At 39.9% G+C, this 286,465-nt stretch overlaps 3 protein-coding genes and 1 non-coding gene across 6 annotated transcripts; 2 read left to right on the top strand and 2 right to left on the bottom strand.

Annotated features, from left to right (window-relative positions):
• Positions 1–215: 215 nt before the first annotated feature.
• On the top strand, positions 216–151,269 carry WNT5B (Wnt family member 5B). Its single transcript, XM_043967889.1, has 7 exons — positions 216–261; positions 51,496–51,595; positions 68,509–68,628; positions 138,559–138,707; positions 140,411–140,658; positions 144,552–144,844; positions 149,571–151,269. The coding sequence occupies exons 2-7, from the start codon at positions 51,509–51,511 to the stop codon at positions 150,027–150,029; spliced, it is 1,356 nt and encodes a 451-aa protein (XP_043823824.1). The 5' UTR covers positions 216–261; positions 51,496–51,508; the 3' UTR covers positions 150,030–151,269.
• Positions 80,044–83,598, bottom strand: FBXL14 (F-box and leucine rich repeat protein 14). The gene has a single exon (XM_043967888.1). It carries the CDS (start codon positions 82,862–82,864, stop codon positions 81,662–81,664), a length of 1,203 nt encoding a protein of 400 aa, XP_043823823.1. The 5' UTR covers positions 82,865–83,598; the 3' UTR covers positions 80,044–81,661.
• A 73,443-nt stretch (positions 151,270–224,712) lies between the features above and the next one.
• ADIPOR2 (adiponectin receptor 2) lies at positions 224,713–285,874 on the top strand. 3 transcript variants are annotated; one of them, XM_043967522.1, is made up of 8 exons: positions 224,713–224,885; positions 251,389–251,650; positions 267,195–267,314; positions 273,408–273,579; positions 278,741–278,927; positions 279,299–279,486; positions 284,091–284,284; positions 285,554–285,874. In XM_043967522.1, exons 2-8 carry the CDS (start codon positions 251,477–251,479, stop codon positions 285,680–285,682), a joined length of 1,164 nt encoding a protein of 387 aa, XP_043823457.1. In that variant the 5' UTR covers positions 224,713–224,885; positions 251,389–251,476; the 3' UTR covers positions 285,683–285,874. The 3 variants fall into 3 exon arrangements, with proteins under 3 accessions (XP_043823457.1, XP_043823456.1, XP_043823458.1); XM_043967521.1 differs by lacking the exon at positions 224,713–224,885 and adding an exon at positions 225,870–226,055; XM_043967523.1 differs by lacking the exon at positions 224,713–224,885 and having other exon boundaries at positions 251,517–251,654.
• LOC122730227 lies at positions 231,338–231,441 on the bottom strand. The gene has a single exon (XR_006353427.1). It is a non-coding gene; the product is annotated as a U6 spliceosomal RNA (small nuclear RNA).
• Positions 285,875–286,465: the final 591 nt, after the last annotated feature.

The following is a 286,465-nucleotide window of genomic DNA, read 5'->3' on the forward strand; positions in this document are numbered from 1 at the left end:
ACCGGGCGGAGCAGTGAGCCGAGAGAATTAGGGGGTGGGGGGTACTGTGCTTCAACTCAGTGTCCCCCTTCCTGGCCTATTTGGGGCTGTGAGTGGGGTATCTCCTGCGGTCTCTGCCGCCTGCTTCAGATTCAGAGGGGGTGGGGACAGAGATCCCCCACCCCCTTCACCCCCTACTGCCACCCGGGCTGGAGGAAGGAGTCTTTCCGAAGGGGGGAGGGGAACCTTGCGAGCCTCGAGAGGACTGAGCAGGACATGCAGGTAAGAGAGCTCGGCTGGGCTTCCAGCTTTGGGAAAGAGAGGGTGGGGGTGGCTTCAAAAGCACCCTCCCTCATGCTCTGGAGAGGACACGAAGGAAAAGCAACAGGCTTCCTCCCTTTGCTAAACTTACCCAAACTGCTGCTTCCTAAAAGGTTCCTGCTCTCTCTCTGCGCCGCCGCCTCCCACCCCCACTCAGTTTGGGGTGGGTTGGCCGGGGAGGGGGGTGGTTCCTTCTAACTTAAGTCCAGATGATTTTTGCTCACTTTGTAGCGTTAGAATACAGGGCTGTCTTTCTCTAAGGACGTGGTAATGGGAAAGGGGGAAAGTGAGCAGAACTCTAGCGGCTGGGAGCTCGGCAGTTCTTTATGAGGGAGACTTTGGCATATGGATCAGTGAGCCCTGGCCAGCAGGCCAGTTAAACCCCACACTCCATAGTGGGGGGGGGGGGGAGGAGGATGGATTTGGGGTGGGGGTGGCAAAGAGGGCGCGGAAGTCTATCAAGTCTATCTTAGACCCATTTAAGAAACAAAGCTGGACGGAGCTCCCTGTGTGGGAGAGAAAAGCTCCCTCCCTCTCTCTCTCTGGCCCTGCCTGCTGGCTTTATTTAGCTTTGTTGTAATACTGGTGTTCAAGAGCATACTAACTCGTGGAACAGTCAGGTAGGGGATAAGGTTTCCCAGCCAGCCACTAGCCTACCGAGGACTCCCTCCCACTTGTGTTGCTTTGGAGTTTCACTTGGGGCTCTGTTATGTCTTAATGCTGACCTGGCCCCCTTGGAGATTCTTCCTGGGTAATAACGGAGTTGCTTGGAATGGGTCTGGCACCTGGGTGTGTAACTAATTGAAGGAATTGGCTTCACCCTCACCATCACTTCCAAACTGACTGGAGAAAACGTGAGCCTTAAAGCCTTCCAATCCATCCATCCATCCATCCATCAATCTACAAAGTTAGGCACCTATTATATATGTATGTGTGTGTGTATATATGTGTGTGTGTGTGTGTGTGTGTGTGTGTGTGTGTGTGTGTGTATAAAAAGAGAGAGAGAGAGATTGAGATTCCAGGCATTGTGTTTATTATTGGGGGTAAAGATAACAAGACAGGGTGGAGGAGGAGGGAGAAAGACTATATAAGTATGTACAAGCGACATACATACAGAGTAGATACCAGGTATCCTTAGAGGGAAGGCATTAGCAAGAACCAGAAAAGGCATACTGCCCAAGGTAGCACTTGAGGAATTCTAAGAGTCAGAATTCCAAGAGGGGAGAGAGCATTTCAGGCCTGGAAGACAGACAGATAGACAATGTAGAGGCGCATTGAACCCTGCACAGATTTTTTCAACAGTTTCTTCAGACAGGGGTTGCCCTTCTCTGCTTGGTTATAGCATCAGCAAGATAAGGAAGAAGAATATATGTGGGGGTTTTCTAGTTCCACTAGTTTGAAGATTGAATTCCTACCCAAACCCAAGGAACCTTGAATGTGAGATTCAAGTTTTCTCTATTTGTTTCTCACTTCCCAACTCCTTTACAAAATATGCAGCATCCATATAGAAGAGGAGTGGGAATTGGCCTGTGTTGCTAATCCATTCACTCTGTGGCACCTCAAGGGAAATATGCCAAGAACCCTGTAGTTAACTAATGCCAAGCTTCTTATGTATTCTCATTCTTCCTACCATCCTGATAAATAACTCCCAGGTAATTATGAATTCCATTTTACCAAGAGGTAAACAGGCACCTGGGAGAGAAATGATTTGCCCAAGGTCATCCAGTGAATCCTAGACCACATTTACAAGTACTTTCAGTTGCTTACCAATCTGGGCAGAATTTCAACCTGATACATAGAAGAGAAAGGCTCAGGATCATGTTACCAATCCCCAGAACTGCTCCATCCCCGGAGGAATGTGCCTGTTTGACAGAGTTGTGGAGAGAGATGATCTGTCCCTCCATGCCATGGATGCAGGTGCAGAAAAGACTGGGGACAGCTGTGAACTTTCACGTTCCTGGCTAAACATTCTCACATGCATGGGCAAAACCACAATGTGTCCTACTGTACTACCTTCTTTGGTTAACACTAAAAATGTGCATGCCCACCTTTGCCTACATGTTTCCCAGCAGTTTGAGTGCCCTTTCCTACATTGGCACAGACCGTACAGACACATTTGTCACAGGCATATACATACTCATGAGCATAGGGTTGACATGCCCATGGAGATTGAATTTAAGAAGGCTTAACTGTCAGACATACAACACTTACTCTTCCCTATGTACACATGCTTTCATATACATAGGTTTCCTAGCAAACACACACCACTGGAGACAGAAAGATGATATTCCTCGATTTGAAAATTCCACCTATTCTCCTTTCCATCTATGGGCAGCTTTTGTGGTCTTTACTAGCAAGAAGGAAAGGGAGGTTCTTCCTCTTCTCAAGAAAAGACAACTCTGAGAGAGGCTGTGTATGCACAATTATTGGGGGCTTGTGATAAAACTGAGAGAGGAGCTCTTAATTGGGGTGTCAAGTCCATAAACCCAGAAGAGGGACCGGTATAAGACCAAGGTTGGACACTAAAAGTAGGAAGGTGAAATTTATGCCAGGCAGGGGTTGTAGGTGATAAGGAAATAAATTACTGAGGAGCACAATCAAAGGGTTTTTTTTTCTTTATTTTTTGCTTCCTAAAAGAAATTAGGTGTTTGTAGGGGGAAACACTGTGGGGGTCTGCCTGCTAATTGAGAGCAAGAGCCAGACTTGGATGAGCTACCTGGCCCCTTTCCATCTATGGATTTCCTGTATTCCCAGGCTATCATTTCTCGTGTGTGTGTGTGTGTGTGTGTGTGTGTGTGTGTGTGTGTGTGTCCATGTATGTTTTTGCACAGGAATTTGAAACTAGTTTCCGAGTTCATTTGGTGGTTGTAATATTATCTCAAAGTATCTCTTATTGACTTATTGAACAGCCCTTTTAGGGAACTTTTTCCCCTACTATTTCCAAAATGCAAAAGTTAAAGAGACACTGCCAAATTATTGCAAGCCATATGTTACAAAAGGAAATAGGAATGTCCTTTACCTGTGGAATTCATACTCTTTCTCATAATAATCGTAGGATTCTACCATCACCACCAACAGCTCTGCCCCTTCTTCCTGTGAGGGCAGGAGCACTAATCTAATCTGTTTCTTTTCTCCTCCTCCTTCTCCTTCTCCTTCTCCTTCTCCTTCTCCTTCTCCTTCTCCTTCTCCTTCTCCTTCTCCTTCTCCTTCTCCTTCTCCTTCTCCTTCTCCTTCTCCTTCTCCTTCTCCTTCTCCTTCTCCTTCTCCTTCTCCTTCTCCTCCTCCTCCTCTTCCTCCTCCTCTTTCTCCTCCTCCTTCTTCTTTTCTCTCTCTCTCATTAATTCAGTCCTTCATTTATGATTACAGTGATTTCTGATGCTTTTTAGATTCCCTAGTAGCTAGTACCTCTAAATATTGGGTCTACAAGGTTAGTAGACATTTATATGGAATTATAATTTTTTTAAAAATCACCAAAATGAAAGCCAATAGAGTGAATCAGAGCTTTCCCAAGCCCATTTAAGAATCGGTTTTTGGTTTTTGCTTTTAAAAAGGGCTTAACTATTCACTGGACTTGGAGTGGAAAACCTGGGCTCCAGGTCTGTAGGCTAGTAGAAAGAGCTCTGAAAGGGAGTATGGGGTCCTGGCTCCTCCAGTTTCTAGCTATGTCCCCTTGACAAGTCATTTCACTTTTCTGAGTTTCAACTTAGACAAAAAAGAAAAAAGTACCTATTCCACTCTCCTTCCAGGGCTGTTGGGAGAATCAAATGAGATAATATATGTAAAGTGCTTTGTGAGATAGTTTACAGAGTCCCAGATACGTGCCAACTATTTTTCTTCTTTACCATTCATTGTATCACTCCTGGAATTGAATCCAGGAATCCAGTGTTCAGAGTTCTGGAGCTAGAATATCTTCCTGGTGTCTAGGTGTAAACATTAGGTCCTCACAGGACCTCAAGAGTTGAAAAGGGACCCTCCCCCAAAAAACCCAGATCTAGATATATAACATTTCATCTGTGGGGAGAGGTTGTAGTGATGGTGGAATATAGATAGAATTGCCATTTTGTGTAGCATCTCTATATGGTGTTTGTTCTTTTTCCTTAAGGAAATTCTTTAGTTTGTATTGATTTCTGCAAACTGAATTTTGCCTTCTGGACAGGAAACCCACAGAACTATTGAGGATAGGCACAATGATGAAACTGAGAAGATGGTGTGGGATCATAGAATCCCCAAACTGGAAGGAACCTCATGGCTTACCTAGTCCGACCTGTTAACTAGGATCTCTTCTATAGTCATCTTGACAAATGACTATCTAATTTCCCCTTGAAGACCTCTAGAAATGAGGAGCCCACTATCCGTTGAGACAGCTTTTGGTCTTTGGGAGTAGTTTTAATTGTTGGTTTTTTTTTTCTTTATGGGATTATAGATTTAGAGATAGAAAAGGATCTTTAAGGTCACCTAGTTCAACCCCTTCATTTTGTAGATGAGGAAACTGAGGCCTGAGAAGTGACCTCCTTAATATCACATAGGCTGTAAGTAGGAGACAGATCCCCCTATTTTAAAATCTAGTGTTTTCTTCCTGTCACAATACCTTGTCTCTCTATTGAGACAGTCTACCTTCCTGTGACTTCCACTTCTTGCTCCTGCTTCTGCCTTCTGTGGCCAAATAAAGTGAGTCCATTTCCTCTTCTACCTGGCAGCCCCAGACACTTCACATGATCTTAAAATTGGAATGGACCTCAAAGATCATTGGGTACAACCTCTATCTGCCAAGAATCTCCTTTATTATACCTAACAAGTGGTCAGTCAGCTTTTGTGTGAAGACCTTCAATGAAAGAGATTCATTACCTCCCAAGATACCCTGTTTTATTTTTGGATAGCTACAATTCAAAAGTTTTTCTTTACATCAAACTCAGTTTTTTTATTTTTGACCCTTGTTCCTACTTACTTCCTTTCCCTGGGGAAAATCAGCACACATACACCCATGTACACATACACATATACATATACATACATACACACACATATATATCTATATCTAGCTAGCTAGCTATATTCCTTCATTAAGATATTCCCCTTGTCCCATCTTCCCTTCTCCAAGCAAAATATCTGTGGTTCCTTTAACTGATTGTCATTTGTCCTTCAACCCCCTGCTTGTCCTCCTCTAAAAACTCTCCAGCTCATCAGTGTCATTCCTAAAATGTGTGACGATTACCTCTCTGATTTTGTACTTCTCTTAATGAGACCCAAAATTGAGTTTAGCTGCCATATATATATCGTGGTATGTCACAGTTTTGACTTGTCTGAGCATGCAGTCCACTAATGTAGATCACCTTGCCCACTGTAGAAAGCAACGTATTGGCAGGGTCTCTTAAAACTGACATAATTTGGTACAAATCCAAACATTTCTCTTCACAGTGGAGCTCTATTGGAACTGCTTTTGAAATCCCAGGCACCAAATCAAGTTGGTAATTCCTCTTCTCTGAACCAAGCCTTTTCAGCTCTGAGCCCGCCTATGTTGACCTGACTAAATTTAAACCTTCTACACCCACCTCCTCCATCCCCATTTGACCCACTCACTCATGGCTTAACCACTAGGCTAGCTGCTTCTGCATCACTTCCTGATTTCATGGCCACTGTGGTTTGCAATTTGGTTTCACTGTGATGCCTGAGTCTTCTCCTAAACATTCTAAAGATGATATTTTTCCTCCTTAATCTTCTTCTCCCCAGTGACTCCCTTCTTAACTCCTCTTCTCCTGAGTGATTTGCAAACAGATGTGTTATAGAGAAGCCTAGAAATTTGGGGTTCTGCAGGGTCAGGTTTCCCTGGCCTTTTTCTCTGATAATGCCAAATGTAATGAAGTAAGAATTGAAAGACCTTCACAGCAGCTCAGCCTGCCAATTAGAATGGAAGTTATTGGTGCTTCAGTTACCTTTACCAAATAGAGCTATGTGGGCAGAACCAGATAGGAAGGCTACCTCTTCTGGGAAAGAACACATACAATCCTTAAAGGGACAGTGGTGTTTTCCTTATCTTTCTTTCTTTCTTTTTTTTTTTTTTTAGTGAGGCTATTGGGGTTAAGTGACTTGCCCAGGGTCACACAGCTAGTTAAGTGTTAAGTGTCTGAGGCTGGATTTGAACTCAGGTACTCCTGAATCCAAGGCCGGTGCTCTATCTACTACACCACCTACCTGCCCCCTTATCTTCTATTCTCAAGGTTTTAATACTTGAGGAGACATTTAACCTACTGGTTTGGTGCATTCCACTAAATCTTTCTCTAGTAGTTTCTCTTTTGGGGGACATTGTTTTGCAAAAGTCTTGGATGGGGAGTCAGTAGACCTGAGTGAGAGGTCTTGCTTCTCCTATCACTAGAGATAATATCATACATTTATACAGTTATTCCTTAGAAAGCATACTGTGAGACCACTAGTGAGAACAGTATTATCCCCAGTTTTACAGAAGAAAAAGGCTCAGAGAAAATGAGTGACTTGCCTGCGGCAACATAGCATTTCCTACTATACCACACTCTATTCTCACTAGTTATGTGACCTTAAGCAAGTCACTCCCCGTCTCTTGGCCTCATGTACAAAAATGACAGGCTTTTACTAGATTATCTCTAATGTGGCTTCCACCTAAAATTTTTGGGTATTCTAAACACACACACACACACACATACACACACACACACACACACACACACACACACACACTCTCACACACACCCTTTCTGATTTTGAAAACCCTCAGCTGTTTAACGGAGATGGGAGATAGGGAACCAAGTAAATAAGAGGGCAAGAAGGAGGACCCCCCCCCATCCCATACACACACCACCACCACCACCCTCCTCAGGGCTAGAGAAGGCTCTCTCCTCTGTCATGCTTTCACAGAGTTACTGTTTCTCAAATCTGCTTCTTCCAGGCCGTGGTCTGTGGTTGAACTCCAGAGGCTCAGCTCTGACTCTCTGGTCTGGCCTGGGGGCCCCTGTGGTTAGTTAGCATCCTGAGGTTTGTGATGAAGCTCTGTCTATAGCTGTGGGTGACCTCCTGCTTGGTGCCTGCCTTCTTTCCCCTCTGTGAGGGACCCAGTTTTGGTTCCCAGTCTGGTTTATAACCCTCACTCTGCTGCAGCTTCAGAGAGATGGAGTGGCCGGTTCTTCCTGCCTAACTTTAAAAGGGTAAGAGTTGATTTACTGAATTCTCTTGAAGGGACAGCAGGACTTGATGGTAGCTAAAGGGAATTGTTTTTGTTTGTTTGTTTTTTTAATTAACAAATTCACTCCTGCCAACCATCTCTCTCCCTGCCACCAAGTAATTTTCTGTTATTAGATCTGATCAGAGTCATCCTGAGGGGAGAGTGGAATATGATAGTACAGCTTCTCAGATAAGAGTCTGGCAATTCTGCTCACTCCTGATTCTTGCCCTCTTTGTTTGGGGATCTGCTGGATGATAAGAGAGTCAAGACCTAAAGTTTAAACCAGTGCACCTGAGCAGCCTTATTTATATCCCAAGGAACAATCCAAGGATCTGAATCTCAACGTTGTCGGTACTATATTACCACTGGGGGTGGAACATCTTATGCCTTGAGCCTTCTTTTGCCTTTCAAGCTAGGCTGGATTTAGTAAAAAGAAAGGCAAAAGTATGAATGAAGTCAGTGCACTCATATCTCTTTTCCTGTTTAAAAATTCTGACTTTCTGCCTCTCTGTTCTTGAAAAGACTTAACGGTGTTCTCTAGGAGAATGGAATAAGATAGTCTCTCCCTTAGGTGATCTTTTCAGGTAAGAAATTCACACATTGATTGAGAAGGTTCTTTTGGGGAGATATTTGGGTAATGAGTATCAAGGGCTCTAGAGACTATATTGATTTCAGAACTATGGACTTAAATCAACTGATTCAGAGTTCAAAGGCAATGTGTACAAAGAAGGCAGTATGGTATAGAGCACCTGCACTGGAGTCAGAGAACTGGGGTTCAGATCTTACCACTGACACTAATTCTATGACCTTGATTGAGCAAGTCACTTAACCTTCAGTGTTCTATCTGTAAAATGAGGGGATTGGGCTAGTTGGTTTCTAAGCTCCCTTCCAGTACTAGATCTGTAGATCTATGTTTTTTATGCTTCTAAAAGTTATGTAAATGAAAAGCTAACTGAAAAGTAGGAGCCTGGAACTCTTCTATGGCAGTAATCAATGGTTCAGAAATCACTCTGGACTCATCTGGGACAGATTCAATCTTTGAGGCTTCCAAACAAATCACTATGACTCATGTCTAACCTAGGATTTCTCCTGGGAACATCAGAGGCTACCTCTTGTCTCAGTTTGCACCAAAATAGAAATAGCCCCCATGCAAACACAAGGCAACATATGCAGGACATGTTTTATTCAACCTAATAACAACATCTACAAAAATACAAGCGGTGTTACCAAGAAGAGGTCAAGAAACTTTTGCGCTGTAATGGGCTGATTTTTCAAAAGGACCATATGATTCATTGTATCGGCAAAAAGATAAGTCCATGTGGCTTTATTCCAGATCTTAGCTCCTTCTTTCCTCGTGCACTCTTGTGTATGCACAGACCTTCTTCATGGGATCCAGTCTATCCCAATGCTGTACCTTCCTTCTTGTTGGGTGGTTCTCTGTTACCTTTCTATTGGTGAGTCTGTCTGCTGCTGTGCTATCTCTGATATTTTCTTTGTGGGTGTGGGTGGGAATATCTTCTTCCTACTGGTCTCTATCTCCTTTTAAAGGCTAAATCACATTATAAGAAATGATAAGCAGGATAATTTCTCAAAAACCTGGAAAGACTTACATGAACTGATGCAAAGTGAAGTGAGCAGAACCAGGAGAACATAGTACACAGTAACAGCAATATTGTATGATGGAGAATTGTAAATGATTTAGCTGTTCTCAACAATATGATGGTCCAAGACAATCCCAAAGGACTCATGATGAAACATGCTATCCACCTCCAGAGAAAGAACTGATATTGTCTGAATATACACCAAATCACATACTATTTTCTTTCTTCCTTCCTCCCTCCCCCTCTCTCTTTTTCTTCCTTTATTTTTGTTCAAGCCTTTTTGTACCAAATAACTAATATGGAACTGTTTTACATGAATGCACATGTATAACCTATATTGAATTGCTTACCATCTCAGGAAGGGGAGGAAAGGAGAGAGGGATAGAATTTGGAACTCAAACTTTTTTTTAATGTTAAAAATTGTCTTAACACGTAATTGTGGAAAAAATAAAATAGTATTAAAAAATAAAAGCTAGGGGCAGCTAGGTGGCGCAGTGGATAGAGCACCAGCCCTGGAGTCAGGAGTACCTGAGTTCAAATCCAGCCTCAGACACTTGACATGTACTAGCTGTGTGACCCTGGGCAAGTCACTTAACCCCAATTGCCTCTCTCACACACACACACACACACACACAAAAGCTAGGGGCAGCTGGTGGCACAGTGGATAAAGCATCAGCCCTGGATTCAGGAGGACCTGAGTTCAAATCCGGCCTTAGACACTTACTAGCTGTGTGACCGTGGGCAAGTCACTTAACCCCCATTGCCCTGCCAAAAAAAAAAAGCTAAGCCCCAGGATCAGCTCAGGTATGGAAACTACATCTTAATGATGTTTACAAGCATTTAGAACAAGACAGCCTTATACTTTGTCCAGGGACTTTCACTCCTGGAGTTTAGGAGACTCCTCTGGAGCATGTTTAGGCTTGTCTACTATATATGTCCAGAAAAATATGGCCCTTATGTGTTTTATTCAGCTTGGTGGTATGGAGAACAGAGTGTTGGATTGGAATTCAGGAAGATCTGACTTTAAATCTTATCTCAGATACTTACTAGCTGTGTGTCCCTCAGCCTCAGTTTTCTCATCTGCAAAATGGGGATAATAATACCTACTTCACAGGCTTGTTGTAAGGATCAAATGAAATAACATATCTAAAGTATTTTACAAATTTTAAAGTGCTACATAATTGGTAGCTATTATTATTATATAACAGACTATGGCCACAAAATGCTCTTAGCTTCTTGAAGGAAAAATGTTATGTAAAAGTGAAGGTTTGTTCGATGAAGCATATGGTTTTTTTTGACCATGAAGTGAACCAGTGCTATTCTCCATTGCATCCCCAAGCCCTTCAGTCAGAAATCCTGTGCTGTGCTCCCTGAGTGAAGTAGAAATGCTAAGAGCAGCTCCTTCTCACAAAGAGATTAGAGACCCCCTTGCCTTGGCCCACTAAAGCTGCCAAACAGTGAGCAAGTTGGGATTTTAGCTATTTCTTGGGATTTATCACTCTTATGGAATTTGGCTTTCTTCCCTAGTAAGAATAGCTCACTTTACCATATGTGTGTGTTTATATACATATACTTATAAATGAACGAACACATATACATGCATATACATGTATGTGAATATATATATATATATGAATGTACACACAGAGACATATATATCATATTTGTCTCTAAAGAGCACACCATTCACCTCTTCCTGGTGGCTGTGTTTCTCTCTCCAGCTCCTTTTCTCCTTCCCTCTTTCCCTCCCCATATGTGTATCTATGAACTCATATCATACACGAAGTCTGTCCTCTGATTGGTTAAGATAGACTAACTAGGCAAAAAAAGTTGCTGTGATGGTTCTTACTTCTTGCCTCATGAGAGGCCTCTAGCTCTGTTAGCTTGTTGCTTTATTTTGTTTGTTTGTTTGTTTTTTTAGTGAGGCAATTGGGGTTAAGTGACTTGCCCAGGGTCACACAGCTAGTAAGTGTTAAGTGTCTGAGGCCGGATTTGAACTCAGGTCCTCCTGACTCCAGGGCTGGTGCTCTATCCACTGCGCCACCTAGCTGCCCCAGCTTGTTGCTTTAAACCATGCCTAGAGAAGTGTATCTTAGGAGTGTTTCTTCCACTGGTCTTGCTTGTAGTTACCTTATTCTAGTTCACCCTAATAATAGTGCCTTTAGTCTCATATAGCTTTCTCTTCCTTTTCTTTCCCATTGCCACCACCCTAGTGGATGCTTTATTATATTATACCCAGTATCTTGGGATTTATAAATTTATAGCTGGAATAGACCTGAGAGATCAGAGGGTCATAGGCTTTAGAGATTTTAGAGGTTATCAGTGGTTCCTCATTTTACAGATGAGGAAATAGATTTAGAGAAATTAAGTGACTTGTGTAAAGTTACATATCTAGAAAGTGGATTCAAACCCAGCTCTTATTTTGTTGTTCAGTCATTTCAGATGTGTCCAGCTCTTTGTGATCCCATCTGGGGTTTTCTTGGCAAAGATACTGAAGAGATTTGCCATTTCCTTCTCCAGCTCATTTTACAGATGAGGAAACTGAGGCAAACAGGGTTAAAGTGACTAGCCCAGGGTCACACAGCTATTAAGTGTCTGAGGCAAGATTTGAATTCTGGAAGGTAGGTCTTCTTGACTCCAGGCCTGGCACTCTAACCACTGTGTCACCTAGCGCCCCCCCCCCCCCCCCCGCCCCCACCCCCAGCTCTTACACTAATTTTAAATTGATTACTAGCTGTGTGACCCCAGGCAAGTCACTTAACCCTCATTGCCCGGCAAAAAAAAATTAAATTGAAAGTATCTTACCTTCCTCCCAAAATCTCTACCTTTGCAATAGCCTTCACTTTCTATCTCTATTTGGTCTTGCCTTCAAATCCATTCTGTAAATCTATCTCCCTAAAGTCACATTTTGATTGTGAATTAAAACCTTTAGTGGCAAATACAGTAAAGTACTGTAGAAATTCCTCAGTTTGGCATTTGCAGCCTTCCACAATTCCAACTGCCTTTCTGGCCTCATTTCCTATTACATACATACTATTTATTATATATATACTATTACATAGGCATATCCTACTATCCAGCCATGCTGTTCTTCCCTGAATATATCTCAATTTTTACCACTTCTCTGCCTCTGATTAATTTCTTCCCTTGGCCTATAATGCTGCTTCTTCCCTTTTTCAAACCCTTTTGATATCCTACCCATCTTTCAAGAACCAGTTTAAGTGCCACCTTTCCATGAAGTCTTCCCTGATTAAACCTTTATTGCCTTTCTTTTCCCCTCCATGAAACATGACCCTGTTTATTTTTATCTCAATAGAAAGAAAAGGCTACTGGTATAGGCATTGGAATAAAAAATTTCCATATCCTCATAAACCTTGGAAACAAACAAAAACCAAACTGCAATGATTAGGAAGGAACTCTTTTCATGAAAATGCGATGAGGAAAATCCCACTACTGCCAGCACACTTTCCAAAGAAAGCATTTTCCACTTTCAAAAAAAGAGAACATTTTTTTCTTTTCATTTTCTACAGATAGTTTATGGAGGACTTTATTATTATTTATAAATGCTTGCATTAAAAGAAAGCAACATAGTTCTCATAGAGTAGGAAAGCTAATTACCTCCAAATTGCTGCAAATGTTCATGAATATGGAAACAGGATAAATAAAGAATGCTATCCAAGTGAATCACAGCAATATGAGATGTAAGAACTCTGGGAACCCTCTTAATAACAAGTGTTCCTATGAATGACTTGACTATTCTCAACAATACAATGATCCAAGACAATCCCAAAGTACTATTGATGAAACATACTATCCACCTCCAAAGAAAGACCTGCTATTTATGGAACACAGACTGATGCATGCTATTTTCACTCTTTCATTTTTTTTCTTTTAATCTAGTTTTCTTGTCCAAAATGACAAATATGGTCATGTTTTACATAATCATACATGTATAATCTATATCTGATTGCTTGCGCCTCAGGGAGGAGGGAGGGGAGGGAGGGAAGAAGGGATAAAAATTGGAACCCAGGGGCAGCTAGGTGGCACAGTGGATAGAGCACTGGCCCTAGAGTCAGGAGTACCTGAGTTCAAATCTGGCCTCAGACACTTAACACTTACTAGCTGTGTGACCCTGGGCAAGTCACTTAACCCCAATTGCCTCACTTAAAAAAATGGAACACAAAACTATAAAAATGTTTATTAGATTAAAAAAAATAACAAGTAAAGAAAAAAAGAAAGGGGGCAGCTAGATGGCACAGTGGATAGAGCACTGGCCCTGGAGTCAGGAGGACCTGAGTTCAAATCCGGCCTCAGACACTTAACACTTACTAGCTGTGTGACTCTGGGCAAGTCACTTAACGCCAATTGCCTCACTAAAAAAAAAAAGAAAGAAAGAAAAAAGAAAAAAAATAACAAGTGTTCCATCATAACTTAAAAAGGCAATGAACCATGGTTCCATTGAGGACCATTTCACTGCATACACACTATCTCTATCTCTGTGCTCTCCATAGGTGGAAATGATACTCTCTTACAGCGGTCTATTTTTATATTTCTTTTTATTCTTGTGTTTGAACATCAAAGTTACTTGTAGATTCTATCTATTTCTAAGGTTCTAAGATATCTCAACAATTTGGGGATTTCCTGAAATTTTGGTCAGGACATTCAGAGAGTCCAGTGATTTCTTCCTTGGTCTCTTTTTCTACATCAGTTGTTTTTGATATTAGAAACCTTACATCTTCTATTTTTCAAGTCTTTTATCTTTGTTGCAACATTTCTTTGGCTTATGGAACCATTGGCTCCTATTTGTTCTATTCTAATTTTCAGATAGTGTGTTGCTTGGGTAAGGTTTTGTATATCTTTTTTTTTTTTTTTTTTTTTTTTTTTTTTTTTTTAGTGAGGCAATTGGGGTTAAGTGACTTGCCCAGGGTCACACAGCTAGTGTTAAGTGTCTGAGGCCGGATTTGAACCCAGGTACTCCTGACTCCAGGGCCGGTGCTTTATCCACTGCGCCACCTAGCTGCCCCCTGTTTTGTATATCTTTTGCCAAGCTGTTAATTCCCTTTCCAATTCTTTTTTCCATAACTTTCATTTTTTTCTTTCTTTTTTGGGGGGGGGTGGGGTGGGGCAATGAGGGTTAAGTGACTTGCCCAGGGTCACACAGCTAGTAAGTGTCAAGTGTCTGAGGCCGGATTTGAACTCCAGGTACTCCTGAATCCAGGGCTGGTGCTTTATCCACTGTGCCACCTACCTGCCCCCAACTTTCATTTCTTTTCCAGTTTTTTTCCTCAAAGACTCTCATTCATAAAAAAAAAAAAGTTTGAACTCTTAAAAAAACTTTTGTTTTATCTCCTCTAGGCATTCTAGTTGAATTTGTGTCCTTTTCTTACTCCTCTCTGGATCTGTGGCCCTGGATTTAGTAGTGGGCAAAAAAGCTGCCATTTTGGCACCTCTGTCCATTGCATTGCTTCTTTATGGGCCTGGGAGTGCTCTAGAATGAGTCTGGGACCTATTTTCATGCTGGTGTGCTCATGCTAGGGTGCTTTACACAATGTGTTCCTGCTTTAATCCTACCCCCGGTGTTTGCAGACCCTTCTGTCTTCCTGTTGCCGGATTCAATGTTGTGCATTTTATAAAAGTTTGGAGGAGTTGTGCATGGCTTCCACTCTTCCAGCCATCTTGATTCTGCCTCTGCAGTACCTTCCTAACGGTACTTATCAAATATTATCTTATATTACATTTCAATTTAATTGTCAACCAGTATGTATAAAATGGGTTTAGGAACACATGCACACACACACACACATATGTACACATATTTGTTTCTAATGGTAGCCATCCCTAGGACAGGGCCAGGGGGAGGAGGGAAAAATTATATAGTAGCCTTATTATATATTTAAAAGGAATAGTAAGTTGTGTATACTAGATTTGCACTTTCATGTGCAATCGCCCCCCCCATTCTGCTATGTTATGGAAATGCTTGTTTTATTTTTTAATTTCAGAATTTAAAAAAACCTAAAAGTTTGGAAAAAAATTGTCAACCAGGACTTATTAAGCTCACGTTATACTACGAATTGGTGGGAGAGAGCAAGTTTAGATAAAATGGTCTCTGCCCTTAGGAATCTTACAGTCTAGCACTGGGATATGATACAGATAACTGTAATAAAAAGTAATACTTTATAAGGGCATTGGAGAGATGAAAAATAAATTTTTATGTGGAGTTTAGCTGGGGAAGTCAGGGAAGGTTTCCTGGAAAAGATGACGTTGGAACTAGGCTCTAAAGAATAGGATAGAATTCAACAAGAAGAAGAAGGAAGGAGAAGGTTATTATAAATGTAGAAAATAGCATGAGCAAGGGGAGAGATACAGTAAAGCAGAGGAAGGGAAACTTGGGCTAGAACTTGTAGAAGGGAGGTGCATGAAAAAAGGTAGGAAAGGTAAGGTGACACTAGATAATAGAGGATCTCAAATGCCAAATGAGGGAGTATACACTTAACTTGATGGTCAGTAGGTAGTCATGGAAGATTTTTGAGCAGAGGAGTGACATGACAGGTTCTCTACATAATGAAGACTTGTCTAGCATGTAGCATGGATTTAAAGGAGAAGAAAGTGATGGTCAGGAGATGATAGATCTAGAATTGGAAGGAATCTCAGTAACCATTTAGTCAAATCTCCCCATTTAACTGATGAGGAAACTAAAATGGAAAGATCTGCTAGGTAGCCAGTGATGGATTTATTTTGGCACAAGCTAAATAAACTGCATTTAAATCATGGCATAACTTAGGGTCTCAACAGATGTTAAGTCTTTCCTCTAAAAGGTATTATAATAGTCCAGGTAGACTGTATTGAGGGCCAGTGTTTCGCTCCCCTTGGGTATTCCCCAGAGATTGGCTACTAACTTGAGGTTCAAAAGGTACCTCAAGTTCATCTCTGGTTTTCGGTGACTGCCTCTCTGTGTCCAAATTGATTTGAAGAGTGTGTATTTCTGCTTCCTTAATTGTGCTTCAAACTGACAAAACTCGTGAACTGCTAAATGTGGTGTCTCTTACTGGGTACATAGCTTTGTTGCTAAACGATGTGACCAATGTGGGAGAAGAGAAAAAATATCATTCCCTTCTTTCTCCCCATCTTCCACCCCAGTATAGGTATACACAGATGTCCCCTTTCTCATTGTTCCTGATTTGTATTATCTAGAAATTACTTATGTGATAGATTTATCTTTTAGACCCAACCAAATGGTTAGACTCCCTTTCTGATTCAAACAACTCATCTCCACAAAGGGGTCCTGGGCATGGCTACATTTGTAGTTTATTACTGGTATTTGCCCCTTGACTTTCTATGATTAGACCTGGTCTTGGGGATCTAATCTGACCAATTGGTCAGAAACCAACTCCCCTATACCTATATTAGGGAAATAACAATGTCAGCAGAAATGAGAGGACAGATGTGAGACCTATTACAGAAGTATTATTGGCAAAATTAGGAAATGATGGTATATGAGAGGTGAAGGAGAAGAAAGAGTTAAAAACACCACCAGGGTTTCATATAGAAAAGGCTGCGAGTTAATGTGGTACAGAAAGAATAACATTAGCTTAAATGAGAAGCTTTAATCACTTAATGTGACTTATCCAACTTCACTCAGCCAGTAAGTAACAGAGTACGTCTTCATACCACCAGACCATTTCTCTCCACCAATCTATCCTTCATACAACTGCCATACTAATTAACTGTCCATATGCACAAATCTGGTCATGTCTTCTGACTCTAATTATAGAGTTTTTCCTTCTGCACCATGCTGCCTTTCCAAGAAACAACTCTGTGTCCAAAACTAAACTTAGTATCTTTCCCTGTAAGCCTGTTCTTCTTCCTGATGTCACTATTTCTTATATCCCCTACTTGACCACAAGCTCCTGGAGGACAGGGACCATGTGGCATGCATCTTTGTATCCCTTGGAAGAGCCATCACTGTGAATTATGGCCAAAAAAAAAAAAAAAAAGAAGACATTCAACAACATTTGTAACTGAATGAATTCAAGACACATTATGGAAAACTGCCCCAGGACTCTCTAGTTTACTTCTCTCTATGGTACCTTCTCTGAAGGAATTCTCTCAGCTTTAACTTGGCTATATCTGCGGCTGTGCTCCACTGGAGGTATGTCACCTTTATTCCCTTCTCTAGGAGTCACCTAGATTCTGACTCTAGGTCTAGTTGCTGGTACCTGAGATCAGAAATACCATCTGCAGTCGCATTCTTTCTTCCTGGCCTTTAGCATGAAGGCCACTACAAACCTCTGGGTGGTATCAGCATCCAACTTGGCATTTGTCAGAGCATGGGCTTGCCTATACCTGAAACCTAGCATATAGAGTCTTAAAATGTTTCAGGAAGAGCCCATTCCAGGACCAAGAATTCTAACTTGTGTATGAGATAATGAGTCTCACATAATTATTATCCTGGTCCAAGACCATGGAGCTGACATCAGCTTTTAAAATAATAGACTTCTTTGGATGAGGTTTTGTTATTGTTTGTCCTTTATTTTCTTTTTTTTCAGGGCAATGAGGGTTGAGTGACTTGCCCAGGGTCACACAGCTAGTAAGTGTCAAGTGTCTGAGGCTGGATTTGAACTCAGGTCCTCCTGAATCCAGGGCTGGTGCGCTATCCACTGCACCACCTAGCTGCCCCCTTGTCCTTTATTTTCAAAGAGGACCAATAACATCACAAGTGATAACTTCACTTGCTCATGAATTGGATTTAGGTGAGACAAAATTGCCCAAAGTTGTGAGCCTTACTCTCTCTTCCTGAGTCATCAAAGTCCAGTGACAGGACAAAAGTCAAGACAATTGGCAATGGGCAATGGTTAAAAATTAAAAAAAAAAAATTTTTTTGGTGAGGCAATTGGGGTTAAGTGACTTGCCCAGGGTCACACAGCTAGTAAGTGTTAAGTGTCTGAGGCCGGATTTGAACTCAGGTACTCCTGACTCCAGGGCCAGTGCTCTATCCACTGCGCCACCTAGCTGCCCCAATACTGTGCATTTCTAATACAGAGGATTACTGATTCACAGTTTGGGCATCTTGAACTCATGGCATGTAATACTTTAGTTGTTTTTATTCAGGATTCAGTAGAGAACCCATAGTGAATCTTTTTAAAAAACATTTTTATTTAAAGTTTTGAATTCCAAATTCTATCCCTCTCTTCCCTCCTCCCTCCCTGACATTGCACACAGGCAATCAGATATAGTTTATACATGTGCAATTATGTAAAACATTGCCATATTAGTCATTTTGTATAAGAAGACTCCAATAAAAGGAAAAAGTGAAAAATAGTATGCTTCAGTCTGTATTCAATTAGTATCAGGTTTTTTTTGGGGGGGGGGGAGCAATGAGGGTTAAGTGATTTGCCCAGGGTCACTTAGCTAGTAAGTGACAAGTGTTTGAGGCCAGATTTGAACTCAGGTCCTCCTGAATCTAGGCCCAGTGCTTTATCCACTGTACCACTGTTAAGGGCTAAAACTCCAGCTAAACTGTCTAAAATATCTAAGGAGTGGTCGCCAATAAATTATAAGCTTTCGCAAGAGTTAGACTTTTAAGCATTTATTAAGGAGAATAAGAATTTGGTAAAGAGAGAGAGAAAAGCCTAGATTCCTTGGTCTTGCCCTCAAAGACCTTCGCTTCATGGGCGGAACTCTTCTCCAGTAAGTCTCCAGCAGGTGGCGTCATTCCAATCGTTACACCACCTAGCTGCCCCTATCAGCATCAATTTTCTCTGGAAGCAGGTAATATGCTTCATCATTAGTCCTTTAGGACTATCTTAGATTATTGTATTGCTGAGAATAGTTAAGTCATTCATAGTTCTTCATGGAACAATATTGCTGTCACTGTGCACAATATTCTCCTGGTTCTGCTCACTTCACTATACATCAGTTCATGTTAAGTCTTTCCAGGCCTTTCTGAAATCATCCTGCTTGTCATTTATAATATCACAATAATACTACATCACAACCATATGCCGTACCTTATTTAGTCATCATAGTGAATCTTTCCAGTCTTCTTTAGTAGTACTGCTAAAGGTGAGGCACAAGGACCAGTAGAACTCAATAACAATGCCTAGCAGCTCTTTCAAAGACTTCCATAACCCTCCATCTCTGAGACAATGATTTTGGGAAATAGAACAGTAGGGAATCTTGAAGGTTAATTATCTGTGGCCTCCTTAGTACACTCCTGTTTTATAACTAATCTTGAATTTCTTCCTCAAATGTTCTTTCCATCCTAAACTGTTGTTGTTTGTTGTTGTTCATCCTTTGTTCTCAAAGAGGTCCAATGACATCAAGGAGGGTGATGTCTTGACTTACAAGTGACTTGGATTTAAGTGAGGCAGAGTTATGCAAAGTCGCCAGCTTCGCTCTCTCTTCCAGCATCATCTGGGTCCAGTGGCAAGACATAGATCAGGACAACTGGTGATGGCCCCAGATGCAGTAGGAGACCTTGGCCTTTTTAAACTAAGGTCTTTCGCAGGTCTCAGTTTGACTGAGGCAAAGCCTGTTCAGTAATTAAAACTCACCCTAAGCAGATAGGTAGTGTACGGACTAGAGCATTGTACCTGAAATCAGGAAGACTTCACTGACAAGTATGACCTCAGATACTTACTAGCTGTGTAACCCTGGGGAAGTCACTTTAATCTGTCTCATTTTTTCATCTGTAAAATGGAAATAGTAACACTTACTTGTTGTTATGAGAATAAGATAATATTTATAAAGCACTTTTCAAACCTTAAAATGCTATTTAAATACTGGCTATCATTATTATTCCTTGGATACCAGGGAGTCTCTGAAACCTTTCACCATACTCCTCCCTTCCCTTCCCTCCCAATGTTTAGGGAATAGGGAGCCATATGGGATCCATAGAGTGTTTATACCTCCTGATAGCATTGTTCTCTATTCTCCCATGAGTCTCTGTGCATGGATAGCCAGGTGTTCAAGTACTGAGTCTTCAATTGCTGCCTCTGGGAAACACTTTGAAGTGGTTGGAGTTTGTTCCAATCAAAGCAGAAACTCCAGAAATATTGTTTGAATCTGACTACACCAGAGCCATTATACAGTACTTGGAGGGTAGCATTGCTGATATTTGTTTCCTCCCTTGAGACATTCAGGGCCATGATATACTAAACCTACAGAGGCCCAGTCTTCTCAGACTTTTTCAGAAGTTCATACCTCTTTTTATTTCTCTCCTAAAAAGAGCTGAATACCATTACTAACTGGAATCCACTGGTCACTGTCATTGTTGCACGTGACTCTGTGTATACTGGTAGAATGGAACCAGAACAGAAGTTAATTTGGGGGAGCCTCTGTTGCCAGCCTTGTTGTGTTTTTCTGCCCTTGGTACTCTAGAATTCAGCTCCTGAAGTACCATTGTTGAGTTCTCCCCTTGGTATATGTGGCAGTCTTGTACTAAAATGAGAAAAGGTAACTCAGTTGGTCAATATATGCTTTTTTGTGTACTGTTTCCAGAGTTGACTTCCTTGACCCAGAATTGAGCTTCCTTAGTCCTAAGGAAGAACTGTACCCAATAGCAGTCCTAAAGGAAGTTTCTGTGGCTCAAAATCTACCCACTGAAGTCTGTCCCACCATGCCTTCCTTGGCGTTGTTCTGCCAACATTTGAATATCCTGATCACTCAGTCCCATTTGGATACCTCATGTAGCCTCTGACTACTCTTTTTATTTCATTTATTGGCCTCTTCTTCTCCGGTCATCACGGTCAGTTGTGAGTAGTTGGGGGTGGCATTCCTCTGCCACAGCTGCAGTTCATCAGACCAAGTCTTTTTAATCCTTTGGTGGCAGTCTAGCTTGGCTAAGGAACTCTGGTCACAACACCTTTACCTCTGCTCTCTGAGGTATTCTCATTGCAGAGTGGGAAGCCTCCTTATACTCTCTGGGATGTGATTAGGAACTTGAAGCGAATCTCCTGTGTTCCCAGGTTGGTATCTGATGGCCTTAGACATTGAGAGAGAGTTGTTCCATCTTTAAGATGTTCAGAACATCCAAAGCAGGTACCCTGGAGTTCTCCAGTGGGTGCCTTTGTTTTTCTGTGTTAGATACTTGCCACTCTTGCAACATTTTTGTCGTATGCCCCAAACAAGTTTCAAATGTTTCTTCTGCAGGTAGAGGCACAGTGCTTCCTGGAAATAGCCACAATGTATATAAAACATTATGCTTCCCTACTTTGTCTTGGAGCCTTTACGACTGCTTCAGCTCATCTTTCTTGTGACTTTGGGTTGCTGGTAGAAGGGGAGAATGTCTTAAGCCCAAAAAGTCCATCACATTAGTAACCCATCAATGGGTTTCTAATAACTTTCCTCCCACCAACATCTCCCTGGAGGGATATTAAAAGCCACAAGGAGTTTATAGAAGGCACCGATGATATTGGCCTCCCTCTGCTTGACTTTATTTTTGATGAAGCCTTCCTTGATCTCTCACCCTAACTTGTTAGTTCTCTTTCCCTTCTCAAATGACTTTTTATTTACGTATCTGCCGGCATGTTGTATGTTCGTGCCCCCCAGTAGAATTTAAGCTGTCTGGGGTCAGTGATTGTTTTGGCCTTTATCTCTGTATCTTTTTGTTGATGAACGTATAGTAAATAGAGAAAGCCTATTGAACTTGGAGCAGAATTCAAATTCCAGCTCTGTTACTTCTTGGGTCTTCTCTTTGGGTATTATTTCATCATTTGTAAAACAAAGTGAATGAACTGGATAGCCTTTCATACCCCTCTAGCAGGTTCAAACAAAACAAAGCTATTACTTAAATATTTGTGTTTGCCCTCATATAAATATTATTTCATTTTATCTTCACTACAACCCTGAGAGATAAGTACTATTATCAACCTCATTTTACAAATGACAAAACAGAGGCAGGCAGAGGTTAAATGACTTGCCCAGATAGCTAGGTTACTGTGGATAGAGTACTGGCGCTGAAGTTAGGAAAATTCAAATCTAGCCTCAGACACTTACTAACTGTGACCCTGGGCAAATCACAACCTCTGTTTTGTCTTAATCTGCTAGAGAAGGAAATGGCAAACCACTCCAGTATCTTTGCCAAGAAAACCCTATGGACAAAATGTCCATGGAATCACAAAGAGTCAGACACAACTGAATGACTAAACAACCACAACAGCAACAACAAATATTTGTTGAATTGACTAATTTGGAAGCAATTAGGTGGCTCAGGAGATAGATACAAGTATTAGAATGAGAAACACCTAATACTTGCTGTGTCACCTCAGGCAAGTAAGTCACTTAACCTTTTTGCCTCAGTTTCCTTAACTGTAAAATAGGGATTATGATAGCACCTACCCGGCTGGATTGCTGGGAAGATGAAATGATATAACATGTGTAGCACAAACAGTAACAGAATTGAATCATCAGTGTTTTATGAGGGGCTCTTCCTGTGCTCTAAACCAATCATTTGTTTTGCAGGAGTAACCCCTAAGATGTGAACTAAACTAAAAGCTGCCCTAGTGCTCTATTTTTTCAATTAAATTTTAGGTTTTTTTTTTTAGCAGAAATCTGTTTTCTCCCCTTTTCACCTTTACTCCATCAAAAAAAAAAGACAGAAAGAAAGAAAGAAAGAAAAGAAGGAAGGAAGAAATAGAAAAAAGAGAACCCTTCTAACAAATATATATTTTCAAGCAAAATGAATTGCCTCATTGGCTGCATCCCCCCAAATCTGTCTCATTCTGTACCCGGAGTACATCACTTTTCTGTCAGGAGGTCCCCAAGGGCACTGACCAGACTGCCCTGCAGAGTACAGAAGCCCTGTGTAGGGTTTTCATTGACTGGGTTGGAGGACTCAGGAACTACTTAACTCTGGGCTTCTTTCTACCCTAGACTTTTCAGGCCACTTTGCCTTGTAATAGGAAGGATGATTTAGCCTTCAGAACTTTGCTTCTCCAGGATGTTCTTGGGGCCACCTAAATGTTTCTATTTCCTGCTAACTTTCTGTTCTCCCTCTGTGGAATCCTAAAGACCCTCTGTGATCTCTCCTTTGTAGTAATAATAGTAATAATAGCTAGTGTTTTAAGTTTTGCAAAGCACTTTACCCATGTTACCTCATTTGATCCCCACAACTCTGTAAGGTAGGTGCTCTTATTATTATTATTCCCATTTTAAGGAAACTGAGCCTGGAAGAGATTAAATGACATACAGCTTCCTAGCTGTAGTGAATGAGTGTCTGAGGTAGAACTCAAACTCAGCTCTTCCTGACTCCTAAGTCCAGTACTCTGTCCACTGTACCACCTAGGTGCCTCTGTATTCCCCAGGCTAAGTCCATGAAGCTTCTCATGGTCTCATTAATCTAGAGTTGGAAAAAGGGCAAGATCAAACTGTGGCATGAAAGTGTTAAGAATGGGGATATCCTTTTTAACTGATTTAAACATGAATACCTTATGTTTTATGTAATCAGCCCAGAAAGACCTAGGTTAAAATTCTGTCTCTTACAGTAGCCTCTGGGCCTCAGTTTTCTCAACTGCAAAATGGGGATAATATCCATAATGCCTATTTCATTGAATTATGAGGCTAGAATAAAATCCTCTAAACTTTAAAGTGTATCCTGTGTGTTTTCCCCGCAGAGAGAAGTTGTTAAACACTTACCAGCACATCAGTCTATATGTTCCTCTTCAGATTGAAGTGAATTAAGATTAATTTAATTCTGATGGCCCCATGATAGCCCCTAAAATAATTGGAGAAGCTTCTCCCTGCCCCCAGGATATTAGACAACTTTGCTTTTCAAGTGCTGCCTTAATATTCAGAAGAGAAGCCTTTGTGATGGATGCAGTTACTTTTTATCTCTGAGCCTTGTCTTTTGATGGTGAGCGGTTTTTGTGCAGCATAATAATGTCCAGTGATGCTTGTCTGGTCTTTCTTTACTCTGAGACTCTGACAAAGGGGATGTGACACATGATGTGTGCTTATGAAGATTTCTGTACCTGAGCTGGTTTGAATGCATGCCTCTTAGAGTGCTTCCTTACTCTGCTTATGTTTTCTGAGCTATCTCCTGTCCATGTGTAGCTTCCACCAGATAGTTTTTTTGGTCCATGAATCCTATGTATTCCTATGATTCTACTATCATTTCAAAACTGCGGTGACTTTTAGTCTTGGCACATGTTAATACCATAGTGCCCTGGCAAAATTCCTCCCCAAATGCTTTGCTGGAGTGAATTTTCTATCAGCCACCCCACACCATACATGCATGATTCAGGAATGGGATCTAGCAGGTTGTATTGTTATTTCATTTTACAGATAAAAACCAGATTCAGTAGGTGAAGTAAATTCCTCAGGGCTGTTGGCAGATCTGATTCATTCCTCTGCTTGTGTGCTCTCTTTTGGGCCAGGCTGCCTCAGTTCAATCTGACACACATTTATTAAGCACTGATTATGTGTGGGGCAGTGGGCCAGGTGCTGGGAATGCAATGATGAAACATGATTCAACAAAAATGTATTCAATGCCTACAGCTGGCAATCCACTGTGCTAGGTGCTGCGCATACAAAGAGGCAAAGCAGTGTTAAAAATCTTACATGCTTCTGGGGGCAGGCAGGCAGGTAGGAGACAGTACAATTATAAGACATTTTGAAGTGGGAGAAAGAATAGCAACTGGGAGGATTAGGGAAGGTGGCACCTGACCTAATCCTTGAAACAAGGTGATGATTCTGAGAAGGAAAAATAAGGAGGGAGTCCATCTGGGGCATGAAGCGTAATATGTACAAATGCATAGAGGTGGAGGGATGGAATGTTGAATTCAGTGGACTGCTAATAATCCAATTTGGATGGAACACAAATTACATGAAAGGTAGTAACGTAAAACAAGGTTGGAAAGGTGATTTGGAGCCAGATTTTGCAGGACCTTAAACACCAGTCTAAGGAGTTTGAAATTTATCCTAGAAGCAATAAAAAAAATCCAGAAGATTTTTGAGTGGGAGAGTAGCAATGAGACCTGTGCCTTATTCAACGAGAGTTATTTTGGCTTTAGGGTAGAGGATGGGTTGAGAAAGAAATAAGATGGAATTAGAGAGAACAATTGGATTCCCTTTATAATTTTGTAGATGAGAGGGAATAAGGCCCTGGACAAAGGTGGTAGCCATGTGAGTAGAAAGCAGGAGATGGGTACAAGAGATATTGTGGATGTAGATTTGGAAACACTTGGCAACTGATAGAATATGAGACAGAAAAGAGAAAGGAGAAGGAAGAGTAAAAGCTAACTCTGAAATTATGAACATTAGTGGCTGGAAGATGATAGTAACTTCCTAGGGATTAGAAAATAGGACCATTTAGAAGACTGGATATGTTGAGTTTGAGACAACTATGGGCCGACCATTGGAGGTGTGCACCTGGTACTTGTTGATATGGAACTGAGTGCGGGAGGAAAATTGGAGTTGGATATATTTAGAGTTGGGAACAATTTGTGTGGCGATAAGAATGGAATCCAGGGGGAATTGATAAGTCACCAAGGAAGAAATTGTAGAGAAATAAGGAAAGAGCAGTTCAGGGCAAAACCTTGAAAGTAGGTGGAGTGGTGAACGGCAAAGGGAATTTGAAAATAATGGTTAGATAAGTAAGAGTAATACCAAAAGAGGGGCAGTATCTTGGAAGCCAAGGAAAAAGAGGCCTTAGGGTATTTGTATTTAGGAAGAGGGGAGTAGACAGTAGTTAAAATTGAAGACATGTCTAGAAAGTTAAGGATGTTTTGTTTGTTTTTAAGGGCCATCGATTTAGCAGTTAGCTTATTCAAGAGCTAAAATTTATATAGCACTTTAAAGGTTTGTAAAGTGCTTTACAAATATCTTAATTTATCGTCACAATTTAACCCTGGGAGGGTGGGTGCTATTATAATTCCCATTTTACAGATGAGGAAACTGAGTCCAAGAAAAGTCTAATACTTGTCCAGGTCAGATAGCTAGTTGGTATCTGAGGGTAGATTTGAATTCACATCTCCTGACTCCAAGTTCAGCACTCTGACACCATTGTTCTATCTCTTACTTAAAAACATACTTTCTTAACAAAAGGCCTACAGGTAAGCAATGGAAGTGGTAGTGTCCCCTTAGACTTAGAAGTAAAGTGAGTTGCTCAATCACACACCTAAAAAGCATCAGGGGCAGGAGATTTCAATACTTTTTTTCTATTATACAGTGCTACCCTGGGTATGTTTAACAGCTAGCTTCTCCCTCTGCCTCAAATAGTATACAGTCCACATTTATACATTTAATTTGCAACATTTCCTCCATCACTTTCTTAAGTCTAGTCAATCAACAAAACAATACAGCAAGCCATATTTTGTAGTTTGCCAGTTTCCGGGGTGTAAATGCTCACAACTGAAATTTAACAATCAGCTCTCCAGCCAGTTCAAGGTGGTTTTACCACTTTCACAAATAGTACCTGCCCTTGAGTAGTCTGTATTTTTGGGGGGTGGGGTTGAGGCAATTGGGGGTTAAGTGACTTGCCCAGGGTCACACAGCTAGTGTCAAGTGTCTGAGGCTAGATTTGAACTCAGGTCCTCCTGAATTTGGGGCCGGTGGTTCTATCTACTGCACCACCTAGCTGCCTCCAGTAAGTACTTCTTAAGAGGTGAAGCAAAAACCCTTCATAAAATTGAATGAGAATGAGGGAGGTCTAATGCCTATTCTTTTGACTGAGTTAGATTAGATTTTTATTGCATTTAGTTGTATCTTATCCAAAGTCAAACCAGGTACTTCAGATCTACTTAATAATGAGCTGTTTTGTAAGGAATTTTGACTCTATAGGCATATTGAGCTGCAGTAATACGGTATTGATTTTTATTTGGAAGGACCGAACTGAGTTTACCAACCTCATTTCACATGGACCTCTGCATTGCATCAGTGAGAATCAAGTTTCATACATCACCCAACCAAGATTGGCCCTGAGCCAGGTGACATTGAGAAGACCTAGATCACATCAGTCCCCAGAGCAGTACAACTACCTCTGGCATTTTGCCTTTTAGTGCGGTTGGTTTTAGCATACATATGATTAAACCTTGGCATTCAAACATGCTGAGTTTCACAATGAAGGTGTTCATGCTGGGTTGATTAAGGACTCTTGTCCTTTCGACAGAGTTCACATTGGTTCTCCATAGCTCACCGTGCCATGTGTGTGAATCAGAATCTGAGAATGCTAAATAGCCCCAGTAGTGATTTATAAACTCAAGAATTCCCTAGGCATATACATGTGATGAAAAGCCACCACTTGGGTAACTTTCTGTTGCCAGGATGCAGTGGATTAGGGGTTTCTGCTTGAAAGACTTTGCTGGTCCTGGGACTTTAACCTTTCTCTTTTGTTTCTCTGACTGAGAGGTACCCCCTCCCCATCCCCCACCTAGTCTTCAGTGCACTGTGGGCACAAGGCAGGCAGGGACCTTAGAAGTCATCTAACCAAATCCCTTTGTATACAGATGAGGCGACCAGGGCCGAAAAAAGGTTAAAATTGGCCGGACGATACACAACAAGCCCAGATTTAAAGCAAGATTTAAATTTTAAAAAGATTTTACTTGACTCTAAGTCCTGTGCTCTTTCTCCAAACTACAGAAATTATTATAATGTGAGGGAGCCCTGGGGTATGAAGTATGTATAGTCATAGTCACAGTCACATAATCTCAAGTTGGAAAAGACCTCAGAGGCTTTTTTATTAAGAATCACTTCATCTGATTTTACCCAACAAGGGGCTACTCCAGCCCTCGAACATATATCTTGTCAGGAAGAATTCACTATCGACTCAGGAAAACCCATTCCACTTTCAGAAAATTCTAATTTTTAGGAACTTTTTTCTTACTTCAAACCTAAATGTATTTTTTTGTGCAAAATCTACCCACTTTTCTTGTTCTACCTACCTTCTAGAACCAAGGAGAACAAATCTAATACTAACTTCTACATTTGAGTCCCCCCTAAGTCCACACATACCCCCTTAAAGTCTTCTCTTCTTCAAAGTAAAATATCTCTGATTCTTTCACCTTATCTTCATATGCATGAATCTCTGCCCTTTTCTTCAGGTCTGTCTTTGGAACAAATAGAATGAGTCTAATTTCTCTTACATGTGACAGTCTTTCAGGTAATTGCCCTAAATCTTTCTCTGACTGCATTAAAACACCTTGAGTTCCTTCTACCAGTCTGCAGTTTTCATGAACTCAAAGCCCTTTTCCATACAGGCTTCCCTCCTCTGGACACTTTCCGCTTACCAACATCCCTCCTTAAATGAGATATTCAGAACTAAATATGATACTCCAGATGTCATCTGACCAGGGCACAATACAGTTCTGGATATTACGCCCCTCAATGGTAGGTCTAAAATTACTGAGCTATTAGTTTTCTTGGGCTGCCAGATCTCACTGTTAAGTCATATCAAGACTGCCACCCCTAAAACCCTAGATCATTCTCAAATGAGCCATGTCTAACCACACCTCCCCCATCTTGGACTTATTTAGGTGATTTTCTAAACCCAAGTATAAGACTGACTCTACATTTATGCGTATCAAATTTCATCTTATTCTATTCATCCCAGTGTTCCCGTGTATACAGAAATATTTATAGTGTCATTTTTTGCAGTTAAAAAAAAGAACTGGGAGGAAAAATGAGTACCCATTGATTGGAGAATGGCTGAGCGAATTGTGATATATGAATGTAGTGAAATATTGTGTCCTAGGGCAGCTGGGTAGTGCAGTGGATAAAGCACCAGCCCTGGATTCAGAAGGACCTGAGTTCAAATTTGACCTCAGACACTCGACACTTACTGGCTTCATGACCCTGGGCAAGTCACTTAACCCTCATTGCCTCACAAAAAAAATAAAAAAATATATTGTATCCTAAGAAATGAAAAACATGAAGAATTTAGAGAAAATTGGAAAAAACTTGCAAGAAATGTTGTAGAACAAAGTCAGCAGAGACAGGAGAATAATAATACACAATGACCATAGTAAGGTAAAGGAAAACAACACAGAAAAACATCAGAACTCTGATCAATGTAGTGATACAACATGACTACAGAGGACTGATGGAAAAGCATGCCTGCTTGCCCTTTGCAAAGAGGTGGTAGACCTTAGGTGCAAAATGAGGCAAGTATTTTTAGAACATGGCCAATATATATTTATTTTCTTTTATTGTACTTATTTGTTATGATTCTGTTTGGAGCCAGAGGAAGCATTGAGATGTGACAATGATTTTTAAAAGACAAAAGAGCATCACAAAACATTTTAAAAGTAAAAAAAAATATCATGAGGAACTTTATCAGATGTTTGCTAGGATCTTGAAAACTCAATCCACACCATTTCCCTGATCTAACAGACTACTAACCCTGTGAAAAAAGGAAAATACGGTTGGTCATGTATGACCTGTTCCTGATGAAGCCATGCTGACACTTTATGATCACCACTTCCTTTTTCTAGGTGTTCACAAATTTCCTTCTAATAACACCTTTGAGATTGAATTTTACCAGGAATCAAGGTCACATTTACTAATCAAGAGTTAGTGTTCTGGGGCAACTAGGTGGCACAGTGGATAGAGCACCGGCCCTGGATTAAGGAGGACCTGAGTTCAAATGCAGTCTCAGACACTAACACTTATTAGCTGTGTGACCCTGGGCAAGTCACTTAACCCCCATTGCCTCACCCAAAAAAACCCAAAAACAAAAAGAGTTAGTGTTTTTGTATTATTTTCTTTTCTCTTTCTCTTTGTGTGTGTGAGAAAATCAGGACACCATTTCCCTTTCTCCAGTATTTTGGCACCTCTTCTAATTCTTTCATATGACTAGTAATGACTCAACAGTCATATCCTCCTGTTCCTTCTGTGCCTGGCCATGTAGTTCATCTGGGCCATGTGAAAAATTAAAGATGAGTATCACAGAGAAGACAGTGGAGAGTTGCATGCATTGTGGATAGGAAGAGAAAAAAAATGGGCTGGTCATGGGACAAGAGTGAGGGATTACATGTAGAAATCCAGAGTGCTTCATGGTATCCTTGTGATATTGAGACAATATTAGGTGGACTCTTTATTTGTGGAAAATGTTCGGGAGCACGTGCATGAGTCACAAAGGACGGGTAGGCATGGATAAATTGCAACATGCATTGTTGGAGGCAATTGCCAGATCAGTAAGATCATAGATCCAAATTCAGTATTAGAGGTACCCTTCCAGAACCCATAGTCAGATCTTTGATAGATAGATGTCCTTTAGGTATCTTAAAATCAGCATGTCCAAAATGGAATTCATTATCTTTGGTCCTAAACCCTATCATTCCCCTCACAGAAGTTTGATATTTCTATTTTCCTTCACTTCTCTAGCCTTCCAGTCTTTATAATTTCAGTGTCACCTTGACATTTCACTTGTTCCTGCCTATAGCTGATCACATCTTGTTAATTCTAACCCTACATCATATCTATCCATTAAATAGCCACATAACTTGTATAAGGTCTCAGCATCTCATGATGGTTTCCTAATTACAAACTAGCTTCTAGTCTCTCTCCTCACCAATCCACTTGTTAAATTAATATTTTCCAAAGCACATATCTTGGCCATGTCACTCTCCTGTTCAAGAATCATCAGTGGCTCCCTATTGCCTTTAGGATAAAATACAGATGGGGCAGCTAGGTGGTGCAGTTGAATAGAGCACCGACCCTGGTTCAGAGGACCTGAGTTTCAAATCCGGCTCAGACACGTGACAGTTACTAGCTGTGTGACCCTGGACAAGTCACTTAACCCCAATTGCCTCACCAAAAAAAAAAAAAAGGATAAAATACAGACTCATCTTGGAATTTAAAGCCCTTCATAAGTTCCAACCTACCTTTCCAGACTTATTACTTGTTAGTCCCCTGGGGGGGGTTACCCCTAGATAAAACTGGCCTACTTGTGATCCCTTAAATTAATATTCCTGGATGGGTATTAGCATATGCTGTCTCATATGCCTGAGGATACATGCATTGCCTCCTCAACTTCACTTTTTAGCTTCCTTCAAGGCTCATTTAAGGTGCCACAAGCTATGGAAAGCCTTTCTTGAATGCCCTAGCTGTTTGTGTTCTATCCCTTCTCAGATCATAAGATTTTTGTTTTTATGTTTAAATTTTATATCCCCTTGGGCAGCTAGGTGGCGCAGTAGATAAAGCACCAGCCCTGGATTCAAGAGTACCTGAGTTCAAATGTGACCTCAGACACTTGATACTTAGTAGCTGTGTGACCCTGGGCAAGTCATTTAACCCTCATTGCCCTGCCCCCCCCCAAGAAAAAATTATATCCCCCCAGTTGAACATAAGCTCTTTCAGGCAGGGACCAGTTTTCATTCTGCCTTTGTGTAGCACAGACTCTTAAGCACAGTCTCCCTACCTCCCCTGCCCCCAACACTGATGAATCAGCTTGCTAGAACTTGGATCCTTCTCTCAGGGTTTAGGGGCAAATCTGAGGTATTAGGGGTGATTATCTAGTATTATCACTCATAAGCCCTTCCTCCCCCACATGTCTTCCCCATTATCAGTTATCAATTAGCCAGCCAGATGTCATTGGTGTTTAGAAATGGGTCTTTACTAAGGTGGTTTAGTAAGAGAAGTTGGTACAAATATCCCCCCAAACCAGGGGCACACTTTCCCACAAGCGGGAACAGAGCCCTGGGAAAAGTGGGCTAGAGTGTAAGGAGCTCATGTTAACAAAGGGGTAACTACAGCTCCTGATTGCTGGGAGGCCTTTTCTCCCCTTTGTGGGGCCCTAATCAACTTCCCCATGGCTTCCCAATCCAGTCCTGAAGCTAGCTTTCTTCCCAGTACCCAGTTTGTTTACAGCTCTCAATGTAGACACTGCTGCCAGCCGCTGCTATTCTAGGACCACTGCTAGGATGCCAATGACAAGTCCAAAAACCTTCCAGCCTTGCAAAATTCACAAGGTCATCCCCTGGTCAAGGTGGAGAGAGGAAACAAAATCTCCTTCTCCCCTCCCACCTCTCAGGGGCTTGACCAGACTCTTCTCTCCTCTAGGATGGTTCACCACTGAAATGTTGGACTCAGATCTGGTTTGCTATTTTATACAAGCCAAGATGATGTGACCGAGTCTCCCAACACAGTTCCTTTGTAGCATCGTTCTTTTCATCCCGTTCTTTTCATCCTGTGGCTGAAGACACTCTATTCCTTCCCAATTTGATTAACAAGGTTGCTTACTCTTAGTTTAATGCTTTTGATTAATTGATTGACTCAATAAAGCTGTTCTTACCTCATTAAGGTAGTTACTTTAAGTGGGATGGGATATTTGACCTATTCATCTGATTAATTTGGTTTGGTAGAGTACTCTTACTCACTAGTCAGTTACTTTCAAGTGAGGTGAGATGATTGATTTATTCTTTCTACCTCCACTGTTATATCTGTATCCCCACATTTAATAGGTGCTTAATAATGGTTGTTGGATAAATGGATAAGGCTTTTTTTTCACTAAGACTCAGTTTTACTTAAGAGCAAATTTGAGGGGCAACTAGGTGGCGCAGTGTATAGAGCACCGGCCCTGGAGTCAGGAGTACCTGAGTTCAAATCCAGCCTCGGACACTTAACACTTACTAGCTGTGTGACTCTGGGCAAGTCACTTAACCCAATTGCCTCACTTAAAACAAAAACAAAACAAAATAAAAAGATCAAATTTGCCTTCTTGTTTTAGGACTTTCCCCCAAGGTCCACATTATTTTTAACCCATTAACCAGTTCCTTTTTGGTGGGTAAGTCAGTTCCATAATTTCCTTTTGTTGGTTTTTCTACCTTTGAAGAATGAAATGACCATTAAAGCAAATAAGAATTATTAGCTGCTCTGCCTTTGGCAAGGAGCACCTCTGGGAATATCCAGATGTTGAAACTCCTATTCCTGCCCTTGTCACTACATATCATCCCTCTGTGCCATGACTGTGATCTGTTTCCCAAACACCTCAATCCATTCCTTCATTTTGTACAAGTAGTCTATAGTACATTCTAATGAAAAATATGTTTCTGTTTCTGACTTGATTGTTTTTTGCCCTCCATGTTTTTTTTTTTCTGGTTCCTGGATTTTTTCATATGAGTATGATTTAAGTGTTACTTTGCATCTAACCCCTTAACCTGCCCCTATTTCTTTGAGTAAGAAGCCATATTCTAGTCATTGGTTTCATCCTACCAATCTTCCCACTGATACCTTTGAAATCCAACCTTGCCTCTTTGTGCAAAGATCTCTATTTACCTCTTTATTACCCAACAGGAATGTAAAAGATAAAATGACAAATCTCACGCAATTGTGTATAAGAAGTTGCAGGTAAACAGCCTTTCCATATTTAGATAGCTGTCTCAATTTAAGGCAATTATTAACCTTTACCATGTCTTTCTCTCTCTTTTTTCCTTCACATTTAGTTGGCTGGTTTTTCCTTGAGTATCTCTGTCTTTCTTTGTTAATCTCTGCTTTCCCTATTCTGATTCCAATACCAAATTGCATTTCCCATAGCCACCAAAGAAGCAAGATTCTTTTTATCTGAGACCTAGTCCACCCTTTGGTTCCAGATAGAAACTATTTTCCTTGATCCTTGATTCAAGAGTTATCCTGGTTTCTGACCACAAAGTTTGTTTTTTCAAACCACTTAATCATCAGCAAACACTGTGTTAAATGCTAGGAAACAATAGAAAAATGAAACTGTCCTTAACTTGGGAGATTGTGTGTGCATGCATTCAGTATGTAATGTATGTTTCCAGCATATGTATATATATATATGTGTTGTATACAATATACATATAGATACACATTTGTGTGCATATTTATCCACATACATATGTTATTTTTATGCAATTATATACTTATCATGTGTACATAAATGCAAGCAGATATGTATGCAGATAATATATGCAAAACAAATACAAGGTATTCAAGATTGTACAAGGGCAAAAGATGGTACTAGTAGTTGGGGGGGAAAGATGGAACAGGATCAGGAAAGACTTCATGAAATAGGTGGCACTTGAAGGAAACCTGGAATTCCAAAAGGTAGAAGTGAGATAGAAATGCTTTCCAGGTTAGAGTAAAGCCAAAAACAAAAATAAAGAGATGAAAAAATGGAACGGTGTGTGTGGAGCGTAGAGGAGGCCAGTATGGCTGGATCAGAGAGTATGTAGAGGGGGAATAATGTTGACGAAGACTAGAGAGGTAGGAGGGGAAAGGCAATGAAGATATTTGCATACCTAAGAGGATTTTATACTTGATCTTAGGGGATAATAGGAGAAAGCAGAGTTGATTGAGTAAGGGGAAACTGGGTCATAACTGTGTCTTAGGGAAAATCACTTTGGTGTCTGTTTGGAAGATGATTTGATTAGAGAGAGACTTGAGGTAGGGGAGGACTAAAAAATGAATATGATTGCAGTAGTTCAGGTAAGATGTGAAGAGAGAGCCTGGCTATTTGGAGGCTGAGTTAGTGGAGAAGCGGGACACGTATGAGAGATGGAATGGAGATGGAAGTGACAAGATTAGTCAACTGATGGGGAGGGAGGTTGAGTAAGAGTGAAGAGCTGAAGATGACTCCATATTGTGACCCTGTGTGTCTGGAAGGATGGTGGCTCTCTCAAGCTGGTTGGAGCTAGCTCTAGCAGACATCTGCCTGCTACAGCAGTTAGAAGCAGTCAACTGATAGAAGGCTTCAGTTGAATGAGTCAAAAAGAGACAACTTCATTTGCCAAGAGCCCCAACGGAGAACTATTGCCCTTTAGCACCACCCATTATGAAAGGCAATGCTTTCTATAAGGGTTTGTTGCTCTCTGCTGCCACTTCTGGCTTGAGAAGGAAAAGCAGAAGGGGTAGTTGCACCTGCTTTTGTATCCTGGTGAGCTGACTTTTTGAACAGAACAACATTCGGGTCTGTGACTGAACAGGCTGACCTGGGCTGCATAGTCCAGAGAGAGTCATAGCTTTTTCAGCTCTGTGGCTTAAAGAGAAAGAAACAGCTTCTAAACACCCTTTAAGGGCGATGGTTAACTGAAAGACCTTTAAAAGGCTGTGTCTGAGGAAAGAGAAGAAAAGAGTTTCCCCAGCTGAAGAGGTAAAGGTCAATCAATGGTCAAGCAAGCAAAGCAGTAGTTTCATATGGTGAAACTGAATGGTTCCTGAATGGACCAATAACATTGAGGCCAGCAGCTCAGCAATGTGAGTTATCCTAAGCATATGAGTTTTCCTTCCTTGTGTGCTTCTGGGCACTCTTCATCGTAGTGTTTGAATATATTGGTGGAAGAGTATGATCTGACTTTATGTGTGCTATTACGATGTATTTTATTATTTGTATATGATATCTGTAATGTTTCTTTTGCTTTATCAAGTAAATGGTTATGTTTAAAATCTAGAAGTATCAATATTTGGGAGTGCCTGGTTGTTCAAATATCACGTTGTGTAGTTGTGTTTCCTTGTAAGTGTATGGCTGTAGAGAACGAAAGCACATTATGTGGGGCTGAAGAGCTAGAGTAGCAAGTAGGAGAAGCATATTTTCCCTCAATAGGATCAGATCCTGAGAGAATGTGGACGTACCCATGTTGTAGTGAGCTACCTCTGGGAACTTAGACCTCTCAGGGTGAGAGCAAGTTGGAATGAATAAGCCAAACTCCAAAACAAGTAAAAAGGGTTTGACCTGCCCCTGAGAGGTGGAATCTCACACACACACACACACACACACACACACACACACACACACACACACACACACAGCTATATCTTGCGTGATATTTGGAGGCATCAGTACCTCATTTTGTCTCTGATAACCCACTGGCAGGGACAATGCTCAACTCTTTCCATCTTACAAAAGAAAAAAAATTAAGCAAAAGCGATCAACCCAGGACCATATCTGACAGTACATACAAATTCTGCAGCCATATTCCCCTCTCCAACTCTCTTCAGAAGGAAGGAGAATGAGTTTCATCATTTGTTTTCCAGGACCAAGACTGGCCATTATAATTACTATATAATTACTCAGAGTTTGGCTTCCTTTTAGTGTTCTTTTCATTTACATTATTGTAGTCATTGTGTGTATCTTTCCCCTGGATCTGCTTACTTCACTCTGTGTCAGTTCATACAAGTCTTCCCACCACATGTTATTTTGAGGAAGGACTTTTTTAGGTTATTTATTTGCTTGGGTTTTTTTCTCCCCACACTACCTTAGTCATAGAAACCAGGATCAAAGGGTAGAACTTATAGGATGCAGGTTTTAACTCCGTATGAAAATGAATTTCTTAATAATTGGAGCTGTCTAAAAATGGAATGAACTGCTTGATGAGGTAGTGAGTTCTCCTGCCACTGGAAGCATTCAAACAGAGGGTGGAAACCACTTATTGGGATGTTTTTCAAGGTAATTCACCACTGGGTAGAGGAGTTAGACTAAATGACCATCAAAGTCCCTTCTATTCTAAGATCCTACTTCCCCATAATCCCTATAATCATAGAACCATAGATTCTGGACAGAGACTTTAGAGATCTCATTTGATGGATGAAGAAGATGAGAGAAAACTCATAACTATTGGAAACCTCACAATCACTGTGAAAAAGACCTTAGTTCACTCTAACTTTAATTGGAGCTACTTTCAAATATCTTGTATGATATTATGGAGCTTTAGCAATGCATTCAGTAGCCTTGTTGAAAAAATATTTAAAGAGATTGAAATCTTGCCAGCAAAAGAGTTTTCAGAAGGGCTTTAATTATAAATAACAGGTTCCACATCACACCCCCCCATGTTAGCCAAGGTTACATTCTGAACTTCAACCAAAAGCAGGAACTGACTATAAAATTCAGTGAGATCATAACCAATTAAGCCATACTTATAAATGAAATTTGATCATCAAGCTGTGACCTAGGATTAAGTGGAAACCCTTCCTTGGTGAGAAGAAAATTTTGGGGAAAACTTAGGGAAAAGCTCCAGTTATAGGACGTCCACTAGAAGCCTTTACGGTTTAAATGAATTCTGCAGAGAATCTTAGGGGAAGCAATCGGAAAAGCAGGAAAAGGAAAAATGCTTCCAGGTGCAGGCTGAAATGGAGAAAGGAAGATAAGAGAGATGTAGATGAGAGAAGGGAACAGAGAAGGCAGATGGGATTATTATCTTAGGCAGAATAGGAAAGTGAGATAGGGGAAAGGAGTAAATGAGTAAAGTGGTCTTGGCAGAAGAAGAGGGCTGGAAGCCTTTGAAGGTGTGGAAGGGTCCAAAAATAGAGGAATGGGAATTGCTGGCTATGGAGGTTTTAGGTTCACATATGGTATCCAGCTGTTCTGTTGATATCTGGCTGCCCAGTACAATACCCAGATGTTCTCTTAGTGCCCAATGCAGTGTCTCACTGACTCAGACTATTGGAGACCATCTCCTATTAGTTTGTTAGGTATGAATCTGCTAATGAATAAATGATGACTTTAATCTTTCAAATAGTTCTAAGAAAGGCACATGACTGACTATATAGAACTGAATTATAATTCTCACTTTGCCACATGACCTGTGGCTCTCTTTGACAGTTCTTTTTTTTTTTTTTAAAGTGAGGCAATTGGGGTTAAGTGACTTGCCCAGGGTCACACAGCTAGTAAGTGTTAAGTGTCTGAGGCCGGATTTGAACCCAGGTACTCCTGACTCCAGGGCCAGTGCTCTATCCACAGCGCCACCTAGCTGCCCCTCTCTTTGACAGTTCTAAGCCATGGGGATGCAGGAAAAGTCCCTTAATGATCTTATTGAGTTTTTAAAATGTTGTGCTGTTATTTAAAAATATGCAAAATGCTACCATAATTACAACGGAAAGTCTCTTCAACACTATAGTGTGGAGATTGGCAGACAGATTGGACTATTGGTTTCTTTCCTTGAATCTTATTTCTTTCAGTTCAGTTGACAAACATTAATTCTTTGACAGGTCAGTCATTTAGCTTCTCATACCTCTATTTCTCCAATTATTAAAAGATATTTAAAAATGTCAAATACATTAATCTTGCTCTGAGATATTATGATTAATGGCTAATGCGTTATTGGAAGCCTTAAACTCCTGGGATAAAGAGATCCTAGAAGAAATACAAAGGTTTGCAATATTTTAAATCAAAATTTAGGGTTCTTGGTCATATCAATATGTTTATCCCTTTCCTTTGACTGCAGGTCTGAGTTTGGTTTTATCCAGAAACTGTTATGTAAGTCTCAGACCTCAGGTCATGGGAAAAAATGAAGTAGCAGCAAACATGATCACTCTCCACAAGGGCTGTCTCCTGGATTATACATGAAAGTGACAAAGAGGCAAATTTTGGCTTAATGTAAGGTAAAACCTTCTTAAAATTAGAGATATACAGAGGTAAAACAGGCTACCTACCTCAGGAACAATCTTCTTATCCTTTGTATGTGGGAAAATGCTGATATTTTATTTAGTGTTGAGTTCAGAATAAAAATTTAAAACAAATATATTGTATCAGTATTATTGTATTAATATAGTAATATTGTATTAGTATTAAGGATTTTTTCAGAACCTTTTCTGAACATAAAAAATATAAAGGTAAGACTTTTTAAGAATATTGAAGACTTGTTCTTTACTTAGCCCTAAGTAAAGGAACCATTCTCATCAGTAGTGAAAAGGAATTAAAAGAAGTAAAGACTCCAGACATGAACATTAGAATTTTTATGTAAGGAGCAGCCTAGAGCACTCCAAGAACATGAGCTGCCTTGAGAAATCTTGCTGTCTAGGAAGAGAATGCTTATGGAAATGCACTCTGTTTGTATAAGATTTATTACCTGGGTTTTCATGAAATGGAAATTTATTGTTTTGTATTAAATCCTCTCATGTTCTGCTGTGTACATGGAAATGTTCTTTTTTGTTTTGTATTTAAGTTTAAATGAATAAAAACTGAAAATAAATTCATCAATAAAAAGAAATGTACTGTGTGGTTGTTCAGGTAAATCAGAGAATCATAGATTTAGATCAGAAAAGGTCCTTAGAAACCATTTACTCCAACCTCCTCATTTTAGAGATGAGTCAACTGAGGCTTAGAAAGATTTGCTTCTGGACACACAGCTAATAAATGTCAGAGGTAGGATTTAAATCTGGTCTTCCTGATTACAAGCCCAGCACTCTGGCCACTGTGCCCTTTAGCTTTTTATCAGATACAAGTATTTTGTTATAATCTCAATAGAATGTGAGTCTCTTGATGACTTTCTATCTTCGTATTCCCGTGCCTAGCACAGTGCATGGTACATAGTGATTTTTTTAATAATGTATCTTTGAGTTTCATGCTTGATATCATTTACATTTCCTCTTCCACTTTTCTTGCATTTCCTTTCAAAAAACAGAAAAAAAAAAAACAAAAATGTAAACTCATGTAGCTTTTTTTTCCCCTGAACCACCGTTGCCATGCCTCCCCAGTCCGAAGGAAGGGAAGAGAATTCAAACCCCTTTATAAGATCTGTGCGTTCATCTTGCAACACCCTTTATGAGGAATATAAATGGCATAGGTCATCCACCTCCTGCTATTTGAACCCAGGTTCTTGACTTTGTGGTAGCACTGCAGCATTGCTGCTTCAGAAAACTATAGGCCATATCACAATAGCAATGTAAACCGAAATGCAAGGACATGTTGCTTAGCTCTCTACTACTATTCAGCCTTACTGTTTTTCTTTTTTGGGGGTGCTGGATCTGTCCTTAGCATAGTGTCTTTCATATAACTATAAAGTTGTTACTTTTGAAAACTTTTCATTTATTATAGAAAACATTCTATACTAACACTTAACATGCATGACCCAAGTATTGATGCTTTGTTGTCCTTGTTCAGTCATTTTTCAGTCATGTTGGACTCTTTGGTGATCTCTATTTGGGGTTATCTTGGCAGAGATAATGGAATGGTTGCCATTTCCTTTTCCAGCTCATTTTACAGATGAGGAAACTGAGGCAAAAGGGTTGTGACTTGCTCAGGGTCACACAGTTATTAAATATCTGAGGTCAGATTTGAACTCAGGAAGGTAAGTCTTCCTGACTCCAGCCCCAGCACTCTATCCACTGTACCACCCAGCTGCTTTACAAGTGTTTAATTTCTCATCCCCCTTGTCTTTTTATATGCCTCAAAATTCTCCCAATTTTGGGTTCCATAAGCCCTGTACCCAGGACAAATAGAGTTTGGGGTGGCCCAGCATGAACTATGCTGATATCTGTTTCCAAGTAAGAGCTCATAGCTAACAAGCCAAACAGGAGCTTTAAATTGGTCTTATTTACTAGTACCCTTGCCAAAATCACTTTGGTAAGTGAAAAATATGAGTGGCCTAACTCTTATAGCCAAGCACTCTTGTCCTTCGGAGTGATCAGGCTGATTCTAAGCTGTCAAGCAAAAAAGCACAGCCTTTGGGATGGAGTTTCAGCCTCTTTAATAAATAAATAAATAACAGTTTTCTTCTCTTTTCCAATTCACTGTTTTAGTTAGATAATAAATATAGCTAGCATTTATGCAGTGCTTTAAGGTTTGCCAAGTGCTTTACAAATATTGTCATTTGATCCTCACAACAACCCTGGCAGGGGGTGCTGGGATCACCCACCCCCATTTTACTAATTAAGAAACTGAGCCCGAGAGAGGTGAAGTGATTTATTTGCCCAGGGTCACACAGACTCTGTGAATGTTTGAGGGAGAATTTTGTCTTTGCAGGGCAATGAGGGTTAAGTGACTTGCCCAGGGTCACACAGCTAGTAAGTGCCTGAGGCTGGATTTGAACTCAGGTCCTCCTGAATCCAGGGCCGGTACTCCATCCACTGCGCCACCTAGCTGCCCCTTAAGGGAGAATTTTAATTCAGGTCTTCAGTGTTCTCTCCATTGTACCAGTAGCTACTCCCTTGTCCTAAATTCATACTCTTGGTAAACTTTTTTTCTCCTCCCTTACTTCCTCCCATTTATTTTCCCTATTCCCCTCTCACCGGTAAGAACAGGCATAATACGTAGAAGGATGTATCTTTTAGAGACTAGCTCTGCAATGGCTGGCACTATTTAAAGGATGATGGTGGTTGCCAAACAATCTCTTCGTGCCTTTCAGACAGCTGACCTCCCAGTCTCTCATCTAGACCTATTTCCATATTTTCAGAAAGGTTACTCCATAATTTCTTGCCTTGACTCACCTCACCTCACCCCATCATCATGGAGGAGAATCGACATAGAATAATAAAAGAACATTATTATCTTGTATGCAAGTCGGTTTTTTTTTTTAGATAGGCATGATTTCTTTAATGAGAAAGAACTCAGACTTTAAGTCAAGAAAACAAGCATTTGTTAAACACCTACTATGTGCCAGGCCACTGTGCTTAGTGTGGGGGAATACACAGAAAGATAATAAAACAGTCCTTGACCTCAAGGAGCTCACAGTCTAATGGGGGGAGACAACATGTAAACAATTAGGAACAAACAAGATAATATAGCTAGATAGAAATATATATAATCTCTATATATAGTCTCTATATAGATGGTGTGTGTGGGGGGGGTATGTGGATACATATATATAATAAATTAGAGAGAATCAGTATGGGAAAGGCATTAGCATTCATAGAGATAAAGAAAGGCTTGTAGAAGGTGAGATTTTAGTTGGGACTTGAAGGAAGCCAGGAGATGGAGATGAATAAGGAGAAAATTCCAGGCATGGGGAACAGCCATTGGAAAAAAAAAAAAAAAGCATGAAGTCAGGAGGAGTGTCTCATGGGAGGAACAGCGAGAAGGCTGGTATCTATGGGTCATAGAAGGAAGTAACAAAACTGGAAAGCTAGGAAGGGTCTAGGTCTTTTAAAGCCAGAAGATTTTATATTTTATCTTGGAGATAATAGAGAGCCACTGAAGTTTATTGAATGAAGGGATCAACTTTGCTTTTTAGGAAGATTTTTTTTTTTTGGCGGGGCAATTAGGGTTAGTTAAGTGACTTGCCCAAGGTCACACAGCTAATAAGTGTCAAGTGTATGAGGCCAGATTTGAACTCAGGTCCTCCTGAATCCAGGGCCGGTACTTTATCCACTGTGCCAACTAGCTGCCTCCTAGGAAGATAATTTTGATAGCTGTATGGAAGAGGAACTGATATGGGAGAGATGAGGCAGGGAAACCAATTAGAAGGCTATTACAGTATGGGCATGAGGCTATGAGGACCTGTGTATACCAGGGTGATGGCAGCGACAGAGGAGAGAAGAATTTTATATATATATATATATATATATATATATATTTGGTGAGGCAATTGGGGTTAAGTGACTTGCCCAGGGTCACACAGCTAGTAAGTGTCAAGTGTCTGAGGCCGGATTTGAACTCGGGTACTCCTGAATTCAGGGCTGGTGCTTTAACCACTGCGCCACCTAGCTGCCCCCGAGAAGAATGCTATTTTGAAGCTAGAATCACCATGACTTGACAATAGATTGGATTTGAGGGGGGTGAGGAGATGAGGAGGATATGAAGTTGTGAGCCTGGGTGACTGGGAGGATAGTGGTATCCTTTGACACCTAGGTAGTGGAAGGCTTGGGGAGAAAGATAAGGAGTTCTATTTTAAACATATTGAGATGTAGATGCCTACAGGACATCAGTAGTTGGTCCAGTCTGATATGTTCAATGGAGATGAGAGACTGGAGGTTAGGAAAAATATTGTTAGGGCTGGATAAGTTGATCTGGGAATAATCAGCATAGAAATGATAATCGAATCTGTGGGAGATGATGATGATAATGACAACTACCATTTATATAAAATAAGACCAGTGGTTTCTAAGGTCCTTTCCATCTCTAAATCCTGTGATCCTATAAAAGCAAATTTTGCAGCTAATATTCCCTTTACTATGTTCAGGGCAGAGAGGTAGAGTGGATAGAGAGTTGGTCTCAAGCGTTGCCTTGGACACATATTGACTGTGTGATCTTAGACAAGTCCCTTGACCTCCCAGTTTTTTTCAGCAGCTTTCTCAGTTTATAAATTGCAGAGAAAGTGCTGATCTATATTGGTAGAAGGAGTGTCCTTATTCAGGCATTCCCTATACCAATAAAATCACAGACCTAGTCCTTTTTTGTGTAGGACAATAAAAGGGCCACTCACTGGGCTTCCTATGGGTAATGTCCACCCTAAACCTAGTCAGTTATTGGGACTTTATGAGCCCAATCCTTGAGGTTGTTTCTATGCTTATTTCTTTCAAAATGATAACTCCCTCCCCCCCAAAAAAAGCCTGAAGTTCATTTTAGGGTATCAGGATTTCTATAAATAGTCCCTAACAATGGGAAAGAAAGCTAGTTTTCATGGAAAGTCAGAAGAAAATTATGTTCTCAGTTATCTTAACCATTCTAGCAGAATCACAGCTGGTCTTGGCAAAAATACTGAGTAAGGAAGATTGCACCACTTGGGCTTTCTATATGCTTCATTAGTGATACTTCAATGTCTCCATTTGCGAAATGGAGACCAAAAAAAAATCTATCCAATGAAATTGGCTGAGTGTTGTGAGGTGATGGGATGAAAGCTACAAACACAAGTACAGAGTTTGTAATGAGTCTGACAAAGCTACACTCAACATGGACTCTCTTCTGTTCTCAACAATCCCTTTCTTGATTCCTGTGTAAGATGCAGTTAAGAGACTGCTGGATTGGCAGTCAAAAGACTGGCTTCAAATCCTGTTTAACTTTGAGCAAATCACTTAACCTTTCTGGTCATTAGTTGCCTTTTCTATAAAACTGGATGGTTGGACTACATTAAGTCCAATGTCTTATCCAGTTCTAAATCTATTATCCTATATTATACCACCTAAATCAAACTGGCCATTGGCCCCAAGAGTTCTCAACTATTACTACTGGGTTCCTGAATTATGTGCCACTAACTAGGTTGATCTATACCCACTCCCTTCATTCCCCTAATCAGGATCCTCCTTAAATTTCACTGACTTCATCACAATTAATCTGACCTCAGAAATTTACTTGGCTTATGTGACCTCTATCTACCTCAGTTTCCTCAATCATAAAATTGGGGTCATAATAAATACCTACCTTACAGGGTTATTATGAGACTCAAAAGAAACAATATTTGTGAAGAGCTTAGCACAGTGCCTGGGACACACACAGACACACACATGCTTATGTATATGTATGTGTATGTGTGTGTATATATATATATCCTGTATATATTTATGTATGTGTACACACCTACATATACAAATACATAACTATACACACCACACATATATATAGTAGATTCTTAAAAAATACTTATTTGCTCTTCCTCCCTCCTCATTTCCTTCCTGCTCTTATTCAGGATTCTTCTTAAATTTCATCACTCTCACAAAGTCTTCCCTGATAAAATGTAAGTGAAATATTCCAGCTTATGTACAAACCTACTACCCATTCTTCTTGCACCACAAAGATAGATAAGAAACCAGAATGGAAAACTTTACCCCAAAAAGAAGATAGTACCATGCTGTTAGTACATTAAAAAACAAGTTAGACGATAAAAAGACAAGCTAGGACTATGCTGATAGTCTGTTAACATGGCAACTTCCTGAGGCCAAGAATTGTATTGTCTGTGGTTAGTACATAGTACAATTTTCCTTGTAGGTATTCAGACTCAGCAAATATTGTTAGTGAATAAGATTAGTCAAATGATAGAAAATGATTACACAGAAAGGCTTAGGTTATTAAATTCATATTTAATCTTCCCCTACTCAATTGTAAGGGATTCAAGGGGAGAGTGACTGGACATATTATGATTTGTTTCTTATGTAACCAAATTTCATTGTGTGTTTGTGCCCGGTTTTCCCAATAATTTATGTAATTTAATTCAATTCAGCAAGTATTTATTAAACTTGTACTTTTGTTATTCTAATGTGACTATTTTATATGTATATATATATATGTGCACATAATGTCACACAAGCACATATCAATCAGTAAGTATTTATTAGTGCTTGCATGTAACAGGCTGCTGCCTAAGGTGCTAAGAATACAGTTAAAAAGAAAAACAATCCCTATATTCAAGGAGTTATTTCATTACAATAAGTGATGAGGGGAGACCAAATGGTAGGCTTCTTTCAGAGAGTTTTTGATGGACTTGACAACAGAGGAACATGTTCTTAGGGAAATCAAACAGCCCAGAATAATTTTTAAATTTGCTTTCCATGTATTCATCAAGGACATAATAGGGCTTGAGAAGAAGAGATTGCAAACGGTGTCTAACTTGGGGGCTTTGTGTTTGTCCCTACTCTAAAACCTTGTGTTCTAGAGGTCAGTGAGTTGAGGGTAGAGGAGGGAAAGGAATGACGTGGTAGATCTATTGTTGTTCACTAGTTTGTAGTACCTTGGATAGCACTGTTATTGACCGGCTAAATCTCTCTTGGCACATGACCTCACTTTCTAATTTTTTGAAAAGTTTGAAGCCATTGCTCTGGAGAGCCCACATTTCCTATCCTCCATACCTCAGAATCTCTATGTTCTATCTAACCGTGACTCCTTATCTCCATTTTCAGAGTATGGGACGACCCACCTCCTTGCTCAGGCTAATTCCCTCTGTTCATTGTATCCAACTCTTTGTGACCCCGTGGACCATAGCATGCCAATATTGTCCAAGGGACTTTCTTGGCAAAGATCCTAGAGTGGTCTGCCTTTTCCTTCTCCAGAGGCAAACAAAGGTTAAATGACTTGCCCAGGATCACACAGCTTGTAAGTGTCAAGTGTTTGAGGAGGGATTTGAACTCAGGTCCTTCTGAATCCAGGGCCAGTGCTTTATCCACTGCACCATCTAGCTGCCCCCCTGTGCTAAATTTCTAAAAAAAAAAGAATAATCTATACTATTCTACTCTACTTCCTTACTCTTTCCTCAACCAACTATGGTCTGACTCCTGTCCTACTACTCTGTTGAAATTCTCTCTCCTCACTTATTTCTCTGTTGTGCTAATAGTTATACCATTGGAGATGGGGGAGGGAAGAACTAGAACCCAGACACTTCTTGTACTCCCATGTTATGACTTCCAGCCGTGCCCTGGCCTTAACACTCACTCTCTGTCCTTTCTCTTTCCCATACACACTATCTGTTCTCCTTATTCACTCATACTTATCTGCATTTCCAAGTTCCTGTTGTATTCCCAATGCACTGAATTCCTCTCATGCTGATTAATCCTTACTCACTTTAAATCCCTTCTCTTTCTCTTAATGCACCAGCTCCGTTGTGACCACAAGATTAGTTCTTGGTCTATCTTTTTTCTTCCACCATACCAAGTTGGGTGTCTAACCACTCATCATTAATCAATCAATCAACTAATCAACAATCATTTGTTAAATCCTTACTAGGTGGTAGGCACTGGCCTAAACTCTGGGGATATAAAGAAAGACAAAAACACTATTCCTACCCTCAAGGAGCACTTGTTCCAATGGGTGAGGCACGGGTAAAGAACTGGGTAAATACAAGATTTATGCAGAGTAGATGGAAGGTAATCACAGTTGTAAATCACTAGCAACAGTGGGGATCTGGAAATGCCTCCTGCAGAAAGTGAGATCTGGACTGAGTTTTGTTTTTGTTTTTGTTTTTTTTTTGGTGAGGCAATTGGGGTTAAGTGACTTGCCCAAGGTCACACAGCTAGTAAGTGTTAAGTGTCTGGTCAAATTTGAACTCAGGTCCTCCTGACTCCAGGGCTGGTGTTTTATCCACTGCGCCACCTAGCTGCCCCTTGTTTTATGGTTTTGTTTTTGGTTTTTTTGGACTGAGTTTTAAAGGAAGCTAAGAAGGAAAGAGAACGTTCCAGGCATGGGGACAAGGTGTAGAGTACAAAGAAATGGAATTGGGAAATCTAGTGCATTTGTGTAAGGAGCAGCAAAAAGGTCTATGTGACTGGATTATAGAGTGTGTGGAGGGAAGGAGACAGATTAAGAAAGGCTTTAAATGCATTATATTGGATCCTGGAAGTAACTGGTAACCACTGGAGCTTACTGACTAGAATGATGACTTGGTAAAAATTGCGCTTTAGGAAACTCACTTATGGTTGAGTGTGGGATGAATTAGAGTGGGAAATGTGAAGCAGGGATATGTGAGGGGAGAGATGGAGGCATATATGAGAGATATTGTAAGGTTGAAATAAGATTCAAAAACAGATTCTACACGTGAGTTGGGTGAGAGATAACTGACAAAGAGGATGGGGTGCCCTAAGAAGGGAAGAAAGATGGGAAGGTTTTGGGGGGAAACAGGAATATAATGAGTTACATTTTGTACTTGTTGAGTTTCAGATCCAGTTTCAGATGTCTAAAGAGCAGCTGGTGATTTAGGACTAGAACCCAGGAGATAGGTAAGATTAGGGACTAGGTATATCACTTTGGAGTAATTTCCATGGATATTATCTTTAAATCCATGGGAGCTAATGAGATCACCAATAGATAATATAGAGGGAGATGCGAAGAGGGCTCTGGACAGAGTTTTGAGGAATACCCATAGTTAGATATGGATAAAGGTCCAGCAAACAAGAATGAGAAGGAATGAGGAGAACCGGGAGAAGATAGTGTCATGAAAACCTGGAGAGTATGCACGAGGAAATGGTGACCCATGATGTCAAAAACTACAGAGAGGTCAAGGATGAGGACTGAGAAATGCCATTAGATATAGCAATGAAGATTTCATTGGTAACTTGGGAGAGGGCAATGACAGCTGAATGATGACATCAGAAGACAGACGCATTGCAGAGGGTTTAGAAGCAGATTAGAGGAGAAGAAGTAACCTAGTTTGCATGGCTTTCCCAAGTAGTTGAGCAGAGAAAGGAAGGAGAGCCCAGGCAAGGATACTTCCTGTTGTTCTTAGTCATAGGGCATCATGGGCAGCCAAATACCCTCATCACCTCCGACACACAGCTGTTTGTTCTTCCTTTGTTGAATGATCTTGTGATATCTTTAACCTCTGACACATAACTTTCCAACCTTACTTCATACTACTTTTCTTATATTAGATATTCAAGTCATATTAGGCAGGTAGGTAACTCAGTGGATAGAGCAATTGACCAGCAGTCAGGAAGAGCTGTGTTCAAATCTAGCCTCAGACACTTACTAGATGTGTGACCCTGGGAAAGTCTTTCAACTTTTATTTATCTCATTTTCCTCATCTGTAAAATAGAAATAATACAGCAATTATCTCCCAGGGGTGTTGTAAGTGTAGTAAGTGATATGTAAATGTTAGCTATTGTCATCATCATCATCACCACCACCACCATCATCACCATAACCAATAGCAGCAGCAACGACAGTGGTAGCAGTAGCAACATCAATAGTAGTAGTGGTGATGGTAGTATTGTAGTAGTAGGAGGAGGAGGAGGAGAAGAAGAAGAAGAAGAAATAGTAGTAGAAGTAGTAGTAGGAGGAGGAGAAGAAGAAGAAGAAGAAATAGTAGTAGAAGTAGTAGGAGGAGGAGGAGAAGGAGGAGGAGGAGAAGAAGAAGAAGAAATAGTAGTAGAAGTAGTAGGAGGAGGAGGAGAAGAAGAAGAAGAAGAAATAGTAGTAGAAGTAGGAGGAGGAGGAGAAGGAGGAAGAGGAGAAGAAGAAGAAGAAGAAGAAGTAGTAGTAGTAGTAGTAGTAGTAGTAGTAGTAGTAGTTGTTGTTGTAGTAGTAGTAGTAGTAGTAGTAGTTGTTGTAGTAGTAGTAGTAGTAGTAGTAGTAGTAGTAGTAGTAGTAGTAGTAGTATTCAGGCTGTTCCCAGCAGGCTTTCCAAATTTCCTGGAACACATTGCTTCCTTATCTTTACCTGTTGAGCTCATTCTCCAGTACTTTCTTTTCCATGAAGCCTTCCCTGATGGTAGCGGATGAAAATGACCTCTCCCTCCTAAATTTTGCCTTGATCTCTCCTTTGCCTCTCTCTCAGTTCTCCTTGGATTATCCTTCTTTATGCACTTACCTAATTACCCTTATTAGATTGTAAGCTCCTTGAGGACAAAGACTATGCCATTTCTCATCTTTATATTTCCAGCATTCTTGAACATGGCAGGTGCTGAACAAATGTTTATACTAAATGAATTAAATTGTGTATGCCACACAATGCACCTTGGGAAAATCACTGGACTCGTTATAGCCATTAGCATGTATTAAACGTGACTTGTTTTAGGAACTCTGAATACTTTATCTTTATTTAGTCCTATGATATAATTCCTTGCCAAGGAGGGGAAAAGCCACTTTTGATCAAAGTTGATATCTTATGTGTACTTCAACATATGTTTCATCATATAGAGAGAGGAGTGTGTAAAAGAAGGGTTGTTTAATGGTGCCTCTGTGCTTTCCCTTGTGGTAGCAGCACTTAGTTTCCTAATTTTTAAAAGGAGAAAGTTAGACTGGATAGCTTCTGTTTGAGGCAAACCTAATACTAGCACTTTCCTAGTTAAGGTTTAACATCAGGATGAAATGAGGACCTCACTAGTCATTGAACAGTTAAGAGGAGGTTTCTCCTTTTCCCACCACAGGAAGGATATCCAATAAGGCTATAGTCACATTTAGCTGTAGACCAATGGCCTCTCTCCTTTCCACCTGGAAATGATTCTGGACAACAGGGCTCTTGTAGTCTTCAGAAATCCACCAAGTCTGTGGGGCTCCAATCCTGCTTTTTTATGCCATTAGGTGGCCATGAAGCTGCTTCAGGGAAACAGGGACCACTTGGGTCCTACAGGCTACTTTTCTCCTTTTAGGGAAAACTAATTCTTGTCATAGGAAGCATGGGTCTAACCCATGTTGTTGAGAAGAGTATTGAAGCATGGGCCTGACCCCTTTTATAAGAAAATGCTGGTAGATATGAGTCCTGTTACAGCCTCTGAAGTCCTCTGATTGTTTTCCTTTTCAAAGCTGCTGTAGTTTTTCCTTCCATACTAAGATTTGACTGGGCTATTAAGCAAGTAGAAGATAAGGACTCTGGAGAATCTTTATCTTTATTCCCATTCATGCTGGCAACTCAGATCCCCAGGTCATGGTTAGCTACATCATCTCTTCCTCAGGCTTCTGGTCTAATTAAAGGGATTATGGGATATTATGTAAGGCTCAGGCCTTCATTCTGACTTGTTTTCCCCAGTATCAATATCACCAGTGATGATTGCCCCTATGTCATTTGCCAATTAATAATCAATTATAGCAGATAGAATATCAGAGTGGAGGTCATCCTCCATTTTTGCACCTATACCGGCAGTGTAAAAGCTTTGCCACTTTCTACCTGGAAAGGTTTTGATTACTTCCCCAGTGACAGAGTTCAAGGACCAATCTTGAGAGACTACTGAGAGACCAACCTATGGAGAGACTCAGAATTAGTAAACTGGTGGTGATTTTTTGGCCATGGCAACACATGAAACAAAGAAAAAAATATTACTCCCAGTTCTTATGGTAGTGGAAAAAGAAGAACCCATAGATTTTTTAGATAGTCTATAAACATTAACTTATCTCTAAGTTCTCTGAGATAAGTCCACTGGCTAATGAACTGCAAAAGTGAGCACAGGGAAAGATGGTGAAATGGTAATGTGTCTCAAGTTTAAGAAGTATGTCAAATATTTTCTTCTGGAAGAGAGTCAGAAAGCACTGAATATGTCAAGCACCAAACAAGATCACAATGAAATTAATTTTATCTTTCCAGGAAATGGATACCAATATACTAGTTATATGAGAATGCTGTCAGTGCGGTCAAACCATTGACTCAGTGGTTAGAGCAAAAGTCAAAATCAGCAATAAATTAGAGGAAAGGATAATAAATTTAAGAAGATATTGAGAACAATTGTAATAGCTTCAACTTTATCTGTTCAAAACTGCTGTCTGTGCCCCAAAAGAAAAAAAGAAAAAACACAAAGATACCGACTTTTGTTATCTCCAGTTCCAGCAAAAGTTTAACTGATGCAAAGCAATCATTACAATGAGGAGGCCAAAAGAGCCTAGATCCAGTCTCAACCAGCAAACGTTTGATATCTTTGCCAAGTAGAAAGACGTGGAAGCCAAGGGAAACACTTGTTTTAGAATACAAACTCATGTGTTAAACAGTAAGAGGAAGATGGTGAAAGATTCTAAGTACCAGGAAAAAGCAGTGAAGCTGAAAGCCATCAGAAAGTTTGGCATAAGGTTTTCACCACTGTCATGGACTTATGAAAGTTCTAAATAGAAGAGGGATTCCCTAGGGATGGTGAGGTTCTCCAGATGGGCTGTGCTTGTTTGCAGGTGACATTGTACTATTTGCATCAAGTTCCAGAACATTACAAGACTTCCTCAGTGATGTCCATGATTTTTTCAGTAGAGATGGTAGAGAACAGTCTATTCAGGGAAAAGTAAATGGATGAAAGTTGAACATTGCTGATACTTGCTGTTGGATTAGTTTAAAGTAGTGCTTCAGTACATTATCCTCAAATGGCAGTGAATTGGGTTCAGGATAAATAGGAGTAGTCTAGATTGTACTGTTCTTTCAATGGTCCCAAACTGCTCATTGACATAAAACACTATCTTTTTAACAGAAATGTTTTCCTGATGATGTATGGTTGTGTGTATTCGAACACCACAATCATCAAAGAAGTAAACCTGCAGATGACCCAGAGGGCAATGGAAAGATGCATGGTAGGTGCAAGTAGACTTTAGCATAAACAACAATGCTATCATAAAGGAAATGTATTATTGGAAAAAGAGGTGGGTTAGTCATATAGCAAGAGTGATGGCTAGCATATAGGAATCATGAGGATTAAACTGCTTAAACCCATGAAGCACCTAGATGAAGACCTCTGTGAAGGATCATAGATGAGAATTAAATAGGAGCAGAAGGTGTGGATGGGTTGCAATTTCCACCAATGGAGGGAATACTCACATCAATGAGCCCACAAATCGATTGAATTATGGCAGTATTTATTATTAGTACTAAATAAACTAGTTATTAAATACTTCAATAGCAGCATGATATCCATATAGGTGCTATCTCTTCAACAGTGTTGATTGAAACTTATCCATACTTTCTTATCCTGTATGGTTCTTGTTCATGTTTTTCTATAAGTCCTCCACAGAGAAGACACCCAATACAATCAAGGCCTTCCACTGGTTCTTTTAACATCTTGTAGATAACACTGCATATTTAGGTAATCTATCAGTTATCCTTCATTCTTTTTGGGGGGGGCGGGGCAATGGGGGTTAAGTGACTTGCCCAGGGTCACACAGCTAGTGTCAAGTGTCTGAGGCCAGATTTGAGCTCAGATCCTCCTGAATCCAGGATTGGTGCTTTATCTACTGTGCCACCTAGCTGCCCCTATCCTTCATTCTTGATACATGACTGGTTCACCTTATTTTCATACCTAGAATTTTAGGAATATAGATTTAGAGCTTGAAGGGACCTTAGAGGACATTGAGTCCAACCCCCTCCTTTTACAGATGAGGAAATTGAAGCTGAGAGAGGTTTTGCCCAGGATTACACAGATTGTCTCTGAAGTAGGATTTGAACTCAGGTCTTCCTGACTTTAAGCCCAGAACTGTTTCCACTGTCCTATTTATGTCCTACCACATGTAAAATTCATCACTGGAAATATGCTGCATCTGACTTTCTCCCAACATGCTTTTGTATTACTTGGAATTGTGATTCTTTGGCAGTTGTGGTGTCCCATTTTTCAAAACTATATAGTATTGTTAGGAGAATATTGGTATTAAAACAATGGGCTTTTGCAATGGATAATAGATTGAGATAATTTAAACTGCTATGCAATTTCTTAAATGAAATTTGGTTTACTTTCTTCCTTTTATTTCATTCTGGGGCCTTTCCAAGATCTATGTACTTAATCAATGGATTACCCGTTCAACTATTTGTGATAATTGGGGCAGTACATGTTTGTGATCCACTTTATTTTTCCTATTTAGATAGCTAGGCTGATCTCTTTTGAATCTCCATGGATTTCACTGAGCACAATATCACCACAAATAAGAGCGTCTGTAGAACCTATTCATTAATAGGGAAAGCCTCTCCTTTTTTGGACCTGACAAATGAGATCTATGATAGTCACAAGCACCTTTCTCCAGCATATGTCCCTCTAATGCTGATACTCAGGCTTATGATGCTCATATCCATTATAGAAGAAACTTGTATGATTTTGAGACACTTTGAGCTGCATTTTGCTCCACAGAGTCACATTCCTTTTTAAAAAATAGCAAATAATAAATAATTGTTTGCTTTTTATTCTTTTTATTTCCATTTCATGTATGATTGTCAAAACATGGTCTGTAGACAATTAATTGGAAAATTTCCTCATATTACATATGAAGAGAACAGGTTGCATGCACATATGCAAATATATCTATCAAGGATACTTTTGATTTATCCAGAGACATTTTCATAAAGATCTTATAGAAATGAAAAGGTAGGCTCATGAATTGGTAGTTGTGGAGGTTTTCATTGTTGCCTTTTATTCTGGTAATATTACTGTGATTTTTTTCCATTCTTTTACAAACTTCACCTTTGACTCATCTTGAAAATTGGTCTCTGTGTGACTTTAAAATTTTGTCACCTCCAGAGCTTGATAATGCTTGGAAGGTGTTCTGTGACCTGAAATAAAAGAGCAGACTGAGTTCAAGGAGCAAGAATAGGAGGCAAAAATGAAGCGGTTCAAATGCACACTGAAATCTAAGACTGAAGCTTTTTTCTGTCTTTTGTGGGTGGTTGGGGGTGACTGTGGAGTCTAACTCACTGAAAGAGGTCCAAGAATGTTTGATGCTGTATCTAAAAGAGCCTTCCTTTCAGGAAGAGGCCTCATAACAGCTACAATTGATAGAAAACCAGCAGATGTTAGCAGAGTGCAGAAGAGGATCAGCAGTTCAGAGACAACAATAGATGACAGGCCAGAAGGTGGCAGCAGAACAGAGAGAAGACACAGTCATTTTACAACACAATAGCCTGCAGTTGGATGATATCCCAAGATGAGCAACCCTAAGAGAGGAACAGCAAGCAGCAGTGTTTGATATAGAGATGAGTTCCAGCTGGGACTAGGAACTTAAGTTGATTTGTGTCTTAGTTGTGTGCCCTCTCATATGTGTTCTCTGATCATATGTGGCATTCTCCTTCGTCCGTCATTGGTGGAATGACCTGTGAAATTGTGGAAGAGTATACCATCATAAGTAAGGGGGAAGGGGAGCTGGATCTTTCTTTTCATTGTTATGTTATTTAAATTAAATTATTTGTTTTGAATGAAAAAAAATATGTCACCTCCAGCATAGATTTCTTGAATGAATGAAACACTTATTTGTACACAACTAAGTACAAAGTACTATTCTAAGTGCTGGGATATGATTAGAAAAGTAAGACGGTCCCTTTTCTCAATGAGTTCACTTCTTCTTTTTTTTTTTTTTTTTTTGTGAGGCAATTGGGGTTAAGTGACTTGCCCAGGGTCACACAGCTAGTAAGTGTGTAAAGTGTCTGAGGCCGGATTTGAACTCAGGTCCTCCTGAATCCAGGGCCAGTGCTCCATCCACTGCACCACCTAGCTGCCCCGAGTTCACTTCTTAATGAGGGAGATGACACATACAGAAGGTTTTGCAAGTCTTATGGTTGTTGAGATACAGTAGCAAAGTGGATGGTAATGCTTCTTCTTTAATGTCATTTCCATAGATAAAATCAAATGTTTCTGATGTTGACAGTGCCAAGGACTTTGGTGGCAAGAACTTTCTTTTCTGTGTCTTTAACAGATGTTCCTGTAGCACCTGCAAGGACAGATGGAAGCACCCGCATAGGGTGATCTTCCCAGGGTGATGGCTGAGAGCCATTCCCAAGGTTCTTGGGTTCAGGGTAGGGTCTAAGGGGAGATGTTGGTAAAAAGTGGTAGTGGTGGTTTGACCCACCTGGCACATGCCACTTTCTGTCCTTGCCTTTTTCAGCTAGACTGGCTTGCCTTCTTTGTGGGTAGCAGTTAGTGAGGATGGCCGGGTCCTTCTCCACAGGCACTGTCACCTCAGATGATGACAATGAGGCCTGGAAGCTGCTCAGGACTTTTGTGCCTATCTACCTGTTGTTGGCATTTGGTCAGCATTTTTTGCATATTGATAAGATGGGCCCCTTCTCCAGGATGATTGTCCCCTTCGGGGATGGCTATGGTGACTGTGCCAGAAGTAGATCTGGTAATTTGGGGAACAGACTATCTCCATAAGGGTCTAAGGGAAGAAGGTGGTCAAGGTGGTTGTGGGGTGCTAAGCTGGCTTGCCTTCCTTGTGTTTCTTCTGTGTTTCATCAGGTACAGTCTTTTAGCAAAGAAAAAATTCTTTTTGATTATGAACTTAGCAGCCACCAACTAACACAAACATTCTAATTAAAAAACAAAAAACAAAAAGGCTCACATATGAAACTGGCTAATATATGAAATTCTAACAATTGTCCTATTTGTAGCCCCTTCTGAATTTATTTTTTTCTTGTGTTTTTTACATGTTTTACCCTCTTCTTTCTTTTTCTGCATCTCTATCACTTCCCACTAACTCACCCCCCATAGAAGTCCCCTCTTATAAAAAAAAGCATAGTTTTTTAACATGTAAGTATTGTAGGCATTGCTATTCTTCCTAACTTCGTGTTTTTAATTATTTTCACTTCCCCTTCCTCATACAATATGTTGGATATTGGAGTTGGTAAATCTTAAATGAGGTATTTCACTATCTTTTCTGATGAGAACAGATCACCACAGAAATGTCAGCAGATCTGCTCCATTTCACATCTATTTGTTTTTCTCCTTCCAGTTTCATCTACAAATGATGTCCTTGAGTTATGATCTGACTCAATCTTCATACTATGTTCTCTGCCTTCTTTTATGGGAAGAGAAGATTTTCTTTTCCCATAAATAACTTTTTTTTGGTAAGGAGACTACAACCTGATGATGGACAGCATGGCAATGATGATAGATATTTCTGACCACAGCAACACTTGAAGATCATATACTTAAGTCACTAAAACAATTTTCATTAGTTACGTGATTCATTAAAGATAAAGAAATTACAAAGGAAACCATTGAAGGGTTGTATTCTGACTTGTTCAACAAATAGATTCTCAAAATATGAGAAGTAAGGTGACAGTCTTCTCACATCTTCTTCCATATGTGACTAAATAAAGGATTTGTGATTTCATCAGTGCAGGAACTATATTTCATCAGTGTAGAAACTTCTTTTCACCAACCACATACCCATCTATGACTTAGTGGATGAGTCTTAAGGAGTTGCCTGAAACCATAGAGGTTAATAGACTTTCCCAGTGTCATATACTCACAAATATTAGAGGAGGGAAGTTGAACCCAGCACTCTATTCACTAGAACATTTTCTAAATTAAATATAACATATATTAAATAGATTAGATAACAATACTTTCTATGATTTTACATGATACAGCCTGTGTTTTCAGGCTGGGTATCCAAGATGCCACTTGAGATGCTGCAGCAGGAGTAGCATACCACACTGGCTTGTGTACTGCCTTAGGAAGACAGTGTGTCACTTTACCATTAACCACCAAGGCAATACAGTTTCAAAGTTTGCCCACCAGGTGGTACCATACTTGAGCCATCAGCCTAGTGTTGTCATCAAGGTCTCACTGACACATGTGCAGATTCACTAGCTATTTACCTGACAAGTGAATTGCTCCAAGAGGCTGTACAGGAAACAAAGCCTCCCTGGCCTTGGTTCTCAACCTAGAATGAGAGATGTTGACATATGTACTTGGATTATTTGAAAAATTACAGGAAAATCTACTCACCTTATATCTAGGAAATTTTCTAGATCAGTCTTGAACCTGTATATTTATGTTATACAGGCATGCAGTTTTCATTGGCTACATGATTTATTAAACATAAAAAAGTTCCAAAGAAACCATTTGTACTCTCCTCCCCACGTGCTTTTTCCAGGCCCTTGCTGTACCTGTAAGTTGTGAAAAGGGGATGGTGGGTAGAGCGATTGTTTCTGTCCAGGGTCCAGCTCCAGGTCTTAAATTGGAATAGGGGAAGCAATGAAATAAAGGGGAATGACAGGGATCAGATTGGTTTACTCACCTTCTGACTACCAAAGAGGTTTCATGGCAACTACCAAACCAGTCCTAATCTATAATCCCCTCCACAAATCTTTGTCTCTATTTTTTGCCCAAAGATCTCAGCTTCTATAGTATTGCACTCCTGGGTAGTCTATCCCAGCTTCTCCAAACTTATGTCGTAGCAGCAATTAGCAGAAGAGTGGCCTCATGGCTTCCAATAGTCTCAGTCACTTCCTCTCTGTCTTCCTCAAGGGTCAGAGGCAAAGAGGAATAGCCAATCTACATGACTGCACAGAATCTCATCTGTTTTCCCACCTGTTGCATAGGCAGCACCATCTTCTTTGCTGTGATTAAGGTAGTCCAGCCTCTGATTTAGTTCCCTGTGGGAACCCTCAGGACCCCTCTAACCCTTACAGAGATGAAATGCATTATAGATCCCTGCTATGTGACTACATATTAAACATGCAAACTTAGGGGCGGCTAGGTGGCGCAGTGGATAGAGCACCGGCCCTGGAGTCAGGAGTACCTGAGTTCAAATCTGGCCTCAGACACTTAACCCTTACTAGCTGTGTGACCCTGGGCAAGCTACTTAACCCCCATTGCCCCACAAAAAAAAAAAGAAAAAAGAAAAAAAAAAGCATTTTATTAAGTGTTTTCTATGTACCAAATGTGCTAAGGACTGGGATACAAAGAAAGGCCAAAGATAGTCTTTACTCTCAAGGAACTCAGTCTAATGGAGGAAAGAACATGAAAACAACTATGTACAAACAAGGATAAATTGGAGGTAACCAATAAAGGGAGGGTGTTAACGTTAAATGGGGATAAGGAAAGGCAATGGGGTTGTAGCTGGGACTTGAAGAATGCCAGGGAAGTCAGGAGATGGAGAGGAAGAAGGGAATAGCTAGTGAAAATGCCTGGAGTCAAAAGAGGAAGTGTTTGATTTCAGGAACAGCAAGGAACTCAGTGTCACTGAATCTTAGCATACATGGTCGGAGATCGTGGCACTGGTAGAAAAGAGGCAGAATGTTGAGAATAAGACAATTCTTAGACCATCTGCTAACATTAATTTTACTGTTAGTGCTTTTTACGCATAGTGTTTATCCAAGACCAAGTAGCTGATATGCCTCTGGAGGAACTGAAGCACGTGCATGCTGACATTTTTGCAATAAATCGAATGAGAAATAATCAGTGGCAACTTTTGAAGGGGTTTTGAATGAGTCTATATATTTGCACCTTCTGAATCCTGGCATTAAATTCATCCATCTTTTAAATGCATCACAGTTTTCCCACTTGTACTGAAAAGTCCATCTATCTGCTTTTCACCACAGGACTAGCTGGTAATTCACTCCACCCCCAGCACCATGTCTGTGCTTTCCCCTGGGAAGAAAATGTTGGCATTTGTCCATACTCCTTGTCAGATTATCTATACCTGACAGTTGTGTGAAACATTCTTCTTGGTTGTTTTTCTTTATAGGAAAATAGAGTTTGCATTCATTATGATTAGGTACAATTTTCTTTGGTTGGCAGAGTGATAAGTGAACCACTACTTTTGTCTTTGCTTCTGTGCTTGGAACCTAAGGAAATAATGAAGGTAATATGCAGGTGTCACATGATCTCTACTCTCCCTTTTGGAAGTTCATTAGTATAATAAAGATACAGTAAGAAGCAAGCAGCCCAGAGCACTTTGCCTTGCTTATAAAACCTACCCATATGTTTTTTGTTTTTTTTTCAAAATGGAGACATGACAAATCATATACACACCAGAACAAGCTTTTTTTGTTTGCTTATAACTTTCCTTGAATTGCAAGGAGGAAACTCTCAATATTTGATCTTCTTCCCACAAAGCTTATTCTTTAACAAAAACAAAATTACTGGAGATTATAAAGTGGAGAACTTTTCAAACAAAAGCACAAATGAGGAACTTGTTGTAAGTTGCCTCGAAGGGACTTTTCACCTTCTGCTTGGGGGAAGGGTGGGCACTCTGACTTCACTTGGTACTTATGGCAATCTCTAGGTGACATTTTGATCTCAGCCATCCCTAAGAACTTTGGGCCTGGCTAGATCACACTGTCACATTGGATAGTCACTCCTAACCTTCTCCCCGCCTAACATCAGAATAAATCAGGTTTAAATAAACATCAAGAACAGACAAAAGGACATTATGAAGGAGTGAAGTGGAAGGAAGAGAGAAGTATCCTACATCTTTGCCTTTGTGATTTGTGGGGAGGGGAAAGACTTTTGCATAATATGAACTTCAAGGTTGTTTTTTTGAACACCAGTTGATGAGCCTGGTTCTTAACTATCCTTCCTTCCTGTCTATCCTAACTTCCTTAACTATCTCAGTTGCCTATAAGTTTGGAAGGATCTGTTGATAGGTATCTACTCTTGTGATGGCTTAGAGAGAAACGATATTTACAATGTTATTTTTTAAAAGATGCTCAGAATCACAGGGACCTCAGAGAACTTCTCTAGTCCAACCCTTAATACCTGAGCAATTATATTCTCTACAATAAAACTTCTGACTGAAGACCTCATGAAGGTATACCATTCATACCTCAGAAGAAGAGCAGGCTGTTTGTTGTTAATTGGGAAAAAAATTTCCAGGGATATTGACCACAAATGACAAAGAATTAGGGGCAGCTAGGTGGTGCAGTAGATAGAGTACTGGCCCTGGATTCAGGAGGACCTGAGTTCAAATTCAGTCTCAGACACATGACACTTACTAGCTGTGTGACCCTGGGTAAGTCACTTAACCCCCATTGCTCAGCCCCCCCCCCAAAAAAAAGAATGACAAAGAACTGAAGACTGCCTCTGGAATTACTGAGGAGCAGGGATAAATTTTTAGTGATCTTCAGAGTATATGCTATTTGTCTTTCTTCCATGATCAAGTAATTGTTGTTTATTCTCAAGATACAGGCTAATTTTCTTGAGGAAAAGGTAGGGGAGTTTGAAAAATACCTTTTTTAATCTCTTCAGGGTATCAGAAAGAATAGTGTTCCTTATGAAAAATGGAAGAAGAATTTCCATATTAAAACAAAAAAGAATAAGAATCTCAAGAGGTGGAATACAGACCCAAGGAGGAGCAATCAGCTGCTTTTTTTTCAAGGAATGATGGTGTTTATTCATATTTACCCTTGAATGAGAGATTCTCTAGTAAGGATCAAAAAAAGAAAAAAATGAGTAGCAGTGGTTGGTGACTTCCTCCTGTGGAGAACTAATAATATTAGAGAGATCTACTGACTTCCTGTGACATATATCCAATGAAGTGACAGAAAACTACCCTATAATTATCAAACTATATGACTTCTACTTATGTCGTCCAGGACATGAGAGAAAACCTCTGAAGAATTATCAAAGCAAATGACTGCTATACATTTCGCATAAAAGCAAATGAGATTTGTAAGCAAAATCTAGAATGTTGCTAAAGAGTATGGTTTTGGGCAAGAAATTGAAGACCATAGGAGCACATATGGTTTTTTCTTCACTGCTGCTGATTAAAGGCAGGGTCTTTAGAAGAAACAGGGAAATTTGGGAAGTGAATAGCTGCTTAAGAAAATGGTATTTAGGGGACAGCTAGGTGGTACAGTGGATAAAACACCAGCCCTGGATTCAGGAGGACCTGAGTTCAAATCTGGCCTCAGGCACTTGACACTTACTAGCTGTGTGACCCTGGGCAATTCACTTAACCCTCATTGCCCTGAAAAAAAAAAGTATATAATTATGTGAAGAAGTCCAGGAGCATGGAAACAAAGTGAAGAGGATTTAGTGGGAAAATCAAAAGAGGCAGAAACAGAAGTGATGTTATTAGAGTATATAACAGATTATCTACACAGAAAGAGTAAATAGATGATGAGTTTGCAAAATAGCTCACAAGCCTACATGGTGGTATGATATAGTAATGAAGGAGGGGATTCCAGTTCTCTTGAAATTAACTGAAGCTTCTTCTCCATGTAAAGCAGGGAAAATAATTTCCCTACATGCTTTTAATGATCATTTCATCTTTCAAAAGGTATAGGAAATGGGGACAGCTAGGTGGCACGGTGGATAAAGCACCAGCCCTGGATTCAGGAAGACCTGAGTTCAAATCCGACCTCAGACACTTGACACTTACTAGCTGTGTGACCCTGGGCAAGTCACTTAACCCTCATTGCCCCATCAAAAAAAACCCAAAAACAAAACCAAAAGGGATAGGAAATAATGAAGGGGAAATTCTACTATTAAAGAGGAAGATCAAAGAAGGGATGACATAGGGAAGGCAACTTTTATGTTTCTTCTCTTTTCTTTGCCTAAAAGAATAATGTCTGCACTAGAAAGGACAGAACAAAAAATTGATTAATAAGGAGATAATACTCAAGATAAGAAGGGAAATAGTACATGGCTCCACTTCATGCATTCAGATCACCAGGTACTAAAAGAAGTAGAAAATACGATCTTTGAAGGATTGTGAAGGAACAGGATAAATACTGCAGGATTGCAGAAAAACAGATATTGTCCTAATTTAAAAAAATAAAAACAAACAGAAAATTGCAAGGTCTATAAACAATAGATTAGTGATCTTTGCTTCCTAGGGGAACATTTTTTGAAGTATTATTAAAGGAATGGGTAATGAACATCTAGAAAAGAAAGCAACAATCACAAAGAACTGCCATCAAGAACAGGTTCATGCTGAACTAACCATTTTTGCTAGAATGGTAGATATAGGAGATTATAAATAGTTATTGTTTACCTAAATTTCAGGAAGCATGTAACTGTTTTCCCCTGATATTCTTGTGAATAAATTGGAAAGATTTGGGCTAGAGCTAGACAATGGTACAATTAGGTGACATAACTAGTTGAATGGTTGGACTCAGAGAGTAGTCATTAATGATTTGATGTTAACTTGGAAGGAGATCTTTGCCCTAGGGGTCTTGACTGTTTAACATTTTTGTCCGTGCCTTGGGTAAAGGCAAAGATAGCATACTTATCAAGTCTGTAGGTAATGGAAAACTAGGGGAGATAACACATTGTAGTAGAGAAACAGAATATAAGAAATCAAGTAATATGAAACAAAGGGATACTTTTTTCTTTTGAAATAGTATTTTATTTTTTCCAATCACATATAAAGATAATTTTTAACATTCATTTTTTAAAAATATTGAGTTCTAAGTTTTCTTTCTCACTTCCTCCTCTTCTGGTTCCCTAAGACAATAAGCAAATTTGATATAGGTCATATATGTGCAATCATGTAAAATATATTTCCATATTAGTCATGTTGTGAAAAAAGAAACAGAATAAAAGGGACACATGAAAAAATAAAGTGAAAATAGTATGCTTTGATTTGCATTCAGACTCCTGTTCTTTTTCTAGATGCGGAAAGCATTTTCCATCATGAGTACTTTAGAATTGTCTTGCATCGTTGTATTGCTGAAAAGAGCTAAGTCATTCATGGTTGATTATGATTTTTGTTTATTTTTTTATTCATGGTTGATTATTGCACAATGTTGCTAATACTGTGTACAATGTTCTCCTGGTTCTACTCATTTTACTCTGCATCAAGCTCATGTAAATCTTTCCACATTTTTCTGAAATTTGCCCGCTCATCATTTCTTATAGTACAATTAGTATTATTACATTCATAATATCACAAATTATCCAGCCCTTTCCCAATTGATGGATATTCCCTCAATTTCTAATTCTTTGCCACCACAGAATGAGTAGCTATAAATATTTTTGTACCTGTAGGTCCTTTGCCCTTTTTAAGTGATCTCTGGGATACAGACCTAGTTGAGGTACTGCTGGATCAAAAGACATGCACAGTTTGATTGTCCTTTGAGTGTAGTTCCAAATGGCTCTCCAGAATAGTTGGATCAGTTCACAACTCCACCAGCAGTGCATTAGTGTCCTAATTTTCCCATTTCCTCTCCAATATTTATCATTTTCCTTTTCTCTCTGCCAATCTGATAGGTATGAGGTGGTAATGCAGAGGTTTTTAAATTTGCATTTCTCTAATCAATAGTGATTTAGAGCATTTTATCATATGACTAAGATAGCTTTGATTTCTTTATCTGAAAAATTCCTATTCGTATCGCCCCCTAGGAGCCATACATTTTAATTTACTCTCTGGATGGCTAGTAAAAGTAAATAAGCTGGGGCAGCTAGGTGGCGCAGTGGATAGAGCACTGGCCCTGGAGTCAGGAGTACCTGAGTTCAAATCCGGCCTCAGACACTTAACACTTACTAGCTGTGTGACTCTGGGCAAGTCACTTAACCCCAGTTGCCTCACACACACACACAAAAAAGTAAATAAGCTGGTATGGAGTTCCTGAGATATAGCTTGGCACAGTGAGAACTGGCCTCAGAGCCAGGAAGACCTGGGTTCAAGCCCCGCCTTTGATACATACTGGCTGTATGGTTCTCAACATATCATCTAACTTCATTAACTGAAGTTAAATGAACACATTCAAATGCTTTAGAGAACTCTTTAAATGAAATTTTATGATTGAAAGAAGGCACCAACCTGCATTGGTGAAAGGATTTTCCTCATTCAGAAATTCCCTACCAAAAAAGCCATGGGTCTAGTTCCAGTGGACTCCTGAGCTATGACTTTTGAGTGAGTGAAGCCTCATACCTTGAACCAAGGGCAAATTCCTCCTGTTTTTCTAGGGTAAGAGTGGTAGCCTTAAGTTGTCTTAACAAGAAGTAAAATAGCATAGTGTAGTACAGGGCTTCTTAAACTTTTTCCACTCACAACCCTTTTTTGCCCCAGAAATTTTTACATGACTACGTATAGGTTTATAAAGTAGTTATATATATAAAGTATATAACCTTTTACAGTTGCCAGGTTTTTGCAACCCCCACATTCAGTCATGTGACCCTCAGTTTAAACCCTAAGTTTAGGGTGTAGTAGATAAGGCACTAGTCAGAAAGACCTGAGTTCAGGGGCAGCTAGGTGGCACAGTGGATAAAGCACCAGCCCTGGATTCAGGAGGACCTGAGTTCAAATCCGGCCTCAGACACTTGACACTTATTAACTCTGTGACCCTGGGCAAGTCACTTAACCTTCATTGCCCTGCAAAAAATAAGTAAATAAAAGGCTCTGTAGTATTTGGACAATATATGAAATATGTAAATTTTTCATCAAGTAGATTAAAAAAATACCTTAAAATATCTATTATTCAGACTGGGCAGCTAGGTGGCACAAAGTGGCAGACTTGGAATCAGGAAGACTTGGGTCACTTAACCCTATTTGCCTTGGTATCCTCATCTGTAGAATGAGCTAGAGAAGGAAATGGCAAACAACTCCAGTATTTTTGCCAAGAAACCGTCAAATAGGGTCATAAAGAGTTAGACACCACTGAACAACAACATTTTCAGACGATCATATGTAGTTGGATGGACAACCCCTATATAGAGATGGTCTATTAGTATATCTTTGACAGGTACTGTAGATGGACAACAAACTAGAATCAGAATTAGATAAAAGAGGAAGAAAAAGCTAGATTGCCTTTAGAAAAGGCAGCTTTTTTCCCAGTGATTCCGAGCTTTTCCCTGAAACAAAGCTTTCCCCTCTTTTTAAAAATATCAGTATTTTTAGTAATGCTCTAAAGCTGCAAATAATAGAATACTACAGTCTGAAGAATTATTGTTGAGGTATCCTGAAGTATCAATAGATAGATTGATGTGAGTTGTTGTTCAGTTGTTTTTCAGTCATGTCTGACTTTTGTGACCCCATTTGGGGTTTTCTTGGCAAAGATACTGGAGGAGTTTACCATTACCTTCTCCAGCTCATTTTATGGATGACAAAACTGAGGCAAACAGCGTTCAGTGACTGATGTGCCCAGGGTCACATAGCTAGTATGTGTCTTAGACCAGATTTGAACTCATCCTGACTCTAAAACCAGCACTTTATTGCCCCACCTAGTGGCCAGGAAAAAAAAAAGGTAGAGCCTGGATGTGAAGCTAGGCACTCTGACTCCAAGCCCAGCACCCTTTCCACTACACTAAACCACCTACAGGGGGGATATGAGTAGGCATCAATATATTACCTATGAAGAATTACTTTTTCTTTTCTTTTTTTTTTTTAGTGAGGCAATCAGGGTTAAGTGACTTGCCCAGGGTCACACAGCTAGTAAGTGTTAAGTGTCTGAGGCCAGATTTGAACTCAGGTACTCCTGACTCCAGGGCCAGTACTCTATCCACTGCACCATCTAGCTGCCCCCCCCTTTTTTTAGTGAGGCAATTGGGGTTAAGTGACTTGCCCAAGGTCACACAGCTAGTAAGTGTTAAGTGTCTGAGGCCAGATTTGAACTCAGGTACTCCTGACTCCAGGGCCAGTACTCTATCCACTGTGCCACCTAGCTGCCCCTACCTATGAAGAATTACATTGAAACGCATAAGTATGTCAGAAAGATGAATAACTTGGAAAGGACAAAGGCCACATGAGCAGAAGGAAGAGGGAATAATCAGACATACTCCATTAGTATATAATATTCAGAGCCATTCTTAACCCTTTTTGTGTCTTGGGAATCCTATGGTTCCCTTCTCAGAATAGTGTGAGTTAAAAAAAAAATCATAATTGAAGGAAATGCCAAATTTTAGTTTAGAGGTTAATAAAAATAAAGGTGTAATATTTTCCTATCTATCTAAAAACTATTGATGGGGTCCATGGACCCCAGGTTAATAATAACCACTAATCTAGAGGAACACCTTCAGCAGGAAGAGAATTTACAAGAGGACATAGACAGAAGTAAAAGATGTAAAGGCATGAATAGATTGCAATATACACCCTTGTGTGTATTGTGTAAATTGATGAGATCACAAATCCATTAAAACTCTTCATGACCAAATAACTTTGATTAGAAGGATGAGATATCTTTTCTAGAGAATCCAAACTGTGAATATAAAACAAGATGATTTTTCAGCAGTAAAAGGTATATCATCAGTTATTAATGAATACCCCATTGTGAAACACATAGAAGAAATTTTACAAAATACAGAGATCTCTTCCTAGAAAAAACTCACATAAAAAGGACCGATATGTTAAATTTTAATAGTGTAATTCTCTCTATATATGTTTTTTTATGTTCTTGGAAAAGAAGAAAGTCTGATAGATATATGCTCAGTATATTGAGGGAGGAAAGGCTCTATATTTAGGAGGAAGTATATCTGGGAACATGACCTTTTACCCTAGAAAGCTTGTGAATATTAAGTTAAATCTTATCAGATATCCTCTTTCTCTTTTCACCCAATAGGAATCTTTCCTTCAGGTGAACCATAAAGGTTAATGAAAAAATGCTTTCTCCACACATATGATTCTTTTGGGGGAGAATAGTTTTTTTATAATTTAGGGCTTACATGGGGTCGGCACATATACAGGCCCAAATCTCTAAATATTTTTGGAATTCTTCCTCTATTCCATTCTTTCCTCTCATGACAATATGCAGCATAAAAGATGCACGAGGCTTGAGTAGAGGCTTTCTGAGGTGAAGGAAAACGTTGTGTTCAGGCCTAAAACATCCAGCTGAGATTTTTTTCCCACAAAAAGAGGATTTTTATTGAAACCATTATTAAGGATTTGAAAGCAGAAAAGCAATTGGGCTGCATATGAAGGACAGATTGGCATCAACAGGCTTGGTTTGGTCCCCATGGCAGGGTGGGAAGACATTCTCAACTTGGTCTCTCTGGAAGTGTCTGGCAGATTATTAGATATGTCAAGAGTAGAAATGTATCAAGGAATGGCAAATAATTGGCTCTGGGGCTTGGTAATGACATCTGGAGACTTCACCTCTAGGGTGCCAACTGAAATGGAGTCATGTTCTCAAGGTGTTGTCTAATTTCGGGGCAAATAATGCATAACTCACTTGAAATCTAGCCTAGTGGTCTCATCAGAGGTCAAAGGAAAACCAATAAAAAAACAGGAAGCAGATTGGGTCAGATTACCTAATCTGGGTGGTTGGAGTTTCTTTGTTGGTCTACAAAAGTCAAATTATACCTTGATATCAGGTAAAATTTCTTTATGATAAGAACTATCCAAAAATGTAACAGACTGCCTGAACAAGTAGTGTTCAGAATCCCCTTTCACTGGAAGTATTCATACAAAGGCTAGAGAACTCCTCAGCAGGCATGTTGCAGGGAAAAGTCTGTTTTAGCTGGTACAACTTGGACTAAATGACCCCTGAGGTCCCTTCTGACTGAAATTCTCTGATGTGCTGATTCTGCTCTGAGGTTGATTTTCTCTTTGCCTATAACGGACGGCATGTAGTAGAACTTCCTTTCATCTGTCTGAAAGTAAAATGATTAGGCACTCTTTATAGAAATTGTTCTTCAGGGGCAGCTAGGTGGCGCAGTGGATAGAGCACCAGCCCTGGAGTCAGGAGTACCTGAGTTCAAATCTGGCCTCAGACACTTAACACTTACTAGCTGTGTGACCCTGGGCAAGTCACTTAACCCCAATTGCCTCACTAAAAAAAAAAAAAGGGGCAGCTAGATGGTGCAGTGGATAGAGCACCAGCCCTGGAGTCAGGAGTACCTGAGTTCAAATCCGGCCTCAGACACTTAACACTTACTAGCTGTGTGACCCTGGGCAAGTCACTTAACCCCAATTGCCTCACAAAAAAAAAAAAAGAAAGAAAAAGAAATTGTTCTTCAGGTTCTGCTTACCTTACTTTCCATCAGTTCATATAAGCCTTTCCAGGTTTCTTTGAAATTGTCCCTTCCATCATTCCTTAGGGAGCAATAAATTCTACTATATTGAAATATCATTCTATTACATTAAAAATATATGAGTTATGAATACATTTACTGACAAGTTCCACCTAAATCCTATTTGCCACTGGATTTTTCAGCTGCCAGATATATATAGAAAGTTGGCTTTATTTCTTGTACCTATGTTTTTATGTTTATAGAAAACACAAGACCCCATGCTGCAGACTCTTCATAGGACACTGCTTTGCTGAAAGGGAATAATTGTCTGTTAATGATAGAAGAATTATTTTTAATTTTTGCTATTTAAGGCAGAGTGGAATTCTGATCATACATATCAGTCTACTCCCTTCCCCATTTCTATTGATCTCTGCATGATACGTTTATTTTATATAATAGACTAGCTAGTTTTGTGACTCTGGACAAGTCTTAGTTTCCTTATCTATAAAATGGAGGTGAAAGTAGCAATTACCTCACAAGGTTGTCGTGAGTAGCAAATGAGACTTTGCCAACTTTAAAGTACAATGAACTAGGGGGCAGCTAGGTGGCACGGTGGATAAAGCACTGGCCTTGGATTCAGGAGGACCTGAGTTCAAATCCAGCCTCAGACACTTGACACTTAACTAGCTGTGTGACCCTGGGCAAGTCACTTAACCCTCATTGCCCTGCAAAAAGACAAAAAAACAAAACAAAAAAAGTACAATGAGTCAAGAACTCAATATTTGTAGAGCTTGCATGGTTTCCTTTGATCCTCACAACAATCTTGTCTGTGTCTCAATATCTTCACATGTATAAAAGGAAAACAGCTATTTATTTATTTATTACTAGGTCATCAAGGATACCTCTGAAATTATGAACCTGGATGACTGGGAGGATGGTAGTACCCTCAACAGAAATAGAGAAGATTGGAAGAAGGACCAGTTTAAAAAAAGAGATGATGACCTATTAGTAAGTGTATCTTTTGCTTCATTTAATCTTTCCATACTGATCCTTATTCTATCTCACTGCCATTATATTATATTATATTATATTATTTGTGACCTCAAGCTTCTCATGGTAGAAAAGACCAATCTTTTAAAATAATAACATTTTATCAATGAGGCTGAAAGGCAGCAAGGCATAGAATAATACTGTGCAATGAATTAAAAATTATTATCATGCAGAGAACAATGGAGAGATGGGGAGGTGATTAGACCACAAGGTATGAGCAATGAAGAACTTCAGATATGAACAGAAATAAAAGGTGTCATGAAGCAAATGCATGAGAGGGAGAGGTGGGCTGGTCACATGATGAGGGAAAGGGATGTCAGACAAGTGGACAGCCAGTGTGCTCCATTGACACCTTGAAAAATCAGGAGAAAGCAAAAAAAGCCTCCAGTGTGTTGAATAGGCCCTGTGGAAAATTTTTGGGAAGACATAAACAAAAGACACACAGGATAAACAGGCATGAGGAATAGGGATGAGTTACAGTAAGAACTGTTTGAGGGAACTCCTAAATCAATGAGTCCCAGACCCATTTGGGTATTTCTAATCACCCCAACTAAATGATGTTCTAATGGGTAGGGACCACATCTTCTCCCCCAACTTCTCTCCCTCTAACACTTAACACAATGCACATAATAGGTTTTTAATAAATGTTTGTGTGAATAAATTAATTTTTATTGGGTTCCTTCAGTCAACTTTAAGTAGGGTAATACGTACTTGTTCTCTTTCCATTATCCAACCTTCTTTCTCCATTTTAGATTGCCTTTCCTAAATCTGTATCCATTTAGTATGGACACAGAAAATGCAATATTCAGGTAAGATCCTGTAAAGTTTCCCAGGGAAACGTCAGTTCTCAGTTTCAGAAGGCCTTTATGGAATATTGTCAAGAACAATTGCCTTTATACCTAAATAATCAAGTAGCAAAAGGCATTTACTTTCTTGTCCCACCAAAAAGTCTTCATCTATGTTATTACACTCCCAAGTAATCAAATCTAATAAACCATAACTCAACAAATTAACATGTTTTGATGAAAATATCCCCTAAGGCTGAAGTTTTTAACCTGGGGTCTGTAAACTTTTTTTTTTTTTGTAATTGTTAAGGATGAACAGCAGCGGCCGCAAAAACAACATTGGAATTGTTTTCCTTTGCAATCTGTTTTGTTTTATTTTATGCAATTAATAATAGTTAGCAGTTATAAAGCAAATTAAGCTTTGTAAAATGAGTTACATTTGATCCTCACTGCCCTGAGTAATAGGAGCACTTATTCCCATTTTACAGATAGGGAAACTGGGCCATGGAGCATTTCAGTGACTTAGTCCAGCACTCTGTGATGCATAAAAAGTTTGAGAGACTTAGTTTCTAGCTAATCAATCATTTTATTAATTATGCTAGTGGATAATTAATAAAAGGGGTCAGTGGCACTCTTGAATGCCAAAGACCTTAATGAAACCCACTCAAAAGCATGTGGGGAAATTATTTTCCCTGCTTTGCATAGAGAAGAAGCTTCAGTGGATTTCAAGAGAACTGGAGGGGGCAGCTAGGTGGTGCAGTGGATAAAGCACAGGTCGTGGATTCAGGAGGATCTGAGTTCAAATCCGGCCTCAGACACTTGACACTAGCTAGCTTTGTGACCCTGGGCAAGTCACTTAACCCTCATTGCCCCACAAAAAAAAAATAATAATGATCAAGAGAACTGGAATCCCCACCTTCATTACTGTATCATACCACCATCTAGGCTTCTGAGTTATTTTGCAAACCTATCATCTATTTACTCTTACTGTGCAGATGGTCCGCTACATACTCCAATAACATCACTTCTGTTTTGCCCTTGGAAGAGTTCCTGAAAGTGACAATCAACTCTGATTGGTTAACATTGGTTAAGAATGAATATTATAGGGGGGCAGCTAGGTGGCGCAGTGGATAAAGCACCGGCTCTGGAGTCATGAGTACCTGAGTTTAAATCTGGCCTCAGACACTTGACACTTACTAGCTGTGTGACCCTGGGCAAGTCACTTAACCCCCATTGCCTCACTAAAAAAAAAAGAGAAAAAAAAGAATGAATGAATATTATAATAAGAGGAGGACATATTTTAATGAGGGGCTGGGAGAGTTAACTTTGATTGTGTTACTTTCGGATAAAGAGAGACTATCTCAAAATCAGATCACCCACAGCCTCTGGCAATCTGGAACAAAATGGCTGGAATTTACCTTAGATTAAATTCTTTGTAAGGTTCTCTAGTTGGGTGAGGTCTCCCACCCAGGATCGAAAAGCACGAACCCCATGGGCATTTGGGCAATTTGATCCAACAACAATGTCCTTCAGAGACTAGCTTGACCTAGTAGAGAATAAGGATACAGGAAAGGAAAAAAACCTGGATCTCCCCAATAGGTTTTTTTTTGGGGGGGGGAGGGTCGCGGGGCAATGAGGGTTAAATGATTTGCCCAGGGTCACACAGCTAGTAAGTGTCAAGTGTGTGAGGGCGGATTTGAAATCAGGTCCTCCTGAATCCAGGGCCGGTGTTTTTATCCACTGCGCCACCTAGCTGCCCCCCAATAATTCAATAATTTGTTTTTAATAATCATTTCTCTCACCTCTATTCATTTCACCACCTAGCTGCCTTACCATTATTCGAGGAAAGGTCCAAGTATCACCTACTTAAAAGAGTACATGACACCAAAAAAAGGTTAAGAATCTCATATAGTCGGGGGCAGCTAGGTGGTGCAGTGGATAAAGCACCAGCCCTGGATTCATGAGGACCTGAGTTCAAATTCGACCTCAGACACGTGACACTTACTAGCTGTGTGACCCTGGACAAGTCACTTAACCCTCATTGCCCCCCGAGGGGGGGCGGGGGATGGTTTCAGGAGGAGGAAGAGGAAGGCAGGAGGAAATTGTTAGAAAAGAGATTTAAGATTTTGAATAGCAAATAGCCTCCAACTCATAGGCAATGTTGCCACCTGCTGACAGTTAGCAGAACCTGCAGCCTTAAGTGATTAAAAAAAAAAAACTATTTAAATTTTATCTTTTTCTTTTCCACATTCCTCCATTTATATCAAGCCTTTGAAACTTCAGAAAAACCAGATCTGAAACTTTCCTTTCTTTAGGAATATCCCCTTCATTTTCAGAATCTGGAAGAAAAGAAACATGACAGGGCTTCTGGTTAACTCTCTTTTTTTTTCTTTCTTTTTTTTTTTAGTGAGGCAATTGGGGTTAAGTGACTTGCCCAAGGTCACACAGCTAGTAAGTGTTAAGAGTCTGAGGCCGGATTTGAACTCAGGTACTCCTGACTCCAGGGCTGGTGCCCTATCCACTGTGCCACCTAGCTGCCCCTTAACTCTCTTTCACAAGGAGTGAAGCTGGTTTTCTCAGTGGAAGAAGGAAGCTGTTTAGGAAAAGGAAAAGGAAAACAAATTCATTTTTTCCTCTAGATAATCTGTGCTAAGGAACCAGTTCTTTTAATAACCTCTGTTTCTAAATTTCGAAGACTTCACTAATGTTGAGGCCGGGTTCTCCAAACTTAGGCTGGTTTTTGGATAACATACATCCAGGCTGTCACCCTGTCCTTGAAGCCTTTCCACCTTGATAACATAGGAGGGTCCAGAGCTTGGGCTTCACTAGCATGGCCTTTGAAAACCCAATACCAATAAAGCACCAGCCCTGGATTCAGGAAGACCTGAGTTCAAATGCGGCCTCAGACACTTGACACTTACTAGTTGTGTGACCCTGGGCAAGTCACTTAACCTCTGTTGCCCCACCAAAAAAACAAAGCAAAACAAAACAAAAAAACCCAATACCAGTCCCCTATCACACTTAGACCAAGATTTGAGTTTCTAAGGCAAACAGCAATAAAGTAAGGCTTTCCTTCAATAAGAGGCCTGGTTCTAAAAAGACAATGGCATTACTGCATGAGGGAAAAGGATAGGGCAAACCACTCTCTTCAGGCAAAGTAAATGGTCCAGCTATTGACATTTGACTCTAAGGGCAATAGCCCACATCTGTCTCAAGATCACTTACTTCTACCAGAACTAAAATATTTTATCCACTCTGTGATCTAAAAACTTGGGAATATATGTCTGTCCTAGATAAGAGGGATTTTTCATCAGCGTTCTATGACAAAAAATCAATATGATTGGTTTGTATTTTTTTAAAAAAACACTATTCTGTGAAGGGATTCATAAGCTTCACCAGACTGCCAAAAGGGTCTATGACACAAACTGTTAAAGAACTCCTGCTCTAAATGTAACAGTAAAGAGAGTCTGATAAATTCACATGAAATGACTACTCTTCCGTTTTATTATGACATGAGGCTTAGGATAAATTGGAAGAAATTTCTACTGTGAGAAGCAAAACCAAAGATGACCAGATAACAGGACTGACATATCCAGGAATCAAGGGACTATTAAAGTTTAGATTGACCAACTAGATATCAGGACAGACACACCTAAGTAATAAAGGGAGATAAAATTCTATAGCAGTAAAGTCAATTAGATCTGGCTGAAGACAGATAACCCTAAAGGTCAGGATCATTATTTCCAAAAAAATTTTCCTCAACTCTCAGGAATATAACAAGCATCCAGGCTTTCCCCACCCCACTCCAAAAAGGAACTTTCCATTTTCATGTGGACACCCCATCTATCCTTTATAAAAGCTTTTACCTTCCTTCTGTTTGGGGAAGTCTTTTACTTCCCACTCAGTTACTTTCCCTACCACCAAATAAAAGACCACTTTAATTCTAATTGGAATGTGTACAAGAGTGTAATTCTTTATTGAGGAATTCCCAAGGACTGCCACAAATCCCCAGTGACATTTTATACATTATCTAAAGCAAGGAGTGCTTTCTTTACTAAGATGATCATAATGGTAGTCATAGTAATAAATGTGTTCCTAAAAGTTTTTGTGTATACCATCACAGTTCAGACTTTCTAGAGAAACCTAGCTTTTTAAGACAAAGAATAACGATTCCTTTTAAAGCAAGTAATGGTCCCCTAATTTATCTGTGTACCTCTAGATTTTCATACTAGGTTTGCTGGACTGTCTATGCTATAAATAAACAATTTTCAGCCTTTGGAAGATTAATGTTTGAAACCCTGGTAACGGAATTGGAAAGGCACTTTTTATCTAAGATTCTTGAAAGTTTTTTTGAAAGAGTTTATACAAATAAAATCAGATTTAAATAATTGGAGAAATATTAATTGTTCATGGGGAGTCAGGGTCAATATGATAAAAATAAGTTTTACCCAAACTTATTTAAATGTTCAACACCATTCCAATTAAATTACCAGTTTTTTTTTTACAGAATTAGAACAAATAATAAAACACATTTGGAAAAACAAAAAGTCAAGATTATCAAAGGAAATAATGTGAATTTAGCATTATTGTAGGTTCTCTTTTCTCACTCATTGGTACATTTCTTGGTTTAGTAATTTTTTTTAATATGAGAGCTAATTTTTTTTCTTTCACTCAGCCAAAAAAAAAAATCTTGCCCTGATACTCTAAAGTTAGGCCTGAGAGAGATAGGGAGTTACCTGCAGCAATATTTCCCAGAGAGGAGAGTGTGGTGGGAAATTAGAGATATTGTTGTAGGATTTTATTTCCTAAGGAAGGAGAGATACCATTATGGAATTTCATCTTAATTACTTCTTCTTGCATCTCTTGTACATAGGAAAAAACTACTTTCCATGCTTTTAGGTAATTTAGGAAGCTATCCTGGGGAAGGATTACTTTACTGAAAATCATGGGGGGGGCGGGGCGGGAATCCTTCCAAGCACTACCAACAAATCTAGCATCATGTCTTCATCATCTTATTTGTGCTAGACCCTGAGCTTCTGTGGGAGCATGAAAACTGAAGGCTGGTATGCAGAAGGTGCTATGCAATTACCATTAAATCCTTACAAATTTTAGTTTAAAAAAAAACAAAAAGAGGGGTTAGCTACAGGAAAGTGTCTTTTAAAAGTCCAACTTTCTTACACATTTGTTGGAAGAGACAACATAGCTGGTACTCCTAACGTTTCTGAATCTGTTTCATGGAAAGATCCCAAATATTCTGGTATGCTTCCTGGTCTTTCAGAGGAAATTAAGCATGCGCAGGATGCTAGTTTTGTGGTTATCCTAAGTACAGACTTCCAGGAGAAGAATCCTTTTCCAAATGGAGATGGGGGTGGAGAGGGCAAGGGAGGGGAGGAAGGAGTTAGTATGGACTTAAGTTCTCTGAAGACAGTGACAGATTTGACACTAGAGGGTACCAACAGTCCCATCTTCCATTTGCCCACTTTCTCTGGGTTCTTGGAACCTCCTGTAGCTGTCCGTATGCAACGGTTGGGGACCACGCATATCTAAGACAGTCTGCTGCTTGAAGAATACTAAATAATACTAATAAAATTTTCAGCAACGCCTCTTTCTGTGGCAAAGAAAAGGCAATATGGTGTAGTTGTTCTCTCATCTGTAAAATGGGACTGATACCTGAAGCAGCTACTTCCCAGGGTTTCGGAAAGGATCAAATGAATGCGAAGTCGGCTTTAGAGCACTATGTAAATGTCAGCGATTAGTAAGTACCATTCGGCGGGGATGGGTGAAAGGTGGCAGCTGAGCAGTAAAGGAGGGCAGGATCAAAGACGTGCCTGCACGTCGGATGCTATCCCTCTGATGTGGTTATTAGAGCAAGGTCTGGAACAGAAGTTCTGATAGAGCTAATCAGCCCAGTCAAAATTCCTTAACCCTTTCATGCATCACTTGTCCCTCCTATAAAACTGCCAAAAATATTTGCTACCACATCCTATCTGTGAAACAAAACCAAAAGAAAAAACCAACCAAACAAACAACTCCTTTAGAAGCTTAGAGGAATCCTATAATCCTAAGGACATGCAGGTAAATCATGTTCAGGGATACTTGTTCATTCCACTTGGTCTTGTTATTCCAATTTCTTGTTATTGTAGCTGAAACGATTTTCTTCTGCCCTTTGTGATTTAGATCCACTGCTTTCCTCCACAAACAAAAAATGTATTTGCAACATTTGTCTTTTAAGCCAAATTCTAGAAAGAAAAAGACTTTTCAGCTTGCCTTTTTTTTTTTAAAGTATGTATGATTTCTGTTGGAAGAAGCATCTGGAAAAAGTTTGGGATAGGAACTGGATCTGTGATCATTGGTCCAGATAACTCTTAGTTGAGGAGACTTCCTTTATCAGTGCAATTCAGCACCTTCTCTGAAACTAACAGAGTTGGAGAATTGCCTCGAACACTCAAAGACTAAGTCACTTTCATACAATCAGAATATGTGTCAAAAGCAAGACCTGAACTCAGGACTTCCTTTCTCTAAGGCTAGGGTATCCATTTTGCCATGCTGCATCTTCTAGCTGAAAGAATCCATCTGAAATAATTGATGTGAAAATGCTTTAAGGAACACCATGTAATTTGCCAGTGATGAAAAGAGGGCTGAATCTGGAGTCATCGGTGTCATTTCACTCTGCTAGCTTACTCCTTGTATCTTCATTTCTCTGGGCCTGTTTCTGTAAAATGAAGGGTTTGGATTAAATAGTTCCCGAGGACTCTTTCTATGCTAAATGTGATATTATGAACTCTTTTAGTGTGGCTCAAAACTACATAGTAACGCCATATAAATGAGATCTTTAATTATACTTTCTTTGTCCATTAGCCAGGAGTTAGCTTATCAGAACCAAATTAGTAAAATCAATATTCACAAGAGGCAGTACTTGAAGGAAATGTGATTTCATCAGTTATGGGTCCTTCCACTAACATAGATTAATCTTCAAAAGTTGTCGAAGCCAACTATGAAATGAACTTCTCTAAATTTAGTTACTTGGACAGTGGTAGGCACAGACTTTGAGAATACTGGGTCACATCCACACCCTAGTAAGGCATGGGAGTAGGTTTCTCTAAAGGGGGAAAAAATGCTGATTTAACCGCAGTATTTTGGAGTCATTTACATTTTATTATTTTTTTTTGCAGGGCAGTGGGGATTAAGTGACTTGCCCAGGGTCACATAGCTAGTGTCAAGTGTCTGAGGCTGGATTTGAACTCAGGTCCTCCTGAATCCAGGGCCAGTACTCTTATCCACTGCACCACCTAGCTGCCCCTATGGGCCATTTACATTTACTAATTTTCCAGAAAATTTAAGAGTTGAAAATGCATATCCTTGCTTCAACTGTGCACTTCATTTTGGTTAATTTACAAATATTTGGCATTGAATCAAATGCCTTTCCACTAACACTGTTAAAGTACTTTAGTTTTGCTTACCTTTATTGACACAGATAGAGGTAAATGTGTTGCCTGAGGCATTTTGGTAGTCCCAAATTTAAATATTTGGAATTGGATCCAGTGTTCCAACTCCTAATCCTAGTTTTTATCCATAATCCCTAAAATTTTGTCAAAAAGCCTCACCTTCTAACTCCCTAGTGGTTCATGGTGGCACAAAATTTAGGTCTTGCCTAAAAGGGCAAAGGGATAAGAATTCACTGATGGAAGGAAAAGAGAATGAGAACAGAGAAGACAGACTACTGTAGATTTGCCATAGGTCCCTCCACTTCTACATCAGAAGAGTGCTTAAAAAAAATAAAAGCCAAGGATTTTCTTTTTTCATTAGATTGAAAAGCAAGACTGATTTGAAGCTACATAAGATCTTGGTTTTGTTTTACAACTTTTAATCAAGGGATCCTTTTCGTTGGGTCTCCTGCTGCCAGTGCCCCATGACCTTTGAAAACTTGAGTTCACATCCTCAAAGTCAAAAGTGAAAGCATTTATTTCTCTTCCAAAGCCAGTCTATTATTGGTGGTTTTGTTGAAAAGCAAAAAATCGTCATCTTAAAAAAAGATTTCAAATGTTTCAACTATGGAAGGAAAATGCCTTTTCTCCCTCCCCTCCCCCCCGAATTATCCCCCCCCCCTTAAAGAGATCACTTTTGTTTTTGTTTTGTTTTTGGTAAAGCAATTGGGGTTAAGTGACTTGCCCAGGGTCACATAGCTAGTAAGTGTTAAGTGTCTGAGGCTGGATCTGAACTCAGGTACTCCTGAATCCAGGGCCAGTGCTCTATCCACTGTGCCACCTAGCTTCCCCAAGATCACTTTTGAAAAGTGATTTTTAACAATGCTTTTTGACATGGACTTTAGTTTCATTTATTAATAACTGACAAATACAGATGATTTTTTTTTTCTTTTTACAAAAGCCCAATAAAATACTTCTAGGTATATATGAAGCTTCCTCCATAAGGCTAAGGAATTCAGTACAGAGGAAGGGCTCTATGGCTGGGAACATTATGCAACGGTGCCAACAACCTTGGCCTAGTGCCCACTTGGTGTCCTTGGGGGGGTTGCAGAAACCATCTCAGCCATGCAGTTGAGTTTATTGATTATCTTTTTAGCACAGACTGCAATATTAAAAGGGCTTTTGCCTTAAGAAGTGAGATCTGTTGAAATTGTGATATTTCCATCAAGACCATGAAATTTATAAAACTAGGTACTACACTTTGATTTTCAATCAATTTGATTCGTTAGTACTTACTTTCCAGCTTTGAGTTTTGGGGGATACCTTATTTATTTATATCATTTTCCTCTTTGCTCTTGATTTTGAAAGACAGACTTTGGCCTCATACCTTTTAACCTATCATAAAATTACTATCAACTGTTATTTCTGTTTAGAGTACCCAATAGGGGCATTTCTTTGCCCTATCAGAGCCACTGTGTAGCTAAACCCAACCCAGACCTAATCCCCAAAACCTTACCCATTGACCAACTTTCATTTTTTTTTCTTCTAAAGATTAAGGAGATGGGGCTAAGAGAATACAGACCATTCAACTTTATCAAGTTCAAGTTATTAGACAAATGTAATGGACTCTTCAAAGTATGCTAATGAGACTTTTAAAAATCTGGCTGAATCCCTCGACTTTTTCAGAAAAGAATGGTTTTTAGAACCGAATTATATATTTTAGCATGAGGACATCTGATCTCTTATTTCAAATCTTAGCAATACCTTAGCCTAGATAAAACAAGTTTATTTCTTGCCATAAAATTATTTTTAAAAAATAGATGCATGTTTAGGGGTTCTTACTGGTTGTACCCAAAAGGAAAAATGTTTCTATAGTTTATTTCTTTACATATGGAACAACTTCTAAGAATCAAAATGGGCTAAAACTCTCATGAATTGTAGCATGGTGTTAAATTAGAATTCTGACCCTAATATTAAGTTTCTAGTTTTTATTTGGGGTTCACACATCATCCTTTTTTTTTTTTTTTCGGTAAGTATTGTAAACTTCTAGCTGGGAAGAGATCCACACCTCCTTCAAAGCAAAGGAAGATGGATATAGTGTCAGGCTCAATTAGACCCAATTGTGCTGGCTTACCTAAAGGGAACAATGCAGCTTTTGTGATATACTCAAGCAGAAAGCCTGGAAATTTTACAGAACAATCTCACCCTAGCAGAAGCCTAGATGCTGGCCTCTCCCTGGGAAGGGAGTTGATCCAGAGAAGTTTTGTACTCCCATTTTACACAGATTTTGTAAATGTCAGTTCCTTTATCAGTAGGACTTAAGGAAGAAAAAAAAGAGAGAGCGTAAAACTCTGAATAAGAACAAGATGAATGTTAGCCAGAAACTTCATATCCATATTCTCAAAGCAACTAGGTGTCAGATTCGGAGGTAACTAACTCTTCATTAAAGGGGTAGCAGAGCTGTAAAGAGCCCTCAAGCACTGTAAAAACACTCACCAGGGTTGAATCAGGGGCCTGCTTCAACAGTGGAAGTGGTTAAAATGCAAATGGACAAGAACTTCTGGTCTCCCCTCCCCCAGGAAAGGGCTTAAATACAGCCAGGCCTGGAGAGGAATGTTAAAAAGAGGGGATGAACTACCCTACTCTTTTCCATGGGGACCTTCACACTGGGAGAGATTCCGTATGCATGACTGAACAAGCAAGCAAGGACAGCTCTCTGAACTTTCCTGAACAATGGCTTCAGCTCCCTCCACCATTTCACATCCTCCCCACACCCAATATGAGAACAGTAAGGGAGCCCATTACTCCTTCCCCTCCTTTTTTCAAGGGTTTTTTTGCCTCATAGTTAGCAACTTATTTTTATACCCCACTCCCCCTGAAAGAAAAGTTGACCATTCTGTTAGGGTTTGTTTCATTTCTTGAAATTCCCATGTGGATAATGTATTTTTTAAAACAAACAGAAAAACTGGATTCAAACTAAAGTTTGATATATAATCTAATTTCTAGGACATTTCAATGACAACATTGGTCCTTCTAAAAGTCAACTTATAACCATGTTATTAGACATCCACACAGAATGCATTCTTTCCTTTTACTCCCTTTTAGAGTATACAAAAATAAACACACAGTACCTTAAAAATAATTCACAGATAGACTGATTTTTTTCAAAAACATATTTCATATTTCCTCTTTTATTATATAAATATCAGTTTTACCTTTTACTGTAAGAATATAAAATGTTTTTAAGAGGATCTTTGTTATTATTTATACAAATTCACAAACAGTACAATTAATTCATAGGTCTCTGGGTTTAACTCTGTGATCTGGCCTATTACTGTGGAGGATTCTTTAAAAAAAAAAAAAGCCCTCCCTACTCAAAAAGTAAACATTTTTTAAAGCCACAGTGCCCACCCACCACCAAAAAACAAAAATAAAAATAAAGAAAACAAAAAACAAAAAACCCACCCCTAAACCAAAAGTCATCTATTCCTCCATTTAGAAACAGAATTAAAAAAAAAACCCCAAGAGCTCCATTTTATTGACTGAACTGAGATAAGACATGAATTTCAGTCTCCTCCCCCTTCACATTACAGCCCCTGGGTTCTACAGGCCAGCTCTGCACCTTTCTCCACTCCCAACAGGAAGCCCCTGTGACCTTTTTTTTCTATTTTCTTGGTAGGGAAATTTGGAAGAAGGGTTAGGGGGAAGGTAGAGTTTGCATATATAATAATCATTTTCAAGACACAATCTGCATCTCACTTTAAACAAAATAAAAACAAATAAAAAACAACAAAAAAACAACAACAGTCCAGTCCTCATTTTCCTTATCATTTGTGCTATAAATTAAGTCAAGGTTCAGAGATACAGTTGGGTCCCCCAATCCCTGTGGAGGAAAGAGAAAATTATAGCCAGAATATGGAAGTGAGATACACTGGATGGGGGATTTAGGAGAATCAAAACAAAAAGATTTACAAACCCAAAGGGGTCTCTTTCCAGTCTAGGCACAAAAATGTTTCAGTCTCAAAATAGCTTTCTTGTAAGAATTCCAGGGCTTCAGAAAAAAGTAAACTAAAACGAGGTAGCCAGACATATATAAATGTATATATTATATATATTTCATACACATATATATAATATATAGGATATATTCAGCAGAAAAGAATGGTACTTAAAAATCCACAAGGATTTTAAATTTCTTCCAAAATAAGAAAAAAAAAAGGAAAAATAGCATGAATACCAGATTTGATATAAAAGAAGAAATAATGAGAAGAGACCGGGATTAGTTACACAAGTAGAGGAGGATGTAGTAGCTGGGTTTGCTTTTTTTTTTTTTATACACTTCAAAATAAAAACCAGATCACAGTATTCAAATAAATGCATAAGTGAAGGCAGAGATTCTTCAGCAACTCCTCTGGTTTAAAGAGACTAGTCACTTTACCCTCCACCCTCCACTCCCAAATGCAAGGTGGTAGGGACACAGGCAGCTGAATCAGTCTTCAATTCCTATGCAAAAAGGGGTGGCTCTATGTGACTAGGTCTGTCCCCATCCTCAGTGTAAAGGAAATGTTAGGGCAGGTGTAGCAGACGAATGACAATGCTGGATCTATTTCCAACCCCAAAGGCCCAAAAGACAAAATGGGCCTGATGGGGCACAAGGAAGGGAAGAGAAAATGAACGTGTTGGCTAGACGTCATTGCCCCCCTCTCATCCATCGTGACAATCTGCGGCCAGTCCACAAGGGTGGAGGGAGAAGGGAGGGGAGGGAGCCTAGCACTGTTGCCCTCACCTGACCTTTTCACTCTCAGTCATCTGCCAGAGTCCCAGGTTGAGCACCTTGAGGCAGGGCAGCTGAGTAATTCGTTCTAGTCCCCGTTTGGTAATTCGAGTGCAGCCATAGAGGTCAATGCCGGTGAGCTGGCTGAGGTGTTCAGCGATCAGCTCTAGGCCCTTGTCAGTGATTCGAACACACTGCCCGATGTTGAGGGTGCGGAGCCCATGCATCTGCCGGACCATCCGATTGATGCCATCGTCACTGATGTGGCAGGAGCACAGGGATAGGGACTTGAGGCCGTCCAGTCCCTGGGCAATGTAGGCTAGGCTCTGGTCGCCCACTTTGTCACAGAAAGACACGTCCAGGCCGGAGAGGCGCAGGCTGCCCATGGCCAGGTGCATGATGCCCGTGTCGCTGATGTTATCACAGGAACGCAGGTTGAGGCTCCGCAGGCTGCCCATGTGGGACAGGTGCAGGAGGCCGGCGTCGGAGATGCCCCCGCAGAAGCTGAGGTTCAGCAGCCTCAGCCCGGCCAGGCCTCTGGAGATGTGCTTGAGGGACAGGTCGGTGAGCTTCTGGCAGTCCTGCAGCGTGAGCTGCTCCAAGCCCAAGCAGCCCTCGGCCGCGCTGCGGGTCATGCCGGCCAGGTGGCCGATGCCCACGTCCGAGAGGTGCCGGCAGCTGCGCAGGTTGAGGCTCTTGAGGCGCTGCAGCCCCCAGGCGATGAGCAGCAGGCCCGTGTTGGTGATGTTGCTGCAGCCGCCCAGCTCCAGCACCTCGAGGCCCTTGAGGTACTGGGCGATGCGGCCCAGGCTGCTGTCGGTGATCTGCTTGCAGAGGCTGAGGTTGAGGGCCCGCAGGGAGCCGATCTCCTGCACGAACGCGTGACCCAGCCCGTTGTCCGTGAGGTTGTAGCAGCCGCTCAGGTTCAGGCTCTCGATGTTGGCCATGCCCTGGATCACGTAGCTGAGGCTGCGGCGCAAGCTGAGGATCTGCACCCGCCGGATGCCGCGGGCCTGCAGGCTGGGGAACAGGGACGGGTTGGCGCGGCGCAGGTGCAGCTTGGCCTCCACCCCCCGCCACACCGACTTGTGGTAGGCGGCGTCCCGCCAGGCCGTGCACACCTGCGCCGCGCGCCCCTTGTCCCGGACGTCCAGGTAGCCGAATATCATGGCCAGCAGCTCCGGGAAGAGGCACGAAATGTGGGTCTCCATCTTCCTCCTCCCCCCTCCACGGGCGCCGGGGGGGAGGAGGCGCGGGCCCGGGCCCCAGCCGCCCCCGGCCCGAGGAGGGGCCGAGCCCCGCTCACCGCCGCCGCCGCCGCCGCCGCCGCCGCCGCGGGCCCGAGATCCCCCCCAGCTCTCCCGGCCTTCCGGCTCCGCGCCGCCGCCGCCGCCAAAGCCGCCAAAGCCGCTCCTCCTCCGGGTCCGTCCTTCCTGCCTCGCCGGCCCTACCCTGCCCTGCCCTGCCCGCCTGCCTGCCCCGGTCCTCCCGCGGCTTCGCGCTCACATGCCGGGCTGCGGGCGGGCTGGCTGGCTGGCTCGCCCTCACGCGGCCCCGCCCGGCTCCGCAGGGCCCCGCCGCTCTAGCCCCGCTGGGCTCGAGGAGCCAGGCTGCCGCCGCTCCGCCGCCGCCGCTCCCACGCCCCCTGCTGCATCCTCCTCTTCCTCCTACTCCTGCCGCGGCCGCCTCTGCCTCCGGCGGCCACCGCCGCCGCCTGGCCGGGAAGAGCTCGGGTGGGGGCGGGCGGGCTGGCAGGGAGGCCGGGCGCCCTGGGCTCCGGGCCGCCGGAGAGGCTTCCTGCTGCCTTTGTCTCTCGCCCGCTTTTCAAACCTAGCAGCCCCGGGCCGCCCGCACTCCACCGCCCAGGCGGGGGGACAAGGCGGCTGATCGGGACCAGGAGGGCCGATCTTTCTCTCCCCCCTCCGCCCTCCGGCAGTTGGGCGCTCCCGGCTCGCGCAAGGAGACCGCCGCCGCCGCCGCCGCCACCGCCGCTTCCTCCTCCTCCTCCTCCTCCTCCTTTCGCCGTCTCGGCCGCCGTCGCGAGGCTCCCCTCAGGCTTCAGGGCTAGCGGGCGGGCTGCGCACTTGGTAGAGTCCGGGACGTCCCCCGCCACTCAGCAGTTCCTTCTCCCTTCCTTTCTGGCTACCCCCGCGCCTGCTGGGACAGTGGTACGAGCCAGTGCTGCCGGAACAGTCGGAGCCGTTACCCTGGAAACCGAGTTCTTCCCTTTCTCCTCAGCCCAGATTGTTAACCCCGTAGGTGCCGGATGAGAGCCTACGCCAGCCCACTCTCCCGGCTCCGCCCCTCAGCGAGGCGTTCGCTCACTCTCTTCCCCGGGTCCAGATTCCTCCCTGTCTGCCCTGCCCATCCACACCACTTCCTCCCTCCCTGCCTCCCAGACCTTTCTTTGCCAGGGCCTCCTCCCGGTATACATCCAAGTATGGAAATCTCCCGCCACTTGTATGTGCCAGGGCGGCTGTCACACCTCCTCTCTGTCCCCTCAGCCCAGGGTCATCGCTGGTGAATCTCCGCACCATCCTTCCAGTCCCGACACCTTCAGGACTCTTCCAGCAGGACCTGCCTGGCTGCTCTACCTTCCTGACCTTCTCCAGCCTCTTACCTGCCCCATCATCAGTCAGTCAGTAAACCACCCAACAGTTATTGAGCGCCAGTTTTATGCTAAACGCCACGAACCCAATGGAGTGTTCTTGTTTTTGAAAAAGTCACCTACCTTCCGTAGAAGCAGTGCTTTCCCATCTTCCATTTCTTTATCATCAACCATGTCTGTCACGAAGAAGCATCATATGATATAGCATACATACTTTAAGACACACTATCCTAATTTCATAGGGAGACTAATATACCTTAAGAATTCCTGCTGGGAGGGGCGGCTAGGTGGCGCAGTGGATAAAGCACCGGCCCTGGATTCAGGAGTACCTGGATTCAGGAGTACCTGAGTTCAAATCTGGCCTCAGACACTTGACACTTACTAGCTGTGTGACCCTGGGCAAGTCACTTAACCCCCATTGCCCCGCCAAAAAAAAGAATTCCTGCGGGAGGGGCAGCTAGGTGGCGCAACGGCGCAATGGATAAAGCACCAGCCCTGGATTCAGGAGGACCTGAGTTCAAATCTGACCTCAGATACTTGACACTGGCTGTGTGACCCTGCAAGTCACTTGCCTCCCCCCCAATTTTTTTCTGCTGGAAAACCTCAACCATTGGTTGCCCCCAAAATGTGCCATTTCCAAGAAATTTGGGCAGTGCTATCAGGACAGTATCCTATAGTGGGATGCACGGCATCTTATGTATGGGATCTTTCCTGCACATACAGAGTAGGCAGGGTCTCAAAATTTCAATTCCTTCTTGACCTCTCTTCTGCATTTGACCCTATTCAGCATCCTCTCATATTCTCTCTTTTCTGCATTTTAGTGACACAAGTCTCCTAGTTCTCTTACTTGTATTACTACTCTTTCAATCTCCTTTTCAGGATCAATATCACACCCATGGGCTCTATCGTAGCCACCTTTTCTCCCAATGCTCTCTCTTTTGATGACCTCATCAGCTCCTGTGGCTTTGATTATCATTAATTCATTCATTTCAATGAACAAAAATTCACCTTTCCCAACTATCACCACAACCACCATTTAAAAAGAAAAAAAAAAACTGAAACCCTTGTGACAAAATGCAGTCAAGGAAAAAAAATTTCCCACTTGTCATGTCCAAAAAAAGTCTTAATTTTCACTTCCCAAGGCTTTAATTCTTACCTTTGGCAGATGACTCCCAAAACTATATATCCAACACCAGTCTCTCCCCTAAGTTTCAGTCCCACCAATTGCCTATTGGGCATTTCAGAATGGATGTTTGAACTCACACTCAACAATTCATTATCTTTCCCCAAAAATCTGTCTTTCAAACTTCCCTATTTTTATCAAAGGCACCACCATTCTTCTAATTTTCAAGGCTTCAACATTTTCCTCAAATAGTCTCCCTCATTCTATATATCCAGTCATTTGCTAAATCTTGCTGTTTCTATTTCCACATCTCTCACATCTAAACCCTTCTCTCTGTCCAGCCACCATTGTGCTTCAGGTCCTTTTCCGATCATTGCCTAGGCTATTGAAATTCTCATCTTCATACAGCTACTACATTGATTCTACTCCCTTACTCAATAAACTCTATTGCCTCTACAATAAAATATAAATTCCATTTAGGTTTTAAATCCTTCACAGCTTGGCTCCATTCTTTCTTTCCAGCCTCATTATACATTACTCTCCTTCCAGTACTCTAAGATCCAGTTCACATGGCCTTTTCTTTGTTCCTCACACATGGTATTCCATCTCCCATTTCCATGACTCTGTACTCCATGTCTCCCATGCCTGAAATATACTCTTTCCTCACCTTTGATCACAGAATCACCTTTTTAAAAATTACTATAAGCTTTTCTGGTACCCTAGGTTCTTGTTTTCTTTAGATTCCATGATAGTTAATCAACATTAATTAACAAACATTAATTAAGCACCTACCTACTCTATGCAAGGCATTGTGTTAGCCACTGAGACTTTTTTTCTTTTGCATAGCCCCCAATACGATTCCAGGTGTAAATGGACGATTAAACAATATTTTTTGAGATTAAAGGAAACTATTAAGAAATTTCTACATCTCTTGCCGTTTTCCACATGTAGGAGCTTTTTTGGTTTGTTAGCCCAAACTGGTATATTTTAGTTGTATTTTGCATATGAGTATATAAAATAAAAATGCATAGCCACTGAGCCCATATATCCACTCTCCTCAGCTGGATAGAATATTAGCTTTGTCATTGTATTGTATTTATGTACACTGGGATATATCTCTGTGTAATTATGTTGCCTTCTATTTGGTTACTTCTCAGTCAAGTCTTTAACACCATCTTTCATTAGGTTTCAGTAAGCTCATTTAAATAAATTCAGGATGTAAATTTCTGATTTGGGGACCATCACAGCCTTGATGAAAGGGAAAAGGTGACAAGTGCTACATAAATAAATGAAGGAGGGGGTTGATCAGAAGAGAGAGAGAGCACTACTTCAATGGACCTACTATTCATAGAGCAAAGGAGATGAGTGAGGGTTGGGAAGAATGAGTGTTTAATGAGGAAGTGGATAATAGAATTTAGAACTGGAAGGTAAATTAGGGATCATCTGGCCCAAACCTCTCATTTTACAGATTTGGAAACCGAGTTCTTAGAGAAGCCAAGTGACTTGCCTTCAACTGTAACAACTTTCAGCTGAGTTAGGATTAGAATCTAGGTCCTTTTGGGGGGGGGCAAACGCTATACTATAGAAATTAAAGCAAAAAGAATCACAAGACTGCAGAGTGTTCTAATTGGAAGGGAACACAGAGACTGTCTAGAGCCTAGCTTCTTAAACTGTGGGTCACAACCCCATATGGGGTCACGTAAGTGTGGGGGTTTCGAAAAATTTGGCAACAGTAAAAGATTCCGTAGATCTATTTTATATACCTATATAGCCAGGGTCATATAAAAGTTTCTCAGGCAAAAAGGGGTTGGAAGTGGAATTCAAGTTTAAGAAGCCCTGACGTAGAGCTATAATCAGCAATTTTTAGCACAAGGAACAAACTTCAGAAAGTGTGCTTGGGTCAAGCAGCATGAAACATAAGAGACATTAGGGTGAAAGGCCTCATGGAGGGGAAGAGACCCTGGGACAGTATTCCGTGATAGGGACTGCTTTCGAGAAGGGACCAGCTTACCTGGGGTGTGGCCATAGGAACTAGAAAAGGGAGGAAGCCATCTGTAACTTTTTATTTTCAGTTATTTTCCTTGTTAATTAGGTTCTAAGCTCAGTAGTTTCTATGGTGATGAAGGAATAGAAATGCTGTCAGGGCCCTCCATTTTTGTACCCTGAGGCAAAGCCGCCTTGTCCTTTCCTAGTTAAATTTCAGGTCTTTACCTAGTCCAACCTCTTATTTTGTAAACATTTACTGTATTAGTTTCATCAATTGGCACATTTTAAAATTTGGGTCCAATATATAGAGAGGTTTTTCAGGCTCTGCTAGAGTGGGTAAGGTACTTGAAAAATGATATTGTAGGAAGGTTGGGCTTTGTACTATGTGGGAGGAAGTCCTGGGCTGAAAACTACCTGTGTCCAACTCCCACATTTTGCTCCCTCAAGCTAGAATTTACAAGAAGCTGCTATTTTTATTTTTAAAATTATGTTTAGATGATTCTTTTTTACCTTATTTGGGCAGTTCTGGGGGAAAGCTCTCCCTCCCAAGACTGAATTTTCCCTTATATAATAGAGGTTTAGGGTCAACTATCCTCACTTGTAGCCTCTCTGGTCACTTTTTTCCCTTAGGCAAATGTTTATATCTCTATCAAAAGCTCTAATCTCTTTGGCTTTAATGAATCTTAAAGTTTCCAGTTATACAAGTTATTAGTAAGGTAACCAAGTTAACACAAATGCCATAAATTATTTGCAAAGTTTAAGCTATGAGAAAGATGACAGCCAAAATCTACAACTGTTGGGCTAAGAGTTGGGTTTCCTTTTCTTTCTTTCTTTTTTTTTTGGTGGGGCAATAAGTGACTTGTCCAGGGTCACACAGTCAGAACGTGCAAAGTGTCTGAGGTCAGATTTGAACTCAGGTCCTCCTGAATCTAGGGCCAGTGCTTTATCCACTGCACCACCCAGCTGCCCCCAAGAATTGGATTTCTTGACTTGTTCCTTATGTAACAGTTCCACCATTCTGTTAACTCTAGATAAAATTTAAAAATTTGATTTGTCCTTTTTGCAAGATAAAGGTTTGTTCTCTAGAGCAGGGCTTCTTAAACTTTTTACACTCCCAACCCCTTTTTGCCTGGGAAATTTTTACACAGCCCTGGGTATATAGGTATATAAAATAGATATACATAACCTTTTATTGCTGCCAAATTTTTAGGTAGATGGGACATAACATTCAGTTACGTGACCCCATAGGGGGTTGCAACTCATGGCTTAAGAAGCTTTCTTCTAGAGAAAGATATTCTCTGGGGGCAGCTAGGTGGTACAGTGGATAAAACACCAGCCCTGGATTCAGGAGGACCTGAGTTCAAATCCAGCCTTGAGACTTAAAAGCTGTGTAACTCTGGGCAAGTCATTCAACCCTCATTGCCCCACCTAAAAAAAAATAGAGAAAGATATTCTCTTCATCCTCTTTTCTTCTGCCTCAGTCAGTCTCCTTCCAACAAAACCAGGAAAACAATCTTTTCACAGATTACTTTTCATAGAATAGTATTAAACTGTCAATCCAAGATTCTGTAGCTTTCCTAAAAGATATAGGAACAATACCTATAATCTCAATGGGAAAAACTTTTGATGCTGGTATTTCTCTCGCATAGACAAAAAATTTCAGTCCCCTAAATATCTTTTGGACATATATTGAATCCATATTAATATTATATAAATTATACATATTATAATGTATGATACCACTTGACAATCTCCTTTAGATAAGGAGAAATATATATACTATCAATAGTAATACAATTAAATATAATAACACTATTATATATTATAATTATAATTAAATATAATATAAATATTTAATCATGTAATGCTCAACAGCAACAATATTCAACAATATAATAACAGTATTCAAGCATAACTGCATATTTTCATTAAAAAGTACAAAGCAACACTGGATATAATCCATCAACAGGAATTAACATACAGCTGCATGAGTAACCTCTTCTTCACTTTCAGAGATTTGAATGGTTCTGTTTTGTGACCTTTTGTGACTTCTGTATGTATACAGAACTTGTTAAGGTGGACTGAGTGCTTTATACAATGTCTTTTTTCCCCTAGAAGTTTCTACAGATGAAGTTTTAAGCAGGAAAAGCACTATCTGTGAGTTTAGCCCTTCCTGCTTGCCTGAAATAGGGAACTCCTTAGACCTTAACCCTCACTGCCCCACCAAAAAAAACAAAAAAAGAAAAGAAAAAAGAAATATGACTTTTTTGAGCTATTGTCTAACTGGCATTCTAGTTACAATTGATAGATAGTCTTTTCTCCTTAAAGGCCTCTTAATGACTGGCTCCTCATTACTTTCTTCTTCATCACGTAGTCTCACCAACTCTCCTGTAAACAATAAATGGTTTCTCTGGATTGTTTTTATTTATTTATTTGTTTTGTTTTGGTGAGGCAATTGGGGTTAAGTGACTTGCCTAGGGTCACACAGCTAGTAAGTGTTAAGTGTCTGAAGTTAGATTTGAACTCAGGTCTTCCTGATTCCAGGGCTGATGCTCTATCCACTGCGCCACCTAAGCTGCCCCTCTGAATTGTTTTTATAGAATTCCCACCACTTCCTGGTGATACTCCATGGCATATTGTTCAACAATCCGGAAAAAAAAATCTCCCATCTACCTCCTAATTTGTGGATTCCTTGAACCCCAAGGTTCATCATCAAAACCCTGTCAGCTGATAGGAGTTATTGGACATCATGCTTTTATTTCCTATCAGAATTTTTCTGGGGGGCAGCTAGGTGGGGCAGTGGATAGAGCACTGGCCCTGGATTCAGGAATACCTGAGTTCAAATCCAGCCTCAGACACTTGGTACTTACTAGCTGTGTGACCCTAGGCAAGTCACTCAACCCCCATTGCCCTGGAAAAAAAAAAAAGAATTTTTCTGAGCTAAGATCAAAGCTAATAGATAGCTTTTTAAAAAAATAGATCGCTTTTTGAAACTTTTCTCTCAACCATGAAATGTAGAAATTGTGAGTAACTATCATTTTTATCCTCTGCATCTCAAGAGCATCAGACTATAACTTTGGGTGGTTTACACCCAGACATTAGTAAATACAGTATAAATCCTATAGCACTTTGTCTGGTGAACTAAAAATGCCACTTTGCTCCAACTGAGCTTTTCCTTCAGGCTTCAGAGTTGCCGACATGATCATCAGTGTTTTATTGAAACACTGAAATTGTTCCTTAGGATGGTAAAATATATTTCATGGGTTTCTTAGTACCTACTAAAAGTTCTTATTTTTTTGGGGGGGGGGGCAATGAAGGTTAAGTGACTTGCCTAGGGTCACACAGCTAGTAAATGTCAAATGTCTGAGGCTGAACTTGAACTCAGGTCCTTCTGAATCCAGGCCTGGTTCTTTATCCTGTTAAGGGTTAAAATTCTAGCTAAACTGTCTAAAATATCTAATGAGTGGTCGCCAATAAATTATAAACTTTAGCAAGAGTTAGACTTTTAAGCATTTATTAAGGAGAATAAGAATTTGGTAAAGAGAGAGAAAGGCCTAGATTCCTATCTATTAAAGGGAGAGCACATTTCTAGCTCCGCTCTCCACCAGAGTCCAGAGGAAAGAGCGCGAGAGCGAGCGCCAGTCTCTTCCTTCCTCCTCCCACTAGCCCGCGTCACTTCCTGATGCCAAAGAAGAGACTCCTGGTCTTGCCCTCAAAGACCTTCGCTTCATGGGCAGAACTCTTCTACAGTAAGTCTCCAGCAGGTGGCGTCATTCCATTCGTTACAATCCACTGTGCCACCTAGCTGCCCTCGAAGCTCTCATTTTTTTAAGACGTAATTTGTTTTCAGTGTCTCTACCTTAAATTAATCTTAACAGAGAATCCATACACCGAAAAATACTTCTGTAATACTTTAGTAATGGTAGAATCTTCCTACTTTCTCATTGGATATACCTGTGCATATCTGGTGGAAATAAGCAATTACTAGTAAAATATGGAGCAGTTAAGTAGTACAGTGGATAGAATACCGGGCCTGGAGTCAGAAAGACTGATCTTTCTGGGTTCAAATCGAGCCTCAGATACTTACCAGCTGTGTGACCCTGAGCAAGTCACTTAACCCTGTTTGCTTCAGTTTCCTCATCTGTAAAATGAGCTGGAGAAGGAAATGGCAAATGATTCCAGTATCTTTGCCAAGAAAAGCCCAAATGGGGGTCACAAAGAATCAGACATGACTAAAAACAACTGAACAACAACTAAAACATAACTTATGTTTCCACTCTTTCCTTCCAGTGATAAAAAGTCAGTGCAGATGAGTTCCAAATGCTAGGACTAATATTCTCTAAATATCCTGAGTGAGTCTAGTGTTTTCTTTGCTAACTTCTTAGTGAAATCTGGAGCCATCATGATCCAGTAAAATCTGTTCCTGACTAGCTCCAGGATCCTCTCTTGACTTTTATGTCCCAAATTATCGTGTAGACTAGATTTCATGGCCTCATCATTTCATGGCCAGCACAGTATGCTTCGGGTAGTGCCAACTACTTTCTGGTACAACATTTTGCCTTTGTAGTCCCCTGTCTCTCTGCTAGGAGGGACAAGGAACGTTTCATTATCAGTTCCCCTTGAACTCCATTGGTGTTTCAGTTGCTTACAATTCAACTTCTTTTTAGTGATCTTTTTTGTTTACAATAGTAGTTATTGTGTATATTTCTAATATTATTCTGCTAATTTCACATTGCATTGTTTATACAAATCTTTCCATTTTTCTCTGAATTTCTACTAATATATCATAGGTTTGGGGGTTTTTTGGTGTGGAGTTGTTGGGTTTTTTTAGCAATTCCTTAATGATTCCAATTCTTTTCTACTAAAAAGATCACCTGCTGTAAATGTTCTGTAATATGTTGGACTTTTTATTTTCTATCTTTGACTTCCTTGAAGTTTGTGCTCAATTGTAGAGTCATTGAGTCAAAGGGTATAGACAGTTTAGTTATTTTTCTTGCATAATTCCAAATTGGCATCTAGAATTTGGGGACCCCCATCAATTAGGGAATGGCTAAATAAGTTGTGGTATATGATGATGATGACAGAATATTATTGTGCTATAAGAAATGACAAACAGTATGATTTCAGAAAGGCCTGGAAAGACTTGTACAAACTGATGTATAGTGAAGAGAGCAGAACCAAGAGAATGTTGTGCACAGAGACAGCAATATTGTTTAATGAAGAACTGTGAATGACAACTGTTCTCAACAATGCAATGATCTAAGACAATCCCAAAGGACTATTGATGAACCATACTCTCCACCTCCAAAGAAAGAACTGATATTAATGGAACACAGACTGAAGCATGGTATTTCTCACTTTCTTTAATTTTTAAATTTTATTCAAGTTTTCTTGTACAAAATGACTAATATGGTAATGTTTTACATAATTGTAAAAAAAAAAAGAATTTTGGGACCCATTCACAGTTCTATGTATATATGTATGTGCTTGACTCCCCGACAGTCTGTGCAACTATTCCATTTTTTATCATCCTTGCCATTTTGTAAGGTGGGAGTTGAAATCTGGGAGTACATTTATTATGTACATTTAGAGCATTTCTTTCACTATTAGGGATTGGAGTATATTTTCATGTTATAATCTATAGTTTACAATTCTTCTGAAAACTTTGTTCATATCCTATAATTGTCTTTTGGGGAATGGCTCTATACATACATATGCATACACATATACTCATATACACAGTATAAATTGCTGGGAGTTCATGCAAAAGCAGCAACTCAACACAGATAAAGCTTCCCAGCTGGGTGATGGATACCCTGTGGCTCAGCTTTGATGATAGAGGTTTTTTTTGTTTTGTTTTGTTTTTTTGTGGGGCAATGGGGGTTAAGTGACTTGCCCAGGGTCACACAGCTAGTAGGTGTCAAGGGTCTGAGCCCGGATTTGAACTCAGGTTCTCCTGAATCCAGGGCTGGTGCTTTATCCACTGTGCCACCTAGCTGCCCCCCAGATGATAGAGTTTTTATAATAGAAGGCAACAGTCCTGATAATTTAGCAAGATACTTATTGTCAGAGATGCTTTAATGCGATTGAAAGACTGGAGAAATTTGTGTATCTGGAGGATTAGAACTTTGGTGGACCTTGATGTACAAACACTTCATCTGGGCAGCTATAGTTGGGTTTAGGGATCTTATTAGAATATAGCAACAATTGTTCTCACCCAGAAACTTTTGAGGACAAAGGAATAACAACATTGGTGGGTCCAACTAGGCCCTACTATATAACCTTTTCCTGATTTTTATTAACACTATATAGAAGTGTTGGTGGTTCAAAGGTGTTTATTTTGGGGCAGCTAGGTGGCCCAGTGGATAAAGCACCGGCCTTGGATTCAGGAGAACCTGAGTTCAAATCTGGCCTCACACCCTTGACACCTACTAGCTGTGTGACCCTGGGCAAGTCACTTAACCCCCATTGCCCTACCAAAACAAACAAACAAACAAACAAAAACCCCAAAGGTGTTTATTTTGTATACCACTCCTTTTTTGAATCTATTTACACCCCTATTTTGCATCTTCTTACCTTATTGAATCTATTATTCATTTCAGTTCACTGATTCTCTGGAGTTTTCTAAGTATGCCATCATCTCATTGCAAACAGGGGTAATTTTGTCTCTTTGCTGATGTTTATGCTTTTAATTTTGTTCTCTTAACTTAATGCTATAAGTAGCATTTCTAGAATTAAGTCAAATGATAGCATGAAAGAAGTGTTCTTACTTAACCACTGTTTGTACTAGGAAAGTGTCCCTCCTTTGATAATAAGGGGGCCCTGGGTTTTTACAATAAGTTTTTAAATTATCCAAAGCCCTATTCCCTTCAGCCATTAAAATAGTAGAGACTATCTCTTCAATTTGTATTTGCAGGGTGGGTCCCTTGTGAAATTTCTACTCTAAAGTAGTTCTACTTTCCTAAAACTATATTAGCTAATAAAATTCTACACTCGGGGTGTTTTTTTCTCAATAGTCATTTGACACAGTTATCTAAAGGTGAAGGCATTTACTGAAATTGCATAGCATGAAAAATAGGAACAAAACATTTCCCTAGGACACACTCTTCCATAGATATATATATATATACACAGTATCAAAAAGAAGACCGGGCACACACATAAAACATACCACTAGAGAGCCATACACGTAAGAAACACATGTGACCTGGGTATCTCATACCTCTAGCACTAGCTGGCCCTTCTCATAGAATCTTAGTACTACCATCCCCCCCTCCCCACCTCTTTCTCCTGGGCTCCAGAGAAATGCAAGAAAGAGATGGAGAACAATTTCCTCTCAAGAACTGGGTTCTTTTTGTAGGCTAGTCATGACTTAGGCTCATCTGATGGGTCAATCTATGTATCAGAATGAAATTAAATGAAACACTTATTCACTTTGCAACAAGTCCTTAGGAAATAACTCCCTTACCACACCCCAACACTTGGTGGCAAGGACTTTAAAGGTCTTCTGGAACAGGAGTTGTCAAACTATAGCATGTGGGTCAAATTTAGCCTGTGGAGGGACAGAAAGGGAATAAACATGTATATAGCACTAAGTGCCACACAGTGTGCTAAGTACTTTTAGCAAGTATTATCTCATTTGATCTTCACAACAACCCTGGGAGGCAGGTGCTATTATTATCCCCATTTTACAGATGAGGAAACTGGGGCAAAGAACAGTTAAATGACTTGCCCAGGTCTCACAACTAGCATTTGAGGCCAGATTTAAATTTCAGTCTTCCTTACTCCTGGGGCAGCTAGATGGTGCAGTGAATAGAATGTCAGCCTTTGAGTCAGGAGAATTTGAGTTCAAATTTAGCCTCAGATACTTACTAGCTTTATGAACCTAGGCAAGTCACTTAACCCTGTTTGCCTCAGTTTCTTCATCTGTAAAATGAGCCGGAGAAGGAAATGGCAAACCACTCCAGTATCTTTGCCAAGAAAACTCCAAATGGGGTCACAGAGAATAAGACATGACTGGAATGACTAAACAACAACACTTCCTTAGTCCAGGGTCAGTACTTTACCAGCCTACCACCTGTTTTGGTAACATCTTGAGCTTTTCTTAAATAAAGCTGCTTTGACTTTGGTCCCAAGTCCTTTTCCCTTTCTAGTAGAAGTAGCTCTACTCACTAAGCCATTTCCCAGCAATTGTTGTTCAATCATTTTCATTCATATCTGACTCCCTGTGACCCCATTTGCAGTTTCCTTGGCAAAGACATTGGAGTGGTTTGCCATTTCCTTCTCCAGCTCATTTTACAGATGAGGAACTGAGACAAACGGGATTAAGTGACTTGCCCAGGATCACACAGCTACTAAGTGCCTGAGGTCAGATTCGAACTCTGAAAGATGAATCTTCCTGACCACAGGCCAGGAGCTCTATCCACTGTGCCATTTAGTTGTCCCATTTCCTAGTATACCTGCTATGGAGTTTGGGGAATATAGGGCAGTGGTATCAAATTCAAATAGAAATGGATCCCTACCATAAACTTTGAAAACACAAATTACCATTGTTAATAAATAAATTAAGGGTATTGTTTCAAGTACATAAGAACAAGAGTCATTTCTTTTTTTGTTGCTTTTTGTTTATTTTTTTGCAGGGCAATGGGGGTTAAGTGACTTGCCCAGGGTCACACAGCTAGTAAGTGTAAAGTGTCTGAGGCCAGATTTGAATTCAGGTACTCCTGAATCCAGGGCCAGTGCTTTATCCAGTGCGCCACCTAGCTACCCCCAAGAGCCATTGCTTAATAATTCTCAAAGGAAGAAATTCAAGCTATCCGCAACTACATAAAAGAATGCTACTAATCACCGATAAGGGACATGCAAATTAAAACATCTCTGAAGTTTTACTTTACACTCAGCAGATTGATAGACATGATAAATGGTAAATGGTGGGATCACAGGAGGACAGGCACAGTTGTACACTCTGGGTGGAATTGCAAATAGGACCAGTCATTCTGAAAAACAATTTTGAACTTTAGCCCTAAAGTTGCTAAACAGCACATAAACTTTGACCTAGTGATAATGCTGTTAAGCATACTCAGACATATACTGGAGCTGGCCTTTGGATTCAAGCATTTACACCTTTGGAAACTGGCAAATGCTATTAATCAAGGTTCAAGTTATTGTTTTGTTGATTGTCTAGACTCAAGAAAATGATGGAAAAAATTTCAGTAATGTGGATTATACTTTAAAAAGTACCATATACTTTTTTTTGGGGGGGGAGCTGCTTATTAAAATTTACCAGAAAACTGTATATACTTCAATCCTTGTGATGTGATTTTACAAACATTTGTTCTCTTAAGGGTCAGAAACAAGCTTCACCTTACATCTTTAAAAAGGGTATCCTCTCATAATTAGGTTGATTCTAAGAAGAGGTAAAAGCGTCATATACATAAAAAATTTATATAATAGCATTTCTTTGGTGGCAAAGAAGTAGAAACAAAGTGATGATGATACATTGGGGAATGACTGAGCAAACTGCACCATGTGAATGTAATGGAATATTATTGTACCATAAGGAATGAAAATATTTTAGAATCCAGAGGAATTTAGGAAGACATTAACTGATGTGAAATTAGCAAAACCAGGAGAATAACTTATGCCATGACCACAGTAATGTAAAGAAAAACAACATTGAAAGTCTGATCAATGTAATGACCATTTGACTTCACTGGTGATGAAGCATTCAGAAAGGTGATGGATCAGAGGTGCAGAATGAGAGATTTTCAGTAATAGTCAATGTGTTGATTTGTTTTGTGTAACTATATTTGTTGCAAGGGAAAAATAGGGGGTGGTGGTGAATGAGTTAGTATGAAGTGACAGATTTTTTAAAAGAAAGAAAAGAACATCTTTTGAAAATAAGGAGATGAAAACGGTGATTTTGTTTCTACCTCAGTAGATACACTTAACAGACAACACATGGTCATGGTTTCATGCACTTTTGTTCTCTTTTTTATATTTGAATGTTTGTTGATGATTATTAAATTGATAATGAAAACATTTTCAAAAGAATATCAATTTGGCAGCTGTGTATAGAATGGCTGAGAGAGGAGAGAAATTGGAAGTAGGGAGACCCATTAGGAGGACATTGCAGTAGTCTAGGTGAGACTTTGTGATTGGAGAGATGGGGAAACGTGAGAGAGTTATCGTGAGGATAGGATGAACAAAATTTGGCAATTTATAGGATATGAAGAATGAGGGCAGGGGCAGCTAGGTGGCTCAGTGGATAGAGCACCGGCCCTGGATTCAGGAGGACCTGAGTTCAAATCCGGCCTCAGACACTTAACACTTACTTGCTGTGTGACCCTAGGCAAGTCACTTAACCCCAATTGCCTCACCAAAAAAAGAAAAGAAAAGAAAGAAAGAATGAGGGCATGGATGTCTGAGCTTACAGACCCAGAGGATTGGGAGCCTGAGACTAGGAAAGGGAGCAATCCATTCTCCACCAAAGAGTGTAATCCATGTTGGGGGAGGAAAGATAAGCTCCCAAAGAAGGAGACTATGAGATGAAACCCTTGAGACCCCTGTAGAGTGTCAAGTAAAGTAACAAGGTCATACTGTGCCAGGCCCCTGGAAGATTGAGAGACAAAGGGATGGTGGTCTTTGGACAGCTACTGGGAGAAATCCACTTCCCCTCCTTCAACATTCCTTCCCATGAAAGTACATTACCCTAGGACAAAAATCTGGTTGTCCTGCCCTGGTTAAGGCTCTGCTGACACCTGATTTAGGTTATTCTCCCCCAGCCGCCTATAAAGCTTCAGTCCCTGGCATTTATTACCCTGGATAAAGCTCTTCATTATGAAGTCCCTTATCAAGGCACTTGGGCCACAACTCATCAGTTCCACTAAATAATACTTCCTCTTATTGTTCAGTATCACGCATTGATCTGTTTGCAGTTTTACTCACATCCCAGCAGATGGTGCCAACTATTCACTTTTCTCAGCTAATAGGCCCCAGAAAGGAAGAGGCCTTCAAAGTAACCATGGCTGTATTAAGCTCCAAGTGCGGCATTATATGTGTCTCCCTTTAAAACCTTCTTTTGTAATGTACAACCTCTGACCACTCTTAGTGGTAAGAAGCATGCTTAATTTTTCATCTTCCAAGGGGTCTTCCTAATATCAGGTAGGTTCAAAGTAGATTCCATATTCATTCAATAATTCATTTTAAAAATTCAATTTTATTTTTATTTTCAGTTCCTTTGAGTTCAGTTTATTTTATTTTTAGTTCAAATTCTCATACTCCTCCTTCCCCTCCTCCACCTATTGAGACAGCTAGAAAAAAATAATCCATAACATAGGCATAATCATGCAAACCAAATCCCTCATTAATCATGTCTAAAAGGAAGAAAGGAGAGAGAGAAAGAGAGAAAACGTCCTTCATTTAGCACTCTGAATCCATCACTTCTCTAACTGCAAGTGGCTAGCATGTTTCAACATGAGTCCTTTGGAATTGTGGTTGGTCATTGTAGTGATCAGAGTTCCTAAATCTTTCAAAGTTGGTTTCCTTCCTCATTTCTTACAGCACAATAATATTCCATCATATACCATAATCTGTTCAGCTAATCCCCAGTTGATTGGCAGTCCCTCAGTTTCTAATTCTTTGCTACCACAAAAAGAGCAGCTCTAAATTTTTTGTACATATGGGTCTTTTTCCTTTTTATCTTTCATCACTTTGAGGTATAGATATGCTAGCAGTATCTCTGAGTCAAAGGGTATTCACAGTTTAATAGTTTTTTGAGTACAGTTACGTATTGCTTTCTAGAATTGTTGGACAAGTTCATAGCTCCACCAACAGAACATTAAAATATCAGTTTCCCACAGTGCCTACAGCTTTTGTAGTGAGTTTTTACCCCAGTAGCTGGTATTTGAATAGTTGTCAAATAATGGGTGCTTATAGTATGTACCTAATCTATTCTGTGGATCAACTCTTGTATTTCTTACCCAGTACCAAATTGTTTTGACAATTACAGCTTTGTACTATGGTTTGAGGTTAAGGACTGCTAGATCCCCTTTCTTTCCATTTTTAAAATTGAATTCCCTCATATGATTTATTTTTTCACCTATCCATTCTTTAGGAATTCCTAAACTTTAGCTTCCAATTAATTTTTTTTTGGTGGGGTAATGGGAGTTAAGTGACTTGCCCAGGGTCACACAGCTAGTAAGTGTCAAGCGTCTGAGGCTGGATTTGAACTCAGGTCCTCCTGAATCCAGGTCTGGTGCTTTATCCACTGTGCCACCTAGCTGCCCTACTTCTAATTAATTTTTAATCTTTGCTTTAAAAGCTCTTTATTTAATGCAATTTTATTGCATTGTGGTTAGAAAAAAAGATGCATTTGATATTTCTGCTTTTCTTCATTTGTTTGTGAGGTTTTTATGCCTTAATACAAGGTCAATTTTTGTAAGCGTTCCATGCCAGCTGAAGAATAGGTTTATTAATTTCTATTTCAATTCAGTATTTTTGAGAGGCCTATTATATTTAATTTTGCCAAAATTCTATTTATATCCTTAACTTGTCTATAATACCTTTTAGCAAAATGTAGTTTTCCTGTTTATCTCTTTTTATTTTTGCTTTTGCTTTGTCTGAGATCATGATTGCAACCATGCCTTTTTTATTTTCTCTACAGCAAAATAGATTCTCCTCTAGTCTCTTATTTTAACTCTGTGTGTATCTTGCTGCTTCAAGTGTGTTTCTTGTAAAGAACTTATTCTTGGATTTTGGTTTCTAATCCATTCTGCTATCCTCTTCCATTTTATGAATACTTCATCCTATTCACATTCACAGTTATGATTGTTGTTGCTGTTTTGAGTCGTGTCCAACTCTTTGTGGACTCCTTGTGGACTCTTTCATGGACCTTAGCAAAACAGACCCTTCAATCCTTCACTATTTCTCAAAGTCTAAGTTTATGTTCATTGTTTCCATGATACTGTTTCTCATCTTCTGCTGCCCCCTTTTCCTTTTGCCTTCAATCTTTCCCAACATCAGGGTCTTTTACAGTGAGTCCTGTCTTTTGATTTTGTGGCCAAAGTAAGTTTCAGCTTCAGTATCTGGCCTTCCATTGAATAGCCTGCATTAATTTAAGTATTGACCAATTTGGCATATCTTTGCTGTCCAAGGGACTCTCAAAAGTTTTCTCTGGCACCTCAAATCAAAAGCATTGATTCTGTGGCATTCCCTTTTCCTTATAGTCCAACTCTGTCCAACAGCTGTACTTGGCTACTAAAAAAACCCAAACCCCATAATTTTGACTATATTTCTCTCCATCCTATTCTCTTATACTTTCCCCTCTGTCCCCTCTTTAAAAGTCTGTTTTGCTTCTAACTACTTCCTCTCTTAATTTGCCCTCCCTCTTATTCCCTCCCCTAACCTTTCCATTCTATTTCCTTGTTGGGTAAGATGTATTTCTATACCTATGTGTATGTATATACTTCCTACCTTTAACCAGGTCAGATGAACATAAGGTTCAAGTGCTAAATGTTGTTCATTCCTTATCCATGGCCTCCTTCATTGTATAAACTCCTTGCATTCCCCATTTCAGTGAGATAGTTTTCCACATTCTTCTCTCTTCCTCCCTTTCCCAGTACACTCCCCTTCCATTCTTCTTTCGAGACCCTTAAAACATAACAAAATCACATCTGGACCTTCTATCTAATTATTCTTCTAAGATGCCTGGTGATAACATAATGAGTGTTGCTCTTTAGTACTTGAATTCTTTCTTCTGGACACTTGCAGTATTTTTTCCTTGACCTGAGAGGTTGGGGCTATAATATTCCTGGGAGTTTTTGTTTTGGTATTTCTTTCAGGAGGTAACCAGTAGGTTCTTTCAGATTCTCCTTTGTCCTCTGGTTTGAAGCTAACTGGGCAGTGTTCTTTTATGTGTGTGTGTGGGGGTGCGGTTTAAATATTTCTTGGCTTTTAAAAAAATTCATGTCTCCCTCATCTATTTTCCAGGTCAATTGTTTTTCCTATGAGATAGTCTACATTTCCTCCTATTTTTTGGACTTTTTACTTTGTTTTATTATTTCTTTTTGTCTTCTGGAGTCCTTGGCTTCCATTTGGCCTTTTCTAATTTTCAAGGTGTTGTTTCCTTTAATAATGTTTTGTTGTTTCTCTTTTTCCAAGCTGCTAATTCTGTTTTCATATATTTCTTCAATAGCTCTTATTTGGTTTTTTTGTGTGTTTTGTTTTGTTTTGTTTGTTTGTTTTGCAGGGCAATGAGGGTTAAGTGACTTTCCCAGGGTCACACAGCTAGTAAGTATCAAGTGTCTGAGGCTGGATTTGAACTCAGGTCCTCCTGAATCCAGGGCTGGTGTTTTTATCTACTGTGCCACCTAGCTGCCCCCTCTTATTTGGTTTTTAAAATATTTACCCCTCTGCCCATCAATTGGGGAATGGCTGGACAAGTTGTGGTATATGAATACAATGGAATACTGTTGTGTTGTAAGAAATGATGAGCAGGAGGAGTTCAGAGAAACCTGGAGGGTCTTGTGTGAGCTGATGATGAGTGAGATGAGCAGAATCAGAAGAACATTGTACACAGTATCATCAACATTGAGTGTTGATCTACTGTGATTGACTATATTCTTCTCACCAATGTAATGGTATAGAAGAGTTCCAGGGAACTCATGATAGAAGAGGATCTCCAAATCCAAGAAAAAAAAAAAAGAACTGCAGAGTATAGATGCTGAATGAACCATACTATTTCTTTTGTTTTTGGTGCTGTTGTTTTTTTCTATTTTGAGGTTTTTCATCATTGCTCTGATTTTTTCTTGTATAACATGACTAATGCAGAAATAGGATTAATGTTATTATGTGTGTGTGTGTGTGTGTATGTGTATATATATATATATATATATATAAACCTATATCAGATTGATTACCTGCTGTCTAGGGGAGGGGGAAGGGAGGGGAAGAAGGGAGAAAAATCTGAAATTGTAAAGCTTGTATAAACAAAAGTTGAGAACTATCTTTACGTGTAATGGAAAAATAAAATACTTTATTAATTAAAAATATATATATATTTACCCCTCTTTTTTAATCTCTTATTTTAACTCTTCAAGGAATTTTTATTGAACTTGTATCCAAGTTGCATTTTTCTTTGGGGCTTTGTTTGTATGTTTGTAGGTGCCTTCTAGTAATTTCCTTCCTCCATGTTTGTGTCTTAGCTTCCCTCTCACTATAGTAGCTCTTTTTTTTTGGTGGGGGGGGGCAGGGCAATGAGGGTTAAGTGACTTGCCTAGGGTCACACAACTTGCGTCAAGTGTCTGAGGTCACATTTGAACTCAGGTCCTCCTGAATCCAGTGTCAGTGCTTTATCTACTGCGCCACCTAGTTGCCTCCTATAGTAGCTCTTTATGAAGGGGTCCTTTCTTTGTTCATTCTTCCAGCCTACCTCTTGATTTTGGACTTTATTTTAGTGCTGGCTCTGCATATTTCGGGGGGGGGGATATCTTTTTGTTGAGTTGGATTCTCAGGGTCCATTCTCCCAATTTGGCTCCCTATTTTTACCAGGGCTATCTCTGTCATGAGAGCCAGCTCTCTTCTTTGATTACAGGGGTCCCATTCCTCAAAGCTACTTTCTCACTTGAATGACTCTGTATATGTCCAGAGTGTGTCCCTGCTCCCTCAATTAGGTCTCAAATTCTCATGAACCACAAAATTCTTAATAATAACTCGCAGGGTTGTTGTAAGAATCAAATGAGATAATATGTGTAAGGCACTTAGCACAGTGCCTAGCCCATAGTGCGTGCTTTGTAAATGTTAGTTGTTGATCTTATTGTTGTTATTATTATTATTACTGAATGGAATGTGTCTTAAGAGACAGTTTGATATAAGACTTAGAATCCAGATGACCCTAGGAAAGTCACTTAACTTGTTTTGGACCCAATTTCTTCATCTATAAAATGAGGAAACTCATAACAGCTACTTCAGAAGGATGTTGGTAGGGTTCAATAGAGATAATGAATATAAAGCACCTTTCCATACCCGAAAGCCCTATATAAATGTTGGCTATTAGACACCATGGCTGGTGGGAAGATGAGACAGAAATCCCTTTTTCTCTCTCCCCAGCCAGGTCTCTTCCAGAAGCATTTCCGAGCTTGTACTCTTTAGAATTCCCCAGGGCTTAGCTATTTAAAACCCCTCTGGATCATGGCTAATTTGTTTGCTCAGACAATTACATTGTTTCCTTATGACTCAGAGAGGGTCATACTTTGTAAAGGGATCTCAAGGTGATCACAAGGTGACCACAGTTAGTTTAGCATCTTACTGTATTAAAACCTCATCATCTTTTACTAGATCATGTGACTTTATCCACTGACTTAGGAGGAAGGGTATATTCACATTCCCCTCCCTCTATACTTCCCAACCCAGTTAAACATTTGCTCTTCTGGGTGCTTTTCAAGGAAGTCCATGTGGCACAGTTCACAAACAATCCATAAATTCTTTCACAGAGATAGAGGTCTACCATAGTTGGTGAGCCTTGGCATTATACTCACTCTCAAAATCATGATTATACTATTTTTAATAATCCTATATCTTTGTATAAAATTCTTATAGGTTTTATTTGCCTGCAAAGGCCTTCCCCAAAGACCATTTAAAAACAAAGAAAGAAAATCAAACCAACCTCCTCAGAGAGAAAAGTTAGCCCCTCCAGAGTTCCCCAAACATGTGAGGCTGTCTTTCACTGTGGGATTTAGAGATCTGGTATCACCTTTTCACAGTTCAGGTAAGAAACCAAAGCACTTTGGATGCTTTGTAACAACACAGACCAGCCCTTTTATTGGGCCCAGGGATAGCTGGGATGTTCCCTCTCCCTCTCCTACTAAGGGACTTCTCTGTTCTGAGCTCATTCAAGTGCAAAGTACTACAACAGGGGGAAGCTAGGTGGCGCAGTGGATAAAGCACAGGCCCTGTATTCAAGAGGACCTGAGTTCAAATTCGACTTCAGACACTTGGACACTTACTAGCTGTGTGACCCTGGGCAAGTCACTTAACCCTCAGTACCCCACAAAGAGACAGAGACAGAAAGAGAGAGACAAAGTATTACAACAAATGTGTTGGGCCCAAGGCAGAGGCTGAGAGAAGAGCTTGTCCTCTTACTTTCCCAGACATCCAAACTAGGTTTAATTGTGGGGAGAGAAGAGAATGAAATTTCTCCAGAGGTCACTAAAATACATAGGGAATCCAACTGGAGTTTCAAACCCAGCCTTCACTAGGATAAGCAAGCTACGTCAGAAAAAAACCCAAACCTATAACATCTTCCAAAGAGGTGGGGGCTCTCAAAAAGGGTTTATGCTTGGGGCTGATTATTCAGTTTCTCAACCATCAGCCGAATTTTTTCCTATGTGTCTTCGGTCCTTAAGGATCACAAGTTTTCTGGACTCATATCACAAGGCAAACAGATCTGCTTAAAAAGAGAGGGAAAAAAACCCCATTAACAAGTTGCCAAATTATCTCTTGCTGCACTCAGTGTTAGGGCATAGTGTTAAACAGTCAAAAAGAAAAAGTCCCTCAGGATAAATAGCACTCCCAGCAGTTGGCTTCATATAGACCACAGGGGAGAGGTGGTTCTTCCAAATATATAATCTATCCCCCTGACTGTAAGTTGCCAGTCATCTGGGGGGTAACCGCTGCTACTGAGAACCAGTCAGAAAAGTCTCTTGTGTCCACTCAGCAAAGCATCTTTGTGCTGGCCTATATCTCTATAAAAGATGATGAGGAACTCAACATGATCCTGATCAATCCCCCAAATATTAATTACTAATGTCTTTATATATTCTATTAAGATACCCTATAGTATGCATTACACACACTTATGTATTAGAAACTCGATTTTTATTGAAATGTTGTAACTGGAATATAATAAGCACCTTGATTTTTTCACTACCCCCATTCACTGGACCTTTTGTGGCTCTGCTGTTGCCCTGTACCCACAGAGGGGACTTCTGGCAGGGAACTAGGGAGAAGCTGCCTGGCCTGCAACTACAACCCTCCCAAGAGCCTGAGGAAGGAAAGTTCACAACTCTAATATGACAGTGGTGGCAGCAACCAGACTCACTCTGGACTCCTCAGCTTCTTGGAGAAAGAGCCTTTTTCTTTATTAAAAAAAAGATACGGGGGCAGCTGGGTGGCGCAGTGCATAGAGCACCAGCCCTGGAGTCAGGAGTACCTGAGTTCAAATCCGGCCTCAAACACTTAACACTTACTAGCTGTGTGACCCTGGGCAAGTCACTTAACCCCAATTGCCTCACTTAAAAAAAAAAAAAAGATACTACTACCATCATCTCTGTTCCCTGGAAGCTCACACTTGGTAGTTAAAGCCCATTTAGTTCCCATTTCCCCTGCTCCCCCCTCGAACCCTGTTCCCCAGATGCCAGGATGGCAAGCTTCAGTGGCTCTGAGACCATATTCAAACTGGTATGGAAAATCAGTTCTGGCTGCTTTGGAGACATCTGCTTGGCGATCAACATTACCAATGACAGTAAAGGCCAAGCATCCTCAGAACAAGAACAAACTTTATATGATTTTTCAAGATGGGGAAGGCATTCCCCACATACACTAGAGATTGGACTTCCATCTCCTGCTGTGCCACCTCCTGCCTAATTTCCTAGTTTTGGAGAAAAGAGAAGTGAAAGGGGGCCTCCTATCTATCTAACCTCCTTAGTCTCATGTTGCATATAACTTCTGCCTGATCGTCAGTTTCCTCTGGGAAAAGGAGTGGCACCTTCCACTCAATGATTATTAATATACTCGTACCTGGTTAGATCCTATGTATCCCAGGGACCCTTGGAGGTCATCATCCAAACCTCATTCCCCACCCCACCTTCACATGATTCCTTATTCCCATTCTCCTCAATCCTCCTACCCAAATCCTTATCCATTCCTTCCATTTTGCTATCTGGAATGTCTTCCATAGTCAACCAAATTGCTTTTATTTTTAATTTCTTCCTCTCCCACTCCTTTCTTCATCTAACAATCACCAAGACCTTGCTTCCCCCATACACACATAACCACCCACCATGACAAAGCCTCCCTGGCCATCTTTTCCAGTACTGGCTGAACCTTCACCCATTCTCCTCACCTCACTGGTCAGGGTGGGCAGGGGTAGTGGGCTGGTGATGGAATATGCTGTACTCCCCAATTGCTACTTCTAAATTTTCCCCTTACCTCTCTCACTCTGTAATCTATCACCCTTTTTGGTTCATACAATCTATATCTTCTACCCAATCAAAATCCTAGTAACTAGGTCTTTCTCCTTCCTTCCTCAATGAGTTCAGCACTTGGCTCATAGTTTTTCTCTCCTCCCCAATTCCTGAGTACTAAGGGACTTCAACATACATATTGATTCTCCCTCAATCATTCTAATCACTCAATTCCTTAACCCATTCACTTCCAATGACCTACTCCTCCACCCTACCTCAGCTGCACACAGTTGACCATAATCTTAATCTTGTCATCACTCACAAATGCACCACCTCCATGTTCAAGAATTCTGAAATCCCTTTGTCTGAACATAATTCATTGTCTTTCTGCCTCTTCCTCTGCCTTCCCTTACCAAACCCTAATCTTTGTTTGTACTGGGACTTACAGTCTTTTGACTCTTCAGTTCTCTCCTAGGCTATCACCCTTGTACTAGCCACGCTTTCCTCTTTTCCTCACCTTGACCCCTTGGTGAAGCAATTGAATTCTATATTGTCTTCTCTTGAGTCCCTGGCCCCTATCATATTGTTAGTTGTACTCTTCCAAGCCTCAGACTTGAATGACTCCCTTCATGAACAAAGGTGGGGAAAATCATGTAACCATTCTGACATAGTTTACATAACCTCGACTGGTTCCTCACAGCTGCTAGGCAATCCCAATATACCTCCCTCAAAAACTTACTATTCCACAGAAAAAGATTTATATATTTCACAGGAAATCTTCCAAACCCTCTCTCCTCAAACCTCCCATGCTTCTCCCTCTGCACTCCAACTGAGAACTTTGCCTCATTTTATAGGAAAAAAAATTGACACCATTTACCATAAACTCCTCCATTTTTTGCATCTCATATCATTCATATGCCTTCGGTCACTATCTTTTCTTTCACCCCTATGGCACAAGAAGAGGTCACCTACTTCTTACCAACGTACATTGAGTTCACTTGTACAAATGATCTCATTCTATCCCATCTCCTCCAACATATTTCCCCCTCCGTCATCCCTATTGTCATCCCCATTTTCTTCAATCTTTCTTTGTCAGCAGAGTCCTTCCTCATTGACTACAAACATGCCCATGTCTTCCCCATCCTTAAAAAAACCCTTACTTGATCTTTCCTTGCTGTATCTCTTCTCTTCGTTGTGGCTTAAGGCTTTGATGGCCTTAAGAAGGCCATCTACAACAGGTATCTCCATTTTCTTTCCTTGGATTCTCATCTTAAATCCCCCACTATCCAGCTTCTAATCTAATTGCCAGGTTCGATGGTTGTTTCTCAATTTTCATTCTTCTTGATCTCTCTGCATCCTTTGACACTGTTAATCACTCTCTTCTCCTCGATACTCTCTTCTCTCTAGTGTCTCTTGGTTCTCTCTCTCTCTCTCTCTCTCTCTCTCTCTCTCTCTCTTTTGCAGGGCAATGAGGGTTAAGTGACTTTCCCAGGGTCACACAGCTAGTAAGTGTCATGTGTCTGAGGCCGGATTTGAACTCAGGTCCTACTGAATCCAGGGCCAGTGTTTTATCCACTGTGCCACATAGCTGCCCCTGGTTCTCTTTTTCTCTATCAAACCACTCCTTAGTCTCCTTTCCTGTATCTTCATCCAGGTCATACCTTCATACTATTGGTATCCCACAGGGGTCTCTCCTGGGATTTCCACTCTTCTTTCTTTATGAAACCACCTGGTGGTTTCATCAGTTCCCATATACTTCATTATCACCTCTATGCTGATGATTCTCAAATCTACCTTTTCTTCCCCATCCTATTTGCTGACTTCCAGGCTTACATCTCCAAATGCCTTTCAGACATCTCAGACTACTCTGTAGCCATCTTAATCTCAACATATCCAAAACTGAACTCATTTTTCTTTATCCTTAAGCTTTCTTACCTTCTAAGCTTCCCTTTTATTGTTGAGGGCACCACCATCCCTCCCAGTCTCCCAGGTTGGCAACCTAGGAGTTATCCTTGACTTCTCACTATCTTTCACCCTCCATATCTTATCTGTTGCTAAGGCCTGTCAACTTCACACCTGCAACATCTTCTTGAATATGTCCCCTTCTCTCCTCTGACAGTGCCACCACTCTAGTACAGGTCCTCATCACTTCATGCTTGGACTATTACAGTAGCCTGTTGGTAGGTCAGACTGCCACAAGTCTCTCCCTACTTCAATCAATCCTTCTTTCAGCTGCTAAAGTCCTAAAGCAGAGGTCCAATCATGTCACCCTCCTACTCAGTAGATTCCAGTGGTGCTTATCCTCTCCAGAATCAAATACAGAATCCTTTGTTTGACATTCAAAGTCCTTCATGCCCCTCTGCCCCCACTTCCCGATTTATTACACCTTACCTTATTTATTACCTCCTCTTCAGTGCCATGACACTGGTCTTCTTGATGTTCCATGAACAAGACACTCCATCTCTTGGTCCTGGGCACTTTCTCTAACTTTTCCCCATGCCTGGAATGCTGTCCCTCCTAATCTCTGCCCCCTGGTTTTCCCAGCTTCTTTCTAGTGTCACCTAAAATCCCATCTTCTGTAGGAAACTTTTCCCAATACCTCTTAATTCTAGTGCTTTCTCAATGTTATTTATTTCCCATTTATCCAGTATATAGCTTGTTTATCATATATTTGTTTGCTTGTTGACTCCCTCATTAGATTGTGAGCTTCTTGAGGGCAAGGATGTCTCTTTTACCTTTTTTTTTTTTTTTTTGTATTCCTAGTGCTTAGCACAGTTCTTAGAATATAGTCGGTGCTTAATAAATGCTTATTGTCTGACTGACTGGCTTTTCCCCTGTTTTCAGACATGAGAGTTAATGCCGAACCTGAAGCATCATATGAATTAATATAGTAACTTTAAGACTGAACTATTTTCACTGTTTTTTTTTTTTTTTTTTTGGTGAGGCAATTGGGGTTAAGTGACTTGCCCAGGGTCACACAGCTAATAAGTGTTAAGTGTCTGAGGCCGGATTTGAACTCGGGTCCTCCTGACTCCAGGGCTGGTGCTCTATCCACTGCACCACCTAGCTGCCCCAATTTTCACTGTTAAATAGAATAAAATATTAGCAGCTTAGAATTGAGACCTTTCAAACACCTTGACCCACATATTGTTATAACTTAGGGCATCTTCAGTGTTAACTGTGGATTCATAAATTCAATTCCAACTCAGGAATCATATGTTCAAATTTGGACCAAGTTTAATGTCCTACCCTGTTCCCTGAATTTCAAAAATAGATATTATTTAGCCTACCTCACTCATTTTTTAAGGTAAAGAGAAACTACCTGAGGTCCAGAAAAGGTTAAATGTCTTGCCCAACATCACCTGTATAACAAGTGGCTCAACCAAATGAATGGTAACTTGGATTCTCTGGCTCTGATTCTAGTTCTCTTTGCATTTCATCACAGTCATACTCAAGGTTGAGCAATCAGTAAGAAGTCCTTTCATACCCTTTTCCTGATCATAACATCCTCTGGAATAAAATGTGTGGTATATCTATGACTACATTGTTTTATAAGCTTCTGTGGAATCTTTAGAATTTCCCAAGGAATAATGGTTTTCCATTTTTCCATAATTATTTTCCATTAGCAGTGTTCTCAAGATCTTTTTAGAAAGGAAGAGATGAAAGGGGGGGTATTCAGGTGGCAGAAGGGAGAAGAAAAATATCAGTTTCTACATGTCACCAGCTAGAGCCATGTTTTCCAGATATAAAGGTAGGGTTGGTTGATTGATTCAGCTAAGTCAGTCATACCCCACTTAAAATAAGTAATAAGATGCCCAATCAATTTTAGTCCTAGGCTTTAGACTAAGTGTGAAAAGAACTTAGAACTGGAATGCTGATGCATAAGAAGAGTTTTGATAAACTGGAGGAAAGAGACATCTCAATCATCTATAAATCATCAAGCAAGTTTAGAACCAGAGTCATAAGAGATGTTGAAGCAACTTCCAGTAAAATATCTGAAGAGGAATTGCTAGGATAGGCATAAGGAGGAGGAGGAAGAGAGGGCCTCAATTTCAGCCTTGGAATAGGTCTCCTTTCACACTCCACCTTTGGCAAGAGCTTGTAAGCTTCAAAGGGTTGAACTTTCCATCTTCTCATTGGTGTCCTAACAGTATGACCAAATCAATTGACCAAAATACCAGTATTAAGAGTCAAGAACAGATTCATAATCATGAATCCACAAGGAACCCAGCCTCAAAACTATGTCATGACTAAGGGCATCTTCTTAGGCACCCACAAATGGGATGAAAAGACTTCAAACAACTAGGAGTTGTGAGTTACCCCTTTACGACATGAGCTTTCTAAATTTGAGTCTATTTTCCCCTAAACTGTGTTTGTATTTGTGGGAAGGTGTGTCACAGATGTTTGGAGGGATATTTTTTAGACTAATTATTCTTACCATTCTTACCTTAACAAGTGCCCCTTTCTAAAAACTAATTAAGGCTGGTTGGCTAAAATGATTCTCAACTGATAATCTTAGGAGGAAGCACACCAATGGGGCCTTGAACCAATGGCATTAGAAAGCCAACCCATAGAAAACCACCTACTAGCCTTGACTAGTTCTAGAGTACTCTTAGAACCCTGCATATAGATGTATATCTGGAAATAGCCTCTCCTATACACACACATACACATATACATATACACACATATATGTCTATGTCTATATTATACACATATAAACATATATGTGTTTGTATACACAACTACAACTATGCAAATTGAAATAGCAACAAAACAATCAAAACTGAATGCTATGACATTATAATGACTAACTTTGCCCCCATGGAAGAAATATGAGAATGCTCCTTCTTTCCTTCTTTTCAAAGGTAAGGAGTTATAAGAATACAGCACTGCACAATAATCAGATTTTAAGGTTGTTGCTTAGTTTTGCTTAACTTTTCCCCCCTTAGTTTTTATAACTCTAGAAGAAAAGGGTGATATTGGGAAAAGTAGATGATATATGAGAGAGAGAATTGCTCCCTGTCCAACCAATTCTCCCTGCCCCCCCCACCCCGAATGAAATCACAGATGATGAAGTGTTAATAGGTTAACAAATTGTTAAAACCCTGTTCTTCCACTCCCTGTCTCCTTTCTGCCAGAGGTCTTGTCTGAACGCTGATTTTCTGTTCCCATTCTGCCTGAAGAATGTGTCTATGTGCCTTGTGGGATTCAATGTCTACCTTGGTTGAGTAGCTCTACATCAAACTGTCATGATTGACAAGGGATGGGTGGGTAGAGTGTGGAGAGGAGAAAATCCCTTCCTTCTCTCCTCTGGTATATGTTCAAAGTTTAACTCCATCTACAAGACCAATCTGGAACCATGCCAAAAAAGCTATAAAACTGTGCATACCCTTTGACCCACCAATACCACTACTAGGTCTATATTACAAAGAGATCAAAAACATTTCTAGCTGTTCTTTTTGTGGTGGCAAAGAATGGAAATTATGGGGATGCCCATCAATTGGGGAATGGTTAAACAAGTCGTGGTATGTGAATGTAATGGAATACTATTGTGCTGTAAGAAATGATAAGCAGATGGGTCTCAGAAAAACCTGGAAAGACTTACATGAATTGATGCTGAGTGAAATGAGCAGAACCAAGAGAACATTATACATAGTATCAACAACATTGTATGATGATCAACTGTGGTAGACTTAATTTTTCTCAGCAATATGGTGATCCAAGACAATGCCAAAAGACTTATGGTGGAAAATGCTCTCCACATTCCGAAAAAAGAACTATGGAGTCTTAATGCATATTGAAGCATACTATTTCAACTTTTGTTGTTGCTTTTTGTTGTTGTTGTTGTTTATTCTTTCTTGCATTTTTCCTATTGTTTTGATTCTTCTCTTACAACATGACTAATGTGGAAATATGTTTAAAATGATTGTAATGTATAACCTATATGAGATTGCTTGCTGGCTTCGGGAGGGGGAAGGGAAGGGAAGGTGGGAGAAAAATTTGGAACTTAAAAAATATCTTTACATGTAATTGGAAAACAAATTTAAAAAATAAAATAAACCAAATCTCCATCCACAAGGTTGCTCTCACTGTGGGCTGTCTCTAAATTTTTCAACTGTGCCAAATGACTCCAGAACTGGTAGGATTAAGTATTTAAAGACTTTCAGGGGCTTGGCCAATTTTCCCTTACCAATATCACTATTATTTTGATTGAATCAGAGAAATGTATTCATAATTTATAAAGGGATAAAAGAGTGTTAATATATTAATACCTCTTAATCTGTGATTATATCCAGGAGGGAGAAGTCAGTTGGTCAGGGACTACTAATTCCTCCTCCAAGAAATGTAGAAACCAAAGATATCAACAACAATAACAAAAAAAAGGCAAAGAAAAATGTAGGTCACCTCCAGACTTCTCATTACCATAGAATTTTTTTTGGGGGGTGAGGCAATTGGGGTTAAGTGACTTGCCCAGGGTCACACAGCTAGTAAGTGTCAAGTGTCTGAGGCCGGATTTGAACTCATGTCCTCCTGACTCCAGGGCCGGTGCTCTATCCACTGCGCCACCTAGCTGCCCCTACCATAGAATTTAAAGTACAAAATTAGTTATTCCCAAATATATAATTATCTTTAATTTTTTAAAAATTCATTTAGAAATTTTCCTGAATTTAGCCCCCGTGTTTTCCTGTGCCATATCAATTGTGATGCCCTCTTCAATATCTTCTAAGACTGAGTGTTGAATTTGTTAGGAAAGGTTTGGTTTCATGAAGCAAATTCTCTCAAATCCTGTTTGAGAAAAGAAGAAACTGGACTCTTATCAGAGGTGTGGCCCTGCCAGACATAACCCTGAAAGGGGCTCATCCCTCCCTCCCTAGGTTTTGCTGTTGTTCTACTCCTCACCGTCTGTTGATTCTTATGTCAATACAAATCAAGCTAGGATGCTTCTCTGCACATAGGAAGCAGCTGGGTCATTTTTCTTTAGTTTGGGGGTGAAAGCAGGAAGAAAGAGCAATTTTCTCATTATTTGGTACTTCAAACTATGCCAGATATGGGAAGCCAAAAGCAGTTTAAAAAAGAAAAAAATCTAACAAAAAACCCCTAGCATAAGGTACCAACATTCTTAGTTCTACCTCTGTGTTTAAGGATGTTTTGATGAAGGAGGAAAAATAGGGTCATTTCATAATTCCCTATACAATAACGAACCAGGTCACCTTATTCTTCACTGTGTCATACCACATTATGCCGTGCTGTTTGCCAAGGATTTTTTCCCCTGGCTATTGATGTTGGCTGTACAGTGCTGATTGTATGGTTTCTTCCAACACAAAATGAATACCTTTTAAAACTAAAATTTTCCTAGGCCTTGAGCCGCAGTTTTGTGTTTATGATTATTTTTTATATCTTATTCTTGTCTTGTATGGGTTTCAAGTTGTAGTTTAACCTGATTATGAAGGTAGTGTTGAGCAATAAACATATTTATAGACTTTCTGTGATAGATGAACAATATTTTAGGTATAAGAAAAGAGATCCTTTTCTGTCCCACTGACAGGTGACCCCTGTTAAGACTGTGGCTGAGTAACATAGAATGGTTTGCAGTAGATCTAGGTCTCAGGTCATTACTTAAGATTTTACACATAGGACTACAGAGTTCAGGCCATTACCCTGGAGATGCAGAGCTCTCTTTCCTCATTCGTTTTCATTGGTTGGGCTCTGTCACAACATTTCTATTAATATTTCCCAGATTTGAACTCTGTAGGAAAAACCTTTTCCCCAAAGATGCAAACAAGTAAACAAATCTTTTCTCTTGATTTTTAACCCACTGGTTCTTAAACTAGATATACCTTCCAGGACTCTGCCCCTATGTATGTGCTAGTGAGGGAAATGATTTTCTTTGTCATTTGAATCAATGCACATGTAGTATATTACCTAGGCAGAAAAGGGTGATTTCAGGACAGGGCTGTGGCCACAAAGCTGCTTGGGTTTGGAAAAGCAAGAGGACAAAAATGCCTTCTGATTCATTCCCTGTATGACTTAAGCCCTTCTCTAGTTACATTTTTGACAAAAGCCAGATTTTTAAAAAAGTATTCTAAGTCAACCCCAAGGTAGTATTGGCCATTTAAGTTTGAGGGCTCCTTAGCCTTACATATCATTGTTTGTTTAGGGCTCATGTTAGAATCTTTATTCATGGAGAAATAGGAAAAAGCTGAAAGGACCCAGCTGGATTTTCAGGTCCTGGGTGGAATCTATAAACCCTTTGAATTCTCAACTGAGAAAATTTGATGCGGTTGTCACAAAGAGAGAATAAATATGGAACCCCACAATGCTGGGCTTGCAATCACTTTTATTCTATTGAATTTAACACATAATGAAAGGCAAGCATACTCTAGTGGATAAAGAGCTGAAACAGTAGTTTCTAACCCTTGGGGTCCCGAGCCAGTTGAGCTGGTAACAACCCCGGAGAATACTTCTTAAGCTCCCTTCACCTCAGTTTTTTTTGTTTTTTGTTTTTTGTTTTTGTTTTGTTTTTTGTGGGGCAGTGGGGGTTAAGTGACTTGCCCAAGGTCACACAGCTAGTAAGTGTCAAGTGTCCAAGGCCAGATTTGAACTCAGGAACTCCTGAATCCAGGGCCAGTGCTTTATCCACTGCGCCACCTAGCCGCCCCCACACCTCAGTTTTTTCACCTACAAAATGGGTATTAATAAAAGCATTTTCTCATTCTAGAGGTGGGGAAATTGCCATGTTAAAATAACTATGGAAATGAATGAAAGTAGATGCTTTAAGTATTTTGATCTCAAAAACAAGGTTGTGTATATTCAGTCCTCTGTCTTAAACTCCTTTTTCCAACATCCCAGGCCCAGTCCCTTACAGGTTCCTGGTTACCAGATGAACATGGCCTCCTATACTTCTTTAATGAGCAGGGGGTCACCAGCCCAACTACAGTCCTTCCAATAAGATGGGGACCAACAGATCCTAATTTACTTGCCCTCACACCACCATCTCCTCTGCCGCTGTACCCTAAGGTCTGTTCTGTCTTTCCATTCACACTGCAGCCAAACTCTCCTACTATAATGTGTGAAATCCCCTTTCGGGAGCTCTTTGAGAGAAAGGACTATGTTACTCTCTTCCATCTGAATTCTCAAAGCTCAGCACTTAATAAATGCTTTCCTATTCCCTTCCAAGGATGATATTTTGTTCCATGGTTAAATGTCAGCAGGAACTGGACTCTTCTCACCCCTGATTGATAAATTACAATCAAACACAAAATACTTTTGGCAATAACTGCTCTGGACTCAGTAATAAAGGTGAAAAGCTGCTCTAGCTTCCTTTAGTCCCACAGCCATACAGGCCTTCTTCAGGTTAGAGAGACATAAATTGACACATAAACTCAGGATCCCCTGGTTACTTAGCTCAAAAATTTTTTGCATTTGTTTTTATTTCTTCATCCCAGGCTAAATGCTATATAAAGCTGTTCTGCTTGATAGCCTTAATGACTCAATGTAAAGAGTCTGTTTGGCTGACCAGGAGACTACAGTTTAAAATAAACTCAGATAAAAGCATGTTCTAGTTAGAAGGAATTTTAGAGATAACCTAGTCCAGTCCCCTCATTTTACCGATAAGGAAATAGAGGACCAAAATATTGATCACAGATCTAGATAGAAGCAGCAATGTAACCACTTGCTCTGATTTGGTATGCTGTGACATCTATCTACTCATTTGGTGGGATGTTGTTTCTATATGCCAGCCTTCTTCTCAAGCTCTCTGATGTTTTCCTATCTCCCTGGAAATACTAAATGTCATAGAATACTGGGAATCACCAGTTATAAGTTCTGACTTTTTTCCTCCATCACTTTTTTTAAACTAACCACAGATGAGTAGTCTCCCCACTGCACATACCTGTTTTATTCAGACAACAATCTTTTCCACAACTGAAAAGTTCTCTGAGACATTACAGATACTAAGTAAATCCAGGACACAGTAGGTTTTGTTTTGAGAAGACATGAGTTGGAATCAGGCAAGGCTTTCACAAACTCTGTCCTATAGCAGATCACATCTTTCCAGTCACACAACTCACTGAGAGTGGCAGAGAATACAACAGATGTATGTGCCCAAAAAGAGGGTGATTGGAAATTGAAGTCCTTTTGTCTGAATATTGTTAGTAATGAAGAGAAGGGAAGACAGGGAGGAAATGATGGTCTCATTTTTTGGAATGCCCTTATTTGTTTAGAAAGCAAAGGGAGCTGTGTGACCCTGGGCAAGTCACTGAACCCCAATTGCCTCACTAAAAAACAAAACAAAACAAAACAAAAAAGAAAGCAAAGGGTGTTGTGGCTGATCTGAACAGCATCCCTTCCCACTTCTTTCAACAGTCTTATTGTTGCCATCCATAACCACTTCCCCAAACATAGCTGATTAGTTAGAACTGTGTTATCCATTTTTTTTTTTATCACACAGCCGGTCCATCAGTAAAAATATTTTGTAGTATGGGAGGGCCCAAGTATAATTATTTATAAATTACATACATGGATAACTGTACTAGTACTTTTTTTAAACTTTTGCGTGTGTGTGTGTGTGGGGGGGTCAATGAGGGTTAAGTGACTTGCCTGGGGTCACATAGCTAGTAAGTGTCAAATGTTTGAGGCAGGATGTGAACTCAGGTGCTCCTGAATCCGGGACAGGTGCTTTATCCACTGCGCCACCTAGTTGCCCCCTGTACTAATACTTATACATTTATTATATAGCTTATACAAAAATAGAAATTTAGGAAAGGACAGGATAAAAGTTAAATAATGCTTGATCCTAGAGACAGTTGAACTTTTTTAAAGTAGGAAGTGTTATGGTTAGATTGTGTACATTAGGAAATTCTCTTTGGCACTTGGGTGGAGGATGGATTGTAGATTGAGAGACTTGAATGGGAGGGACAATAATAAGGCAATTTCAATAGTCTGAGAGGTGATAAAAGCCTGAAATTCGGAGGTAAGTCCCTGAGTAGAGATAAAGGGATAGGTGGGGAGATGTTGTGGAAGTATAAATGACAAGATTTAACAATAGATAGGGTTTGGGGGGATGGATGAGGGACAGTGAACAGTCAAGGATAAAAAAAAGATTTGTCTTTGCTTTGCTTTAGCCAAGGTAAACCTGGGTCAATAGGGAGCCATTGGAGTTTATTGAGTAGGGAAGTAACATGGCCAGACATGAGCTTTAGGAATGATGGTGGTACCTTTAACATCAGTAGCAACATTCACTAGAGGGGTAGGTTTTGGAGGAGAGGTAATTAGTTCTGTCTGGGTTTTCAATGTCCATGAAACATGAAGTTTGAAACCTTCAATAGGGAGTTAGTGGTGTAGGATTGGAGATCAGGGAGGAGATTAGGAATGGACATATAGATCTGGGGATCATCTGCATACAGATGATAAATAAACCCATGGGAGCTAATAAAGTCTCTACATGAAAAACTATACAGAGAAAGGAGAGCCAAGGACAAAGCTGTGAGGCATACCCACACTTAGGGTCATGATAAGGATGATAATATAGCAAAGGAGACTGAGGAGCAGCCAAATAGATAGGAAGAGAAACAAAAGAGAGCAGTGTCATCAGAAACCAGAAAGGAAAAAGTAAGTGTTGAGAATGGGGAAGGGGGTGATCAACAATGTCAAGTGCTTTGGAGAGTTCAAGGATAGGGATTGAGGAAAAGCATTCTCTCCATTTTTGTTTTTGTTGGTGGGGCAATGAAGGTTAAGTGACTTGCCCAAGGTCACACAGCTAGTAAGTGTCAAGTATCTGAGGTCACATTTGAACTCAGGTCCTCCTGAATTCAGGGCTGGTGCTTTATCCACTGCGCCACCTAGCTGTGCCAAAAGCATTCTCTCCTGACCCCCACCTCATAGAGTCTCTCTCTTCCTTTAAGATGCAGCTCAGACACCATCTTCTGCAGGAAACCTTTCCTGATCCCCCAGATACTAATGCATTTCCTCCTTGTATGCAACCCCTTTGTATCTGTGTGTGTGTGCCATACATATTTTTATATGTCTTTATTGGCTTCCCCATTAGAATGTAAGCTTGAGGGGGCAGCTAGGTGGCACAGTGGATAAAGCACTGGCCTTGGATTCAGGAGGACCTGAGTTCAAACCCAGCTTCAGACACTTAACTAGCTGTGTGACCCTGGGCAAGTCACTTAACCCTCATTGCCCTGCAAAAACAAAAACAAAACAAAACAAAAAGAATGTAAGCTCAGGGTAGCTAGGTGGTGCAGTGGATAAAGCACCAGCCCTGGATTCAGGAAGACCTGAGTTCATATCCAGCCTCAGACACTTGACACTTACTAGCTGTGTGACCCTGCGCAAGTCACTTAACCCCAACTGCCTCACCCCCCCCCCAAAAAGAATGTAAGGTCACTGCAAGCAGGTGTATTTTAATTCTTTTGTATGTGTGCTAGCACACACTAAAAACTTAATGAATGTTTGATGATTGATTGCTTGATTGTGTGAGAAGTCAGAGATAACAAAGAGATTGAGAACCTAGGAGACTGGAAGAATGGTGGTATCTTGAAAGAATGGTGAGTTTAAGGTGAATGAAAATGTAATCACAACCCAACTGTCCTTGCTCATCTGTGTTGCTGTTTACTCTTTCCTGCTGAAAAATGAAAAGGAGAGATTGGCTTCTCATTGAGCTCAGAGACACTGCTTAGCAATACCTTAGGAGGTAATGGATGTGGAGGCTATAGGGATGGGGGGATTTTGGCCTGCATAGCTATTATTGTAGGTGACTGGATTGGGTTAGGTTATGCTTGGTGTGACTCAGGAAGGCTGGCAGTGGGAGACTCAGATTGAAGGAGTATTGAAAAAGAGAGTGTAGTTGTATTGGAAATAGGTCCAAGCTTGAAAGGTGGGGCGTGACTCCTCCTTGTTGCCTTCTAATCAGTTAATCACACACCCTTTGGAGTCAAACCATAGTTCCTTTGGGGTCATTTTACAGCCCCTCAGAGTGTCCCTGACCCCACTTTGGAGATCACTAGGTTAGACATGGAGATACAGGATTTCTATCCTCTGCCACCTAGCTTTCAGCTTAAACTGACCCTGACCTGATAACTCTACTTACTGTCCATAACACTGCATTGTCCACACCTTTTCACCCTCCTTTTGTTGCCTCACATGCTTTGTAAAGGAAAGAGAAATAAACCAAAAGTTGCTGGATTTTGAAGCAGAAAGTTAGTCATTTCACCCATAGGTTCAGGAGAGCAAAGAGATTAGAAAAAGCATAGGAAATATCTTGACATTTGGATTCGGTATCTGAGGTTTGCATTAGGAAGCTAGGAGAAAAGTGGAAGAAGTTTAAAAAGCATAAAACTGTATTAGAACAAGTATATGGATGGGTTCTGTTTTAAGTAAAACTATCATGAACATTTGAGTTTACAAAACAAACAAATGAAAGGATAATTATTCATGTGTAAAAGGATTCACTTTGAGGATCCCTTTTTTTTTTTTAATTTTTTTTTAAAGTGAGGCAATTGGGGTTAAGTGACTTGCCCAGGGTCACACAGCTAATAAGTGTTAAGTGTCTGAGGCCAGATTTGAACTCAAGTACTCCTGACTCCAGGGCCAGTGCTCTATCCACTGCGCCATCTACCTGCCCCCGAGGATCCTTTTTTAAACAATCAAACTCAGGGGGCAGCTAGGTGGCACAGTAGATAAAGCACTGGCCCTGGATTCAGGAGGACCTGAGTTCAAGTGCAGCCTCAGACATTTGATACTTACTACCTGTGTGACCCTGGGTAAGTCACATAACCCTCATTGCCCTATAACCCCCCCCCAAAAAATAATCAAACTCCTCTATATTTAAAATATGACATTATTTATAAAAATTCAATTTGCTAACAACCTTTTTGGAGCAGATCTACTTTGTAAAGCAAAGATGTGACATCTTTATTAATTAAGAGTCTACTTAGCCAACTCTGGTATAGCATAAAGCAGGGATCAACCCCGAATCTTCAGTGGCATGCTGAGTCTTCATTCATTTTATTCTTTGTGATTGGGGAAGAAAAGGGGAGATATGTTATAGTAGCTCAGGGAAATAGAGCCCCAAGTCTCTTGGTTACCAAAGTTCTCATAATAATCAGTTCTCCCAAGCTCACAAGCCCATCTTTTCCAGACCCTCCCTGCCATACATTAAAAATCATATTATGTACCAGATTTAACATTAAGGGATAGGACTTTCCTTAGCTGAATTTCCAGTCCTCTTTCCCTTGGATGTGGGAGTCTTCCCTCCTTCGGAAACTTTGACCTTCCACATCTTTGTCGTTCAGTTGTTTTAGTTGTATCTACTCTTCATGACTCCATTTGGGATTTTCTGGGCAAAGATACTGGAGTGGTTTGCCATTTCCTTCTCCAGTTTATTTTACAGATGACGAAATTGAGGCAAACAGGGTGAAGTGACTTGTCCAGGATCATACAGCTGGCCAGATTTGAATTCAGGTCTTCCTGACTCTATCCACCATAACATCATAGTGACAGTTTTAACACTAAAGGGAAACTGTTGTAGAAACTGAGGTCCTGCGACTTCTTCAAAGTTACATTGGTACTAAACAGCAGAGCCGGGATCAAAACTCAAACTGTCAAGATTTCAAATCTAACTTTTCCCATTGCCCTATGTCCTTTCTCCTCACAACTGGACAGAATCAATATCTGCCACCTCTTTTTTTGGGGGGGGGTGGGTTTAAAATTAGTTACTGCCATGGCGGGGATCAGGCAGGGACCCTCACAGACATATGCACAAGTCTGTCAGGCTGTTTGCATTGGTTGTACCAGTGGGTGGTTTACCGGGTTATGGATGGAATGCTAAGTGGGAGCTGTAACTTTTTAATCCTTGGATATTATTTCGTGAGGCTTTTATTTTTATTTTTATTTTTTTTTTTGGTTTTTTGCAGGCAATGGGGGTTAAGTGACTTGCCCAGGGTCACACAGCTAGTAAGTGTCAAGTGTCTGAGGCCGGATTTGAACTCAGGTACTCCTGAATTCAGGGCCGGTGCTTTAACCACTGCGCCATCTAGCTGCCCCCTTTGTGAGGCTTTTATTTTGTCTAGTGTTTCTCTCTTCTTAGCTTGTGAATTCATCTTTTAGTTCATCTATACCTGGTATATGATTCCTTCTTTTTTTTTCAAGGTTTTTAGGTAGGTGCAGTGTTTCATCTTGCTGATTGTTGATACACATGTCTTTTTAGATAATTATCCTTTTTCATCCTCACCAGAATTAATTATGTTTGTACTATCGGGATTCTAACTCCCAAGAGCTTCTCATCTCCCTTGGGTCCATCCCCTACAAGTCAAGGAAACCTATCTGTCCCTTTTCTGAACATCTTACAATCCCTCAAAGTACCTTTCGATGTCATAGGTAAATAATATGGTGAAATAATAATGCTAATTAGAATTGGTCCTTATTCTTCATGTTCCTCTTATTCTCATTACTAAATGAGGCTGGAAAATCTGAATTAATTGAACTGTCTGAATTATAGGATACTTTAAAAATAAATATTTTATTACTCAAATATACACACAATAAACTAAAATAAAATGTTTTATAATGGGGTAAATATGTATATATTTTTAAATTCTCCAGTACTTCAGTGGATATGTTATTGGATACAGAGATAAAGGATCAGGATTTAAATCCTTAGTACTTGTGCGTCTCGGACAAATTTCATAACTTCTCTGAGCCTCAATTTCCTTGAATGTAAAATTATGGGTTTAGAATATACTTTTTTTTTTTGGTGGGGTATTGGGGGTTAAGTGACTTGCGCAGGGTCACACAGCTAGTAAGTGTCAAGTGTCTGAGGCTGGATTTGAACTCAGAAACTCCTGAATCCAGGGCCGGTGCTTTATCCACTGCGTCACCTAGCTGCCCCTAGAATATACTTTGAGGTTCCTTCTAGACTAATCCTATAATACTTTCAGAAATGCAGATCATGACTCATCCATGCCTTCTCATCTGTGGTAGGACAGTGGATAGAGCAGCAGGCCTAGAGTCAGGAACACCTGAAGTCAAATCCAGCCTCAGACACCTATTAGCTGTGTGACCTGAGGCAATTCACCTAACTGTTGTTTGCCTCAGTTTCCTCATCTGTAAACTGAGGATAAAAATAGCACCTACCTCACAGGGGTGTTGTGAGGATCAAATAAAATAATAATTGTAAATTGCTTAGCACAGTGCCTGCCACATAGTAAGTACTATATAAAAGTTAGCTAAAATGGTGATGATCTTTCCATGACTCTTCTATAGAAGATCTACCCTATGTTTCTAATAACCTTACCACAGTTCTTAAAGTCTTTCTCAAAGTTTCTTATATTTTATGGGTACCTTGTAGCATTTATCCTCCAATCAAACTACATGAACACTCCCTCTTCTTTTTTAATTATACATTTCTTGGATCATATCCCTTAAGCCACTTCCTATATGAAAATGATTCTTGGTAATATACTGCAACCCACTTATGCCTACCAGTCTTTCCATCAGCCTTTGGGTAACCTGCAGTTTTGATTCTTTAGAAATTGTGGGGGCAGCTAGGTGGCACAGTGGATAGAGCACTGGCCCTGGATTCAGAAGTACCTGAGTTCAAATCCGGCCTCAGACACTTAACACTTACTAGCTGTGTGACCCTGGGCAAGTCACTTAACCCCAATTGCCCTGCAAAAAAACCCAGAAATTGTGATATTCCTTGATTCATAGCCATACAACATCCGCAGGAGAATATTGGTATGAAAAAGATGGGTTTTTAATGCCAATGAGCAATTTGGGATTGTAAAAAGCACTGTACAGTTTTCCAAATGAATTCCAGCTTATACTTTTCCTTTCATTCAGTTCTGGGCCCAGCTCATTGTCCATTTGCAGTATATTCCAAAGAGATGATAGATAGACAGACATATATGTATAAATATATATATACATATATGTTGTTATTTAGTTGTTTCAGTTATGTCTGACTCTGTGGCTCTATTTGGGGTTTTCTTGGCAAAGATACTAGAGTGGTTTGCCATGTCCTTCTCCAGCTCATTTTATAGATCTGCCATCTGCACTAGAGATTTTCCTCTGGTTCATTTGATATTTCTTGGTGATGAATCTCTCTGATTTTATTTAGGTTATTCCTCAGAAGATCGACAAACTGTACTCAAAGCCTAGACAGACAGATACAAATACTCACCCTGTTCTCGCTCCCCCCACAACCTTTTTATACACATAAAATGGGAGGAAATGGGTGGATTTTATTTTGCAATTAGTGGAAGGAATACCTACATTAAGGAGATCACAACACCATCGAAATATCAAAGTGTGTGTGTGTGTGTGTGTGTGTGTGTGTGTGTGTGTGTGTGTGTGTGTGTAACCACCTGGGGGAGCTTGTGAGCCCTTGTATTCTCACTGGCTTACTAGGGTGGTTTTGTTAGACTAACCACGTATGCAATTGAGGCCCTCTCTGTTGGACCACCACATATGTATTGTTTCCTCACATCCCACCTCCCCTTTCAAAAGTTACTGATTTTATTTTGTTTTGTTTGAAACACAGGAAAAAGCCCTGAGCTAGTCTCACTGAATTGGGAACTTTTATTCCCCACAATGTGCTGATTTTAAATTGCTGCTTTCTCCACCCCAAAAGGGAAGGAATCCTAGGGTTAGTTTTGGATACTTTTGAAAGGGTTTGTGAAGATCTAACACTAGCCCCTCCATTTTGCTCTCTCCCTCTCTTTCTCCCTCTTTCCCTCCCACCCTCCTTTTCTCTCTCTCTCTCTCTCTCTCTCTCTGTTTCTGTCTCTGTGTCTCTCTCTGTCTGTGTCTGTGTCTCTGTCTGTCTGTCTGTCTGTCTGTGTCTCTGTCTCTCTGTCTGTGTCTCTGTCTTTCTCTCTGTCTCTGTATCTCTCTCCCCTCCAGTCCCTTGGTTCCGGTTGAACCAAAAGTCTCTTCTAGGAAAAGAGAATTTCCTTTTTCTCTCTTATCTTGTCTAAACATTAACTGAAATACAATAAACAGTTCTAGTGTTTGTTGGTCAATGGGTTTTATCACAATTAATGACTTAGAAGTGAAAATGAACATTTAGGAAAAAGACTAAAGCTTCTTGCCCTTCTTCCCTCCTCCCTCCCATTCAAACAGCCTGGCAGGGATAGAGAAAAGGAGTTTAAAGCCAGTAATAGCCTACAATACATTTGACTTGCGCTTAGGAGAGGAAAAGAAAGGAAGGGGAAAGGATGCTACTGCCAGATTAGCAGTCCAGATTTCACCCAGTTCCCACTCTGACTGTCCTCATGTTCTCCCGGCAGCTGCTTTGTGCCACCTTGACCCCTGACATTTCTCAGTGTATCTTCTTAGAAGCCACTCCAAGGGGTTTCATTTGGCTCCACCCACAAAAAATCATATAGAGGTTGTCAAAAGTGGCCCGTACAAATACCAGTTTCAAATTCATGATGCCCCCTCCCTCAGTGATCTACCCTTTGTCACTCCCTGTGGAAACTGAGGTGCCATGGTGGGCACCTCAGTAGGGTAATAACCTGGTTGCCAGTTCCTCAGAAGCTCCTGTATCTGAGGGAGGGGACACTTTAGGGGATGTGTTAAGTTTGAATGGGGTTGAAGGACTTCTACTGCCCCAGTAGCAGATTTGCTCATGGTTATTACTAGCATCACCACCTCCCCCCAACCCTATGCTGTCTATAGGTTGCTTTCTTATCAACCTAGTATTTCAGAAGCCACACTCAAAGCTCCTTGAAAGAGTGTCATCATTGGGCAGCTAGGTGGTGCAATGGATAAAGCACTGGCCCTGGATTCAGGAGGACCTGAGTTCAAATCCGACCTCAGACACTTGACACTTACTAGCTGTGTGACCCTGGGCAAGTCACTTAACCCTCATTGTCCTGCAAAAACAAACAAACAAGAGTGTCATCATTTTCTACCCACCTATCAGGTCATCAGGGTACCATCCCTAGAGAGCCTGTTTGCACTGACAGCCTTGCTTGCCCCACCCACCTTTGTCTAATCTCTACTCAAATATCACCAGTGAACCTGCCCACTCCTGTATGGTTGTGTGTCAGGGCAGACCCAAAGCTAAAACCTGATGCTATTCAGGAAAGATTTTGCTAAGAAATCAAGATCTAATCCCTCTTTTCCTTCCCCCTCCCCCACAAACAGGTTGGCCATATGGTATAGCAAGCCAGAAGGATGTTGCATAGATCAAATGTATCAAAACCCATTTATTCTAGAAACTTCACTCGTCCATCAAGGAACTGGCTGCAATGGGAATTCATCTTTATGGAGCTAGGTACCCACAGCTCCTCATCTTATCTACTTTAAAAGGGACAAAGGACAGCCTTTATACAGAGTACCTAACTAATTCAACTGGTTGTAAGCCTTTATTTTCTTTCAATCAATCAATAAACAATAAATAAATCAAGTGTCCAGTAGATGCCAGCACTGTATACTTCCCTCCTTTCTCATTGAACAATTAAAAGAAGCACCTTCACAATAACATGCAGAGTCCAGAAAAATATTCCCAACATTGGCCTTTTCTCATTCTAGGTTCTCTGGAAGGAGGGCTGAGTAATTTTTACTTTCTTTGCTGACAATTCAGCTTCTCTATGATGGTTAACAATGACCATGAAAGGTTAGAAATGGCACTTTTTTAACTTCCCTGTCAACCTCCTGTAGTACCCACTAAAGGTAATCAGTGTAAATGGGAACCTTTCTCTTGCCACATTGCTGTATATGTTGCAATCTGATCACCAAAACACATCACCCTCTATATTGATATCACCCTTCCCCTATTTCACCCATGATGTGAGCCCTGATGCCGTTCTGTTTCAACTCTCAATTCAGTCTAGTCCCCGACACATTAGGTCCAATATTGGAACAAAATGAGATACATGTCATTCAACACAAGAAATGGAGATTTACTTAATAATAATAATTTGTTGTTTAGTTGTTTTCAGACATATCCTACTCTTCATGACCCCTTTTAGAGTTTTCTTGGCAAAGAAACTTGGTGGTTTGCCATTTTCTTCTCCAGTTCCTTTTACAGATGAGTAAACTGAGGCAAGCAGAGTTAAGTGATTTCCTCAGGGTCACACAGCTAGTGTCTGAGGCCAGATGTGAACTCAGATCTTTCTTTCTTTTGTTTTTAATAAAGTATTTTATTTTTTTCCATTACAGGTAAAGATAGTTCTCAACTTTTGTTTATACAAGCTTTCCAATTTCAGATTTTTCTCCCTCCCTCCCCTCCCTCCCCTCTCCCCTAGACAGCAGGCAATCTGATATAGGTTTTTTATATATACTCTGATTCTATGATATCAGGGCAGTTCTCCTTAATAATTTCCTGGAATATGGTGTCTAGATTCTTTTTCTGGTCATGGCTTTCAGGCAGTCCAATGATTCTCAAATTGTCTCTCCTTGATCTGTTTCCAGATCAGTTGTCTTTCCAATGAGGTATTTCACATTTTCTTCTATTTTTTCATTTTTTTTATTCTGCTTGACTGATTCCTGGTGTCTCATGGATTCCTTATCTTCCAACTGTCCCACTTTAATTTTTAAGGCATTGTTTTCTTCAGTGAGATTATGCACCTTTTTTTCCATTTGGCCAAATGAATTTTTTAAGGCTTTGTTTTCTTCAGTGAAATTATGTGCTTCCTTTTCCAAGCTGCTGATTCTTTTTTCATAGTTTTCTTATTTTGCTTTCATTTCTCTCCCCATTTTTTCTTCTACCTCTTGCAATTGATTTTTAAAATCCTTTTTGAGCTCTTCCAGGAAGGCTTTTTGTTCTTGCGACCTTCCCTCGTGAGGCTTCAGATGTAGGGAATTTGAGGCTATTGTCCTCATCTCAGTTTGTGTTGGCTTCTTCCCTATTGATACAGAAGCTCTCAATGGAGAGGGCTCTTTTTTGCTTCTTACTCATTATTGCAGCTTATCTATTTATTCTTTAAGTTGAGGTCTGCTCTGGGGACACCAGGGTCCCTGTTTTGGGCTTCTTGTGCAGGAGTATAGGTGCTGTGTGACCGGGTTTTTACTCTGAGGCCTTTATGGTGTGTGGAGATCCTCCGCCCTGCACTTCCTGTCTGATTGTGCTCAGCCAGCCAGGCGCCGGACCCCGGCGTCTGATCCCGCCTGACCCGTTCGTGGCCCTCTCGGCTGGTGCAGGTAGGTTTTTCCACAGTCCTTCTTGGCCACCAGATTTTTGAACCAGGTTCCAGGGGCCTCAGTTGTTCGGCTGTGGCCCGTAGCTCCTGCTGACTTGCCCCGACCCCCTCGGTGCTGGGTTGCTGCCCTGCGCTGGGCCTCCCTTTTGCTCGAGTCAGACCGACCTTTTCCTGAAGTCTTCTAAATTATCTCTGGTTGGAGGACTGTGTCTCTCTGTCTCTTTGCAGGTTCTGTAGTTTCAGAATCTGTCCAGAGGCTTGATTTAATATTCGTTTTGAGGGAACAGAAGGAGAGCTCAAGTAGCTTGCTGCTTCCTCTCCGCCATCTTGGCTCTGCCCCCAGTTTTATATATATATATATATATATATAATAACATTAAACATATTTCTGCATTAGTCATGTTATAAGAGAAAAATCAGAGCAATGACCAAAAAACCTCAAAATAGAAAAACAACAGCACCAAAAACAAAAGAAATAGTATGGTTCATTCAGCATCTATACTCCACAGTTCTTTTTTTTCCCCCCTGGATTTGGAGATCCTCCTCCATCATGAGTTCCCTGGAACCCTTCTGTACCATTGTATTGGTGAGAAGAATATAGTCCACCACAGTAGGTCAACACACAATGTTGATGATACTGTGTACAATGTTCTTCTGGTTCTGCTCATCTCACGCATCATCAGTCCATGCAAGACCCTCCAGGTTTCTCTGAACTCCTGCTGCTCATCGTTTCTTACAGCACAATAGTATTCCATTACATTCATATACCACAACTTGTCCAGCCATTCCCCAATTGATGGGCATCCCCTCAACTTCCAATTCCTGGCCACAACATAAAGAGCAGCTATAAATATCTTTGTACATGTGGGTCCTTCTCCCCTTTCCATGATCTCTTTGGGGAAAAGACCCCAAAGTGGTATTGCTGGGTCAAAGGGTATGCACAGCTTCACAGCCCTTTGGGCATAATTCCAAGTTGCTCTCCAGAATGGTTGGATCAGTTCACAGCTCCACCAACAATGCATTAGTGTTCCAACTTTTCCACAGCTTCTCCAACATTTATTATTTTCCTTTTTTGTAATTTTAGCCAATCTAATAGGTGTCAGGTGGTACCTCAGAGTTGTTTTAACTTGCATCTCTCTAATCATTAGTGATAGCATTTTTTCATATGGGAATAGATAGCTTTGATTTCTTCATCAGAAAACTGCCTGTTCATATCCTTTGACCATTTCTCAACTGGGGAATGACTTGGATTCTTTTTTTTTTTATTAATAAAGTATTTTATTTTTTCCCCGTTACATGTAAAGAAAGTTCTCAACTTTTGTTTATACAAGCTTTCCAATTTCAGATTTTTCTCCCTCTCTCCCCTCCCTCCTATCTCCCCTAGACAGCAGGTAATCTGATATAGGTTTTATATATACATATATATACACATAATAATATTAAACATATTTCTGCATTAGTCATGTTATAAGAGAAAAATCAGAGCAATGACAAAAAACCTCAAAATAGAAAAACAACAGCACCAAAAACAAAAGAAATAGTATGGTTCATTCAGCATCTATACTCCACAGTTCTTTTTTTTTTTTTTTTTCCTGGATTTGGAGATCCTCTTCTATCATGAGTTCCCTGGAACTCTTCTGTACCATTGCATTGGTGAGAAGAATATAGTCCACCACAGTAGGTCAACACACAATGTTGATGATACTGTGTACAATGTTCTGGTTCTGCTCATCTCACTCATCATCAGCCCACGCAAGACCCTCCAGGTTTCTCTGAACTCCTCCTGCTCATTGTTTCTTACAGCACAATAGCATTCCATTACATTCATATACCACAACTTGTCCAGCCATTCCCCAATTGATGGGTATCCCCTCAACTTCCAATTCCTTGCCACAACATAAAGAGCAGATATAAATATCTTTGTACATGTGGGTCCTTCTCCCCTTTCCATGATCTCTTTGGGAAAAAGACCCAAAAGTGTTATTGCTGGGTCAAAGGGTATGCACAGCTACACAGCCCTTTGGGCATAATTCCAAATTGCTCTCCAGAATGGTTGGATCAGTTCACAGCTCCACCAACAATGCATTCGTGTTCCAATTTTTCCACAGCTTCTTAGCCAGTACCAGATAGTTTTGATGACTGCTGCTTTATAGTAAAGCTCCAGGTTTGGTACCACTAACCTACCTTCCTGTGCATTTTTTTTTTCATTATTTCCCTTGATATTCTTGATTTTCTGTTTTTCCAGATGAATTTTGTTATTATTTTTTCTAGCTCTATAAAATAATTTTTAGGTACTCTGAGTGGTATGGCACTGAATAAGTAAATTAATTTAGGTAGTATTGTCATTTTTACTATATTAGCTCTGCCTATCCATGAGCAATTGATATCTTTCCAATTATTTAGATCTGATTTGATTTGTGTGAAGAGTGTTTGGTAATTGTGTTCATAAAGTTCCTGGGTTTGTCTTGGCAAATAGGCTCCCAAGTATTTTATATTATCTACCGTTACTTTAAATGGAATTTCTCTTTCTATCTCTTGCTGCTGGACCTTGTTGGTCATATATAGAAATGCTGATGATTTATGTGGATTTATTTTATATCCTGCTACTTTGCTAAAGTTGTTCATTGTTTCAAGTAATTTTTGAGTTGATTCTCTAGGATTCTTTAAGTATACCATCATATCATCTGTAAAGAGTGATAGTTTTGTTTCCTCCTTGCCTATTCTAATTCCTTTAATTCCTTTTTCTTCTCTGATTGCCAAAGCTAACATTTCTAGTACAATATTAAATAATAGGGGTGATAATGGACATCCCTTTTTCACCCCTGATCTTATTGGGAAGGCCTCTAATTTATCTCCATTGCATATAATACTTGCTGATGGTTTTAGGTAGATACTGTTTATTATTTTAAGGAAAGCTCCACCTATTCTTAAACTCTCTAGTGTTTTTATTAGGGATGGGTGCTGTATTTTGTCAAAAGTTTTCTCTGCATCTATTGAGATAATCATATGATTTTGGTTAGTTTTCTTATTGATGTGGTTGATTATGTTAATAGTTTTCCTAATGTTGAACCAGCCCTGCATTCCTGGTATAAATCCCACCCGGTCATAATGTATTATCCTGATGATCACTTGCTGTAATCTCCTTGCTAATATCTTATTTAAGATTTTAGCATCAATATTCATTAGGGAAATTGGTCTATAATTTTCTTTCTCTGTTTTTGCTTTGTCTGGTTTTGGTATCTCCACCATATTTGTATCATAAAACGAATGTGGTAGAACTTCTTCACCTATTTTTCCAAATAATTTGTATGATATTGGAATTAATTGTTCTTTAAATGTTTGGTAAAATTCACCTGTAAACCCATCTGGCCCTGGGAATTTTTTCTTAGGGAGTTCATTAATGGCTTGTTCAATTTCTTTTTCTAATATGGGTTTATTTAAGGATTTTATTTCCTCTTCAGTTAACCTGGGCAGTTTGTATTTTTGTAAATATTCATCCATTTCATTTAGATTGTCAAATTTATTGGCATACAGTTGGGCAAAATAATTCCTAATTATTGATTTAATTTCCACGTCATTGGTGGTAACATCACCCTTTTCATTTTTGATACTGGTAATTTGGTTTTCTTCTTTCTTTCTTTTTAATCAAATTAACCAATATTTTATCTATTTTATTGGTTTTTTCATAAAACCAGCTCTTAGTTTTATGGATTAATTCTATAGTTTTCTTGCTTTCAGTGTTATTAATTTCTCCTTTAATTTTCAGGATCTCTAGTTTAGAATCTAATTTGGGATTTCTAATTTGTTCTTTTTCTAGCTTTTTAAGTTGCATGCCCAATTCATTAATCTCCTCTTTCTCTTTTTTATTCATGTAAGCATTTAGAGCTATAAATATTTCCCCTAAGCACTGCTTTGGCTGCATCCCATAGATTTTGGTATGTTGTCTTATTATTGTCATTGTCTTGGATATAGTTATTGATTGTTTCTCTGATTTGTTGTTTGACCCATTCATTCTTTAGAATGAAATGATTTAATTTCCAATTGATTTTCATTCTGCTTTTCCCTGACTCTTTCTTACATGTAATTTTTATTGCATCATGATCTGAAAAGGATGCATTTACTATTTCTGCCTTTCTACATTTGACTATGATGTTTTTGTGCCCTAATACATGGTCAGTTTTTGAAAATGTGCCATGGACTGCTGAGAAAAAGGTATATTCCTTTCTATCCCCATTCAATTTTCTCCAGACATCTATCATGTCTAACTTTTCTAGTAATCTATACACCTCTTTCACTTCTTTCTTATTTATTTTTTGGCTAGATTTATCTAATTCTGAGAGGGGGAGATTCAGATCCCCCACTAGTATAGTATTACTGTCTAATTCCTCTTGTAACTCATTTAACTTCTCCTCTAAGAATTTGGATGCTGTACCACTTGGTGCATACATATTTAATATTGATATTACTTCATTATCTATAGTACCTTTTAGCAAGATGTAGTTTCCTTCCTTATCTCTTTTAATGAGATCTATTTTTGGCTGTGCTTTGTCTGAGATAAGGATTGCTACCCCTGCTTTTTTTACTTTAGCTGAAGCATTATATATTCTGCTCCAGCCTTTTACCTTTACTCTGTGAACTCAGATCTTTCTAACTCCAGGACCAGCACTCTATCCACTGTGCCACCTAGCTGGCCTAATAATAGTGATAGCTAACATATGTAACACTATGTGTTAGGCACTGTGCTAAGCAATTTACAAATATTATCTCCTTTGATCCTCAGAATGGCCTTACTGTTTTACAGATGCAGAAACTGAGGCAAACACGGGTTAAAAGACTTGTCCAGGATCACATAGTCAGCAGATGTCTGAGGTTAGATTTGACTTCAGGTCTTCCTGACTCTAGGCCTGGTGCTCTGTCCACTGCACTACTTTCTGCCCCATAGAAAGTCTACTCGATAAGGTTACAGCACTTAGCTACGATATGTGGCCTCCTTCATCTCCAAATAGAAGGAAACAGTTCTGGGCAGCAGATGTGGTGATGCAGGTCCAAGTCTGAAGGCCCTAACCCCACGTGGTTGATCATTTTTATGTCCTTAGATAACTAAGATGTCAACCCCAACCTTGAGGCCACTGACTACACTGCAAGAGCTATGACACTTAACCACTCGGGCCAGTTAAGTCTTAGAGACAGTATCTTTTTTTGTTTTTTTTGTTTTTTTTGTTTTTCAGGGCAATGGGGTTTAAGTGACTTGTCCGGGGTCACACAACTAGTAAGTGTCTGAGGCTGGGTTTGAACTCAGGTCCTCCTGAATCCAAGGCTAGTGCCTTATCTATTGCGCCACCTAGCTGCCCCCTTAGAGACAGTATCTTTGCCTTTTAGGGAAATAAACAGTCTAACCTAAATTGGGGTACAGTGGGGGGGATGGGAACTCTGATAGATATTGCTCCTATCATAAAAATTATAAAAAAGAAATAGGGCTTGAGACAGGTCTTGAAAGGTTTAGGATTTCTATTCCTGGAAATGATAGGGAATGGTATACTAGGTAGGTAACTTAACATAAGGATAAGATCCGGAAAAAGCAAGACTCGTTAAGGGTACAGGTCAGATTGGATCAGAGTGCTTCTAAAAGATGAAGTTGGGTGAATGGAGTTTGGATTTGTGAAGCAGTGGAGAGCCAGCAACCAGTCAATAAGATCCAAACAGTGATTTTGGAAAGTCAGCTATCTGCAAGAGAGATTGGAGCTTAGTCTTAGTAAATGGTAATTTAGGTTGGGTATGGGGCAGAGGTTGCAGAAATGTAGAGGAAAGTCCTAATCAAGAATACTTTTAGGAAAAGGACCGAAAGATAATGTTTTTCTAATACATCATTTTATTTAACACATAATAAAGTGTTTTAAGGTCTAAAAATAAATATAAGACTCCCTAATCATACTGTGGTGAATTCTGTGGCTGGGGATTTCATTTTCCATCTCCTCCTCACCCCCTTCTGGTATGCAAATTATTAGGCAGCCCTTGCATAACTTAACTGTCATAGTCAGGATTTCTAGGTTAAACAATTTGCATTCCAACTACTGCTAACGTTTTTATCTTGTCTAGCCAGAAATGTTAGTGAACTGCATATTTATATTTAAATTATGGATTAAACGGATCCCCCTTGATGGCTATATATATGCAATGGAAACCCTAGAAATACTGTCATCTGGAATCATTGTTATTCTAGTTTGGTTTCTAATTGTGATTGTGTCCTTTTTGGAGGAAGGAAGTGAGGAGAGATGAGGGATCTGATAGCATTTCCTATTTGACTCAGGTCTATTCTATACTTCAAAGCTGTCTGAGCCTACAAACCCCTCAGAAGTTGAGTCCAAATGTCCAATGATCTTTCTATTTAAAAAAAAAAAGACTATTGCTAATCATTTGAAATAGGCTTTTTAAAAAACTATATTTTCCAAAAAAAAAAACCCTCAAAACTATATTTTCCCCTAAAATCAAATCATTGTCCTAAGTCAGTCCATCTGTACTAAGAGAAAAAGCTTCTTTCTGAATCCAGCTTTGAGTTGTCAAAAGAACAGAAATAGAACAGTCTAGGTACCCAATTTCTTCCCCAAGGTCCTGAGCTTTATAGACTATCCAAGAAGTTTAAGGGATAGTGGGAGTAGCTCCTGCAAAGCTATGGATTAAAATGCTTGTTTCTTTTACCAGCCACAAAAAGAAAGAGAACCCCAAAGTTGCAAATTTAAAATATATGTAAGGATTTAAAAATTATTGTTCAGATATTAAAATTGTTTAGATATATAAAATAGCTCATAGGTTTAAAGCTGGAAGGGACCTTATAAGTAATTTAGTCCAACCCCCTCCTTTTACTACTGAGGACTGAGGCCCAGAGAAGTTAAGTGACTTGTCCAATCCCACACAGATACGAATGGACAGAGGCAGGATCTTCTGATTCCAAATTCAGTGTTCATTCTACTACTCTACTACCCTCAGTATAATACAGAGGTGACAGCTTAGCTGAGCTACCTAGATGCCATTCCTGTCTTTCATTGCTGGGGTACAGGTCCTAGAGAGAAGGCAAAAAAGGTTTAAAGGTGGGAAAAGAAAAGAAGACTACTCAGTCAACAGTCAACAGTTTCTCTTTCTAACCTAGAGGTGCCATTACCCTTGTTCTTATCGTTTTTCTGTATTAATGGCTACACTTACACATGCCCAATCTTTTAGGGGTTGGGTGATTGGGCAACACAGACCCTTGGGTGGAAGAGCAGGATACTTACTGAACAAGGTAGGACAATAGAAGCAAACTCAGTCCTGGCTAGGATGCAGTAGTGTGTGCTAGGTGGGAATTTTGAATCTACTTTTTATCTCCACTCATTTAAAAAAGAGTAAGTTGGGCAGCTAGGTGGTGCAGTGGATAGAGCACCAGTCCTGGATTCAGGACCTGGGTTCAAGTCCAGCCTCAGACACTTAACAATTACTAGCTGTGTGACCCTGGGAAAGTCACTTAACCTCAATTGACTCACAAAAAACAAAGAAAAAAGAATAAGTTGATATGATAGATTTAGCCCTTCTCAGCAATAAAATGATCTGAGACAATTCCAAAAGACTCATGATGGAAAATGCTCTCCACATCCAGAGAAAGAACTATGGAGTCTGAATGGTTTTTTGGGTTTTTTTCTTTCTTGTGATTTTTCTCTTTTGTTCTGATTCTTCTTTCACAACATACCTATTGTGGAAATTTGTTTAACATGATTGTACATGTATAACCTAAAAAAAAAAAAGTTGATTAGTTGATTACTTGTTAAGATACAGTAGGCAGTTTTGGACAGTTATTAGCCTCTTCTACTAGGAAACACTATCAAACACTAGGAAATTTGTAACTATTCTGGTGGCAGCAGGTCAGTGTCTCTCCCTATACTTTGGTTTTTTATTGTATAAAGAATAAAATGTCACACTTCAATCTAGTTGTAAAACTGACTAGTGTTCCATGAATACCCCTTACCAGTTATCTTGTTTGTCATGAATTTATCAGTACATACTCAGCTTTCTCCCCAAAACAGAGTTTGCATTTCAGCCAAGTCTGCTGAAAATCTCTTATCACATTCCTCCACTTGGCCCTTTCTCACCTCCAACCAAAGGAGGAAGTGAAAGAGTGTAATGTGTTTACCCGTCTGGGTTCTGGGTTACTGAGGCTACTTCCAGACTTGCCACATCTGCCTGCCAGGTGGTAGAGCAATAGGAAAGAAGATTTAACTTCAGGTAAAGTACACCTCCAGGACTTAGAAAGGAGCCACACACAAATGCCAAATAAGTGGATTTTTCGGTTTGTTTGTTCGTTTTAATGGAATGTCTTAAAGAAAGACTCCATAAGTCCTTCATTCTTGCCTCAGTGGTGTTTATAAGGCTAGCACTAGAGGTAATAGCAACACTTGACCGCCGGGGAAAGCTTTCGTCTCAGCCTGCCTGTCACCAAGGTATCAAAGTCACAGAAAGCATTTCAAGTCTTCTCAGTTTGATTTGTAAGAGTAAGATTATCTGGTATCTGTGTTGGTTTAGTTGGAGCTGGGCCACACTTGGGCAAGAAGGACTTGCTGGATTTTTGGTGAAAGAAACATGTGGCAGAAGTAAGGGAGACTGATCTGAGGGGAAGGGAAAAGGTATAAAGAATTGAAGATTTCATTGAAAGAGAGAAAAAGTTGGGCAAGAGTTTCACCCATTCATTCAATAAAAAGATAGGAGGAAGGGCATGAGAATGGAAGGCATTTAGGTAGGCAGTTCTGGCTTCTTAGTCTCCGTACTTAGTGTATTGGTAGGTGGAGTCAAGGATGTTTGGACAAGGAAACCCTTTGAAGCTTTTCTCTTGTCCTCCTGAGCTGGACCTGGTCCCCTCCCCTCCATAAAGCCATTAGCTCCTGGTGCCAGCCCTATCTCTGGTCCATCTCTAGTGGTCCCATTTGGTGCTTTCACAGACCTCCTGCCCTGAGGGATGGGGGATGATTTATTGGGGAGGGAGAGACATCCTTTAGAGGAGGAGAGTTGGGAAAGTCGGGAATGGGAAGCTGTTAGTTTGCTAGTATAGTGGCCAGACCATTGCAGAGATAGTTCTGCATGACAAAGAGAAGAAGCAAGTTTCCCCTTTGATGTGCCTCCTGCTGGTCACACACACCTGCCTGTTGGCTTTCTACTCCCCCCTTTCCCAAGTCCCAAGCCTCTTGTGAGACTGAAGAAGAAATCACAAGGGGTGGGGGTGGGGAAGAGGCTGTGTCCCAGCTTCCCTGTGGCCAGCTCAGGGCCATCTTCCTCTCCCGGTGGCCCTGGAACTCAAAAGCCGCCTCACCTCAGAGACTCCTTACTCAAAGCACCTGCTGCCCTCTCCCGGAAGGCAGAGACCCAGAGCAGCTGGAACAGAATGGTGAGAGGGGGTTGGGGGTGGGGGTGTGTAAAGCTGAAGGTGTGAAGGGGTCCTGGGAAGAAGGCTACTTATTTGGGGATGTGGAGTCATGGCCTAGAGGAAGGGAATGGGGGTTGGGGGGGAGGGGAGGTGGGAGTAGGAAGGGGAATGTTTTCGGAACTTGCTCTAAGTGGGGAGGACATGGAGGTTCTGGTACATCCTTGAGGCTCTTTGAGGGTTCAGGGCAAAGGGTTTTGGTTTAGAGGGTAGGTCTAGAGGGAGGGCAAGGTGCATATGTCTCTCATTAGGGAGCTCCAAAATTTGCCTTAGGACAGGTTGTGCTTCCTCTTAGGTAGGGCAGAATGCATTTCTGCTGAGGAAGGTCTAGTTACAGAATCAAGCCTGAAATTGTTGGCATCCCATTCTTCGGCGGTGCTCCACAGAGGGCCACAGAGAGCAGAGTAAGGAAAAGTTGTACCTCATAAGAGAGAAAAATGCTGGGTGTATAATGTACATATGTTTAGACAATGCATGTGTATACACATGGGCGTAGGTGCATAAATGCATATATACTCTACATGCATCTGTGTGTCCACATGTGTATACAGACATGATTTGTGCATATGTGTACACATCTGTGTGTAAATACAGGTGGTCCTAGAAGTGTTAGTGTAGCTTTAAGCTTCACTTCTAAATTTTAGTCTGTAGTTACACTAAGACTTCTAGCACATGCTGTATATGGAAAAATACACACACACACACACACACAGCTTTCCACATATACAGTGTCACTTCTACTCTTTCAAAAAAGCTGCTTTGTAAAGGTTGGAAGTACCCCAACTTTTCTCCTGAATTCTCAGATTGAAAAGTATATGTGGGGTAAGAGGGGGGGAAAGTTCAATTTTAAAGGAGAGTTTACTTAAACCTTCCTGCTCCTTCTTCCTTGAGTGGGCTTGTTGGGGATATCTCGAGGCTGGAATTAGAGGTATGACACAGGAATGGAGGAGGGATCTCTTCTAATTTCTTTGCTGCTTTGGGGAGAATACTGCATAGAAGTAGTTCTATGCCTGCCGTAGTCATTGCATTCACACACTCCCCATTCTCTTTTCTTATCCCACCATCATTCCCACGGAAGTCAAATCCTAGGTAGCATTTCTTCACTTCTGGCTGCATTATGAGGGATAAAAACGTCAACTAACGTTCCTGAGCTAAATAGAGGAAAGGATTGGGGCAATAGACCTGTTTTAGGATGGTCTTCCAAGAGAAAGAAAGATTGAAGAGGCCTTGTTTTCTCTGGAGGCAGCAGGACTGAGCTCCAGAACTGGTGCTTTTCCTCCTCCTCTTCCTCTTCCTCCTTTATCTTTTTCTTTCTCTCTATTCCTTTCTCTCCCTCTCTTTACCTTCTCATCCTTCTTGTGTTGCCTTCAACTCAGCCATATTCATTCAAAGTTCTTTTTCTATTTTCTCTAGGGAGCCCTTTCTTGGAAACTGCCAGTCCCAAGCATTTCCCCAAGGCATTGGAGTGGGGCGACACCTAGGATGCCTGGGATGCTGCTGCTGTTCTCCACTGCTCTGCTCTCCAGTTGTGTTCAGCTGCTTGCAGAAGCTAACTCTTGGTGGTAAGTGAAGCGACAATAGAAGCCTGTATTTCTTTTTTGTTTTCTTTTTAAATTGTGGACTCAATCAATCAACATTTCAAGATACAAAGAACAGGAAAGAAGGTTGTATAAGAAACTGTAAACTGTTATATATAATTTTAAAAAAGAAATCTGTCAAATTTAACAAGGTAGTAACAGCTAGGTGGCGCCATAGTACTCAGAGTATTTGGTCTGAGGAAAACCTGAATTAAAATATAACCTCAGACACTTAGTAGCTAGCTGTGTGACCCTGGGCAAGTCAACTTTTATTTCCCTTGGTTTCCTCATCTGTCAAATGGAGATCGTAATAGCATCTATTTCCCAGGTTATTGTGAGGACCAAACGAGAATAATATAGCTTAATGATAGTAATGAGCTTAGCACAATGCCTGGCACATAGTAAGTACTATATAAATGTTAGTAGTCAGCATCATCAGCATCATTATTTGTACCCCTTCTGCACTTCTTTTTTATGTACATTATAAAATGTTTTATTTCTGTTCCTTTTTTATGTATTATACCCAGCAATAGAAATTCTCTCTATAACAACAAAAATATACATTTGTCTATACACATGTATATAAACATACACACACATATATATATTTGAGAAAAATAAATGAACACATTGGCTATATTTCAGGGTGCAGGTCTCCTCCTATACCTCTCTGCCAAGAAGTGGGAAGTATATATTTTATCATTAGTCTTTTGAAGTCATAATCAATCACTGCTTTTTAGTCATTGTGTAAATTGTTCTCCTGGTTCTGCTTATTTCACTCTGCATCAATTCAGAGAAATCTCCATCACTTGAGATAATTTTCTTTTTTGTGGGGAGAGATACAAAGTCTAGAAAAAGGTGACCTAAATCATCTCTAACTCAAAAGGAAAAGAAGACCCTTTTTTTGTTACTTGTCCCAGGGAGAGCATGACTCTTAGTCTCTTTTCAAAGTGCCAGTGTTAAATATTTTCTAGTGATGATGGATAAGGATTGCATCGATGCTCTCCACTTAGTTCTACCCCCATCCTTCTTAGCCTAGGTTCTTGTACCTTTTCAGATCTTCTTCCACTTTAGTGAATTTTAGGGACTTTTCCTTTTTCTCTTGAATCAACAATCTCTCCCCCCCCAAAAAAAATCTTCGTTATTTTTCTCTCTTATACTTAATTCATATAAGGACCAGATATTAGAGACAAAGAGAGGCAGGTCCTTTTTCGTTGTTGTGTTTGTTTTTTTTGTTTTGTTTTTTGCGGGGCAATGAGGGTTAAGTGACTTGCCCAGGGTCACACAGCTAGTAAGTGTCAAGTGTCTGAGGCCAGATTTGAACTCAGATCCTCCTGACTCCAGGGCAGGTGCTCTATCCACTGCGCCACCTAGCTGCCCCCAGGCAGGTCCTTTTTAACCCTTTGTCACAGGCAGATCGAAAGGGCTACTGCATAGGATTCTTAACTAGACTTTATCTCATCTATGAATGTCCCATTTTTACTCAGATAGCAAATTACTTTCCTTAAAGCCTTGAAATCTGCATCTGATAGGAAAAGAGGCAGAAGGTCAGAGTCTTCCTTATGCTATGAGTAGTGAGGATGATAATTGGAGGGGGTGAAGTGTAAACTCAAATTTACAGGTAGAAAATGACATTTTCTAGAAAATTTTCAGGTAGAAAAATCTCTTCTTTGTCCTTTTTCTTGTAGGTCTTTGGCCATGAACCCAGTGCAAAGACCTGAAATGTTCATCATTGGAGCCCAGCCTGTATGTAGTCAACTGCCTGGGCTCTCCCCTGGCCAGAGGAAGCTATGTCAGCTTTACCAGGAACACATGGCATACATTGGGGAAGGAGCCAAGACAGGCATCAAGGAGTGTCAGTATCAGTTCCGGCAAAGACGCTGGAACTGCAGCACTGTGGACAACACTTCTGTCTTTGGCAGGGTCATGCAGATAGGTAAGGAAAAAGGGGCCTAAATAACTCCACAAACCTGGTTTGAGTATCCAAACAAATCTCAGGCATATAAGACTAACCTCACTCATGTTTGCACAAAGAGAACTCAGATACCTGTTGGATAGATTCTGTTTATTAGGTTTGGAAGATGTAGGCAAGGAGAACTAGAAGAGACTTAGGGATCATTTAACCCTCCCATTTTATAGATGAGGAAACCGAGGCCCCAAGAGAAGCAGCTCTTACCCAAGACCACACAGCTACTTATCGGGAGAGCTAGGACTAGAACACAATGCCTTCTGACTTTAATCCAATGCTCCACTATATCTGTTAATAAGGTATAAGTTAATATTAAAGGTTAGTGAATGATGTATCGAGGCTCAGAACAACTGAAAAAACAATTGGGCTCTGGTGGATTAGGAAATCCACCTACTGTCTTCAGTGTTCTCTTCATTTTGATTGTGCCTCCTTTTAGAATTCTGGATATTTGCAGCATTCTTGTCTATCTCAGGACCGCTTGAAGAAAGGAGAAGCTGGGATTTATTCGTGGTCATAGCTGTTATTAACTTGCCCTAGACTGACTGACCCTAGCTTTTTTTGTTGGGAAGCAAAGGGGATAGAAAAGGGAGATCTGAGACAGAATGTAAAGACTTCTCTTCTAGTTCTCTCTCTTCTACTGCTGGTCAAGGATGCATCAGTTATCCTATTGCTTGGGTAGAGGTGTGATCTGGGGTTTATTTGTGTTGATTCCTTTTGAAATGCAATTCTCCCCCTGGCAAGAAATTGAGAAATCCGGAGCTATTCTACAGGGTCCTATCCTCAGGACCATAAAGAGAAGGTGTTAAAAAGCAGTACTGGCTTTTGCTGGCTTCAACTCAGACAGTTTCCCACACCAATAACTGTGTCAGTGACAGTAGCTTATCCCTAGGAATGATCATTAGCATATCATGGGGCTGCTGGGTTTTAGTGATTTGATGCTACTCACTTAGGAAGGTTATAAGGTTAGGCTCCTGCAAAGGGACTTCAGTTGTACTTCCCCTCCTGCCTCAATGCTAGTCTTCTCCCATCCACTCTCTACTTGTAGATCCCAATCTGAGCAAGTAGGGGTTGAAAAAAACACATTTTCATCTATGCACCCCTCCTGCTTCCTTCTGTACCAGGTTAAGATAAATAAATGGGAATGTTGGAGCCTTAGGAGTCAGCTCTTCTAAAGGAGACTATTTGAGGGGGAAGTTTTTATTTATGCCTGTAGAGTAAGTGTAATAGTTCATCATTTCTTGATTCTTCTTTCACCCATTTGTTCATATCCCCCATCTTTAATGTATAACAACCTTCCCGGGACTTTGTTTGTTGGGGTCAGTCTAGGAGTAGGGTTGGGGTTAGTGGGAATAGAGATTTTTTTCTGTGATCAGCTTTCCATAGAAGAATGATTATTATGATGGTGGAGGGTAATATAGTGTTCTTTTAATCCCACCCTACCACCCAAAGTGGAATATACAAAGAGGACTGATTCCCTTAAACTTCTCTATTAGCTTCATTGTGGTATAGTGGAAATACTACTGGGACTTGAGAATTTGGAGACACCCGAGTTCAAATTACTCCTCTGACTATGTGACCACAGGCAAGTCACATATCTCTCTGTGCTTTGGTTTTCTCATCTATCAAATGGTGATAATAGTACCTATATCTTCCTTACAGAGTTATTATAAAGACCAATTTAGATAATATATGTAAAGTACTCTGTAAAGCTTAAAGTGCTATGTGAATATCAAACTATTATTATCTTCTATATGCTACCCCTTTTTTGATGTTACCCACAAAACAGTCCTAAGACTTAGGTATGTGGAGAAATTATCATAAATTAAGAAATTTAGGGTTCTGATCTTGACTCTAAACCTTATTTTCCTCATCTTTAAAATGAAAGGTTGGGGGGCAGCTAGGTGGCACAGTGGATCAAGCACTGGCCCTGGATTCAGTAGGACCTGAGTTCAAATCCGGCCTCAGACACATGATACTTACTAGCTGTGTGACCCTGGGCAAGTCACTTAACCCTCATTGCCCTGAAAAAAATAAAAAATAAAAAAAAATGAGAGGTTGACCTAGACAATCTCTGAGGAGTCTTCTACACCTAATAATATATAATGATGTATAAATATAGTCCTATTTACCCCAGGTCAACCTCCTTCTCAAAAACCTGTCTTTTCTCTGAGTTGCTGGAAAAGATGGCCATTAGGGGGCAGCAGAACAACAGATGGTTGGCCCCCTGACTTCCAGTGGTGGCTTTCATCCATAGGGCAAATAGAGTTGCTTGAAATAAAAAATGGTTGCTTTCAGAGGTACTGTAAGTAAATTACTGGTTCTCAAGTCCTTTATTGTCTCCCAAATCCCTGAGGGAGGTAGCAGTACCATGTACTCAACCTGAAAATTCTTCATAAACTGAAATGTATCCATTTATGTAGTGAGAAGTGGCCTTTCTCAATATACCAACAATTGTTCCTTTGTCAGGGGAAGAGCTGAAAATTAGCATTAACTGATGTATCTCATCTAAATCCAGGAGTAACTGTTGGGGAAATGGAATGGAGCGAACTATGCAGAATGGCACCATCACTTTCTTGTTCTGAGTTTCTCAGGCTCTCTCAGGGGCCCTAGGTTACCATCTTCTCAATCTCATTTCCAATACTCTACTTTCATGAGAAAAGTTCCCTGCTTGGGTGGAGCCCCATTGCTGACTCAGAGAGGAAAGATCCTAGTGGTTGAATCCCAAGAGCTGCTTTCTGAAATCATCTGGGTTTTTCTTGGCCCTCTCCCATCCCAGGACTGACCAGATCCCAACCCTTGCTTAACTTAAGGAAATTTAACAGCCTAGAGTGGTTTGGTGTCAAACCTTACTACACCCTTCTGCTTCTTGGATAACAAAGGGGGAAAGTGGACAACTTTAGGATGCCTTCTAATTGACCATAGAACTTCATGCCTCTTCCCATCTTTTATCCGGTGGTTGTAACCTAAGAAATTTGGAATACAGCCATGGGGATTATATGTAGGTCCTGACCCCTTTTGAACCATGATAGTAGAGGAGTGATGGCTAAGAATTCCACCTAATTTAATTTTTGAAGTTTTAAAATGACTCATTGTTCTGGGAAATGGTCATGGGAAGTAGTCTTGTTATTCACTGGGACCATATTAACGAGCTGGTGGAAAGTACAGCCACTGTGGGTGTGGTCCAAGAATGCTCTAGTTTATAGGGGTGGAGGTTAGGAGAAAAACCAGGAGTTTGCCTCAGGGCACTAAAATTTAGGGAGTGCAGGTCACACCTTGAATTAAAGGGCTGATTTGAGGGACCATTTACAGTTGTTTTCTCCTTTCTGTCAGTTTGTCCCTAATTATCATCTGTTCTAGTTCACTTACATACTTTGATTCTGTTACCATCCTGTTGGGTTGTAGCAGTAATTAAAAGAGGTATATATAGTGGTGTCAAGTGGAGTACATGAGTGAAGGACCAGACAGTAGTACTTCTTGATCCATTATCATCCCCTTAGGCCCACTTACTCCCTTAGTCATTGAACTACTTATTCCTTTATCATTCTACAATTCAGTAACATGTAATTCCCTGAAAACTTTTCATATACTGAAATGCATCTGTCTATTAATAAGACCCAGCATTGCAAGCTAGTCTTATCCGATATATGTCCTATATAAACCCCTGGGATGGCTGGGATCACTCCACCCAGACTAGGTCATGAGAGTTTCATTCGGAGGTTATACATTTGTTCTACTCAACTTTCTTTAGAGTTCTTAACCCTTATGTTGTTTTTTTTTTTCACTAAAGATGGGAGGGGAGGGAAGGAGCTATGTCCTGTAATGCAGGACCTGCTGTTCATCGTTTCTCTTCTCTCTTTTAGGTAGCCGAGAGACTGCTTTCACATATGCTGTCAGCGCAGCAGGTGTGGTCAACGCCATTAGCAGAGCCTGTCGGGAAGGCGAGCTATCCACATGTGGCTGTAGCAGGACTGCCCGGCCCAAGGATTTGCCCCGAGACTGGCTGTGGGGTGGCTGTGGAGACAACGTGGAGTATGGCTACCGATTTGCCAAGGAGTTTGTGGATGCTCGGGAGCGAGAGAAAAACTTTGCCAAGGGCTCAGAGGAGCAAGGCCGAGTACTTATGAACCTGCAGAACAATGAGGCTGGTCGTAGGGTAAGAGAATCTCACAGAAACAGTGTGATAGATAAATAAAACTGTACCCTCGTATACCTCAGGAGAAATGAAACCAAACTGTCCCCTTGGTCTTGGTGGCAGATGCTTTCTCTTTGAGCTGTAAGACACTGAAGGGTATATATCAAAGAACGGTGCTCTGGGTCTCTAGCTGTCCTTGTAGTGAAACTAAAGCTGAATTAATGAGATAAAGTTTCTTGGGAAGAAATAAATTTGGAAGTTTTGCATTAGCGCACTGATAGAAATATAGCTGTGGCTAGCTTTATGAAATGGATGAATTCCTAAAATCAATTTTTTAACAAATCATGTTTTATATTCACCAAGGCAATCTTGACGTTTAAAGGAATTCTATTGTGAATTCATTTCTAGAATGAATAGCCCCCTCCCCCTCTAATAATTTTTATATAATCCAAAATGTTCAAATATTTCCTTGGGCATAGCAAAGTTCAACTGTATTACCACAAAGTAAGTTGGCATACCAAGGCTAATACTACACTACTGGGTAAAATTCCATTTTCCCAATGCTTTTTCTCATTCCAACTCACCAGAGACTGGTTTGAATTTATCCTGGCTCAGATGATATAAATCTAGTCTGTAATGATATAAGAAACTGTAGTCTTTGACCTTGTCCCAGTTTATCCTTTATTATAAACTAGATCAATGAGACTAACAGCTGACTCTAACCTTCCCTAAAAATGACCTTTAACTGGAAGGACATCTTTTTAACTCACATCCCCCAGGAGTTCACCTGTATTAGACCACCCTTTTGGTACCAGAATTTGAGATACTTCAGATGCGGAAGCCTGAGTGCTCAGAAGATAATAGTTAAAGGGGATAGATTCTTAAGCTAAGAGCACTTGGGGACTAATGTAACCCTAGTGGCTCCTAGGAAGGAATTAAAGACTTAGAGTGCTATTTCTGCTCCCTGACTTTGCTCTTAGCTAATGGGACAGTGCCTAGTCTTAGAATCACAGATCTTGAGCTTTCAAAGCTTGTGATATTCTTGTCCCTCTAGCAATGGAATAGAAACAACTGCTATTTTAGATATAGTCTTGACTTTTCCACTGCTGGCTCCTCATTTTATTGCCCTTAATTGTTTATTTGTTTATACCAGGCTGTTATCTCAGCAGGACCATTCCTTCCTTCTGCCTTATTTCTCTCCTAGCACACCTTCTTTCTCCCTTGACCCCCTCTAAACCTCTTCCTGGGCTCTTTATCTCTCCCCTAAGCCCTGTCTACTCCATTTTTAGTACTCCTGTTCCCTCCTACTATTTATCCCCTCTTGGGGAAACTGGCCTCAGCCATTAATCACTTTCTGAGGCCAAAGGCCTTTAATTCAATAAACATTTATTAAGTGTGAGGTACTCAGCTCCTAACTCCTTGCACTGTTTGTTTGAGAAGGAGGAATTTAAAATTCTTAGTTTGTTGCACTTAAGGCTTGATTTTGCAGTATATCAAATTTGTGACTTCTTGATGGCAGGTAAATCTAAGGGGTATTTAGCCTGTTTTTCACTTTTAGAGGCAACTAACTGCCTCTTATTCATTGCTAGAAAGACTGATAAGATTATAAAAAATTGCTTTGGCACTTAAGAATTCAAAAACACTTTCTAGACTTTAAAATCCTTGAAAATTTCAGAACCACCATGAGATAGTAGAAGAGAAGAGACTTTGCCTTAGATTCAGTGGTGACTCAGAAATGGAATCTAGAACTGCCTAGCATCTCCTGCCTCTCAGCAGAATGGTTCCCCCAAGGATAGCCCAAAGATGGTTAGTGATTTCTCTCTCTTCAAATTACCTTACTTATATACTTAGGAGTCACAGGGATCACATAGGAAAACAGATTTAGGGCTATAAGGGAAAGAGGAAACTGAAACCCAAAAAAGTCAAATGATTCTTCTTATGATCACACAGGAAGACAATGTCAGAGGAGAGATTTGAACCTGTGTTCCCTGAATGCAAATCCAGCACATTCCCCATGATATCATGCAGCCTCTAATGTGAACTCCCGGAGGGCAGAAACGGCTTTGTTTTTTTTTTCCCCCTTCATCCCTAGTTCCTGACATTGTCATAATTGATTGATTGATTAAACGATTAATCCTTATCTAGTTGAAAGAATTTATCTGAATTAGCCCTCCCTCCTTGCTTTTGCTGATAGATGCTGAAGAGGGCCAAAGACATTCCACCTTTTTGGCTTTTTGTCTGTCCTTCAGGAGAAGACTGTTTTCAACCCTTGATAATAAGGTCTAGTCTTGCCTTCCCTTCCTTTCTCTCTTCTCTCAGGTCTCTCTAAGCCAGTGATTCTCAGAGTGAGATCTAAGGACCCTCGAGGGTTCCCAAAGTCAAAACTATTTTCATAATAATACCAAGATGTTTTCATTTCTCATATGGTAAATATTGACAAATATAAACCCACATAAACAAAACCTCTTTGGGGGAATCCTTGATAATTTTTAAGAGTGTAAGGAGCTGGGGGAGGGGACAGACAGAAGCAAATCCCTTTTGAAGAGTGATAGGATGAAAGAAGATGGATAATAGAATAAATATCATGGGGAAGGGAATAGGATGGAAGGGAAACAGTTTACAATAGTAATCATGAAAAAGAGAAAAGGGGGAAAAATTGTACAAGAAATTTTTATAGCAACTCTTGGTGGAGGCTAAGAATTGAGAATCAAGGGAATGTCCATCAATTGAGCAATGATGGAAAAAGCTGTGCTATATGATTGCAGTGGAATGGTCTTGTGCTACAGGAAATGACAAACAAGATGATCCCCCCAAAACCTGGAAAGACTAATGAACATCAATGTGTGGTGAAGTGAGCAGAGCTGGGAAGACATTGCATAGTGACAGCAGTATTGTTCAATGAGCAATTGTGAATGTCTTAACTATTCTCAACAATGCAGTGATCCAAGACAATCCCAAGGAACTAATGAGGAAACTTACTATGCACCCCTATAGAAAGAACTGATAAAAAGAACACTTGTGGATTGTACATATTAAAAAAAAAAAAAAGAGTCTAAGGGGGTCCTGAGACCAAAAACGTTTGAGACCTGCTGCTCTCTCTAGTGGTTATTCTCATTAGAGATGGTTATCCTGTCTTTGCCCATACCCTCCCCTCAGTACTTAGAGATAATATACACAGAGCTCTAGTCCCTTAATACTTCCCTCCCAGCCCCTCCAGATAGATCCCATCCCTGGGCACTAAGGACCATTTCCAATGGAATTTCAGGACTCTGGGCCCAGACACAAGGGATTTGTTCCAGAAGGAGTAATTGTGGGCCCAAGCTTTGAAGTGCCTTATTGGTATGGAGTGTCAGTTCCTTTATGCCTGGTGCCTGGAACTCCCAGGGCTAAGCCTCTAGTCTTTAACCTTGAATAGAGCCTAGGGAGTTTCTATCCAGTCTTCTATACCCCAAACTTTTTTATGTCCAGAGATTGGAGAACAGGGATGATATTCATCCCCAGAACTCTTTCTGGGTCGCCCTGAGTAGGCGGTTTGGCCTTTTAGGATCATCAGTTTCCACAGCTGGAGGATAATATTCCACCAGACAGAATTTAAGAAGTATTTTGACCATTGAGTTATGAGTCGATGATGCTGCCGCTGAAATGATTTCCTAGCACCTGCTGGGCTTTTCCCATGGAACAGTACAAAGACATGAGAACTCTTAAATAAAATCCCTCAGACATGAGCTCTGATTTGGTTATTGGGTGTTTTATTTTTCTCCACACCAGTGTGTGTACATTAGGGTCTATTGTCCTGTGAAAGTTATTCCATCCAACACAGTGATTTTGCATTGAAAATCCTTTAAAAACAGCTTTCTAGTGCACATCTGCCTTTAAATTTTGGTTGGGATGATCCAGTTGTTAATCTAAGCCTCCAAATTGTTTTGGCTCAATGACTTTCTTTTATGTAAATTATACTCTTGATATCTATTGAAAAATACATTTTGGAGGTGGCTGAGGAAGCTCCAGCTCTAGGCTCAAGTGGACATTGGATCTATGAGTTGGACCTCAAAAAAGAGGAGTGAGTCAGGCTTTTCCCACATTCTCTGTGGCTTGTCATACTCCTACCTGAGAGTTCCAGGGAAAATCCCTACATCAGAGTATAGGTAAACTCCTTGACAGAAAGGATTACTTCATTTTTTTGTGTGTTTCTATGTCCAGTGGCTAACACAGTATGTAACAGGCACTTAATAGGGCAGTTAGGTGGCTCAGTGGATAGAGCACTCTAATCCTGGGATAACCAGAAGAGAAGACTGTTTAACCTTCCTAACATGGTTATTCTTTGTGGCACTGAACTGTATTTGGTGGGGAAGAAGAGGGGGAAAATGAGGCAATGAGGGTTAAGTGACTTTCCCAGGGCCACACAGCTAGTGTCAAGTGTCTGAGGCAGATTTGAACTCAGGTCCTCCTGAATCTAGGACCAGTGCTTTATCCACTGTGCCACCTAGCTGCCCCTTGAACTGTATTTTTATCCCACTCTCACCATCCCTTCTAGGTGCTTAACTTAGAAGTGAAAAGCTCAGGGGTTATAAAGACATTGTTACTTGTTTTAATTTACTAATAAGGATTTTTAAAAAAATCTTCATGTGTATAGAAAATTTCTCCCTAGGGATAGCCAGCCACCACATTGGTGAGGTCTTGGTTCACAGCATAACATTTTTACCTACTGCAGATCCTCCTCCTTAACTCTCTTCTCCATTACACACAGGCTGTGTACAAGATGGCAGACGTGGCCTGTAAATGCCACGGTGTCTCAGGATCCTGTAGCCTCAAAACCTGCTGGTTACAGCTGGCCGAGTTCCGAAAGGTGGGAGACCAGCTGAAGGAGAAGTATGACAGTGCAGCCGCCATGCGTATCACTCGGAAGGGAAAACTAGAGCTAGTGAACAGCCGCTTCAACCAACCTACCCCTGAGGACTTGGTCTATGTAGACCCCAGCCCAGACTACTGCTTTCGCAATGAGACCACCGGCTCACTGGGCACTCAGGGCCGGCTCTGCAACAAGACCTCGGAGGGCACAGATGGCTGCGAGCTCATGTGCTGTGGCCGGGGCTATGACCAGTTCAAGAGCGTCCAGGTGGAGAGATGCCACTGCAAGTTTCACTGGTGCTGCTACGTCAAGTGCAAGAAATGCACAGAAATCGTTGACCAGTATGTCTGTAAATAATCTGGCAGAAGTATCACTCTTCTGGCCTCCCCCCTGCTTCTTCTACTCCCTTCCCCCCAAAAAGCTTTTATTATATAAATCTATATAAATATATTTTATATTTCTATAAATAGATGAATGATAAATAATTAAAAGAAGAAAACTGAAAGGAAATGCTTATTTAAGAGGTGCTACGTCAGGATCTCTCTGAGGATTGGACTTGGCTGTGTTTCTACTCCTTGCGGAGGTTCCAGACATTAGGAGTGGAGAGATTTTTTTGTCCCTTTAGTTGGTATTCTCAGGATGAGGGGTTGGGACTTACCTATCACTACACTGTCTCAAAAACAAACAAAAAAAAGACAGAAGGAAAAAAAGAGTGAATTGATGGAAAAGAGGGCTGTCTCTAGTAGTCTGGAGTGCTTGTGGGTTAGGTGGTTGTTCTGCTGCCACAACTACAGAGCCAAAGGTCCTGGTGGAAAAGAGTTGGAGGGTTTTTTAAAGCCCTCAGTGTTTGGCTCAGAGTGTAAATTGCATCAGCAAGAAGCCTTGTGCTTTCTCACGTCCCTCTGTGTGTGCGCATATGCATGCATTCATATGCGCACACGCAGAGGTCCCAGGTTGAGAAGAGAAGGGTCCTCTTTTCCCCAGGACTGCCTGGGCTCCAGCCCCCTAAGAACCTATGATTTATAGACATTCCAGTCTAGACTCATCTTTCGAGTTTCCGGATTATTCCTTTTCCACAGGTCTCCTCTGTACCTTGCTACAAATACCCTGTTCCCAGAGGGACAAAGGGCTATTTAATCCGTCCTGTTGGGAAGGACATACATTGTGTGTGCCTGGACTGCAAAAAAATCAGGCACAACAGTGCTGGACCAATGGAACTTCACCATGCTCCCTTATGGGATGCAGAGACCGGTGATGCTGCTGCTGTTGCTGCTGCCACTTCCCTCATCAAGAAGGGAGGCCTGAACTAACCATGGTGCTCAGATAAGCGAGGATTGGCCAGCTGGCCTTTATTCTTGTCTTTCTTTGTCCCACATGTACAGTTTCTCTTTGGTATTAAATACCCTTCACCAAGATCTCTCTCCGCCTTTAATGAATGCTATTGACTTTCATTGTGGATCTTAGAATATTCAGCTAGAGTTTGGTTTCTACTAAGTAGGAAAGAGGATTGAGTGGGAACTGGAACTGCTCTGAATCCACTTCTAGCGCGCAGAGAGCAAGAGGACTATGAGAGTGGAAGAAGGTCTCAGAGATCAAATTCCAACTTCAAATGCACTTTCCTCTTGGACTTCACTGCAAATTATCTGCAGTTGTCTGTTTAATGAGCTAGTGATAAAGCACAAATGAAATTTGGGGCTAACTGTATGTTTTCTTTTTTTGTTTGTTTGTTTGGTTTTTTTTTGTTTTTGTGAGGCAATTGGGGTTAAGTGACTTGCCCAGAGTCACACAACTAGTAAGTGTCAAATTCTGAGGCCGGATTTGAACTCAGGTACTCCTGACTCCAGGGCCGATGCTCTATCCACTGCTCCATCTAGCTGCCCTGTATATGTTTTCTTAAGGGAGGGGAAATGCTACCCTAAAACCTAGTTCTTCAGGGCTGGGTAGAAAAGAAACTGGTTTTGAGGCCTAAGACTGGAGATTGGGAGAAGAGGAATGAATAGTTCTAGACAGATACAGAGGCAGAGAGAATGGTGCTAGTTAGGAGAAGGAAGTGGAGTTTGAGATTGGATTGGGATTGCCTTAGGAGGCATGTTCCAGGGTACAAAAGATCAAATGAGACTTTGGGGTATAATTGGTCCCGAAAAATCTTGTTAGGAAGTAGTGGGATTATGGGAATTCAGAACAAGAAATGGATTTAGGAGCTGATTGCAACATTTCCACACATACGTGTGTGTGTGTGTGTGTGTGTGTGTGTGTGTGTGTGTGTGTGTGTGTGTGTGTGTAGAAAGATAAATTTTGGGACAGTTAGGTGGTGCAATGGATAAAGCACTGGCCCTGTATTCAAGAGGACCTGAGTTCAAAAGTGGCCTCAGAACTTGACACTAGCTATGTGACACTGGGCAAGTCACTTAACCCTCATTGCCCTGCAAAAAAAAAGAAAGGAAGGAAGGAAGGAAGAAAAATTTTATGATGCATGTCACAAAGTGTCAAACATGAATAATCAACTAAACAACGACACAGGACAATTGGGGAAGTCATTTGTCCAAAGATACACAGCAAGTTAAGTGACTTCAATCCTGGTCTTCTGACTTTCATTTCAACATTCTTTCAATACATTTGCCTTATTCAATACATTCAATACATTTGCCTTATTTTACCCTTAATTTCCCCCTGAGGTAAGAATAACAGACTAAGTGGGACAGGGGGCAGCTGGGTGGTGCAGTGGATAAAGCATTGGCTCTGGATTCAGGAGTACCTGAGTTCAAATCCAGCCTCAGACACTTGACCCTGGGAAAGTCACTTAACCCCCATTGCCCTGCAAAACAAACAGACAAACAAACAAACAAAGACTAAGTGGGACAGGTCCCCTTGGTTCAAAAACTCTCTGGAGGGGGCAGCTAGGTGGCGCAGTGGATAAAGCACTGGCCCTGGATTCAGGAGTACCTGAGTTCAAATCCGGCCTCAGACCCTTAACACTTACTAGCTGTGTGACCCTGGGCAAGTCACTTAACCCCCATTGCCCCCCCCACACACACACACAAAAAACAACAACAACAACAAAAACTCTCTGGAGAAGGACCTACAGTACTCTTCCAACACACTGGACTATTCAGGACTAGGACATAGCCTCAATTGCTTTTCTCTACCAAAAAAAAAGTTTTTAACACATGGGAAGAGCTTTGATGTACCACCAGGTATTCTGCTAATACTTTTTTAGGGGAAAACAGAGTGGGTATATGTGAATGGTCAGGTGCCCCACAGAAGAGTTTCTGTTTTCGGGCTAGAAAAAAAAATTTTTTAAATAATTGTCACTACTTTGGGCAATGCAATCATAAGACATGGATTTGCTAAATTCAGGGTTTGAAAGTTCTGGCCTCTGACTGGCTAATTCTGCATTTCTTTGTGTCTCTAATGCTTAGCACATTGCCTTGTAAGCCTGTAATAAATACTTTTTGACTGGCCAGAAGCCAAAAGTTTCATGCCCTAGGTAGGACCATAGGATAGAAAGCTGGAACAGATCTTAAAAATCATCTATTTCAATCCCTTCATTTTCCAGATGCAGAAACTGAAGCCAACCCAATTAGAACTCTCAGATGAACCAATTGTTGTGTGCCCTGGAAGTGTAGTATAATGGAAAAAACCCAGGTCTTAGAGTGACTAGAGACCGGGCTGAAATCCAGCCTCTAACACATTAGCTGTGTGACCCTGGGCAAATCTCTTAATCTCTCTGAGCCTCCATTTCCTCACCTAGGCAATGGGAATGTCTTCATTTTGTAGAGGGATTCAGAACTGGGTTCAAATTTCAGCTCTATGCCTTACTACCTATGTGACCTTGGGAAGTCACTGAATCTTTTTGAGCCTCTGTTAAATGAAGGTACTTGCACTATCTCCCTCAAAGTACAATGAAGTGGTTTTGCAGAATGTTCTTTGTAAACTCTACAATGCTTGCAAATGAGTATTCTTTTCTCCCACTACCAAAATACGATGAATGAATGACATTTTGGTTCCTGATTTCATATATCACAACTATGAACATTTTGCCAACATTTTTGTAAAATCAAAGAATTTTGGTTCAGTTAGGTAAGAATTGAATATCAGGCAATGTCGCCTTCTCTTTAGTAATAATTAGCTCTCTGGATTAATCTGGAAGCTTGGTTATCTTGTTGAATCTCTCTGGGTTTCCTCACCTGCAAACCGAGAGGTATGGATGAATTGATCTGTAAGGCCTCCTAGGTATCTACAAGCCTTTTTTTTTTTTTAAACTACTTCTGTTCTCCCTCCTGCTGCCTTACCTTTTGGTCATCTCTCTGTTCATTTGCAAGTCCACAAAAAGCAAAGGCAAGAAGATAAAACTCAAATCAGTTCATTTAGGCTTTGCAGGATGCTGATACAAAGTTATCCTGGAGAGGAGGAAACTAAAGTGAAAATATTGATTATCTATGAATTTAAGTTGACATCACTGTGTGCAATCACTTCTCCCCTTGCTGAGTGAGGATGTACTGACTGACACCAGTCCTTCCACCAAAGCACTGGGAGGTGGAGATATCAAGACAGTGTGGAAGCAGGGATTTCTATCACCCAGGTGTCAAAAAAGCAGCTTCAGTTGTGCAGCAGGCATCAAAGAAGGAATATTAAAGTACCTGAAGGCTGAGAAGGCACTTTAAAGTGACTGAACTATTTATATTTTAAAAGACAGACGGACATGTACCACTTAAAATTGCTCCAAATGTAGTCAGTTTTCTATGACCTTCATGCTGATTGGCTACTATGTGCCTTTTCCAGACCTCTCAACTAGAAAATTCTTGGTTATTTTCTTTAGATTTAAATAAATCTTTTCTTAAGCCAGAAGGAAATGTACATCTGGATCTCTAATAATAATATTTATAGAGCTGCCTGGAACTCACTCATTTCCTCAAATGTTTATATATGAATGCATAGAGTATATGCAATAAAGAAAATTGATGATATTAACTCAAATAAACAAACATAAACTTACATCTTTAAGATGGTGGGATATAATTAGCCAATCACTTACCCTCTCTGGTTTTTAGTTTTCTCATCTATAAAATGGACCAGATGACCTCTAAGCTCTCTTTCAGCTCTAGAGCTATGGTCCTATAATTTCAAAGCACTTTCACATCTATTTTTCCATTCAAGCCTCACAACAACCCTGTAAGGTGGGTAGTGCAAAATTTACTGGACTTGGAGTCAAAATCTGAATGACCACTTCTAGGGCTTTTTGAAGAGGAGATCATTATTGTTTAGTTAAGGGTTAGATTAAATGTCCTCTAAGGTCTCTTAAAACCCTGAGATTCTGTGATTCTGAGGAAGGAAACGCAATTTTGGTGGTAATTACTCACGATATAGACCAAACCTTATGAAGAGAAATGGAAACTGTGTTTGCTCTGGGAACTTTAAGGAATCATCTGTCTACACCAATGGTAATTGGAGATTTCTGAAGTCAAAAAATCATAGAATTCTTTAGAAGTGGAAGAGACCATTTGGTTCATTCTTCTTATTTTACAGATGAAGAAACTGAGGCTCAGGGAGATGAAATTACTGGATCAGGATGACACGACTGGTTATTGACAGAGATAAGATTAGAATTCAAGTCTTTTCCCCCAGTGCACAATATTGCTTCTCCTTTAAAGATGGAAGAAATATTTATTATCTCTGTAACAGTTCATGAGTAATATTGCCTAGAAGCAAGAGATTAAATGATGCCTGATTGTCCCTTCTCTTCAAAGAATATGACATTTCTTTTTATATTTGGTTGTATTTGAAGGAGTCCATTGAGCCAGTAAAATTTAATGTATCTTCTTTTATTTTAAATTTTTTTTTTGGTTTTTTGCTGGGCAATTGGGGTTAAGTGACTTGCCCAAGGTCACACAGCTAGTAAGTGTTAAGTGTCTGAGCCCGGATTTGAAATGTATCTTCTACTGTCAGTGTGACTTGGCACCTGTAATGCTTAAGGTGGTGATGATTTCCACGACATCATTTACCAGCTGCCTCCAGTTTCTTTTGGCAGGGAAGAAAACTAGTTGCTTAGGAATAGAGGTAAGATCAGGACACTAACATTTCTCTATATAGTCACCACTTAGTAAAAAGCATCCTTGCAGGACAAAGCAGCAAGCATTTGAAAATTCATTACTCTCTTATTTACAGTTTTCTTTCTTTATATATATGTGTGTGTGTGTGTGTGTGTGTGTGTGTGTATAAGTGTATGTATATATGCATATAAATGGTTTCTTTCATTCAATTCATAATCTTCTGTCTTTCCTTTTTTGAGTCCTAACTGACACTCCTTAGATGGGACATCTCTGAGGCAGTTTTCTCATTTTAAAAATAGAGTTCATATTGCTTGAACTACATTTTTAAAAACCCGAACAAACTAGAAAATACTACATAATTCTAGAGGGTTGCCCAGATTACTGAGAAGTTAAGTGACTTATCCAGGGTCACAAAGCCAGTATATATCAGAGACAGGACTTGAACCCAAGTCTTTCTGACTACAAAGTCAGCCCTCTGTCCACCATTCCTAACTGATTCTCACTGACTGTAAGCTGCAGAACAGATGTTATTCTACAAGGATACAAGGGATTTCCTCACTTAGGAGTTCCATATACTGATGAAATAATAGCTCTAATGGAGCCAACTTGAATTGACTGTCAAAAGCCCCTTGTAAAATTTTCAATGTCAGCGTTTACACCTTGAAAACTATCAAATCAGGGCTTGATTTATTGTTTTACTGTTGTCTAGATTTAAGAAAATGATGGAGAAAATGTTAGTAACATAAATTAAACATAAAAGTTTATTCTGCATGCATTTTTCCCAGACCAGGTTGTTAAACATTTGGCAGCAATCACCCCCTCAAGGAGCTATATAAAAGTGAGCTCTTTGAGAAAACAGAAAAGAAAATTATCTCCTGAAGTGCTATCCTTCTCAAAAGTCTATGTATGAAAAAAAAGAAAAAAAAGTCTATGTATAGTCCCAGCTATGTGTTTCAGTAGGGAGACATAAGCTCTCACATAATAGAGCAAGCATTTCTTTAAAGTCAAAGGACCTAGGTTTAAATTCTGGATCTAAGGGGGCAGCTAGATGGCGCAGTGGATAGAGCACCGGAGTCAGGAGTACCTGAGTTCAAATCCGGCCTCAGACACTTAACACTTACTAGCTGTGTAACCCTGGGCAAGTCACTTAACCCCAATTGCCTCACTAAAAAAAAAAAAAAAAAAAAAGAAATTCTGGATCTAAGACTTACTCTCTGTGTGAACTTGGACAGGTCTCCTCATCTCTCTAGGTCTAGGCTTTCTCAGCTGTGAAATGAAAGAGTTGGACTAGGTGATTCTTAAGGTCTGTTCTAGCTCTCTACCCTATAATCCAATTAGACTGGGGAAGAGTAAAGCTCATTTGACTCATAAATCACATAACTCCACGTTAGGATAATTTTTTTCATCTATAGATAAATGTTCCTATCTCGTTCCTAAGTTAAGGAAAAAAAAAACCCCAAACCTGGTTTCTTCCATCATCCCACTCAGGAGCCAGAAGCTGAGAGCTTCCTTCTCCCCTGCTTCCCCATCAACCTTCAGTCTGGCCCAAGCCGTTAGTTCCTCAACCTGGCCACATGGTGTCACTCTTTGTGCATCAGTATGTCATCAATTCTTGACTAGACAAATAAGGTTTCTCCACCTCCTACCTAAAATTTTTTTTCTGGGAATAAGCTGGCCTAGAGTTGTTTTGGCAAGCAAGAAAACTAACTGTTAGGAATGGGGATAAAGTCAAGACACTAAAATTTCCGTGTTGGGAGTTCCACATTGTAAAACCAGGGCAAAATGGGCAATATTTGTTGTGTGTGACACCATATATAATGGAGGCCACATACTTCAGAGAGTGTTCAATGTGAGGTTACATAGAGAAAATAGAGCTTATTGCCTTCCTCCATGCTCCAATAGATGGATTCTATCCAAAGCTACAGCTACCTGGTTCTGGTTCCTCTCCAGGGGCACACATTCAGGATGAGCCAGAAGCCTGGGGTCCAGGATGGGGAGGCCAGACATTTTCTAGCCAGGCAGCAATGGTCTGGGCAGAAGCAGGTTGAATGATGGATTGTGGGCATGTAGTCATTGTTGTGCTAAGGGTACAGGGAATGGAAACAGCTAAAATACCAATTCAGAATCTGTAGACAGCCCCATTTCCTCACTCCTACTTCCCCAGATGGTCCATGGTAGTTTCTCAGTGGTAAACAGTAACTCACTGGAACTTTCTTCCCTTCTTCTCTGGGACCACACCCTCAGTCAGCCTCGAGCACAAAGTGACCCAAGGGACTAGACTAGGGTATAAGAATTAGAGATTAGATGTGTATGTCCCATGCAGGCTTTGAAAATGAGGCACCACCCAAGGGGGGGGGGGCAGCTAAGTGGTGCAGTGGTTAGAGCACTGGCCCTGGAGTCAGGAGGACCTGAGTTCAAATCTGACCTCAGACACTTAACTCTTACTAGCTGTGTGACCCTGGGCAAGTCACTTACCCCACAATTGCCTCACACACACACACACACACACAAAAAGAGGCATCACACTGTGGGCTACAGGCCATCATGTAAGACATGATGAAACTTGACTAATCAAAAACCAAATATCTACATAGTATGGAGCATTCTGGCATTAACTGGTGTGCATTCATAAAATAAAATATTGAAGAGTTTCTTGTCATGCCCCTCCTCACCTATATGACCCAGCTGTCAGTAGCTTGCCTATCCCCAGTCATAGTTCTGTTATATAGAACAGGAAGTTGAAATCTGAAACTGCCTCTGTATCCACCACTTAATCTTGTATGATACGTGATGACTTAAAGATCATGTCTATAGAGCCACCAGAAGCATAGAATCTGTGATTTAATCAGCATAAGGGACTCCTGGCTTGGGAAATCTCTCCACCAGCACAGATCATAGCCAGTCTGTTGACTTAGAAGTTAAGTCCTAGGGAGATGTGAGAGATACATAAAAGTTAAGTAATTTGCCCAAAGTCAAACAGCTAATAAGTATCCGTTGTAGGTCTGCTCAATTCCAACCCCAACATTCTAGATCTCTGGTGTCCTGGTAAAATAGCCAAATTGGGACTTTTTTTTTTTAAGGGGGTGAGGAATGAGAGGCCAAGTGAAATATTATCAGTTTGAAATAAGTAACAATAAAAACAAATGAGACGAACAAAATAGTAATATTGTCATGGTCACCGGAAATTGCAAAAGGGTAATCCTTAAGGAGCCGAGACATTGATCAATGTAGATTGTGCAAGGAAACAGAAACCATGCAACACGTCATTGCAGGTTGCAAAACCTTTGGACTTACCAGATATTTAGCAAGAAGTGGCTAAAATTATACATTACAAGTTTGCAACCTTTTATGAACCAACAAATGCCCCATGCCACAAATTCAAACTTCAAGAGAGTCTTGAGCAAATTCAACAAATAAATTATACTGGAACTGGACCACCATCACAGACAAAACTGTTACAGACAACATTGAGTCATACAAATTTAAGGAAATTTTAGATAAACATTGCCATAACAAATACTCATAATTTCTAAGTTACATTGATTGAAAAGTTTCTAAAATACAGAGGTCTTGCAGAAGAAATCAAGACCATGTGGGAACAGTATAAAGTACATATTATTCCCATCATCTTATCTGATATTAGAGTTGTCCCTAAGGGGCTGTCAGTGAGTCTACAGAAGAGGATCTTATGTGCTAATAATTTAATTCAATTACAAAAATCATCTCTATAGAACACTAAATATAAAAGAATCACAGGATAGCAACTTGTCCTAGCACAGTTTCTAAATTCCATCAAATAAGATGAAAACAATATAATCATTATTATCATCAATAATAATATTACCTGGGGGCAGCTAGGTGGTGCAGTGGATAAAGCACTGGCTCTGGATTCAGGAGGACCTGAGTTCAAATCAAGCCTCAGACACTTAACACTTACTAGCTGTGGGACCCTGGGCAAGTCACTTAATCCTTATTGCAATAATAATAATAATAATAATATAACCTGACACATAGTCAGTTACAAAAAGCAATCATTGTATTCACCTACACGATAGTCCTCTGAACAGTAAAAGAACAATGGTCAGATAATTATATTTCAGGACTGTTTCTTCTATCTGACAGAAAAATTGTTCATATAAGGAACAGAAATTGTTAATACCAAATGTAATATTACTTTTGATTCCTTTAAATGAACCTAGTAATACCAGAATTTTAGTAATGTCCTTGCATTACTACTCTTAAGCTATTTTTGCAGGGCAATGAGGGTTAAGTGACTTGCCCAAGGTCACACAGCTAGTAAATGTCAAGTGTCAAGTCAAATTTGAACTCAGGTCTTCCTGAATCCAGAGGCCTTGCTTTATCCACTTCGGCCACCTAGCTGCCCCTCAAGCTATTTACTCTTGATTAGGTTAAACTGAACCACACCCTAAGTCTCCCTACATTGGGATTTAACCTTGTAAAGGAACCTAGCTTGAGCTCTCAGTTCCTGATGTCCTTGCCCCTTTCCACTGGGATTCATGGCATGAAGAACAAAACAGACAGACTGAAGTAGATTTCCTTGCTCAGATTGTCAAGGGCCACTGGGGTCTCATGACCAAACCTTGCTATCTCACCTATCTCTTCCCCCTCTCCTCCTAAAACTATAAAAACTTTTTCATGGGTCTCTTTGATTGGGAAATCCACTGGATATCTCCCAGGGTTATAATAGGTTTGATACCCTGTTATCTCAATTACAGATGCTTTATTCTTCAATTCATGGTTTTGATTTATTTCAGGACTTGACATATTTGATCTCAAATATATAACATGAGAAGAATGGGAAAAACAATAGCTCACAATTATATAGCCCTTTAAAGCTTGCAAAACACTTTACATAGATTATATAACCAGGTCCCTGGTTAAAGAGCTATTGGAGAGAAGGGATAGTTTTAGACAAAATATTAAAGTATCAAAAGCATCAGAATGTGATTCTAGAAATCTCTACCGGTACAGGAACCTGGATGTGTGAGCTCTAAAGGAATCAAGTATGAACTTGGACAAGGAAATAGCGATATCACCCTCAATCAGCGTATCTATGTTTGTATAATTCTTCATGGTAAGTGAGGACTTTGAACCTCCCGCACTTGTTCTCAATCCTTGATAAACAGTTTGAGGTCAACTTGACCCCTTTGATCAGATGCCTGGGCACAAGAAACCCTGGGGCTCTAATCTTAGAGTCAGGGGACCCACTTCAGAGGCCTGGCTCTGTCATTCACTTGTTCTGTGACCTTCAGCAAATTGGTTCACCTCCCTTGACCCTCAGTTTCCTCATCTGTAAAATGAGTGCTATTGCTTGCCCTTGCAATCTGTGAAGAGGGTTGTGAGCCTCAAACAGTCCTTTAAGGTTTAAAAGGTGCTTTACAAATATGATCTCATTTGATACTAAGGACAAATGGGAGGTGGGTGCTATTATTACCTTCATTTTACAGAAGACAAAACCCAGGCAGACAAAGCTGTGACTTGCCCAGGGTCACACAGCTAGTAAGTGTCTGAGGCTCACATTTGAACTCAGGTTCTTTCCCTCTTCCAGCTCCAGCATTGCATCACCTACGTGTCTCATAAGAAAATAAGGCCTCTGAAAGCATTTTATAAAAATGTACAAAGAACGATGGAAATGTGAGGTACTGTTATAATCATTATATTTAGTTCTCACCTACTTCCCCAGGTGACTTTTGGCAAGTCCTTTCCTTCCTCTGTGCCCTACTTTCCCTGCTGGATAAAGGGAAAGGAGTGGCTAGAAATAAGTCTAAACCTCTGTTAGAGGCTGCCAAGCACTAGACTGTGTGACATTTCCCTAGAGAGGACTTCTAGTTAGCATAACTTAGGTGTAGCCCTTCCCACCATTCAGTTGTTTTTTAGTCAGGACTCTTCATGACCCTATTTGGGGTTTTCTTGGCATAGATACTAGAGTGGTTGGCCATTTCCTTCTCCAGCTCATTTTACAGATGAGGAAACAGAAGCAAACAGGGTGAAGTGACTTGCCCAGGGTCACACAGCTGGTAAGTATCTGAGGCCAGATTTGAACACAAGAAGACTAATTTTCCTGATTCTGGACTCAATGCTCTTTCCCCTGAATGATTTAGCTGCTCCTCCCTTCTACCCTAGGATTTTATAATTATTACCTCCCTCATTGGAATGAGTCAGGAGCATGCTGGTAAATATTTAACAACCAGCTCTTCTTTCTAGGGAAAAGTGGAGTGTCAGGCCTGGCATCAGGAAGACTCATCTAGTAGTAGTAGTCGTAGTAGTAGTTGTAGTAGTAGTAGTAGTAGTAGTAGTAGTAGTAGAAGAAGAAGAAGAAGAAGAAGAAATTTTTCATGGGGTGGGGATTAAAGGAATCTTTTGAAAGCTTTTATATGTTTTAAGCACATAGGTACTTGGTCTCATTAATTATAATAATAGCCAATATTTATATAGTGGTTTTAAGTTTGCAAAGCACTTTACATTCATTATTCCATTTGATCTTCATAAAACCCCTGTGAAGTAGGCACAATCATTATAGTCATTTTATAGATGATGAAACTGAGGCTAAAAGAGATTAAGTGATTTGACCAGGGTCACTTAACTAGTAAGTGTGAGAAAGATGTTCCAGAGGACTTTTGAACGGAGGCTGTCAATGCCAGCACTGATACTTCTAAAGCTCTCCCCTGCTTACCATTTGCCCTATTCAAACTGCTGAGAAGGGGTATGTGACTGGTACAAATTGAAGCTTGGCCGTAGTTATTCCTTAGAGATCAGTGAATTGACAGTATAGGTTTAGTTCCTCTTTCTTTTCATTACAAATAGTATGGGTCAGAGGCACTTAGGGCCAGCTGGGCCTATAGTCCGGAGGACCTGAGTTCAAATCCAGCCTTAGATACTTACTAGTTGTGTGACACTGGGCAAGTCACCTAACCTCTGTCTGCCTTAATCCACTGGAAAAGGAAATGACAAACCACTCCAGTATCTTTGTCAAGAAAACTCCATATGGTGTCATGAAGAATTAGACATAACTAAATGACTGAACGAGAAGTATGGTTCAGATGCAAAAACTTGATCTTTCTAATCTTCCTGATCTTCCTGATCCCAAAACTGACCCTCTATCTACCCTGCTTGTCTGATTAAATAAAAAAATACTTGGGCAGCTAGGTGGTGCAGTGGATAAAGCACGGGCCCTGGATTCAGGACTCCCTGAGTTCAAATCCAGCCTCAGACAGTTGACACTTAACTAGCTGTGTGACCCTGGGCAAGTCACTTAACCCTCATTGCCCTGCAAAAACCAACCAAACAAACAAAACAAAACAAAAAAAATAATAAAAGAATACTTAATAGCAATTCACTCCAAAAGTAGAACTCATTCCCTGATGGTTGAATGGCAACAGAGATCAGAGGATTTTCTCCTAGATAGAATTCTACTATCAAGGGGAATCAGGACCCCTGTATCCCAAAAGCTTTTTGGAGGCTATCCACCTAAGAGGCACTTCCTACATGATTTTCTCTTATTTCTTTAAGTTGTTCTAAGTTCCTAATTTGTTCTACAGGTAACTATAATGGCTCATAACCATTTTGTAATTCACATGTTTTAATTTATTGCATACAGGAAAATTGCAATGGGAAAAGCCAATGAGTAGCTTGTGGTTCAGAGATAAAGAGGACAAACTTTTGATTGTTGGAGAGCTGCAGAAAAAGTCATTTTTTTCTCCCCTGGCCCCTATCCCCACCCTAACTCCTTTTGACTGGATAGGATGAACAAATTGAAAATTTTTATGCTTTTGATTTTATTAATAACACATGAGCTCCTAAATAGTTTATGATGATGAACCATATGACCTGGGGCCATTCATTCCCTTATTCTATTGAGTCATGTGGCAGTTAGGGGACATAGAGTCACAGGAAATTTCAATAAAGCTTTTGACCTCCATTATCAAAAGTATCAAAGTAAAGATATAATAACAAAGTGAAGACTGGTAGGCTGACAAGTGGAGAAAAAAGGAGAGAAAAAGAATCTGACCTGCCCATATGCAAAGGGTGGGGAGAATGGGGAGAAAGGCAGAAGAATGAATGCCTCTCCCTCTGGCTTTCAAGGACCATTTTAAATCCCCAAACCTTGCCAGATAGTGCCATCTGCTGGTTATATGTGTCTCTGTTGAGAGAGGGAGGAGAGAGATTGAGAGAGAAACATGAACTACTTCACAAGGAATGTGTAAGGAAAGGGCTCTGTAAAGCACTCTACTGATGTATGTTGCTGATACTGGACATGGGTGGAGTTGCATCTTCTCTATATATACTTCTCTATATATACAACACCTGGAAGAAGGGCTCTAATAGTGTATATTAAGAACAATCTAAATCACCATATGGAAGTAACCATCCACGTGATGAATTGCTAATCAGCTGGGACTCATCATGATCAGAGAGATTATACTCTGGTAAACTTCCACTGAAAATTATTCTAGCATGCCAAAGTCCATAAAACTTACACAACAAGGATGAGAGAATCTCTTAGAAATGAGGTAGTTGGAGGCAAAATTTCTTCCCTACTGGTATTACAAGTAGAGCAAAGGTTAGATATGCATGTCCCAATCCTGATGTTTATGAACTCTGTAGGAGCATAAGAATTTAACTAGTCTAGACTAGCCCCAGAGGAAAACGCCTTGATCATAGTATGGGAACATGTCTTTTTCCCACTGTCACTTTTGATGACCTATATGGGTCAGATTTGTGAAGTAAAGAATTTTGGGTGAAATGCTTTAGATCTGGGTCCAAAAAACCCCCTAGAAAACCAAAATGCTTGAGTTGGAAAATGCCTTAGGGACCCAGAGCTTCAGTTTTCTCATTGATGGATCTGCCTCACATACATTGCTATTATAAGGAAAACTCTTAGCAACCCGAGAGTGCCATAGAAATGTGAGCAGTTGTTATTATTGCTATTAGAGATCATTTAATCCAGCCCACTCATTTTACGATAAGGAAGTTGAGGTCCAAGAAAGTGAAATGAGTTGCCCAGGGACAAGTAACAAGGAAGTGAGAGTGAGAGCTAGGATTTGAAACCAGATCTTTAGACTGGATCCATCTGGTTTAATGGAAAACATTTCGAATCTTTCCATTATTTTCTCCTTTCAGATATTATTTAGATGAGTCCCAACCCTTTAATTTCATCATGTAGGGAACTGCTGCTGTGGAAACTTTCTCTATTAATGCAGATAAGTAACTGGACTATAATTTTATAGCCTGAGAGAATTTCCTGATACAATAGTTTAACTGATTTACAATCCCATATCTAGTATGTGTCAGAATCAGAAACCTAGATATTTTTCATCTTAAACTGACTCCCTATCTACTCCATTCGTTGGCTTACGTAGAACACTTAATAGCAATCCACTCCAAAAGCAGAACTTGTTCTTAAGCCTTCTGATTAATGAATAGCAATAGAGAACAGAGGATTTTTCTGCTAAATAGAGCTCCAGCATTTGGGGGAATCAGGATCCTTTTATTCTAAAAGTGATACTTTTTTTGAAATTCAATTTGATTTGATTTTCTGTTCTGAATTCTTTCTCCTTCTTCTCCTCCCCACCTATTGAGAAGGCAAGAAAAACAAAACTCATTACAAATATGTGTGTGCATGTATGTATATACATAACAAATTCTTGCATTAGCCATGGAAGGAAGGAAGGAAGGAAGGAAGTGACATGTGGTTTAGGACATATTGAGGAATTAAGGGACTATTAAAATTTAAACTGGCTAACTAGATATGGATGGACATGCTCAAGAAGTAGGGGGAGAGGGGCAGCTAGGTGATGCAGTGGATGGAGCGCCGGCCCTGGAGTCAGGAGTACCTGAGTTCAAATCCGGCCTCAGACACTTAACACTTACTAGCTGTGTGACCCTGGGCAAGTCACTTGGCCCCAATTGCCTCACGAAAAAAAACCCAACAACAACAACAACAACAACAACAACAAAAAAGAAGTAAGGGGAGATAAAATTCTACAGCAGGAAAGTCCACTAGGCTGGGCACCCTGGGACAGAAATCAGTCCTCATTTAAGCCTTTCTCACCCCACCCCCAAAAGGAATTGTCCCTTGGCAGGTAGTCACCCCATCTAGCCTCGGTAAAAGCTTTGGCTTCCCTTCCATTCTGGGAGAAGAATGTTTCTAAGCCATCTCCTTCCCTTGAGGCAAAGTCTTCCACTTCCTTCTCACTTTCTCTAGTACCCAAATAAAAGACCACTTTATTCTAATTGGACTGTGTGTGAGAGTTGTAATTCTTTACCGAGGAATAGCTAAGGACCCCCACCACCTATTTCCCCCTTGACAGAAGGAAGGGAGGGAGGGAAGGAGGGAGGAAGGAAGGAAGCAAAATATCCTGCATTCTGCACTCAGTTCATCAGCTCTCTCCATCTAGAGGTAAATAGCACATTTTATCTTGAGTCCTTTGGAATTATTGGTTGGTCATTATGTTGATCAGAGTTAATAATGTTTGGGGGCAACTAGGTGGTGAAGTGGATAAAGCACCAAGCCTGGATTCGGGAGGACCTGAGTTCAAATCCTGCCTCAGACACTTACTAGCTGTGCAAGTCACTTAACCCTCATTGCTTCCCCCCCCCAAAAAAGTTACTAATGGTTGCAAGTTGTTAGTCTTTACAATATTACAATAGCTATAGTTTTTTAGGATTCATCCCCTTCCTGACCCAAGGAGGTGAAACTAGGACAATTTGATGAAAGTTTCAGGGAAGCATATTCCTGCTCAGTCAATTTAAGGAAGTATTTTCTAATAATTAGAGTTAAAAGTAAAAATAGAAGGGCCTGCCTGGATAGGGAATGAGTTCTCTGTCACCAGAGACCTGGAAATGCCTTATTTGGAGTGTTATAAAAATAATTCACACTTCAAAGAGAGGTTGGACTAGATGACTTCTAAGGTATTTTCCAATGGTGAGAGTCTGTGATTTTACTGGTTGAGTTCTGGGGAGGGAGACCAAGAAATTCCAGTAGACATATAACCAAACCGAGCTTTGATCAGCCTGCTTTGCAATGAGTCTGACTATGAATATGGAGCAGAAGTGCCATTAATTAAGTTAAGAAAGCCAAGCAAAATACTATGTGGCTTTGAGTTGTCAGAGGAAATGCAAAGGGCATATCTTCAAATTACTTTTGAAAGCTAGCTGCCTGTCTAGGGAGACTGTACAAAGCTTAGAAACTCATATCCCAGTGCTAAGAGAGAACACTACATTAGATGAGCTAGGAGCTCTTATAAAGCCAGAAGTACAGTTATTGTTGTTGGTGGGTTTGTCCTTCATTCTTGAAGAGGACCATGACTTTGGGGTGATGTCATGACTTGCACTGAAATGGATTTAAGTGAGGAAGGGCTGTGCAAGGTCATCAACCTCACTCTCTTCTCCAGAGCCATCTGGGTCCAGTGGGAAGGTATACATCAAAATGACTGGAGATGGCTCTGGATGTTTAAGGCAATTGGGGTTAAGTGACTTACCTAGGGTCACACAGCCAGTAAGTGTCTGAGGTGAGATTTGAACTCAGGTCTTCCCAACTTTGGGGCTGGTCTTACTCTATCCACTGTGCCACCTAGCTGCCCCTAGAAGTACAGGAACTTCCCACTATTTAGGTAATTAGGTGGCACAGTAGATAGAACACTAGGCCCAAAGTCAGAAAGACCTGAGTTCAAATCCAGCTTCAGATACTTACTAGCTATGTAATCCTGGGCAAGTCACTTAGATTTTGTCTACTTCAGCATCTATAAAATGGGGATAATAACTGTGAGGGAAAAATCCATCCTCTTCTCAATAATTCTCAGGAACTCAGGAGTGAGGTGACAAAGGCTTTATTTTCTTCTCATGAGGAGGCACGCTAGTGTGCAGCTAGTGGGTGCCCAGAAAGGGGACTCACAGGCCCTGTTTTATACCCTAGTCCCTAACGTGAATGGATCCTCCCCTTTTTCATCACTGGTGGGGTTACAATCTACACCCCAAAACTAGCTAATCGGAACGCAGTATTCTCACCCCTCTTACTTGTATGGGCATAACTCAGGAGTGGACCTTATACTTCCTTATATGGACACAACTCTGGAGCGGACCTTATTGAGACCAGGGCTCCTTGAACCATGTGACCTTGCTAACCTGAGGGGGAGGAGGGGATCTGAGACCTTTGTCCTACAAACAGGCCAGGGGGAGTATGACTGACTGTTATATCCGCATTGAGAGGAGACAATTACCCATTTCTCACAATAACCTACCTTCAAGGGCTGTTGTGAGGATCAAATGATATTATATTTGTGTCAAGTCCTGAAATAAACCAAACTCATAAGTGCAGGAATAAAGTGTTAAGGGCCCAGAGCACCCCAGAAGTTCTCTGGGGGTATATAAAAGAACCTTCTCCTTGAGAAACTAATCCAAAGGACAGACACACCTAAAGAGATAAATGGAACAGGATCTCAGCGGAGCCCCCCCACTCTTCATTCTAGTCTCCCTCACCCCTGGGGAGATAAGATTAGATGTGGCTGCTGGCTTTGTGTCCTGAAGAGAGAGAAGGCTAGAGAGATCTACAGCCACCCCTCACCCAACTCCTCCAGCCACCACCAGTGGGGAATGGTCCTCCCTCACTAAGGGAACTTTCTACAGTCAGATGGTCCCCCCTATAAGTCCTCTATAAAAGTACCTGCCTGTCTCCTGCTTGAGGAGACTGGTATCTCAGAGCTACGCTCTGTGTCATGCCTTTCTTCCCATGAGAAGTCCGAGGGTTTCTCTTGGTTTCCCTTCCCTTCCCCAGCCCCTAAATAAACTATCTTATTCTAACTGCTTTTGTGTGCAAGCGGGAGTAATTCTTTAAAGAGGAATTCCTAAGGACCCCAAACCCCTACCCCATTTCCCCCATGACTAAAGCATCTTTAATCGAGACACAATTGACTTAAAAACTGACTGATCCAGTTCCCAGGCCACTGAGTTGCCTGGGGCTGATCAGAAATTATTATTCTGGCTTCTGATTATTTGGTAAACCCTTCAAACTCTCCCCTCTGAGATTCCCAAGCTTTCTTCATGGACTTTAGCTTGTTATACAAAAGAACTTATCTGGTGAAACTATGAGAAACTTAACCCCACCAAAGGCCCTCCATAAACCCTGTTCCAATAGCCCTCTTTGAGCACTCCAGCTCTTGCTGTGCTGAACCATGAGCTGCAACTCCACTGTACCTATTAAAGACCTCAATTTTGTTATCTTGATTGTTTTCATTAAAATTTCAGGTTGACACATTCAAGGAAAATCACTTCGTTCTAGCTGTTTTGCCATTGGTGCCATGAATCCCAATGTTAAGAGTGATGTGGGATAGAACTTGGGGTCAAATTGTGAGTTGTCTCAAAAGAATTACAAGACTTAGTGACTCAGTTTCTCAAGTTTTATTGCAATACTGTGAGTGACCACAGGGAGAGAACCAGAATAGTGGAAAGGTATCTCTCGAATAGTGAAAGAAAAGACAGTTATATTTATAGTATGGATAAATTGATCATCAGTCTCATTATAATAATCTCCACCTTGGGGAGGTACGGGGGAGGGCTTATCCTAATTTGGAGTTCCTGGGGTCCTAAGCCAAGCCCCGAGGTGGGTACCTTTTTCAGTGGAGCTGTGTTTTGGGGGTTTACACATCATAAGGTGAATCTGGGGACAGATTTGGCCTTTTCTGCGCATGTCTCTTTCTGATTCCCATGGCTAGTTTCAAAATATAATCATTTTTCATTAGAATTTCTATAGGTTGTCTTTTTCCTTTATTGTTATTTTGACCTGACCTGTTCTGTTCTGTTATGGATGTTGATCACTATGGGTTCGAGAACCTAACATAAGTTATCCATTAACTGGGATCTGACTCCCTTTTGGAGCTAATATCTGAATTAGAGCTTGGGTCTTGGGTTTTTCTATTAACCCTTTTTTGCCTCCTACATCAAGAGGACAAGGACTTTAGAAGCTGAATTTCAGCTCTAGCTAGGTTCTTTTACAAGGTAAAAATCTCAGGGTGTGGTTCAGCTCAACCTAATGGAAAGTAAATATCTTAAGAGTAGAAGCGCAAGGACATTACTGAAATTCTGACTTTACTAGGATCATTTAAGAAGAATGGTAGGCCATATCACAATTGATATTAACAACCTCTGTCATGATTTTCACAATTTTTCTGTCATTTGTAAGCTTCTACACGGTAGATGCTTAATACATATTTGTTTTCTTCTTTTCTTCCTTCTGCTCTAGGGAGGGAATCGTCAATAAAATGTTTGACAATGTATTATGTTACAGTATTGATATAGTGGGAAATGGGGTACGGGTTGGGGTTGGTTCTTGGGAATTCCTCTTTAAAGAATTACACCCTCTTGCACACAAAACTTAGTTAGAACAAGGTGATAGTTTATTTAGGAGCAAGGGAAGGGAAGGGTGGGGGGAGGGAAACCATGAAAGAAATCCTTAGACTTTTCATGGGGAGATTTGGCATAAAGCACATGGCTCAGAGGTACCAAATCTCCTCGAACAGGAGACTGGAAGGTACTTTTATAGAGGACTGATGGGGGTGGACCATCTGCCCGTGAAAAGTTCCTTTAGTGAGAGAGGACCATCCCCCACTGGTAGTGACTAGAGGAATTGGGTGAGGGGTGGCTACGGACCCCTCTTCAGAACACAAAGCCCGAAGCCACACCCAAATTTATCTCTCCAGAGTAAGGGAGACCAGAATGAAGGGTAGGAATCCGAAGCTAGCTCAGTCCGGTTTGGTTCAGCTTATCTCTCTAGGCGTTATCTGTTCTCTGGTTTAGTTTCTCAAGGAGAAGATTCCTCGGTGTGCCCCAGAGAAATTCTGGGGTGCTCTGCGCCCCATGACATTCCCCACTTCTCTATATATAAGGAAAGGGGACGAAGATTCTTCTGAAACTGCTTCATGCTGACCGGGGGTCGAAGAAATCACGGCGCAAGGGAGGGGGAGGGGAGAGAAGTGGAGAAGGCCTGGAATGCTCGGAGTTGTGAGGGGCCCAGAGAGTCCAGAGGCAACACGTAGGCACAGTGTCATGAATCCTTGAGCCTAGATGGAACAGACTTAAACAAAAAAAAAATTAAAACTGACCAGAGCAAAAGGGAAAAGGGACTTTATCAGATCAGGAGTCAAGTGGGACCTTTTTTTGCAGGACAGGGTGTGGCCTGCTTTACAGGAGGGAGTTCAAGCCTAATTCTGTGATAGGCAGTGTCTGTCTACATTAAGGGTCCTTTTATCCCATCCCCACTTTGTGCCTTGATTGCATGCTAGGACCTGAACCAGAGAGTAAGACAGAGGTCGCCCCAAAACCATTCCTAGGCTTGCCTCCTATGTCCAGCTTGGCCATAGGCCTGACACGATGCTGGTCAGGAGAGCAAGCTGCAGAGCCGACCTCTTGGGTGCTGCCCTGGGGACAAAGAGGTAGGAGAGCTGACCTCACCTTCGTGCGGCGTCCCCCACTTCTGTGTCCCGGTTTACTGCAGCTGCCAGAATCTCGGCCAGCCAGAGTTCTGCTGGTAGCAGATGTGGTGATGGCTGCTGCTATTATATGAGCTTGGTCTATGGAGCGGGCACGAGCCATCTTTTCTCTCTCTTTGGCTACTGCAAGGTCCCTGTTATTAAAAATCTTAAAAGCAATGTCAAGGAGTTGTGAGGATGGAATCTGGGGACCCCAGTCTAACTTCTGGAGCTCTCTCCTAATGTCAGGAGCAGACTGGCTGATAAAATGAATATTGAGGACAGTAATTCCTACATCTCTTTGGGGGTCTAGGTTGGTATATTTCTTCAGAGAGTCCACTAAGCGGCTCATGAAGACAGCAGGATTTTCGTCAGACCCCTGTGTTATCTCCCTCACCTTTCCATAATTGACTTGTTTCTTAACCCCCCTTCTCATTCCCTCAACTAGGCAGGTGATCATGTGATTTCTACAAGCTCTGTCTTCCCTGTTATCATAGTTCCATCTCGGTTCTATGACCGGGACAGCTGTAAAACCAGGGACCCCAACCCAATTTCCAACCTGCGAGTGTTCATCCCCAACTTGTACCGCCAGGTCCCAAATCTGTTTTTTTTCGTCAGGGGTACAACAGCTGGCAAGAATAATTTGCAAATCGGTCCAGGAAAGGTCAAACTCCAGTGTCACAGACTTAAAGCCATCTATGAACTTTGTGGGGTTCTCTGAGTAGCTCCCCAATTTCTCTTTAATCTGAGATAACCTGCTTATAGAAAAAGGGGCACGCCTTAATGTTGTGCCCTTCCCAATGGGAAATTCCCTTAATGGAAGCAGGGAAGTAGTGGGAGACACTGGTAAAGACCTGGGTTGAGGAGATAGCTCAGGTGGAGACAGAGGATTGGGCGCAGGGCCCAGTGCGGGAGGGGTGACAGCCTTTGGCTGTGGAGTAGGTGGGGGAGGGGAAACAGTCTTTGGCTGCTGCATGGGTGGAGATGGGGAAAGGGAGATAGCCATAGGTGACTGCAGATTAGGTAAAGCAGATGGGGTCGGCTGAATGGAAAAAACAGGAGAAATGGGAACATATTGGAGTTCCCCCCGATTGTAAATGGGGTAGAGCAGGATAGAGGGAGACTGATATCCACTCCCCGTGTGGCACAGGGAATTGGTTCTGAGATCAGCCGGTGGGCAAGGAGAGGTCTCAGTCATAGAGTGATATGACTGTGGTTGACCCATAGGTATGGAAGCAGGCGGAGAAGGAGTGGAACGAGAAACAGGTAGGGAATGAGTTTGAGGAGGAGGGGAGGCTGAGGTCTCAGAGTAGGTGCCCGAAGAGTTAGCGAATTGCTTGGGCTTGTGGTGATTCTCAACCGGCAAGGGGACCTCATCCTTTCCCTTTGACTTCTGGCTCAAACTCATAAAAGCCGATACGTATGGAATCTCTGTCCATCTCCCTTCACGCTTGCAAAACTTGTCCAATTGCAAGATGGTATTATAATTAAGGGTGCCGTGTACAGGCCAATTTCCTTCACTTCCTAGAGGATAATGTGGCCATAAATTGTTACAAAAATGTATCATACATCTCTTTCTTAGGTTTTTAAGTTCCAGTCTAGTCCAATCTCTTAGGATGCACCCCAGAGGTGAATTTTTCGGAACACTCCCTTTCTGTCCCATAACTACTGTCTAAGGAGAATAGTCTGAACCAAGAGCAGAGAGCTGGTAAGGGATAGACACATAAGCATAAATGTTCTTACCCAGAAACGTGTAGTCTGAGGGTCCTAGCGTGGTTCGGACATCTAGGAGTCCCAGGCTGCTCTCTGCTGTCGTGCAGACGCCGACCGTCTCTACCTCTCTGTGACTCAAACGGGTTGAGTCCGGTGGGAGAGGGAGAAGAGAAACCCAGAAGGTAGGGCCTTACCTCCAGGTTTTGTGCCAAGCGTGGTCCAGACGTCTGTTTGAGCTTTCAGCGAGGGAGGGAGACTCAGGCTGCCCTCCACTGTCGCGTGCGAAAGCTGACCCTCTCTCTACCTCTCTGTGACTCAAATGGGAGGTTGAGTCAGGCGGGAGAGGGAGAAAGGAAACCCAGAAGGGAGGTTCCCACCCCCCAGTTTGTGTGCTAAGAGGAAAGAGGAAAATCCCACGTCCCTACAACGTTCGGGCGCCAGATGATATTGTGGGAAATGGGGTACGGGTTGGGGTTGGTTCTTGGGAATTCCTCTTTAAAGAATTACACCCTCTTGCACACAAAACTTAGTTAGAACAAGGTGATAGTTTATTTAGGAGCAAGGGAAGGGAAGGGTGGGGGGAGGGAAACCATGAAAGAAATCCTTAGACTTTTCATGGGGAGATTTGGCATAAAGCACATGGCTCAGAGGTACCAAATCTCCTCGAACAGGAGACCGGAAGGTACTTTTATAGATGACTGATGGGGGTGGACCATCCCCCACTGGTGGTAGCTGGGGGAATTGGGTGAGCAGTGGAGAACCATCCCCCACTGGTAGTGACTAGAGGAATTGGGTGAGGGGTGGCTACGGACCCCTCTTCAGAACACAAAGCCCGAAGCCACACCCAAATTTATCTCTCCAGAGTAAGGGAGACCAGAATGAAGGGTAGGAATCCGAAGCTAGCTCAGTCCGGTTTGGTTCAGCTTATCTCTCTAGGCGTTATCTGTTCTCTGGTTTAGTTTCTCAAGGAGAAGATTCCTCGGTGTGCCCCAGAGAAATTCTGGGGTGCTCTGCGCCCCATGACAGTATTATGCAGCTACATTATTCTGAGGCCTTCATGGGAGGAAAAAAGAAATTCTGGGAAGGCCCCACTCCAATGAAATGGTTCATTAAGGACAAAGGAATTATTTACTTTTTTTTTTTTTTTGGTGAGGCAATTGGGGTTAAGTGACTTGCCCAGGGTCACACAGCTAGTAAGTGTCAAGTGTCTGAGACCAGATTTGAATTTAGGTCTTCCTGAATCCAGGGCCAGTGTTTTATCCACTGCACCACCTAGCTGCCCCAGAATTATTTACATTCAATAAACATATATCAGGTTTCCACTGAGTGTTAGACATTGTGCTAGAGAAATACAAAGACAAAAACAAAGCACACCCTGCCCTCAAGGAGTTTACATTCTATTTGGAGAGGAACAACATGCACATAAAAAAAATTAGATTCATACAGAGTAATTTCCTGATGGGAGGGCACTAACAACTGGGAGATTAGGATTGGTTTCCTAAAGGAGGCAATGCTAGAAATTCTAGAATGTGAAGATGGGGGAGGTTGGGGGGGGGGATGGAGTTCATGTGAGACATAGGCAGATAACCTATGCAAAAGCTCAGAGACTTTGTGTTCAGGAAGCAGCAAATGGCCTCCATTTTTCTGGAATACCAAGAGTGTGGAGTAGAGAAATGTGTAATCATCAAGGCAAATTTAGGCTGAAGTCTGATTGTGAAGGGTTTTAAAAAGCCAGAAGAGGAGTTTGAATTTAATCCTAAAGGCAAGAGGGAGTTTCAAATGATCTGCTCAGCTGAACTCTTTAGGAATATCAATTTGGCAATTTTGTGGCACAGAGTCAGGAGCTGTCCTACTCTGATGTCTCATGGTGGCATACAAGTGACCCTGATTTCTTGTGGGCTATGTCAGCAGGTTGTCAATTCTGGCAAGGATTTTCTATAACAGAAAGGTGTTGAGTAGGGCTCTGGCAAAAGCCTGAGTCTGTTTTCCCAGGATCAGCCCAGTAGAGTATGGAGAGGTTCATTATCAGGGGGCTAGCTGCTTTGTGATGCATGTTTTGACAATGGCAAACCCATGAAACACAGAAAGATACCAAAGGGTCCTTGGTTCTGTGTGATTCCTATTTGCTTCTGCTGTGACAGTGGCAGACTGACAGTGGGCAGAGAGTGCTAAGAATCACCATGTATAAATTTTAATCTGACTGTTGTTAATGCTCATCCTTATCTGATGACTGAGTAAAAATGATGTAGGAGGCAAAAAGGGGTTAATAGAAAAACCTAAGACCCAAGATTTAATTCAGATATTCACTCTAAAAGGGAGTTAGACCCCAGTTAATGGATAACTTACAAGTCATGATGCTAGGTTCTGTACCCACATAAATCAGTACCCATAATGGGAACAGAGGGAGCAAGGCCGAGACCGGAAGACTATAACAATAAAGAAATTGACAGCCTATAGAAATTCAGACCAGAAGTAAAAAGAAAAATGATTATGTTTGGAAACTAGTCATGGGAAGCAGATAGAGACATGCGCAGAAAAGGCCAAATTTGTCCCAAGATTCACCTTATGATGTGTAAACCCCCAAAACACACTTCCACTGAAAAAGGTACCCACCTCAGGGCTTGGCTTAGGACCCCAGGAACTCCAAATTAGGATAAGCCCTTCCTCGTAACACCCCTAGGTGGAGAATATTATAATGAGTAGGACGGGCCCTCCCCCGTACCTCCCAAAGGTGGAGATTATTATAATGAGACTGATAATCAATTTATCCATACTATAAATATAACTGTCTTTTCTTTCACTATTCGAGAGATACCTTTCCACTATTCTGGTTCTCTCCCTGTGGTCACCCACAGTATTGCAATAAAACTTGGGAAACTGAGTCACTGAGTCTTCTAATTCTTTTGGGACGACTCATGATCAATTTGACCCCAAATTCAGCCCACATCATTTGGCGCCCAACATGGGAAAGAGCCAGATTTTATCAGTCTCTCTGTTCTGAAACAAGCCAGAAGAAAGAAGTTGCAGCTAAATGGAAGAAAGACTCACAAGTGCTCAGTAAATCAATCAATCAATATTTATTAAGTGCTTACTCTGTGCCAGGGACTATGCCAAGCACTGGGGATCCAATAAAGGGCTTTGAAAGCCAAAGACAATGCCTGTCCTCAAGGAGCTTATGATCTAATGGTACTCCTTTTAGGGGAGTAAAGAAAAGAGTTGGTGGAATGGGTATCCTTGTACCTCCAAAGTCAACAAGAAATGTTATATTGTGGGATATTTGTTCACCTCATATTGCAGACCACTCTAAAAATAATTGTAGTTTATGTCCCAACATCTGTTACTGAAGTTGCAAAGACAGAGAACCAGTGAAGAGAAGGTCTTTATGAGACTCTTCAAATTAAGTCATCATACTTTCTAATACTCTTGACTTCAGTGCAAAGATTGGAAAAAGAGAAGTTAATGAGATCTATGGGAAAGTATGATTCAGAAAAAAGGAATGAGGGAGGGTAAAGACTGCCCAGAAACCTTTATGCCTTTATGTTGTGAGCACTTTGTTTCAAAAAAAGAATGGGAAAGTGCTGTATATAGTAAAGGAACATTGGGGGCAGCTAGGTGGCTCAGTGGATAAAGCACTGGCCCTGGATTCAGGAGGAACTGAGTTCAAATTTGGCCTCTGACACTTAACACTTACTAGCTGTGTGAGCTTGGGCAAGTCACTTAACCCTCATTACCCTGCCTAAAAAAAAAAATTTAAAAAGGAACATTAAGGAATAATTAAGGAACATCACAAAAAAATTGAAGTTGATTATATTTTAACAGGCAGGAAAAGACTTCTTATTCAAGTGGGAGCTATCTCTAAATCAGCTGTCTGTATACAGCAAAATGACCAATGTGTCAGGGCAAAGAAGAGAATCACTAAAAAGCAAGAAGAAATATTAAAAACAGGAAAAAATATGATGTACAATTGAAACAATGCACTCCTGAACTATTTTAAACTAATAAGGAATAAGGAATGGGAAATCAATGTCAGAATTGAAATCAACACCAATTACAAGACTATAAATCATAAAGAAAATAAAAAGAGCTAAGAAAGTATCTTAGTTATTTAGTGAATCAGTCAAAAAGCCTTTAATAACTAAGTGATAGGGATACAAAGAAAGGCAAAAGACATTCTCTGTCTTCAATGTGCTCATTGATGTGGGCTGGAATTAAGGGTCAAATTGAACTTAAGTCATCCCGAAAGAATTACAAGACTCAGTGACTCAGTTTCCCAAGTTTTATTGCAATACTGTGTGTGACCACAGGGAGAGAACCAGAAAAGTAGAAAGGTATCTCTGGAATAAGAAAAGGAAAGACAGTTATATTTATAGTATGGATAAATTGATTATCAGGTTTATTATAATAATCTCCACCTTTGGGAGGTACAGAGGAGGGCTTATCCTAATTTGGAGTTCCTGGGGTCCTAAGCCAACCCCCGAGGCGGGCACCTTTTTCAGTGGAGATGTGTTTTTGGGGTTTACATGTCATAAGGTGAATCTGGGGACAAATTTGGCCTTTTCTGCGTATGTCTCTTTCTGATTCCCATGGCTAGTTTCAAAACATTGGACAGCAAGAAGGTCAATGTAGTTGGACCCCAGAATATGTGGAAGTAAAGTATGAAAAAAATGAAAAGGTAGGAAGGACCTTAGTTGTGAAGGGCTTTGAAAGCTAAATGAAATATTTTATAATTGATCCTGAAGGTAAAAGGGAGTCACTGAAGTTTATTGAGGTGGGGAGTGACATGATCAGACCTGAACTTTAGGAAAAATCGTATTGATAGGTGAGTGAAAAAGGATTAGAGTGGGTAGAGACTTGTGGCAGGGAGGTCAACCAGAAGGCTATTGCAATAGTGCAAGCATGAGGTCATGAGGGCCTGCACCTGAGTGGTGGCTTTGTCAGAGGAGAGAAGGGTATGTATACAAATGATGTTGGAAAGGTATAAATGACAGAACTTGGCAACAGTTTGGATGTGTGAGGGGAATGAGAGTGAGGAGTTGAAGATGACATCTTGGTTGTCAGCCTGGGTGACCGGAGGATGGAGATGGCCTCAATAGTAGTGTGGTAAAAATTATTTGTAGTAAAGATTAATATAAAAAATTTTAGCTGAATCATTTGGGAGGGGCCACACCTGGCCCACTCTGAGACTGCGCATGCTACTAAGCAGCTTTTTTTTTTTTAAGTGAGGCAATTGGGGTTAAGTGACTTGCCCAGGATCACACAGCTAGTAAGTGTTAAGTGTCTGAGGCCAGATTTGAACTCAGGTAGTCCTGACTCCAGGGCCAGTGCTCTATCCACTGTGCCACCTAGCTGCCCCCTAAACAGCTTTTGAAGGACCTCCCCTTTTGTGGGAAGAAAACTCCACTGGAAGGGAGGCAACTTCCAGTGGGTGGGGTGTTCAAAAGTTCGCGCTTTTTTGGCCTAGAGAGCAGTCTCTGGCCGCGCTTGGCTCATGGTGGCAGTTCGGAAGCACGTGTTTTGGTCTTGGGCATGCTGGTTCTCGGCCTGGCAAGCAGTTTGGAATTGGTGAGTTTTATGAAGAAAAATCCTAAATTCCTTTGAACTAGCTTAATCTCTGGGATCGCATAGACTAAGCTTAGAGTTAAGACTGTCCATTTGTATTTCTACTTCCTTATTTCCCTAATTGGTTTCACCTTTGTGGTCTAATTAATTCCCAAGCAATTAAACCTGATCCTTTATGAACTAAAGCTCAGAGGCTCCTTTTCTTATTGGCCTGGGAGGTATATATAAAAGGGAAAGTTTAAAGGGGAGATTAATGCTCCGTATATCCAATTTTGGCCCTCACAGTAGGAAGTTTGAAAGGGGGAGGGTTTGGAGGAAAGATAATGAGTTCAGTTTTGGACTTGGATTTAAGATTACATCTATCTATCTATATGTATGCATATGTATATATCATGTGTGTGTGTGTGTGTGTGTGTGTATATATATATATATATATATATATATAGAGAGAGAGAGAGAGAGAGAGAGAGAGAGAGAGAGAGAGAGAGAGAGATGTTAAAAAATGACAGGGGGCGGCTAGGTGGCGCAGTGGATTAAGCACTGGCCCTGGATTCAGGAGTACCTGAGTTCAAATCCGGCCTCAGACACTTGACACTTACTAGCTGTGTGACCCTGGGCAAGTCACTTAACCCCCATTGCCCCGCCAAAAAAAAAAAAATGTTATACCAAAAAAATGACAGACAGACATGTCAAACTGGGGATCAAGAGAGACCTTAGGGCTGGAGGAATAGATGTGAGAATCATCTACACAGAGAATACAATTGAATCCAAGAAGCTGATGAGATCACCAAGCAAGACAGTATGGAAGGAGAAGAGAAGAGAGCCCAGGTTTGAGCTTTTGGGGGCAGATATGACCTGGGTTGAGATCCAGCAAAGGAGGAGAGAACAGTGTCACAAAAACTGAGAGAAGGGACACTATCAAGGAGAAGAGGGTGATCTGATTATGTTAAAGACTGAAGAGAGGTCAAGGAGCATGAGGATTAAGATAAGGTGATTATTGGGCAAATAGAACAATTTCAGTTGAATGATGAATTCAGAAGCTAGATGTCAAAGGGTTAAGAAGAGAGTGAGAAGAAAACAGATTGTAGAAAGGTTTCTCAAGTTTAAACAAGAAAGGGAGGAGCGCTTTAGTATAATACCTATATTGAGGCTGGTTGGAGCAAGTGAGGGTTTTTTCCAAGGATGGAAGAGGTATGTGTGTGTTTGTAGGCAGCAGGGAAGAAAACAGTAGAAAGGGACAGATCAAAGATTAGGGAAAGAGTAGGAATGATAGAGGAGGCAATCTACTGGAGAAGGGTGGGTGGAATGGGATAATGTGTGCACATAAAGAGGTTTGCTTGGTAAGGAGAGAGGCCACTTCTTCATATGAGATAGAAGTGAAGGAGGACCTAATATAGGAAGACATCCTAATGATATGAGATAAGGAGGGGGAGAGAACTCTTGGCAAACATCCTCAATTTTTTCAGTGAAGTATGAGACAAGGTTCTTAGCTAAGAGGATGAAGAGAGAGTTTTCAGGGGAGATGACAAGGTTCAGAAAAGCTGCTGTGGGGAGTGGGACTTGTAAAAGGATTACCTTGGTTCAGTGAAGGACCAGCTCCATACAGCAAATAGGAGCAAAGACAGTAGATAGTGGAATTGGTTGGAAAAGGTTGGAACTAGGCAAGGCATGATGTGCAATAGGATAAAGGGGTAACGGACTTGAGTGTAGAGGATCATGTAGAGGTAGACTAGTTCACCAAGGGTTCAAGATAGAGAAGCAGGGAGAGTATAATCAGTGTTGGGGTAATGGCTTTGGAAAGAATTTAGGGGTGGAAGGTTCGGCAGTCATAGTGAGGACTAAAAACCAGATTAGGACAGAGGGAAAGACAGAATAAAAAAATATTATGTTCACGATTGAATAAAGGAATTTCAGAATTCATAAATATGGAAGTGGGATACTTGTGAGTGATGGCAATATTAAGGGTGTGACCATCTCTGTGTAGCTGATGTAGAATGGAAGAGTAAATCATGGGAAATTAGTAAATTGAGAAACTGGGAAGGTAAGGCATTAGAGGGTTCCAATGCAAACATTTGATTTTTCCAAGCAGAGATATGGTAAAATTAGTTTAAAGAAAGCTTGACAAGTGAGACAATAAATTAAAAATCATATGAGGGCACTTAAGGACAGAAATGAAAGGATAACAAATTGAAAAAATGGAAAAGGTTTTCTAATAATACTATAAAACACTTTTTTCACCAACAAGGATAATGGAATCACTATACTAAGACCCCAACATCATGGTCCTATATGCCCCCCCCCTTTTTTTTTTTTGGTGAGGCAATTGGGGTTAAGTGACTTGCCCAGGGTCACACAGCTAGTAAGTGTCAAGTGTCTGAGGCCGGATTTGAACTCGGGTCCTCCTGACTCCAGGGTTGGTGCTCTATCCACCACGCTATTTAGCTGCCCCTCCCTATATGTACTTTTAAGAGAGGTAAAAATGACACCAAAGAGAAAAAAAGATAGGAAAAGCACCTGGATTAATTAATCCCAGTGTATATAGAGGAGACCCATATTGGAGAAAACACAATTGCAAGAACAAAAAAGGAGCAATATTCAAGATGTCTGAAGAAGGAGAAGGCACCAAACATATAGGAAAATATCTCAGGGGCAGCTAGGTGGCACAGTGGATAGAGCACCGGCCCTGGAGTCAGGAAGACCTGATTCAATTCTGGCCTCAGATAGTTGACACTTACTAGCTGTGTGACCCTGGGCAAGTCACTTAACCTGAATGGCCTCACAAAAACCAAACAAACCAAACAAACAAAAATCTCAGACCTTACTAATACTAGAAAAAAAGGTTACCCAAAATCTTAATAATTATAAACCTATATACTTACTCTCCTTACCTATACAAAATCTATACATGAACTGAGGCCATCCTTAATAACTGGAAGAGAACAAACAGGCTTTTCCAAACAATATTCAACAATGGACCACATCTCTGCCATTCACAACTGACTGAAAGTGGTAGAAAATATAATAGTGGTGATGATGTGATGATAACAATGACAATAAAAGCTAGCATTTACATGGTGCCCTAGGCTTTGCAAAGTGCTTTATATTTGTGTTTATTATGTATTAGTTATTCAAAAGCACTTGATTCAATAAAAATATACTTTTAAAGGCTCTTTTCCAACTAGGGGTTTCTCTTTCTTATGTGAAAAGCATTTAAGAGTTCTTGAAAGGCATAATAATAGAAATAATACTAAATGACAACTCTAGATCATCAATATCAGCCAAGACAAAAAAAAAGATATGTGATTACCAAGGTGTAACTGCTATGGTGACCAAGATCCATCCAATGCAGAATCCAAGTTGAAGAAGTTTTCTTTGTGGAAAGTGAGCTTCTCTAGAGGCATTTTTTCTTTCTTTCTTTCTTTCTTTCTTTCTTTCTTTCTTTCTTTCTTTCTTTCTTTCTTTCTTTCTTTCTTTCTTTCTTTCTTTCCTTCTTTCTTTCTTTCTTTCTTTCTTTCTTTCTTTCTTTCTTTCTTTCTTTCTTTCTTTCTTTCTTTCTTTCTTTCTTTCTTTCTTTCTTTCTTTCTTTTTTAGTTTGAAGACAAAATTGTGCCGGTTGCATGAAGTCCTGGAATGTTTTAGGATCTTTTGGAAAAGATCTGCACTTACTCAAAAGGGCTTTCCCTGACCATCCACATGGAAAAGACTAAGGGGGTGAAGAATATCCATTGCTCATATTATGAAGGGGAGGAGGCATTTATATAGTAAATATGAGCAAAATCTATAGAAGGTGCTAAGATAATTTTCCAACCAAGGATGGCTTAGAAAGTCAGAAGGAGGGAGCTGCTGTGCTGAGACAGGAGTGGAGCCCAACCCCACAGTCATGCTGACACAGATCCAGTCCCAGGAAGGCCTCACCAGAGAAAGAGATCCCCAGAGCCTCTGAATCAGTCACAGCACCAGTGTTGTCTGGAACTAAGCTCACAGTCTGGTGAGAGGGCTGAGCCCTTGGCAGGGGGGAGATTACAGGGATCTCTGCTGGTGCTGAGGCAGAACTTGGGTTTTTCACCCCTGCTGGCAACGAGGAGGTAGGCTTGAGTAGAAGTGGCCCAGGTTGGGGAAGGTCATAGGCTCCTTGGAGCTAACAACCACAGCACACAAAGTTTTGCTGTCTGGTTGATTAGCAAGTTGGCCTGGGGTTATCTACAGAGCAGGGAACAGACCAGGCAAGTGAAGAACCTGCAGCTCCTTAAATCATACCACCTGGGACCCCCCCTGAAGCTTGGGACAGTACAGCCTGGAAACAGTGCCCCACTTTAAGGAGCTAAAAGTTAAGTTTAAAAAAGGCAAGATGAGCAGACAGAGAAAGGTGAGGACCATAGAAAATTTCTTTAGTGACAAGGAAGAACGAGGTGCACCCTCAGAGGAAGATGTCAACATCAGGGCCCCTATATCTAAAGCTTCCAAGAAAAATATGAATTGGTCTCAGGCCATAGAGGTGCTCAAAAAGGACTTTGAAGATAAAGTTAGAGAGGTAGAGGAAAAAAATGAAAAGAGAAATGAGGGAGATGCAGGAAAGACATGAGAAAAAAGTCAGCAGCTTAAAAAGCCAAATGGAAAAGGAGATACAAAAGCTCTCTGATGAAAATAATTGCCTAAGAGTTAGGATTGAACAAATGGAAGCCAGTGACTTTATGAGAAACCAAGACACAATAAAGCAAATCCAAATGAATAAAAAAATAGAGGGCAATGTGAAATATCTTCTTGGAAAAACTGCTAACTTGGAAAATAGATCCCGGAGAGATAATTTGAAAATGAATGGAAAATTTGACTTTCAAATATAGTAAATACTATGTGCCAGGCACTGTGCTAAGAACTTTACAAATATTATTTCATTTGATGCTCACAACAACCCTTCGAGGTAGGGGCTATTATCCCCATTTTACAGATAGGCATAGGTGATTTGCAATCTGTATCATTGGAAAGATCAATTTGAGGAAAAGATGCCTTGAAGAAGGGTCAGGGAAGCTACTATAATAATCCAGGTGAGAACTGATGAGGGCCTGAACTAGAATAGTGACTTTGTGAGTGGAGAGAAAGAAAGAATGAATGAATGAATGAATGAAAAAGCATTTATTAAGCACTAGAAAAAAACAAAATAATCTCTATATCTATATCTAAGGAGTTCATACTCTACTGGGAGGAGATCACATAAATAAAAAGTTCAGATACAAGGTTGGTAACAACATAATGTGGTAAAAAGTTTTAACAGTCAGTTAGCGATAATGGAGAGACGCCAGTTTTTTTAAGGACCACCCTTTCGGGGAGGAGACCAAAGGCATGAGCTTAGCAGGCAGTCTATATGTATGTGTGTGTGTGTGTGTGTGTGTGTGTATATAATAGTTTTATGTGTGTGTATATGTGTGTCTCTCCCAACTATACTATTCATTCTCTTCTGTATATGCTCCCACTTGGAAATATCCCTCCTAAATAAATGATCCAGAAATGAACACAGTTATGTGATTAGAACTGTATCCCATCTGGGGCAGGGCCCAACACCTGACAGTTATATGGTAAGGAAGGAAACAAGCATTATTAAATATTATGTTGTTATTGTTTAATTAAAACTAAATTAATATAATTAAATATTATTGATAAATATGATCTCATTTGATCCTCACAGCAGCCCAGTGAGGTAGATTCGATTGTTAGGCTCATTTTGAAGTTGAGGAAACTGAGGCAGGCAGAGATTAAGTGACTTGCCTAGGGTCACACAGCTGACATCTGTGAACTAAGGTCTTTCTGACTCCAGAGGGAGGGCAGTCCATATTAGAACATGAACAAGCATAAATCCAAATTCTAGGCAGGATTGATATCAAGCTTTCTTTGGGTTGAAACAAAAGTGAGTAACTGGTTGCAGCAATAGCAACTCAGGTCAGACTATTTGGTAGCCTAACAGAAAAAAGACAAGAAGTGGCAGGATTCAATAGGCTTTCTCAAAGCCTTGTCCCTTTTATGGCAGCTGCATGTGTCCCAATGGGGTAGTCCCAATGGGATAGTCTGCCTTGACCTTTCCTGCTTCAGTAATTCCATAATAGAATACAGTATCAGGAGAGAATATGGCATTTGCCTCAATTCTTAAAATTGTGGAAGAAGAAAATAGAGGAAGGAGAGTTGACTAAGCTTTCCCTTGTTGATATTATGCATAGTCAGTGAGAGAAATGAATAGATTTCTGGAGAGTATCCTGGAGAATTTCTGGGTCTGGGGAACCCTAAACCCTCTTTAGCCAACACAGATTTCTTGGCTCTTTTTCACTTAGGAGGGAACTGTCAAAAAATGGTATAAAAAATGGACACAAGAGTAGAAATTTTGAGGGGGGCCTGGGATCGGCTAAATCCTAGACATATGGGAACAGAAGTCTTTGAGCAAAATTGGGACAGGTTTAGTGTGGCATTCTGAGGAACTCTGTCTTGGCTCGTATCAACCATGTTCCTGGTTTTGTAATCTTTAATTACCTTATCCTTGTTTGCCTCCTGCCCTGCCAACACTGCTAAGCTGACCAAAAAAAGGAACTCTTCATTCTTGGCAAAAGTGTTTGGGTGAAAACTTGGATGAGAGCCAGATTACCCTATAGAGCGTCTGCCTGGGTCAGGCCCCATCAGCTTTAGTTGCTGACGCTGCAGTTATATATTCGGAGTGATCAGCACCAGAATAAATGGAGTTGGCAATATGATCACAGTTCTATTCAGGGCAGAGCAGGGAAATTGGAAACTACCCCACCATGGCTCATGGAAAGGTGGCCAAAGGAAAAAAAAAATATGTCTTATCCTACTTGACTTTTATCTAAAAAGACTTTTTCTTTTGATTATAGCTTAATTGGCTAGCAGTCAAGAATTCTAACTTCAGTCAGAAGGGAGCAGAGCCAGGCTGGGAAAAGAAGCTATACAGAAATATGTAGAAAAGAGCTTTCTACAATGTATTTCTGTAGCTATCACAAAGGTGCCCTTCACTGAGCTATTTTTTTCCTAGGAATGGAGAACTGATATCAGTTGTGAAAGGTCAAACATTTATTTCTGAGGCTAAGTATGCAGGACATGTCATTATTGGCAGCCTGGTATAATAAAAAGAGCCCTAGATCTGGAATTAGGAAACTACTAGATTCAAATTTCATCTCTGATACTTACTAGTTATGGGACTATGGCAAATCGCTTGATAGTCATTGACATCAGTTATGACATTTGAGAAGGTTTTTAGAAAAAAAAATCAGAACAACTAATAATTTCATAAAGTAGTAGACTTTACTATCATATATAACATAATTAAATGTAACATGTTGTACATTATGTATATACTACTATTAAAGTATGTTTTAAATCTTATGAAGTGATAATCTCATTCATTCTGTTTATTACCTAGTATATATTCTCATATGTACACCTTCTCTGATTTCTATTTGCTCTTGGTCTAGATAAATGGATTTATTTGCTATTCATCATGTGTTCATTGTGAACCTGGCATTTGGTGAGAAGGGAATCAAGTCTGGGATGTATTGCTTGGGCCACTCCCTCCCTGTTAAGGAATAGTAATCAAGAGTGAAAGTTGAACCTAAAAATTATTTCCTCTAGACTAACAATATTTAAAGAAACAGACAGATTTAATTCTAGACTAGTACTTTTCTTTGAGAACGGAGTGGCCGGCCTCTGATCCCAACCTCTGTTTCCCCTCCTAGCAGGAATAAAAGAATCCCTTGGAGAAGGGTAGAAAAAGCAGCCTCCTCTAAGAGCAGGGCTTCTTAAACTTTTTCCACTTGTGATCACTTTTCACCTGAGAAATTTTTATGCAATCCCAGGTTTATAGGTATATAAAATAGGCATAGAAATCAAACATTTACTGTCAAATTTTTCACGACCCCTACATTCAGTTACTTGACCCTATATGGGGTCGCAACACATAATTTTTTTTTTTTTATTAGTGAGGCAATTGGGGTTAAGCGACTTGCCCAGGGTCACACAGTTAGTAAGTGTCTGAGGCCAGATTTGAACTCAGGTACTCCTGACTCCAGGGCCGGTGCTCTATCCACTGCACCACCTAGCTGCCCCCGCAACACATAATTTAAGAAGCTTTGTTCTAAAGAGATCCATTCTAGACCCATGTGGACACAACCATAATCCATGTGGGCAAAAGACATAGTGTGCACATATTCTATATAGGTATATGAAAAAAAGAAAACAGAATATAGCTCCAAAAAATTAAAATTATCCCATGCTAGGAAATTTCCTCCAATTCATCTAAACCTCTATGTTTTTTTATTACATAGAAAATCCACACAATGAGCAGCCACATTATTTTATTGGACATAGTAGAGTAAAACTGAAGGAACTGCTTTATCTGCTGGTAGGTAGAGGAAAGGATATGGAAGGAATGGAATAATTAGAGCCCATCAAATTCAGCCCTGAAAATGATCAGAGAAAATAGGTCATATGAATGTTAGGGATCTCCTGGCCTGCTCTCACCAGCAACTGAAATTTCCTAACTGTCAGTCTGGCCTGACACTGGCCCTGTTTTGCAACACTAATATATCTTGACAGCATTATAACTGGTCCCTTCCTGCTGGTTCAATCTTGCTACCTAATCACCATTGCTCTCCGGGATCTGTTTCAATTTGTCCTTCACTGAACCCAACTAAGGCCATAACTACAGAAGCAAATATATAAAGTAGCAAAATGGAGAGCAGCAAACAACTGGTAGTCAGCTATCTATCCAATAGAACACATGGGGGAAAAATGGCAAGGAATAGTGGGTTGGAATTCTCTTCAAGGGCAAAGGAAACAAAAACTTGGAGATGTTGGAAAAATTTTATCTTTTTTAAAAAATGTGTTTTCATTGATATTTTGTTTCTTATACCACCATAGTATCCCATCTATCTCTCCCTCTCCCCCTACCAGAAAGGTATCGCATATGACAAATAGAATTTTTTGGAGCAGGGTAGGGGGGAGAGGGAATTCAGCACAACTGAACAGTACATTGAAAAAGTCTGAAAACGTACAATATGTAACATCTGTGTATTTCCGACATCCACAAAGGGATGGGTTGGGGGTATCTTTTCATATCTCTTCATTTGAGTCCCACTTGATCTTAATCATTTTGTTATATTTCCTTTTGATTTGTTGATTTGCCATTGTTCTTTCTATTTATATTGTTGTAGTTCGTGTGTATAGTTTTCTTGGCTCTGCTTACCTCATTCTGCATCAGTTAACATAGGTCTTTTCAGGCTTCTAAGTATTCATCACACACATAATAATTTCTTATATGATGGTAATATCCCATTACACGAATGTACCTCAATTTATTTAGCCATTCCCCAAATGATAATCTACTTTGTTTTCAATCCTTAGCTATCAAAAAAACAAAGTACTGCTATAAATCTTTTGGAGTATATTGGGATTTTTTTCTTTGCAATAAGCCATTATATAAGCTCAGTAATAGTCTCTGGTTGAAAGAGTATGGACATTTTAGTCACTCTATTGACATAATTCCAAATTGCTTTCCAAAATGGTTGTATCGGGGCAGCTAGGTGGCGCAGTGGATAAGGCACCAGCCTTGGATTCAGGAGGACCTGAGTTCAAACCCAGCCTCAGACACTTACTAGCTATGTGACCCTGGGCAAGTCACTTAACCCCCAACACCCTGAAAAAAAAAGAAAGAAAGAAAAGAAAAAAAGAAATGCAGTCATTGCAAAAGGGTTGTATCTTTCCACAACCTGTCCAACATTGACTATTGGCATTTTTTATCATTTTTTGTCAATTTGCAGGGTGTAAGGTAAATCCTCATGATTGATTTGATTTAAATTTCTCTTATATTAGTGATTTGGAACATATTTTCATATGGTTATGAATACTTTGCAGTTTTTCTTTTTGAGAACTGTTTCTTCATACCCTTTGACTATTTAATGGTGAATGACTAGTCTTTATATATTTACAAATTTTTTATATATCTTGCTACCAAATCCTGATCAGAGAAATTTGATACAAAGATTCCCCCCACACACATTCAACTACTCTCTTCTTATCCTAGATGCGTTAATATTGTCTGTGCAGAAACTTTTCAGTTTCAAGTTTCCTCTTCTGTTGTTGTAGACATGGTATTATGTTATTTCAGTTACTTTAATATTTTTTAAGGTAGCCCTGTATCCATTGGCTCTTTTCCCCCTTACCTCTCACCCTCTTTTCTAATTTAATATCCCCATTTCTTCTCCTCCCTTTCAGCTATCCTATTCCTTAACTTTAAAATTTCAATTTTGGGGACCCTTTCCAAAAAAGATTTTTCTCACTCTCTTCATTATCCACATTCTCTTTCTATTTACTCTAGACCCTTATTCTCTGATTCATGACCCCTGAAATTATCTGATCTCTCTCTTTTCTCTTTTACAATTCTTCATGCAATCAAAGCTTTCAAGGTATCCATTATAGGATGATCCCTCTAAGTGCTTTCTATAACTGCCTTGTAGGTCTTGCCCCATGGATTCTCATTTTCTATTATGCCTCACTTCCAGGGCAATGCCAATTATTGAAGGCGTCAGAGAGGACACTGTGATAGGGCCTCTCCCCTCTGTCCCTGATTATGCAGTCCACCACTGATCTATATCCTTTCTTACTGAACTTCCCCACCCCTATCCCTGCATTTGCCTGGAAATCTCATGTTCATGCTCTTCCACTCCTTTAGGTTCCTGTTGTACCCAGGGATTCTGACCCCTCCTAGGACAAGTAAACTTTTCAAACACCAAATTCCCCAGGCCTCATCCAGCATAAAGCCCTCATCTCCCTTCACTGACCAACTCTCTTAACCCCTTAGAGTATTCATCAGTGTCACCCCCTCTGACCTCCAAAGTAAGACCTACTTCCTTTCCCCCCTTTCAAACTTTCCTTCTTCTTCATCACCCACTCCTCTGTGCACTCTTCTCTTTCTGAGATCACAGAGGTCACTTACCCCTCACTGCTAGCCTCTCTATCCCCCTTCTTCCTCTTCTCCTCTTTTATGTACCCTCCCTGTTGTAATGTAGTCCTACAAAAGAAGCATTCACCTGTGGTCAGGGTGTCGCCAATTTTTGTCCACCTCATCACTGTTATTTCTACAAGATTTCTGCCTTCACCTCAGTGTGTACATTTAAAAAGAAGTTTCTTGGGGGCAGCTAGGTGGCGCAGTGGATAAAGCACTGGCCCTGGATTCAGGAGGTCCTGAGTTCAAATCCGGCCTCAGACACTTGACACTTACTAGCTTTGTGACCCTGGGCAAGTCACTTAACTCTCATTGCCCTGCAAAAAATTAAAAAAAAAAGAAGTCTCTTACTGATCTCTGTTGTCACTGTGTTCTGTTACTGTCGTTGACTGCTGTATTTATCCATTCCTCCTGCGTTTCTATTCTTTCAGTTGTTTAAGAGGCAAATAATCTCTCTAGTTCTAGTTTTCTTAGTAAAAATGTTTCAAACTCTTCTTTATGATTGAATATTGATCTTTTGTTCTGTACGGTTAAACTCAGATTTGTTGGCTAGGTCAGCCTGGGCATCATCCTCAACTCCACTGCTCTTTGAAACATATTATTCCATTCCCTCCTCCTTTTTCTAGTGGGCAAGTTTTTGCATAATTTGAATGTCCTTTCCCCGTATTTGAAGGTCTTTCTCCTGATGGTTTACAGAATTTGTTGTTTCCGAATTCAGTTGTTAAATTTAACCACTATGTGTCTTGGTATTTGTAGCCTCGCGGCTTTTTGTTTTTTGTTTTGTTTTGTTTTGTTTGTTTTTTTACTGTAGGTGATCTGTGAATTCTTTCCATTAGAATTTAATTTTTTGTGTTTAGAAGTTCCAGACAATTCTCTTCTATTATTTTTTTTTCCATTATGGTGTTTTTCATTATTTCCTTTTTTGTCCTGTCATGTTCTTCTGACAGACCTATGTCTCTGCATATCCTGTCATTGAGTTTTGTATGTTTTGCTTGCATAGTGAACATATTTTCTTTTTCTTTCTTTTTTTTTTTTTTGCAGGGCAATGAGGGTTAAGTGATTTGCCCAGGGTGACACAGCTAGTAAGTGTCAAGTGTCTGAGGCCAGATTTGAATTCAGGTCCTCCTGAATCCAGGGCCAGTGCTTTATCCACTGTGCCACCTAGCTGCCCCAAACATATTTTCTTTTAATATTACTATTTTTTGCTTCTCTTCTTCTAGATTGTCTTTCACTTCTGTATATATGCATTCCAGATCTATTGTTCTCTCTTTTGTTTCTTTGGTGAGGCCTGCCATTGCAGGTTACAGTTTTTTTTTTAAACTTATTATTTTTGCTGTATAGGACATAAATTGTGCTCTCATAATTCTCATTTCTTTTTTGAACCACCCAGGAACAGCATGTTGTGGTTCTGTGTTCTCCTAAATTCCACAGGATCCTCTGTCTCTTCAAGTATTGGATCATTTTCCTTTATTTTTCAGGATTTATTTATAGATGCCTAAACTTATTTACTAGATCTGGAGGCCAAATTTCCTTCTGTTGTTAATGTTTTTCTTGTTGATGTATCTGCTTATGTTCAAGGTCTTCAACTTTTTTTCTTCCTGAAAATCTTTGGTAATTTCAGTCTTTTTCCTCCTTTATTTTTCTTATCTATCACTTCCTGCCTCTGTCCCTTCTAATTGTGGCTTCCTCGTGGACTGGATCTCAAAGTATCTAAGCCTTCTCCTACTCTGGCCAATTCACAGTTCATCAGTGTAGATCTCTGTTCCAACTAACTATTAGGTGGTCAGAACTGGCCCTGTCTGGATGCTGTGCTCTTTCCCTCAGGCTTAATGGATAGAGGTGCACAGCTTCCTACTCTCAGTGTGTCTTGTCTGTTCCTTAGTTCTTTGGCCCAGCACCAGAAGTTCAGAGACTGCTTTACCTGGTACTGGCAGAACCTGCTCTCCCCAGCATTGGTGCTTCCAGGGGGTGCAGCCCCTGGCAGGCTTTTGCTTCTGTAAGGGGCTAAAATTCTAGCTATACTATCTAAAATATCTAATGAGTGGTCACCAATAAATTATAAGCTTTAGCAAGAGTTTAGACTTTTAAGCATTTATTAAAGGAGAATAAGAATTTGGTGAAGAGAGAGAAAGAGGTCTAGATTCAGTTGTCTATCTCGGGGAGCGAGAGAGCCAGCCTCACCCCTTCTTTCTCCCACAAGCAAACTTCCTGACGCCAAAGAAAAGTCGCATGACTTGCCCTCAGACGTCTTCTCCTCATGGCGGAGCTTTCCTACAGTAGCTCTCCAGCAGGTGGCATCATTCCAATTGTTACACTTCTAAAAGGCTGTGGCTAAACTGGCTGTCGAGGCCCAGGCAAACTTCCACACCCTGGACCTTGTTGTCCCCTACTCTCTATTCACATTAACATAACTCTAGTTCAGGCTCTTACCATCTTTGGTCTGGACTATTGAATGGTCTCTTCATTGGTCTCCCTACCTCCCCAACTGGTCGCTTTCCTCTCTAATCCACTGTTCACACCAGCAGCCAAAATGATTTTCCTAAAGTACAGGTCTGGCACTATCACTCTTACTCAATAATCTTCAGTAGCTCCCTATTGACTTTGGAGTCAGATATTATTTCATCTCTATCTTAATCTTTTAAATTTCTTTTGTGCAAGTGATATAATGTACATCATTATTAGCACAGTAGTTGCATGTATATAATTTATATACATCTAAACCTTATATCTAAACCATATTATATATATATACACACACATACATATAAGCATTATATACATATAAACCACAAGTATTGGGGGTATGCTCAAATGTTTTTAAGGATAAGGCTATATCTATTCCCATATGAAAAAATGCTCTAAATCTCTAATTATTAGAGAGATGCAAATTAAAACAACTCTGAGGTACCACCTGACACCTATCAGATTGGCTAAAATTACAAAAAAGGAAAATAATAAATGTTGGAGAAGCTGTGGAAAAAATTGGAACACTAATGCATTGTTGATGGGGCTGTGAACTGATCCAACCATTCTGGAGAGCAACTTGGAATTATGCCCAAAGGGCGATAAAGCTGTGCATACCCTTTAACCCAGCAATACCACTTCTGGGTCTTTTTCCCAAAGAAATCAAGGAAAGGGCAAAGGGACCCACATGTACAAAAATATTTATAGCTGCTCTTTATGTGGTGGCAAGGAATTAGAAGCTGAGGGCATGCCCATCAATTGGGGAATGGCTGGACAAGTTGTGGTATATGAATACAATGGAATACTATTGTGCTGTAAGAAACAATGAACAAGAGGAGTTCAGAGAAACCTGGAGGGTCTTGTGTGGGCTGATGATGAGTGAGATGAGCAGAACCAGAAGAACATTGTACACAGTATCATCAACATTGTGTATTGATCTATTGTGATGGACTATATTCTTCTCACCAATGCAATGGTACAGAAGGGTTCCAGGGAACTCATGATGGAGGAGAATCTCCAAATTCAGGAAAAAAAAAAAGAACTGTGGAGTATAGATGCTGAATGAACCATACTATTTCTTTTGTTTTTGGTGCTGATGTTTTTCTATTTTGAGGTTTTTCATCATTTCTCTGATTTTTCTCTTATAACATGACTAATGCAGAAATATGTTTAATGTTATTATGTGTATATAACCTATATCAGATTACCTGCTGTCAAGGGGAGGGGGGGAGGGAGGGGAGGGAGGGAGAAAAATCTGAAATTGTAAAGCTTGTATAAACAAAAGTTGAGAACTATCTTTACATGTAACGGGGAAAAAATACTTTATTAATTAAAAAAACTAAAATAAACAAACAAACAAATAAATAAATGAACAAATAAATAAAGTTTTTAAAAATCTTGAAAAAAAAGGATAGGGTTGTGCAGATCAAAAAAGTTTGGTGACTACCTCTTTTTTTTTTTTTTTAATTTAGTGAGGCAATTGGGGTCAAGTGACTTGCCTAAGGTCACACAGCTAGTAAGTGTTAAGTGTCTGAGGCCAGATTTGAACTCAGATACTCCTGACTCCAGGGCCAGTGCTCTATCCACTGCGCCACCTAGCTGCCCCGGTGACTACCTCTTTAAACAAATGATTTTCTTTTCTTTTCTTTTCTTTTCTTTTCTTTTCTTTTCTTTTCTTTTTTTTGCAGGGCAGTGAGGGTTAAGTGACTTGCCCAGGGTCACAAATGATTTTCAAAGGCTATACCAGGGTAATACTTGTGTGACTCAAAATTCTTAATGTAGGTCAACACATCCATCTTCCTCAGGCCTAACTCCAGCTATGGTTTACTGTGTACTGCTCTTGATTTAGGGGAATAAGCAAGGTCAGAGACAAGGTAACAAAGGGAGGTCAGAATAGCAACCCTATCTTCAGAAGCACAAAGCTTCCTTCTATATCAGGAATCCTGAGAAGTGGAGAGGGAAAGACAAGATAAAAGAGAATGCGGAATGGGAGAGAAAGGAATAAACATTTATGTATTGCCTACTACATGCTAGGCTCTATGCTAAGTGTTTTATAAATAGTATCTCATTTGATCCTGTGTTTTCTAAAATAATTATTTGCTAATACTATACTTTATACATTAATTGCTATCTATATATTAATGGCAGTAAGAATTTATTATTAATTAATGTCAGTAGAATATTGACCATGTGTCTCCCTAACTTGTCATGGTCTCAGGCCTTCCTACCTACATCATCCTAAGAGGAAGATCACGCACCAAAGCAAGAGCGAGGCCAGAGGGAGGAACAAGAGAGGGCAAAGAGAGCGACCTGGAAGCCCAAGGGTTTATCCTCTTTAGACAGAAGCGGGTCATTATACATTGACCTAAGCTAATTGGTTAGCATTATTCAGTTCCATTGATTGACTTGACATGAGGGTGGTCTAAATTAAAATGAACTCTACAGATGACATCAGAGAAAGAGTATACAGAAGACCCTCACTGAAGGACAGAGTCCAGTATCTAGGTGTAGTTCTTCACAGAGCTAGACAAAAGAGTCTGTCTCCAATTACTTTGTTCCCTTGGGCTCATTCCAGGCAAAAACTGAACTTTATGGAGGGAGAGAAAGCACTAAAACTTATCTCTGGGGCTCCCCTAGAAATCCATTATTAGTAATTATTTTCTCACAGTCCTCAGGACCACCCTGCAAGGTTGGTGCTATTATTATCCTGTAAAATGGCAGTTAAGGAAACTGAGGCCAACAGAGATTAAGTTACTTGTTCAGAGTCACAAAAGAATGAAGAGGGAAAGGAGGCCAGGAACCCTTCTTTGTTATGAAGATAAACATTCTGTGTGCTGCGATTTCTCAAGACAAATAATACTGTCGTGAGCAAACAAAAGTCTTAGAACCCCTGCTCTTGTAAACAGTTTCAGTATTTCAAGTCAACTTGAAGACCAAAATCCCTATAAACTTCTTGGAATTGGGTGTTGGACTTGCATTTTTCACAATATGTTACACAGAATAGACATTAATTAAACATTTATTGACTTGATTTTCTTTTTCACAACTGACATTGGCCTTTCAGGTTAAGGAACAATATTACCTGACTGTTGTGGGAGACACTGCTGACCCTCAGTAGCACTTGCTCAGCCACCTCACAGTAGGCATTGTGTAACAAGTTCAATAAACATTTATTATGTAACCATGATGTACTGAGCTACTCCAGGAGGTGGGGATATATGGGGTTTCCAGCACAGATAAGGGCATGTAATAATAATTACATCATAACGATTATACTGCCATGGTTAAGGACATAATACACAAGAACTTTGGAAGCAAAATGTTGTGTGCAGTTCAAGGAAGGGGATGGTGTCATTACTGAGATCAGGGAAGGCTCCAAGATTTCAAACCTTGGTGGCCAAAAGGATAGTAATGTCAACTGAATTAAGATTGAAAGGAAAGTCAGATTTGGGGGGCGGGGTAGTATTGGTGGTGGTGGGTGGGATGAGCTCTATTTTGGACATGTTGAATCTTAAGTGCTGGTGGGAAAATTAGTAAATGCCTTTGTTAAAAGCTAGTTAAGTTTTCTGGATGATTGTGGGGTTTTTGCAGGGCAATGAGGATTAAGTGACTTGCCCAGGATCACACAGCTAGTAAGTGTCAAATGTCTGAGGCTGGATTTGAACTCAGGTTCAAATGAATCCAGGGCAGATGCTTTATCCACTGTGCCACCTAGCTGCCCCCTGGATGATTATCGATGGTAAGCACGCTGGTAGAGGCTCATGAGCAATAGTGTTAGAAGTACAGCTCCACAGGATTACCCATAGAACTCCAAAAGTAGTTAGCTACCCTCTGGGGGTCCTACCTTGGAAGTACAAGTACAAGTGAGTAGCCCTATGGGTGCTATAGATACTTAAAACATTGAAACATGAAACACTTTGTGGGACTACCAAACACTTTGCCATCACTTTGGTTCTGAACTGTCCAAGTCCATAACTTCCGGCAAGCCAGGGCATGGTTTGGATTCACTACTATTGGGAGTAGTGATCTTCTCAGAGGAGCACTGTGGTAGCTATAGGGAGTACCTCCTCTTTCCAGACTCCCAGACATCGCTATCATTCCAGATCTCTTAAGTCCATAAGAAGATGCCAAGACTATGAACATCTATCTCAGGATCATTTTTTGGACACCTGTGTTTAGGGAAACAAACATAAAGCATAAGATACAGTCTCAGGCTCATTGAGATGAGCTTCTGGGAGTAGGGGGAAAGAGCCCTTCCTTTTCTACATGGGAAGTCTAAGGGAAGGCTGTCTGAGTCCAAAGTCATATGAAGAAGAAAAAGGGAAGAAAATGAGAGAAGAAGTTGTTTCTCCCTTTACAGTTCATCAAGTGGGAGGTGTCTACATGCTTATTCCCAAGCATGCTCCAAGGGGTGGACTCAAATCTTCTGTGCTTCAGTCTATCAATGGATCCATGACATTATTGTTGTGGACTTTTGAAGTTCAGAGTTCTGTATTCATATTGATTACAACCTATGCATACTGTCTCATCCTGGGCAATTTTTGTCTGACATCCCATAAATCCTCCAAAGAGGCTCTATCCAATGTACTAACAGCCTTTTAAAAAGTTCTTTAAAAAGAAAAAAAAAGAAAAAAGTTCTTTAATATTTGTTAAATATTTTTGCTCACTTCTTTTTCTAGTTATATCTGTCTCACATGCAAAGCATCAGTGATAATATACTAAAGCCATACTACACCAATGTGTTTTTCCATTTTCCTTTGAGGGATATAATAGGATTCTTTTGAGAGTTTTTGTTGGTAGAAGGATCTTGGGATTTTTAAAAGCCCTACACAATTTCCCAAGTGCAACCTAACGTACACTTTTATGCCTTCTCTCATGAGCCCAACTCCTCCTTCATTTGCAATTCTTATCCATGATATATGTACTAAAAGACTACATAATCAGCCTTCCCTAATCTAACTTTATATCATAATTTGATCAATAGTCACTCTTCATTTTCTTAGTTTATCCTGTGTTAGGCTGAATCGCTTTCAAGTGGCAATGGATTTCACTAAAAAGATTCTATAATGTTTTGAGTCTGAAGTAATCAGCTTAATATTTTGTACCAACAGGAGAACATGTAAAGAGAGGTTTGCTTAACTAGGTCAGGGTATAAATGTTGCAATTGCATTCAGTACCTTATCTTTTAATTTGGCATTAATTTTAAACTTTGTTCTAACCAGTCAACAATCTGGTAGCAAGTGATTCTGAAATGCCTGCCATGTGAGCTTATTAGTGTAATCCCTGCATCTTGGGACTCTCTTCTTATTGGTGGAGATGAAGGCCCTGCCCTGTGTGAAGGGAGGACAGGGCAGGTGGATACTAGTCTTCTATCTTTGAAGACATAATCAGTTGTTTTTTGTGTATGGTTATATTCATGTTCTTTCGCACTTGGCAATGACTCTCTGAATAAAGTATTTGTGATATATAGGAATGAGGCTTCTGAATAATTCCACTTTGTATGTTTTGTGTATTCTTTAAGATGCTTGCTCCTTGGAAGGAAAGCTATGACAAACCTGGACAGCAAACTAAAAAGCAGACACATCACCTTGCTGACAAAGGTCCCTATAGTCAAAGCTATAGAATTGGACTATAAGGAAAGCTTAGCACTCCAGAATCAACACTTTTGAATTGTGGTTCTAGAGAAGACTTTCGAGAGCCCCTTGGACAGTGCGAAGGTCAACACTTAAAGGAATGACTCCTACTATTCATTGGAAGGCCAAATACTGAAGCTGAAGCTTAAATATTTTTGCCACAAAATGAGAAGATGGGACTCATTGGAAAAGATCCTAATGTTGGGAAAGATCCAAGGCAAAAGGATAGGGAGACAGTAGAAGATGAGGTTGATAGATAATATCATGGGGGGCAGCTAGGTGGCACAGTGGATAGAGCACCGGCCCTGGAGTCAGGAGGACCTGAGTTCAAATCCGGCCTCAGACACTTGACACTTACTAGCTGTGTGACCCTGGGCAAGTCACTTAACCCCAATTGCCTCACCAAAAAAAAAAAAAAAAAAAGAAAGAAAGAAAGAAAGAAAGAAAGATAATATCATGGAAGCAACAAATGTCAGGCATGTCTGAGTTATTGAACAACTCCTTATCCTGGGCTCTTCAAGTCCTGAGTCGATATACATTTACTCCAGTGACTTCCTATTGCCTCCAAGAGCAAATACAAAATGCCCTGTTTGGCATTCAAAACCCTTCATAACCTAGCTTCTTCCTACCTTTCCAGACTTTTTACACCTTACTCCCCAGTGTATACTCTTCAATCTGGTGACACTGGCTTCTTCTTTTCCATGAACAAGAAATGGATCTCTTGGTTCCAGGCATTTTCTCTGGCTTTCTCCCATGGCTGGAATGCTCTCCCACCTCCACTCAGATTACTGGCTTCCTTTAGGTTCCAACTGGAATCCTACCTTCTACAGAAAGCCTTCCCCAACCCATCAGTTGAAGTGCTTTCCCTCTTCTAATTATTTCCTATTTATCCTGCATATAGCTTGCTTTGTACATATTTGCAGGGACTATCTTTTGCCTCTTTTTGCATCCCAATCTTTATCACAGTGTCTGACTTGTAGTAGGTACCGCCACTTCATCCCTTGAACAATAACTAAATTGACATTCTTCCTGGAAAGAACACATCCATCAATTACCATATGACTCCACCCACCATCTCTGTGACATCAAGATCAAAACACAACTCCATGGCTACCACTCCCTTATGGTGTTGTCTTTCCTATTAGAATATAAGCACCACGAGAGTGGGGATGCTTAATAAATGTTGAATTCAGCCTACTCTTATTGCTTCTCTCCCTGCTATCTATGAAGATACTCGAGGCTCTCTGTCCCTCAAAAACCTTTACTATATTCTACCATCCATGTTAGATATCATCTTAGATCTCTCATCATCTGAACTAAACTCCTTAAAAAGCCATCTACAGACTTCCATTTAAGATAGCAAGGTGAAAAGATGTAGATGAACACAACTCTCCCAGATAAAACCCAGCTAATATCTGAGAAGTAACCCCAAAGAAATCAAAGAAAAACTGAAGTAAGATAAAAGGAAATGAGTTCCACCAATTCACTCTAAAACTGCACGAAGGAACGGCCTGAAGCCTGCAGAAGCTAGTGGAAGGGGTCACACCAGGAAGGTCAGCATGGACTCTGGGGATGGAAAGCAGAGGCAATGAGAGAATAGAGGGAAGCTAGCATGAGGGGCTCCAAATGGGGCAGAGTATTTGGGTGACAGGGGAAGAGGCTAGGACCCAAACCACCACAAGACCCAATAATCAGGACCCCAAAGCTAAAACCCAGCTCTGGCCTATCAGTTGGAATATTGGTTTTGTTTTTGTTTTTGGCAGGGCAATGAGGATCAACTGCCTTGCCCAGGGTGACACAGCTAGTAAGTGTCAAGTGTCTGATCCGGATTTGAACTCAGGTCCTTCTGAATTCAGGGCCAGTGCTTCATCCTCTGCGCCACCTAGCTGCCCCAGCTTTGGCTTATCAGAACAGAAATAAGAAACAGAAACAAATGCTGAGGTATGTGAGAGTCATCTCAAAGCAGCTCAGCTGCTTGTTAAATGTTCAATGTGAGCACAATTACACCTCAGAATTCATCAAAGCTATAAATCAGGGCCTGATTTGTTTTCTTTTCTAGGCTTAAGAACATAATGGGGGAAATGTAAATAATGCAGATTAAACATAAAAGCGTGTTGCCTGAATCTTTTCCCCCCAGAGACCCAGCTGCATACCCATATCACATGCCATTGGTCACCACATAGGGAAAGCCATCTGTAAAACACTGGGAGCCATAGCAGGATACGAGGCTAATGTGGTACTTGGGTGTCAGCAGCAGGGGATGCTGTCCAAGAGGCCTAATACTAGCCTGGTCTTTAGGACCTGACTAGAATCAGCCAGGGTCACAGCAGGTAATATAACCCTCCCGTAAGTGGGGATTATGTGAGAAGAAGGAGTCAGTGAGCTAACAAAATCAGAACCTGCAGCAGACCACCAGCAGACTGAGACAGAGACAGGGATTGGGGCAGAGGGTGGGGCCAAGTACCAGGTATTCCATCCAAATCAGCAATGGCAGTGATGGCAGTGAGATCCAGACTATAGTAGTGACAGGACCAAATAAAGTCTACCTATCTCATTTAAGAGTGTTGAAAGGCACAAAATCCCAAAATGAAGTTGAAAATGAATTAACAGGAAAAAAAAAAAACCTCCAACAACCAATACAATTATAAAAAATATTACTGGTAAAGTAAAGCTCAGAGCAGCTAGGTGGTATAGTGGATAGAGCACTGGGCCTGGAGTCAGGAAGATTCATCTTCATGAATTTAAATCTGGCCTTAGTTACTCACTAGCTGTAATACCCTGGACAAGTCATATAACCCTATTAGCCTCAGTTTCCTCATCTGTAAAATGAGCTGGAAAAGGAAATGGCGAACCACTCCAGTATTTTTTTAAATTATAAAAGTAATTTATTATTTTCCAGTTACATGTAGAGATAGTTTTCAACATTTGTTTTTATAAGATTTCTAGTTTCTAATTTTTCTTCCTCCCTCCCCCGCCCCCCAAGACAGCAAGTAATCTGATATAGGTTATATATGTACAATATCATTAACCACTCCAGTATTTTTGCCAAGAAAACCCCAAATGGGGTCACGAAGGGTTGGACAAGACTGAAACAACTGAATAAAAAAGTAAAGTCACTAGCTCCATCCCTTCAGAAGAGGTGCTTCTTGGAATTTGTGCTAGGAAGAACAAAGGGACTGAATGAATGTGCCTGAAACAAATGACCTCCAATGACTTAGTTCTCTATTACCCTTCTGCTCACGTAGGCTGCTTTGGCTCAGGCCAACAAATTTATGGTACAGACTCACTAGGTCCTCCCTTCTTCTATTGGGAGAAGTTATAAACTATGGATCAATAGTAATATCTTTTTTCAGTTTAATTACAAGCCCCTAAATTTTTGCCAGGGAATACTTCCTGGTTTTAATCACATCTATCAATCTCTCACTGCAGGTACTTGGCCTCTAATTTCTTCTCTCTCAACTGAGCTTAATCCCAAAGAGCCCAACTGAGCAAGCAAGCAATATAATAAACAAACATTAGTTTTAGAGAAAAGAACAACAGCAGTTTCTTTCAAAACAAAAAGCAAGCCATCTCTTAACAAACAAGGATTAGAAAATAGAAAAGTATTTTAGAGGAACAGATTAGATAAGGAAAAAACCAGAAACCATGGAACCCAATAGCCTAGTGTTCAATAAATCTGGGAAAATAAATTATTTGAGGGAAAGTAGAGCTCCCTTTATGACAAGAATTGCTAAGACAACTGAAAAACACTTTAGGAGACATTAGGATTAGATTAACCTCTTACTATAATAAGCTCACAATGAGTCTGTGTCCTGTATAGAAAAAAATACATAATTTTATAAATGAGCAGACAACCAAATTAGATACCTTTCACAGTCAGGTGTAGGGTTTAGAGGCAATCACAAAAGACAAAACGATCATTTCAATCACTTGAGGTCGAAATGCCTTTACATAAACAAAATTCATGCAGCTAGAACAAGAAAAAAATATTGTTCAGGAAAATATTTTTATCTAATATATTTTATAAGGGTCTAATATCATATATACACTGGTAATTAACGCAAATAAAAGTCCAAGAAAGACATTCATCAAAGGAGAGATTTCAAAGGATGTTAACAAAATTTTCAAAAGAAGAATTTCAGACTATTAACAACCATATGAAAGATTGGTTCAAATATCTTTAAAAAAGGGAAATACAAATCAGAATATCTCTGAGTTTTACTTCACATCCAGAGAATTAGGAAGGATGATCCAAATGGATCAAATGGATTTGTGACTATAGAAATTCTCTCCAATAATGCAAATTATAATCCATCTATGCATGCCCATTCTGTGCTACTTTTGTCCATGTCTCTGCATAAGTTCACCTTGAGGCTATCCAATGTGCTGGAGGCATTTCTTGCTTTGTATGGACATTTGGAGGGCAAAGGGAATACCACTAATCATCCCCTGCTAATCATCCCCTGTTCTCGTCACATGACAAGCCCATCTCTTTCTATCATACAACTCCTCAATGACATCTTTTATACCTGTTCTCCTGTTGTTTATATGTTTCTCATTATTGTGGTCTGATCCATATGGATCCCTCCATTGCCTTCTGTGGAATATTCATTTCTAATTTTTTTTTCTTTTTTCTTTCTTTTTTTTTTTTAGTGAGGCAATTGGGGATAAGTGACTTGCACAGGGTCACACAGCTAGTAAGTGTTAAGTGTCTGAGGCCGGATTTGAACTCAGGTACTCTTGACTCCAGGGCCGGTGCTCTATCCACTTCGCCACCTAGCTGCCCCATCTAATTCTTTAAAGACTGTTGTAGTCTATGTTTCTGCCTTACAATAATAGAAGAATCGTAACATTAAAAAAAAAGTTAGACTTTTGCTTTTATGAGAGGCAATTTAGCCTGTTCTCCTATTCTTATGCAACTCTGGTTCCAACTCACTGCCTATCTGTACTGTCTATACCAGAAACATATACTAATACTAATAGATAAGCTTTATGCGCTTTTCATCCAAATGTATGTTGTAATATAGGTGATGGTCTTCATCCACTCTCAAGGCAGAGATGACAAAATTGGAAAGGCTGAAGAAATACAGGCACATTAAAACATTTTTTTTTTAGAGTTGTAAATTGTTCCAACCATTCTGGAAATAATTGATAATTGTTCTAAAAAAGAGTGACTAAAATATCTAGACCTTTTTATCTGGAAATCTCATACTAAATAGAAACATAATATGAACATGGGTCCCAAGGTTGAGAGCTCTGGTACTGGGAGGATTAAATCCTCCAGGGCATGGTCTCTGGGGCAAGGGGTATGTTAGCAGAGCTCATGGCAAGAACGTGGACAGGATATTTGGGCAACTCTGAATCCTGAAACCTGAGACCAACTCAGCTGAGACCTTTAGACTCAAAAGATACTAACAATAGATATAAAACCCCAAGATATAAATAAACCCTAAGAGGTTCCATATGCTCTAAAATAGTTATAGCAATACTTTTTGTAATAGCAATGAGCTGGAAACAAAGTAGGGGCTTGTTGATTGAGGAAGGACCAAAAAAAAATGATGGTACATTAATATAATGGAATACTAGTGTACTACAAGGTCTCATCAGTGAGGAAATGAGGATTTATATACCTTTGTAATCAACATTTTTGATGCCCCTTTAAAAAATTTGGACAGACTGGAAGAGAAGCAGAGCTGTTTGTGAATAGGTTAAGACACTTTTCTTTTTAACATTCAACAAAAGGAGGTTTACTTAGCCATAAGAGAGGAAGGATATTCAATAGGGAAATTTAGGGAGGTCACCACATGGATTCAGCTGAATGCAGCTTCTCTTTGTCATACAATTTATTAGTCCATGCTCAGGAGCCTCAGAGAGAGAACAGGACCACCTAGTGGCATTTTTGGCATTTTGTTTACAGACAACTGGGAAGCTCTGTCCAGATACTGAGCTTTAATCCCTTGTGCCAACTAAATCTTGAGGTTCTTTTCTTTTCTTTTTTAGTGAGGCAGTTGGGGTTAAGTGACTTGCCCAGGGTCACACAGCTAGTAAGGGTTAAGTGTCTGAGGCCAGATTTGAACTCAGGTCCTCCTGACTCCAGGGCCGGTGCTCTATCCACTGGGCCATCTAGCTGCCCCTTGAGGTTATTTTCAATACCTTTAACAAAAAACTAGCCTAATTTGTATGGGAATAAACCACTTTTCCAGTGCTTCCTAAACTCTGAGAGATTTCAGATTTCATCTGAGGTCAAGCTGTTATTTGACCCTTACCTTGAAGAAGGCTAATAAAAAGAGAAAGCATATGAAAGAGCAGAAAGTAGAGAGGAAAAGAGACTAAGACATTTTCTTTTCTTTTTTTTCCCACTGAGTGGGATGCAGGGAGGGCATGTGGGAAAGAAAGAACATAAATGCTGTTATTTTTTTTTTTTAGTGAGGCAATTGGGGTTAAGTGACTTGCCCAGGGTCACACAGCTAGTAAGTGTTAAGTGTCTGAGGTCGGATTTGAACTCAGGTACTCCTGACTCCCCGGCCGGTGCTCTATCCACTGCGCCACCTAGCTGCCCCAATGCTGTTAATTTTTAAAAGAAATTTAAAAAAATCTAAAGGCAGAGAATAGTGAAGATTTCATTTGTACAAGTGTGCCTGATAGACACTTGTATTAGATAGACATGCCATTACATGCTGTGATTTGTGCATGTAATACCTACTTCATGTAGTTTAAATAGCAGCTGCTACAGCAGTTTGTCAAGCAGTGTGCAGTGGGCTAAATCTATTTCAAGTCCTGTTGATGTATCTTTGAGATGATTGCCTGCAGTGCTGGGATAATCACCGTTGTTCTGTGCTGTTTGTGTGGCATTAAGAGAGAAGAGTTTATCTGAGGACAAAGGAGAATAGCTCCCGGTACCCATTTCCTTAGCAAAGTGAGGCCTATGAGGTGAAAAGAATAAGCTGTGAGGAATCCACCATTCCTTCCCCTTGCCCCTAAAGCTCCCCTCTGGGCTTGATAAGACTCTCCAGGTGACTATGGCTAGTCCTTCTAGGCCCAGTGGATGATGGATAGCATTTGCCAGGGATATCTGGTAATTATGAATGGGAAGTACGGTGGGATGATGTTTTTTCTATTATCTATAATCAAAGATTTCCCCTCCTTCCAATCTTTCTTCACTAATGTCCTAACTCTGAAAATTATATTTCTAAATATTTAAAATTTTATTTTCCATGGATGCTTTTGAGCATTGAGGGGGTTAGGGTTTTTGTTTTGTTTTGTTTTGGGTTTTTTTCCCCTAATTTTATGGAAGGATTGCTTTTTTTGCTTTTTTGTTTTACAAATTTGATGCATGATTTCTTTTAAAAAAGGAAAGCCTTTGGAAAGGCAGTGTGTTAGAGCATATTGAGCTGGCCTTGGAGAAAGGAAGCCCTGGGTTCAAGTTCAGCTTTTTTATGTTGTCCTCAGCCACATCCTGCCTTCAGGGCCATGGGAAGGTCACCTTAACCTCTCAATGTTCCAGACCCTTCTCTAAAATTTCAGAGAAGGTATAGATCTGCATTAATAGAGGAAATCCTTACTTAGAACTTCCTACTCTAATGAAATCACAGATCTACTCTAACCGACAGACCTTTTAGTTCTTTTCTCAGTGAAGCTTTATAGCCTGATTTAAAAAAAAAACAAAATATCTGTTTCTATCTTTTGTTTTTCACTTTTTTAGTTTTCCATGGGTATTTCCTTCTATTATATTTTACTGCTTGGATGCATATGATGAATATGAATATGAAAAAGTCAATGCTGCTAATAATGGCATACATATGCATTTGCTGACACTATCCATCTGGGCAAAGGATTCTTATTTTAATGATATGGTTTGCCTGTAATTCAATTGTTGGTACATGACTGTGATCTTGTGTAACTATTAATTGCATACCTGCTTTATTGGTTTTGGGCTGTGTGCATTGCATGACTCATTGTTCTACCGTGTTAGTGCATTTGACTAATCTTTAAATAACTAATGCATGTTTAATGCTTATGACTGCTTTATTGGGTGCTTAACTTCTTTCATTATGGATCAACATTTTGAAAATATGGAAGCCGAACATGAAATATATTATATAATGGTTATTAAGGTTCATAGGGGACTAGTGATATTTGAAGTAGACCCTGTGTATGAAGCTAAGCATATTACAAAAGCAGTAGAGGAAAAATTAAAAGAGCTGGAGAGGGGCAGCTAGGTGGCACAGTGGATAAAGCACTGGCCTTGGATTTAGGAGTACCTGAGTTCAAATCTGGCCTCAGACACTTGACACTAGCTGTGTGACCCTGGGCAAGTCACTTAACCCTCATTGCCCTGTTAAAAAAAAAAAAAAGCTGGAGAATCACACCATGGTCTAAAAGCAGAATAAGACCAGAAGCTTTCTCTAAGGACATGCTCTGTGACTTATCAGACCCATTTGACTACTCGAAATTCTAGCAGGGAAAAAGGGACCTGAGAATTGACTTTGCAAACTTCCATTTGAGGAGTTCTTCAAGAAATGTGCAACTTTCAGAGACAACAATATTGTTTAATGAAGAACTGTGAATGACTTAACTATTCTCAACAATACAATGATCCAAGACAATCCCAAAGGACTATTTATTGATGAAACATACTATCCACCTCCAAAGGAAGAACTGATATTGATGGAACACAGGCTGAAGCATGCTATTTTTTAACTTTCTTTAATTTTTTTCTTTTATTCAAATTTTCTTATACAAAATAAATAATATTGTAATGTTTTACATAATCCTACATGTATACCCTATATCTGCTTGCTTAATCCCTCAGGGAGGGGAGAAGGGAGAGAGGGGAGGAGGGATAAAAATTGGAACCCAAAACTATAAATAAAAATGTTTATTACTTAAAAAAAAAAGAAATGTGCAACCTTAATGAGCAAAGAGCAAATAGAATGAAGGACAGACTTAGGTCTGAACTAGAAGCCTCTCATGGGAAGGCTAAGGCAAAATTCTTTCTTCCAGCAAGCGATTCCCATCGATGTGGCTAGCTCCATATTCTCTATGCCCAAAATAAAAGCCATACTTGTAGTGATAGTGAGGAATACTTCCCCCAATTGTGACACAAAAGAATAGAAAGATATGGATTTATGTATGCTACCAGGCTTTGTAGAAAAAAGATAAAGTAGACCAGGTCACCTTGCCAGGAGTTGAGGATGCCCTTGGTTATCTTTTAAGCTGTCAGCCATTCTCAGTATTGGATTTATGCAGTGCTTGCTATTAAATTCCTCTGGTAGAGAAGGACCAGGAGAGAAATGCTTTCATCCGCCAATCTGGATTTTATAAGTCTGAGCGCATACCCCATGGTATCACAGGAGCATCTGCCATGTTCTGGTGACTAATAGAGAAAGAAGCTGGAGATGTGAACTTCCTAGAAGCACTGACATACCTTGATGACCTCATTGTCTTTGGAAAGACACTGGAAGAACACATACAGAGAATGATGAAAATATTGGATCAACTAGAAGCAAATGTTTTGGGTTTTTTTTGTTTTCTTTCTTTTTTTTTTAGTGAGGCAATTGGGGTTAAGTGACTTGCCCAGGGTCACACAGCTAGTAAGTGTTAAGTGTCTGAAGCCGGATTTGAACTCAGGTACTCCTGACTCCAGGGCCAGTGCTCTATCCACTTCGCCACCTAGCTGCCCCAAAGCAAATGTTTTAAAGTTGTCAGTTGACAAGGAACCAGGCCATGTGACCAACAAGATGATGGGCTAGACATTTTCTCTAGAGATCTCTGAAGGAAGAAAACTTAAAGATTATGGGCATAAACAGAGTAAACCAACCAGTGGATGATACTATTACTTCATCGGTAATAATAATAATAATAATAATAGTGATTATACATATATAACCTATATCAGAATGCTTTCCATCTTGGGGAGAAGGGAGGGAACTGAGGGTGGGAGAAAAATTTGGAACTAAAAATCCTATGAAATGTTGAAAACTATCCTTACATGTAACTGGAAAATAATAAAATACTTTTATTTTAAAATAATAATAATAATAACTACAACTAACATTTATATAGCATTTACTATATGCCAGGCACTGTGCTAAGCACTTTACGTTTATTATCTTATTTTATCCTCACAGACACCAGTGCTGGCCTATGCAGATCCAAACATGCCCTTTGTTCTGTACATGGCTGTCAGCACATAGAGCTTGGGTGTTGTCCTGTGTTTGAGATAATCACCAGAAATTGATTGCATTTGCCAGAAGGGGACTTAATGACCATGAGACTTGCTATCCCATTTAAAAACTGGAGTTCTTGGCTTTGAAGTGTGTGGGGGTGGGGGGGATGGGGAGAGAAGTGTAGGAAAGGAATAAGCATTTAAATAGCACCTCCTATGTGTCAGGCTCTGTGTTAAGCATTTTACAAATATTAACTCATTTGACCCTCACAATAACCCTGGGCTGTGAGCAAAGCATGCAAAATCTATGTGTATGGAGCTAAATTGCAAGCATGGCTTGACGACAGTCTCCTGACTTATTTTGACCAGTGCCAAGTCAGATGCTGCAGAGATGTATAGCAGCATTAGCCTGTTATGAATTCTCCATTCACTACTGTCCACTGAAGACTAACATAGACAGAAGTGATCTATCTCAGGGGCCATTTGGCATTTCCAGTACACGTGTATGGCTTCATGAGGAATTATGCCACAGGCTTTATACTGGCACTGCTGATGCTTAGGCCAGAGCCATGCCTTCCTATTGACTTGCCTAACAGCACATCTTTTGACAAGATGAGAGCAGCTCACCACGAAGCTACAACTCTAGCTCAGGACTCTGACAGAAACTAAGTAAGATGTCTATTTTCATTGTCAAGACCTTCAACAGGGTGATAGTTTTAATAAATCTTGGTGTGCACAGGATTCACAAGTTAGTAGATTGATGAAAAACTACTTTATAACTAGTGGAGATATAGGGCAACTTACCTTTGTAACCTAGCCCCAGAGACGAGCAGAGCCCCTGAATGAACAATTCATTGTACCTTCTTATCACTTATGGGAGATTTGGTTGGGCTCTTTCCTCAGCAGACAAGAAGCAAAAGAGACCACCTACCAATTATGCAATTTGTGCAAAACTTGACAATGGTTGAGAAATAGACATTTCAAGTGAAGAACCATAGCGTACTGTAACCCAATAACCAGCTAAAATGGGGGAGAGGAGTAAACTGAGAGAGAAGCAACACTTTCCCTCCCTACAGCTTAAGCCATTGAGACAACCAAAGGTTCAGAAACATTCCACAGAACATAGTAACACACGCTAGAGTGAGCGCTCCACAAGTTCAGATTGAAGACTGAAGCTTGTGGTTCTGAAGGGGACCATGACCAGCCCATACTATCAATTATTTCAGAGATAGTAGTGAGAGGACTGTGGGAATTGTGGGAACTGAGTGAACTGCACTGATTCCATCTTGAGACTCAATTCTGGATCTAGCTCAGTTCATTTTCTATCCAATTATAGGCCAAGTCCAATTTCTGTCTTGTGAAAAAACTTTATTCAGTTATGGGGATTGTGAGAAAATTTAATGTGTTGTTTGAACTCAGCCCTGTGTAGCTGGGAAGTCGGACCACCTCTACCTGTTACTTAGAGACTCTTAACTAAGGACCTAGGTTATGTGCTGACGAGAAACCCAGTAAGATCTGAAGAATGATGTAAGGAATTTTTTCACAATTATACATCTCAAGCAACCAATTTGTCTTGTCTGAAAACCAGCATTGTACTGGTTAATCAGTTACTGTTTCCTTGTACTTTTTTTTTTTCAGGGCAATGAGGGTTAAGTGACCTGCCCAGGGTCACACAGCTAGTAAGTCTCAAGTGTTTGAGGTCAGATTTGAACTCCTGAATCCAGGGCTGGTACTTTATCCACTTCGCCAACTAGCTGCCCCTCCTTGTTCTTTTTTTTTTTTTTGAGGCAATTGGGGTTAAGTGACCTGCCCAGGGTCACACAGCTAGTAAGTCTCAAGTGTTTGAGGTCAGATTTGAACTCAGGTCCTCCTGAATCCAGGGCCGGTGCTCTATCCATACAGACACTTCATGGAAGAGTAGGACACCTCTTTTTTTGTTTATTTCTTGGAATTGTACCTATTTGTTCTCCCCATCCCAACTTGGAAAGCCCCTAATCTTTCCTCCACTTAGAAAGCAGGTTACCTAATCTTGTATCCAGTTTATATTCTGTTAATTGTTTTCTTTTAACACATAAAAATCTGTCTTCCCTTGTATTCAGGGTCTAGTGCCAAGCTGAGGAGGACTGGTCCTTATTTGTTATGCAGTTGGCATGCCTTGCTTAATAAATTGATATGCCCAGAAGCTCAAGCCTTTGTTTCCTCAGTTATTTTAGATTTCACCCATTACAGTAGATAGGTGAGCAGGTCAGAGGAGAAGTAGGTTTATTTGCCCTATGACTAGACTAATTTATAATGTTGTAGCTGAAACTGTAACTTGGTAATAATACAGAATGTTTACTCATGTAATTTATGCCTTGCTTGTCATCACAATTTCATTGATGCATATGCTAATTGCTGAATGTCCTGCATTATGCTGCTATCTTATCTTGCTGTTATAGCTATTTGACATGCTGGTGGTGTGCAAATACTATATTTACATATGATCATTGTTTATATATTGTATTATTAATGTGAGCATAGGCTAATGCTTTAATGTATTCAATTTTAGCCCGATTGATGTATTATTGCTAGTTTTTATTATTTTGTTGTTGTTCATTTGGTTCAGTCGTGTCTGACTCTTTGTGACCCATTGGGTTTTTATTTTAGCAGAAATACTGGAGTGGTTTGCCATTTTCTTCTCCAGCTCATTTTACAGATGGGGAAACAGAGGCAGACAGGGTTAAGTGACTTACCCAGTCACTAGCAAGTGTATGAGGCCAAATTTGAACTCAAGACTTTGAGTCTTCCTGATTCCAGGCCTGACACTCTATCCACTATATCACCTAGCTACCCCCTTGTGTCTTCACAATATTTGCCTGGGTTCTGGCAGATGTCCAGTCTAACACACTGCAACTGATTTTGCAAAGGACTACAAAATATTTTAGCCCTATTTGACAATTGACCGTCATGGAAATCTCCCCAAAAAGGGCTTGGACACAGCAAGGGGGCAGAGCTGCCTATGAGCAAGTCCCTTTTTTAGTGTTCCTTAGCTCCAAGTGTTTGCAGATTCTTCTGAAGGCAAACTCTTTTTAGTGCTACTTTGACCTTGAAGGGGGCTAATGGAGAGAGAGTATAGCTAAGCAACGGAGTGGAAGACAGAGAAGCAAGGCTGGAGGGAAAGATAACTGCAACATAGGTGATGAGAAGAGAATGGCAAAGCCTTTATTGGGAACCTTTATGTTTTTTGTTTGTTTGTTTGTTTTTGTTTTTTTAGTAAGGCAATTGGGGTTAAGTGACTTGCCCAGGGTCACACAGCTAGTATTAAGTATCTGAGGCCGGATTTGAACTCAGGTACTCCTGACTCCAGGGCCAGTGCTCTATCCACTGTGCCATCTAGCTGCCCCTGGGAACCTTTATGTTTAACCACAGCTTCACAAGTTGAACTGATTGATGTTGGGCATTGATGTTCCCCAGTGACAAAACATCAGAACTGGCCAATGACTATTCAAGATGAAGGAATGGGATTTCATTGAAGTGACTTACTTTCCTAGGCTAGAGACCCTTGGACTTGCTAGCCAGCTTGGTGACTCCCTTCTTTCACATGTTCCCTAATGGAAAAAAATAGATGGAGGGTGATACCATATCACTGCTTCCCCAAATCATATAGTTTTTAAAATATTTTTGCAGTGCATGTGCCTATGTATTAAAATCTCAAAGGCCAGGTCAGCTAGGTGGCGCAGTGGATAAAGCACTGGCCCTGGATTCAGGAGGACCTGAGTTCAAATTTGACCTCAGACACTTGACACTTACTAGCTGTGTGACCCTGGGCAAGTCACTTAACCCCCAATGCCCCACACCAAAAAAAAATCTCAAAGGCCAGTTGAAAGTGCCAATTCTGTCTACTTGAATGCTAACAATGAGATTGGGAGCTGAGGGAGGACAAAACTCTGTGAGGGAAGGAGATTAGAGTACGGAGATATGTCTCTATACAACTCAAGTTAATCCTGCTAGAGCTAGATTTCTGGCTGGCGGGATTGGAGGGGGGCCCCTCCCCCATAGGAATCAAGCATTAAGAGAAAAGATAAAAAAGAAAGGACAAAAGAGAACAAACTGGGATCTGATAGCCCCAGCATACCTGAAGCCAAGAGGGATGAATAAATCAAGAGGCAGAAGCCATCTTTTCTCTTTGGCAGGAATTCCCATATTGGACTTATTTGTGGTTTTTTTGTTGTTTTTTTTTTGTGGGGCAATGAAGGTTAAGTGACTTGTCCAGGGTCACACAGCTAGTGTCAAGTATCTGAGGCCGGGTTTGAACTCAGGTCCTCCTGAATCCAGGGCCAATGCTTTATCCACTGCGCCACCTAGCTGCCCCCCATATTGGACTTGAAAAGAGTCTGAAGGGGTACATTCCTAATCAATTCTGGCTCACTGGATGGTTGACAATTCAACCAGCTTTATGTCAGCTGGTCTAAACTCTGTGGCTCATCGAGGAGATACTAGGGTGGAGGGGCTTCTTGTAAGGTATAGCTGGGATTACAAGTCTACAGTATTAATACACTCTAGAATCTTCTGCACTTCCTCTTTCTGGCCTAGCCAGCACCAGCAAAGATAGTGCCATGTGAGCCACACCCCAGGCTGCACCTTGCCTGGAGAATTCCTCCCCCAAGTTGTGGAGAGACACAACAAGCTGGAGGCAGAAGGCAGGAGTAGCAAAGAGTTCCTGTTTTAGCCTGTGAACAATTAGCAGGAATGAGGAGAGAAAGGTTTCCATCAAGGGTTTTGTCACCTACGAGAGTCCGCATTACTGTGAAACAGGCTGATGAGATTGAGAAAATCCTTTTCATGATGACAAGAGGAGGACTTTTTCATCTTGTATAGAAGGTTTGTCATCAGTTTCTTGATGACAAACTTCACCGTGGAGCAAAGGTACAATACAGATCCACTTCATGGAGACTGATAAGAAGACTGGTGAAATGCAGTTGTTGGTCAGTGCTCCCATTCATATCTAGCAGAGTAGCTCCTCAAGAATTTTTGGAGAATCTGATTGGATCCTTTAGCTTCTCCCTCTCTCATCCTTTCTCCCATCTCTGCAAAGCTTCTCTGGTGGAGCTCAGAAAGAACGCTGGGTCAAGGAGTGGAACCTTTGTTGGGGATACAGGGCAGGGGATGGAGAACTTGCTATGTGAAAGAGAAAACAGCTGTAGACATGTAAGGCCACACCCAATGGGGCTGCCTGGCAATCAGTGTTCAGTTCCCTGGGCTGGGTCACCGTAACCTTTTTTCTTTTTGTAAACAAACATAACCATCTCCAGTTGCTTACTGGTTGCTGCGGGTCTGAGCAGGCCTAAAGCCAAAAGGTGACTGCTTCCTTTTTCACTTCCACCCTGTGGTCCTGGACAGATGTTCAGGGAAGAGGTTTTTGACTATACTTCCTCCTTTCCCTTGTTTTCCAGGGGCTCCTTGATCTGTTTTCTTGACTTCTGAGATTTGCCTGAGGGGGTTGCTGTGTCAAGATGGCCTGCAGTTGGGGTGAAGTTTAAGGAGACAGACCCCAACTATGCCCAGGAGCCCTCAAAATAGCTGGAGCCTGAAACAGGGGTGGATCTTTGCTGCATCCCTTCCCTTCCTCTTCACCTTAGCCCAGGGGAGGGGAGCCTCAGTTCAGACCTGCTTCTGAAGGTCTGTATCTCTTCCACATTGGTGCTTCAGCTAGAGGTGATGAATCTATCAGTAGTTGATTGCCCTTCCAACCCTTTGGCCTATCTTCCCTGCCCCTCTTGATTCTTCTGTTCTTAACTCTGGTGACTTCCCCACACCTCAATTAAATTCTTTTCCAGCCCTCTTTAAAAAATCTATTATAGGGGGCAGCTAGGTGGCACAGTGGATAAAGCACTAGCCCTGGATTCAGGAGGACCTGAGTTCAAATCCGCCCTCAGACACTTGACACTTACTAGCTGTGTGACCCTGGGCAAGTCACTTAACCCCAATTGCCTCACCAAAACAAAACAAAATCTATTATAGGATCATAAATTTGGAACTGGGAGATATTTTGCAGGTTAAGGTTATCTAGTCCAACTCCTCCATTTTACAGATGAAGACACTAAGACCCACAGAGGTGAAGGGAAGGTGACACAGTCTGAATTCAAACTAATTGATTTCGTGTCCAGCATGCTTTACATTGCATCACACTTGCCTCTGTAGGAAATTGAACTTTGTGGTCATAAAGCCATCTTGACAAAAAATAGTGACTGAGGAGTTTCCAGTGGACATCTCTCCCACAATTTAAAATAGAATTTGATGAAATTTGATGCTCCATTAAAGTTGAGATCTCATCCACTTGGGAATTCCTTCCAGCAATGCAGAAAACAACTCATCTAGGCCTGCCTATTCTGTGCAACTCTTGTCAATGACCTCCCCAATGTTCACCATGAGGTGAACCTCATCTTAGAGTTTGCTTATGTAATGTGATGATTCCATCTTTTCTTCCTATCATGTAATTCCTTGATGACAACTTTTATTCCTATTTTTTTTTACTGTCTTATTGATATAAATTGCAGCCTGTTCCTATCCACTATGCACCTCTCCTTTGCCCTCTCCATATAATATTCATAGTATTCCTTGTCTTTCTGCCTTATAGTAATACTGATAAAATTATTCATTTTGGAAAGATAGACATTTGTCTTCATGGGAAGGTTGGGGGGGTGGTCAGGAAAAAAAAACTTCTCAGTTTCCTTAAGACATCCATCCTGCTTTCCTTCTCCTATTCAATTGTGAGACCAACTTGTTTGTCTGTCTTTACCGTGTGTCCCGGATACATGTATTGCTGGATAAGCTTTACAGTATAGGGTGTCCTCCAAAAGCATATTGCAATCTGGGGTGACAGACATTCTTCATCCCCTTGTTCTTTCCCATGTGGATGGACAGGTCATTGAGTGATCACAGATTTCTTCTAGGAGGCCCTGTAATGTTCTGGAATTTGATACAACCAGCACAATGTACTCCACAAAAAGGATTGTTCAGAGCACCTCATTATCTACAGGGGATCTGTGTTTGACTTAGATTCTGCACTATATCTCCTCTATCACAGTGGTGAATATCTTTGGCAAGCACACCTTTCTGTTTTATGCTTTATTTGATGTTTACTCTCAGGGTCCTTTCATCTTCAATGATGATATTTGATAAATATTTATAGACATATGATTGCATTGAGGCCTTTAGTTTACAAAACTGTTGTTCTCTGTCACTGACATCTGTTTTAAATTAGATATCCCTTAAGGTTAGGGACATTTTTATTTACCTGACTTATGTAGTTCCCAGATCTGTATGCAGTGCAGAGTACATTAATAAATACTATATTGTGCCTTAACAACATTAGAAGGAATGAAAGTGAAAAGCTTCTTTTACTTCCTCCTTTTTATTCCCCTCCAAAAAAAAGAAAAGGAGTTGAACAATCAACATCATACAGGAAAAACAACGTCTGTAAAGACAGTATTTTCTTCCTCATTTCATGCTGATGATTTAGCTCTATTTTGTGATCAAATTCCTGGTATTTTTCTGAGGCTAATTTGTTGTTGTTTAGTCATTTTTCATTTGTGCCTCACTCTTCAGGACCCGTTTTGGGATTTTCTCAGCAAAGATACTGGAATGATTTGCCATTTTTTCCTCTCTAAAGGTAATCAGTTATTTTTATATATATGCATGTATGTATATGTATATGTGTATGAGTTTGGCAAGATACCTCTCTGGTTATAGCAAACACTCTTTTTCAACAACCCAGAAGGCAACTCTACAAATGGACATCACCAGATGGTCAACAGAAAATCTGATTGATCATACACTTTACAGCCAAAGGTGGAGAAACTTTATACAGTCAGTTTAAAAAAAAGACCTGGAGCTGACTGTAGTTTAGATCATGACCCTCTTATTGCAAAATTCAGACTTAAGTTTAAGAAAGTAGGGGAAACCATCAGACTGTACAATATGTCTTAAATAATGTCCCTTGTGACTATGAAATCAAAGTGAAGAAAGATTTAAGGAATTAAATCTGGTAGATAGAGTGCCTGAAAAACTGTGGACAGAGGTTCACAATATTGTGCAAGATACAACAACAAAAAATCCCAAAGAAAAAGAAGAGCAAGAAAGCAAAATAACTGTCTGATGTTTTTACAAATAGCTGAGGAAAGAAGGAAAACAAAAAGGAAAGGAGAAAGGGAAAGTTATGGCCAACTGAATGCAGGCTTCCATAGAACAGCCAGGAGAGATAAGGTTTTCTTATATGAGCAAAGCAAAGAAATAGAAGAAAACAACAGAATGCAAAAGACAAGAGATCTCTTCAGGAAAATTAGAGATATTGAGGGAATGTTTCATACAAAAATGGGCATGATAAAAGACAAAAATGATAGGGATTTAACAGAAGCAGAAGAGATTAAGAAGAGGTGGCAAGAATATACAAAAGAAAGATAAAAGAAAGATCTTTACATCACTGATAACTACAATGGTGTGGTTACTGATTTAGAGCCAGACATTCTGGAGGATGAAGTCAAGTGGGCCTTAGGAAGCATTGCTAACCATAAGGCTAGTGAAAGTGATTGAATTCCAGTTGAGTTATTTAAAATTCTAAAAGATGATGCTATTAAAGTGCTGCACTCAATATTCCAGCAAATTTGGAAAATTCAGTAGTGGCCACTGGATTGGAAAAAGATCAGTTTGCATCCCAAACCTAAAGAAGGGCAATTCCAAGAAATGTTCAAATTACCCAACAGTTGTTTTGAGATTCTGCAAGCTAGGTTTCAGCAATATGTGAACTGAGAATTATGAAAAGAGCAGACCGGTTTTGAAGAGGCAGAGGAACAAGAGACCAAATTGCCAAAAATCACTGGATTATGGAGAAAGCAAGGGAGTTCCAGAAAAAATTCTACTTCTACTTCGTTGACTAAACTAAAGCCTTTGATTATGTTGATCATAAGTGTGGCAAGTTCACAAAGAGATGGGAGTGCCAGATCATCTTGTTTCTTGAAGAACCTGTATGTGGGTCAAGAAGCAATAGTCACGGGGCAGCTAGGTGGCACAGTGGATAGAGCACCGGCCCTGGAGTCAGGAGTACCTGAGTTAAAATCTGGCCTCAGACACTTAACACTTACTAGCTGTGTGACCCTGGGCAAGTCACTTAACTCTAATTGCCTCACCAAAAAAAAAAAAAAAAAGAAGAAGAAGAAGAAGAAGCAATAGTCAGAAGCAAACATGGAACAACTGACTGGTTTAAGACAAGGAGTATGACAATGCTATATATTGTCACCTTATTTATTTAACATATGCCGAGTATGTCATAAGAAATGCCAGGATGGATGAATCAAAAGTCAGAATTAAGGTTTCCAGGAGAAATATTAACAATCTCAGATATGCAGATGATACCACTCTGATGGCAGAAAGTGAAGAAGATTAATTAGCTTCTTGATGAGGTAAAAGAGGAGAGAGTACAAAAGCTGTCATGAAGCTTAACATTAAAAAAAAACAAAAAACACCCCCCCCCAACCCAAAATATTAAGATCTTGGCAACTGGTTCCATCACTTCCTGGCAAACAGGGAGAAGAAATGGAAGCAATGTCAGATTGTATATTTTGGGGCTCAGAGATCACTGCATCACTGCATACAGTGAGTGCAGCCATCAAATTAAAAGATGCTTTGCTCCTTGGAAGGAAAGCTATGGCAAATCTGGATAACATACTAAAAAACAGACACATCACATTGCCAACAAAGGTGTGTATAATCAAAGCTATAATAATGTATGGCTGTGAGAGTTGCACTATAAGGAAAGATAAGTGTCACAGATACTTTTGAATTGTGTTTCTGGAGAAGACTTTTGAGAACTCCTTGAATTGTAAGGATCAAATCTTAAATACTTAATTATTAATTAATACGAAATACTTAAATTAATTCAGACTATTCACTGGAAGGTCATATACTGAAGTTGAAGTCTAAATACTTTGGCCAAATAATGAGAAGACAGGACTCTAAAAAGACTTGGGTGTTGGGAAAGATTGAAGGTAAAAGGAAAAGGGGATGTCAGAGGATGAGATGGATAGATAGTGTCATGGACATCTTTAAAATAAAATTAAGGGGGGCAGCTAGGTGGCACAGTGGATAGAGCACTGGCCCTGGATTCAGGAGGACCTGAGTTCAAATCTGACCTCAGACACTTAACACTTACTAGCTGTGTGACCCTGGGCAAGTCACTTAACCCCCATTGCCCTGCAAAAATAAAATAAAATAAAATTAAGGGGTGAGAGGATTGTACTGGGAGAAAGAGAAAGGGAGAGGTGGAATGGGGTAAAGTATCTCACATAAAAGAAGCAAGAAAGAGCTTATGGAGTAGAGGGGAAGGTGGGGGAGGAGTGGGGGAATGAATGAGCCTTACTCTCATCAGAATTGGCTCAAAGAGGAAATAACATACATACTTAAGTGGGTATAGTGATATATCTTACCCTTTGGGGAAGTGGGAGGGGAAGGGGATAAGCGGAGAGGGATAAAGGAAGAGAGGGCAGATTGGGAAAGGTACAGTCAGAAACAAAACACTTTTGAAGGAGGATAGGGTAAAAGAAGATAGAAAATAGAGTAAATATCATGGGGAGTGAATTAGGATGGAGGGAAACACAGTTAGCAATAGTAACTGGGGAAAAAATTTGAAGCAGAGGCAAGAGCAATGTAAGATGATGGTGGTGGTGGTGGTGGTGGTGGCGGCACTTTGCTGAGCTATTGTGAGGAAAATTCTTTGTCAGGTATAAAGTACTATATAAATGTTAGCTATTATTATTGTTGCAATAATCAACCTCATGGGTGTTTTATAAGGAAATCTCCTTTTAAAGCACTATATAAATGTAGGATTACTATTAAAAAAAGATGAGAAGGATGCTATCAGCAAAACCTGGAAAGATCAACTGATGCAAAGTGAAATGTACTGTATACAAAATAACAGCAATATTCTAAGATGATCTGCTGTGAATGACTTAGTTATTTTCAGCAATGCAATGATCCAAGACAACTCTGAAGGACTTATGAAAAATGCAATCCATCTAGAGAAAAAACTGATGGTACCTGAATACAGATGGAAGTATATTTTGTTGTTGTTAGTTCCTTTTTCAAAAGTTTTTTTGTCTGCTAAAAAAAAAAAAGTGTCATGGAAACAATGAACATGACTTTGAGAGACAGTGGAGAAAAGAAGAGCCTTGTGTACTATGATCTATGGGGTCCCAAAGAGTCAGGCATGACCAAACGATAAAAATATGTCTTGTAATATATTAATTCCATATGTACCTTGGATATTAGACTTTTATCTGAAAAATCACTGTAAAGGTTTTTTCCCCACCTGCAACTGGTGGGGAACCTGCAACTTGTTTTTGTTTGAACAAAATCTTTTCGATATTGTTTTCAAAATTCTCCATCTCTATCCCTTATTGGCTCAAGAATTTTCTCTAATTTACTTATGATATGACCTTTTACATTTGGGTCATGTATTCTTTTGCATATTATGGTATATAGTTTAAGTTCTGCTAGGCCGCTTTCCAAAGTTCTCATTTGTTTTTGTCAAATAGAGAGTACTTACCCTAGTAGTCGATGTTGTTGAAGGTGTCCAACACTGTACTACTACGGTTTATTGCAGTTAGGCCTTGTTTACTTAACCTGTTCTATTGATCAGTTTTTCTTTTTTTGGGGGGGGGGCAATGAGGATTAAGTGACTTGCCCAGGGTCACACAGCTAGTAAGTGTCAAGTGTCTGAGGTGGGATTTGAACTCAGGTCCTCCTGAATCCAGGGCCAGTGCTTTATCCACTGTGCCACCTAGCTGCTCCTCCAGTTTTTCTTTTTTTTAAAAAATAGAATGAGATTATTGCTTTATAGTATAGTTTGATCTCTGGTACCGTTGACTCCTTTTCTTCCTAACTTCTTTTCTTTTCTTTTTTTTTTTTTGAAATGAATGAAGAATATTTCTTTTATATAAAGATTTTTTGGGGGAGGCGATAGCTGGGAAGGGAGGGGGAGGAGGAAGGGTGCTATACAGAGGGCATCGTATAAAAACTTTTGGTACAAGGCAGGGCCAAGGTTCAGGCCCCTGGCCTAGGGGACACAGTCAGCTTCTCAGTGGCTCTTCTACAGACCGATAACTTCATCCAGGTCCTCCTCGGAGCCGAAGCCCGGCTGGGAGGTCATCAGCCCACCGTTCCTAACTTATTTTCAATATTTCCCTTGAGATTCTTGACCTTTGTTTCTCCAGATGGACTTTATTATTATTTTGTCAAGGTCTATAAAGTAATACTTTGGTAGTTTGGGATGGCACTAATATGTAGATTAATTTAGATTGTGTTGCCATTTTCAATAGTTTTCAGGGGTTTTCTTGGCAAACATACTGGGGTGGTTTGCTATTTCCTTCTCCAGCTCATTTTACAAATGAGGAAACTGAAGCGAGTAGGATTAAATGACATGCCCAGGGTCACACAGCTAGTAAGTGTCTGAGGCCAAATTTGAACTCAGGAAGTCGAGTCTTCCTTATTCTAGGTCTGGCACTTTATCTACTGCACCACCTGGCTGTCCTTTTATTATATTAACATGGCCCAATCAAGGAGCAATTTACATCTCTCCAAATTTGTATACCTTTATTTCTGTAAAGTGTTCAGTAGGGGCAGCTAGGTGGCACAGTGGATAAAACACTGTCCCTGGATTCAGGAGGACCTGAGTTCAAATCTGATCTCAGCCACTTGACACTTACTAGCTGTGTGACCCTGGGCAAGTCATTTAACCCTCATTGCCCCGCTTAAAAAAAAAAAATTGCCTACCTCCCAGGTTGTTTTTAGAATCAAATGAGATAATATTTGTAAAGTGCTTAGCACAGTGTTTGGCACATAATAGGTACCTAGCAAGTGTTTATTCCTTCCTTAAATGGGAAAGTGGGTATTTAAATTTTTTATGTTGCCTGTTTTTCATGAAAAGGAAATGAATCAAAAATTAATGAAATTATTTTAAAATTCAGTATTAACATATTTAAGACCTTTTTTTCTCCTTTAGCACAATTTCACAATTAGAACCTTTTATATAAATTGGAAGGGAGACAAACCCGGAAGTTAGACATTAAAATGGAATGCCTGACCAATTCCTATTATTGCCCCTACAACATATTCAACAAATAGTTAACTTTTAGCCAGTCTATTGCACTCTAAGGCACTTAGATTCAATGTTGAAGTGTCTTGTAAGTGATCTAGCAGTCTGACAAGAACAGTAAATGTTTCTATTCCAGTGTATGTACCATTAAACAAATCAATGATGTTCAATAACTATGTTGATAAAAACATAATTATGCTGAGTTTGAGGGTCTATACATAGTAGATCTCTAACCACTTAGATCCATCATGCCACATTAAATCCTCATTCTTCCCAAGGAATATGCCATGTTTCAATCTGAAGACACATAATAATATAAACATTTATAATTGCATTAGCAGTACAAAGGTTAGGCAGCATAGCCCCGGGAAATGAGTGCAAGAGTTGGAGTAATATTACTGGCTTTGGTACTGAGTCATTGTTTCACCTCTGACAAGTTCCTTAGATAGTTTTACAAAACAATGAAAATAAGGTCCTCTAAAAACCAGTACATTAGAAAACCACAAATTCAATTTTTAAAAGAGGAACCAGAGGAATTAGATGGAAATCAGTACGGTGCAGAGTGTTGTCAAAAATAAGTCAGGATCATCCATTTGTTTAAAATATATAAATGCCTGTTAAATTTATTTTAAGGGAAATATTAAGGAAACATTCAGTGTGAACCAATAAATACTTAAGACAGCTGCTACATCACCATATATCACAAATGGGTTTGTATATTATTATTTGTTGTACTGATCTTTAGAGACTGCATGACAGTGAGACTTATTAAAACATTTTAGACCCACAAAAGTCATCAGCCTTGCTATATAGTCTGTAATTACCAACAAAAGCCAGCAGGAAGAGATACAAGAAAAAAAATTTTGTTAAAAATAATATTAAAATCTGGAAATCTACCTACTAAGACACACTCGAAAATTGTATGAATACATCTACTAAACACTCTTTTTTCTTTCTTTTTCTTTTTTTTGCAGGGCAATGAGGGTTAAATGACTTGTCCAGGGTCACACAGCTAGTGTCAAGTGTCTTAGGCGGGATTTGAACTCAGGTCCTCCTGAATCCAGGGCCTGTGTTTTATCCACTGCACCACTTAGCTGCCCCCATGTCCTTCATTCTCAAAGAGGACCATGACATCAGGAAGGTGATATCATGACTTGAAGTGAATTGGATTTAAGTGAGGTGGGGCTGTCCAAAGTTACCAGCCTCCTTCTCCTCCAGAGCCATCTGTGTCCAGTGGCAAGATATATATCAGGATAACTGGAGATGGCACTGGATTTTAAAGGTCAAATGGCTTGCCCAGGGTCACACAGCTAGTAAGTATCTGAGGACGGATTTAAGCTCAGATGTCTAGGTCTAGCATTCCATTGTGCTAAACTAGCTGCCTACTTGACATTATGATTTTGTTTTTTTAATAGTAGATTTTTTTTCTCTACTACTATTAAAATACTAAAAATTCCAGAAGTTTCTGTAATATTTTCTGAACTACTTTTCCTTTTTCAAGGAAACAAAGAATGGAGACAACTGGGATTCAATAAAATGGAAAGTATAGCATTTCTTCTAAGGAGAGCCAATTAAAAGAGAACAAACAAGGTTTAGGGGGTAGATGAAATCTGGCAAACATTTCCCAGATGTTTTAATCTCTCTCTCTCTCTTTTTTTTTTTGCAGGGCAATGAGGATTAAGTGACTTGCCCAGGGTCACACAGCTAGTAAGTGTCAAGTGTCTGAGATCAGATTTGAACTCAGGTCCTCCTGAATCCAGGGCCAATGCTTCATCCACTACACCACCTAGCTGCCCTCTCTAGGAATATCTCATACTTCATTATAATAGAAGATCATAGACCATTTGCTCTGGAGAATCTCTAAATCCAATAGTGTCCTTTTTGGATAACTGCCAATTAACTTACTATATTATAAAGGACGAAATAGTTATTGATAGACACTGGATGTTTCTTTGACTTTTCCCTTAAAATAAATTTAACAGGCATTTATATATTTTCAACAAATTGCATGATCCTACCTTTTTTAGAGTTGATAAAGAATAAAATCTTAATGCTTCAGTTAAAAAAATTCTTATAAAGAACCAGAGTGGGGCAGCTAGGTGGCACAGTGGATAGAGCACCGGCCCTGGAGTCAGGAGGACCTGAGTTCAAATTTGGCCTCAGACACTTAACACTTACTGGCTGTGTGACCCTGGGCAAGTCACTTAATCCCAATTACCTCACCAAAACCCCCCCACCCCAAACCCGAGTGTTACTTTCAGAATAAAGTATGTCTAGAACTCTCTAGATCTAATATAGTAAAATATTAATTCGAACAGATTTTTAATCAGTGGGTATAAGCTGTATTATTCTTTAAACTGAGCAGTTTAGCTGACATCTTAAATTATTTTTGAAACTACTCTGCTCCCTACTTATTTCTATCTATTTCCCCCTGTTCCCCCTTTTAAAAATTGAATTTGTGTTCTGGATTAATTTCTCTGAACTGAATGCCCAATCTTGTGTTTTATAGCTAACTTCCTTAGTCGTTATTCTGCAGTTGAGGATGGGATTAGCCTGCAAAGTAACAAGGTCGAAATTGCTTATTAAGTGCTTATTAGGCGCCAGGCACTGTGTTAAGTGGAGAGATACAAAGACAAGCAAAAATATAGTTCCTATCCTAAAGCCTGGGTCGTGTTCTCAAATGAAGGTCTTGAAAGAAACTCATCAATGAGAGTAGAAGGGGTGGGGTGTGGCGGAGGGATATTGCAAGGTCTGAAGGCCTCAGGCACCGAAGGAAATTAAGGGGTGAGACATCATGAATCATGGTGGCAAAGTCCTTAAGAGCAGGAAAGGTAATAAAACATGACCTATCTGGGTCCCTACAATGACGTTTAAGACGACATAGTTTTTGGATAATTAATCATTTTATTAATAATGCTAGCATAGTACCAATAAAATAGGTCAAAGACACTCTGGAATGCCAAAGACAATTCATAGCAGTGGGCTTACAGTTTATATGCCCTTGGAAGAGCTGGCGTTTCTGAGGGTGGCAGTCAACTTTGATTGGTTAACATTTAATGAGAGAAATATTATGAGGGGTATGCTTATTCCAATGAAGGTATGTCAAACTGGACACCCAAACCTTGGTCAAAGAGACTTATCGATTTCCATATCATCCATCTGACAAAAGGGAGAATCCACATTTCCCCCAAACCTTTCAGAGTGAAAACAGTGAGCAGGAATCCAACCATTCACCTAAACTTAGTATTTCTTTACTATCTTTGATTAGCTCTTAGCTTTCCTGGCTGGGTTAAGTCTTTGAGCAAAATTTCCTACACTGGTTGATTTCTAGATGAGGAAGTAGAAAAGGGGAAAACTTTGGTCTTAATTCAATAATTAGTTATTAAATACAAGAGATAAATACTATTTATCTCAATTCTGTTCAGTGATCTATTAATTAACCCATGCTTTTGGCACTTTTTAAACATCAAAGAGGTATTTGCTCCGAGAAACTGCCTTAAGATAGCTGGTTGAGTAAAGGTAGAGGACAACATGGAGGGTTGAAGGAAATACCATAAGAACAGGAATCTAGTCAGCACCTTCCCAGATGACAGGCTGTATGGACATCGTGATTAATGCTTTTAGGGAAATGACATCATTACTGTGAAAATAATGTGTTTATATATTTATATGTATTACCAATTATATTTTTGTGAATTGGTCTGAACCTCAAAAAAAAAACACACACCACCAATATCACACAGTTGTAGTGTGGCTCCTATGTTGGAATGCACTCAATTTGCCTAGTCACACCCATGATTGTGTCACTCTGAGAATGACACAGAGTCAAGCTGATCTCTACCAAGGGGCAACGAGGAGGATGGTAACAAGTTAGGATTGACAAAGTGTCAACTGCTCACAAAGAAATCGATCAGAGAAGCAAGAGTGGAAAATTTGTTATATAAATGTGGATTCCCTCTAATAATAAGAAGCGTTCAGGACAAGGAGAGCAAACGGCAGCACTAGGAACTTGTGGACTATCTTATTGTAAGTATAAATATCCTCCTCCCCCCTTCCTCCCCCCGCCATGGGGCTTAATTAAATTTGTTACGAGTATGGTTAGAGTGCTTGCAAGCAGAGTTGGAGTTAGCCTTTTGAGGTATCTTATAGATTTTCTTAGGGGAATGTCCCCGTCCAGCTCAAAATCTTTGATTCCAAATAAACATCAGTTATTATTACAATGTGTATACTAGCAGTCACTCTTTTTGTTGATTGATTCTTTCATGTCTTTTAAGTTTCAAGAAATAGAATCTTAAACAGATCCATGGGGTCCCTTATTTTAAACCTTTATGACTTTGTAAGCTTTGAGCCTCTCTTTTCTTAGATTTCCACTGCCTCGGAGGGAAAGCCCCAAGACTTTTAATCAAACAGGTAGTAGCCCCCGCCTGTTGAAGCTGATCCTTACGTCTTCCCCCGGCTCCCCGCTTTCTCTGGTGGCAAAGCAAGCAGAAATGCAGCCCGGAAGTTCGTTTTCGGACACCTCCTGGGGCTCTACCCGCGAGCCTAAGACATCAGGATGCGGCTGGAAGCTCTGGGGTCCTTTTGTGACCCCAATACTCCTCCTCGCCTCCAGTCCCTACTACATTCTCTCTGCTCTGGGGTAAGCGCAAAGCCGTAACTATGGAGACAGGATAAGACGCTACCGAGCCGGGCCCGCCCCCCTCGCGTCCCTGGACTTTCCGCTTCCGTTGGAAGCGGGGGCTGAGCGCGCCCCCGCGCTCCGAGGGGGCGGAGGAGGAGGAGGAGGTAGAAGAGGGGAAGGAGCGCGTGCTTCCTTGTTGTCGAAGATTGTTCTCGGGCCGAACCACAAATCCCCAGATGCACCAGGGGAGGTCGTGAGCTTGGAAAAGCAGGGACTTCCGGCTCTGGGTGGCGCGCCTGCGTACCTAGCGCTGTCGTATTGGCTCGAGAGGTCTCGTGCGATGCGTGTCACAGCGACGTGCAGCCGTGGGGCGGGGAAGACGAGGCGGCGGCGGCGGTCGCGGCGGTCGCGGCGGCGGCGGCGGCGCGAACACGGACGCGATTTCGCTGGAGCGGAGGTGGTCGCGGCAGCGGCTGGAGCGGGTTCTGCCCCTTCCCTCCTCCGCTCCCCCTCCTTCCCCCCCTTCCCTTCCGAAGAGGCAGAGCCTGGCTCAGAGAGGCGGCGACAAGTTCCGGGTGAGGGACCCTGGAGTCCAAACAAACCCCTCTCCCCGATGGGGGTGACTGGGGGCGGGGGGAGGGAAAGCATTGAGAGCACCAGCCTCCCCTGTCTGTCAAAAGCACTCAGGGAGGGAGCGCGCCCCTCCTTCCCGGCCGCGGTCTTTCTGCAGGTCGGAGGCCGAAGTCCCGTTATTTCCTCATCGGGGGCTTGTCACACTTCCCACCCCTTCAAGAAGGGTAGGGGTTCCTTTGCTGTCCCTGCCTCCGGAGCAGATGATTTCCCCCATCCTCCTGCCGTCACCGGAGCTTAGTAGCGACTTCCCACCCGAAGCTTGCCCGACTATTGTTTCCTAAAGATGCTTTGTTTACCTGATTGCATTTCCTCTTTCCCGTGAATTTTGGGGTGCCTTTATTTACCTTTGCGAATAACTGACAGTATCCTTCATGAGTTCCTCCCATCCCATCTTTGAAGCTCCGGAGCATATTTACCCACTTCGACCACTTAAGATCGTGTACTTAGAGCTCTCTGCTTTCCTCTGGGATTTGCTTTTCTTTAACAGCTATAGTTTCTCAATTTCATGACGAGAACTGGGTCAGAAATTTGTGTTCAGCAGACTCTGAGTTCTGTGATTTTGGTTTCCCGCAGGTATTTCTTTTCTCTATAACTTGGGGTGTTGCTTATCTGTATGTTTGTTAGTAGGGCATTAGTAGTAGTGGGGCAGTAGTAGTGGCAGTACCAAGACTAGGTAGGTTGATATTTAATCCTAAGAGAGAAAACAGTATTCTGGAGGTATTGTGGAGTTGATGGAGGAATTGAGTTGAAAGGCTTCCAAGCCATAGGTATTGGGACCTTTGGACCCATATGGATATTTCTCAAATCTTTCCTCAGCCATCTTCGCCAGGAGCATTTAAAAACAAGTAGGGTTGGGCTTTCCGTGTTACTTCGATAGTTCCAATTCATCCTCTTATCTTCCTTCTTTTCTCCCTCCATTTCTCCTCCAGGAATGATTAGGATCTTCTGAAATTGCTATGAGGGAATTAAGTTAAGAATGGGAGGAATGATTGCAATTTTGGGTAGAGAGAGATAAAGCAATACAATTCCTATAGTGTGTGATCCCAGGGAAGAGCTTTGCCATTTGGACTTTGATCCCTATTTCCAGAAATACAATTTAGAAAATACCACTTAACTTCCCTTCACCATCTTTTCCATACCACTCCAAGAAATCTGTTGCAAGAGGTAATTGATTTTTTAGGTGCTGCATTTTACTTTTTTGGGGATGGGTAGTCATATATATTTTAAACTATTCATTCTGGTCATTGAAGTGCACCTATTACTAAAGTTGGTTTCTTTCTTTCGATACCATCTCTATCTTAGGAAATGAATTGATTTGAGATCATGGATTTGAATGCTAAATATGGTTGTCATACTGCAGGTAACCCATCAGGGAGAGTTGAGAATATTACACACACACACACACACACACACACACACACACACACACACACACACACACACACACACACACACACCCCCATGATAATCAACTAGGTTATTATAAAATTCAGTGAACTTTTGAAGTGAACTTAGGGTAAGAAGCTCCTTTTCTATAAATAGTTTGAACTTTAAAATTTAAAAGTATAGTTAATTTTCTAAGAAAAGGTAAGACCAAAAAACCTCTTTCATAGTGAATCTTCCATGATAATTGTGAATCATAAACTGTTGTGAAATAGATACTACTGAATTTTTCTCATTAGTGGTACAGATTGATTTACTGTTCCCCAATTTAACTATTAAGATTGGCTGCCTTATTAGATTTGTTCAGGGTTTCTTGCACATTTGCTGAGGACTAACAATACCATACCTACTGACTTTAGAGAATCTTAAATGTAATGACATCCAGTTAATATTTTCCCCCTTAATTGGTATGTCAGCTCACATAAGTTTTTTCTTATAGTGCTTGATATAATGGTGAAGTTTTCTTTTCAGAGTTTCAGAATTTGAAAGTTTATGAACACTTCTCATAGGAAATTTACAAATTGTGTTTTCCCTAATCACCTGAAATTATGATGATTGGGTGTCTAGTTTTTATTCTGTTTGTCAGGGTATATAATACTACTAGGTTTTCAAGGCACTAAACTCATAACAGCAGTAGTTTAAAAAACATCTTTTTAATTCTTGTATAATTTGGTAACAACTTTTATGGTACTTTAAGATTTGGAAAGTGTTTTACAAACATCTAAAAGCCTTGTAAAGGAAGTAGCTCAAGTATTATTGTCTCAATTTTATAGATGAGGAGGTTGTCTTAGAGGTCAAGTAATTGCTAAGGAATTCCACAGCTAGTATCAAATTCAAGTTTGGATCCGATGTCTTTTTTTCTTCAATGTTCAGTACTTTTTCTCTCCTCCCCCCCCCCCCCCCATGAAGTTTCATCGCTGTGTGGATACTCATTTTCTGTCAGAAATGGTTGTGTAAATATCATTTGGGATTGTATATTAGGAAATCCATGTTATACTTGGGTTATTGCCAGGTTTGATTTTAATAATGTAGTAAAGCAAATCCCACCAGTAGAGTCCTTTCATGACCTGGTGTGTGAGTAACTCTGGGTTCTAAGGTCTCACTGCTGCTATTGGAGCAGTGGTGTCAAACTCAAAGAGGGCCATTAAACTGTTCATAAGGATCCCTGTGGATCATACATTGACTTAGAAAACCACATATATTTATATATTTCTTTTTTCATTAATACATCACCTCATTAAAATTAAATAAGAACTACATTTTAATCTGGTTCAGGCTGGCACTTGGGATTTGTGGGCCATGTGTGACCTTGCTGTGTATTAACACTTCTGCCATAGAATACAATTAGCTATAGAATATAAAATGTTTTCCACTATGCCTACTAAGTTACAGAGTAGTCATTGTCATTTGCATTGGTGGAGGGAATACATGAATTGATTACATGATTTGAAAACCAAAATCACCTTTATGTGGGTTAAAAAAATGTTTATGGTTTTAAAGACTGTATGATTTTTCACTATTCATCAATTAGAAGTGTATAGTATTTTGAAAAAATAGAATTATCTAAATATACTTAGAGCTGAGAGAAATCTTAGAGATCATCTAGTCTAGTTTTTCTAATCAAAACTAGTGCAGACTTGTAAAATATATGATTCTTGAATGGTGTACCTAGTAGCTGGAGGTGAGAAGAGTGGAGAAGTAAGTTTTTAAATAAATTATGGATTTTAAGAATTAAGGAACCTTGGTTGCAAAAGTATCATGGACCAGTCCTTTCAACTTTGTTGGGAAACACTGATAATTTAGCCTAACTCCTTTATGTATTCATACATTAATTTTATATATTCACAGATTGTTGTAACAAGGTGCTTTAGAGATCCAACCGACCCTTTCATTTTACAGACAGGAAACTGAGTAATTATGCTACTGTCAGCATTAATCCATCAATAAGTATTTGCTAATTGACTGCTACATACAAGGCACAGGGAATACAAATACAACACTTTTTTTTTTTAATTTGCAAAGCAATGGGGGTTAAGTGACTTGCCCAGGGTCACACAGCTAGCAAGTGTCTGAAGCCAGATTTGAATTTAGGAAGATGAATCTTCTTGACTCCAGGCTGGTTACTCTATCCACTGCACCACCTAGCTACCCCCAAACAGGAGACAACAAGTAAGTGTATAGGGAATAAGTACAAAGTTGTTTTTTTTTTTTTAAAGTGAGGCAATTGGGGTTAAGTGACTTGCCCAGGGTCACACAGCTAGTAAGTGTTAAGTGTCTGAGTCGGGATTTGAACTCAAGTACTCCTGACTCCAGGGCCGGTGCTCTGCGCCACCTAGCTGCCCCCAGTACAAAGTTAAATAAGGCTGGTTTGGGAGGGAAGACAACTAGTAGTTATGGGGAAAAGAGCATTCAGGAAAAGCATCTTGTAGAAAGTAGTACCTGAGCCGAATCTCTCTCTCTGTCTCTTTTTTTTTTTTTGGTGGGGCAATAAGGGTTAAGTGACTTGCCCAGGGTCACACAGCTAGTATCAAATGTCTGAGGCTAGATTTGAACTCAGGTCCTCCTGAATCCAGGGCCGGTACATGAGTGTTATGGAAAGTTCTTTAGTGAATAGTGTGGAAATAAAGGCTATAAAATTTTATTTTATTTGCAGGACAATGAGGGTTAAGTGACTTGCCCAGGGTCACACAGCTAGTAAGTGCCAAGTGTCAGATCTGAACTCAGGTCCTACTGACTCCAAGGCCAGTGCTCTATCCACTGCGCCACCTAGCTGCCCCTTGTAGTCTTACACTTGTCCATAGTTACACAGCTAATTTGTGATAGGGGTAGGATTTGAACCTAGATCTTCCTGTCTTCAAGTCTAGCTCTCTATTATGCCTTTACATTTACTTTGTACATATTTTTACATAACATATGTGTACATGTAGTTTTTTTTAATAGACTGTAAGCCCCTCAAGGGTGAGAACTGTTTGACTTTTGTGTTTATAACCCCCAGTGACTCATAACAGTGCTTGACACATAGTAGGTACTAAAAATGACTTGTATTTATAACTCCCAGTGCTGTCTATAGTGCTTGACACAGTAGGTGCTAAAAATGCTTGTTGACTAATTGATTAGTTTCTAAGTCAGCAAGTCAACAATCATTTATTAGTCACCTAAATGTGCCAGGTTCTCTGCTCATGTGAGATGTTATGATATAGAATTATTTCTAGACATTAGACCTTATGATTTGAGCCTTCTTTGAGAATGTTTTCAGGCCTGGTTATTAAATATAATGGAATCCTGTGGGAGTCTACCAGTTGATATAATTTACTATTAATGGGACTAATAAAGCCTGTCTTAATAGGTGAAATAAAATTCACCTTGAAGTAAAATTTTAGATAATTATTGAGCACATTATAGGCATTTATTATCTACAAAAAGGAAACAGTACTTCCTTTTTATCATTTTCATAGGGATATCATGAAAATTTGAGAAAAGTTCAAAAGTAGTTTGAAACTCCATGGAACTGTGTTTTAAAAAGTATTACTGGGGGCGGCTAGGTGGCGCAGTGGATAAAGCACCGGCCCTGGAGTCAGGAGGACCTGAGTTCAAATTCAGTCTCAGACACTTGACACTTAACTAGCTGTGTGACCCTGGGCAAGTCACTTAACCCCCATTGCCCCGCAAAAAAAAAAAAGTATTACTAAAGCAGGAAGCAGCTTTTTTTTTTATATATACACACACACACACACACACACACACACACACACACACACATATACATATATACATATATATATTTAATATGAAACACTTCATGAATTTGCATGTCATCCTTGCACAGGGGCTATACTAATCTATGCATTGTTCCGATTTTGGTATATGTGCTACCGAAGCAAGCATGAAGCTTATATTCTTACCATTGATTAATGTTTGCCTTTGTATTTTCAGTCTTCTAATTACAGAGAAATGCATTTCATGTTTGTTGTAGTTTTGAGAGTTTCTAAACCAGAAGAAGAAACCTATAGGACCACTGGGAGAATGTGTTTTTTTTTTTTTTTAAACCCAATTTTGGATTGACATTGTTTTTGAATGGTTTGTAGATGAATTAGTTCCTTAAGAGATCTTCTGATTTTATTTTTACTTTTTGGACTAGACCTAGGATTTTATTGGTAGAAAGAACTCTGGATGAAATGATGGAAGCTCTTGGATACCTGATTTGCAGTCTATAGTCTTTAAGAGAGTTGACACTGAAAGGTTAAGTGACTTGCTTAGGATCACACAATCAGATTGTATCAGAGGGAGGACTTGAACTCAGCTCTTCCTCACTCCAAAGCCAGTTTTCTATCTCAACTAAGTCAGGTTGCTTTTAGTTTTTGGACCAGACCTTTACTTTCTTCAGCGTAGGGAACTCCTGGTAAGGATTTATATTAGATGCATCAGCATATAGTCCATTTACTGCTGTAGAGAGTTGCCTGCCCTTTCTTAGAGGTCATGTGAATTGTTCAGGGTTACACAGCAGCCCCTATGTGTCAGAGACAGGACTTGAACCTAAAGCTTCCTGACTGAGACCAGTTCTCCATCTACTGTGATAGGCTACTTCTCATTCATTTAGTGGATTCTATAGGTGATCCTGACTTTTAATTCATACAGAAGTATTAATAGGGTGGTTTATAAATAGCACATTATTATATGCTCTTTATGATATATACAATTTATAGCTATATTTCTATAGCAAATTATTACTGTCTTGAAACACTTTTTATCATTTAAACTATAGTATATAATAATGAAACTATTGTATAGATTGTAAAGATAGAATTGTATAGGGTGCAAGTCATGTTAAACTTCAAGTGAGAGGGGAAATGTAATTTTCAAAATAATTTACATCATACAATTAATATTGAAACGGAATCATAAAATCATTAGAGCCTTTAGAAATAATTTTGTCTAGTGACCTTAATTTCATTGATGAGGAAAATGAAAATTTAGAGAAAGGAAGTAAGCTTGCCCAAGGTCATTCAGGGAATTAATGGGAGAGCTAGAATGAGAATGTTTATTTGGATTTTCAATCCAGTATTCTTTGTGCTGTACCCTAGCTGCCTTACATAATAGTAGCTTTTTAAAACTTTCTAAGTAGGAAATAACTTCTTTAAAGGAACATTTCCCAGGTGATTTGGTTGTCTTGATTAGGCATATGAATGTGAGAATTAGAAAAGTAATGACACCATTGAAATGATGGTGAGGTTATAGACTTATTTGAAAATCATATTATCCTGAAGGTAAATTTTGATGCAATTAAACTTTGTTGACATCTTTCTCTTGACATTTTTCTTTTTGACAAGGTACTCCGTTCTAATTTTTGGACTGCTCTAATTCTTAGTAGAATGTAAGCTCTGTTAGGATAAATACTCTCATTTCTGTACATGTATCTCCAGTGCCAAGCAGGCACAGACTGAACTTCATATAACAGATGCTTATATGTTTTTTTTTTTCATTCAAATTGAAGTTGTAAGAAAAGAACAGTGAATCTCATTTCTGTACTGATGATTATTCCTAAGGACATAGTAAAATTTGTAATGATTAGGCCAGTAAATACACATTACTTTATAAGTACATGTTATCCTTGCTGAATTCTTGACCCTTTGAATTTGATATGCAGACTTGACAATGTTTGATAAAATTTTATGTGAACCTAATTTTAAGTTAAAATCACATTATTAATTTAAGTCAGTTTGTAAGGAAATAGTGGCAGCAGAACACCCTAGATATGTACTGTAGTTAATTCTTAGTGTAGTTTATTTTATTTATTTATTTTTTTAAGTGAGGCAATTGGGGTTAAGTGACTTGCCCAGGGTCACACAGCTAGTAGGTGTGTGTTAAGTGTCTGAGGCCGGATTTGAACTTAGGTACTCCTGACTTCAGGGCCGGTGCTCTATCCACTGCGCCACCTAGCTGCCCCATTAGTGTAGTTTATTAATGACTTGGTAACACTATATTATTTAGGAACTATGGAGAAATTAAGAAACTTATTGTAAAATCAGAGAGGCTTAGGGTTTAGGAGATATCTAAGAGATCATCTAATCCAGTGGGGTAGAACTCAATAGTAATGAATCCCTGTGGGAACATCTTGATTTAGAAAACCACAGATTAACATTATATATGTTGTACTGTATTATTTATTTTGTTAAAACATTTTATTTTTAATCTGGTTGGGCTGCTTTGGAAGTTTTGCTAACTGAAATGGGTTTCAAGTTTGACACCACTGATCTATTTTAATTCACTTTTTTTTACACGAGCAAATAGAGGTTTAGAAGTTGAATGACTTAACATGTGCTTGCCTTAATTAATAAGTGACAGAGCTGTATAATTACAGGTTCTGAGCTTTTTCTACTCTTATCATACTGCCTGGTATTGTAGTTTTGTGCTTCATGAAATGGCAGATCATATATAAACTCGAACCTTTATAACATTTGGTCAGAAAAAAGTTTCTCATTTTATTACATTTAGCCTTTATGGGGCATGCAAAGAGTCACTTGTTACAAATTTGGTTCAGTTTCCTTAGATAACTTAATCACTCCAGGCCTTAGTTCTTCCATCTATAATGGGGGGGGGGGGCAGTGAGGGTTAAGTGACTTGCCCAGGGTCACACAGCTAGTAAGTGTCATGTGTCTGAGGCTGGGTTTGAACTTAGGTCTTCCTGAATCCAGGGCCAGTGCTTTATCCACTGTGACACCTAGTGCCCCCCCCCCATCTATAAATTTTGATGAGGTGAGGGGGGTGTGATTAAATGGCCTTTAAGGCTGCTTTTGTTAATATGAATGTATGGATCACCTGGATTTGATGGAGGTGCCTTCTTATCTAAAAGTAGTTTTTATGAAACCCTGGATCAATAGGATTAATAGGAGCAAAATGTCCTTCAAATGAACTCCAAAACTGAACCCAGATAGCAGATAAAAGACCCTACCTAGTGACTTCTTTTCACTCAGGATGGTAAGTCTCTATCTATGGACATCTCCCTGTCCTCATCCTTGCCAAACCCTTTTTTGGAATCCTATAATCTTGTCATGATGCCTCTGTTACATCCATTCTTGTTATAGTATTTGCTATTGGGTTGTAACTGTAACTGACAATGCCCTGTAACCCATGGGCAAAGAAACCTTAAAAACCCTTAGAAGGAAAGGGTCTCTGAGCTTCCCTCTTAGGAGGGGGAGTCTCCACATGATCATGTGTTATATATTTCTTCTTGGGACAAAATATTAAATTGATAATTATGTTTTTTCTGTCTGTGATCTGTTTTGTAGGAGGACAGGTATGGATAGCATGTTCTCTGATCTGGTTAGTAGATTAATTTCTCTGATCTGGTTTTGGTAGGAGATATTATAAGATATAATTTCTCTGATCTGTTTATTAATTTTGTAGGAAAGATTAAAGGTTATTTTTCTGATATGTTTGTGAGAGACAGGCAGATACAAAAACTATATTTTAATATTCAACACTTTCAATTCTAAATCTATGATCCTATGATAAATAATGTTATTTTCAAGCTGGAAAAAATCATAAATCCTAGCTAAATTATTTACTTTTAAGATTTGTGTTTTATAGGGTTTTTGTGTGTGTGAATGAGTTTTGGATTTTTCTTTTAAAAGCCATTTAATAATAATAATATCATTTATATTGTGCTTTAAGGTTTGTAAGGTACTTTACAAATATCTCTTTTACCCATGGAAACCTTGGAAGGTAAGTATTGTTATTATCCTCATTTTATAGATGAGGAAATTGAGGCAGACAATGATTAGGTGATTTCCTCAGGATTACACAGCTGGTGAGTAATTGTCTAAAGCCAGATTTGACCCAGGTTAAGTCTAGTCCTCTGTATGCTTTGACTATCTACCTTCTGTCAAATGTTGAACTTTCTAGAAAGCTATCTAGAAAGAAGCTGTTCTGTGTTAAATAAGCCAGTAAGAGTATCCTATGGGTTTTTTTTAACCTCTTTTTTTTTTTGGAGGTATTTTTTTAAAAAAGTTTTTATTTATGCCTTTTAACTGTAATCATTTTCATTTATCTCCATGTTTTTTTCCTTGTCCCTGGTGCCAGTATCAGCCTTACAGAGCATTTTATGTGTAGTTCATTGTTGATTATAATTTGCAATGTTATATATTTCCTGCTACTCTTAGATGCACAACCTGGTGGTTGGTGAGGCTGTGCCTAACAAGTGGTAGTCAGTGCATTTTGGTGTCAGTCTCAGAATATTCTGAGACTAGTCCTAAATTGGCATTGATATTGAGTCTGTGTAGTATTTCCCCAGTGATTAAATAATGCATTATGCTAACTTGGGTAGGGTTGCAAATATCTTAGAAGATAGACTAGAAAGTGACCATGACTTAGAAGAAATAGTATGTAAAGAGAATAAATGTTTTTGTGTACTACCAGTTTGAATAGACCGAGTCACTGTTATTTGTGTGTGCATATCTTTTGTTTGTTATATCACCTTCATTGTCTAACACAGTTCTCTCTTCCAGAGAGCCATCCCTTAAAATTTTATAGCAAAGAAGAAAAAAAAAAATAGAAAAAAAATTCAGCAAAACTAATCAATACATCAACTGAGTCTAAGGTTATATTAAGTGTTCTACACCCTTAGTAACGCTCTCTCTCCAAATAAGGGCAGGAGGTCATTCTCATCTCTTTTGTGGCAACCAGAACTGGGTGTTACAATTTCATAGCATTAAAGAAATTTTTTTTTGTTATTTCCATTTACATTGTTGTTTTTATGTATATTATTTTCCTGATTCTCCTTGCTTTACTTTGCATCTTATTTGTATGTCCATTGTGTTTTAACAGAAAAATAAAAGACAAAAACTCTTCAAAATAATAGATATGATTTTATAAAAGTTTAGGCTGTGCAAGAATTAGGAAATCTCCCCCTCTCTATATGTCCAGTTTATTTCACACACTAGTGTTCCTTATGAGGATTTTGTTTTCTTTTTTGTTTGTTTTTTGCAAGGCAATGAGGGTTAAGTGACTTGCCCAGGGTCACACAGGTAGTAAGTGTCAAGTGTCTGAGGCCAGATTTGAACTCAGGTACTCCTGACTCCAGGTCTGGTGCTTTATCCACTGTGCCACCTAGCTTCCCGATTTTGTTTTGTTTTTTTAAAATTTCTCTAATACATCCATTTTTAGCCACCCTTTTTTAAGTGGAAGGAAGAGAAATTGGAGGTCTGGAGCAGAGCTCTTTACTCTGTATCCCTTAACACTCCTGAGTGTTGCCCAAATTAAAATGTAATTGGGAAATATTTAACAAATGAAAATATAATATAACATAGATAATGTTAATATGTTTTTCTATAGTCTGGCTGTGGAATCTTTATTTATAGGGTTTTTTTTGTTGTTTGATTGGGGTTTTTTTGTTTAGTTTTGTTTTTTGGTGAGGCAGTTGGGGTTAAGTGACTTGCCCAGGGTCACACAGCTAGTAAGTGTCAGGATTTTAACTCAGATCCTCCTGAATCCAGGGCTGGTGCTTTATCCTAGCTGCCCCATCTTTATTTATAGTTTAGTGGTCCCCAATTTCTATTAGAGTTTGACACCAATTGTCTAGAGAAGAGGATCTCAAACCTTTAATGCTCACTGAAACAGATTAAAACGTAATTGTGAAATGTTTAACAAAAAAAAAATCATACCTAAAGATCATGCAAATGTGCTTTTCTAAGTTGGTTTGCTGCCTGCAGGGGCACTTTGACACCATTTGTCTAGAGGACATTTGTGAACAAGCACAGAATTAGAAACTGGACCTTTGAGAAAAGATTTAATGATCTTGGAAGATTTATTGGGGAATGGACAAAGCAAAATGGTGACATAATAGGATTATAAGTCTAGAGCTGCAAGAGACTATCTAGCTAATTTCATTTACAGGTGAGAGTGAAGCCCAAAGAGCTATTGTAACCTTTGAGAATGCAAGGTCATTTCCATATAATGAAGCAAGAGGGTCGCTTTGGAGGATTGATTATAGCAATGTTCTGTAATAGTTAATTTCTGGTGTGAAATACCATCATAGTATATTTCCAAATTTTTTTCCCCCCATTTTAATCTTAGATGCTGATTTTTGGTACTCTGACACTGTTGGCCTGAGGCTAAGAAAACAATGTGACTAAATATAATGTGTCTTTGTACTCTGAATTAAAACACTTTAGTCTCTGGTACTGAACATAGAGTACTCTGCTGTTGAAAACAACATTAAAATCATGTGGTTTTACTAGTCCAATATATTTCCTCCATCATTTGATTGAAAGCAGATATAATTACCTAGACATGATTAAAATAACTTATTTTTAAAGTTTTCTTTTTTTTTTTTAAGTTAGAGGGGTGGCCTTGACTTATGTGATGTTCTTATCTCCCTTGCTAAAAAATAAGAGTAGGGTCACAAGGTATAAGAATCTGAGTTGGAAATGACCTTAGTGACCATCTAGTCTTAATACCTGGGAAGAAAGTCCCATATGTCATAGTACTCAACAAGTGGTCAAAGGGCACCTTTGCTTGAATCCATTCTGCTTTTGGACAGCTCTAATAGCTTGGAAATTCTGCCTCACATTAAGCCTAAATTTTCTTTCTTTCTTTTTCTTTTTTTGCATTCTTTCACCTGTTGCTCCTAGTTCTGCCATCTAGGGTCAAACAGAACAAATCTAATCCCTCTTACATGTGGAAATCCTTTAGAAAATTCAAGACACTTTCATGTTGTTTTGCCCATAACAAGAATAGCTTTAATTTAACTTACGTAGTATTTTATGGATGGAGAAGTATTTTAGTTGTTTAAAAAAATGGAGTGGGAAGTTTCATTCACCAGTAATCCATTTATGATTCTGAACATGTGCTTATCTCTTACACAGAAGAATTTCTGTTTTTCAGCCATTTATCTTGCGGAGATGTTAGATTTACTCAGTCAAACTTTTAAATTAAAAAAAAAATCCTTGGGAGTTCATAGAATCATAATTTTAGAGCTAGAAGGGACCTGAGGGTCATCCAGTCACCTCATTTTACAAATAAGGAAATCAGTCAACAAGCATTTAAATCATTTCTGTAGAAAGGTAACAAAGAGCAACTCTTAAGTGCAGAGAGGCTGACTATCTATTCTTTGAATTACTCTTGCCTATTGCTTCTCTATTTCTTCTTCTTTTATCCTTTTAGTCATTTTGCTTTATTGAGACCTATTTTATAGAAAAAGAGCAAAGAATATGGAAGCTGAATTAGTTCAAGACATTTTTCTTCTTACCCCTGATAAAAGGTTTGTTTGGAGGAAGAAAGGTGACACCATTTGTTTAAAGAGGTTTGGAAATTGTCTGGATTTCATTAATCAGCTCTGTTCTGGTAGGAAGGAAAATTTTTAAAACCTATTCTATTTTATATTTGTATTTGAAACATTTTATTAGCAATCATGTTAATAATACATGCTTCCTGGGGGGAGAAAACCCACTTTGTTCCATTTATTAGATTGTATGGTCTGAGAGGCAACTCGGGTGTAGTTCATAGTGAGTTCAACTAAGAGTCAAGAAGACTTGAATTCAAGTCCCTTCTCTGAAACACAACAGCCGTGTGACCTTAAGCAAGTCATTTACTCCCTCAGCGATCTCAGGCTACTCACTAGGATTATAAATTGCAGAGTGATTTGGTTTTTGCACTGGTGTGGAGAGCGAATTTTCTTTTGCAAATGAAATGAGAGAAACAGAATGTTGGAAGGGATCTTGGTGGATATCTAGTCCAACTCATACATGAAAGGAATCTCTCCTATAAGCCTAATCAACAAGTGGCTTTATAGCCTATGTTTAAGAATTACAAAGAGAAGCAACCACTTTGGGTAAGCTCTAAATTTTTTCCTCATCATTAAGCTTACATTTACTTCATTGCCACACATTATTGTTCTTGGTTATTCCTTCAGGGGTTAAATTGAACAAGACTATCCTTCACATGACAGCCCTTCAAATGTTTGAAGACAGCTATCATGTCCTAATTGAATCATCTCTTTAGGCTAAACGTGCCCAATTTCTTCTGCTGATCCTTATGTGATATGGCCTCAATGTCAACTCACAGCCCTGGTTGGCCTCTTTTCTACTCTCATTAGCTTGTTAAACCATAGCATCTAGACCTGGATACAGTGCTCCAAATGAGTTCTGGCAAGGTCAGAGTACAGTGAGAGTATCAGCTCCTAATTCCTAAAAGCCAGGGCTCTTAGTGTAGCCTGAGATCAAATGAGCTTTTTTAGCTCTCATGTCATCCTCCTCTGCTGTTATTGAGCTTTTGTTCCATTTAAACCTTTCAGAACATCTGTTTATATGTGACTCCCCCATTTTGTAGGTTTGAGTGGATTTTTCATTTGGCTAAGTATAAGACTTTACCTTTACCCTTATGTATTTGTTCCAGCTTCATGTCACCTGCAAATTGGATGAATCTTTGCTTTTATATAAGTCCTAAATAAAAGTATTAAATAGTACAGATTGAGTCTCTGTACTCTGGGAGCATACCATTGGGGAACTCTTATCAGGGCAATGTGAAACTTTGAATATAGCCATCCAATCAGGTCACCAAATCAGTCAGTAAAGATTTGTTAAGTACCTACAGTGTTCAAGGCACTGAGTTAAATTCAGAGGATACCCTGAAGGTGCTCACAGTATAAAGAGACAACAAGCAAATATGTGAAGACAAGCTGTATATAGGATAAATACGAAACAACCAAGGGAAGGCCCTAGAATTAAGAGGGGTTGGAAAAGGCTTCCTGTAAAAGATGTGGTTTTAGTTGAGACTTAAACCAGGAGGTGGAGTTGAAGGGGAGTACATTTTAGGTATGTGGGACAGCGAGGGAAATCTTGCTAATCCATCTAATTGTATTATTGCTAATCTAGCTGTCTGTCTTCTCCACAATAATAATATGAGATACTTTATCAAAAGCTTTGCTAAAATCTGAGTAAACTATATCCATTGAATTCCTCTCATTTACTGGTAGTAATTCTGTCAAAAATGAAATTGAAGTTATGGTATGTTCTATTCTTTATCCATTGCAGTTTTCCTTTCTAGATATTCACCGTTATCTCTGTAATTAACTACTCTATAAAATTTCCCAGGAAACAAGCTTCTGTTTTTTTTCCAAAACAATTTATTTAACATCCTTTAAAATTTTGAGTTCCAAAGTCTCTTTCTCCCATCCCTCTGAGAAGATGAACAGTATTTCATTTATACATGTGAAATCATGCAAAATATTTTCATATTGGCTATTTTTTTGTGTGAGGCAATTGAGGTTAAGTGACTTGCCTAGGGTCACACAGCTAGTAAGCATTAAGTGTCTGAGGCCGGATTTGAGCTCAGGACCTCCTGAATCCAGGGTCGGTGCTCTACCCATTGCGCCACCTAGCTGCCCCTCCAGCCTTTTTTTTTTTTTTAGTGAGGCAATTGGGGTTAAGTGACTTGCCCAGGGTCACACAGCTAGTAAGTGTATGTTAAGTGTCTGAGGCCGGATTTGAACACAGGTACTCCTGACTCCAGGGCCGGTGCTCTATCCACTGCGCCACCTAGCTGCCCCTCCAGCCATTTTTTTAAAGCAAGATAAATAGAGTGAAAATTATACTTCAGTTTGTACTCAGATATCCTCAGTTCTTGAATTGTCTTGGATCATTGTATTGATCAGAGTAGCCAAGTCTTTCACGGTTTATCATCATGACAACATTGCTATTACTGTACACAATGGTTTCCTGGTTCTTCTCACTTTATCTTGCATCTGATTGATGTTTATTAGGTTTTTCCCTGTTTTTCTAAAAGCACCCTCGTCATTTCCCATAGCACAATAGTATTCATCACGGTCACATCCCAAAACTTGTTTAGCCATTCTCCAATTGATAAGACTCCCCTTGATTTCTGATTCTTTGACACCACAGAAAGAGCTGCTTTAAGTATTTGTGTATGCATAAGTCATTTCCCTTTTTCTTTGATCTCTTTGGGATACAGCTTAGTAGTGATATTGCTGGATAAAAGGGTATAATGCAGTTTTATAGCCCTTTGGGCCTAGTTTTAAATTGTTCTCCAGAATGGTTGGACTAATTTACTATTCCACTAATAGTTAATTAATGTACTTATTTTTCCTTCATCCCTACCAGCATTTGTAATTTCTCATAGTTGTGAGGTGTCCCTTCCCCTTTCTCCCAGTGCATCCCTCTTCTTAATTTTTGTTGTTGTTGATGGTTTCAGAATAATCTCCTAACATCCATGCCCTCTTTTAATTTCCCTAATAATGATAAAATTCATAGGAGTTACATATATCATCTTCACATATAGGAATGTAAACAGTGTAACTTTATTGAGACCATTATGATTACCGTTTTACTGTTTTATGCTTCTCTTGAGTCTTACGTTTGAATAATCAGATTCTCTTTAAAGCTCTCGTCTTTTTATCAGGGATGCTTGAATGTTCTCTGTTTCATGAAATATCTTTTACCCCCCCTCCCAGTCCCCGAAGGATTATATTTAGTTTTTTTGGGTTGTTCTTGGTTGTAATCCTACCTCCTTTTCCTTCTGGAATATATTCCAAGCCTTCCACTCCTTTAACATGGAAGCCATTAAATCTTGTGTGATCCTGACTGTGGCTCTACAATATTTCTTTCTGGCTGCTTGAAGTATTTTCTCTCTGACCTGGGAGCTTGGGAATTTTGTTGTAATTCTCTTTGATCTGAGAGTTTTCATTTTGGGATTTCTTTCAGGAGGTGATTGTTGGATTCTCTATATTTCTATTTTACCTGGATCTGAGATATTAGGGCAATTTTCCTTGATAATATCTTGAAATATGATGTCTAGGCCCTTTTTTTGATCATGTCTTTTAGGTAGTCTACTAATTCTTTTTTTTTCCACTTGTTTTCTTTTTAAAACAATTATTAAAACATCCCCGGGGCAGCTAGGTGGCACAATGGGTAGAGCACCGACCCTAGATTCAGGAGGACCAGAGTTCAAATCCGGCCTCAGACACTTAACACACACTTACTAGCTGTGTGACCCTGGGCAAGTCACTTAACCCCAATTGCCTCACTTAACATCCCCCTCCCTTTTTTGGTGAGGCAATTGGGGTTAAGTGACTTGCCCAGGGTCACACAGCTAGTAAGTGTGTGTTAAGTGCGCCACCTAGCTGCCCCTTTTTTCCCTTTTTAAATGTTGAGTTACAGATGATCTCCCTCCCACCCTAACCCAAATCAATGAGAAGGCAAACAATATATCAATTATGCATGTAAAATCATACAAGACATATTTCCATATTAGCTATATCACCAAAAAAGGGGAAAAAAAAGAACAAGAAAATTATACTTCAGTTTGTATTCAGTTCATTAGTTCTTTCTCTGGAGGTGGATAGCATTTTTTCATCATGAGTACTTTGTAATTGTTTTGGATCACTTAGTCTACTAATTCTTAAATGATCTCTCCTCAATCTATTTCCAGGTCAGGTGAGATATTTCACATTTTCTTCTATTTTTTCATTCTTTCTTTCTTTCTTGCAGGGCAGTGAGGGTCACACAGCTAGTAAGGGTGAAGTGTCTGAGGCTGGATTTGAACTCAGGTGCTCCTGAATCTAGGGCCAGTGCTCTACCCACTGTGCCACCTAGCTACCCCCTATTTTATTGTTTCTTGATGCCTCATAAAGTCATAAACTTCCACTTGACAAATTCTAATTATTAAGGAATTATTTTCTTCAGTGAGCTTTTGTATTTCCTTTTCCATTTGGTTTATTTTGCTTTTTAAGGAGTTCTTTTCTTCAGTGAATTTTTGTGCTTTTTACTGTTATGCTAGTTCTGTTATGTCAGGTGTTATTTTCCATTTTTTGTGCGTGTGCCTCTTTTACTAAACTGTTAATGTTCCTTTCATCATTTTCTTGGATCACCACTCATTTTTCTTAATTTTTCCTCTAACACACTTATCTCTTTAACCTAGAGGAATTCTTCTTATGTTTGGGTCCAATTAGCAATTTTCTTTTGAGGCTTTGTTTGTACCTGTTTTCACATTGTTGTCTTTTTCTGAGTCCCCTGCCACCATAGTATCTTGCCTGCCCCTGGACCCCCCAACCCCCCCAGCAATGGGGGTTAAGTGACTTGCCCAGGGTCACACAGTTAGTAAGTATCAAGTGTCTGAGGTCAGATTTGAACTCAGGTCCTCCTGAATCCAGGGCTGGTGCTTTATCCACTGTGCCACCTAGCTGCCCCCCATAGTATTTTATGGTCAAATTCCTTTTTTGTTGTTTGCTCATTTCAGCCTATTTATCTATTTATTTCTTTTTGGCGGGGCAATGAGGGTTAAGTGACTTGCCCAAGGTCACACAGCTAGTAAGTGTCAAGTGTCTGAGGTCAAATTTGAACTCAGGTCCTCCTGAATCCAAGGCCGGTGCTTTATCCACTGCGCCACCTAGCTGCCCATTTTAGCCTACTTCTTGACTTTGAACTTTATGTTAAATTTGAACTCTGTTCACCTGGACATGGGGAGGCACTGTGCTAAGCTTCAGGGTGTTTTTCACTGCTATTCAGAGTTACTTCTGGGGGTCTTTAAGCTTTTGTGCTTCCAAGGTTGTGTGATCCTGGGAGTGGTATGGCCACTGTTCTGGTTGGTGTGTTGGTCTTTACCTAGGAAGGGCCTCTGTTCCCTTGTGATAAGCTCTCCTTTCAATCCTTTCTGTAACCCAGAACTGTATATGGACAATAAAGTTGCCAATCACTGCCAGCTGCACCCAGTGCCAGCAAAAGATACCATGTAATTTCTGTCTGATCAGTTTCCCCCCTTCCCCATTTCTGTCCTGAGAGTTCTTGAAGCTGCTGCTGTTGCTGCTGCTTTGGACAGGCTTGGTGTGTCACAAACTTCTGCTGACCTAAGTTTTCTTAGACCAGAAAAATGTCTCATCCTAACTTTTGGAATAAGACCTGCCTATCAAGAGCCATGGGTCTTACCCATAGTCTAGCCATGGGTTTCATCCCATAAAGCCTCAGTAAAACCTCACTTCTCTTGTTTGATATACAAACTTTGAGTTTATAGGCATTTGATGCCATCACTTTTACTACTGACTCCTTTTTTGGATTTTTTCTCAGAAATCTAGTACTAAAAAAAAATCTTAGGGCATATGCTGTGTCATATTGATGTAGGTGATCACAAATTTATGCAGTTTTTTCTCAGATTTCTTTAAGAATTATATATTTAAATTGTTATATTGCTATGAAAATGGAAACGCTTTATTAATTTTGTCTCTTTAAAGTAAATTGTTATGTCTATAATATCTGTATATGGAAATTGTGTGGGAAGACTAGCTTTTGGAAAGTTTGATTGATAAAGTTAAACCTAATAGCACCAAGCACAGACTAATTTGTTTTGGGCGTTATGGGCCCAGAGCACCCCAAAAGTTCTCTGGGGTACATCAAAGAACCTTCTCCTTGAGAAACTAAACCAAAGGACAGACACACCTAAAGAGATAAGTGGAACCAGATTGGAATGAGCTAGCTCTGGGACCCCTACCCTTCATTCCAGTCTCCCTCACCCCTGGGGAGATAAGATTAGGTATGGCTGCTGCCTTTGTGCCGGGAGGAGGAGAGGGATGGCTTGAGAGATCTGCAGCCACCCCTCACCCAACTCCCCCAGCCGCCACCACCACTGGGGGATGGTCCTCCCTCAATAGGGGAACTTTCCACAGCCAGACGATCACCTCATCGGACCTCAAAAAGTCCATCAAACAACTGGGTGATCATGTAACCATCCTGTGCAAAATGGGGGCCCCCGATTCTGGCATGGTGGAATATCTTTTTGACAAGCATATCCTTGGAGACAGTGACAAGGAGAGCTAAGCTACAACTGGCTTCCCCCACACCTGGGAACTGTTAAGGCTAAAATTCTAGCTAGTCTGTCTAAAATATCTAATGAGTGGTTGCCAATAAATTATAAGCTTTAGCAAGAGTTAGGTTTTTAAGCATTTATTAAGGAGAATAAGAATTTGGTAAAGAGAGAGAGAAAGGCCTAGATTCCTATCTATTAAAGGGAGAGCACATTTCTAACTCCGCTCTCCACCAGAGTCCTCAGGAAATAGCGCGAGTCAGAGTGCCCAGCTCTTCCTTCTTCCTCCCACTAGCAAACGTCACTTCCTGACGCCAAAGAAAAGACACATGTTCTTGCCCTCAAAAACCTTCCTTTCATGGTGGAACTTTTCTGCAGTAAGTCTCCAGCAGGTGGCGTCATTCCAATTGTTACAGAACTGTGGGTGCCACTCCTCCTGTCTTTCAGTACATGCATATTTTGTTTATCTGACCTTTTCATAATCTATACCAAAAAACTAACACCATTTATATCCCAATAAAGTGATTTGGTACTGAATGAAAAAAAAAAGTTACGTTGTGGGGAAATAGGGTAGGGGTAGGGGTTTGGGGTCCTTAGGAATTCATCTTTAACGAATTACAACCACTTGCACACAAAACCAATAGAATAAGATAGTTTATTTAGGGGCTGGGGAAGGGAAACCAAGAGAGAAATCCTTAGACTTTTTCTCATGGGGAGAAAGGCATGGCACAGAGCATGGTTCTGAGATACCAATCTCCTCGAGCAGGAGACAGGCAGATACTTTTATAGAGGTCCGATGGTGGTCTGATGAGGTGCTTGTCTGACTGTGGAAAGTTCCCCTATTGATGGAGGACCATCCCCCATTGGTGGTGGCTGGAGGAGTTGGGTGAAGGGTGGCTTCGGATCTCTCAAGCCATCTCTCTCTTCCTCCCGGCACAAAGGCAGCAGCCACACCCAAACTTATCTCCCCAGGGGTGAGGGAGACTGGAATGAAGGGTGGGGGTTCCAATCTGGTTCCACTTACCTCTTTAGGGGTGTGTCTGTCCTTTGGTTTAGTTTCTCAAGGAGAAGGTTCTTTGATGTACCCCAGAGAACTTCTGGGGTGCTCTGGGCCCATAACATTAGGAATAAACAGCATTTTATAGGTTTATAGTATTAGCAGAGTTTTGTGATAGTCTTACTTAAATATTCTGAATTGTTTAAAAAAGAACATTTCCATGTATATGGAAAAAACACAAAAAAAAGATTTTATATGAAACAGTGAATTTCTATTACACATTGCTTGTTTTATATTAAACAGCAAAATAGATAATTAACTCTGGGGCAGCTGGGTGGTGCAGTGGTTAGAACACCAGGCCTAGAGTTAGGAAGACTGAATTAAAATGTGGCTCTCAGCACTTAATAGCAGCTGTGTGATCCTGGGCAAGTCACTTAACATTGATTGTCTCTGTAACAGAACAAAACAACAAAAATATCATAGTAACTGATCAGCACAGTGACCAACCAGGATTCCAAAGGACTCATGATATAAAATGCTATTCATCTCCAGATAGAAAACTGTTGGACTTGAGAGTGTAGATTAAAGCATATTTTTTTCCTTTTACAAAAAAAAATACATCTATGATGAATTTTATGTATCATTTTCAAAACTCACATTTGTTTTTTCTTCTCTTATTTAAAATTATTTAAAATACTGCAGTGACTCTGTGGCATCACTATACATAATAGTATTTTTCCCCCAACTATATGTAAAGATAATTTTCAACATTCATTTTTGAGTTTCAAAATTTTCTCCCTCCTTCCCTTCCCTCTGCCCTCCCCAAGACTGCTAACAGTCTGATATAGGTTATATATGTACAGTCATGTTAAACATATTTCCACATTAGTCATGTTGTGAAAGAATCAGAACAAAAGGGAAAAACCACAAGAAAGAAAAAATAACAAAGTGAAAATAGTATGCTTTGATCTGCATTTAGACTCTGTAGTTCTTTTTCTGGAGTGGCATCACTATGTGCTCTTCTACTCCCATGCTCCTATTTTTTTTTTTTCTGAGAACCCCTTCTCCCCATAACACCTGTAACTATTAAGCATAGTCAGGTTAAAATGAATTCACGCAGTCTCAACATTTAAAGATAATATATCCCTGAACCCTGTGTTCATAAACTTTTTGTCAGGAGGTGGATAACATACTTCATTTTAGGTTATCTGGAGGCAGGGTTAACCATTGCATTAGTCATAATTCTTTCAAAGGTGTTTTTCTCTAGTGTTGTTGTCTTTGTGTAAGTTGTTTTAGTTCTGATCACTTTATAATACCCAGTATTCTGTGCACTTTTTTGCCACCTTTACTTAAGATACAGTAATATTGCATTACATTTGTATACCGCTTTTTATTTGTTCAAGAGCCAGTCTATGATCCCTTAGATTCTACTTTTTTACTTTCTCATCCCACCTCCCCATCCCTTTTTGGAATCAGGAAGTTTGTTTTACCTTGTGACTGACTCTTCCTTCTAGTATTATCCTCCCTCTTAAACCACTGTCTCTCCTTAATTACATCAAATTCAATTCAACTGGAAAACAAATAGTAATTTCTACACCATACTTTGTGTATTTGACACTTCTTTGTATGTTTCAAGTAAGAGGGACCTTTATCTGATGCCCACAATCTCCACCCTTCATTCCGTATTTGTATAATGTTACGCATTCCAATTATGAGTAGCAAGTTCTACCCCTTTCCTTCTTTCCAAACTAGCATATTCTTCCTTTTTCTTTTCTTTTCTTTTCCCCTCCTAAGCTCCCAGAACCTGACCAATCTTACCCCCAAGTCTTGTTTTAGGAAAACATTGAGGTTCTGAAAAGACATTTGTTTTTTCCTCCTTTACCATTCACAATATTGTGTTCCAAGCTCACCTCAGATTTATAATAAAATATGGAAGGTATTCTATGATCATGATTCTATTTCCTTGGTACTTGAACTCCTTTCTGGATGTTTGCAGTACTTAACAAAATGGGGATAGGATTTCTGAATTTTGTCTGACATTCCTGAGACTTCCTTTTGGAGTTATTTTCAGGAGATGATTCATAGTTTCTTCTCTCTGGTTATAATAGATATGGACTGTTTTCATTTATGATTTCTTGAAATAAGAGTGTTTGGGGTATTTTTTCTTTTTTAAACATGAGTTTCCAGGCAGTCCAGTGATTTATGAAATCCCTCTTTGACCTGTTTTCCCTGGTCAAGTGATTTTTTAATATCAGATATTTAACATTTTCTTCTATTTTTTCAATCTTTTGATATTTAATTTTTTATTCTGTTTGGTCTCTTGTACTTTTTTTTTTAAGTGAGGCAATTGGGGTTAAGTGACTTGCCTAGGGTCACACAGCTAGTGTCACATGTCTGAGCTGGATTTGAACTCAGGTCCTTCTGAGTCCAGGGCCAGTGCTTTATCCACTGTGCCACCTAGCTGCCTCCTTGATACTTGCTTTCTTTGATTTACTTATATCTCCAGTTTTAATTCCTGAATTACAGGTTTGTCCCAGGTTCCATCCCCCTACTGTTCTTTTAGATGTGATAGTCAGCCCTGTTTGGTCTTATCCTGGGTCTCTTGAGTTTTTGAGCTGACTACTTTCCATGGTTGACCTTCTAACACTCCCTTCACACCCCTTCCATCTTTGAGGTTCATAACTTGAACCTTAATCTTTAATATTTCACGACAGAGTTTTTCAGATCCTAAAGTCTCTGGGCTTGTTCTTGTCTTGGTCTGAGCTGACCATTACTACTGATTGATGCCTACTTATTGCTGCTCCTAAGTGTCTCTACAATCTGGGGCTTTGACCTTCCTGGAGCTGTCTTAGGGGAGTTCTACTTTTGTTGCCTATGGACGCAGAGTCTTGTAGGCCATGACAAATGTCTCACCTCTGTTCATTCACCTCTGTTCACAAAAGCTTTGTTGGCTGACTTTAATGTAGCCCTAGTTTGGAAGATATCACTTACTGTGACAACTTACTGGATTTAAAAAATTGTTGCTTAGTCTGCTGTGAAAGTTATGCTGGAGTAGGTATACCCACCAAATTTGGCAAGATTCTCTCACTCATTTGTATGCAAAGGTGTTGTATAAAACAAAGGAAATATGCTTCCTGTTTTGTAAGATCCCAGATTCTTTGGCTATACATGAGACATAGTGGGAAAAGCACTGGATTTTGGAATCAATGAATGTTTGAATCCTTGTGTAGCTGTAACCTTGGGCAAATCACATCTCTTGGTTTTACATTTTTAATCTGTTGGACTAAATGATCGCTAAGGTCCCTTCTAGTTCTAAATCAGTGATCCTATAAACCAAAAGTGATATCACTAACTTTTCCTTACAAAGTCCAGGAATCCTTAGGAAAAGATGAATTTTTAGAAAATTGAGTTCATATATAGCAGTTGTGAAGAGCTTTAAATACCAAAGAAAGGATTTATAGTTGAGCTATAAGGCTATAATTACTGGATTTTATTGAGTAGTGCGAATATGTTCATACTGACACTTTATAAAAATCAACTAAGCAACTGGGTAAAGGATGGATTGGAGTAGAGAGAGACTTGAGACAGGGATACCACTTTTTAAACTTTTTTTTTCCTATTACATGTAAATTTTTTTTTTTTACATTTGTTTTTTAAAATTTTGTGTTCTAAATTCTTTCCCTCATTTAGAAGGTAAGCAACACATAACATACAGTCATGCAAAATAGTCATGTTGTGAAAGAACACACAGACCAAAAAAAAAACCAAAAAAGAAAGTTTAAAAAATTATGCTTTGATCTGCAGACTTCAACAGTTCTTTCTTTGTATCTGGATAGCATTTTTCATCATGAGTCTTTCAGAATTTTCTTAGATCTTTATTTTGTTGAGATTAATGAAGTCATTCAGAATCGATCATTATACAATATTGCTGTTACCCTGTACGATCTTCCCCTGGTTCTGCTCACTTCACTTTGCATCAGTTAATACAAGTCTTTCCAGGTTTTTCTGAAAGCATCCTGCTTGTCATTTCTTACAGCACAATAGTATTCCATCATAATCATATACCACAACTTGTTCAGCCATTCCCCAGTTGATAGGCAAAGAATACCACTTTGAAAGTTAATTACTATACCACAATTTATTTAGTCATTCCTCAAAAAATGGATGTCATTTTTACCCCTCTAGTTCTTTTACTACTACCCCCTGAATAAAGCCATTAGACAAGCATATATTTTGTGGGAGAAGAATAAAAAGAAGCTTAGAAAGCTTGGGAGGGAAAGGAGACACCAGGAGTTACCCTGCCCAGGGTCATATTATTGTATAGAGTTGAAACTAGGCAGAGTTGCAGATGGGAGGTGGAATGAGTTGCAAATCCAATTTCTGCCCTCTATAAAGGAAAGCTTTGGGGGGCATTTAGTACTCCATCCTCCAGCCCTCCCTCTAATCCCAGGAGAGAAGTTCTCTCCTTCATTAGACTGTAACCTTGAGGGCAGGGAATGTCTTTGTTTTTGTATTTATATCCCCAGCATCTATTAGAGTATTTGGCATATAGTAATTCTCAATAAATGCTTTCATTCATTTATTCATTATGTTGTTAAAGGATTTTGTGATTTATAATAATAATTCTATTTCTGTAGTACTTTAAGATTTTCAAAGCACTTTGCCTATAACAGCCTTGTAATATAATTATCACAAGTATGTTTATTTCCCCCTCTCCCTTTTTATATGAAGAAACAGACTTATGGAGGTTGTCATTAGTAGTATCAAATGATTTGTTAAAATTGGAATTCTGAATTAGGTTTCCTGACTCCAGATCCATCACTTTTCTGACTATGCCACAATATGGAAGTATTTAGGAAATAACTGTAAAATTAGTTACCCTAGAATATTTAAGATTTCATTGTCATCTCTGTCTTGCTGCTGTGACTGAAGTCCCATTTTATTTTAATTTTCTCAAATTCTTCTTTTTCTTTTTTTGGTTTTCATTAGTTTTTTACTTCTAAATGTTATTTAATTTTTCTTTTTCTTAGGGCTACACGACGATTATTTTGAGAGAACATCCTCCCAGAAGAGGGAATAGAAGGAGAAACATCTTTGCCAAAAAGACCTCGGTATCCCATGAACGAAACAGCAGATCACGTATCGGGGTGCAACAGTACTCCGGAGCCAGTTACACGGCTCAGAAAAGGTTACCAATTTGATGTTTCAGAAAAAGGTCATAATGATAACCACCAAGGAGAAGACTTGGGGACCCTTTTAGTGGCATCTACTCCCTATTCCCACTTCAAAAAAGTAAGTAGGTAACACAGAAGGGTTGCAATTAAAATGGCATAAGGGATCTTGGAAGATGATCATTTTTTAAAATGATCATGGCTTTGTTTGTAGAGAGAAAGCCATCAATAATTGTTAGTTTTTCAGGGTAGGAAGATTTCAATTTAGCATCTTGTCAGTTGGCTTAGACATTATAATGTCTTCTGTAGGTTTTCATTTTTGAAGATATTTTCAGTTTCTTTTTATAAAAAGTGGAAATTGTGACCACAGGGTTGTCTATTGTGTTGAACACTGAATCCGAATTCATATAATAAGCTAGGGCAAATTAGAATGTCAGTTGTAAAGCTGGTTGATTGTAGTAATAAAAATATTTTTTTCACAGTAACCTGCTTTCCTGTCTTGCCCATGTTTTGGTTATGATGTTCATATAAGACTTTTTTTAAACAAATGCTGCCTGTTAAGGATAGTTCTAGCTATCAAACTATCTTGGGCATATCTTGGTGTCACTACAGTTTGGAAAACAGAAAGAATTGCTTCTTGAGATTTACTTTTTATCTGCCAAAGGGAAGGAGCAGCTTTAAACAAGCCACAAATAGAGCAAAATACACAGTTGTAAATGTGAGAATAGTAGGAGGAAGTTAGTTTTGTAGATAGTTTATCTGTTTAATTTTGTGTGCTCAGGAACTCTGATAACGTAAAAACAAAGTATACGTTGAAAATGTAGCACACCAAGTGACTGATCGCCTCTGGGCTGTTACCACAGATCATAGAGTAGACTTCCTCTTTCTTAGCATCTTGTTGGTTTGGATTTCAAAGGCTTTTCTTCCTTTAGGACTAATGTCAACCTTTCAGGGGACTGATGGCGTGTTAGACTGTCATAACGAGCCAGTAAAGCCTCAGCTGAGGCCCCAGTCTTATTCTGGTATCAGTTCAGTAGAATATGTTAGTTGGATGTCTGTTTAATGCACAGAGTGGACAGATAAATCATGGGTTTAGAGCAGGAAGGGACCTTACAGGGCATCTAGTCTAGCTTCCTTATTTTACAGTTATAACAAAATCTGAGCTTGTGGAGAGTTACGTGACATGTTCAGTGTCACCAAGGTAGTAATCAGCAGTTCCACCATTTGAGTCCACATCAGGTGCTCTTTTCCCTGGATCATAAATTATGGGATATCTTAACTGTCTGTAAAAAGTGTGACCAAAAAAAAGTCCTTGAAGTTACTCCTTGGAGGAGTGTTGACAAACAAGTAGGCCAGGGCAGCTAGATGGTGCAGTGGATAGAGCACTGGCTTTGGAGTCAGGAGTACCTGAGTTCAAATCCAGCCTCAGACACTTAACACTTACTAGATGTGTGACCCTGGACAAGTCACTTAACCCCAATTGCCTCACTAAAAAACCAAACCAAACCAAAACAAAAACAAAAAAAAAGACAAACAAGCAGGCCCTGTATTTCCTTCTTATCTGGTATATAAGTTAAGGTCACCCTTAGAAGGATGACTACATAAATATGGGGGCAGAGTGCTAGTAGTGAGACACTTTGGAAAGAAGATGAATGTGAGTATAACTGTTTCTTTAACAAGTGCCTTGTCCTTGACAAGGTGCCTTTAGCAGTATCATTCTGCATGGTAAAGAGTGGATGTTTAACTCCCCTTTAATTTCAAACAATTGATATATTTTGCTTGCTTTCTTGAAACCTTGAAAATTGTTCAGGTAGACTGAGATCTGTAATGAGATGAAGATTAAGGAAATAAGCCATTCTTTTACTCTTAATGAAGTTGTGTTAACTGTCAGAAAAATTTTTTGCCATTTGGAAGCATTTTTATAAGTATTTTCATTTCAGTGCAACTGTAACCTAAATATAGATGACTAGAGATGCAGAACTGGGAGAGAACTTGGAGGTCATTGAATTCCTTTCCCTTATTTTGTAGATGAGCAAATGGAGGAAGGCTCAGAGAAGTGACATGATTTGCCTAGTATTATATAGAGAGTAAGGAGTGGACCTGGAATTTCAACCTATTTCTGTTGATGCTAAAAACCAGTGTCCTTTTCTTTCTACCTTTTTAGCAAAGTTTCTATGTTGAAATCTATGTTAGTACTAAATTCAAAATGACATCATTATTAATATTTGTCTATTTGTTGTCTTTCAAGAAACTTAGTGCTTCATGTAAGTTATTAAGTGCCTACAAAATATGCCTATGTATTGGATATTCTTCATTTCACCAGTGGAGAAACAGAAGCAAAGTAACTTGCTTTACAGCACGTTAGAACAGCTCAGGTCTCTAAATTTACAGGACTGTGCTGTCTTCTATTAAACTGTAATGTGTTGTCTTTGCTGTTGTAGATGACTGGTGATTATAGTATCATAAAATCAGAAATGAAAGTCAATTGATAGCTACAAGTCCATCTGAAGCATTCTGTCACTTAAATCTGACTGGTTTGTAGTGCGTAGTAAATTTTTGTTCAGAAAACATTTTATCAGGCAAACACAATGTTTTCCACTGTGTTATGTTCTTCCTTTAGACTTATGGGTATTTAAAATAGAAATTCAAACCTCTTTTCTTTTTATACTAAACCTATTCTTTGTGATCCCCGATTCTTTAATTCATCTGCATTTATCCTAGTCTATTTTCCCCACTCTGGCTTCACTTATCTCCAATTTCCAGACCTGAACCTGTTGTCAGCTACTTTAATATTTCACCAGTATCACCCTAGAATCCCTTGTTTCCCTATTCTTGTTGATTTCCTCTCCAAGTTTCCCACAGCAGATGTTCCAAATCTTTTCCACTCTTCAAGCCCCACAAACTCCTTCTAGCTTTCATCCTTTATTTTTTTTACTGCCTGGCCATTTTGATTGTTTTTTCCCTTTATTCTCTGGAAATTTCTTCCTGTCGGTCACTTTCTTCTTTGTTGGCCTCAGTGACTTCACATTCTGCTGCTTCTGACTCCGTCTAATCCTTCTCTGTCCCCTTTACTGACTTCTCCTCTTCTCCCATTCAGGTAGGTATTTTCCTTGGGCTTTTTCTCTTCTTTCTTTATACTTTTTTATCCTTTGCCCATCTTATCCACTTGATTGGCTTCAGCTATCACTTTGACACAGATGACTTCCAAATTCCTATCACTGCTTCGACTTCTCCTAATCTCCAGTTTTTCTTCTCCAGTTGTCTATGGGACATCTCTCCTTGAATGTCATATCAGTACTCCAAACTCCACGTGTCCAAAAGCTAGCTTTACCCTTAAATGTACTTTTCCTTCTGATTTTCCTGTTTCTTTTGGTGGAACCACCATTTGTTTTGTCTCCAAATTCTAATAGTAAACATTTAGGCATAATTTTTAGTTTAACTATAGCATTTTTAAATGACTTGTGATATAGAGTAGACTTAAGAGTTCTTTTCAGCAATTAAATATCAGTTTGGCAGCTGTATGGAATATGGATTGGAGAGATTAGAGGCTGGAGACTCAATAGGAAGCTATTGCTATGGTCAGTTAGTTGGTGAACAAACATTATGCACATACTGTGTGCCAGGTAGTGTACTAAGAACAGAGGATACAAAGAAGGACAAAAAGTCTTTTTCTTTAAGGACCATACATTATACATTCTAAAGGGGGAGATAAACAAAAAGATAACTATATGGAAGGTGATCTTAATGGGGAAAGCACTAACAGATTATGGAGGGTTCCAGAGGGAAAAGGAATAACTAAGAAAGGCTTCTGAATAAAGGTGGGACTTAGGCTATGTTTGAAGGAAGCCAGGGAAGTGTAAGAGGTGGAGACAGGGAGGCAGAATGTTCCAGGTCGGGGAGCAGCCAGTACAAAGGTACCAACTTAGACAATGGGGTATTGTGTGTGAAGAACAGCAAATGGGGAAGAGATACTATAAAGGTAGGAAGGAGCCAGGTTGTGAAGGATTGCAAATGCCAGATAGAGGGTCTCATATTTTATCCTAGAGGGAGTAGGGAGCTACTAGCTTTTTTGGGGGGGGTGGGTAGAGAAGGACACAGTTAGATCTTTGTCTTGGAAAAATCACTTTGGCAGCTGAATGGAAGATGAGACTAACCAGAAGATTCTTTCAGTAATCTAGGATTGAAGTGATAAATGTCTCAACAGGGATGGTAGCTGTGTATGTGGTGAGAAGGGTTGTATGTGAAGAGATGTGAAGGTAGAAATTGCAAGATTTGACAACATTGGATATATGAGTAACTTAATGAAGAGTTGAGGATGACAGAATTTTTAAGAACCTCAATGACTGGTGTGTTTGACAGTAATTGGAAGGAAGAGAGTTTTGGGGAAAGATAACGAGTTCTATTTTGGCCTTGGTGTGTTGAGATGCTGTCAAGTCTTCTAGTCTGATATGTCCAAAAGGCAGTTAGTAATGAATGGGTATGGAGCAGGAAACAGACTAGGTCTACATGTGGAGATCATCTGCAGAGTTAAGTGAACCCAGGGGAGTTGATGAGAACACCGAGTGAGAAAAAACAGCAAATAGAGAAGGGGTGGGATTAGGGCACAGCAGCATAGAGTCTTGAGGAATACCCATGGCTATTGGACATAAGTTAGATGAAGAACCAGCAAAGGACACTGAAGACTAGTCATACAGGTAGAAGGTGAACCAAGAGAGTAGGGTTATGAAAAATTAGAGAGGAGAAAATATACAGCAGGAAGTGATCAGTAGTGTCAAATGATAGATACAAAGAGATGAAGAAGAATGAGGATTGGAAATGCCATTATTAGATTTGGGAATTAAGAGATCATTGATGGGGGCAGCTAGGTGGCGCAGTGGATAAAGCACCCGCCTGAGTGCAAATCCGGACTCAGACACTTGACACTTACTAGCTCTGTGACCCTGGGCAAGTCATTTAAACCTATTGCCCTGCAGAGAGAGAGAGAGAGAGAGAGAGAGAGAGAGAGAGAGAGATCATTGATAACCTTGACTTAGGCAGTTTTAATTGACTCAGGTTGTCAGAAATATTGCAAAGGATTAAGAAGAAATTGAGGAAACAAAATTGAGAGAAGGGGATGGGAATAAACATTGGCTGCATGCTAGGCACTGTACTAACCTAATATAGGCAGCTTTCTCCAGAATTTTAGCTTAGAAGGAGACACGATAGATAGCTATATAGATAGATGAGGATAGCTTTTAGTCTCTAGTCCAGGCATGGGTGTGTGAAGGGAGAGGAGAGGGATATAAACTACACCATAGGGGTGGGATAAGAAGGCTTGGCAACTGATTGAAGGTAACTTCAAAGTGTTACACCTACGTTGCTGAATGAATGGCAATACCCCTAACAGAAGTAGGGGAGAATGTTTTGGGGAAAAGATACTGGATTCTTTTAGACATGCTGATTTTGCAGTGCCTGTGGGGCATCTAGTTGGAGATGTCCAGTAAAGAATTGGTGATGCCAGGCTGGAGTTTGAGAGTGAGACTGCTTATACAGGGTATCCCAGAAGTGTTAATGAAGTTTTCAACTGTTAAAGCCTAAAAGCTCTAAGACTTATACTCTGTTTAGAACTGGGTATAACTGCATAGATTTTTGAATCGTGGTGAGCTGCTGAGATCACTATGACAGAGTATTGTGAGAAGAGAAAGGACAGGATTCCTGGTGAACACTCACAGAGAGGAGGTGGAATAAGGCTGATGAGTCTGCATAGGGAACTGAAGAGTGATCATAAAGGTAGGAAGAGAACCAGGATAGAGAGCAGTGAAATACAAACCTAGGGAGGAGAAATTGTCTAGGAGGAGGGGAATATCAGCAGCGTCAAGCACTGCAGAATATCTGAAGTATCAGAACTAAAAAAAGGCCATTGCATTTGTCCATGAATTGAGTAGTTTCAGTTGAGTGATGAGGTTGCAAGCCTCATTGTAAGAAGTGAATGAGAGAACAGGAAGAAACAAGTGTAGACAGCTTTTTATTTGTGTATATGGGTGTTTGTATAATTTCTGAACTTAAATACTAAAAAAATGAGCATTTTCATATGCAAAGTAGACAAGAAAAAGATAGGATTGTACATGAAACTGAGAATCTAAATCTAATACATAAAATTCCCACCACCGCCCCCATTTAATATATAATCTCAACGTGTAACTTTCAAACTGGATCTACTTGTTGTCTGTATTTTCTTTGGGCCCTCCTTGGTTCTCCGTTGTATATTTAAAAAGAAATGCCTCAGTGACTCCCCTTCCTCTTCCTTCCCCTTTTCTTTTTCTTATTTTTTCTTTTTCAGCTTTGTTTCCAGCAGTTGAATGAAATTCTGTTTTGAACTTGATTCTTGCTAACAGGAAAGAACTGGTGGTTGGAATGGTCCCTTGTTGGGAAGTAATGACTCACTCACCAAACTTGTGGTAGAGGAGCCAAAGGGCTATAAAGGGTACGCATAGCTTTATAGCCCTTTGGGCATAATTCTAAATTGTTCTCCAGAATGGTTGGATCAGTTCACAGCTCCACCAACAATGCATTAGTATTTCATTTTTTCCCACAGCTTCTCCAACATTTATTATTTTTATTGGTAACTTGAGAGAGTAATTTTGGTGGAATAAGGTTGGAAGCCTGGTCAAAAGGGCTTTGAAGAGAGTGAGAGGAGAGGTCGTGGATGGTCTTTTCAAGTTTGGCTACATTGAACAGAAGAGATGTATAGAATGATACCTTGTGAGGATGGAAAGATCAAATAAGGGTTTTTTTGAGGAGAGACATGGGAAAGTATTGTTTGGATCTTTATTTCAGGAATGGTGATAAAGTACCTTTTATACCTTGTTTGGCCCCAGAGGGCATAACTAGGAGATAGGGTTATTGGCTGTCACTTGTCAGCAAGAATTTATCAAATGCTTACTATATGTTCAATGCTGGGGATACAGAGAAAAGCAAAGTACAGTCCCTGCCCTTAGGTAACTTACATTATAATAGGGAAAGAAAAATCATATATAAATGCCCAGCAGATGGAAGTTAACCTTAGAGAAATTTGGGATAGGGTGTGGAGTGAGAAAAACCAGGAAGGATTTCTTGTTAGCTGAAACTTTGAAAGCATTCCAGGCATAGGGAAACCACCATTGAAAAGGCATAGAAACTGGAAATGTGAGAAATAGCCAGTAGTCTAGTTCTGTTGTGAAGTGATATAAATTCTTTATGCCTCATCTCTCTCACACCTCTTCCTTATTTTTCCAAACCAACCTTATCCTGGCTTTAGCCCATTTCTCTTCATGCTTAGACTGCTGTAACAGTTTCCTGACTGTTATCCCTCCCATCACTCCTTCCCTTCTTTCAGTCTATCTTCCACACTGATGGCTAGTGTAGTTAGTATTTGTTGGGAATGTTGGTCAGGGTACTGTGATATAAAGTATCTCATACTGATTAAACTGAGTAAATACAGTACAGTCATCTGCCAACTTAATAGGGACTTGTGTTTTCAAAGTTCATTTTTAAGTTAGTTATTTGGAATTTAGAAAATATTTTCTTATAGAAATAGTGTTACAGAAAATGGTTAGATAGATTTCCAGGTCAATCTACAAAAGTCCATTGACTTGATAATATAGCTGGATTGGTTTAGAAACCAATTGGAAATCTGGTTTATAGAGCCTTAGAAACACAGAAAACATGAAGAAAACAGATTTTCTTGGCCCTAAGCAAAATTTGTCTTCAGCATCTTTCAGCCTTTTTTTGTTCATCCTTCAGCCTCTGTCTTTTCACCATCAAAATTTTTATAGCTAGAAAGGACCTTACAAGTCATCTAGTGCAGATATGTCAGACAGGTGGTAGGGCATTGTGGCAGATATCACTCCCAATTGGGGAGGAACCAGATAAAAATGTAACTGGGAGATTTTTAACAAAATAAATAAAAACACAATAAAACACAGATAACATTACATTTTAAAACTGAGTCAATATGTAGCCACAGGAATCCTTATGTAAGAGTTGTTTCCATGTGAGGTTGACACTGCTGATCTAATGCATGCTCCTTTCTCCCACTCCCTTGTATTACAAATGAAGAAACAATCCTCATTCACGTTTCTGGTGCTTTCTACTGTTTCTCATTACTTCTGCCCCAGTGTCTTCATATTGTCTCCAGTGTCCCACTATAGCATTCCTATATTTTAGGATTGAGGGACCCAGATTAGGGGAAATCAGACTTCCCTTGTCCCGTGTCTCTTCCATTTATAATTCTCATTCCATTATGCCAGATTTAAGGATCTTAAGAGAAAAGGTAATTAAGCAGATTTGTACTAGGACTGATAAATCCTTTAACCCTCCTAACATTACTCCTGGGGTTCTTTTGTTGTTGTTGTTGTTGTTGTTGTTTTGCAGGACAATGAGGGTTAAGTGACTTGCCCAGGGTCACACAGCTAGTAAGTGTCAAGTGTCTGAGGCCGAATCTGGAGTCAGGAGGACGAGAGTTCAGATTCGGCCTCAGACACTTGACACTTACTAGCTGTGTGACCCTGGGCAAGTCACGTAACCCTATTTGCCTCACTAAAGGAAAAAAAAAAGATAAGGTCTATTAACCCAGCTGTTTAATTGGTTCTCTGACAAAGTGACAGGAATAATTTCAAACTGAGTGGTATTTGTCAGGGTTGACAACAGTGGATGTGTTGGCCCTGTCTTGGAATCTGCCTCTGCTCTGGTTGTGGTTCATGTCTGATAGAATGGATCACTAAGAAGTTGAGGGTACAGATAAAAAATTCCTTTAATAAAAATATATCTTACAACCCTCAAATGAAAGGTGACCATAGGAAGGGAAAAACAACTAATAGTAGTCAGCATATCTTTCTTGCCCAAAGTGCCCATACCTTAGTCCCAGAACAGTTCACCTTGGGCAAAGTTAACTCAGGCATCCCCAGATTTGCTCCAGAGTCTTGACTTACAACAGCCCATGTTGATAGTGTAAAAGTGTGAGAATTAAACTGAAGCTACCCTAATTCCACTAATATCCTATCCTACAACAGCCTCCGATGTCAGTTCCCCCAGTCAGAGAAATTTATAAATGGTTCCGTGGGGTTTTCTGGTTGGGTGATTTATAATTTAATAACTTCCAGTTTACTGATTTATTCCATTATTTTTAGAAAATTGTAGCATAGCTGAAAAAGAAATATGAGAATATACTTCTTTCCCTTCTTTGCAAAGGTGGAAGTGGGGCCCTGGAGGACTTGCTATGTGGGACAGAGGATAGGAAAATTTTTTATATAAATACACATACACACAGCCATTTTTAAAAATAGAAAGGCGTGGCCTAAAATTGGTTTCCAATAAAAGATTTAGTAACTTGGTTTTTAATAGGTTGATGCATCTCTAGAACTCTACAGATTTGTGAACTGTATGCTGTAAGATGTCCCCTTTTGCAACAGATTTTAGATTCAGTTCAAGCGACTTTGCCCAGAGTCAACAGATAGTAAAATATCTTTGGCAGGATTCAGACTTGAGCCTTCCCGAGCCCAAATGCAGTACTCCATCAACTATGTCACCTTTGGTTTTCAGGGTAGTAAGAGTCTTCCTCTTACATTTACTAGCTGTGTAACTGAGCAACCATTTATAACCACTCTACGATCAATCAGCAAGCATGTGTGTGTTGTTTTTGTTTTGTTTTGTAGGGCAATGAGGGTTAAGTGACTTGGGGGGGGGGGTGTCACACAGCTAGTAAGTGTTAAGCGTCTGAAGCCTTATTTGAACTCAGGTCCTCCTGAATTCAGGGCCGGTGCTTTGTCCACTGCGCCACCTAGCTGCCCCAGAGAGCATGTTTTAAGCACTAAATATGTGCTCAGACACTTTGATAAATGTGAGGAGAAAAGAAAAAAAGATAGCCATTGTTCTTAAGGAACTTATATTTTAATGAGACGTGTGTGTGTGTGTACACGTATATACACACACATTTATATGTAAATATAATATGAGACATATTAAAGTTTCTTCTATAAGGTTAACACTCTGCATCTATATATAATTACCCCATAAGCTATTTCAGGTCAGGGACTGTTTTTGTTTTTCCTTTGTATCCCTCACATTTTAGCACATAATTTAGTACATAAGTGTGTGTCTCTCTATATGTACAGACACACGAATGTACATTTTTGAATGGACATACATAGATACAAGGTATGCTTAGAGAGGAAGGTATTTGAGGGCAGGTAGGATGGGAGAGAAGAGGAAGGGGAAAAGCTTCCTATTGAAGGTGGTATTTTAAGTTGAATCTAGAAGAAAGAAAAGGATTTTAAGGTGAGGTGCAGGTGGGGAGGGAGGGCATTCCAGATTTGAGAGACAGACACCGCAAAGGCATGGAGGCAAGAGATAGGTTGTTGTTTATGGGGAACAATAGCAAGTAGACCAATATAGCTGGGAGTGTATGGAGGGGAATAATATGTTTAGAGACTGGGAAAAAGGGCCGGGTTGTGTGAAGTGTTTTAAGTATCAAACAGGCTTTTATGTTTTATCATAGAGGTAATAGGAAGCAACTAGGGTTTATTGAGTATGAAGGTGACATGGTCAGACCTACAGTTTAAGAAAATCACTTTGACAGCTCTATGGAAGAGGGAGTATGAAGAAACTTGTGACAAGGATAGTAATTAGTTTAATAGAGTCCAGTCTCTAGGTCAGTTAGTCAGCAGGTATTCAATAAGCTCTTACTATGAGTCAGACACTGTTAAGCTTTGTATATATAAACAAGTAAAACCATGGTCTCAGACCTCAATAACTATCTACATACAACTTATATGTAAAGGAAAGGTAATATGGGGCAAGGGGAACCAGCTAAAACCTCCTGCAGAAGGTAGCATTTGAGCTGAATCTTGAAGGAAGCCAGGAAAGTCAGGAGGGTAAGATGAAGGAGGAAGAGCATTCCAGGTAAGGGAGACAACCAGTGTAGAGGCACAAAGACAGGAAATGGAATGTTGTGTGTCCGGAATAGTGTGAATAGGCCTGTGTGGCTGGTTTGTGGAGTTTGTGGAGATAGGTAAAGTTTAAAAAGACTAGAAAGGTTGGAAGAGACCAAGTTGTGAAGGGCTTTGAATGCTAAACAGGATTTTGTATTTGATTCTTGAGGCAATAGGGAATCATTGAAGTTTATTGAGGGAAGGAGGAGGTAACATCAGACCCTGGCTTTAGGTAAATCATTTTGACAGTTGTATGGAAGATGGATTTGAGTGGGGAGGATATTTTCCAGGGGAGAGGGTGATAAGTATCTGAATTGACAGCTGTGTGGGTGGAGAAAAGGGAAGTATACACGAATTATATTAAAGATGCCACTGCGACTGAGTCTGGGTAACTGGGAGGATTGGTGATATGTTCAACAGTAACTGGAAAGTTGTGAAAAGTGAGTGATTTGTGGGGGGGGAACGTAGTGAGTTCTGTTTTGAACTTGGTGAGTTTGAGATGCCGTCAGATCATCTATCTAGTCCTGAGATTTCCCTGAGCCTTTAGAATTCTTTTGGGGTAGGAATTCTGCATTGCGTTGTTTCCATTGGACCACACCTTCCACAGCCACTGTTCCACTGATTCATCAGGTTGTTATTTGAACTCCTTCACTCATCCCAGTTCCTTGCTGTTGAAGGCTTGCCTACCCACTGCTTCCTCGGGGGAGGAAATCATCCTCCTTTTAGGCCCAGTAATAAGAAACGTCTAGGGCTTATCTTTGCCTTCTTTTAAAAAAACGAAACAAAACCATTGATGGGAGTTACCAAGTTACTTGGGGGGGGAGGGGGGCGGTTAAGTGACTTGCCCAGGGTCGCACAGCTAACAAGTGTTAAGTGTCTGAGGCCGGATTTGAACTCAGGTCCTCCTGACTCCAGGGCCAGTGCTCTTACTGCCACCTAGCTGTCCCTAAGTTATTCTTTAAGTCAGCTTTCATACTCTTGTCTTAATGACTCTGATCTCAATGGAATACAGGCAAGGGTGTGCAGGTAAATGTTTAACAGCTAGATTCCCCCAGCCCCCAACTGTTGTATATACTTTTAGGTCAGCTAGGTGATGCAGTAGAGTGGGCCTGGTGTCAGGAAGACTCATCTTCCTGAGTTCAAAAAGAGACTGATTAGCTGTGTGACCCTGGGTAAGTCAAACTTAACCCTGCTTGCCTCAGTTCCTCATCTGTAAAAATTGCTGGAGAAAGAAATGGCAAACCACTTAAGTATCTTTGCCAAGAAAACCCCAAATGGAGTCAGAAAGAGTCAGATACAACTAAAAATGACTCAACAACAGTTTAAGTTTAATCTGCATTATTAACATTTTCTCCATCACCTTCTTAAGTCTAGACAATTAAGACAATAGTCAATTGAGCCCTGATTTGCTGATTTCCGGGGTGTAAATATTTACTGTGGAAAGTTGGGATGGTGGTTGGGGGTGGGGAGACAAGGTTACAAAGGGCTTTGCAGGTCAAGTAAAAGATTTTGTATTTGATCGTGGAGGTGATAGGGATCCACTGGAGTTTATTAAGTAGTGAGGTGACATGGTCAGATATGAGCTTTAGGAAAATCACTTTGGCAACTGAATAGAAGATGGGTTGTAGTGGGTAGAGACTTGAGGCAGGCTATTCCAATAATTCAGGTCTACCAGTCCTGAGTTGAAGAGGCTCTGCACCAGGGTAGTGGCAGTATCAGAGGAGAGAAGGGTGCACATTTGAGAAGTGTTACATAAGTGAACTCAATAGGCCTTGTCAACAGATTGGTTATGGGGAGGTGGTGAGAGATAGTGAAATCCAGGGGAGCTGAAGAGATCACCAGGTAGTATAAAGGCAATAGAGAAGAGGGCCCAGGACAAAATCTTGTGGGACACTTAAGGTTAGATGGTGTGACCTGGACGTGGATCCAGCAAAAGAGATTAAGAAAGAGTAATTCAAGAGGTAGGAGGAGAACCAAGAGAGAGTAATGTTCTGAAGACCTAAAAAGAAGCGAGTTTTAAGAGGATGATCAGCAATGTCAGGGGCTACTGAGAGGTCAAGAAGAATGAGGAGTGAGAAAAGACCATCGAATTTGGCAATTGAGAAATCTTGGAGAGAGGAGTTCTGGTGGAATGATGAGGTCAGAAGCCAGATTGTTAGGGGTTTCGAAAAGAAGTAGAGACACCTATTGTAGGTGGCCTGTAGGTGAAGGGCTATAAAATTGTACATTTCATTTGACCCAGCAGTTGATAAATCGTCAAAGGATATGAGCAGCTCTTTTTTGTTGTGGCAAAGAATTGGAAATTGAAGGAATGCCTATCAATTGGGGAATGGCTAAATAAATTGTGGTATAAGATTGTGATGAAATACTATTGTGCTATAAGAAATGATGAGCAGGATGATTTTAGAAAAACCTAGGAAGACTTATGAACAGATGCAAAACGAAGTGAGCAGAACCAGGAAATCATTGTACATAATAATAACAACAATATTGTACAGTGATCAACTGTGAAAGACTTAGTTATTCTGATCAAGACATCGATTCAAGACAATTCCAACACACTCATGATGGAAAATGCTGTCCCCCTTAGAGAGAGAACTAATGAATTCTGAGTGAAGCAGTTTTTTCATTTTCTTTATTTTTCTTTCTTTTCTTGCAACATGGCTAATATGGAAGTGTTTTACATGACATCACATGTATAATTAATATCATTGCTTGCCTTCTCAAGGGGTAGGTAGGAAGGAGGAAGATAATTTGGAACTAAAATTTTTTTTTTAATGATTGTTTACATTTTTAAAAATGTAATTGGGAAAAATTTAATGAAATAAGTAAATTTAAAAAAATTTAACAACAACAAAAAACAAAGCCCTTCATATCTTTATACCCCCTGCCCTTCTCCACCTTTTCAGTCTTTTTATACCTTACTACTCTGCCATGTGGTCTTTGATCCAGTGACATTGGTTTCCTTAGTGTTGTCCCCTATGCCTGGAATGCCCTCTTTCCTTCATCTCTGCTTCTTGCCTTCCTTCAAGTCCCATCTGAAATTTCAGCTTCAACAGGAAGCCTTTCTTAATCCTTCTTCATTCTGTTACTTGCTTTCTATTAATTATTTCTCATTCATCCTGTATATAGCTTATTTATATATATTTGTTTTGAAGATTGTAAGCTCCTTGAGGGAAGGAACTATCTTTTGCATCTTTTTTGTATCCCCAGTGATTAGCACACTGACTGGCACATAGTAGGCGTTTATTAAATGTCTATTATTTGATTGCTTGAAATAAACTATGTGGGGGCAGCTAGGTGGTACAGTGGATAGAGCACCGGCCCTGAAGTCAGGAGTACCTGAGTTCAAATCCGGCCTCAGACACTTAACACTTACTAGCTGTGTGACCCTGGGCAAGTCACTTAACCCCAATTGCCTCACTTAAAAAAAAAAAAGAAAAGAAAAAAGAAATAAACTCTGTGGAGACAATCCTTGAAATAATAGAGATGTTATTGAAAAGAGGAAAGTAGGAACGTATAGAGCATATACATATAGGTAATTTGTGAGAGACTACAAAGAGAAATCAGCAAGAGCACTCTTTTTTATAGTTACCTAAAAATAATTCATGCATAATACAACTATTTTTCAGACCTTATTTCAATATAACAGTTATTCAGAACTGTCATTCCATTTATATGTTGGTAAGTTTATCGTGATCTAGGTTCATTATCTAGGAATCATCATGATCTAGGTTCACATTAGCATAACATTGGCAGAACAATCTGTGAGGTTTGGTTCCACACCTGTTCTTGGCAGGAGCTAAGGAATTATAGACGTCCACTTTTTAAAACCATGCTTTGTTATAATTCAGCTTCCCTAAAAGCATGTTATGTTACAGTTTAACCCTCACTTATCCTTACAGAGACATCCTGAGTTTAGAATAGTATGAGGAGCCACTAAAGGAAGTTCTCTCATTCTCTCTCTCTCTCTCTCTTTCTCTCTCTCTCTCTCTCTCTCTCTCTCTCTCTCTCTCTCTCTCTCTCTCTCTCTCTCTCTCACACACACACACACACATACACACACACACACACACACACACACACACACAGAAATAGGTATTCTAGATTTCACAAGATAGTTGGATAATTATTTCTCTGCTGTGGACTTGTATACTCCCATTATTGTTATTCCTTAATATACACTCTAGGGATTTTCTATTAGAAAAACTCAAAGAATAGATCTAGGTCACTCAGAATTCATTAGTTCTCTCTCTAGAGGGGGACAGCATTTTCCATCATGAGTGTTTTGAAAGTGTCTTGAATCGTTGTCTTGATCAGAGTAACTAAGTCTTTCGCAGTTGATCACTGTACAATATTGTTGTTATTACCATATACAATGATTTCCTGGTTCTGCTCACTTCATTTTGCATCTGTTCATAAATCTTCCTAGGTTTTTCTGAAATATCGTGGCAAACTGTACTTTCTTTTACTCAAGAAGACCTGTTCTTGGTTTGTTTTGTTTTTTCTTATCTTCCAGTATCACAGTTCTAATAAACTACAAACTTATAAATTTACTTCATTTTTCTGTTGAATTAGGACTTGCCTGTAACCTTAAGCATAATATAAATCTTTTATTAACCTGTAAAGATAATATATTGATTTTTCTATTATAATTTTGTTTTCAATCTCTGTTACTGACAATAAACTACATGAAGCATTTTTCTGATTGCTTTGCAGAAGTCTGAGGAGCATGAGTGCAATAATGGACCATCTCAGGAAGATGAGGGGTTTATGGGCATGTCCCCCCTCTTACAAGCTCACCATGCCATGGAAAGAATGGAGGAATTTGTGTGTAAGGTAAGATAGAAGTTTCTTGCTATCTCTGTGATTTTTTAATATTTTAAATAAAAAACACCTCAACTTATATATTTACTTCAGTGATAATCTTTGGCTTTTATAGATTGGGGAGTTCTACTGAGCCGTTTCAGAGTACGATAAATGCATTTGCCTCTGGTATCTTTATTACAGGTCGGGTCAAAGTTTTTTTGACTTGGAAATAAATCTGTCCATTATATGTTCATATGTCCTACTACTGAGCATGCAGGTGAAATAAGACTAAACATTTTGGGGTGGTTGATAATGTCTGAACTCAAAGAGCTTTAAAATGCCCAAGCAAGAGCCTCTTTAGAGTCTTTTCTTTCAGAGGACTTGGTTATGGAAGCAGTTTTCTGTTCTTTCTAGAACTACAGCTATTGTTTTAGTAGAATTTTCCATCTATTTTTATGCCCAGCTGGTGTGTTCAGTTATGTTGCTAGCAGAAGGCGTCACTTCCAAACTAACCTAATTATCATTTTTTTCAAGATTCTTGGCTCTAAAGCTTTTTGTTTCCTCTGTTGTTCTTTTGATCCTTCATCAGATCTTCTTTGGGAGACTATTTCTTCATAACTAAAAATAGCCAAAATATCATCATATTGAAAAGGGAAGTTGTTTAGTGGAAATATTATGGGACACTAGTAGTTCTGAAGTCATCTGGTTCATATCAGTGTGGAAAAAAGGCCCTGGGAGTTATAGTTTAAAGATAACCTAGATCTCGACCCCGAAAAGATCAAAGAAAGATGACAAGGACCCATAACTGAAGGGGTGCCCATCAATTGTGTAACGACTGTGGAATATGAATACTGTTGTATTAATAAGAAACAGTGACAGGTGATGGTTTCAGAGAAATGTGAATTTCCTGAAGAGATAACAGATTCATATCATTACAAACCAGCTTAGATTTTTAAGAGATATAAACCAAAGATGGAAGCAGGGGCAAGTGACAAAGATTGGTCCTTCTATTATGCCCAGGGTGACAACTACTTCTGTTTTGGAACCACTGCTTTTGGGTGTGCCATCTTGATTGAAGCCAGCCAGTGCAAATGCACATGACTCACTATTATTTGTCCAGCTCTAAGCCAATATGCATATGTTGATGCTGCATATGTACATTTCCAGCTTTCCACCTCAATATACTACCATTGCTTCTGTTGATCCAGTATGACTGAGTACTCATTATCTTTCTGATTTCCCTGGCCCAAACACTCTTCTTTGGCCACTACGTCCTTATGTATGTTGTTACCTGTTGTAATATGATGCTCCTTGAGGACAGATGCCATCTTGCTTTTGCATTTATTTCCTCACCACTATTTGTTTGGCAAGTAGTAAGAGTCAAACAAATTTTCTTTTCATTCATTCATAAATAGGAGTTACACCTGTAAAAAATAGTATTGGAACTAAAGTTCAGGTAAGTTAAGCTGGCAAGGAAAATTAACAACAAAAGGTATTTCTGAAGATCCATCCAGGGAAAGAGAAGGATCAAAGAAGGGATAAGCTGCTTTGAATAGGTGGGATGATGATAACTGATGACATTCTGAAGACAGACTTGTTTAATTTTTAATTGTGCTTCTGTTTTTGTCAAGGAAAATGACCATCACACTAGAAATTTCAGAACAAAAATGACTTACAGGTGGTCAGTATTCATTTATTAAGAACTTACTCTGTGCCTGGCACTATGTTAAGTGCTGGGGATACAAAGAAAGGAAAACACAGCCCCCCCCCCCCCCATCAGGAAGGAGATTGTAAGAAAACACTTCATGGCCTTGATGAATTCAGGTCCCCTTGTCCAGATGAACTGTGCCCTTGGGATTGCTGAGGTCCTGCATTACTGGAGAAAGATAGCTATTGTCCTTATCAAAAAAGGGAAGAAAACAGAATCTATAGAGAAACTACAGTCCAGTGAGTTTGGTTTCTATTCCTATGAAAATTCTAGATTAGGTCATTGAAGAAATTGTTAGTGAATATCTATAAAATGAAGCATTGTGACTTCAGTAAGACAATATCATGTGATAAAGGATTTTTTTCTTAATATGAAAAAACAAAAATGACAGTATTATAAGAGATCGTCTACAAATTGAGTGTTATGACAAACTGTCAGGAAGTTACTTTATGGAACTAGACAAAATAATGACAAAATTCATTTAGAGGAACAAAAGACATCGATACCAAGGGAAAACCTGAAAAGGTATAAATGGGGAATAGCACTTTTAGGCTTCAGTCTATATTACATAGCATTAATATAAAAAATATTTGGTAGTAGTTAAAAATAGAAATAAAGATTGATAAAACATACTAGACAAGGACTGAATTCAATAACTTACTGTTGAATAAATCTGAAGATGTATATTGTCTAAGATAGAACTTCCTATTTGATAAAATTTGCAGGGAAAACTTGAAAAATCTGGCAGAAATTATATTTAGACCAATATCTTATACTATATTTTGCAGTAATTAAAAATGAATATGTGATATGAATATTTGAAATATTAGAAGAACAGATCATATTTCTTCCACAACTGTCAGTAGAGGGTAAATTCTTCACCAAACTAGAGATTGAGGCAAGTTGCAAAAGTGGATAATTACAATTATATTACTATGAAAAGCTTTTTTATGAACAAAGTTAATGCAACTGGGATAAGAAGTTTTTTTAATCAGATATCTCTAATAAAGGTCTGGCATTCAAGATTTGTAGACAACTGAAAAAACTGGGTTGCAGCAAAGGCATTTTTGGGGGGGAAATTATATACTTAAACACTTCAGTAGCCAAAGAATGGGAAAAAAAATGAATGAATTGGGCATGAAACAAACAAAAAAAATAGAACAAATCATGAACCTACCTAAAGAAAAAAAAGGTAGAAATTCTGGAGAATAGAAAAAAAAATATTGAAATACTGAAAGAAAAAATATTAAATTGATAAATCTAGGAGCTGGTTAAAGCAAAATAGATAAACAGCTAATCTCATTTTTTTAAGGAGAGGAAAACTAATAAATTCGTATAAAAAAAGTGAAAAAAATTCATAGTAATTGAAGGAGAAATAAAACACTCATTAATAAAAGAAGTAACACAAAATAATCAAGTATTAGAAAAAGCAATATAATTATGACATAAAGGAAAACAGCTTTGAAAGGCTTTGGAACTCTGATTCTTGAATGACAAAACACAGTTGGAGAGGACAGAAGATGAAGTAGACTATCCATCTGCCAGAGAATCGATGGGCTTAAAATGCAAATTAAACATAAATTTTGGACTCAACTACTGGGAACTCTTTGCTGGACTATGTATATTTTAGATATCTATTCAATATGGGAGCATGGGATGAGAGAAAATCCTTGAGAAAAATAAAATAAGAACAAAAGTGTTTGCTTGCAGTAAAATGGTCTAGTCAATTCTGCTCTAACACATTTTGAAAAGGCTCAATTGATATTATACTTAATAATTTGAGCAAAACATGAATTTTGTGTTTGTACAACTTCATCCTTTCGGATGCCCACTTCCACAAACAAACTTCAGGCCTTTAAAGGATAAGTGCCCTAGTTACTATATATCTTTGGGTAGAATAGGGCTTGTCAGCACCCACACCTCATGCTCCTTCTCCCCTTTCCTGGAGTTGCAGCCATCAGATGCAACCCCCTCACCTGTAGCACAGGCCCAAGGCTACCAACACTGGCACTATTTATTGTAGTATTTATGTATATTTCTTAATTATTTAAATTGTATAAGAACTATGCTGCCATTTTTATTAGGTTTCTATCTTTCCGTGTCACTAATGAAGTTTTTAAATGTTGTGCCCCTAATTTCATTTTTTCCCCCATAAGCCTTGTAGTCTTTATTGTGTGATTTTACATAGCATGGTGATTTTTAAGAATCCATACCTACTTACAGCAGAACTGCCTTGATAGCAATAACAGCATTTTCTAAGTTTTTTTCATGTACAGAATGGGAAAATTGCATGTAGCTTTCCTAATATGAATCATAAGAATATGGTCCTGGTGACAGATTATATCTGCTTTTTTGAGGAGCTGCTCAGCCAGAGATAAAGACTCATCATTTGTAGGCTTGCCAGTAGTTGATAAATTTTTTTGACCATAGCAACCCATAAAACCCATATAAAACCTCAAATGCCTTTCAGTACTTTTGTTTCTCCATTGATAGTGTCAGAGTGACTTAAAAGGAAATGGGGGAGAACAGTGTGGGTTGTGTGGGGATCAAGGAGCAATTCTGAGAATTAAAAAAAAAATTATAAATATTAACTTGAACATTGGACCTTTAAATGTAAGATCCTTTTCCAGTGATCCTGTGAGTAACCATATCTCAGGAGGAACTGATGTCATATCAGAATTCAGATTTCTTGACATGAGTGAAACGAAAAGAAATAAGGGCATTTTAGATAAATGGAATGATGTCTGACATGCTCTAAGGAGACTCTGAAGGAACTGATTTTGTCGTGTGTCCTTAGGCAACAAGGAATACCGTTTCATGGAACATCTAGTCATTTTAGTCGTGTTAAGAATGAGCAAAAAGAATACCAAGAACTTGATTGTGTTTATAAATCAACATCTGTTGTAAAAGATGTGGTAGAGAAATTTTTTGAAGAATTTATCATTTTACATATAAGGTCTTGGGCTCATTGAGCTAGACATGGAAGTCATCTCAAAGCCTTACAAAAGAGGAAATTGAGGCAGAGAGAGGGGAAGTGTCTGAGGACCTAACTATTATATCATATTCTGGTTCAATCCCTTTATTTTGTAGATAAGTGTAGCCCAGGAAAGTTTAATGTCACAATATCACACAGATCCAGATAAAATTCAGTTAAGTCAAATAAGAGAGTCATTGCTCTTTCTCCTCTTCTTTTTTTTCCTCCTTTCCACTCTTTTCTACCTGCTTCCCTATCTTTTGTTTTTTCATCATCTACATTTCCTAATAAATCTTTTCCCCTCCCCTCCATTTCCTCTTTCCTTCCAGAATGCTGTTCCGTATAACAAGTTTCACTAGGAGAGGGGTAGTGAATAGGTTTAGAGGAATTGAGTAATCCATCATCTTTCTAGCCACATAATCTGGAAGTCTGGCTGACTGCTACCACCCTGTGAATTTGGAGGCATGTGAGTGTTGACCACTAACTGACAATGGTGCTCTTTGAGGCTGCTTTTGGTAGTGTCAGGAAGGAGACACATAGGCCAGTTCACCTTCCATTTTTAGTATGAGTGCTGGGGTTTCATATTTTGGGCTGGATTCCTCTCCTTTACCAATTGAGGTCAGAGCTTATCTCACACTTGGATGTGATCTGATCATTATAATCAACTGTTGTATGTTTTCATAAAAGTTCTTTTAAAGAAGTATTACAGTCTAGTACTGTAGAACTTCTTTTCTGCAGGCAAAAATAAATTATGTACCTTGGGCCATATTTAATTGGAGTTTGATTATTCTTTGCTAAGAAGATATTCCTTGAATATTTGAATATTCAGAATTCATCTCAGGGGTGGCTAGGTGGCACAGTGGATAAAGCACCGGCCCTGGATTCAGGAGTTCCTGAGTTCAAATCTGGCCTCAGACACTTAACACTTACTAGCTGTGTGACCTTGGGCAAGTTACTTAACCCCCATGGCCCCACAAAAAAACAAAAACCAAACAGAATTCATCTCAGAGGTTCAGAGGTGGACCTGCTGGATAGAGCTCCAAGCCTGGAGTTAGAAAGACCTGAGGTCACATCTGGCAACAGACACGTACCTCAGGGTTGTTATGAGGATCAAATGAGATAATTGTAAAGTGCTTAGCATAGTACCTGGCACATAGAAGGCCCTAAATATATTAGAGTTCCTTTAATGAGAATCTTATTGTTAGAACCAGCTCTTTCTTTTTTTTTCCTTTTTTTTGGGGGGTGGGGCGAGGCAATTGGGAGTAAGTGACTTGCCCAGGGTCACAGAACTGGTGTCAAGTGTCTGGGGTCGGATTTGAATTCAGGTCTTCCTGACTCCAGGGCCAGTGCTCTATCCACTGCACCACCCAGCTGCCCCAAACTAGCATTGCTTAATTGATAGATTCGCCTACAACCTATTTAACAAGTATTATCCTTACAGGTATGGGAAGGCCGATGGAGGGTTATCCCTCATGATGTATTGCCCGACTGGCTAAAAGACAACGATTTCCTTTTGCATGGGCACAGACCCCCTATGCCTTCTTTCCGAGCCTGTTTCAAGAGCATCTTCAGAATACACACAGAGACGGGCAACATCTGGACACACCTCTTAGGTATTTATGTTGAACTGTACTAATATGCTTTATGCCTTTTTATTTTTGTGGCTTTAAGGATAGGGAGCAGTATGAAGAAGAAAAAGGTTCTTTAAATGTCCTTTTTTATTATAAATTTTATCATGAGGAAATCCAAACATTTTAATATACAAACAAGAACAAAAACAAAGATTATATATGAACCTGGGAACTTCTTACATATGGTAGTTTTTTAATTAGCACCAGAGAACTTCAGTACTCATTCAGTGCCCTTCCTTACCAGCTTCTTTGTGCCTGTAGCAGAAATAGAAAATAGTTATCAGGCTAATGGGGTCCTGAAACTAGGATAGAGGATAGACCCACTCTACTGTGCCTCTGATCAAGCTTCCTCATCAATAATGGCACACACTAAAATTTTAACAGTGACATGAAGGAAAAGAGAAGAGAGAGGCAGGAATTAGAATGGCTGAAAACATACTAGCTTTTAATTGGGGCCTGACCCTAACATAGGGATTCACCATAACTGCAGTGGTTGCCCCAGCACTCCTGGCTTCTGTTCACCCATTAAGAAGTAGCTATTTCAAGAAAAGGAGTGAGGAATCCAGAGGGCTGCCATTTTGGGTGGCACTGAGCCTGAAGGAAAGGGGACTGAATCTCACCTGGGGCCAGTCCTGTCTAACCCTAGAGATTAGTCAGGCAGGAGCTAGGATGACAAACTCTATATATTCATCTCCAAGGAAGCTAAGGTAGCCTTGTAGCCCAGCATGGGGAGGGGCAAGAAAATTACTTGGGAATACAGTAAAGGCTGAAACATCAAAAATATAAAGAGAGTTGGTGGAGTTGTGAACTGATCCAACCTTCTAAAGTGCAATTTGGAACTATGCCCAAAGGCTGTAAAACTGTGCATACCCTTTGATCCAGCAATACCACTGCTAGGTTTATATCCCAAAGACATCCTGAAAAATATAGAAAAATCCCTATTTGTACAAAAATCTTTATATTATAGCAGCTCTTTTTTTGTGGTGCCTGAGAATTGGAAATCAAAGGAATGCCCATCAATTGGGGAATGGCTAAACAAACTATGGTATGTGATGGTGATGGAATATTATTGTGCTGTAAGAAATGACAAGCAGGATGACTTCAGAAAGGTCTGGAAAGACTTATGTGAACTAATGTATAGTGAAGTGAGCTGTGGAAGACTCAGTTACTCTGAGCAATACAGTGATCCACTACAATTCCAAAGGGCTTAACATTAAAAATGCAGTCCACTTCCAGAGAGAGAACTGATGAACTCTGAGTGAAGATAGAAGTATATATTTTTCACTTTATTTTTCTTGCCTTTTTTTGGCAACATGGCTAATGTAATAATATGTTTTACATAACTTCATATATGAAATGGGTATTATATTTCTTGCTTTCTCATAGGTGGGGGAGGGGATGGAGGGATGGATAGAATTTGGAACTGAACATTTTAAAAAATGTAAATGCTGCTAAAAAAAGAAGTTAAGAGCTTTTCAGTGATTAATCCATTAAAAACTTCTAAGAACAAAATTCAGAGCTTGCCACAATAAAAACAATCTTTCTAAATGATTTGAATCAGTATTGCATAAATAGAAGAAGAAAGAGAAATTTTGGTCATGTTAAAAGAAAATCTTTAAAAAATAAAATACATTACCAAAAGCTACTTTGAATTTGGTAACAAGCATATAAATTTGTATTTTATTAATTTTATTAATTACAATATCTTCCTATTAGTATCCTATGTATAAAATATTTAGTCTGCAGAAAGTTTCTTTCCTTATTATATCATTTAATGAGATAGATCTTGTAATAACTCCCATTTTCCATCTCACTGGTCCATGAGTAAAAAAATAATCCAATAATAATCCAATCACTATTGGATTAGATGATAAAGCTCAAGGTTAGTGTTCCTGTTAAAATTATCACAATTTCTTTTTATCCAGTTTCATTTGGAGTTAAACAGGGCCCAGCAAAAACTGAAAGTGACTTGTCCCCTTTCTCCAACTTCTTCTGCCCTATACCATTAACCTACTCTAGTATGAAAAGCCTTTCATCTGCTAAGTAGACCTTGGTCTCAAAGCAGAAAAACATCTGAATTTACCCTTTTATACTTATTGGAGATTTGACATATCTTTTAGTAGGGTTGAGTTTGTCATTTTTGTCTTTGTATTCCCAACCACTAGAACTGTACATAATTGGTAAATGCCTATTGATTGATTTTATTTCACATTGAGGAATGAAAAGCATAAGACAAATAGGAATAATTCTTTTAGACTAATAGGACTTTAAGATACCCTATAAGCTTTTTAGGAGATGACAGAACACAGGTAATGTCTGAGAGGATGGTCAGCAGTTCCCCAAGCCTTCTTTTGCTAGGGAGGATATCCGAGCTGATGTGACTGTGGCTTTTAGAAAAGTATATCTGGGAACTCTAGAGAAAGGCCTGTTGTAACCTGGTCTTTTGGCCTAGCACAGTTGCTCTTGACTTATGAACTATTCTCTCTCCCCTTTCCCTGCCTCAGCATTACCAGATGCATATTTTATTTCCTTACGTACATATTTGAGAAGTATTTGGTAATATTTTCTGCTATAATCATCCTTTCACCTTAGTTAATTGCTCAGATTAATACAGTGCTTTTACCTTTTTTTCAGAACAACCCCACAAGGCAGATAATGCAAGTAGTGTTATTTTCATTTGGTAGCTTGGGAAGCTGAAACAGCAGTGAAGTGACTTGTACAATGTCATATGGAGCAGATCTGTCAGTTCAACCCAGGTCTTCTTTCCATTATGTCAGGATGTGGTAACAGAGTCTCTGATAAGGCCAATGTGACATTGAAATGTTTCCTCTTTGTTAACATATTATCCATGTTCTTAGAAACCAGGGGAGATTAAGCAAAGGACGCTGGACTTGAAGTCAGAAGACTTGTCTCTAAACTCATCTAGTTAGTGGCTGTGGAACCAAATGCAAGCTAGCCTTCTCGAGGCTTGATGTCTTCATGTGTATTCATGAAGATAATTCTTTCCTGATCTAGCTCCTCAGGTTGTGAGGAAAGCTAGTGTTTACAAACTTTAAAGCACTATATGAATGTCAGTTATTAGTATTAAAATGTGGGGGTTTTCACATATTTCACTTAAGAAAAAGAAAATTTTCATTCTTCCACTTTTTCTAATGGCATCTCTTGTCTTGTTTTCCACCAAGGTATATACTAACTCAGATAAGGGAGAGAGGTGTCCAGTTTGTCCTTGAATGCTGAGGATGTATCTTTACATGATTTTAGCTATTTAAAAAGTCAAGTCTCAGGAAGTTAAAGTGATATCTTATACTCTTTGGAAACCTGAAAGAGAGGCCTTTGCTGGTTTCATATGTTCTATTTCCTGGCATAGTACGATAAAACGAGCGCTGGATTTGGAGTTAGAGGACCTGAGCCCTGTGATTTACTACTGATTGTTACCCTGGGCAAGTCAAATCTGGGTCCCAGCCTTTTCTCATCTGCAAAATTAGGGGAATTATACTAGATAACTTCTGAGTTCCCTTCCAGTGCTAAATGTATGATTCTGTGCCATTTTGGTAAGTAGTATTTGAAAACAGCAGGAAGCATAGTTAAGGTTGTTTCACTGAAGACAGAGAAATGAAAGAAATCCTCAATTAGCATCCCTTTCCTACTCTAATGTCTACATCATTCAAGTAGAAAAGGTATCTGAAAAGAGAAACAGATGTGGAAAATTTTCACAGAAATATTCATTCTTAATATTGCTTTCTCTTAAACCTTTTGAATACCACAGAATAGGCCACTACTTCACTTGTTTTAAACTTTGCTGGCTTGTGATGCAGTGGAAAACCTTCTGGATTTAGGAGTCAGAAGATCCGGTTTTGAATCCCAATTCTTCAAATTAAAACTAGTGTGACCTAGGCACATTTGTCTGTGGACTTCTATTTCCCTATGTGAAATTAGGAGGTTTGACTAGATAAGCCTCTATGGTCCTTTTCAACTCTAAATCTATTGTCATATCAGAGAATCCTTAAGCTGTCACAGTTTTATTTAAAAAATTTAGTTAGGGGCAGCTAGGTGGCACAGTGGATAGAGTACTGGCCCTGGAGTCAGGAGGACCGGAGTTCAAATGCGGCCTCAGACACTTAACACTTAATAGCTGTGTGACCCTGGGCAAGTCACTTAACCCCAATCGCCTCACTTAAAAAAAAATTAGTTACCTGAGTTTTTATCTCATTAGATTAGAAGAGGGTAGAGGCAGTTAAAGATTGACATAGTGACTACAATAAGAACAACAGTGTAGAAAGGTGAAGAGACAATAGCAGATACAGCTACATTGGTAGTATCTAATAAAGTTTCATAATGATAACCATAAAGTTTTTTTTAGAGGTTTTATGTTGTTCAATTGTATTTAAAGAAAACACTTCACTGCCTTTTGCATTATTAAATGTTTCTGTCATGAAGAGATAAGTTTCAGTTGTTATTTAGAAAATTAATTATATAGAACATGCCAGCAGGATAAAATAATAGTAAGATATATATATATATAAGATAAAATAATTAGATAAAGTAATAATAAGATAATATAATTAGCTAGGATAAATCAGGGTGGTATGATGGAAAGAACCCTGCATTTGGAGGAAGACGACCTGTGCTTGCCTGTTCGTTCTGCTGGTTGTTCCCCTACAAGTAAATTACTTCCTCTTTATGAAACTCGGTTTCCTCATCTCCAAAATGAATGACTTGGACAGTCTCTAAAGTCTTTTACTGCTCTGTTCTGATATCATATGTTTAATTGTGTCTTTTTGTGGGGATAAAATATATTTTAACAAAGCACACATACCTAAACCACAAAATGTGCTTCCCAGAGAATGTTTTGTGCCTTATGTATAACAAAGTAGTGCCGATTAATGAACGTTGATGGTGTGTAACTGGAGTTTTGTTGCTATGCAATAAAGTTTTTAAATTCTACTTGTATAATTCTGCAATAATTTCCAAAATGGTTGGAGCATTTCATAGCTCTATTAAGTTAGTGGGCCTAGTTTTGATCTAGTTTCTCTGACTCTCTTTTTTGGTGTTTTTTTTTTTTTTCGGGGGGGGGGGTGGTGTGGTCTTTTCAAAGGTCTGATCTTTCATTCTTCCACCTTCCCCTTTGATTTATTTTCCCTAGGTTGTGTTTTCTTCCTATGCCTGGGGATCTTCTACATGTTTCGTCCAAACATCTTCTTTGTGGCTCCATTACAAGAGAAAGTGGTCTTTGGGTTATTCTTCCTGGGAGCCATTCTCTGCCTTTCCTTCTCATGGCTTTTCCACACTGTTTACTGCCACTCAGAATCAGTCTCCCGGATCTTCTCCAAGTAGGTATCAGGAAAGCCTCTAAGGCAGGGATTCTTAACCTTAGGTCCATTAAAAAGCTTTTTTACACCTGTATTTCAATATAATTGGTTCCCTTTGTAATTCTCTGTATTGTATTCTGTACATTTAAAAACATCGTTCTGAGAAGGGTGCATGGTGTTATTAGACTGCTTAAAGGGCTGAATGAATTACATAGGAATACCAGATGATTTGGCCTAGGGGAACATATTTAGCAGTTTTAGCACTGCTTAATTTAAGGAAGGTAAAGTTTCCCTTTAGTTATTGCTGATAATTCAGAGCAAATGGGGCTAATTAGGGTTCTGGGATTTAATTTTTTGGGGGGGTATTAAACTGAATATTTGTCCTATTCTAGACTGGATTACTCTGGCATTGCCCTCCTGATCATGGGAAGTTTTGTTCCTTGGCTTTATTACTCCTTCTACTGTAATCCACAGCCCTGCTTCATCTACTTGATTGTCATCTGTGTGCTGGGGATTGCAGCCATCATTGTCTCCCAGTGGGATATGTTTGCCACCCCTCAGTATCGGGGGGTGAGAGCAGGTAAGAATTCTGTTAGGTTTTGTACTTTATTTCAGCAGTTGGAGAACTTTTTAATTGAGGACAAGGAGTGTAGTGTTTAAATGAACATGAACTTTTCTGGTGTCGTATTTAGGAGACTGATTTTTGGTTGTGGCTATATAATGTTCTGAATGTCAAGCTCTTTAAACTTTGTAAATTGAGGGAGGGCTTTAATTCTCTTTAGGGGAGCTTTTGGGTGAATTAATTGCTATGAAAACTTAGGTAGCACTTTCTGTGGTTGCTACATAACCATTCTACCTATCTGAACATTACATGTGGCTCCTTTTCATTATTTCTGCTACAGAAATAAAAATGATGAATTCTGGGTCATGACTCTTCAATCTGAAGATGATATAGGAAGCCCTTTGGGTTCTTTTCGCATAGGTGCTGTTTTAGAAGTGAAGCAGAGGGGCAGCTAGGTGGCGCAATGGATAGAGCACCGGCCCTAGAGTCAGGAGTACCTGAGTTCAAATTCGGCCTCAGACACTTAACACTTACTAGCTGTGTGACCCTGGGCAAGTCACTTAACCCCAATTGCCTCACTAAAAACAAAAAACAAAAAACAAAACAGAAGTGAAGCAAAAAGTATAAAGGAAGGATTGAGGGTAGGGAAGGTATTTTCTAGCTATGACTTTTTTTTCCCCTAGTATGAAAACTTTGGAGGAAAACACTTAGTTCACCAGATAAAAGCAAATAGGTTTGTTGTGGAAAGAAATTGGGTGTTTCCCCATTCTCTTGTCAAAGGTGTTTCAATCAAGTAAATGGACAGTGCTTAGCGTTAAAGCTGAAAACAGAGCTCTGTGTGTGTGTGTGTTCATTCAAACATGGTCATGTTAGAGGATAGCTTCATTGCTGTATGCAGCACAAGATCCTCATTATTGAGCCTTTGACTTAGAAAAAAAGAATCAGGATACCAGGAGTCTTTTTTTTTTTTATAATCTGGAAATAAAAGGCAAGGCATTGGTTATTTTGCTCACAGGTAATATAGAAGTCAGTTAAAATTTTTAGTTAGGATTACTGAAGTTGTGGCTAGTGGCATAAATAATGCTATTTATTTTTCCCTTCTTGTTTAGATGCCCCTTTCACGTAGAAGGATATGTATCTTTTGCGGGGGGTGGGGGGTGGGGGTGGGCCAGTGAGGGTTAAGTGACTTGCCCAGGGTCACATAGCTAGTAAGTGTCAAGTATCTGAGGTCAGATTTGAATTCAGGTCCTCCTGAATCCAGGGCCGGTGCTTTATCCACTGTCCCACCTAGGTGCCCCGGATACATATCTTTTTGAGGCTCAATAATGTCTTTGATGTTTAAGATGTAGATGTATGATCTTGGGCAAAATATTTGCCCAGCATTCCTTGATTATAACATTGAGGGGTGGTTAAACTAAAAGATCTTTATGATTTCTTTTAGTCCTGAAATACTTTATGCTTCTAATTCTGTAGAGTTCATTGTGCAGTACCTGTAAAGTAGTCTACTTTTTCTTGCAAGCTGTAGCAGATGTATACCTCAAAACAAAAGGATAGGCAATAAAAAGTTGGCATTCATGTGTTATGTAGAATTTTGTATCCCTATAATTATAACACAAGTTTCCAAAGCTTCTCTCATCCCTTGAATATTCCTGAAGACTGAAAGGCTGTGTCTTAGTGACACTGACAAACTTTGATTCCCAAATACTACTTTCGGTCTGGGGTCCCATGCTTCTTGGGCCCTAAGAGACTTAGGTCTTCTTTTTTCTCCTTTTCCAGTTTATTGTAAGTACAAGTTCTTGCCACACCAGAATTCCAAGTGCCTTCTATAGGCAGGGAGTTTGATTTACTTTAGAAAGCATTTAAATTTTAATGTTTTTTTCTCATTCCCCAAGTTACTTCGTGAGTACTAGTTCCCTTTTCAGGGTAGAATATTGCATCAAATGGATAATTCAATTCAACAAAACATATATTAAGCACCTAATGTGTGCAAAGTACTAGGGACACAGGAAAAAAACATTTGTCCTTAAAAGGAGCTTATGTTGTACTAGCAGGGACATAACCTAGTGGATAAAAGGTAATTTGAGAAAGGAGAGAACATCCCGGACATCATGGAAGACGTCATGGAGGAAATGACCCTCAAACTGAGCCTTGGAGGTTACTGAGAGGTGGAGATGATGACTTGCAGGGGGAGGGGGATTCTGGTACAGAGGTGCAGGGTATGACATGTCCAGTTGAGAAACTGGAAGATAGTGTGTGACCTTGAGGAATAGAAAAGCAGTTTGGAAACAAGGTTGTAAAGGACCTTAAATGCCAGGCTGAAGAATTTGTTATTCTAGAGGCAATAAGGGCAGTAGAGAACCGCTGAAGTTCAGGCCTGTCCTCTTTTTCACATACACTATAGTGTATATCCACATTGTCCTTCTTTATAACTATTCAGCCAGACAACATCCCTGTGAGGTAGGTGCTCTTATCCCCATTTTACACTAGAAGAATCTGAGGCAGGCAGAGGTGAAGTGACTTGCCCAAGGTCATACAGCTAGTAAGTATCTGAGGTCGAATTTGAACTCAGGTCTTTGTGACTCCATGCTCAGCATTCTGTCTGCTGTTCCACCTGGCTTCCCTTCATGCATGGAATGTATTCCTTCCTTACCTCTACCTCTTAGAATTCCTAGTTTCTTCCAAGGTTCAACTCAGATCCCCCCTATATGAAGCCTTTTCTTATCTCCCAAGCTACTGTAGCTTCTAGAAAATTACCTAGTATTTACTTTGTATGTAGTTTAAATATACAAAGGGTCAAAATGTGAAGGACGTAAATGTCATAACTCAAGACGTTGCCTGTGCATGCTACTTTTCCATGATAGAATGTAAGCTTCTTGAGGGCAAGGACTGTTTCCATTCTTAGCTTTTTATCTCTGGCACCTTAGTATAGTAACTGGCACATAACATGTGCTTAATCATTATTGATTGATTACAAATCACTTTAGCTTCTATGTGGAGAATTAATTGGTGAGAGGAGAGGCGTAGGGGTAAGGAGACCAATTAGGAGACTACAGTATTCCAAGCAAAAGGTGATGAGGACCTGAACTTAGGTGAATTATGTTGTGAGTGGAGAGGAAGGAGCAGTTGTCAGAGTTGACGTGGAGGTAGAATCAATGAGGTTTGGCTCCTGATTGAATTTGGAAGGCAAGGGAGAGGAAAGAATTAAAGATACCACATAGGTTATAAATTAGGATGACTGGAAAAATGGTGGTGTCCTCAAAAGAAATGGGGAACTTGGAAGGGAAAGGATTTAGAGGAATAGAGACCTTTTTTTGAGCATAGAGTTTGAGATGTGTGTGAGACATCCAGGTGGAGTTAAGCAGCGGGCAGCTGGAGATGCCAGTCTGGCACTCAGTCAGATAGGAGGAGAACCAAGAGGGAACAATGTCACAGAGGCCCAGAGGGAGGAAAGAATGTCTGGGCATACATAGAGTGTGGAAGTGTTTGTAGAGTTTAAATTTTCAGCATCTGAATCTTGGGAGAGGTCAAGTAGGATGAGGGCTGAGAAAAGTCAATCAGATTGAGACTGACTTTGCTCACCTTGCAGATAGCAGATAGCTGTGGGATCAGAAGCCTGATTTTAAGGAGATGAGAAATGGGTGAGTTGTTTCAGTGAGATTAGATAACTCTAGTTTGAGGGGTTAGGACAGTCAAGTGAAGGTCATTTCAGGCTGCTGGAGGTCTGGGCATGTTTGTAGGCAGCACAAAGGAGACTGAGAAAAGGGAAATCAAAGGAAAAGAAGGGAATGATCTCTGGGATAATTTCCAGCCCGGGATTATCACATTCCATAGAACTGAGTTTATATGAACACCAAACAACGGAAAGAGGTTGAGATGAAGGGATCTAAGATAAAGGAGAGTGAGTGAAGGTTAAATCTTTAATAGGAAGGCAGAGGAAGATATACATTGTGTAGGACTGAGAGTTCAGGAGAAGATGGTGAGGGAAAGAATTTTCACCTCCAAAAGTGGCAGTTCTGGGATGGGATAGTAGATGGCAACAGGGTATATTCTTAGAGCACTTGGGCCAGCAAATACCTGGTTATCAGACAACCTGGGCTAAGCTAAAGTTGTTTGGAGGCTCAGACAAAACACACCCCACACAGGAAGCAAACAGCCCATCCATCTGCTGCCTCTGGCAGCCTATGAATTAGCATCTCAGATGAATCCACTCCAAATCTCTTTAAGCACCCTAGGACTTCTGGCTCCCCAAAGTGCAGGATTTATGGATGTCAAAGGGTTCATTATTCTTTGGCTTTCTGTTGTAATCTTTTACAAAAGAGGCACCTTACTTAACTTCTCTAGCGATGTCACTTTAAACCCATTGAAGACTGACAGCTAATTAGATGAAGCATCACTCTGCAGGAGGGAGCATGGTGCACTTTTATTTTCTATTCTAACACAGTTGCCCTGCCTTTAAAGTAGAGTTTCACAAACCCTTTTGTCCCTTTCTAAAAGGACACTAGTATTGTACTCTATGTACTTTGGATCCTTCCGTTTACAAAGTTGATGTTCCACTGCTGACCCAATGTGTTCCTCACCATCTCCCTGTTTGTGTTGGTTTTTCCCCCCCATTTGACTCCTAGGAGTGTTTCTGGGCTTGGGCCTTAGTGGAATAATTCCTACACTGCACTATATCTTTTCGGAGGGGTTCCTGAAGGCTGCCACCATTGGACAGATAGGCTGGCTGTTGCTCATGGCTTGCCTGTATATCACTGGAGCTGCACTCTATGCTGCTCGGATCCCCGAGCGCTTCTTCCCTGGAAAGTGTGACATCTGGGTGAGTCTGTGAAACTCATTTATTTTGATGGTAGTAGATAAAGAATGACTGGATACATGCTTGCCTAACCATTTTGGATTTTAGACTGTTAAGGGGGCAGCATAATTGAAAAGGATACTGTATTCGAGCTTCCGTTGCCCCACTAACCGGCTGTCCCCCTCGACCAAGGCACTTATGGGCCTCCATTTCCTTATGTATAAAATGGGAAGGGGGAGAAGTTGGGTTTAGAATACAGTAGAGGTGTGGAGGACATAAAGAATGTTATACCTGAAGAAGGGCTCTCGTTCTTAAGTTCTTAAGAATTGAAGTGCCAGTGACGAATATGAGACCTGGCCACTTGAATACCATTTCTTGTTTACTTTATGATCCTAAATCTCCTTGATGCTCAGTTCATCAGTCCATAAAACGAAGGTAGTCCTACACTTTGAGCCTCAGGTAGTTAGCATTTTATAGTATTTGTCTTTGGTGCAAAGGCATTTCCGTAGCATGTATGTCATTGAACTTTGGACTTGGAAGGAATCTTCTAAGTTGTGTTTTCCAATTTCCCACCATATGCAAGAGCTTCTTTTGTAACATCCTGCAAGGTAGGTGGTCAGTGTGTAACCTCAAGAGTGGTTTGGCTATATAGGAATCACCAGCCATAAAGAGGCTCTGAATGCTATGATGGCCCCATTTGTAAACCTTGTCTCACTATTAGTCATGAAGGAGTCACTTGGAAAGAAATCCCAGTACCATTGAGCCATCGTTATGATATATGAATACAAGAACAATCTGTGATTTCTTCAGTGAAGAAATCCTTCACTGACAGAGGTTACACAGCCTATCTGTACATTAAATAGATAAATTCTGGGGATTTGCCGGAGGCACATAGAGTTTGACTTAACCCAGAGTTACACTGGTAAATATCAGAGGCAAGATTTGAACCCAGGACTTGCTATAACTCTGCCGCTCTGTCCAATATGCAGTGTATGCTATATACATCTTGAGTCATTGTGCTAGACTTGTGCTAGAAGGAGACTCTGCCAGATGATACGTGGCCAAGAGTTAACTTTGACAAGTGAAATGTATTTGTGATTCTGGAGCCTACAACTTGTAGATTTATGCCTTGGTTGTATCAGGGTGTATGTGGAAGGGGCAGCAGGATCTCTGATTATATCTTCTGTACTTCAGCTTATTGTCGAACTAGAAGTCAGAGTTTTAAACACCTTTAGCTAAACTCTTAATCATGCATGGGGTTTTGTTTTGTTTTTTCTCTCTCTTTGTCTTCAGTTTCACTCCCATCAGCTCTTTCACATCTTTGTGGTTGCTGGGGCTTTTGTGCACTTCCACGGTGTCTCAAACCTCCAGGAGTTCCGTTTCATGATTGGTGGAGGCTGCAGCGAGGAGGATGCATTGTAAAATCTGCCAGTGTCCGGACCATAACCCAGAACTAGGGCCAACAACAGCTGTGGTCCATATTGACTGGCCATTGATGCAAAACACGAGAAAGAGCCCCACAACTTTGAAACCCATCTGGGCATCGAGGCTTCCCAGGGGCTGGACATAGTACATGATAGAGAAGAGAAAAACAAAAATAAATCATACCTCAAAGGATGGAGTGCATCAATTTGGAGAAAAGGAGATATACACTCAAACTTAACTTATTCTTAGGAATCTGCAGATTGAGGGCCATGGAGGACCCTTGGCAAACTGGCTTCTGTTCAATGCCATATTTATTTGTAGAAGATGGCTGTTCTTCTCTTTCCCTTCTCTACTGCCTCTCTTCTCTACTGCCTCTTCTCTTCTCTTCTCTCCTCTTCTCTCCTCTTCTCTCCTCTTCTCTCCTCTTCTCTCCTCTTCTCTCCTCTTCTCTTCTCTTCTCTTCTCTTCTCTTCTCTTCTCTTCTCTTCTCTTCTCTTCTCTTCTCTTCTCTTCTCTTCTCTTCTCTTCTCTTCTCTTCTCTTCTCTTCTCTTCTCTTCTCTTCTCTTCTCTTCTCTTCTCTTCTCTTCTCTTCTCTTCCCTCCCTTTTTTAAATAAATTGACCACGATTTGGGGTAAACATTTATATCTTGCTAAGGGGCAGGGGTGTGATTTTAGATGCTCTTTTGGGAAAACAAATTAATGTAAATAAGATTTCTAACTTTCTGTTTAAAAAAGAATTTATATAAATGTTTAAAATGGGGTGGGGTAGGGGAATTTTT

This window comes from Dromiciops gliroides, chromosome 5, assembly GCF_019393635.1.
Source record: "Dromiciops gliroides isolate mDroGli1 chromosome 5, mDroGli1.pri, whole genome shotgun sequence".
Lineage (NCBI taxonomy): Eukaryota > Metazoa > Chordata > Mammalia > Microbiotheria > Microbiotheriidae > Dromiciops > Dromiciops gliroides.

Bases quoted from the DNA above. Each gene is read 5' to 3' on its own strand.
- WNT5B (XM_043967889.1), top strand. From the start codon at position 51,509: ATGATGTATGGTTGTGTGTATTCGAACACCACAATCATCAAAGAAGTA. The intron at 51,596-68,508 runs GTAGGTGCAAGT...ATTTATTACTAG, and splicing joins GGGCAATGGAAAGATGCATG to GTCATCAAGGATACCTCTGA. The intron at 144,845-149,570 runs GTAAGAGAATCT...CATTACACACAG, and splicing joins ACAATGAGGCTGGTCGTAGG to GCTGTGTACAAGATGGCAGA.
- ADIPOR2 (XM_043967522.1), top strand. From the start codon at position 251,477: ATGAACGAAACAGCAGATCACGTATCGGGGTGCAACAGTACTCCGGAG. The intron at 267,315-273,407 runs GTAAGATAGAAG...TTATCCTTACAG, and splicing joins TGGAGGAATTTGTGTGTAAG to GTATGGGAAGGCCGATGGAG. The intron at 273,580-278,740 runs GTATTTATGTTG...TATTTTCCCTAG, and splicing joins CATCTGGACACACCTCTTAG to GTTGTGTTTTCTTCCTATGC.
- FBXL14 (XM_043967888.1), bottom strand. From the start codon at position 82,864: ATGGAGACCCACATTTCGTGCCTCTTCCCGGAGCTGCTGGCCATGATA.